At 42.6% G+C, this 288,358-nt stretch overlaps 3 protein-coding genes across 9 annotated transcripts; all 3 read left to right on the top strand.

Moving 5' to 3' along the window:
• Positions 1-17,125: 17,125 nt before the first annotated feature.
• Positions 17,126-80,740, top strand: LOC116501229 (paralemmin-2-like). 2 transcript variants are annotated; one of them, XM_032206770.1, is made up of 3 exons: positions 17,126-17,216; positions 66,481-66,561; positions 80,136-80,740. In XM_032206770.1, exons 1-3 carry the CDS (start codon positions 17,172-17,174, stop codon positions 80,268-80,270), a joined length of 261 nt encoding a protein of 86 aa, XP_032062661.1. In that variant the 5' UTR covers positions 17,126-17,171; the 3' UTR covers positions 80,271-80,740. The 2 variants fall into 2 exon arrangements, 1 of the variants encoding a protein (XP_032062661.1); XR_004254386.1 differs by lacking the exon at positions 17,126-17,216 and adding an exon at positions 66,267-66,375.
• Positions 80,741-117,307: 36,567 nt separating this feature from the next.
• LOC116501227 (A-kinase anchor protein 2-like) lies at positions 117,308-275,878 on the top strand. 6 transcript variants are annotated; one of them, XM_032206767.1, is made up of 9 exons: positions 117,308-117,318; positions 126,460-126,588; positions 127,175-127,196; positions 133,671-133,772; positions 171,975-172,057; positions 258,203-260,585; positions 268,349-268,527; positions 270,468-270,506; positions 275,724-275,878. In XM_032206767.1, the coding sequence occupies exons 5-9, from the start codon at positions 171,986-171,988 to the stop codon at positions 275,814-275,816; spliced, it is 2,766 nt and encodes a 921-aa protein (XP_032062658.1). In that variant the 5' UTR covers positions 117,308-117,318; positions 126,460-126,588; positions 127,175-127,196; positions 133,671-133,772; positions 171,975-171,985; the 3' UTR covers positions 275,817-275,878. The 6 variants fall into 6 exon arrangements, with proteins under 6 accessions (XP_032062658.1, XP_032062655.1, XP_032062656.1 ...); XM_032206764.1 differs by lacking the exons at positions 117,308-117,318; positions 133,671-133,772 and having other exon boundaries at positions 126,558-126,588; XM_032206765.1 differs by lacking the exons at positions 117,308-117,318; positions 133,671-133,772; positions 270,468-270,506 and having other exon boundaries at positions 126,558-126,588.
• On the top strand, positions 138,740-139,477 carry LOC116500978 (paralemmin-2-like). Its single transcript, XM_032206339.1, has one exon. It carries the CDS (start codon positions 138,740-138,742, stop codon positions 139,475-139,477), a length of 738 nt encoding a protein of 245 aa, XP_032062230.1.
• Positions 275,879-288,358: the final 12,480 nt, after the last annotated feature.

The raw sequence follows: 288,358 nt of genomic DNA, 5'->3' as shown, positions 1-288,358 counted from the left end.
ATTTTATGGAAATGTTGAAGCTACCAGGAACACTCAATAAAACACAATCTTTAAAGGAGTTATGGCTGGGTGGTCTTGCACTAGAAGATGTTGCTAGAACTGCTCTGTTAGTAACAGATACGGTTGCTCTGCACAATTGTTGTTCTAGTAAAAGCCCTTATATGCTTCAGCTGGTCTCATTTCATGCACTGATACTGGTGTAAATTTTTCTAACAGTTTTGCCAGGTACAGTCACTGGCTCTAGATTTTTTCACTGGCACAGGTTTGCTGATTCAAGTCTATGAGCAAAGCAGTGCTGGTGTGGATTTGTTATAGCATGGACCTGACAATGCTTTGATCCGCAGCTGGCAACATGCTGCTTTCATTAAAACCTACTCCAAACTAGCTAACAGTTCGTTTGAATCCTGGACTTGGTAGACTACTGAGTCCCTGCTGTTGCTCTTCATTCCCACTCACTTTGTTGTCACCTGAACCACAACTGGAAGATGGGGCTGCAGCATAAGGATCATGCCCACAGTTTCCTTGTGTTAACTGTTCTGGGTAAGAACAGAACATCTGTGCAAAACGATGCTGAGCTGCTTGGCTAACTAATGCTTGAGACTGTACTGCAGATGCCTTGGTGTATTATTGCCCAAGTTAGGTGTATTTAAGCTAGCACAGGCATGGTTTTCCTTGCTGCAGAGGAGCCCCCTCCTTAGACTGAAAGCCTTCTGGAGCACTTCATTCAACATGTAGGCAGTGCTCAGCACACTGCAAGTATTAATTCACAGCTGGGCTGCTCCTCGGATCCACATAATGCCAGCTTTTTCTTAATCAATGAAGGGATGGCATGAGCTATCTATACAAAGGTAGTGATGCTTATATTTACTCTTTCCTCCCTCCCCATCCCTTCTCTTCTTTTTCTCCTCTCCCTTTTTGCAGATTTCTGAAGCAGAAAAGAAGGTCAGAGCACAGGCTGGGCTCCTCGATAACGAAATCAATACTTTCATGCTGTATCTGCAGTCCCTGATGGATTTTCAGGAATATTGCATCATTTTTACTGGCTCACAAGGCTCAGCCTGCAGTTGAGTCACTAGTGGCACAAGGGAGTAATGGCTCTGTCACTGAAACAAAACAACCTCTGTACAGTGCACGTAGGAAATTCAATTGGTGTTTGTCTGGCTTCTTCCCTTTCTTCTCGGGCATACTTCTGAGGCACTATAATTGGCTTAGCTGGGGAGATAAGTGACAATTGTGGATGGGAAGAGGAAAAACAGTAAGAGGAAATCTCTCTACTTTTTATCTGTCTATTGAGAGGTCAGTGTCAGCCAAGAAGCACTTAAAAGAGATCTTCTGCTCTTATCTGGCAAGAACAAGGACACATAGAAAGATCTAGTCATGAAAGGAATAGCCAGCTACAAGGCTGTATGTTTTGAGGGCTTTCTGTAGTGTTTCCTGATGAGTGGCTTACCAGCACATCCAGGGCTAGGCCGCTGCTCTGGGAGATGATGGGAGCCAGCTAAACAAACCCTTGAGCTTCTAGCAGCTGCCCCAGATTAAATCAGTAGAGCTCCACTGACTTCCTTGATCTCAAAACCAAGTCACAGAAGCTGTCAAATAAACCAGATGATTCCGGGTGAGGGATAAACACAATCGAGCACAGTGTTTCCTGCATCCCATTTACACAGTGACTTCAAACCACTCTGCTTTGGGAGAAATTACTGCACTGGTTCTTGCATGCCAGGACATGAGTCCCTTTGGACTCAACGTCACCCATGAAGGTCTGCACAGCAGAAATGCCATTGTTGTGGTGGGCATGTTTCATTCCTGAGCCTTGCTGCAGCACTGCAGATGGGCTCGCTGCTAAGAGGAGCAGCATCACAGGCTGGTTTACATGCACTGGGCAAATCTGACCAGGCACATCTTTATTTGCTTTTCCTAGGAAAAGTCTCTCTCTGTGTGATGGGGGACACTTTGGAGTCTAATTATATGCAGGTTGATTCAAATGGTACCAAGCCACTTGAAAATGACAGAGCTGCTGGAGCTCTGAGGGCCTCTGTGTTTCCTGGTTGTGTACAAAAGACACTGCAGCAAATTGTTTCAATTGGCATAATCAGATGAATGAATCATAAAGCAGACAAACAGCAATTCATCCCTCCATGCAGATTTTCCCTATAATAGCATTGCAGTTAGTCAGCTCAGTAATGATATTTTCAATAAAATTTCACTCACAGTCAGGTCTCTCTGCTCCGAAGCCAACACTAGCCTGAGAGCATAGTGTGCTGTCACGGCATTGTTCCAAAAAAAATAACATTGTTCTGTACCTCTACAGAAAGTAATCCCAGGTACAAATATCAGAGCTTCTCTGTTAGATACATGCCCATCGATGGTGTCTGGTGCAGGGTAGCTTAGAAAAGAATGTTCAGCTCATTTTCATAGACCAGAACAGCACAACTGAAGGAGGCATGGGCTATGAACTGCTCATCAGCAAGGCAGAGTCTGCTCAGTGATCCCTTTGCCCTCACAAGGTATTTGCAGAGAAACATCAGTTTTAGGGAGCATGTTATCTCTTCAAAACAATATGGCAAAAATTACAAGGTAGTAATTGGCATTATAGGCATTACCTATGAAGCATACAAAGATGGTGTTGGAGCTTCTGGATCATCCTTGCATTCACAGTTTTGACACCAGTCAAGGGCAGCATTAGCAAAGATCTATTGTGAGTCAAATATACATCATGGAGCTGCCTAGCTTACCTCTTTGGCATTTGCTATTTGTAAACACAACGGGATTAAGCAAAGTCATATCCCAGCAGTCTAATATATTACTCTCTGGAAAAAAAAAAAAAAAAATAAAGTTTCTTTGGCACTCAGCCACCTCTTCCTGCAAGCTCTGGAAACTATTACAGTTCTTCTTTTCTTCTTTTCTCATTACCACTACAGATAATGATGCTGAAGATTTAAAAAAAAAAAAAAAAAAAAAAAAAAAGTCTGTGGATAAGGCAGAGAGGAGGACGCAGAGAAGTTTCCAGTGTCAGCAGTTTATGTCAGTGTGGAGTTTATTTTACACCACAAAAGGACTGCTCCGGGAGGCTGGTAAAAGCTTTGCATGCCCTTAGTGAGACACAGGCAGTCATGTATGTTACACTTCAAATTGAGTCATACTTCAAGTCACTGGCCCGAACCAACCTCAACAACAGGCTTTGACCTGTCTGCTACATCTGCCTCAGCTAGTGGAGGATTTGTGTTAAATCCTATTCTTTGATTCCTCTGATCTTTAGTTTAGCACTGAGTTGACATCCCCAAACTTGGTTCTGATTTGAATGCATTTTTCTTCTGCATGGTATTTGCTTACACTGCTTTTCTCTATACTTTTTCTACTCACTTGCCTTTACCAGCTGTCTTTAAAAATAATTATGGCTCTGTCTGGCTTTTTTGGTCACCACCATTATCCAGTAGTTGAGAGAAGGCATTTCCTAGAGATCATATGTCTCTGATGAGAACGCTCTTCTGCTGACGAATTTCACTATGATTTTCTGCAATATTCATTTGAGACTGTTTTTATGAGAGTGCCTGCCAGGTCAAGTACTCATCCATTTTCAGTAAGCCATACAAAAAAGGGTAGGTTAATGGTCAAAATTAATTTGCTGAAAAGTTTGAATACTTTCAGACAATGTTTAGTTTTTGTTATGGTTACAATACAAATGGTACTTTGGACCCCACTGTAGTCATTGTCAGTTGTCTTCTGCATATAAAAAACTTTTCTACCAGCTCCTCCTTCAGCCCCTATAGCCTAGCCACTCTAGATGGCTGCTGATTCACTATGACCTTCTCGGGACTGATTTGCAGACATCTCGTGTCCTACCAAAAATTAGGTAGTGTAAGTCTGTCTTCTGCCAAAGATGGTTGGCACAATGTAATTTCCTGCATAATTCAAGCATGAAGTTGAAAATAAAGTGGTTTCTTTGTGTATCTTTTGTATCCATGACAATGAATGACTGCCTGTAACTGATTCAGTCCCACTATACCTGAATTTGTCTTAGCAGAAAGAATTGGACTACAGACGTGTCCAAGGTACTTCCAGTCTTACCTTTCATATCCAGGAATGGGTTATCAACTGCAACTGCTGTGTCTGCTTGCTAGAAGTAAAGCCCCTCTTGCATGGACACCTATCAAACCAGCTCATGCACAAGGGGGAGAGTCAGAGGGTACCCAGCGGGCATTCAGTTAAAAGTTCCTGCTCAGCTGGAGCAAGGTGACCTCCATGGAGCTTCTTGGTATGAGGAAGAAAAGAAATCTCAGCTCATTGATCTTGCTTTTTGAAAATCTTTCTACACTGGCATCCACACCTTTCTTTTACTCATAATTAATAAAAGTTCTTTGGATAACTCTATTCACTTTGGACAATTCTGTTCACTTTGTACAAGGGGCCAAACACACTTTTTCCCCTGTACGTCCATGTATATGCTAGTTCAGCACCTACATAATGTAAACAGGCATCTGGGTAGAAACAGAATTAAAAAGAAAAAAAAAATATGACAAGGTTAATTTTAAAACATCAGAAAATAACAATGAAAGGGATGGAGCAGTAAACATGCTTCAGCAAGAGCATGCAAACAGCAGAACTGACAGAAAAACTCCAGAGAAGCTGCCTGTTTGTGGGCATCCAGAGGTGCAGCTGTTCAACTGGCAGCAGTTTTATCTGGCTGGCAGCAGAAGGAGATGGCCCACGTCCTTCTGGCATGGCTCACTGCTCTGTGAGTAAGCACCTCCAAGTACGTGCTCAAGCTTCAGCAAAGCCAGGCTGGGAGAAAACTGAAAGCTACTCGAAGCTGCAGCTAGCTGCAACCAACAAAGCGTAAGAAAAGGCAGCAAGAGGCAGTGTTTTCAGGCTCTGCTTTCAAATGCCTTTTAACTCCAGCAGAAAAGGATGGTGCTGAGGCAGATGGTCTTCAATGGTAGATATTTGCCCTTTGTCCCTGCCTCCAGTGCACAAGGGATGACACAGCTGTGCTTGCTTCAGACCCACAGCCACATGGATCTGCTCTGAGTGCCATGGTGCAGCCATTTTATTCACCGTCCTGTATTTTACTTTTTAATATTGTCATTCTGTGAATCTTCAGCAAGGACACAGCTAGCTGGAGAAGGAACAGGCCCAGGGCTGTTTTCTCTGTATGCTGCACCCAAATCTGCAGTGTTTTTCCTGCGGGTCTGTGAAGAGGGTGCAAGGAAGCTGTGTCTTTACAGGCTGTGACACCCCGCAAGACGGAGGGTGGCAAAGCCAGGCTGGCTTACCATGGAGATTAATTATATGGCTAAGGTCTGCTCCTTTCACCACCGGTGCTGAGAGCTGTGATGGCTTCACCAGTCCTGTCTCACCCACCCTTCAGCACACTGAAGTCTCCAAATAAGTCCTCTGCATGGAGAATATCTTTCCAGAGGAAGGCTTGAAGTGCAACTTTATGTCATCTTAAGGACAGGCTTAATGAGTGACACTCAGCTTGTCCCACTACAGGGAAGTGAACCCAAAAAGGAGACCAGACCTTAATTTTCTTCCTGAGAGTAGCCTGCAGAGCCCAAAACTCAGATACAATATCTGCTTTGTTACTCTATGAGCCTGCTGTAAAATATGCCGTAATCTCTGCCAGGGGTATGCAGTGCATTCCCTGGAGGTTTTTCAGCACTGAGGAACACTTCAGCCCGCCTCACAGTTTGCTCAGGCTTTGCCTTATAAGGCCTTTTAGCTGCAGCACAGGCACACGACAGCCCCTCCAACCGCCAGCCTGCTGGGAACCCAGCACAGCCACGGCATTCCCTGCGCCAGGGCTGCGTTATTCTCCCCGCCCCGACCCGCTGCCCTTCCAGCCCCTGTCCTGGCACCTGGTGAAAAATGTGTGGTCTTGGGCTCAAGGCTGGGGATTGCAGAGCTGTAATCTTGTGTGTGTGCATGTCCTTGGTTGGTTTGATTTCAGGGAGTTGCTTTGGTTTTCATGTTGGCCTCGGTACAGCAGCAATGCCCTGGGAGGTGTGGGACCTGGTGCTTTTCTGGGGGGCATCTGATGTGCCAGAGCCACAAGTGGCTCCTGGTCCATTCCCACTCTGCCAGGATGTGTAGCAGCAGTGGTGATAGTGACTCCATGTCAGGGCAGCAGGCACTTTTCCACCTCTTTTGTTTTCTCAGTGTGCATATGAGTCTTATTTTAGCAACTCTGATTGGGCTAAAGTAATGAAATGAGGAGTACAAACCACTGAAAGCAGAGTATGCTCTGCTTGGCCTTAAAATATCCCCTCTGAGAGCTGCCTGGGTTATAAGCCATGGGAAAGAGCCATCCGTGGGAACCCAGGAGGGCTCCCAGTCTCCCACCACAGCCGTCTGGGCTGCACATGGGCAGAGACCACGCTGGGGCATGCAAGCACTTGAGTCTGGGGGGAAGGAGCCCTATGTGGGGGTACACATAGCAAGACGTTGCACTGCATGCCATCTACCCTTGTCATAGACAGTACTGGCCATCACAGAGTGGTTTATCCACAGCCAAAAGAGCACAAAATAATTAATCTTAAAAACTGCAGTGTTTGCAGTAGCTGTGGTGCATAGGTTACTCAGTTAGGCATGTGACAGGCTGAGCTTTTCAGCAAAAGGGAGAAGACTTTGTGGATGCATGCAGAGCTCCTCATGTAGGTGGGCACACACAGGTATAGATTTGAGTTGCAGATGCTGATTTCCAAAATTAACTAAGCTACCTTTTTAAAGCCTTTAAAATCATTTATATTCACAGTGTTCTCTGGCATGGACAATGCCAGAAGATATCTCCAGCTCCCTCCTTGCAGTGTTACTTTGTTCAACTCTCTGGCTTTGTAGCTGATGAAATTGCAGCTCACACCAGGTAAAGAAAAGCAAAGATAATGGCAAAGCTAATGGTTATCATAGAATCTTCTACACAAAAATAACAGTCCAAAATTCTTGCTCTTCTTCTCCTCTAACATCATTTTAATGTGACAGCTCATGCCAGTTCTCTGATCCAAGTAAAACCCTCTTTTTTTTTTTTTTTCATTTTTCCATTATTAACTTATTTTTCTCTGCTTCTCTTCAAAGTATCAAGAATGCTCCTTTTGTTTTCCATCTTTCTTCCTCTCTGCCTCACTCCAGAAGATAATGAGCTACACTTTGCTTTTGCACTATTGGGTTTTCTGTGATGTTTGGGAAAATTATACTCATATATCGATTGCAGGAACCATTCCCATTGTAAAATTTCACAGCTGGTACACTTTCATCATGGGATGAGATGGGCAGCCTGGAGTATTAAATCAAAACTCTGATAGTTTTGGATCAAAAATGTGCAGTGAATGTAACAAAATAAAAAGGAAAAAAAAAAAAAAAGCTACTAAAAAGAAGCACTTTTTGGAACTAAGTTGTGGAACTCCTTGATGCGGTATACCACTGGCAGTCAGAACTAAATATAAACCAATAGAGGGCTGTAAACTTGGCTGATAACATATACAACTGAGTTCAATAACAAGGTATTTTGGAAGGGAAATCAAATCCACAGCAGTTCTTCAAGGTCTGATTTTTAACTCCAAAGAAAAGTAGTATTATTTCACATGGATTAATAAGCAGGTTGCCAAACCTTTATTTGGACAAAAATAAAAATGCATCACATCATTTACGAGTTTATATTTCCCCATTTACTCTGTACAAAAGTACAACAAGGTACAAAATACTTTCTTCAGAAAATATCTTATTTTTAGGAAATAACTCAAACCCTTTGAGAAATTCAGCAAATAAAAAGTAAGTGCTTTTTAATCTCTCTATCTCATAAAAAATAATGAGTATCTTGTGTGCAAGTTAAATTTTATAAGCTTTCACTGTTTTGTGACTATCATTAGTTCTTAATCACTAAACATTAACTTACCTTTTTGAAAGTGAAGCTATACCACATCAGATATAGTTCAGCTAATGGTCACCCTTCCTAAGCAACCACAAAACAAGCAGTCCCAGTATGAAGAAGCCCATATTAAAAGAGCAAACAAACTGCAGGCAAAAAAACATCTTCATGAAAGGATAATATTTGCACGCTGTCAGAGCTTCATTAGGAACTGCATGTTCAGAATGTCTTCTTATTGATCTACACAAATAAATAAAATGTTCTGTTGTTTGGGTTAAGGTTTGTGTTCTAAGTAGCATTACTGATTTGGAGACATATAAACTTGTTATTCAAATAAAATACTAGGAGCTTGAAATCGTCACTTACATGCTCCATGTGAAATAAGCTGCAAAATTTGTTACACTTCTACATCTTTCCACGTGTGTAAACAACAACAACAAAATACTACTGAAATTGCTGGATAGATCTGAAATAAGAGAACTCAAAATAAAACTTTGAAAGTTCCTTCTTTCATATGGTTCCAGTTTTCAAAGAAGTGTGGTCATTTTTAATGACACCTCAGCATCAAGACTTGTGTGTTCAGTATAGCTGAATCTGTGCTTAGCAGTTAGTGATTTGGCAACAGGAGATCTGCTGAGGTTGTCATTTCATGTCCAGGGTTCTTGTGACCCCACTGCCATCATACTTCAGATAGAACACTGGCTTCTGCTGTAAACATGTATATGTAGGTTTACCTACGCTAGAAGCATCCTGAAACAGTTATAAAACTGTATGGTGTGATTGCCTGGTCACTAATATCAACAAACACTCTGCCTTCTGCCAAATCTCAACTGAAAGTATTTTATCAGCCTTTAAAAAGTGTATTTTTTTTTTCCGTGACAGGAACAGTCATGGATATGGAGAAAATTAAGTTACCTTAATAGATCTGGTGCAGATAGAAAGTACAGCACTCTGCATGCCTTTGCTTAGTGCCCATAAGATCAAAAATGGAAATGTTGTATTGCCCATAATATCTCAACATCAAAATAAATTGATCACCAAAAGAAATTGAGGGAAAACACAGGAGAAAAAAAAAAAAAAAAAAAAAAAAAGGAGAAAAAAATGTTTTCTATGAGAAAGAATACTCAGAGTAGAAGATGCCATTTTGTAACATGAAGAAAAGATGTACTTTTTATTAAATTTATCTCATTCATTCTTTATATACTCATAAATAAAGCACTGATCCTCCACTGTCCTTACAAGAGAGTGTCAAACTCTTACACCCTGAAGACAGAACAGTGGCAGAAGCAGACTTGAACCGGTGGGTTTTTTTCACCTTCACCATGTGGACTCAAACCTCCAAGGATAAATCTGTAAAGCTCTAGTTCTGAAATAGAATCATTCAAGAAAATAAATAAATAAATAAATAAATAAATAAATAAATATGATAATATTATGTTGTTAAATTGACAACCTGATGTGTCTCCTTCTCTTACATTCATTCAGAGAGTCCTGCTTACATGTTTACTCTTACAATTTATTTTATGCTGAGCTTGTGCCCAAAGTGCATGACTATGGGAGGCTTTGCTGTGTTACCTGCATGCTATAAACCAAACTCAGCCTCACAGGGGGCCTCTTTCTCCTCATTCCTGCCACATCTAAGAAGTACTAAAATTAGTACTAATTTAGTACTAAGTACTAAAGTACTAGTAAGTACTAAGTACTACTTAGTACTAATTTAGTACTAAGAAGTACTAAATTAGGACATCTTTAAAGCATTCAGCCTCTTCCCAAATATCTTTGTTCAAAAGGTCGGGTGGTTGATTAGTGTTGAAACAATAATGCATTGTACTCCCTTCCAGGTTCCAAAATTGGAATATAAGCAGAAGCTTAAAATGTAGACATGTTGACAGGGATTTTCATAGCAGTCTAGAGGATTAAGAACCATTTTCCGCTAAAATTAGTAGAAGACGATGTCAATCATTTAGGCTGTTTTGTAAATCAGCATTAAATTTCAGCCTAGGAACAGCTGACTACCAGGCTCAATGAATATGTATCTTTTGAATGTTACTTACCAGACATTTGTACGGTAGAGGTGCAAGATATAAAGATGATTTCCTAATTAGCTGCATGCCAGATATACCAGGTTAATAATAATCTCATCTTAAGTGAGGCTTGTTTGTGCTGTACAATATAATGTAAAACAGTTCTGCAATTTGCACTTCATAACATTAAAGTTAAAATAATCCTATTAGACTGGCTGTAATAGGAAGTCAGTGGAACTCTAATTTTCCTCAGGAAGCTTGATTATGATTTTTCTCACCATCTATATCTGCTGTCCATAACACTAATCTTGGAAAAGCATTATAGGGAGTGCTGCATACTTATTTCCCAGGTGCTCTGAGTAAGGCACCGCCGGGGATAACTTTCCCATCAAAGGGACATCACAGCATGCTTGCACAGCTTTGAGTTGAACACTGAAAGTGGGAATGAGGACAAGAAAGAAGTCTTAATGATACTTGAAAGACATCACTCTCACATATGCAGTGCCATGCCTTTGCATAATGCATGCTGCCGTGTGCTGTGCAGGTCCAAGGCAGAGCCTTGGCACCTCGCGGCTGCCTCAGGCTATGAGGAACATGATGAATTCCCTCACTAACAACTGAAGCTGGATGAACCGATCTGAGCTTGAAACAGACTGATTCAAAATTCGGATTGAACTTCCAGCTGCAACCGAGACAGTCGCCAGTCACTCTCTGTATCCACAGGCTTCCTCCTAAGTGACGTTCTGCCACAGTGTGAAGCAGAGGCCAGAGTGTTGAATACATGGAGTCAAACTCCTCTTCATCAAAGAGACAAAAACAAAATTCCAGATCTCTCTTTGCTAAAATGTGTTGGAGTTAACATGGACTATTCTGAAATGCCTATCTATAAATTACAGCCTTGAGGCAGACAAGCTGCAAACACCTCTCTATGCAGCTCTTTTGCTGGGAGGAAGGCCTGCTACTGTGAATTTCCTGGGTATTTAGCCTTAGATGAAAGCTACCCTTATAGACTGGAATCTTTATTACTTATTTTGCCTCAGGTAGCATGGTGCTGCAAATATAATGCCAATCTTTCTTAAAGGATCCTGTTGTATTCAGGAGACCAAACCAAGAAGGGCCAACAGGGCCTGGAGACAAAAGGGTCTTTAGAATGGAGGCATATAGTTATCTTTTTGTTATATATGGGGGAACAATAGCAAAGTTGTGATCAGAGCAGCAGTAAAACCCAAATCTTCTGGTTCTGGGCCAGTACTCTTTCCACAAGGTTCCAGTTACCTCCTGGGGCAGCAGGTTATTTTCATTGCTTTAGCTTTTACCAGCTGAGCTGTGGGTGACTTCTTGCACTACTATCTCCCTTCTGAAGCAAAATCCAATTTCCTAACACAAACCTCAGCAGAAAACGTTTTGTGTATTTGAAGAGAAAACCCTTTCACCTAAATACCCTATGTGGTGTTTGGTGAACAGTGAAATACCACCTATGTGGTGTTTGATAAATGCTGCTAAAAGGAACATCTCTGCTACAACTACTAATATTTGAATGTTCATGTGAGGGACATGACAGCTTCAGTTCAGAATGAACTTCAGTTCATTCAAAGCTACAGAGGAATGTGCATTTAATGCGTGGTGACCTATTTCAGTGACATCATTACCCTGATGAAATAAAAATCCAAGAAAGTCCCTTTTTAGTGAAGACTTGTCTATTTACAAATATATTTCTGCCCTGTACTTTAATGTTGGGAACACTACTGCTCTCTCCACCTCTCTGCCCCAGCAGGATGCGAGGTGGCAAGTGAATTACCGAGAGTGGAAAGCATAAAGTAAGGGCTAACCAGGCTTTATTTCTGTGCGAATTCAGAGAGAGCATAGGCAGCTGAGAAAGGCTGCCTTATGCTTCCGCTCTGCAGGTCCCCCCTTTTGCTGCCCAGGGTCCAGGCGAGGCTCCTGCAGCAAGGCACAATGCCAGCAGAAAGCACTGAATTCCCCTGAGGAGACAGGGTTGTTGTTCCTTCCCGAGGGTGGGAGCTAGGGCTGTACCACCTGGGAAGCTCCAGATAGATCCAGCTGCCAAGAAAGGGAAGTAGGAATAAAGGTGAAGGACGGGTATCCTCTCTTCTTGTTCTTCCCTGCTTCATGGAAAGCTGCAAACAGGATTCCCTGGCTTACTGACCTGCAACCCTTGTCAGGGGATTCTCTGTTGCTTGCTTCATTAGTCCTGCCAGGGACTGAAGGTGTTGAACAACCTCAGGCTAATTTAGGGCTGCTTGAGCACAGCAGCAGGACTGCCTCAGAAGAGCCAACGCTTCTTGTCCATAACCCTGCTACCAGCAGAACCACAGGCAAGCAGCACTCAGCGGATAACAGGCAGCATTTGACCAGGACACATCTGCATTGTGGAGACTCTTAAGGGTCTACTGCTACTCACAGTGCCTAGTGGGGTACACCAGGATGAGCTGTGTTTCTGCTGCAAGCATGGCCACGTGGAGACCTGTCTGGTCAGTGACAGCTCGGTGCTGCTGCAGAACGAAATGAAGCAAACATGGAAAAAATGTATAGACTGCACATACTAATAAATGACAGCTTACCTATTCATAAGCCTGCTGTCTTGGGAAGGTTTAAAACAAAGACCTGAGCTCTAGCTTTTTAATTCCCAAACAATGCCATATCCTGCTGTGTGTGCTTCATCTCCAAGTCTTGAAACCAAGTGGTGAAACTGAAACAAAACAAAACAAAACAAAACAAACAAAAAAAAAAAAAAAAAAAAAAAAAAAAAAAGAAAAGAAAAAGAAAGAAAGGGTAAGGGAAACAACTCCAGGTAAACTAAGTCTGTTATAATGAATTTTAAAATATAATAGGGTACAACGAGGATAAGGACAGTTGACCTAGGGTGAGGACTCAGTTAATGCTCAGGAGTTCACTACAGCATCTTGATTTTGGGGCTAGGCATGCAGCTTTTGGTAGGGACAGGGTTTAACCAGCTCTCCACTTCTTGGTGTTTTCTTCTGCCTCTCTTCATCGCCTCCCTTTTAACGTGTGTGAGTGAATCCCAGCTCCAGCTGCCTTCTTCTCCAGGGTTCCTCAGGATGGGGCACGGCCCATGGTGGTAAGCTTTGCTGAGCTTCCAAGGGCCCTGAGCACAACTCCGGGGCTGCAGCCACTGTGCCCACCCCAGGGGAGCGGAGATGACGGAAGGAGGGATGACAGCCAGAGCCTGTTGTCTGACGGGGCTGAGAGCCCATATTAAAGCTGCAGATGGAGTAGCCTTTTCTGGAAATGTTGGATGGTGCCACTGCCAAAAATTTCAAGGGCTGCGTTGTGCGAGACACTGTGTGTCCACAAAGCAAGTGTGGATGATGGGCTCAGGATCTAAAAGTGCAGACAAACTTCTCATTCCTGACCTATTTTAATCTAGCATCAGAGGCCAGAGCCTGGTAAGGAAGATAAAAAACAGATTAACGGAACCTCAGAATTTCAACTTAGATGAAAATAATATGGTTCAAATATGCCCCGGGGAGGGACGCTTGACAATAGTGAGGATGCCAGCGCAGTGTTAGTGTAGCACAATGCAACACGCTGGCATGTGGTAATTTTAAGAGCCAGAAGCATCTTCTCTTAAACAATCTGAAATGCAAATGTGAAGCCTGTTTTCCCTCCCCGCTCTGTGTTTTCTTGACAGCCGCTGCCAGGATCCAACCACTAACTTGTCACCACAAAAATATGTCGATACATTGGCAGCGGCTGAGGCGCTGGTCCTGACCTTCATGTGCGTGCGTGTGCCTTTCTCATGCAGTCTTCGGGCCAAAGTCTGGCTTCTTAGACTGACTCAGTCCTGCTGACAGCCAGCAGGATGTGGAGCCAAGGGTTTTGCCCTGAGGACAAGGTGCCTGGCATCATGGAGAAGGGTTCCAGTCGTGTACAGAGCAATGACAAGCCTGACCTTAGTTATTAATAAAAAATAAAATAAGCATGGGTGATTTAAGTAGAACCTTTCCTAGCCCAGCTCAGCTCCATGAGAGACATCAGAACCCAATTTCCACTATTTAACTTGTCTGTCTGATCAAAAGTTCAGGCGACACATAACTCAGAGTGCTTTCAGGATCCTCTCCAGCAACGAGCAGGGACTACAGATTGTTTCCTACACCCAAGTCCAAAGAAATAAAAATAAAAGTCTGTTTTGTATGGAAGTGGGATGCAATTCATGCATTATTAAGGTTTAGTGGGTTTTGTTCTTTTGAAAATTGTGGTGAAAATAACAGTCTTTTTATAGACATTTGAAAATAATAGTGGTATTTTTCCTTTCTCCTCCTTTTTTAGCTACTGAACGAAGTACATTAAAATGCTTCTTTCCTTTCACTTGCCCAATTTTCTAGCAGCTTCTTGCCTTTCCCTACACATCCCCCATCCGCTTTTCTTTTCTTTATACCTTAGGAAATTTCTTAACGATATAGTTAAGTATTCTGGAAACAAAAATCTTAACCAATATGGAAAAAAAAAAAAAAAAAAGTAAAAATGGAATTTTGTTTTGTTTGATTTTAAGCTGTCTTAACTCACCAGAAGTCCCCAGGCGCTGTGCCCTATAGCCTCTGTCATGCCAGTTGTCACCTCACAGAGGTCCTTCCACCCAGGTGTGCTCTGTGTGAAGGAGGCTTCACTTTGGCAGACATCACCACACCCTCCACAACTCCTGTATGATTGTACAGTGGTCTCCTCCAGCTGTGCTGATCTATGATGGACCACGCTTCCACCACCAGTGCTGGCTCCACATCAGATCCCTGATGCTGCTAATGGTGAAAAGCTTCTAATTTGGACTCTCAGAAACAAGATCATTATGCACAGCTCTATCAACTCTTTTTGATACCAGTGCTGCTGCACATCTTGCTTTAACAAATCCCTTTCAGTTCCACAGCCCAGTAGCATGCTCAGATGCTCACACATCCATTGTATGGCTGTTCCTTGGCAAATGAAGCAAAGGTGCACAGCCCTGCCTCATGCTTTGCTTGGCCAGGCATGCCCCAGCACTCTGTACGATGCTCCCATAACCTGCAAGATAAAGGGGAGAGGGGATAAACACAATGTGAGTGCCATGCTCAGCTTGGCTGCATTCACAGTGCTTCATGAACTATCAGAGGTTTGACATCAGAAGTGAGATACACACACGCACTTAAATAAAAGTAACCTGAATACACATAAACACATTTCAATGCTTTGTAGAGGGTGTGCCATGTGGAAGGAAAGAGGAGATGGCCAAGTGTGGTGCACTTCACGTGCCAGTCTGGCAGCACCTGCCATGACTGCAGGTTGTGGGGTGGATGTGTCCCCATCCCAGCTCCAGCCACAGCCAGCGCTGGAGCATTCCCTGGCCTTGGCTGGGTACAGCCCATAGCTGAATTCCTCCCTGGGGCAAGGCTTGGCAGCAAAACATGAGAAGGGTATTGAAGGGATTTAATTTCATAACTTGCAAGTCTTGGTAGGAGTTGCCCGTGTAAGTTCTCCATGCACATGTGGGAGTATGGATGTCTGGATCTGTGTGATGGGGCACTTCAAAACCAGCTGTAGTAATATAAACAGCAATACATATATCTTTATGAAAAAATTTAAATTAAATTAAATTTTAAAACAAGGAGGTTTTGCATAAAAAGAAAAGGCTGAAAGTGAGCAAATAAGCTACTTGCCAGATGTTATCCAACAGATTATTTAAGCCAAGCTGGAAGACTGAAAGGGTATCCCAGTTTAAGCTGGTGGTGTTGCATTTCCCATAGCTGTGAGCCCACCCTGACGCCCACTCACAGGCACCACCTCACTTCAGATACGGCAATAAAACTTGACTTTTTGGGCACGGAGACAACTGGGGTTATATAATGTTCTGTGAATGTTCTGTGCAACAAAGGACCTCTTTCACAAAGGCAGAGCTAGGCAAGAAGTCACTTTGATATGCCGTCACGAGGCAAGGAGGCTGGCACCAGTCAGGGAAATGGGACCAGGAGGTGGAAATACTTGTGGAAGCAGCTGCCTGAAACGGAGTCTGCAGCCAGTGGCACATCCTGGAGCTGGAAGTGGGACAGAGCTGGAGGGTATCTGGGAGGGAGGAATGCTGCCAGCAGAGGGGTAAAATGCCAGGCTGGATGGCACACAGAGGGGCAGGGGTACGGGAAATGGGGTGACCTCTAGACTGCTTCCTCCAGGACAGAGGAGCTTCGCCATCTCATCAGCAAGTGGTTGTGAAATTGTGATTATCTGCTGCAGAGCTTGCTTCCGAGGGACGGCCCCACCAGCCCCTCTGCCAGGGCAACCCTGTGCTCACCTCTGCTGCAGCACCCAGAGGGGTGGGGCTGGGAGAGAGGATGTTATCTTCAGCGTCTATGAGAAAACAAGGAGAGTGGGAGATCATGTAAAAATCACAGAGGATGGCAGCTGAAACATGCAGAACTGGTGCCATAGCTAAATCCAAAGGGTGCCCTAATGGTGCTGTTTCCAGCCTCCCTTTCCTTTCCTTCCTGCCCCCTTCCCCACTGCTGCTCATCCTGGGTTCCCAGCCGAGCAGCTCCCTCATGCAGCTCTGTCACCTCAGAGTGCTGGATGCCAATGCAGAGCTTCGGTGTCCAATGCACAAACACCTTCCCCCCCTGCATCTGCTTGTCACGACTACTCTTGCAGGCTGCCCTGCAGCAGCGTTTGCAGCGTGCTGTGTGACTGCAGCACTAGCTAGCAGCCGTGCTTCTCTCCTCTCTGCTTCTCCTCCGTGCTCCCCTCTGTATCCAGCCCCGCTGCACGGTGGGGATGCTGCCTGCTCCCCTGCTGCAGTCATGCAGGCTTGGGTTACTGTGCACTCCGCGGATGTCGAGCTCCTGTCGTGACCCAGCGCTCCATAGGAGGAGCAAATGAGCTGAGACGTCAAGGCAAAAAATTATAGCCATGCGAGCCATCCCTGCGCTCAGCTGCTGGGAGAGTGCATACATGGCTTGTGTGACAGCAACAGCACACAGAAGCTGCAATGAAATGCAGTTAGCAATACAGCTGGGAGGCAGGCAGCAAGGCAGGCGCTGGTCCAGCGACTGAAATGATCCTGCCGTGAGCCAGCCTGCAGTGCCTCCAAAAGTGGCTGGCTACTACACAGGAGCTCAGCTTTCTTCACTATTACTCCAGTTCCCCCGGGTGACTGCAGTGCACGCTCTGCATTGGTTTTGTTGGTCTTTTTTTTTTTTTTTTTGGTTTTGTTTTGTCAGTGTGTGGTGTTTTTGATTTTTTCCTCCTACCTCCCCTCTCTCTCCTCCTGTGTCCTTTTCTCCAGGATGGCGGAAGCAGAGTTGCACAAGGAAAGGCTCCAAGCCATAGCAGTAAGTCAGCTTCGTTTTACTTGCTCTTTTGTCCGTGGCCGGGGGAGCATTCCTGCAGCGTGGCTGGGGAGCCTTCGGGTGCCAAGTTGTGCGTGGAGCTCCCCTTTTGGGAGGCGAGTGGTTAAAGCCTGCTTTGCAGGATTTGGCTGGGGAAGGGGGCTCTGGTGAAGTGCGCAGAGCTGACACGTGCAGAAAGAGAAATGCGAATGCACAGTGGCACACTTGTAAGATTGATGGTGGAAAAGAAAAGAGGGAGTAAATGGGGAGGAGGGGAGGTTGCGGAGAAAATCAGTGCTCCACTGAGAAGGGTATTTTCATGCGGTGGGAGCGTTAGCTGAGCTGATTGAGAAGTTAAACAAAAAGGATCTGCTGCAGGGCGGCTTTTACTGCAGGAAGCGATGCTGATATTACTAGTTTTTAACACAGTCGAATACAAACAGCACATTATCAAAATCATGTAATTAACTGATGTACTAGTTAAGCTGTCAGCTCAGCACATGGTTTCAGGCAAATTCTCTGCCAACTTGCATCTCTGCTGACTTGCGTCCTCCCGGGGGTGAGGTCTAGGCAGCATTTTGCCCCATTTTAACCAAAACTTTCATTTTCACATTTCATGCTGCAATTCCTAGAGAGGCACCATCTCCGCCACCGCAGACTGTAGGCAGGGATGCCTGGGGGGGTGGGGATCAAGCCCGGGTGTTGGTAAAACCACATCCCCCCTGGCACACAGAAACTGCCAGCTCATCTACCGGTGCGCCACATGAGCAGCCCGGCATGGCTCTGCCAGCCCACATGGCTGCCTCGACACCCTCCTGTCATAGCACCCGGTCCCCAGAGGGACCGCAGGAGGTCTGCAGCAGGGGGCACAGCCCTGACCCCACCTCCAAATATCAACAGATGCTCTGAGCTGCTGCTGCAGCCCATGGAGATCACGGGCGTCCTTTGTAGTTAGAGGCATGGCTGCTGCTGCTGCTGCCACTGGTGCTGTTCCACGCCGTTTTCTGTACGTCCACTCTTCTGCCAGACAGCCCGTGGAGATCTAGAATAACCAGATGTAAAACAAACTGTTGTATTTTCTTTTCTTTTTCTTTTTCTTTTTTCCTCTCCAAAATATTTTCCCTGTAAAAACATCAGATGGTATTATGTGATATGGTGGCAGTTGGGAGTGGAGGGGGAATACTATAAGCATTTAATTGTCAAGCAGCAGAAAGTAGGTTCATTTTTTAATCTGTTTCAAAGTTTTATGTCGGTGTAGGCATAGCCAGGTCCCCAAATAGAAAGACTGGAGCTGTTCACCCAGAGCTAACCCTCATCACTGCCTCTGGTTTGGGACTCCTGCTGCAATAAATATGGGAGAACCATGCTGCAGAACTGCTTAACATATTGCTGCTGTGCATAGCTCTGGAAAACTTATGTCAAATTAAAAAAAAAAAAAAAAAAAGAAAAAAGAAAAAAAAAAGAAAAAAGAAAAAAGAAAAAATGGCTTCTTCTGCCTGCTATGTAGCAGAAAGCCAAGCAACATCTATTTCTATTCCACAAGATGTCATTCAGCCTTTCAGCAGAGTAAGTCAGATAGCCTGCTTCTTGGTGCTTTGTGTTTCATACCAATGAGGCCATTATGAATATAAAATTATTATCTGGAGTATTGTAGCTTCATAGAGGAGGCTCATGCAGCTGTGCAAGGAGGCCCTGAGAACCTGGACCTGCATTTTCTCTATATATTTCCTTTATGGCTTCTATGTCTGTATTGCCTGCTAGGCTAGCTACAAGTAAAACACGGTACAGTACTGTATGTGATGAATTAGATTGAAAGAATCCAACTTCAGCATCAAGAGTGTTCATCCTTGTTTTAACCTGAGTGTGGGTCAATGGCGTGACTTTCTGGCTTGCACACTCTGCAGAGCAGCAGGTTGTCCATATAAGCTTCTGAGGTGACTTTTTTGCCTCTGCTTGGACAGTTGCAGATGTTTATTGGAGCACAGAGAAGTTTATTTCTAATGTAAGCTTTGCTCCACCAGGATGTCACATGATATAATAAGTTAGATATTTCTCATCTGCCATTGGTTGGCAAAAATAAGGTCAGTCATCAAAAGCTGCACAGATTTGCTTTAGAAAAAGAGAAAGATGGCATTTCAGTTCAGACTGATGTTCCCTTTAAAGTTATCAGTGTAAAAATGTACTAAACAAGCTGCAGTATCTTACCCTGGTGGGCAAAATCTATGAAAGTGCTCTGTGATGGATGTTAGGCATACAGAAAGAAAACTTCTGTCCCTGGTGGCTGGAACTTCTGTACACTGTTGTCAGTATGTTTCTGTTTGCTTTCATAATTACCATGGCAAATGAGGAAAAGCAGTGTAAATTTTAAGGGCACCCCACTGAATACTTAAGGAAAACAACATCCAAATATGAATATTTGCATCAGAAGGCTTTTTAAGAGTTTGATTTCATTCTTCATTACTCTGGCTGATCATGGTTTTAGTTGTACGCCTGTCTGGCATGGAGACAAGTGTCATGGGAAGAGGAAAAATGGGGTCTACCTGTCATTACTCTAAACCTTGGTGAACACAAGTCAGTCACCTGTTTTGCCAGCAGTGAGCACTTAATCTCTTTGTAGAGTGTGAATAATGGACTTTGCCCTTGTCTGGTAGGGATGCATGCAAGACTGTGGAGAACTTGAATGCTATGGGTAATCAGGACAAGGAACTGCTAAATAAAAAGCAGAAAGTGTGGTTCTGTAAAAGAAAAAAAAAAATGAGAAAAAGAAGAGAGCTTTTAATATGCATGTGGCTAATGACATTGCATGTGTGGGTGAAATTTGGGGTGAAAAAGGAAACATTTTTGTGGCTTTGAAAATATGCCTGCAGTAAGCTGCTCAGCACTTTGGAATGTAAGTGGTCCTCAAGGGAGCAGCTCAGAGGCCAGGGGACAGGTGAGCTCTGTGAATTTACCACATTTCACACAAATAAACTGCATGGTTCAACAGTTTGTTAGGTGGCCCCATTCACCGTGACTGCAGATATCACCACCAGACAGTGATCTAAATATAGGCAGGCATTTACAAAATGTAAATATCTTCCATAGCTTAGATAGCACTAGTAAAGCTGGCAAGTGAAGGTGCTGAGTATGGATCAGTGCGCCTGAGGTACGAATGGATGTACAATGCGGTGTTTCTCACTCCGTATCAGGTGAATTAAGAGAAATCACTGGGACACGACACTAAGGAGAAACCTTCCAGCACAGCAACAACCAACATGGGAGCTGGAAGAGGTGTTCAGGCTAAGGATATGTCCAGACTAAAAACACCAGGGGAAAGCTACTGAAATGTTCAGATTTATTAGCAAGCAAAGCCACCAGGAATGGTGCTCACCACTTACTAGTGAGAAACAGTGAAATATTAAAGAAAAGTGATCCCTGACATTCAAGTAGCCATGTCAAATACAACTCTTGTCAGACAAGACTGTTCTTGCTTTTTTCTTGCAATTGCATATTTGTAAGATCCAATTCTGAGCTGGATATAGCATTACTCAAATGCCATCAGGTGTTTGACTTGGTACTGCAGTTCTCTGTTGTTTAAAAATAGCACACTCTGGGATCAGTGGGACACACCTTAGATGGATTAAGGACTGGCTAACTGACAGGTCTCAAAAAGTTGTTGCTAACGAGGGTGAGTGCTGATGAGGAACTGTTTGGGGGCAAAGGCAAGAGAGGGCTTTACAGGAACCCAGTTTTCATGACTCGAAGGCATTGTCTATCAGTACTCTGAAGTAAATGCAAAGTCAAAATTGATTATGTGCTGATAATGCACAGAGTGAAGGAGGAGTAAATGATGAAGGCACAGCAGTCCTCCAGAGCAAGTTGGATTATCTGAAAAATGGAGCGTTCCTTTCAATGAAGTCCTTCACACCCGCACGCAGCAGGTGCTGAAAGGGCAATGCAGGACCGTGCATCCCAGTGCAGGGAGCACGGGGCCAGCACCACGCTGCCACCTTCCCAGGGGGACTGGAAGTTTCTGTGGGAAACCACTCAAAGGGAATGAGAAGGCAGTCTTAGTTCTGCAAGGGAAATTAACTTCACACCAGTTAAACTAACACTGAGGGCAGGTCCTTCCAAAATGGAGGTAGGTGTATATATATTTACTTATAAACCTGCACCACTTTTTCAACAGTTCTTTGAGAGTAGTAATGCCAATGATACTTTGGAAAGGTAGTATCAGTATAGTTCCTCTATCTCAATCACTGCTAACCTAGGCATTCCACATTTCTGGGTTGCACACTTAGCAACTGCAGTGAGCATTATGTGACATCAATGAATTTGAGCAAATTTTTTGGCAGAATAACAAATATCACTTTTTTCCTTGCTTACATACTGTCAATTGACCCACAAAACCAAACCTCATGACTCGTAGATCTTGTGCCTAAGATCATTTCACTGTAATACTTCTCCAAAAATTTTATAAGTCATGCCAGAGACCATCATTCATGAAAATTACAATTCCTGGTGTTGGTGATTGAACGGAAAAACATGACACATTAATTTAATTGGCAGTTTTTTATTGCTATGATCACTTAATAAGCTGCTTTCCTGCATCTACATCTAGGAAGTGATGTTTTGTCCTTAGATTAGGCACACTATCAAGTCTGTTTGAATTCAGTTGTTTTCAGACCTGAAGTCTGTAGAAAAAAAAAAAAAAAAAAAAAAAAAAAAAAAAAAAAAAAAAAAACATATGAAAAGATTAAGTAGATTAAGTAGGTTAGAACTTTTCTGCTTGGAAAACACATGAGTGAGAAGGAGATGCAGCTGTCTATAAGATCATCAATATTACAGAAGAGAGAGAACATACTACTCACAATTTTTGGCACAAGAATTAACTGGTGTCTAAGGAGAGTATCATTTGTGGACAAACCAAACCCAGAGCAGTCTTCTTCCCAGAAGGAGTTGTTAAGGTCTAGAGCGCCTCTCTCCAGGAAGTGGTGGATGCTCACAGTGCTCCAGGGCTTGAGGAGAACCCAGGCATACTCATGAAATTGAAATCTGTGAAGAAATTGCTTATAAGACAGGAGCAATTTCTTAGATGCAAATTGTTAGAGGTTGACAGACTAGTGGATTTGTTTTACATGGATTTGTCATGGTCCTGAAGTTTTCTATTTTAGGCATTGTCTGAGAGAATGGCCAGGTGGCCTGACCCAGGGCAGCCACCCTATGTACCCACATCAACACATTCCTTTATGTGCTTTCCAGAGTTTTGGTGCTAAAGAAAGTCCTCTTCACAAAGTATGATGAAACCTATTTGAATATTGTTGCTATGAAGTTTAATCCATTTTTCCCCATTCTTATTATTCTCTTGTTGTGCTATTGACAGTGGTATTTACTGCACTGATTAATCATAACTGTTCCTCTGCCATCTTGTTCTTCAGCAGTCCAACATCTGAGTATCTAAAATAGAAAATGTTCCTCTATCTGGACTTGCTCTCTCTTGGAGAATACACATGAATTTTAAATTCTGAGCTGAAAAGTCATGAGGACTGGAGAGACCCTGACAGATTTTTGAGTACTGTACAGAAAGGAAGACCAAGTGGGGTTAGGAAAATGTCTGGAGGCTGTATTTTGTTGCAAATATTTCCAGGAATGGGTAGAGTAAGCATAAATTATATATTATCACAAATTAAACCTAAAAGAGATCTATGTTGTGAGCACAGTATGAACCTGTGAGGTTCCTGCCAATCTCAGTGGAGTTCAGCTGTAGGAGAGGAAGTGTTAAGCTTGCATTTGCTGCAGAGGTTGAAGCGAGGTTTCCCTACACACAAACCTGCAGCCCTACCCTGGATTGCAGCAGCATCATGAGTCAGCTTCATGGGAGACCTTCCACAGAGAAACCCATGTAAGCACAGTTGCACATTGTCTTGACTTCTGGAGCATGCAAACACTGGAAGTCACGTACAATGTTAGAAATGCTATGGCTCTTGCCCATTCAAAGCCAAAATATGAAGTCTCTAAATCTGAAAAATAAAAAATAATGTCTCAGGTTTTATCTATATTGTTTCTTTAAGAATGTTTACATGACAGCAAGGAAAGAGGAAATAGGATGAAAAAATATTGCGGTCAAGGTATCAGTGAAAACTGGAAACAAACAGAAACCAGAAACCAGCTTGCCCTTGAGAAATTTCTAGACTGTCTCCAGACTTACCCAAATTCAACTGTTTAAATTTAGAATTGTTTCCACAGCACATTCCTAGCCCTTAACACATCACCAACATCTCTTGAGCACATACACAGAGCCGAGATGCTGGATTTCATTTTGTGCCATTCAAACAATATTTTGCAGAAGAAATCAAAAATGGTTGAGAACTTTTTGTGATTTTTTTTTTGGGGGGGTGGGGGAGGTAAACTTGTTAAAGTACAATAGCTGTGAAGGATTTACATTTTTGGAACTACTGAACAGTCCTATCCTGGAGTACAAATTAATGGAGAGATGTTGCACACGGTGGAGACAGTGGAATAGATGCTTACAAATGAGACACTGTTATTTTCATGCTGTTCTGAGGTGATGTGATGACAGTGGGATGGGTCTGGGATAAGGTGCACATTGATGCTCAATTTCTCCTGAAGCACACTTGCTCTTCTGGGAGTCACCCCTTGCATCTAATTCCTTACCAGCTTCACAAAAGTCTGTTTTATTCATGTGCAGAATGAAATGTAAACTTCCATTGACTGAATCCTTGCAAAATACAGTCATCAGGCAGATGTTGCTCTGCAGCATTTACTCAGGAAAGCACCAGCCCTTGCATGTGTAGTAACTTCTGAGTACTCTCAGGAGTAACATGTAGCTTCTGAGCCCCTTTCTGAGCAGGTCGCAAGGAATGTCACAAAGACACACATGCATTTGTTTACCAGTGGGGGAAAGGAAGCACGGGCAAAGGATTTGTTTGCCTGTTCCACCAGCAAATCCAACAGAGCCATGAATTCAATCTCATGCTTCTGAGGGTTAACATTGCCTGACAAGTCCAGTGGCACTGACACGGATATTTGGCAATGGCACACCAGACCCGTATAGCTCTGGACACACAAATGGTTTTTGTTGCTTAGCCAACTTGCTGTAAGGTTAGGCGCTTGGAGGTGCATACCGCTTTCTTCCTCTTCGCCAGGAAAAACAAATGCTCTCTGTGAAAAAAAAAAAAAAAAAAGGCAAACAACCAGTGTGGATTAGGGAGCGCTTTTTGGAAGGAGAGGGACCTGCTTTCATCTGTGGGCTGCTGCCCTCCCCAGACAGTGCAAAGCTCCAATTGTTGACACAGGCAGCGTGCTGATGATTCCACTGTGAATTGCTTGGGAAAGCACCCAATTCAATAGTCAGGATCCACAAACAACAATCAGCTGAAAGTTTGGAACAGGAAAGGTGAGTTTGCAGCCAGAAGTGCTCATATTTGAAGAACCTTCCCCCCTTCTTCCCTGCCCCACTCCCCTCTCACCCCCCCCCCCCCCCCCCCCCCCCCCCCAACCAGCAGAAGGTTAAATAAAAGTTGCTTTTCAGCCTTTTGGGGCACCGTCATTGTCAGGAGCTGTGCTCAGCCATGCTCTTTTCCCCCACAGAGGTACAAGAAGCACTGGGAGCCCCCTGCAAGAAGCTGCAAATTACAGGCAGAAGTTAGCAGTAGAGCAGAGCTGGCCTGGGGCAGTGCCACTTTCTACTTCCCAGGCAGGCTGCAGCACATGTGGGCATTTGTTAGGCTTTTTTTTGTTAGGCAGGCATTTGTCATGGTACAGGTCTACACTACATTGGGCATCAGGTCCTTGGCAGAACTCCCACTGGTATCCTTCTTATATGATCCCTAATCATCCAGTGGTTTCCTTGTTTGGAGGACTACACAAGAGTTTGGCACCCAAGGTGTCACTAAATTTACAATAGCTGCATCATAGAGGACCAGATTGTCTCCTGCACTGGCTTTGGTACAAAATTACAGCCCTGTATGTGCTGGAGCGTTCTGAGCTCTCTGCAGACAGTACAGTATATGGGAGTTCAACCTTTATCTACGTTGAATTCCTACCTACATTGACATAAAAATTAATGCTGGGATGTTAATTGCATTTGTTCTTAAGCATGAGCATATGCAGGGACTCACTGCATTTAAGACTGATAGGCTCCAGCAGAAGGCTGATTCATTTTCTGGCATGTTAAGATACCATCTTTACAACTACCCCTTGTGGTAAGGATAAATGCTGAATGAGGAGTGTGCATAAACTCACCCAGCATCCTGAAGAACTCAGCAAACTGTTTTGGTTAAGGAAGTAACTTCTAGCCAGACAGGAAAAAAAAAAAAAAAAAAAAAAAAGTCTCTAGATTTAAGAAATGAAATGAAAACTAGTCGCAACATCTCTAAGAATTATGTTCTTGTATTAGTAAAACACTGAGAGATATCAGTTCCTAGTGTTAAATTCATACTTTATGTTGCTGAAGTTTCAAAAAGATGAAAATTTAGACTGAAATTCATATATGTCTGAAACTCATCTGTGAAATAGAGAACTATTTACAGTTTTCATGCTTTTTGTTGTCAGTTTCATATCTCCAGAATAAGAAAAATACTGCAATTTAAGTGTTTTGCAACCATTTTTGTCCTTATCATGTGTGACATTGCTTATGGTGTTGGTTTGATGAGACTGATGTGACACTAAACAGTGCAGACCTTCTCCTCTGTGAGTTTCCCAGCAATTCACAGGGCTGAATGTCCTGCAGAGGAGTTCTAGAATCAATAGCTTCCAATCTAGATGACTCTTTACAGTAATGATGAATTTTTTTCAGTCATTTAATACAGTAAAATAATTTATAACAAAGGGGAATAGGTTTCTTTTAAAGATTATTCCACTGCTGAGAAAGAGGGGATAGGCAGAACTGCTGAACTGGGGGGGGCTTCTAGGAGTTTCCTGCTAAAACTCTGCCAGAATTCTCAGGGCATTTGGAATAATTCCCCTCTGCATCTGGTGGCTTTCTCTAGGGAGAGCACTGCACCATCCTTACTTGCCTGAGGACATGCAGCCCTCGAAAGCAGTCCTGAAAAGCAAGTGTAAGCAGACAAAATTGATATTTTGGCGGTCAGAGTACTGGCAGCTCCAGTTTCTGCTTGGTGTTGGTCTGCGGTGTTGTGTGGCAAACTACAGCCTCTTAGAGATGTAAGAGAACAACAGTAATCTCCAGTCCCTGTTCCTTTGAAAACACATGTACCTTGACCACTTGGTGAAATAATTGTGTTTGTGCTCATAGATAACACTGACTGTGCAACAAATGTGGCTGTCTGTAAGGCTGTACAACCCCAAAGAACTAGGTGGCTCTACTTACTGATTACTGCTATCTGCATGGATGGGAAAATGTTTTAACTTGGAGCCATCCATGTGATACAGGACAGAAGTGACTTTGTGCTCTTTGTGTGCCCAAGCTGCTGTGACACAGATGAGGTTGCCAAGCAAGAAGCCACACCGACATGGCATGTACACGTCCTGGCTGCAGGTGGCTGCCTCAGCTGGGCAGGTGTAGGCAAGAAGGTAGAAACGGCTTCTCAGCAGCTTTGCTGCAGTGGTCACATCTCTATCTGGGTGAAAATAACAGGTGTAAATGTGGCTGGAAATGAAAGCAAGAAAATACATACTGGCAACTGGTTTTCACCATGGAAGCCTGTACCAAACAATGCCCAGTCTTTAAAATAAATGAGGACTCTTAACAGCCAGTACTACCCAACTGTTGGATAGCAGTTCTGGAGAAAGCATGAGAGGATTATAGTGGATCATCTGGTAAACATTACTCAGCAGTCTCTACGTTGTGGAAAAGGCAAATAGGCTGGTGGTGGATGTAAACAAGGTCACTGTCTGTTAGGCACATGCACAGCAGTTTTGGATGTTAGTCTTCAAGAAAGATATGTGCTGAATAGAAAAGAGTCCCAGAGTGCCAGGAACGATCAGAAGCCTAGGAAAAGCCTGCCCATGGCATGGACTTGGAACCAATGACCTTTAATGTCCCTTGCAAGCCAAGCCATTCTATCATTCTGTGATTCTATGAAAAGAAGATTTGAGGAAAGACAGAAGTCAGAGTTGTCTGGCCTACTGAAGAAAATACTTAGATTTAGCTGATACTTTTTAAGGTTAGAAGAAGCTCTCCATGTTCCTCCTAGGGTGGATCACTAGTATTTTTGCTTGCTCTCAGATGCTGTTCAGTCACCCAGTCACAAGTAACTTACATATCAAGGGTTCTGCAACCAGTCAGTTTGATTGTGATGCCAAACACAATGCTTCCCTGAGACTTGGCAGCTGAGACATGCATGCCTGGAGACCCAGGAGAACAATTTAATCCAGCCACAGTGAAAGATGTCTGAAGCTTGGGTGGTTTACTCTGTGTTTTCAGTGGCATAAAGTGCATGGGTAGTCAGTCGCTGGAGTCCAAATATGTTGGGTAATGTGATTATATCTGCATTCTTCATATTACCTCTTCTCATGGATTTGAACCACCATTCCCTATACTCCTATCCTGCAGTAGGACCTTGTCCTCCTCCCTATCAGGTTAATAGGATTTTTTTTCCTGCTGATTTCAATGGTGAGCAGGAACTGACCCATATGATCCCCGTAAGTATCTGTACTTTTTCCGTCTCCTGTGTAGTACCATCAGTATATAAAATGCCAGATATGAGCCAGATCACAGATCTAGGTCAGGTTTTCCTAGGCGACCAATTGCAAGGTTCAGGATAAATAAAGAAAGTGGAATTCAACATTCCTCAAAATTTGAGAGATGCACACTTTGCCACTTGTACTTTTATCAGCAGTACAGATGAATTGTATTTGCTAGAATAGCCTTCCCATTCTTTTATATCCTCAGCAAGGGGAGTGGGGGAGGTAAGGATGGAGGTATTTTCAGTTCCAAGGAAATCCTGTTTGTGGTTTCTCTGTTGATCCTGGGAGGTGTGAAACTGTGAAGGCTGAACAAGATGAAATTTCCCTAATGCTTTTGCTTGAAATCAAAAGGAGTAAGACCTGCCATCAACTAAAATAAAATAGTGATGGCAGAAATTCTACCTTTTTTCTCTTTGTCCAATCTAGCTTGTTGTTGAGCTGCCTTTACAAACAAGTGTGAAACTTTGTGGTGGAGCTTTGGAGTAGATCCTTTAGAAGTATTTGGAATCTGGAAGAGGAATTAGGCATAATTCATCTTTTAATGTAATAAATTCCTTCTTAACATACTAAACCCCTTAAGCCATGAGCAGTAAATAATTGGTCTACTTGTGCAAATGTTAAAGCATTACATGTTTTCATGTGCATTTGCGATCCAGAATTGCAGATATCAGATATTTACTAAAATGCAAAGGTGGCAAAGCTAGTGACAACCTTTTATTTTGCTGTGGGAGATGTTACGTCCTGAGACTTAAACTGTTGAAATCACTTTGGCCTGTGATTTCACCGCTGAACTCCTCCATAGACCATTTTTGCTTCCTAAAAAACAATAATAATAACTTTTAAAAGAGACTACATTGGGGTTATATAATGCGAAATATATAGTTTTCTGAAAAATGACTGTGTAAATGGCATTCAAAAATTCAAGCTCTATTGTCTTTCAAAGGTTACCATAAATGCATTCCATCTACAAGATATTGGAAATATTTTCCTTGGCTAAATGGCATTGAAAGGATAACGAGGATCCTTTTGAGTATGTCTACATCATCTATTGAAGTATATACATCTGCACAGAGATGCACATCTGGCTTTTGGTTTGCAAGGTATCCAAAACAAGTCCTCATTATGGCTAATCAGGTGTTTATTGAGATGGACGTTCAACAGATATCAAAGGTAATGGAAGCAAGCTGGTAGCTTGCTCCGAGTTCAGTATGGAGCAGTTAAGATGAGCACAGCTGCCTCCGCACAGTGCTGTGGTGTATGGGATCCATTAGCTCCCCATCTGACTCAGAAGTACACGCCAAAGAGCCTTGCTCAGTTAACTCAGCATGAAGCTTCAACTTCTGTTTCAGAAAGGGGCTTATGTGCTTGTTTATTATTTCTTCTTAGTGTCTTAGTTCAGACGTTTTCTTCCAAATATACAACATCTCAAGCCCATGGTTTGCCTACAGAATTTTACATATTTCCTGGGTTATATCCAACACAATGTATATATTTTTTAAATGTCACAAACTTTTTTTTTTTTTCCAGTTTTTCTAATGAAGACTTGCCACCTCCCCATCTCTTTCTCCTGACACATAATGATTAAGACCAAAAATTGTCAAAACTATCTCCTAAATCTAGATGTTCAGTATAAGACATTTTCTTCTATAAAACCTGCATTTCTTATATAAGCCTGCATTTTTTTTTTGTCAGAAAATACACTGATTTGTAATGCTTCACGTAGACAAAATACCTCTCCTGCTGAAGTAAAAGAAATTGTGAAACTTCAGTGCATCCAGCTTTTGCATCTGTGAGACATCCAAAACAAATCTACATTGTGGCATATCAGGTGTTTATTGAAATGCATTAGCCTGAAGAGATCTACATTATTTTGTAGGGAGAAATCAAGCTTTTTCCTGAGCAGATAACCAGTTTCACAAGTGGCAGATCAAAAAACAGCACCCACTTCATGACAGGGGAAAATTGTACATATTTGCCCTTTTAAACAATGATTGCATCATTAGTCTTTGTGTTTTTAAAATTCAATCAATCAGTATTTTATTTATTTTTTTCCATGGAACATAGTTAAAAGGAGGAAGGACAGAAACGAAATCTGCTCAGTAGTTAGGAATCCAGGACATGCCATTGGAGATCACAGCATTGGTGATTAAAAAAATATAAAGAATTAAAAAAAAAAAAAAGGGGGGGGGGGGGGGGGAGGGAGGGGAAGAAAAAGCCTATACATTCAGCTCTGGTTTAGTCACTAAATCATTCTGTAAAATTGCTAATTCCACTTAATTTGCATCCCCAGCCTTCCCTATAAAATGTGAATTGTGATAGTTATTATTGCATAGCATTGATGTGGAAACCCTGTACCTCATGTCTGTGATGTTTTGAAAGTGGGAAATGAGATATAAGTGTTTCCCAGAGCTTTATCACTCTGTCTCCAGCAGCCAATGAAACTTGATGCTCCAAGAGAGGCAAAGGAAGTGCCATTAAGCACGTTCTGAGTAGTTTCAGGGTGGTTTTCTTTCCATTTTGGCAGTGGAGAAGAGGAATCCCTATTGATCACTGCTGTCATTACAGCACTGCCAGAAGAAGCCTATGCCACATTGTGCTAACCCACCAGCAAATGCATGCACAACACCATCACCCAACAGAGCAGAGACCAGTGACAGACTAGAAATGTGCACGGAGAGGTGAAGTCATTTACCTGTGGACATGCAGTGAGTAATGTGTCATTTGACTGTCACATTACCAGGCTACAGACTGAACCCCACAGCTCATGAGCACAGTAGCTGGTCAAAGACTCACACACTGAAATCCACAGACCACGGAACTGCTCCTGCTACAGGCACAGAGGGACCTTGAGAGATCTCTCAGGGGTCTTGCCTTGCCTGCCTTCTTCCCTGCAGGATGCTCTGGGGGCTCAGAATCTCCACCACCTCCACACATCTTGCCACTAAGACCTTCTGCAGAGCTTCTTCTGGGGAGCTTTCATGCATGTCAGTTAGCTGACATCAAGGACAATAACAGCCTTCATGCTTCCACACGTGCTGTGGCACTGGCTCTCAGAGTGTCCGTGTATATATTGTGGCTACAACATCTGCAACCAATTAAGCCACTGGTTTCCTTTCAGATCCAGCCCTGCTGACCCGAAGGGTCTCCTTTTGCTCATATGACTCCCCTATCACTGTTATGGATGTCCAGGCCTAATCCGCAGACTATAGGAGCAGGCTCTGTTAATACATCTGCAGCAAGGGACGGAAAGAGTCTAGAAGACAGCAGGCAAGCACACAGAATATGTATTGCAGCACTGCCCCTGTGAATAACTCATGCTTCTTTATTTCTAGTCCTGGAAGCAAAAGAAGAATGTTCTTTCACAGTCTAGCATGCCCTAGGGAATAAAGAGCTTGTGCTTCCTTCTCTGCAGTAACTGTACCGATGCACTTATCTTGATATCTCTCTCCTTCTTTATGTCACAGGCTGATCCGAAGATACTACCACTGGGCAGCTATTAGCCCTTAGAAAGAAATAATTTGTGCTGTGAGTATAGAATGGCTTCAGGAAAGAGAAGCAGAGATGGAAATATTTTTAGCTGTACAGAACTGTTCTGTCCAAGACATTACAAACCACATAGCTGTGGCATGTATTTTCAAAACCCTAGCAGTGGAATGGATCATTTTTGTCTCTTCCTTTCAAGCTGTGATCTTGGACAGGTGGTGGGAAATTCTGAGTCTCTTAAAGCCATTAAGATTCAGAGAGGAAAGCCAAAAAGGTGAAAGGGTTGGTGCCAGTTTCCTAGTATGCCTCTTGGAAGGAAGAGAGCCTTTTCCACTGCTGCCAATTATCAGGACTGTTAGCCAGCTAGTTGCTCAACAAAGATGGATCCTCACAGCAAGCAATCTGACACACCATGGTAAAAGCATCTTATTTATTTATTTATTTGTTTGTTTGTTTGTTAGTTTATTTATTTATTTAGTGTCTCTTATCTGAATCCCAATTTTTCAACATAGGACTTCAGGAAAGATCTTTACAGCAGACTGTCTTGACTAAAGCTATGTAAGATGTATCAGAAAGGAAGACAATTTCTTTCCATATCCCTTTCATGTATAGAAGCTTCCTTGTAAATGGCAGATAAAATATTGATGTTCTCAGTGAATGGGATGAGATATGCTAGCCCATTCGCAATTTGGTTAGAAACGTGTTTTGAAACTTTTCAAAAAGTAGGTGCAGACTTAAATTTTCACCTCTACTTTGCCTACCAGCAAGAAGAATCAGAGGTTAAACTATCTGCATCTGTGACCAAACTCACGGTCACCTCCCTTGTGTTTTGTTTCTTTATCAAGTTGACTGGGTCAAATTGGTTCAGTTTTCTTCTTTACTTAAAGTGCCGGGTCCTGCACCTGGGGGGCAATAACCCCAAGCAGAGCTACAGGCTGGGAGATGAGTGGTTGGAAAGCTGCCTGGCAAAGAAGGACCTGGGAGTATTGGTGGATAGTCGGCTGAATATGAACCAGCAGTGTGCTCAGGTGGCCAAGAAGGCCAACGGCATCCTGGCTTGTATAAGAAGCAGTGTGGCCAGGAGGGCTAGGGAAGTGATTGTCCCCTGTATTCAGCTCTGGTGAGGCTGCACCTCGAGTACTGTGTTCAGTTTTGGGCCCCTCGATACAAGAAGGACATGGAGGACTGTTCTGAGCACCAGAGAAGGGTGACAAAGCTGGTGAGGGGTCTGGAGAACAAGTCCTACGAGGAGTAGCTGAGGGAGCTGGGCTTGTTCAGCCTGGAGAAGAGGAGGCTCAGGGGCGACCTTATCGCTCTCTACAAGTACCTTAAAGGAGGCTGTAGCGAGGCAGGGGTTGGTCTGTTCTCCCATATGCCTGGTGACAGGCCATGGGGGAACGGGCTAAAGTTGCGCCAGAGGTATTTTAGGTTGGATATTAGGAAGAACTTCTTTACCAAGAGGGTTGTTAAGACATTGGAATGGACTGCCCAGGATAGTGGTGGAGTCACCATCCCTGGAGGTCTTTAACCTGGAGGTTTAGATGTAGAGATTAGGGAAATGGTTTAGTGGAGGACTTGTTAGTGTTAGGTCAGAGGTTGGACTCGATGATCTTGAGGTCTCTTCCAACCTAGAAATTCTGTGATTCTGTGAAATGCCAGGACTTTTCAACTAGGATGGAGAGAGGTTTGACAACTCCATCAGCCAGTTCCCTCAGGACCCCGGGATTCATGTCACCAGGTCCCATAGACCTGTCCCTGCTGAGATCCATCAGGAGGTCTTGAACCTGCTCTTCACTTACAGTGGGTGGGACTTTGATCTCCCAGCCTCCATCTATGGGTTCAGGACCATGAAAGACTTGGGAAGCCCGTCTACCAGTGCAGATGGAGGCAAAGAAATTGCTGAGTACCTCAGCCTTCTCCACAACTGTTGTTACCAATCACTCAGCTAGAGAAACCCGTTCCTAGGAGAAGAATTTAGCCACCTATAATCGCTTACACACTCCTATTTTCACCCGTCCCTCGGTCTATTTTCACAAATGTTAGAGGTGCATGGTGGCCCTCGGGGACTCCTCCTGTCACCCCAGCGCAGCAGATCGAAGGCAGCTGGGTCCTCTCTTGTGCTCTTCCTCGAGGCTCTGTGCAGAAGGGATGGCGCCTCTGGCACGAGGGCTGGGGGATGGGAAAGAAACACACACACACAACCCCTGAGAATTAGCAACAGAGTGGTTTATTGGCAGGACGTCTTGCAGGTAGGCATGTCCATGCTGTTTGGGGGCTCCGTCGCAAGCTAATGCTTGCGATGGAGCCGGCGCGACAACGAGTAGGGGACTAGGCGGGCACTCTTGCGACGCTCCTTGTGCGCTTGGAGAGTAGAGAGCAAGGATGCGCCGCGGGGGTCCCAGCTCAGTTCTGGCGGAGGTGGATCCACCTCCATCGGCTCCTCCACGTCTCCCGGTGGATCCAGCTCCATCGGTTCCACAGTGTTGGGCAGAAGGCAAAGCCAGTCCTTGGCTGGGACTGCCCAAACAGGCTGTCGTCCACTTGGCATGTTTTCAGGCCAGGGAGCAGATCCAGGGGCTCGTCCGCTTGCACTCCTTGGTGCAGTGCCTCCGTTGGGTTGATTTTCCTGTGTGCGACCACTGCCGGCATCTGATCTGTGGCCGTGGCTAGGTCCTGCACTGGTTTCCCTGGGGTAGGAACGCCTGTTCTCCCCGTGTCTGTCTGCCCGATAGTCCTCCGTTTGCCCCGTGCCACTGTGATGGCTGTGGGAAGGCCCAGGGCCCCCATCGCTGCGTGGTGGAGGGGATGGCCTGTTCCTCGCATCACTGCGGTGCCAGTGGTACCGCCGGTAGGTGTCTGGGCTTGCTCGATGGACACGCCTCTGCTCTGTGTGGCTGGCTGGCTGATGTTCCTGCCTTCGCCTTGTGCCATCGTGGCGTGAGCTGGAAGACCCATTCCCCGAGTTGCTGTCTCGTCTAGGGGAAGGGCGCCTCACGGCTTGGACTTGCTGGTGTCGGAGCCCGTCCTTGCTTGTTCCTGGCTGCACGCGATGCCTTCCCTCAGGAGACCTTTCAGGCTGGGGTGCCGAGCCACGGGGTCGTTCACTTGCACGCCGAGGTCCTGTGCCACTGGGAGGTGGATTTGCATTTTTGGCTCCAATGCTGCCATCAGGTTTGTGGCCGTGCCTGGATCCTGCACTGTGCTGGGGACTCTGGGCACGCCTCTGCTGCATGTGGCTGTCTGCCCAATGGACGTGCCTTTGCCCCTTGCCACTGTGGCGGCTCTGGGAAGGCCCAGGCCCCCCGTCGCTGCGCAGTGGAGGGGATGGCCTCTTCCCCGCATCCCTGCGGTGCCCATCGTGCCGCTGATAGGAGTCTGGGCTTGCTCCATGGGTGCGCCTCTGCTCCGTGTGGCTACCTGCCCGATGTTCCTGCCTTCGCCCCATCCCATCGCTCTGTGAAATGGAAGGCCCATGGCCCGAGTCGCTGTCTTGGTTAGGGGAGGGACGGCGCACGGCTTGGCCTTGCTGACGTTTGAGCCCGTCCTTGACGAGTCCTGGCTCTATGTGATGCCTTTTTTCCGTGCACTTTCTCGGCTGGGGTGCTGAGCCATGGGGTTGTTCATTTTCACGCCCAGGTCCCGTTCCACTCTGCGCCTCATTTCCATTCCTGGGCCCCACGCTGCCATCTTCCTTCTGGCCGTGCTTGGGCCCCACGCTGCGATGCGCGTTGTTGTTGCGCCCGCGCTCCTGGTGGCGGTTTGGCCGCTGGTCCTGCCGGTTCCTCATGCCGCCATTTGGACTGGAAGAAGGCCCAGGCCCCCTGTCACTGTGTGGCTGGGGGGCCGGCCTGTTCCTCGCATCCTTGCGGTACCCATGGTACCGCTGCGGGGTGTCGCTGGGCTGGGTGCCAGAGCTGCCTTGGGCACTGGTGTCTGTCGTGCCGCCAGCGCTCTGCCTCCGCCCATAACTCTCCTCCATCTCCTTCTCCTTAACAGCTGCCTTCGTTGCTGGTGCTTGCTAGGCCTGCAACGCTGCCTGCTCACACCAACGAGGGCCGCCTCTCGCCTTGCTGCTTTGGCTCTTCCTCCTGCCGCCAATGCCGGCTCTCAGAAGGCCTCGAAGCTCAGCGAGTGCCGGGCCAGTGGCAGGGGTCCGCTTTTATAGGGCCCGAAGCAAGGGCAGGGCAGCGGTGGCCACTGTGACCTCAGGAAGCCTCTGTGATGCAGGGGCCCGTGCATGGCCAATTTGGGGTGGCTGAGGGGCCACCTTGTGTGGGGCTGGCTCCCCCGCACCATGTGGCTTGCCAGAGAGAAAGGCTGCCCCTCGGCCACAGGGATTGCCCTCTACCTCGCATCCTGTGCCCTGGGTTTATTTTGAACGCTGCTTTTTATGGAATTTCATTCTCTTGTTTACGGAAAAGAACAGAAGCACGGTGCATCTTCAGCCCCAATGGCCATGTGTGCTTTATCCTCTGAGTGAAGAACTTCTTCCTCACATGGCATCTAGTCTAAATCTCCTCTCCATTTGTTCAAAGCCATTATTCCTTGTTCCATCACTACCCTCCCTGATAGAGCCCCTCTCCAGCTTTCTCTTAGGCCACTTTTATGGGTTAGCTTAGGTGGCAGAACTACAGGACCTTGCAAATTGCGGCCTTATCTGCCTTGTTCCACATGATGTTTTCCAGCTCAGGCTCTAGCCTCTCATCAGTGTAACACAGAATCATAGAAACATTAGGGTTGGAAAAGACCTCCAAGATCATCTGGTCCAACCATCACCCAACCACCAACGTCACCCACTAAAGCATGTCCCTGTGCACCAGGTCCAACTTTTCCTTGAACATGCTCAGCAACAGTGACTCGACCACTTCCCTGGGCAGCCCGTCCCAATGCTTGTCTGATCTTGCTGAGAAGAAATGTCTCCTAATTGTTTTAATTGTTGAAGAGTAGTGCTCTTATTTCAATTCTTTGTTTTAATCGTTGAAGGGTAGGGGCATGAAGTTTCCATTTTGCCATCAGCAGGGACATTGCCCAAATTCTGCCAGTTTTTGCCCAAATTGCCAGTTTTCTCCTCACAAAACTGGCTGCTCGTGGCTTGGACTGGCGTACGCTTCGTTGGGTTAGAAACTGGCTGGATAGCCGGGCCCAAAGAGTCGTGGTGAATGGAGTCAAATCCAGCTGGAGGCCGGTCACTAGTGGAGTCCCCCAGGGCTCGGTACTGGGGCCGGTCCTCTTTAATATCTTTATCGGTGATCTGGATGAGTGCATTGAGTGCACCCTCAGTAAGTTCGCAGATGTGTGGTGGTTTTACCATGCTGGGCAGCTAAACCCCACAAGCGCTCTCTCACTTCCCCTCTTTAGATGAGCAGGGGGAGAAGTAAAGCAAAGAACAACTCACGGGGTGAGATAGGGATAATTTAATTAAAGGGAAATAATAATAATAATTCAATAAAGATTATTATGAACTAAACAATTTATCTAAAGGGAAATAAAAAGGGAGAGGGAGGGGGAAAAGGAAAATAAAAAAAAAAAAAAAAAAGGAGGAAAACAAACAAATAAAACAAATGAAGGCTATGTGGAAGTGCAGAGGAAAGAAATTACTCTCTGCTTCCCAGAAATGAGTGATGATTGACCATGTCCTTGCAGCAGGGCCTCAATGCACGTAGCTTGGTGTTCGGGAGGAGGACCGACGTTTTCACAACGAGAGCCCACCCCTCCCCTCTTCTTCCTGTCTCCACCTTTTATTGCTGCGTGTGACATCATATGGTATGGAATATCCCTTTGGTTGGTTTTGGTCAGATGCCCTGGTGATGTTTCTCTTCTCGCTTTTTGCCCACCCTTTTAAAACATTTTAAAAGACATTTAGATGTAGAGCTTAGTGATATGGTTTAGTGGAGGACTTGTTAGTGTTAGGTCAGAGGTTGGACTCGATGATCTTGAGGTCTCTTCCAACCTAGAAATTCTGTGATTCTGTGATTCTGACGTTGACATGGCTTTAAATTTAGCAGTATAAGAAGCCCATAGTGCACTCTAGCACAGTGACTGACCATCCTTGGGACAAACAAATTTACCTCTTGTAAGTATTTTCTGATGGTTCCAAGGTACCAGAGCTGTTGTACATGGGTGGCGTCCTGATGAAGTTTTGGAATTGCTTGACTATCAAAAAAAGATATGAAAAAAAAATTACTTTACTATGAAAAAATCCATTGTTAGCACCATGCTGTCTGTCTCTTGAAATGTTTTCTCTGTGCCCTTGATAAGAAAACTGATGAGGTTGTCCAACTACTGTCTCATCTTCAGCGTGCTTGTACTTACACATTTTTAATACAACTCATTACTGCTTGTCATATTTCTTTTCTTCTCCCACCTCCAGCCTTACTTGCAGTTTTTCTTCAGAAAGCAAACCTTTCGACAGATTTTCAGGACTCAGCAAGCAGCAGGGAAGGGTTTCAGTAAAAAATGCACCCCTGAAAATACAGACTCTGTTGTGGTCCCCCTGTATCATTCCTGCGTGCAGTGGGTTATATTTTCATAATATATCTCTAAATATAGTCAATGTGTCTATGATAAACTACTCGTGGGTGGATCCCATCTGTTTGCCACACTATATGAAAGCATTTTAGAAACCTAAGGGAAAAGAAAGACATAATTATACAAATCCTTGCGTTCCACCCAGGCCCCTCTTTTCCTTGTCCAGTTTGATGTCTGCCTATGCAAACGTCATGACTGAATTTCAGCTGTTTTCCCAAATCGTTTTTCACACAGAACCAAACCTTCAAATTTCTCATATCATCATTTGAAACTGATTCTGCCTTTCAGTTTTCCTTTCAAGAAGGGTAGATAAGATATATTCTTCTTGTACTTATGTGCTATTTACTTTATTTTCCTGTAATCCAGTCTCTTTGGACCACTCTGGTTCTGAAGAATCAGCTACAAGATACTCTTTACATGAGAACCATCCACTGTAATTACCAGCTAAATCTTTTTTGTATCACACTTTTCAGTAAATTATTCCAGAGGGAATTCTTGGCAAACTCACTGGTAAAATCATAAATACTCCTTAAAGCAGATCCTGGTTATAGAAAGTGAGAAGGAAAGGGGGCCTATGCAGAAAGCACTATCTTCCTGACCTTTAGACTGTTAGCTGATTAAAGGATTTGTAGGAAGGCTATGTACATTTGAAAACAAAAACCATATAGATCTGAGCAAGCGTTAAGCTTTAATTTGCATGCAGTCACTTCCTTGGCAGCTCTATTGCTTTAAACTTATCAGCCTTGTTTCCTGATGACAATGTGTTACTGACATCAGCTCAAGTTGGTGGCAAAGATATTACCAATTTAGAAAATAAGCTGTCACCCAGTGGAAATGATCTGTCTTTGGCTGCTTGATGCACGCTGAGGTACCCAGCTGGAGCTGTGGATTTGTAGCATCGCAGCTACCTGGGAGAGCCAGCACTGCAGTAAGAGGGGTGCTCGTCCTCCAGGCTAACGTAGAAGAACATGATTTAATGTTGAGTCCATAATGAGGTGGAGACCTGGCTTGTAAAATACACATAATAAGGAAAACCATGATATTTTATGTACTATTTTTTTATTCATTTTCAACACTTGGATCATACCTCCACCTCTTCCTTGTATTCACAAGGACTCATAACTTTCTCTTTTATATGAAAGCTGAGACTCCCAAGTAGTCACATAGTCTATAGCTACGGTTTTAAGAAAAATAGGAGATGTTGTGAAACTCGCTGTAACATCACAAGAGCTGGTAAAACAGAGCTACCTGTAATGCAGCTTTATAATCCTCCTGTGTATAGCCTACAGTGACATTCAAGACTTTAACTAGCAAACCTGCAGAGGAGAAGGGGAGGTTACATACATGCAAACATTGCTGTATGTCTCCACATGGACATTTGATGGATAATATAACTGAATCCTAACCTTTGACTCTTCTTCCAGGGCATCTTGGTATATCTGTAGTGCAAACAGCGCTATGTAGTGTTCATATGCTTCATTATTGCCTCATAATAATTCAAAAAGTCTCTTACACAACTCCTTTCTCTTTTCCATTAAGTAAATTGTGACAATAACTGTGTTTTTAAAATGAATAGTGCCCTGCAAGGCTAATACATCTACACTCCGCTCCTTGCTCCAATCTATCATGTCGTAGCAAGTCGAATGCACAATTCCCTCTTGAAGTATTGATCTAGTGTAACGAAGTATGACCTTGCTTGCACTCTCTCTTGGAAAGCAGCTGGTTTGTACCACACTGCAAACAGCACCCTTTGTGGGGCTCTGCAGGGATGCACCAGCAATACAGAAGAACTGGAGAAACAATGGTTTCCTACAACAAATTAGACAGCTTTACGTATGCACAGAGACAACCTAGAGCAGCAAACACCACTCGCACCTGGTGCAGGGAGAATAATCCCTGTTCTGGATGAGGACAAGCGGTCCTTCTCCTTGAGACACCACCTCACCCCCAGCTCTGTTGTAATCAGTGTAGGTTTTGATGCAGGAAGGGTTCCTAACATTGCAGCTGTGACAGCACCCTGTCTCACCTGCACATCTTGGGGGGGGAGGGGGGGGGGAGAGAGATGAATAAAATGAGCACAGCACTTTCCTGTGTCCCATGGAAGGGGTATCCCTCCTGCCTAAATACAGAATGAAAACTGGCATAAATTCTCTTCAGGCTTTGTAAGGCCTATATCATCGTGTAGTTAAATGGGGCTCTGGGAAAGTGCAACATGCTTTCTACAGGGAATTTTGGATAACTGCACAACTGCTGTTATCTGCAGTGTCCTGCAAGTGGTAAGCAGCACTTATAAGGGTACTCTGGGCACTGCTGAAATACAGAATGATGAAATGGAAAGATGGAGTCAACTTTCAACCACATAATGTTTCAAACCAGTCCTGTCAATCACAGTGCTGTCACCTGCCCGTAAGATTAGACAGGTGTTGCAATCTGTGCTGCATTGGCAGAGCAGAGAGGCAGAAATTGTGCCATTTAAGTACAGCCAAGAAAAGCACAGGTAAGAAGTCATGCCAGAAGGGCTCACATTTGAATTTTCCAATGCCCATCAAAGGTCAAATAAGCTAATATATCCCCATTTCAAACAAGAGGGAGGTGTTGTGTGACACCTTAAATCAGTATTGCCATCCTCAGTGCTCTTCTTCCCCACCAGTAAGGCAATGTTCTGTCTGTAGTATCAAGGTGGTGGGTGGACGGCAGTGCAAGGTGAGCTTCATGGCATTTGGGGACTTTTGGGCACACCCTCTTGTGTAAGCATTTATTCCAGACCTACAAAGGTCTTATGGCTTTCTGTACCTATTGAAAAGAGTGGGGCACCTGGCATTTAAATCTCCATCATATTTAAATCTCCATAAGAACCTAGATAGAGTTATCCATCAAGGGGATGCAAGGTGACAGCCTGCTCACCTACCTTGGCAGTACTCAAGGGACAGCCTAAAAAAGCCTGCAGCAACATTTCTATTCTGCAGGCTGACTACCAGCACAGAGCCAGGGTGAGTTCCCCCATCAGTAAAAGCCTTTACAGAGACAATGTGAGAGCTTGACTAACTCAGAATGACTCTTGGCTGAGGACTCCTACCTTCAGCAACCTTTTCCAACCACCCATTCACAAATATTAGTATGTGCCGTCATTCCTCTCATAGCATTTCTGCAGACATCAAAGAGTTTTGCCAAGTTAGAAGTGCTGGGCACAGAGGTGTTGCAGAGCCCTGGGGCTGTCACAAGGGCACGTGGTGGTGACAAGCTGTCTCTGTGCACACACTGGGACCTGGTGCCCAGGAGATATTTCGGCTGCACTTGCAGCTCTGGTCCATGCTGGGGACTGATGCTGGGGACTGTGGAGCAGGAGAGGATGCAACAAACTGTGTGCAGTTGAGTGAATTTGACTTGTTGATGTTGTTGCTTTTCATGTTGATCCTGTTAGGTCACTGCCATTCACAGCTGGCTGACTGGGCTTTAGAAGCCACCACAAGAAAACCTTTATCTGGCATTCTCAAATAGCCAAGTCATCTACCAGAAAGTGAAGAAGGAAGATGATTCTGTAGAGAAGAATATACAGAAGACCAAGTTTTCTAATCGGATGGGAAAAATGGTTGCTATTTTTCCCTTCTCAGAAGCTATAGGGAAGTGAATGAATTATTCTTTGCAGCTTCTTTTATTATTCTGCACAGCTGTGGGAAAAGGCTGTACCATTTATTGGCACCCTTGGACTAAAATGTGTGGTCTGATGACTAGATATGGTGAAGAGTGGTATTACTTCTCTCACTCTACAGGATTTCAAAGATTCTGACATGTCTTTTCAAAAATAAAAAGATGTTATCTGAAAATAAAAGCCTTTCATTTGAATTAGACAAAAGATTTTTTTTTAACATTTCTTTAATTCTGATTGATATTTGGTTAGACATTGTGACAATGTGAAGTGCAAACGTGGCTTGTGGAATAGCTTAAAACTGTTAATTTTTAATTCCTACCATGACCCCAACTTGCATCGTACTGTGTGATGACTAATTAATAGCTCTTCATTGTCAGCTCTTCTTATCAGATGGCCACAGAGACAATGTTCCCACAGTACAAGGACGAGGCAATGATGCACAGAACTCCGTTTCTGTGTTGTGTGCCACCCTCAAGCCTGTTTGTTTTGCCTGTCTGCTTTAGCAGGTCTCCCCAGGAGGGACATTGAAAGTAAAACAGACTGTAAATGTAGCCTAATACCTGCTGAATGAGATCCATAAGATCTGGTGAAGATGTGGCCAGCCATGAATGATTTTTCCATGTGGTATAGAAACACAATATTGTCCAGTGTGTTGTAGATTAGTGATAGTGTACATTGGAAACTGTCCCTTTCTAATGCAGTTTTGCTGGTTAGACTGGGACTGAGATGTCGTAAATACAAATTGTTTTAAATCTTCAGTATTCATCAAATATATAAAATATGCCATTTCATGGTATGCATAGGAATGAAGTAAGTAAACATACTTAGATCTTAGCTTCACTTTGGCTAGCCAGAACCTGTGTGCCTGAAGCACCTCTGCCGCTAAGGCTATTAAGGCATCAGGGCATGTTTTCTTAGGCAGATCATTTCAGCTTGTGGTCACTGGCTCCTGTCAGGAGGACACTGGCTTCTGCAAGAAACAGGGACTAAGAACCTATCAGCTTACTTGTTATTCTGTCATCATCACATGATCACAAGACTTCAATGTTTCTTAAATATTGGGTACAGGTCATATAGAATGTACTCACACTGCACTTTAGAAGAGTTACGTAAAAAAAAAATAATAATAATAAATTTAAAGATAAAATGCAGACTTTTAAGATATTTTTAACTGAACAAAAATGGATAAAATCCTTATACAAAATTGATGATGCCAATGATGTGCTTGGCTGAACACAAATAGATATCAGGATTGAATTAGGATCACCATTTTCATTGCCATCTTATGTATGAATCTTGCTATGTGAATGCCACTAAAGTGTGTAGGAACAGAGCATCCTCCAGGCATCTGCTCTGGACCCAGCTGCAGCCCTCAGTAGGACACAAAGCCCAGCTGCTGGACCATGTTTTGGTAGAGGTCCCACCGCCCATTTTTCTCTGTTTATACCGATGTGGCTGATTTTGCACTGAAGCAGATGCCTCAAAGCAGGAGCATTACTGCAGAACATTGTAGCTGCTGGCAGAAAGGCAGTAACAAGCAGCTGGAGAGCCATAATTTTCTACAATAGTGAAGTCCTTTAGAGCACATATGTGCTTGTGCCTTCATCTGCACTGAGACTGAGGTTTTACCTGGCCATTGCTTTGGAAGGTGAGATTTGAGGTCCCCAGGCATTTGAGTCCTGTGAAAGATATATGTGGCATGTTCTTGAATAGATCTTTATTGATCATTTGAATGGATTATTTATTTATAGGAAAAATTCTGACAAATTTTTATTTGAAAAAATGTATTTTTAATAGATAATATTTGTTAATAGATAATTATTTAAATAGGCAAAACAGACATGAGATGTCTGTTCATGTAAAAGGAAAAAATATCTTTTATTGCTCTTGGGATGCTATCAGTATCTCTGTGTAGAAAATGGAGATGAAATGATTGCTAAGAGATGTGTTCATCCACTGTCTCTTCTGAAGAGCCCTTTTAACCAGCAAAAAAGTTCAGACACCTCCAGGCAACAAAAGTTAGCACAAGAAAAGGTAGATTCAAGTGTTAGGTTGACTGTGAACATCTGGAAAACAGAAGATAATGTTCCACAGACTTGTCTTTTGATTGATTGCTGGGAATTTTTTGCAAAGCTAAACCAGTGGAGGAAGCTTGATACAGCTGATGAACAAAATACCCTTTTTTTGCAGTAGCTCCATTAGTTTGTTTATATTTTTGAGACCTGGGACATAAGGTCAGAAGTGAGATTTATAAGAAAGTGTGATTTGTACACAAGCAAACGCTAGACAGATCCTTCACACAATACCCCTACAAAAACTTTTGTTGATTTTGTCAACTTACAGGATAAACTATCTTTACTGGATAAACTATCCTAAAGCCCTTCTGCTTCCTCACACCTATCACTTACCCCACCATCTGTATTGTCGATACATTTCCCTCATGAAGAGGCCTCCAGCTCTATGTAAGTTAAATTCCTAGACACAGAAAAATTAAGAAAATCTCATTATACATTTTCATTTGTGAAGCAACTGAAAATTAATGTTTTATGATTATTCCCTAATCGATAAAGTTGGTTTAAAATGTGTGTTTTGGGGGGGGGGGGGGCAGGGAAGTCTCCAAGTCTGTTTCTGGTGGAAATCACAGGACCTATCTGCATAATTTTACTATCACATGCAGCACGTACAGCAGAAGCAGTGTGAAATGCACAGAGGAAAACCCCTGGAGTTCATCTTTTATGTATATAACTCACTGTTGAATGTGTAACATTTTCCTGCTGGAAGATAAACCAAATATTTCCCTAATGAGCTTAGCGGGGCTTAGAGATGGCTATCCCAGCTTTGGAAATTATCTGAAAGCAATCGTTTATCTTTGGAGTCAAACATGAACTTCCCCTGGCACTAAAAGCTCTGAGTTATGTCTTGAGTCATGCTATATCTCCAGTGCCTGCCTGGGACAGAGGTCCTGGGGCCACATGTCCTCCAGTCCTGCCAGCAGGGGCGGCGATGGCTCAGCTGTTTTAAGGAACCCCCTGGTTGACCTCATTGTAAGGAATTAATGTTCCTGGGAATACACAGTTTGCAAAACGAGACCACTAAGAGCGACATCTCAAAGGCTCTTGCACAACTTCAAGGAGGAAGCTGGTGCTTCTGACTTTTCCCAGCTTTGAGACTTCTGGGAGGAATGTAACAAAGGAGTTGTTGACATCTGTGCTCATAGTGGCTTGTGATATACTCCTGGTGGGAGAAAAACTACATTCCTGTGTTTCATAGCCGCACTTTTTTAAGCTTTTTAAAGCTGGTTGAATTTGTCTTATGTGAGCCCAGTTAGAGAAACCACTCTATCAACCCAGAAATGCTTCCAAAGGATAAATAACTCTCCCCTCAGAGCAAGAGGGGAGAGCTCCCCTCAAGTCTTGAGACTTGATCCTGATGCAAAAGCTTTGATCCTTCTGTTACAGGAGCAATCATATTTGCATCTCAGGAACAGTCTCCGCTCAATAAATGCTGACATCTTTCATTTGTCACCTCAGTCAATGAAACGCATGCCCTGGGTCCTTGTTCTTGGGCTTGGTGCCACTGTTTGCAAATCATGTTCCCCACAGGAGCAGCAGCTAGCCACCTGTCATTGCACAAAAAGGCACAAGGGACTCCTCAGGAGGGACAGACAAGCAGCAGGGTACTTGCTGCTAACTAACAGCTTTCGAGCTGGTAATCACCACATCCTCCCCCAGAAAATTCTGATTATAATTATAGGAGGGAGGAAATGACAAACAGAGGCATTGACAGGAACGTGAGGGCCACAAAAAGAGTGAGAGGAGCAAAGACGAAATGTGTGTGCAGTACTCCGGAGGTTTGTGCAATTATTCCTTAGGTGGGAAGGGAAGGAGGTGGAGATGAGAAAAAAAAAAAAAAAAAAAAAGAAGAAGAAAAAGGTAGAGACAAGCTTTGCTACAGTAGATTTACAAAAATGACAGAAGTAGTAGGTCCAACCCCACCACTGGTGTGTTGTCCCATCCTGATGATAAGAAAGGCACCGCTGCCTTTCCCAGTGCCTACCTTCCAGGGGAGCACAGCACAGCTACAAACCCACTACACTTCTTTTACACTTACAAACAGAGCCCTTTTGTCTGCTTTAGCTCTTACTTACCTCCTTTTCTGCCACCCTGCCTTCCCTCTTCTTCTCCCCCTACTTTTGGCTCTCTAAAGGCAAAGTAGCTGCTGAAGGGTTGGGTTCACGCGTAGAAATGTGTTGCTCACTGGGACTTAGCATCTATCCTGAAGACATGAAATGCAAGCCATCTTCCCCTGTTTGCCTATGCAGTGAGGAGAAGAATTACTCTTGTTGAGTGGGTACCACATGTTGCTGCAGCTTTTTTGGAAAGAATGGGTTTCTCCCAGACCTGCAAGCATTTGGCAGAGGCCCTGATCTGTTTAGCATGCTGAAGTAATCTTGTCACTCAACTACGACTGCTCTGCAGACTCCATGCTTAAAATCACTTCCATCAGCCTTCTAGAGGTGCTGTGTTGCTCATTCAGGAGACAAGTCCCAGTTCCAGCATCTCAAGGTTGTCTCCAGGCTGCAGGGAAAAAATAAAAAAACAAACAAACAAAAAAAAAGGTTTCCCATTTTATCCCAACATCAAGGACAAGCTGAGTCAGAAAACAAGGCACTTTTTCCAAAGCAAGGTATTGAAATGGAAATGTAGACCCTGGGTCTTCAAAAGCTAGCAAGTGGGTTTCCTGCGAACAATTCCATCAACAGTGCTGGGAGCACAAGTAGCAGCAGGCTGCTTCTCTCCTTTCAGTCCAAAATATTCTCCCCAAAAATCGATTGTCATCTTTGTCTATAAAAGAAACACAGGGTTGACGTGAGCACTAACATAACTGGAGCAGTTGGACCTTTTCTAATGCATGGATTACGAGAAGGTAGTAACATCTTACTTTCATTTACTCCCTGCTCCTCCAGTCCAACACACAGGGAGCCGTATCCATTCAACAGATAGCAAAAATCAATCCATTTCTTACAGGAGTTTTCAAATACATGGCTGCAGACTAGAAAAGAAACTTGGTACAGCCCAAGCTCCTGGTGTGCAGCTATGGTAAGCTGAGAGGCAACACATTATATAGTGGTTTAGGTCACTCTTCCTTTGACCTGTGCAATTTTGGCAGAGATGGATGTAGTGTTGCAGGCTGCCAAGAGGCTGCTGTTTTGAGTGGTTTTCTTGAGAGCCAAGGTTGTTTTATTGGTCAAAAAAATGCTGGGCTGGCAGCAATATTTTGGATGCTAGCGCCATCCGGTGGTCCATGAAGTATGTCATGGGTTACTCCAGTGTTCCCAGGGACACCGATGCTTACATTTTGTCCAGAGTAGGCCCATACTGTAAATACATGAGCAAAAAGGTGAAAGCCTTTAATTTCTGAGAGGCATTTTTTCTCATAATTATTTTAACCCATATGAACATGGGCCATTTTGCAAAATGTCCTTCTGTCTTTGGTCATGTTCAGTTCTGTTTCAGCACTCTCTGAACAAGGATGGGTACTCTGAAATCAACGTGGTGGTCTTCTCTCAGCATTTAATGCAAATGAATCTAGGAAGTAATTCTACTTATATAAAAAAGGATAAAAATGATTATGCAGTGTGTTATAGGTGGACAGTAATTCAGTTATTTAGCAAAAGGACTTTTTTGGCAGCTTTTATCTATCTATTTAGAAATGCATATTTTTACATGTACATGTCAGAAGGAAATGAAGCAAAGTTTACTGAGCCAACCAATAGAGACTAGAGGACAAAAAAAAAAAAAAAAAAAAAAAAAAAAAAAAAAAAAATTCAGTGTAAGAAATAGAATTACTGTTAGAATTACTGTGTAAGTAAAGTAGTTAGAGAGCAGTTAAGTGTAAGTAAAGGAGCTATAGGCTAAGTGGACAATTGACAAGTTCTGTGAAATTTGCCATGCCTTTATTATTTCTTCATGTGCTGTTCTTTCATGGTCTCTTTCAAAGGTGATATGTGTTTGTCCATGATGATTTGCCTTTTGCTGGCAAGTTTGCTGAGGGCAGGAGGTTATCTGAAGACTAGAGGGAGAGGTAGTTTCATGGAAATTATCCATTCAGACGTGACCTATAGAATAGGTGTTTCTAACCCAAGTGTACTTCCTAGGTTTTTTCTTTGACTGTACAGAAGATTTTTTTCTAGAATGGCTTTAATCTATCTTTTGGTTTCCAAAACTGGAAGGACACAGAAGGCTTGGAAACACAAAATACTTTACATGAAATTGTTATCTATTTTGCTGAGCAGAGCAGGACCGGGACCAGGAGCTTTGGCCTGTGGAAATATTGAATCCGTTTCTGAGATTGCTACCGAAGATTATAGCTCACAGGATGCCTTCCGGGAGGAAAGAGAGATGCATAACCTATATAGACTATAGCTAGCTACAGGAAAACAAGCAGACTCTTTCCAGAAACATAAGGACCTGAGGCATAAACCCTGGCAGTGGACTTAAAGTGTGGGCATGAGCTGCCTCGGTGCCTAGCCTTGTCCCTTGACTGCCTCACACAAACAGAATGAATAGCTGGTAACAAACAGAAAACAAGCATTGCAGAGACCTTTGCCCTTTGCTGGCTTAGACTTGATGATTCTCATGACATTAATATGAATAGACTAGTTCACTGATTGTCTCCCTGCCTAGAAGATGGCATCTTTATCAAAACATATTTCCACTTCTCAGAAGAGTGTTAAAAATAGCAGAGGTGCTAAACTGACAGCAGGAAGCAGACTCCATGCATCATCATTTTGTGTTTCTACCTAGTTAACTACATCAGCTTCTAACAAATATTAATGTGGAGAGAGACTTGGAAGAAATTGTACTTGTTGCACTTACGCATGCATTATATTTGTTAAGGGTGAAACAGTGTTATTTGCAAAGCAAGAAACAACATTGTGCAGTCCTAAAGGCAGAACAGAAATAAACTACAGCCCCACTAATCAGAATTTCACTCCTCGTTCCCCATTTGTGAGCTCAAATGTTCCCACCAGTTCCTCTTTGGAGCTCAGATTCTCCATTCCTTTGGTAGTCCAGGGTATTTCCCTTCAGCCATGTTGCTGTGTGATGGAAAGAATTCATCATGGTTCTCTTCTGGTACAACTTCCCAAAGTGTGAATACCTCATGCAAAAAGCAAAAGGACCCCTCAAGCACTTTCTTTCATCTGCAACATTGTCTCAGCCTGGCAAGATATTGCCTGGGACTGAGTATCGGGTTATGCTATGGGGTACAGCCAGGATAGGGGGTTCTGCTGTTGCTACCAGACCTTGTGGCAGAACAAACTCTCATAGTTTGTGTCTTGAAAGGAGAGGCAAAGAAGACAGTAATAACGAAGTGTGGTATTGCTGTGCTGTGGATTTTCCCCTGACTGTCCGCCATTCACATAGAGGTTCCTGAAGAAAAAGGGTAGAATATCATGGGTAGAAAACTACATCTTTCTGTAGGTGGTAACCCAGATCCTGCTGTGTCCCAGCTGCCCACAATTCTTCTGCATAGCTCTTCTGGCCCAGTGATTGACTGAATACATGTGCTTTGGAGAGTTGTGCTAGATAGTTAACTTTATTTTGCAAGCAAGGACCATGAGAGACATGTCCAACATGTTCTGAGAAAAGGGTCATACAAGGGAACATCTGTGGCTGTGTAGTAGTGCTTGAACCCAAAAAACATTCTAGGAAACCTTTCATTTTTCAGGAGTTTTGCTGGGCTGATGTTTACTACACCACAAAGTGGTGCAGCTCTCAGGCCTGAAGTTGGTGGAAGAGTGCTGGTTTTCCACCTTTGGTTGAAAATTTTCCTTTTGTGATGTATACCTGTTATGCTGTTTGTATTTTTCAACTTATTTCCACAAAAAATGTTCTATTTATGTCAACACTTTTGCTCTCCACAAAGGTGAGCAGGAAGAGTTACTTAAGTTACATTTATTTATTTTTTTCTCCCTAGAGCAGAAGCGATTTTTGTAGAGTTATCTCAAGGAGCCACTAGATATTGTGCTGCTTACTGCTCTTCCACCACCGAGCAAAAGTAGCTCAGAATTCTTACCCTCTATGTGCTCTCCTTTCAGATGGGGGTTAGTAGCTACCCTGTTACAAATTGCTTTTTGCCCTACATAATGTTAGTCAGTGAAATGTAATGATTTAGTTTTGATTTTCATTAGCAAAAGCTAGATGGAAGAAAGAAGGTTTGAGTCTAGTTTTTTTGGAGGGTGCCAAGGGGTCAGGTCTTTCTTTTCCTGCCAAGCTGAGAATATGCAAGTGTGCCCACCTGCTGATGAAACACCTTCTCTCCTAGTGGACTCCAGCCATTTGCCACTTCAGACACAGTGACAGAAGAGCTTGTGATATTATTGACTGCTACCAGCACACTCCGTTCCCTGCCCGTGCCCACCAGAGCTCAGCTGTCTTCCACTGCAGGACTCCCTCTCTCTGTCCCCTCCTGCCAACAGGGAGTTTTGTATACTTGATTTTCAGGTGTTGTGGAGAGCACAGGCAGACAGTGGCTTGAACCCATCAGTGGGTTCAAAGCCCCTCTTGCGTTTCAGGGACAGGAGTTTGAAATGTAGCAGTGTCACTACAAGCAGTCTCACCACAGTCGGATTTCACTGGCAGCATGCACGCTCTGCAAAGCAAAACCCAGCTTGCTGTAAGAACTGAGCACAGTGCCCTCTTGTCCTGCATGGTGTGCAGCTAGTCTTACACCTCGTCCATTTTAACGTTCTCATTGCAGTGGTTGTAGTCTAGAGATGGGGGAAATTTGGAGGGCTGTGGGGAGGCATGTTTCTGCATCAAGCTGACCCTTGTCAAAAGTGGGTCACAGATGGTTTTAGTGGAACAGGAGGCAGATGCTTGCCAGATCAGTGATATAGCTTACAAAGTTTGTTCTTGTGCCCTGGGAGAGCATGCAGTGCAGATGTGCAAACAGTGACCTCATTCTGGTCATATTAAAGACAGTGGGTGAAGCTATTCAAAAATCCCAATGATAAAGTACTTTAAGTACTACTGATTTTGTTTTTTTTAAACAGTTATATTATTACTTAGGGCTTAATAAAGTGGTAAACTGGTGTCCTTCAATAGAAAAAGGCTTGAGTCATATAAACAAGCTATAAATCCTGAGCAGATCTTTGTGGAAAATCAGTTCCCCCTGCTTTTATGAGCTACCACCTCAGGAATCTTTTCCCCCGACTTTTGGAAAACATCTTGATTTCATCAGCATCCATCTAAAGCTCTGCTAATTATGGCTAGGGTTGAATGTGCCCATCCTTGAGTTTCCACTGTGCTTGTGCTAACACATTAATGTGTGACAGGAGGAAAGGAGAAGGCATTTTATGCTTGTTTCTTCCTCACGGAACACAATGGTACCTCTCAACAAGACCCACACAGGATCTGCATTACAAAAAATCACCAGATTAAAAACTAAATTAACTAAAAATAAAAAAAAATATATAAAAAAATCTAGGTTTTGATTCATCTGGAGTCAGGGTTGTGCCTTGCTATGATACTGTTGTCACAACACAATGATCCTGGGCAGGAACTAGTACCTCTTTATGCTAAATTTTGTACAAGCATAGAGCAGAAAGACTGTCTCTGCCACAAGAGCTTGCAGACTAAATAAAGTTTCTTGTCTCTGGCAGCAGAGCAGCTGGAAGCCACATCAGGACAGCCTGAGTAGTGCTGCATGTGCATGTGAGATCCAGAAGGGCAACAAAAGAAACAGTCACTGAGAAGCCAAGGGGGAGGATGATGGAGGTGGTTTTCTCATTTTAAATGACCTTACAAAAAATTAATATCATAATGCTCTACATACTGTCTGGAGCAAGAGCCTGGTTTGCCAAACTCTTCATGAGCAAAAATAAAACAGCTTTCTAACTGGATCTTACTGAAGCCTCTAAGAGCTCTCCTGGTTTGAACTCTTTGTTCCCCTCCTGCATGGGGACTTGCAGCGAAGTGTGATGCTGGCCTGAGCTATGGGAAGTCGTGGTGCTACGGGGCTCAGGAGCTCCTGTCTACACAGGGCTGGTGGTCTGCTGACATTTAGACCTCAGAAAAAAAGCGTCCCTTGGATTCCTTCATTGTGAGGGATAACCAAATCACATACCCTTTGTCTGCACCTGGAAGAAAATTCCCAGACCTCTTCCCAGTTTCTGGGACACCTAGGCCTCTTGTCAGTGGCCCATGGGCTGCAATTGATGCCCCCTCCTATGGGTCTCTGTAAAGATGTGTGGGTCAGCTGTGTGCAGCATAGTGCCTAACCTGAAACTATTTAACACCAGGCTCTGCAGTCAGCCAGGCATTAGGCAATGGAATGGCCATCAAACTGCAGCTGGATTTGTGTGGAAGATGTAAATAGTTCGGCGTCGAGTTAGAAGTTTTGGTTTTTTAAGAGTTATGAATCTTCAAGTCCTTTGATAGGTAGGTGGGGAGCTCTTGTTACCATCCACCACTCTACCTTCTAGCTGGAAAAAAAAAAAAAAAAAAAAAAAAAAAAAAAAAAAAAAAAAAAAAAAAAAGAGAGAGAGAGAGGAGAGAGAGAGAGAGAGAGAGAATATGAGCACCTTATCAACATAACAGAGCATCTCTGAGGAGGTTTGCAAGAAATATGCACAAGAAAAACAAACATACTCTGCTTGACAAGCTGGGAGAGCCAGCTCTGCTAAGGCAAACCAGCTTTGCCTCAGTAACTTTGGCCTCACCTGCTGCGAGGAGCTGATCCCATCAAACACCATTAGTAGAGAAAGGTGTCCTTTTACTCCATACACCTTCCAACAAAAAAGCTGCCTCTAACACTTCAAGGGCCAGATCCAGCTCAGCAGAGCTTCCTTTTTGACTGAGATTTTGAAAAGACACATACTTATCACCATGTTGCTAAATCCTGGACAAATACAACTAGCTGATTTTTTCCACCAACAAGCAAACTATAGTGGTTAATTTTAACATGAGCATGGAGAAAACACCATGTTGAACTCAGATTTACAACATATCCTGATACTACAGAGCCAGAGGCAGATGAGTGGATTTATGTGGTGCTTTCTGTCTGTCTTGCCTTCAACAAAATGTGCCTTTTGAGCACATTTCTAAAGATCTTTCAATGTAAGTGGTCAGAGATCTCAATTTTTTGTGTCTTTCATGCTAAAGTGAAGCTGCAGGGAGAGGAGCTGGGGTAGAGACCTCAGAGCTAGTGCTCTGGCATATCATTGCTTGAGCTATGCAGCCAACTTGGAAAGTCAGACCTTTTACATTTAGATGCTCTTGCAAGAGAACAGAAAGTATAAACGACATAAAACATTGCAGTGTGTCTGCAAGCTGCATTTTATATCTTCATCCAGAGCTGAATTTAGCATCAAAGAGAAATACACTCTACATTTTACAGAGACATGAATACCAAACACATTTTACACAGACTGAATGAAACAGAACCTTGACCAGGAACTCCTGCAGACACAGCTCTCCTATGTGTGCAAAATGCTGTGCTCGGGATGGCAGGATGGAGTAACAACAAGAGCAAGAAAGAACCTGACTTTGTGGGCAGGATCTACCTGTGGTCATGCCCTCTCTGGTCTCCCTGCTTCAGTTCCCCATCAGGACTTGTTGCAATGTTGCAACACTTTTTAGCTAATGGAAATGAAAGGCTGACAGAAATGCTCCATGGAAAGAAGAGAGAAGCCACTTTAAAATCAGGTTACAAAGTTATGTGCCCTGGGGAGAGGGGGAGCCTCTTTAGCACAGGGGTTTCCAGGAGACTGAGGTAAATGCAGAGAAGCTGTACATGAGCAGTAACATAGCACCCATGGGGCATCTTGCAGATGGTCAGGAGTTGAGTCCCCTTTGCTCTGACGAGGAGATGGGCAGGAAGAGGCAAGAATCACGCCACATCCCTGAAGTTACAGTGGCAAGGCCTCTTTTGCTCTGTCCTGTTTTAGTTTTGTTTGTTTATTGTGCCAAAGTATTTGCTGTTTATAAGCCATTTAAGTAGTTCACCAGTTTAGAAACCTGTCAAGAGTGTCAGCTGAGTGTGAAATTCACCCAAACTGTACAGGCTTTGCCTGAACCCCCTCCAACCCGAGCACCTGTGCATGTACACCTGTACAAACCAGGCAGCAGTCACTTCAGCCCCTGGGATGACCTTGAAGCTGTGAATTCCACAGCACACAAGCATGAAAATCACTGAGAAATCACAGCTGGGATGCAAATCACAGACAAACCCAGGCAGTTTCTGGGAGGAGGAAACCTTCAACAGCACAGCAGAAATCTGCCCATTTATAAATGGATCTGGGCTCTGGAGAAAAGCATCAAAGCAGCTGCATCTAGACTGTGTTTCCTTTCTGCAATGTCCTGGGTCTCCCAGCTGGTGCAGCAGGCTGACACCATGCATTTGTCTATGTTTTGCTATTCCTGCAACCCAAAGCCTCCATGGCCTATAGCTCCTGCATGGTCTGAGCCTTGAGGACCTGCAGCTAACCCATCATGAAGAACCAAGAAGGCACATGGTGTGCTTAACCGAGTCTCCTTTCTTAATGCTGCATGCTGGTGGGAAGGTGTTGTGGGGTCTGTGTGTATTGCTAGAGCCGGGGTGGTCTCTGCCTTTGGTGGTGCAAGGAGAAGCTGGGTGTATGAATTTGTTATGCAATCCATAGTGTGGTGTCCCAGCTGCTCCTATTCACCAAGAAAATGCTGGGATGCCTGACCTACAGGAATGACATAGCAGCAATACCTCCCATGTACTGCTAAAGTTCAGTGTTGAGACATGTGATCCTACACCTGTCAGATTAAATAAGCTTTAGAGTAAGCGGGTTGGAGATGAAGCCAGTTCTTTTATGTGCTGCGTAGGCAAGATGCCAAAGCTGAGGCTGGTAGGATTTTTAGCGTGCCTAGATCACATACTAAGCATGCTTTTTTTTTTTGCCAAGCAGATAGACATATCCACCCGCACAGTCACGATCGCACTCATCATTTATGGTCTCTGTGGTCTCATGTTGGAGTAACGTGACTCTTCTGGTGAGCTGGAGAGGAGGCTGAGACCCCACAGCACTGCAGGGATGGCTTGGGGCTGAGCAGAATGCCTGCCTCCCAGCTGCAGAGGGGCTATGATGATCTCTGAGACCCACATCAGTCTTCAAAAAGTACAAATGTGTTGTGTCTTCAAGGCTGGTTAAAAGCAAGAGGGACCCAGCCCCTTACAACCTCTTCAGCCAGAATGGTGACTTGCTTGTGAATTGGTGTGTAATCTCATCGGCACCAGCAGATTGAAAGGACACTGATTGTGGTGGTTTTACCGTGCTGGGCAGCTAAACCCCACAAGCGCTCTCTCACTCCCCCTCTTTAGATGAGCAGGGGGAGAAGTAAAGCAGAGAAGAACTCATGGGTTGAGATAAGGATAATTTAATTAAAGGGAAATAATTATAATAATTAAATAAAGACTACCATGAACTAAACAATTTAACTAAGGGGAAATAAAAGGGAAAGGGGAAAAAAGGGAGGAAAACAAACAAACAAAATAAATGAAAGCTATATGGAAGTGCAGAGGAAAGAAATTACTCCCTACTTCCCACAAATGAGCGATGATTGACCACATCCTTGAAGCAAGGCCTCAACGCACGCAGCCGGTGTTTGAGAGGAGGACCGACGTCTTCTCAACGAGAGCCCACCCCTCCCCTCTTCTTCCTGTTTCCACCTTTTATTGCTGAGTGTGACACCACATGGTATGGAATATCCCTTTGATTGGTTTAGGTCAGCTGCCCTGGTGATGTTTCTCTCCTCACTTTTTGCCCACCCCCTAGGAGGGTTAGAGAAAGGCTCAATGCTGTGCCACTGCTGCTCAGCAGTAGACACAACACTGGTGTGATAACACTGCTGTTCCAGCTACAAGTACAGAGTACGGCACTGTATGGGCTGCTGCCGGGAAAGTTAACATTCCAGCCAGACCCAGTACACTGATGTATGCAAGCTGGCAAGTCCCAGGCTCTTGACTTTTTCCTGCTGTGCCCTTTGGGAAGTTTGTCTCCCTCTTTCTTCTGGGTGTAAAGCAAGGTGGCCTTTCCTTCATGAACACAGAGACTGGGAGTTGAACAAACCAGCTGCAACTTGTGTCAGCATCAGACAACATGAGCATCCTTATTTCATGTCCATAGTTAGACATAACTTAGACAAAAAAAAAAAAAAAAAAAAAAAAAAAAAAAAAAAAAAGCTAAGGGGTTAAAGCTTAGGGTTTAAGCTAATGACTGCATTTTGCAAAGGACAAGAAGCACTTTCCAGCAGCAAAGGAGCCCTGTGGCAGCCCGGCAGGTGAGCCCACCCCTACTCTGGTGGCATGGACATCATCCCCAGCACGGACAGCTCTGGTGCCAGCGGGCAAGCTGCCATGCTCACAAGCAAGGAGACAATGCGGTGAAAACATTTTGATGTGAAGCACCAAGACACTGAAATAATTGGCTGATCCAGCCAGACTGCAAGGATTAAAACTCAAAGCCCTGCTCTGTGTATTAATTCCTTCATTTGGATCTTGTCTCCCATTACTTTGAAAATAACAAGAAAAAAACTGGATATGATTCAGGTAGAAGAATTAACACTGCTGTTATCCCAGCAGGCTCTGGCCATTGCTCCAGCCATTGCTCCTTGCTGACCAGCCAGAGATTGTCCCCTTTCCATAGGAGGAAGCCTGTTTTTTTTTCCTTCTTGCATAATCTGCTGTGTCTTGGGGAAGTTTAGGTTGCTTGAAGTTGGGATGTCTGTCATACATGCAATGCAAATATGTTTTCCCTAAAGAGGGAAAATTAATTCTGCCAAAATCACAGTCTCTGTGATTCTGATCTAAGCCCTCAACAAGCAAAAAATAATGCTTAAAAGGAAAGCCAGTGTACAGGGTAACAGTTTTGGCTTGGATGTCTTGGATTAAAACCTTTGTGAATTATTTTTCATTTCTTAATGGAGGAGTTACAGATTCCTTAAAGGGTGTCATAACATTACAACCAACACCTGCTTCGCAGGACAACATCAACATTGTATAGGTGTTTCTATGCTCATTCAACAACTTGCTGCAATCAGGGATGTTTCCCCAAGCATTTTAATGTCCCCTTTAGCAGCACATGGGGCGGGAAAGTAAAAAGGAAAGGCACACTTTCCTTTGTAACTGTGGAAATCTAAGTTAAGCCCATACCAACCAAATTCTGTTTTTCTCCACTTCAGCAGCACAACATGGAGTGATGTACATTGAGCACCATGAATAAAAAACAAGGCCAATTAAAGATAACAGGAGAGTAGGGAGGGTTAATGAACTGGTTTTCTACAGTTTATTCAGCCTAATAAAAATTACTTGCATATTTTTATGAAATAAAACTTAGATCGGTGTCTGGTTAACATTTTAAAGCAAAATATATTATAAAGAAAAGCGTAGAAAAAAATGTTGATTTAAAGTAACTTATTTCTTGGTTTCTGCAGAAAATAGAAGATTTTGTTTTATGCAACATTATTTAGACTTTTTCCACCATAATTTTAGGAAGAAAAATATTTTGCCAGCAGAAGACATTGACTTTTCCATTTAGCTCAGACTCCAGTACGACAAGGCTAGTGCTAGCTAGCTATACACAGCCTTGGAGCTTAGCTGTAGTAGACACTAAATAATAAAATTAATTTATGACTGGTGTTAAGGATTATCCAGAATAATGGATAAATGCCTACCTCATGATTTACTTTAACAATGTGCACTGTTCAGACTTTTGAGCACTTTCCCAATAAAACTGATGCTGCAGAGAGGGTTGCTGTAGAACTCATATGGATCTGTTCTGGGGGATAGTGTTAAGGCTGCGAAGCTTTAGAAGGAATACTGTTTAGATCCAGTAAGTGGTGAGAATACAACATTCAAAAGGTATCTGTTTGCTGCCATGTCATGTCACATCTTCAAGAAAAAAAAAAAAAAAGAAAAAAAAAAAAGGAAAAAAAAAAAAAAAGTAGGAGTCCTTTGGAAAACATATTTGAACTCTAATGCACCTGATCATCTCTCAGGTGCCATTTGAGAGATTGACACCCTTGATCAAATTGTGAATGCATAGGGAAATGTATCTTTATTCCTCAACCCATGTTGAGTTTCAGTTCAGATTTCGGAGGAAGGAAGATGTTATCTAAGTCTTTTCATACTTCAAAGATTTATTATGTGTGTTGTTCACTCAAAAATTCTTGTGGATTGTGTTATACTTAAACCACAGCTTCCAGTGGCACAGCAGCATTAAGTGAAACAAGGAAATTACAGGTAAAATCTTGGTCATGTCAAAATGGAGGTGATGTTTGCATCTAAGTGGGAATTTCCCTATGGGATATCAAAGTAATTTGCCCTAAAATAATTTTACCTCACCCTCTCAATGACACATTTTTTCTGTTGTGCACCCTTTCAAACATGCTAATGGGGCAGTTCTTCAAAAGGAAATTCCTTCCCGCGTTCATCACTTTTCATTAAGAGCTTTTGTTCTGGGAGCTGTGCCATCCTTTTATTTGTTGTTTGAGATGCATGGTGATTTTAATTAAGGAATTGTTGCCTGTGTGCACCATGGTGGTTGGATTCGGTGACCAGGGAGCAATAATTATAAATGCCCGGGGCAGCTGAGTTTTTGCTTCAACCCTTCAGTGGTTCTTGTCTTCACCAGGGAGGATCCTCTCTACTTTTGGACAGCTTTGCCCTTTAAAGCCTTGGGTCTGACATTGGCAGTAGGCTTGTAGCAGTTATGAAATGCTCATATCTAGAAGCCCTGAGCACGAGCAAATCCTGCAGGGCTCCATGTGGATTAACTCCTCCTTTGGTGTCCAAACAACAAGATGATTATTGTGGTTATCTTGAACTACTAGCTGTGGACAAAGTGCATGTGGATGCAGAGCTATTTTATTTGCTTTGACTGGTCAGCACAGGAGAAAACGATCTGTCACCATCACACAAGCATAGTTCATCCACTAGATGCCTGAAAAGCTGGAGCATTTCAGAGAATTTGATAAAATGAATATGCTGAGTGTGTTTTCCCTATCCAAGCAAGAGCTGTTATTCTGCACGCAAGTGACAAAATCAGCAAGAAAGGGGGCTGGAAACCAGACACGTTTGCTCCTTTGCTGGAAGCAGTTGGGCTGTTTACAGGGAGATGCATCTCTTTATCTCTTCCAAACCACCCAGTTCTTCTACATAAGCAACTCACTTCTCTGACACTCATGACTACAGGAAAGGCTGCAATGAAAGCAGATGTATTTCTGGCCTGAGTGCATCTTGCTTTCTTCACCCTGAGGGTGCAGTTCTCTGTAAGTGATTCTATATTTGTCTTAGCAGGACCCTGTCTGATAGATGAGAAACAAAAGCATTTCTATAATTTCCAGGCCCTTCTGCTTACTCTCTCACCAGGGTCTGCCTCTGTGAAGCAAGCCTGTTCTGTGCCCAAACCAACATGCCAAGACAGGTTTTTCTGCACACAGTGGCAAGCTGTGTATCTAAAGGGAGTCGGTCCTTGTGGGAACAATCTCCAGTTTAACACAGTCTGCCAGTTCCATAAGAGAGGAGGTGAAAGATCTTTCCTTTGCTTTCTGATATGCGTACAACTGTGGAAAGAGCTTGCATAAGGAAGATAGCCAAACCCAGCCTTTATCTTTTGGATGAGTTTCATCTGCTCACCTCAGGCATTTATTTGCTGCACCTGTGCATTGGGAGCTCCTGTCACTCCTTCCCAAGAAACCCATTTGTTTGTTGTTTGGAGTGATGGAGACACACAGCTTTGTTAAAAGATAATGGATTTACAGATGATATGTGGAAAAGGTTGCAGCAACTTCTCGTACTCCTGTTGTCCCTGCCTCCCACCAAGAGCTTTCCAACATATGGTTTGCTTTGTTCAGGTTCAGGCAGAGTGAGCCACCAAGGTCCCAGGAGCTCAAGACGTTTGAAATCATGAAGCTAGGCTGTAGGCAAAAAGCCTCTTGCACAAGGAGACTGTAGGGGTGGGCCAGGGTGGAAGTTTCTTAGGTGCTACACATCAGCACAGAAAGCAGAGTGTCCCTAAGTTCAGAAGCTGGGTTACAGTACACAGATACAGGGCAATTGCCCCTGTCTCATGTTTGAAATAACACAAATCTCTGCCAGGTGCCTGTGGGTTTGTGAGGACTGGGGCAGGGAGGGTCTTTCAGGGAAACACTTCAGTAAACAAAGCTGGAGGCTTAAGTTTATGTGCTGTTGATGGTGTGGTTGGAAAGAAAAATGAGTCTTGGGAAGGTACGAATGCAGACTCCATTTCTGCTAGGAGCATGACAGGAGAGGAGCTGGAGGAGGAGGAGTAATTCCCCATTATCTGAAGAAACAGAAAACTCCGGGTGCCAGAGGGGGGAGGCTAGACAGGCCTCCAGCTTGCAGTGATGGAGAATGCAGGGCTGCCCATCACGACAAGCCTTCCACGACAAGCCTTGGTACATGTGGTGCTGTGCTCTGGTACACTTGGCAGGACAATGGGCTCCCCATTTTGGCCTGGCAACAAGGCAGTGGCAGTGGGCACAGGCTAACCAAAACAGCAGGCACCCTTCTGCCAGAACCTCAGAGGTCTGAGGTGTGTTTGTTCTGCTGCAGTCCTATCTGCTTCATCTCCACTGGTGCAGTGATCGGTGTGGTGTGCTGTTTGCAGGAAATGTTGAGAGCTGCATTTCAGCAAGTGCTCTCAGTAGGGGACTGCGCCATTGCAGCTATCAGAGACAGGCACTGTCATGAGCATTTCCCACATTCAACACAGCAGGAAGACAGAGAAATTGGCCGGGCAGGAATGAGGCAAGGTGGAGAAGAAAAAAAGAAAAAAGAAAAAAAAAAAAAAAAAAGGAAAAAATTGCCATCCTGTCTTTATTAATATTTTCTTTTCTGTGAAGCATTACCACTGGACTGCAAAAGACAAAGCAAATCCACAGGTTTAGTTTCACTGCTTAAAGCAGCACCGTCACCACAACGAGAACTACCATTTAAACCACCACCCTGAGGAAAGCTGCAGCTCCTGTGGGAGAAATGGTCTCCATAAAGAAGGATTCCTTGGGGTTATGCTGACTACAGATGGAAATGATTCACAGAATCCGTATGCTCCTTTTCCCCTAGTTCTGGATGTCCCTGAGCTGGCAGCAGAAAAATGAGGTGTCAGAAGCTTTTTTGCATCTTTGTTTCCTTACTCACTGTCCTAAAAATCTGTGAGCTTTAAGGAAGCAGAGAATAATACCTGCCAACTGTGCAAAGTGGAGAAAATAATGCCTCGTCAGAGAAATCCATGTGTTTCTTTGAAGATATGCTTTCATGACTATTTTCCTTGCTTTGAAGCAGACTGTAATTTTCCTCTGCATGTGCCACTTTTTGGTGTATTTGTTTTGCATCAACACAGCAGGCAGGAGCTCACCCCCTCCACCCCTTCCTCTTTGGCTGACAAGGTGCTTGCTTGGCTTGAAACCACCGGGAAACCCCTTGGTGGAAACATCCACTCACTCCTCAGTCTTGCTCTACCCATCCCCTCTGTGGTCATAGGCTCCAGCACACAATCTGTGTTCACCACGGGCTTTACGTTTGGTCATTTTTCCATCCATTTTCCTACCTCGCCTGCACTGTAATCCTTAGCCTGCTGTTGGCTCTGGGCATGTTTCCCCGGTGAGGTCAATCAAACAGCACTTAGTTTCTGTGGAGCTCTTTCAGCACGTATCTGAGCTGGCTGGAGACCAAAGAAAACAGGTGTTTCTGCCAGACCAAGCGGAGTGGAGGACTTCACCAAGGCCCCATCGCCCCAAAGATTAACATGGCTTTGGAGGTGCATGCTTCTACTCAGACAGCTACCAGCCTGAGAGCTACATAATCTCTGTATCCCTTCACACCCTGTGCAAACAAATTTCTGAACAACAAAAATGACATTGCAATGGAAAACCGAGATTTTCTGTGACTCCGCTGTCAAAGGGAAGCATTTTGGTATAACGTGGCTTGTTTTGTTTTGTTTTGTTTTTTTCAAGGTCTTATGTTTGCTTTGATTTTACTTTTTTGACTGGAGTGGTTTGACACGTCTGACACTAAACTCTAAATTATTTTGATCAACTGTAACATGAGAGCAGCTGTCCTGAATCAGACAAAAACTCCTGCATCCCATTTCTGACAAGGCTATAAAATGGATGGTGTTAACATGTGCACTACAGAAGGACAAGTATATGAAAACTTCCAAAATACCTCTTCATCCTCAACGCCATCTCTGGTCCATGGGCATCCTGAACAAGAGAAGGAAACTGAGTTTATGTGGCATCCTTCATGGTATCCCTTTTTCTGGCAGTGACCAGGCTCCCCTGGAGTCCCCAGGAGCCCCCAGCATCTTCCAGCAGCCATAGCACCCTGAGGTGGGGATTTCCACTGCAAACCAATGCCTTGAGTTTGAACCTATCCCCTCCAGCTTCACTGATGCCCCTTTCTATCTTACAGCATGAGCAGTTGTACAAGTAAACCCACTACAGCAGTATATGTCCACTCACGGTCTCTGTGCCACTCATGGTTTTACAGATCTCCTTTTCACCCTCCAGACAACTCTTTCTCTTCTAACCAGATGGGATCTTTGCTTACTAACTGATATTCTTTTTTTTGGGGGGAAGGGGGGTGAGGGGGGGGGGGGAATAGGAAAGTTGCACTGGCCAAATTTAGCACCGTGCAGCAATTGCTTTCTTTCCAAAAACAAGCCTCTCATAAAGGGAAATACATTTATATTTTCCATGTTCTACTTTTGGCATCACACGTGAACTGCTGAATACAAATCTCATTTTTCATTAAGTAGATTTCAAGATGTGAGTCAGTTTGCCCTTTGACCTATGTTCCTTTCCCACCATTTGGATCTGTGAGTAAAAAAAATAAAACTCAAATACTTTCACTTTCTCATTTTCCTAGCACTGTTGATGAAGGGAAAGACATAAATTTAGAATCTTGTTTTATTCATGGTCATCACTCTACCATTTTGGAAAGCGTAACTCTCCAAGCGGGACGTTTATATTGTTACAAAAGCAGAACTCCTCAGAAAGATATAAATCTTTTCTGCTAAACCTACAATATTCACAGTAAAGCTGGATGCTATGCCTGTTTTCTCCAACCCTTTTAAACCTAGTTTTTATCTTTTATTTGCTTTCTGGGAAAACAAAACAAAACAAAACAAAACAAAGAAAAAAAACACTTTGGTGCCCACAGAATAGCTCTGCCTAATCTACAGTTTTCAGTAGCATCCTCAACATGTATAGGAACTATACAATATCCAATCCTCTTGTGCTCTTGGTATCCAGGTGGGTGTCTCCCTCAACCCCAGATCACACTTAGCCATCTCTCTCTTGCCTTTCAAGCTTCACTTGGGTAGTTTTTGACAAAACTGAAGCTGCTGCTGTGAAACTTAAGGGACTGGATGTCATGGGCTGGTGTAATGATAGTGGGAAAACTTTGAAAGAGCCTTGTTTAACACTGCAGAGTGAAATGTGGCTTTGGTGCTCATTGGTGTAGGTAAAGCTAATCAACCCCCATCACAGAATATCAGTCACAGAAAGAGGCTCTCACAGAATGAGAGAAGGGTTGAGGCTGGCAGGGACCTCTGGGTCCATCTGGTCCATCTCCTGCTCGAACAGGGCCACCCAGAGCAGGCTGCCCAGGCCTATATCCTGATGGCTTTTGAGGATCTCCAAGAAGGGACAATCCAGAGACTCTGGGCAACCTGTGCCAGTGCTCCATCACCTGCACTGTAAAAAACATCTGGTGTTAAGGGGGAACTTCTTGTGTCCCAGATTGGGTCATCTGCTGGGGGAGATTAGCATCAATATCTAACTGAAGCAATGGTGGGATATTCATTGCAATGTCAGAGAGGACATGCATTGAAACAGAGCTGTGTGGAGTAAACCTATTCATTTAAGGAGATCACTTTATTCTCTTGGTGATAGGAGCCTTAGTAAATTGATAGGCTTGCTTGAGAAAAAAAAAAAAAAATATATATATATATATATATGTATGTATGTATGTATGTATGTATGTATGTATGTATGTATCTTCAACTAGATGGATAGAATAAGGAGGAACATTTACTTTACAGGCTTCAACATAGGAAAGTATTATTTTCTGTTTAAGCATGTGCTTTACATCCTCATGCTTTCAGTAAAGTCCTGAATGAGAACTTGCTTCATCTACTGAATACCTAAAATCCTTGATACTGATTTTTACAGGAATTTTTGTCAGCCTGTCCAGTCTTTTACCACATCTTTTCAGAACATGCATGTATAAAACAGAAATGTGTGTGCACACAGCCTTCAGTGACTGGGAGAAACCCAGAATGAATGTGATCGAGTCACATGAAGGTGAAAAGTCCCAACCCGTGTTGCAATTCATGCAATCTTCAGAAGAAAAAAATCTCTTTTCTGTCATGGTGCAAAATGAGAGGGTGGAGGTGTGTGGTCAGGCTGACTGAGAGCCAGTAAAATGGAAATGTGAGCAATATTCCAATTTAACTCAATGGAAGCCCACTAGTTAGTAAGTAGTTCAAGTATTTTAGTGCCTGCTGTGTTGATGCCTACAGGGAAAATACTCTAAGTGCTTTCCCTTTCTCACAAAGAAAAGAAGTTTCCATCTATGTTTTATAAGGCTGTCTTGTCACATCCATTATAAGGCATGACACAGCCAGTCAGAGAAAGTACCACAGTGATTTTTGTCGTGTATTTGAGCAGGAAGGCTTTTGTGAAGGGTAGAAAACACACACGCACACATACATATATATGTCTATCTACAAACAAATAGAAATGTAGGTCAGTTAATTGTGAAGATGCAGGTGCCTTATGCTGGCCTATGGCGCATCTGATGCACACTGTTAATGCCTGCATACATCAGATCCAAGCATTATGTCAGTCTGCTCAGCTTAGCACAAGCAAGAGAGAATTATCCTTATTGTGAGAATATTAGGCCATTAACGGGAACAGCTTTTATAACCACTTTATTCAGGTCCATGGCTGACCAGCTATTTTGGGAAGTTTAAGTTTTTTTGCTCCCCAATTAAGTACACAGTTAATATTACATGATTAAAAAAAAAATAAATAAATAAATAAAAAATAAAAAAGAGCCCTGAAGAATGCTGTGCTGTTGTTTTTTTTAACCTCAGGGCCATGCAATATCCTGCTCCATTCAAAAACACAGAGGGGAGATAGGATAGGATTGGAGGAGCGATAGGAGGAATGTTCCACAGGCTATCAATTTTATATAAAGAGTGATTTTTAAAGGTGCATGCATAAATTTTGTATGCCTGCGTGTGCTCAATGCAAATTGTCTTCTGCATGCATAGAACAGCACAATGTCATTTTCAGATGAAGACAGACTCCATTTGTGACATTTTAGTTATCCAAAAAGCCAATTTTCCTTTTCCAAAACAACTTTGTCAGAATATTTTTGTTCAGTGGTAATATTCTTATGTCCCTCTGGCAGCTCTGTGTGTGTGTGTTTATGTGTAGATCTGGATACATGCAATCAGCATGAAGGAACATGCAGTATGTTGCAGAACTTCTTGACATATGCAGCATTTGACTTCTTAGCTTCTCTACGGTTTGTTAATCCAGCCCTCCCCTTACTTGTTCTCATGTCTCACTTTTCAATAGGTCCAGGCAGTTAACTGACTCCATTTTGAGTGAACCTGGCATAAAAATAAATAAATAAATAAATAAATAAATAAACGTGGCTTTATCTTCTTTGCAAATGTTGTGCTTTTACTCAAAATGCCATGGTTTGAGGTCCAATATAAACATAAATCATTTGTGCCTAAAACCATCTTCCTTTATGCCCCCTGAGAATAAGACAAAAAGGTTTGAAATCCCTAGAAAGTGGTGAATTCCCAGTAGGACACCCAGAAATGGAACACAGAATGATTTTGGGGACTGAATGAATCTCCAAATGTCTTCCAGCCCAACCTTACAGCTGCAGAAATATTTAAATAACTAAAACATGCTTCCAACAGGTAAAAGATGAAAACTGTTGTTCCAGTAAAAGCTGCGGCTGATGTGGTTTTGGCATGGCCTATCTGTGTTTACTACTTGGTATTTCTGTCTTGGTTGGGAAGTTTAACATGAGAAAACACCTGTGGGAAGGGGAACCTGGAACGGGCTGGAGATGGGTGAGGAGCAATGCTCCCTGCCAGGCACATAAAATTTGGGCAAGGCAACAGGTTGGTGCTCCATAATGGGGAGGGGTGGAGGATGAGGAGAGCAGATAGTCCCCCTCCTGAAAGCTCTGGGACAGCCTGCTGCTGAGCATGGGTTGGTGGAGATGTTTGTGGAGGTGACCTTGAGAACCACCAGCTGCTGGCACAATATGTGGCCAGCCTGGCCACTGGGAGCCACCATGGGCCAGCATCTCCTCTGCAGTTGTGCTTTGAATCCCAAACAAAGTGAGCAGGCTACCTGCCCCATATATGCCTCAGATCAGCCCTGTGCAATCCAAACAAAACACATTTTCCCCAAGAGGCTGGGGGCTTGGAGCCTCAGCACCTGCCCCGAGGGGACATCTCCACCTGTAGCCCACCTCCCTTCATGGGTGATGCCCTCTCATGGCGTTACCATCACACGGCGGTCCCCACCCCTGCCCCGGGGTCTGGCACGAGAAAGAGCATCTGTGTCCCTTTAACTTCCCTCCGAGCCGCGATGCCTGTGTTCTCCCCTCCTCTGGGACTGTGCACGCTGTTGCTGCTCCGGCTGCCGGCAGCCAGCGAGGAGAATTTCTGCTGCCGGTGAGCGACCGGCTGGTCCGGGGCTGGCACCCTCCCAGCGAGCAGAGAGCAGGTGAAACGGGACTGGTGGCATCTGTACAGATGTGCGTGGCTGCCTGCATGCTCCTGTGAATCCGCCACCCTTAAATCCTCCATTTCTCTGACGATCTCTCTCTCTCTCTCTCTCTCTCTGAAATTATTTTTCCAAGGAGAAAAGGAAAAGGCAGACAGAAATAGAAGGCAAGAGACAACAGCTTGAGGACCAGATACTTCAACTGCAGCATTTCAAGGTAAGGGACCGAAGCCAGAAAGGACGGATTAACTAAATTTGTCCATTATTAGATATGCAGATCACACGCCTGAAAGCTGGGGAGAGCCCACCCCGACATGCAGCATCTCTCGCTGCTGGAGCCTGTCTCATGCAGTGCTCGTGTCATGCCTGCTCGTCGCTCCCTGTGCTTCGTGCACAGGACCATGCTGCAAGGATGGGGTCGGGAGGGTGTGGGCACTGTGCTGCTAATGTGGAGTGGTGTTATTGATTATACATAACGATAAGACACCGGTCGCTGTGGGTTGGGTGTGCACTGCATGGCTTCAGTGAGCACTTTTCTGCCTGCAAAGCTGTGCTAAATTTTGCTGGTGCCTGTCGTTAGGTTTTGTATGTGTGTGTGCTCTTTGCAGAGGGGGTGTCAGTGTGCACGCCTGTGTGTGCAGAGCTTTAATTGTAGGATGAAGTTGTTAGGCGTATGTGCCAGAACAAAATGGGCAGGATGCACAGGCAGGGAGGGTGCTGATGCGTGTATGTGTGCCTACACGGAGAGGAACCTCTTTAACAGGGTGCCGAGCAGCCCCCACTCCTGCTGGACTCCATGACAGCTGCAGAGAGCACCAACTGAGAGGCATCCTGGTTATTTCTATCATTTAACCTTCCTGCCAGTAGCAGTTTGTCTCTACATTTTGTGTAGCAAGATTGAGAACAGAAATGTACATGTGATCTTTTTTTAACCAGTGTGCGTTTGTGGGTCGAATCTTTTGAGATTATTGGTTCGTTAGAGGAGCCCAAGGAAAACAGTAATTAAAATATCTCAGAAAGATGATCAGGACTGGACAGTTTTTCCTTGCAGTGAGCTGGGCTGTGATTTAATATACATATATGTATATAGGTTGCTTGTGCCATAGTATGTGTGCAGTACACCTGCATGGGGAGGTGCCATGCCAGACGCCTCCTTTGCCCACGCCTGCACTGGAAGATCAGGCTTCCAGTTACTGCCACAGGCAGGATCCTTCTTCTGCCTCTCCAAAACCCTGCCATCATGTTCTAAGCTATACCTAATTTTCTGGTAAACACAATGCAGTTAAGCTGCAGTAATTGATTGCTGCCCATGTAGATGCTCCTGCAGGTTCACCACAAATCTACAGATGTCACACATTGTCTCTGGTGCCATCAGTCCATAACACAGTAGCATTTCTGTAGGGCAACAGGAGTCACCCTCTCATTCAGGCTGCCATGGACCCCAGGCAAGGGAGGATATCTGCTGACAACCACAGACAGATGCAGCAGGGCAGTACGATGCCTTTCCAGTGCCTCCAAGATGCTTGCTTTCTTTTTGCTGCAAAGCTGGGTGCTTCCTTTATCATGTTAACTGTTTCCAAGCTAACTGAATTATGCTTTTTCATGAAATTCTTTAAGCTGAGCCCTCTGGGAAGCCAGTTCTGGCAATTGCTGTGTTTCATCTGATTTCTTGTGATATAGCTGAGGCTAAACTGTATTTTATCATCCTCCTCAGGGAAAAGCCAACTCCACGCAGTGGTGCAGCAGGGTCAGGCCCTGGGCTGGTGTAAGCTGGAGCTGGCTCCATCCCTGTTATGCTGGTTACTGCCAGCCCAGGCTCAGGGTTGCTGCACAGATTTTTTGAGTGGCACTCATGAAAATTAACTATTTTCCTTCATTAGTTAGCTCACAGCCTGGAGCAAGAACCATAATCACACAGGAAGCAAAGGGTAGATCAGGGCACCGACATCTGAAATGGCAGCTTCCTCAGCTAAAAGCATGGCTAGACTTAAGGACTGTAATCCTGGGTGTGAGGATGAGCATCAGGATACAGCAGGAGCTCCTCCAGCCCTCCATTCAGTGTCATCAGATATCACCAGAGAAAAAGCCCAAAATAAGTGCATACATCTTCCTTCAGAATAGCTAGATAAAGTATGGTTTGTTTCCTGAATCGTGTCGAATGCAGCTAACTCAGTGCAACACATAAATCCAGGTCAAAAAGACCAGGCTTACCTAGGATGCCCTTGCACTTACTTAAAATGCTGTGAAGTTGTTAATGTCAGTGTAAAGCATAAGGACTTTGCATCAGTGTTCATTAAAATCAGCTGTGGAGAAGCCTTTGAAAATAATATCTGGGTTAATCCTGTGTCTGCGGTATCTGGGTTGATCCTGCAAGTGTAACAGCTTGAGTTCACCCAAAGACATTCGTGCCAGAATGCAATGGATTTGGTTCATTTTTTCTGTGTTGCCAGGGCAATTTTCTCTTAAAATGCACTGTGTAAAATAGTACGTTCGGTTACCTAATAAAGGTTCTGAAAACTACAGCAGTTCTGCTAATTTCAGACTATTTTATTCACATAGGAAAACTATCTAACAGAAATAATTTATTACAAATGTTTATGTTGGGTTACCTACAGTGCTCAAGTTGCTGATGCCAATTAGTCCCCTGGCAAGACAGATGACTTACTCTTCTACCAGTTCATTCGTTTTCTCTTTGTTGCATACTTGGCTGACAATAAGTGATCGGTGGCTGCTCTCTTGTCTTAGGCAGAACAGCCCAGCAAGCACTACCTTGAACATGAATTAGTCATGTGGCAACATATTTTGCAAAGACTCTTGAGAATTAGGCCAATGGAGGACAAAAACATGACTCAAGTATTAATTTTTTGTCCACAAGGACAAAAACATGACTTAAGTATTAATTGTTTGTATGAGCTTCTTGTTTAATAAAGTGTGAAAGCCTGGACTAGGAGAGAGCCTTGTGTAGTGTAGACTCCAAAGACTGAATTGCTTCTTTGCTGACACTGAAAGCCATTTATCCTCTTAACTGAAATTCTAGAAAGTAGGGATTTTGGTAGGCACAGACTATCCCAATGGTTGTCCAGGACCTTCTGGGTGATCTTTTGAATACAGGAGGCGTATTTGTCTAGTTTACAATCAAATACCTTGTTGAAAAAGCTCTTGGTGATGGCAAAAGCATAAAGGTTACTTGAAGCCCTGTTTTGTGTTTTTTTTTTTTGAGATAGAAAAAGTGCCATTTTGCTCTAATAAGAGGATATTTGCAAAATTCCTCCTTTCCTCTCATCTACTTTAATTTTTAATACTAAAATAATCTCTCATGCAATATTTTTTATTGTTGTTGTTGTTGTTGTTTTTAACAGTAGGTAGACTTTAAACTTCATGCTTCAGCAACTCATTGGCCTTGCCCTTACAGGCACACCTTGCCAGGTCCATGGGAACTGGAGATGCTACCAGCTTCTTGCACTGCTGTTCATAATCAGAAAAGTGGACAAAATTCACTATGTGCAAACACAGTATCTATCAACGTGATGTAGTCTCTTGAAGAAGAGAACAGTTGATCTTGGTTGAATAGTTACACTGGAGATAGGATCTGTGAGCAACAGCTGCTTGTAAGAGCTTGTTCTGCTAGGCAGAACTGGAGAGGGCCACTTCTGATGGAGGTGTCCGCTATTTCAAATAAACACCAGGGTAGAACTGGCTTCCTCCGTAGTTAATTGAACACAATTTCTGTAATCGTTTACTGTAGCTCTGTTTGGTGGTGGCTGGTAATAAAATAAACAGCACAAAACGTCCTAATTGAATGAAAAAAATGACTTATCTGCTGCTACTTTACTATTACAATAAATCCATTTACTGCAATTATTTTATTTCTGGAGTGTTTGAAATGTGAGGGACATTTTTCTGTTAACAGCTATTTCTTATAGACTACAGTTCATGAACACTCAATCTATAGCATAATTATACCTTTACTTTGAAGGAAAAGAAAACCTTTTTATGTTATAGATATTATGCTAAGATATGGTTTTAGTTGAAACTATCTTATCTAAAAATACATCTTAATTTGATTCTTCCAAAATTGCTTTGTTAACCTCATTTTATTCTAGCCCCAAAATAAATGTTGTCAGAGAATATAAATAGAGGTATCTAACCATATATATATATATACATATATATATATATGCATATGCAAATGCAACAGTGTGGAAAAACAGAGAAAACTTTTACAAATGAGGGAATCTTGTTGTTACTTTATCCCTTTGTGAATTTCAAGTGAATTAACCCTTAAACTGAATAGCAGCTCAGCTGAACACACACACACAGACAAAACATATATTTAATGATGCCATGGACAGTCTCTGCTCTCTACAGGGACAGTGCAATAGCCCCCAGACCCTCTTCTTATTAACAGTCAAGCATTCTTTATGCTATGTGATATCTGCTATGGTAGTTCCAGGCTGTCCATCTGTTTTAACATGCTGGAGCCCATTACACCTCTACAAGGCTGGAAGTTCATGCCATCTCCATTTTCCATCCATGATTCTGGAGCAGGGAGAGACTGAGAGCTAATTCAGAGAGAGATTTCCATGTCCAGAGCACTGGGGACCCTTGTTCAGCCGTCCTGTGCATCGGCATCTTTGGACTGGTCACATCCTACATCCTTGGAGAGCTCGCCTCCCACCAGGCCTCAAGCTGAGAAGAGAGAGGCTGTGCCTCTCTGCTAGTCTCTTTTATAATGCAGAAGAGAAATTCAGATTCATTAGGCAAAAATGGGAAGGGGAATAGGACTGTGTAGTCTAAGGAGCTGGGGCTTTTGCTATTTCTGAATTGCTCACAGGTTATGAAGCTGAAGGATATCCTTACAGAGAAGTAGTGTTTGGAAGGAGGGATTTCAAAAATCCTTATGTGTTTTCTTTCAAGTAGTCAGAAAGAAAAAAAAATATATATCCCCAGATTAAATCTTTTAACCATAACACAATATTTTCTCCAGACCAACTACACAAGTTGACTACCCCAAATGGGTGAAAGCTTTAGTCCTTTAACTCACTTTTCTTACCTGTTTGCATGCCATTGTCACATAACAGGAAATACAGTAATTATGCTGCTTTAATAACTCTAATAACACATTATTTAGGAAAAATGAATGGTAGTGTGAGGTAGTGTGAACCTCAAAGTGGAGAAGAGTTATTCTGGATGACCACATAAGTGTTCCCCTAAGGGCGGGATTTCCTTGAAACCCACTGAACTGGCACTCAGTTTTACCCTCAGAGCAGGTCATGGCCACACCAGCAGTTTTTGTTTCAGACAGACTGTGTCAAAGTAGCTCAAGGATGTTTACTTCTTGCTTCAGTGCCAGCTCTTCCTAATGGACTGATACGTGCTTAAGAATGAATTCACATGACCCAAATTCGGCTTTTCGAAACAATGAACACAAGAACCCTTAAACCAGAAAAGAAAGGAAACCCTGAAAAATAGCTTTTCTTTTTGTCTCTTGACTGATGTGTGTATGTGGAAAGGAGTGACAAACTGGAGCTGAGGACAAACTGAATGCAGAGAGGAAACTATTCTTTCAGAAGATAATGGTAAAAGCAACTGTAATGATGATAACTTGCAAAGACTATTTGGGAGAAGAGGATTGGCAATTTTCAAAACCTCAGATTACAAACTATTGCAAAAGAAATTAATTTGACTTGGGTGTTGTTTGTTTTTATGTTTGTTGTTTATATTATGTTATTATCTCTCAAATCTGTGCTTTGGTTCTTTTGAAAACACGGAATGAGTACTCACAGGGAAAGACAAAGCATACCTAAGTTTCTGGCTCCAGGAGGTAACAGCAAGATCAAACTCTTTTCATGTGTGTGTTTGTAGAAGAGGCTCCTATTTAATTTCCATGCAACCACACCAGGTCAAGTGTCCAGATACTTCTGCTAGCTTAAAGCTATTTCTTACTCCAGCTACAAAACTCCCTGGGAAAAAGAGAAATCCTCACAGAGTTGTACAGTAGTTTATGTGTGAGAGAACCCCACAAGTCTCCTCGTGCCCTCACCAGCAGGAACAGGTTGCTCCCGTCCTGCATTTGGTCTCTTGCCCAGGATGGAGATCCCGTGGCCTCCCTGGGCAACCTGTTTCCAGGTCAAACACCATCCTGGGGACTGCATATGCTCTCATTGTGACATCCTTTCAGCAAGCTGTGTCCCTGTGCTTTGCCAGCCAGTGCCCATGGGGACAGCCCAGTCCCCTCATCCTTCCTCTTTCCCCCGCAGCAGCCACCAGCAGATGCTCACTGTTGGTTCTCCTTATGGTGCTTAATCCCTCCACTAGTGAAATGATGAATAATTGCGCAGAGGTATCACTGTCATAATGCCTTGAAGAGCTCTGAAACCTGAAGTAGACTCCCCAGAGATAATGAAAAACAAACCCCATCTGTCCAGCTTAGGTACTGTGGCTGTTTTCACCTGTTACTTCAAGCAGAACTTCCTGATAGTCCAGACATATGAAAAATATACGTAGAAAAGGGCCTCTGTTTGATTTATCCTTCACCTTATATTTGTTTTTATCTCATTGTCATTTCAACCCTTTAATAAATATTTAAAACTCTTGCTTGTATCCATCCATACCTATGATCTCTTTTATTGAAACTAATTCATACAGACCAGTGCTCTGTGGTTAACCTCTGATCTCAGCAGAAGAGACACAAGTTTTTCTCCTTCTCCCATACAGTCTTGACAATGTCTCTTGCTGTGTTGGGTTTCCTTTCAGCTGAAGGAACTTAGGTTTTATTTCTTCTTCTTCATCTTTGTATGGAAACAACTGTCTGCTTGGTTTACACAGTTAAATAAAATATGGGACCTGAGCAATTTAAAAGCAAAGCACACAAAATATTTACACTGGTGATCTTGCTAATGGATGGGAAGCTTACACTGGGGACGCAAAACAATTGGCTTTTTTTCTTCCCAAAGTGTTCCTAATTGGACATCTATCTATACAGCTGCAATTTCTGCTCCTGAGAGTTTTTAAACAGACAGAGCATGTGATCTCCGTGAAGGAGCTCCAGTAAGCAGCACACCCGTCCCTCGGGCAGCCAACTGCTGATGCGCCTTCCCGGTGCATCTGCAAGCCTGGAACACTGATCAAGATCCCCTTGCCCTCCCTGGGACAAGAGCTGGGCTCCATCCCATCTCATCCCATCCCATCCCATCCCATCCCATCCCATCCCATCCCATCCCATCCCATCCCATCCCATCCCATCCCATCCCATCCCATCTCATCCCATCCCATCCCATCCCATCCCATCCCATCCCATCCCATCCCACATAAGCACAAACAACACAGGCCACGCTGTGTTTTCCTCACCCACTCCTGCAGCTCCATCTCACTGCTCAAAGCACTCCTACCTGCAGTGTTGTTGTGCTGAGTGTGTGCTTTGAGAAAGGGAAAGGAAAAAATTACTCGGGGGGATGAAGGTCTGTCAGATGTAACAGCTATGGCAAATAAACAAGGGGTGAAGAATATCCCCACAGTGTCTTTCAGCTGCCGTGATTCCAGGTCGTACTTATAATGGCAGTGGCGATCATGTTTTATTATTTCCGCCCTGCCCTGCCCACTCCTGCTGCTCCACGCATGACTTTTCTGCAAGTCACTGTGCCTCCTGCCAAGGAAAAAGCAGCGGCTGAGCCGTGGACCCCACAGCAGTGTGACACCTGCTGTGTGCACATTGACTGATCACTGGAAAACATCTGTAACTATTGGTCTGAATGCATGCTTCTCAAAAACAGTTTTAAGACATCACTTCCTCAAAGTATTTCTTAGAATTGTTTCTTGTTTAATAGAATCTTGACCCTCTATTTAATCTGCTTTATGGACACAATCTTTAGTCTTGCACTGGCTAAGCTCCACCAGCTAACATGTATTTTTTCATTGAATTATACCTACCCTAGTTATGACATTGTGGCTGAGGTCAAGACTACAAGCAAGCTGACAAGCTTTTCAGCATGACTTCATTCCCTAATATGAGCAGTGCTTGTATCTTATCTGTGTATCATGCAGACATGCTCTTTAGGCTATAACAAGTATCTCAGATGATGGAAAAGGCAACAGAAAGTTTAGCTGCTAAGCAGAATGCTGTCTCCCAAATCATCCCAGCGAGTTGGAAATCGCTGCCTGCTCTGTTCCAGGGCCAGTCGTGCTGTGCAATGATACATCCAGCTCACGGCAAAGCAGTGTGCTGAGGACCACACCTTATCTCTGTATCACAACATGAAACTATCAGAAAGTGAAAAGCTACAGCATCACTCAGGAATACATTTTGAGAAGCTGCTTTTTATTTTTTCAAGATGGATCTGTCTGTCACATTAGCTTATTCCCACAGCCCTTCTCTGAATTTCCATATTTAATTATGGATGGTTAAGGGCGTCTGACTCACACTACAACCATGCAAACAACTTTTTGTTCCATTTTTCAGAAAGCAAGGGATGTCCTGCTGGCAAAGGAGAGTCTGTCTTGGTGCAAGTCCCAGAAGCTGCTTTGCCCTCACTGGCAATTGCACTGTGCACTGGCAGGTTGGATCCAGCCCTCTGGGGTGGCTGACAATGTCCTGACAAGTAATGTTTGGGGCAAATAACTCATTATCACATTGGCAAATGAAGGAGGATGTTTGTTATGATATCTTTCACAAAGGTACAAACACATGGATATGAGAATACAAGGAACCAGCCCGCTGCATCCATATTTTGTCCAGGGTAGAAATACTGTATACATCTCAGGAAGAAAAATCTCCTCATTCCCAGCACTAGATTGTTAATGCCCAGTAATCTTCAAGCCTCAAAACCCAAAGATTTTTGGCAAAACTTCAATTTGGCAAATATTTCAGTAGTATTGCCTTTGATGAAGCACTACTGATTCCAGCACAAGTACTCCAGGGATCATTATTGCCCATTTTCCACAGCACAGAAGTGCATCAATACCCTGAATCATCTACGTCCAACAGTGTTTCTCAAAATCAGGCACATTTTACTGGAGTAGGCTGTCTTTGGTCAACTTTTGACCCTTGTTTCTTCTTGAGATTATCATCTTCCCTGAAAATCTCCTAAGCAGCCCGAGGAGCACTCCACTTTAATGAGCACTGCCCTTAAGAAGAGGTAGCAGTGATTGCTCCTGTAACCAATTGTAAATATTCAAACAAAGAAACAAACAAAAATCTCAAAATGTAGAAGTACTTCAAGAACTGGCTTTATATTATCATAAAGAGTCAAATAGCAAGCCTGGTAAATCCCTCTGGGCCTCAGGTGAAGATGTGGCCTCTGTGTGGGACAAGAAATGTATTTTTCTACATGATCTACATTTATGGAAGGAGGTCCAAAATCAGCAAGACTGATGGGCTGAATTAATTGCCAGTAGGGATAATTCGGAGGTGGTACTTATGGTCTCTTAGAGGGCATAACACTGTATGAAAGTGATGCTAAAGAGATTTACAAATTATAATACAATGTCCCCCAATATTTAAATATCTGAAACTAAAATGCAGCATTGAAAGTAAGAATTTTCTTTTCAATACAGCAATTTTGCTATGTGCATTCAAGGGGATATGTCTTATTTCCTTGCCAGTGCTTAATGTAAACAACTTAAAGCCCTTGGTTTTTATTGTCCTGAAGTATGAAACTGGAATTAATATTGCAAAGGGGAGCTGTGCACCACTTTTATGGCTGTCACTGTGTCTACTGCATTCAAACATTTGGCATGACTTCTTCCTGTCCTGTCCAACATCTGTTCACTTATTTCTGTCCTCACCATGATTTGTTCACAGACTCATGATCTGTTAGTTTGTTAGCTTGTTTGTTTGTTTTTCCTTTTAGCAGGGTAAAGAAAAGTTACACTGCTGTCCTATGGTTAAGCAAAATAAATAATCTGAGAGGTATCTCTGCAATCTCATTTGTGTGCAGAGAAGCCAAATCACCTGAGAGACACGGTGACCTAGTGCATTGCAAGCCCAGTGCCCTTTCCACTTCAGTAACAGAGAGAATTTTAATGACATGATCTAATTTCTGCTAAAGGATTTAGCCTGAAGAAATTGTACTTTCCTTGTAAATGCAGGAATAGTTATATCAAACTGTACATAGTGTAGCTGCTTGTTGCACTGGCGAAATGTTGCCTTCTAATAGTCTGGAATATTTTGGTATTGGACCATTTTGGTATCGGAGCAAGCAGTAGAAATGCTTGTACTTTTACAATAATATATCTGCTCACTCTTGCAGTCCTCTGTTACTTCTGCATTTTCTAGTCATACAGCATAACATCGGCACACAGAGAAGCTACAAGATGCAGTAGAAATTTAAGGCTTTTTCATGTTTTGAAGGATGAGGAATGATGAAATACTAGCATGGGACTAGTTTAATTACAGACTGCTGAGTAAAGCAAATGTATAAGATTGCTAACTTGGAGTAAGTCATATAGCAAGCTTATATGGGGCTCCATCCCCATGATAGTATTCTCCATTAAGTAGATTTGAGGAACAACTCTACTTCCTGGGGTAAGATTTGGCAAGACTTTTTCAAAGAGAGTAACACAAATTTTATAGCTGTGGAGGACAGCTGGCAGTGAGCTTTTATTTCCAAGCCACATTTGGCTCTGTCCTGCATCTGGCCGGTCTGCCTTGATGCTGGGCTGGCTGCCTCACTGGGCTGCTTCGTGCCCAGGACCTGAAGTGAAGCATCCAGCACAGCTCTACCACCACCTCCCTCTTCAGCCCTACATGCCTTTGGTCTCTTCACGTGTGCCAACACCTTTCTTCTAGTTTTATGATGAAAATGCCTTGGGAAAGGTTTGCCTGAAGCAGGTGATAGATTATTCCACCCTTAGCTACTGCCCCAGCACCATGCCAGGAGACTGGTAGCCGAGAAGAGGTCCCACAACCAACAGGATGGTTGCGTGTGGTCCCCTGACTCGTGCCTGTCTACTTGTCTATTGTGGTTGCAATGGGTGTATAAATACAAGTAACCTCACCAGCTTGGCAAATAGATGCTCTGAATTTCAATAAGTGCTTCTCACAAATGTTTCCGTTTTTCAGAGTCTTCTTGTCTGGATTCCTCAGCATAGTATTTAATGATTGCCTTCATTTTCATCTCAAAAAGGAGAGCCAAAAACATCAAAGCTACCAGTTTTCCTGTTTTAGATAAAATATGCTGACATTTCACCCAAGAGGGAGGATTTTTAGTAGATCATAGCATTCTTGTCTCTAAATAAGTCTTTAAAAAAATCCCATTGATGCTTTCCAGTTTCAAATTCATGCTATTAATAGGCCAAAAAAAAAAAAAAAGAGGCTTCTGGGGGAAAAAAAAAAAAAAAAATCATATGATTTTGTAGCTCAAATGTTTCACATAAACAAAGGCCAAAACAAAATCTGTAAAAAATATCTTACTTGGTGTACAGTGGTTGCACTGAAGGGATAGGCCTCTCACTGTCTGAACATCATCAAAGAGATTCTGTAAGAGCACATTGAAAAAGGCCTGGATTTTATCTATCCTTCTGTAGCAAGCAAGGAGTGACTGCTAACTGAATGTCTTCAGAGCTGTCCAAGCAGCAGTTTGCCAAGGCCCTTTCTGGGACTTCTGGAGACATATTTGAAACAGGTTTAAAACAGAGAAGGCTGCCTTCATTTTCAGAGTTTGATCTTTAGATAGTACTTTTTCTTTTCTTCCAACAAAGTATCATTCAGGATTTCAGATCTGAGCACACAGCTGAGTGTAATGTATGCAGAAACACAGTTCTGCATGCAGCTGGCTGCATTTCATTTTAAAGAAAAGACAGATTTTTTCTAAAGAACCACCAGCCTTCATAATGCTGTGAAGTGGCTGTAGCCCAGTGGGTACCCAATGAGCTCATTGAGCTCCTCAGCTGGCTTGCGTTTTTTATCTGCATGTGTGATCACCTAGAGATCCTCAACTGAGGGAACATTGCAGTAGTGTTAATGGTCCTGAGTGATCTGGTAAAGCTCCTCCCAGGCAGTAATCAGCTGGATACAACAGAAAAGCAAAAGTCACGCCAACAAATCTTACTACCAGCCCACAAAAGGCATCAGGAAGCATTAGTAGTTGACAGTGGCAGCAAAAGGGCTAGTGAACTGCAGAAGCTGTGGCTGGAGATAGCCATCCTTAATGTTTTCTGAGCACCTTAGGGGTAGCCACAAGCAAAACTGAGTTCAGATGTCCTGAGCTGAATGAAGCACAGCACATCTCTAACATCCCCAGGTGCCACTGTTGAACATGACTGCATGGCACACAAGCACAACTCCCTTTCTATCATGCAGAAGTCCTCATGCATACAGAAACCACTTAAAACCAACCCAACCATCCTGAAAGGTGGAGTCATTTATCAAGTCTAATTCACTTGTGTGTTTTGCATTGCTCTGTGTCTGCTGCCTTATTAAAATCTATTTGCCTGATGTCATATAGGCCACCCAGTGACAAGAATAGCTTGTGCATAGATACTATGCCTATATATATGCTGAAAAACTAACAAGTAAGTCCTGTCTCTCATGTCAAAAAGCTTTCTATTTTGGGATGGGTTTGAAGGCTGCTTGTGGTGGTGAGTGTTTCTTCTTTGTACATAGTTTGCACAAATCGGATTCTATTCCAGCTACGAGCACCTCATTGAGAAGACTGATAGTGCACGTTTGGGCAGCCCCTGAAATGTGATTTCTCTGAACTGATGATTTCCTTATTAGGCTCCTCTTTGCTGGAGAGGATGCATGGCCTCACAGTGGGCTCCCTGAGCCAGCGTTTTCAATCGGCTTGGGAATTCAAAATCAAGGCTCCTCTCTCCAGCAAGGGCAAGGGGCTGGATTTGTCAGTCCCCTGGCTGACCATTTTTTCCACCACTATGCTGCGGGACTAAGCCCAGCATGGCTTTGGGCTGCTGATCATCTCCCTTTCAGCGGGTGTGCTCCAGGAGGCTATGTCCTGTCAGCATCCCCCAGGAAAGGATTCAGCCAAGGCAAGCAGCCTAATGAGCTGCTGAAAGGATTGCCTGCAACCAGTGCATCTCCACGGGTGAGCTGCCTGGGGTGAGTTGCAGCTGGACTAGACAGTGGCTGGGTACTGTTGTTGACATGTTTTTGGTGTTGAAACATAGCAAAACATCACAGAAATTTTTTCCTGGTTATAAGTCATTGCTCTTTGCTGAAACAGTGTTGCACCCTTGTATACCCATGGTTTCTGGAAGACTTTTGTTTGTTTTAATTGGCATCTGGGCTAAGACATAATGTGCAAGCTTGTTGAATGTATGGATACCTGTTTGTGTGTGTCTGTATGCATGCTGGCAAAAATATAGAGACACACTGTATACATCAAAAAGAACTTCTCTGATTAATTTAATAGTAGAGTGATTTTATCTTTCATTAAGTGCATTACTTTTAGAGCACACTGCTTTTGAAGCTCTAAGAAGGTTATTAGTTTATTCCTTCCAGCACATGCCTTATCATTTGCAAGAGATCCAGACTTTTGTTCAAAGACTTTGCTCCTTTCTGGACTTGCTCATTTGGGTGGTTTGAACTCTTGTTTTCTATTAAAAACTAAAAATAACTTCAGGTTTAGGCACCAATTGTAAATATAGTCTATCCTGTAAAACTGATACTCCTAAATTTGGATGAACTTCTAACAGACTGTCCAAATCTCACTGTCCATAGCAGTAATTGGTAATTCAATGGGGCAGATCTAAAATTCAGATACAAATGTAGCTCCTTCTCAGTCTTAAGAGAATATTGTTCTCTCTGTTCCTAAAGCTATTTCTTTTTCCTCACAGTCAAAAGCACTTCGGGAAAAATGGCTGCTGCAGGGAACTCCTGCTGGCTCTGCAGAAGAGGAAGAAGCCAGAAGGAGGCAGTCAGAAGAGGATGAGCTGAAGGTGAAAAAGCTGGAAGAAAATATACACAGGTAGGGACAGTTTCCTTTTGCTTTGCATAAGAATAGTCACCCCAAATAAAGCCAGAAGTCTTCCTAACCCTTGGTACCATCCCCTTCTCTAGCAGCAGATAATAGCAGATGCCTAGGGGAGGATGTAAGGGACAGGCAGACAGACCCCAAATTTTATATGCCCTAGGTTTTTCCCCTAGACCTCCATGATTTGCAAGGTAGAGTCTTAGTGCTGTCTATGTGCTGACCAGACTTGGACAGATTTTTCACATGAGGGAGCTAAAAAAGGGGGATGAGTTCCCCTTCCAGATGCACTTGTATGATTCAGTCAACACTTGAGAGATTCTCCATTGCTTTACACCTCCTACAGTCAAAAAGAGTTCAAAGAGTGGTGGAACTCTTTTGCACTCACTGTTCTCTGGCGCAAATGACTTTTCAAAATGCAACAGCAGATGCCACCAGCAGATCAAATATCTACAGCTTTCATAAGCAAGGTTTGGGCATTAGAATCACTTCCTTTTATCAGCTTCCCATTGCACAAAAAGTTGATGTTTGTAGTCTTTTGTGTTGTTTTTCCTTTTGTTTTGTTCCAAGCAATGTAGTCCAAAGCTCCTAAGAAAAATGATTTTATCCCTTACAAAACAAATTTGAGATCTACTCCTTTTGCCAGCTAGGTGATGTGATTTTAGAGTTTTTTTCAGCTAGCAGAAAATTGGCCGAAAGTTGGTCAAATTTGGTGCCACATGTTCTACAAATGTGCAAGCTGAAACAGCAAATGAGAAAATAAAGCAAATAGGACCAATAGCCCAAGACTAGCCTAGCATCTAGTGAACTTTATTTGCTTATGCCAGGTTGTGTTTTTTGTTGTTGTTGTTGTTGTTTTGTTTTGGGATGTGTGTGTGTGTGTGTGTGTGTGTGTGTGTGAAATCTCTTGGAGAAATCACTGAAAAGATTTCTTTGGGGACATACACAAGCAGACCCACCCTGAGTTTGGATGACACTAAACAGCTCCTATGTGGAAGTAATAGATCTGCATGAATGTGAGGATTGCCTCATGCTACTGGTTTCTGTTCTGTTATTACTATTAATTAAAATTAATATGACTGTGTGTATTGTTCATCTGTGGTAGCATAAGGCAAGATAGATTTAATTTCATACACTACCTGATGTTTTACTCCATAAATTAATGCAGTAAATAGAAAGAACACATGGACTAACACTCAGAAATAAGTACTGTAATGCATATTTCATCCAGTGTTGAATGCCTCAAGGTACTAAGTGCTCTGACCCCATCCAGCAAAACACCTCAGCATGTGCTCAGTTTCAGCTATGAGCGTACCACCACTAACAGCAATGAAACCTGCGTGCTTATGAGCTTTGCTTCATTAATTAAAAGGATAGGATGAAAGTCTGTGTAAAACCTTTGTCCCTGTATTTTTGTGTTTTGTTTTGTTTTGTTTTTGTTTTTCTTTAACTGCAACCATGAGAAAAAATATTAAATATTTGGAAATAAAGGAGATCTCTTCATCTGTGGCCACAAATGGCAGGTCAACTGAATTGAAAAGACATTTTTGTTTGACAGCCTTGCTGGCATATTGAACTTCCCTGTCATCTTTTTGAGGAAACTCCAAAGATAGTAAAAGAGTATTTTGATTTTGATGAGGCAACACTACACCTGGACATTAGAGATAAAAGAGTAGAGTTTGAGGTCATTAGTTTAATTTCAGTTGGAATCTGTGACAACATGACCCTTACAAACAGAGCCCACCAAGATAGTCTGAGAAGGTAAAAGGCAGTAGGAGGAGTAAGAGGAAGAGAGAAGATGTCAAGTTCATTATCTGGAGGGGTGAAACAGAATGAATTCATCCTGAAAGCATTTGTTTTCCTCCTGCACACCACACTTTCCCTCTCTGTCCCTGGAAGGGAATTGGAGGGGAGGATTGCAGGGAGATGGTTCTTATGTTTGCATTGCAGAGGCAAGGTGGTCCTCTGGAAGTGTATATTAAACAAAGGCATGGGCCCATGGTGAAACAGTCCAAACCCTCTCAGTGAGGCCAACAGAGGACAGACTGAGCTGGTTACCCTGGAGGACAGGAAACTACTGTAAAACCAGCCATAAAGTTAAGGCTGTCAGGACACTATATGCCCAATGTGCCAGGGATCATGAACATTTATTAAAGTCACACTGCATCATCTGAGCAAGCAGAGAGGTTGTCTTTGAAAAAGTCTTGTGGCACATGTGCTGGCTTGTCCCTTCTGGAAAGCATGAAAAGTTTTTGCACTTACTGTGAGAGCAAGGTGAAGCTTTCCTGGTAAGGCCAGCATCCATACTCTGCTTTAACAGGAGGGAGCATGCAGTCATCCTTTTCCTCTTGCAGCAGAACATCCCATCCTAATCTCAGAGAACACCATTTCTTCTGCTTGCACTGAAGTGCTCAAGAAGCTCCCTTTCTCATACCATACCATACAAGTTTGCTACATGATCATCCATGTCAGAAAAGAAATATCTGCCTTTATTTGCAGGCCAGTCATAAACAGTAGGTCTGGCAAGCTGAGTGACCTGCAAAAGTTAGAGCAGAAAACTGAAGGAGATAGCGTCTGAGACCAAACTAACATTCATAAACAAGAGTGTAGGCTCCTGTGGGACTGTTATCTCTTCCTTTGGGCAACAGTAGAGCTAACTATGGATTTGTATATGGACTTGAAGGCCTTGAACACTGTAGGGATGCTTCAGTCCAGTGTAGCTTTTTCCAATTCATTTTTAAATGACTTGCCCACTAAAACAAGATCTTTTGCAAGATGTACACATGATTGCAATGTTTAGTCTTAAGCTAGTGTAACCAGTTCTCCTCCATGCGGGAGATGTTTAATTTCAAAGGGGACAACAAAAAATGCATGAATGTACAGACTACTGTTTATTTATTAGACTTCCATGTTATTATGATATAACAAAGCATATACTTCAGTTTCTAGTCAGCAAAGATATGCGCGTATGAGTAAACCTACATGAGTAAGTATAATGACTTAATGAGCTCCCTCATCTGCAAAAGTGTTTGGAAGAAGAATGCCTACATTAGTCAGGATTTCTGGCACTTCATGCCAAGTGACTGAAAAAAAATACCAGCATCATAACAAGAGAAATAAAGGAGAACAGACCACAGTAAAGAATGCAAAAATAATGAAATGACATCATGCTATTATGCTGATAATTCCCAACAAATGTACACAGAAGTACAAGATGAACATACAAGTTCAAATAATAGGGAGTGAAAGATTATGACAAAATGCAGTAATAGAATCCATCTAGCAGTGGATTACAGACAATGATCATTTCATAGTTGGGATTAGTTTAATATCTTTAGCATTTTGAAGCACATAAACACTAGAAAAAGTAAAGATTCTGGGTCAGCATTAGGGGAAAGCAACCTTCCCTGTGCTTCTTTCCCATTGTTGCATAGCGAGAAAGTGATCTCCTGCTTTCTTCAGTTACCTTAGATTTTGATTAAATGTTAGCAAAGGAGTCACAAATAAATGAAAAACACTTCCCTTCCCTTGAACCCTCTCCCTGAATTACAGACATAAAACCTGTTGTTTGGGATAACATTGACACCAATGCCCAGTGAACCTTCACAGACACATTCCTGATGGTGTGTTGTAGGTGAAATAAGCACTGGAATGCATTGCATGCCTCCCATGGTTATTTTTACCACATGACAGTCTGTTATTTTGCAGCAGTGAATGGAAAGTTGGCATTCGACATCTGGGTATTAGCAGGCAGCATTCATAGAGCAGAGCAGCCCACCCACAGCCTGCTGTTCCCTCACAGCATTTGAAAGGCTCCCAAAACTATTTTGTTTTACTAGATTACATTGTAGTACGTGCCGGTGGCCTGTGTTTACTACAAAAGGTGAAGAGTTTTCATTGCTCTGAAGCTCTCAGATAGCATGCCAACACAAAATACTCTGTGACAACATATCTCCTCACTCGATGACAGACACCAGCATGAGGTGCCACGAATGGACACATTGAGCTCCAGGAGAAAAGAAGCTCACAGGGCTAAATCCTTAGTAAACTGGCATATCCCTTTAGAAATCATTGGTGCATCTATTTCCAAAGGCCAACGGGGTGCCTGTCAGCTCCGTGGAAGGACAGACTGCTCCCAGCAGAGCAGCCTGCTGGACACAAGAAGTAGGAAGGCACCATAGACCAGTAGGTGCTAAGAGGAGCCTCAGACTCCACACACAGGAGAAACCTGTGGTGTTTTGGCACTGTGGCAACTCCTAAGTTTGAAGCAGAGCAGGCCAAGGTGTGTGTGTGTGTGTGTCCTACCCTTAACTCAGAGACACTCAGCTGTCAGCACGTACAGGTCCCAACTTTGGCAAGAAACCTTTGGGGTGCTAGAGTGTTTCACCCATGCCCATACTGGTGGTGAGCTGTGGTTGTTTCACCTCCAGGAGAAGACTTTGCTTCAGTGCAAGGAGGAAAAGTCCTTGCACTGTGTGGAGGAAAAGCCCTGGTGCTGATGACAGCAGGGGCAGATCTGTGTTTTGGACCATTGGTACACTTGGGACAAAAGTGTATTTGCTGTTTGCTGGTGCCTTGCTGATGTGGGCGGGTGGTGCATACATGCAGAAACTCCTTCCTGCCCGGCATCTCATGTCCCAGTGCTGCCACGCTGCTTGGATCTATACTTAAAAAAGTTTGGGAAGTGTTTCAAAGATCTCTTGAACTGAACGATGCCTGTGGGAGGGACCGTGGGACAAGTAGAGCCTCCAGCCAAGACAAGCACTTAACCTGATGGACCAACACAGAGGCTCCCTGTCAGCTCGCAGATGGAAGATGAGCTCTGCAGGAGGAAGAGAGATGACAATCATCTATTGACCAAAAGTTGCTTTGACTACTGAAGTCTGTGTCATTTTATTGTGTTAGATTTTTCCTAATAAACAGCTACTAGACAGAAGTCCAAATCAAGGTAGATGCAGATCCAAATGGGACTGAAAATTCTCCAAAGCTGGCAGGATTATTGTCTCATTACATTAGTGTGCTGGAATCTTTCCAGGTAAAGGCTCAAATCTGGGTATTCTCTGAGAGGCTGGGCTCGGTCGTGAGAAGAAGATGCTCATTGAGCTGATCTGTAAACAGCAGAAAACAATATTTTATTAATGCACTATCTTATTAACAAACTATGAGTGCATCACAGATCTGTGGTGTTAGCTGGGGTCTACGCTAACTTCTCTTCTTATTGCAGTGTCCAGCACATACAGGCAAAGGGCTCAGTTGAGCTAATCACAGCTGCTGTACCTTTACCAATTTCTGTCCTGATATCCACTGTTTCATTTCTTTCTGATGTCAGAGTTTTATTTCCTGCTTCTTTTTCCCAGGATAAAAGCTAAGCATGTCTCAGGCTGAGATCTCTGACTATAATTCTGTCTTTCTTGCAACTGGCACTAATAGTCTTTGCATGACAGAGAGAACATGTGTCAGACAGATGTGAGTGAACACCTTCAAATGAGGGATTGTCTGATGTCAGAACCAGCTGATTAGACCTCCCACGGAGCACAAGGTGCAAACCAGGACATGAGGTGGCATTGTCATAATGCTCCTGTTATAAAGTTCTCATCAATTTCCTTGCAGTCAGCCTCCAGAGAGATATGAAGAGTTGCCATAAGTGTGTGTTAGTGCAGACAGCCACTTGTCTTCCAAGTGCATGGCCCACAAAAGCATGAGTGTTTTGCAACTGCCGCATTAATAACAGCTGGAGAAAAAAGATCAGGTGTAGAGGGGACATTGTTTAATCAGCATTTTGGGGTTTTACCTAAAGTGCCAGATGCAGCTTGTAGACAGACTTTGGTCTACCTCTGCATATTGCCTGTTTGAACAGTTGCACTGGAGAGCTCTCCAAAAGCAAAATAACAAAAATGTCCCATCTTCCCAAGCAGTCTCTACAGATTCTGCTCTCCTTATGAGGGAAGATCAAACTTTCAGCACAGCAGCAGCTGTTTGCCCCCAGAACCTCTGTCTGGTTCTCCACTAAGACTTATCAATGTCAGGGTTCATCTGCTGAAGTTGCACGGATTTCAGTTTCAGCAGCCCCTAGGGACTTTGGTTTCCAAAACATCACATCCTTCCCCTCCCACAGAGCTTTTGCTGGGGTGCTTTTCACATGTGATACATTTCTTAGGAAAACAGAGAACAAAACAAAACCAGGCTAAAAGCTTCAACAACAGGAAGTCTCAGATTTCCAAAGTAACCCACTCTGTGGTGTGATTAGAGAAATCCTTTGGACTTGCAAGATGATCTCAGAAGAGAAATGGGCTAAGAGTTGCTGGGTGGAAATGGGTTTGAGGTTTTTACATATGGTACAATATATTCAGATGTGGCACTAGAAGAAAAAGAGAAAGAAAGAAAGAAAGAAAGAAAGAAAGAAAGAAAGAAAGAAAGAAAGAAAGAAAGAAAGAAAGAAAGAAAGAAAGAAAGAAAGAAAGAAAGAAAGAGAGAAAGAAAGAGAGAAAGAAAGAGAGAAAGAAAGAGAGAAAGAAAGAAAGAAAGAGAGAGAGAGAAAGAGAGAGAGAGAAAGAGAGAGAGAAAGAGAGAGAGAAAGAGAGAAAGAGAGAAAGAGAGAAAGAGAGAAAGAGAGAAAGAGAGAAAGAGAGAAAGGAAGGAAGGAAGGAAGGAAGGAAGGAAGGAAGGAAGGAAGGAAGGAAGGAAGGAAGGAAGGAAGGAAGGAAGGAAGGAAGGAAGGAAGGAAGGAAGGAAGGAGAGAGTAGCACAGCTTATTGCTTTGGTTTTGAAACTCAACCCATACTTAAAAAAGCAGAGTTACTTAAGTGATGGTGATCTGAATACAAATTTACGGATTTTCCACTACTCCTAGGCATTGCAAATCTGTAATTGTTTAGCGATGCCTATGCATCTAATAAAAAGGACAAAAAGATTGACTGTTCAGTATGAGCACAGACTCCCTCCACTCCAGCTATGTCTGATCTCTTCAAATGTGTCTACCACATATGGACCTGCATAAAGAGACCCACTTGCCTAATCTGGCAGGAAAAAAGGAAAAAAAAAAAAAAAAGTATAAGAAATTCCAGACCTCCACCAGTAACCATTATATATTAATGAATTTCTACCTCTAGTGCCTCTGATACTTCGTCCATGTCAGTATGCTATAGATTAAGAGACATGTTCCTCAAGAAGGAAGGCACACTTAGGTTAAAAATCTGTTCTGGACAGAATAAGTTTTTAAGGACAAGTTTTTTAGTGAAAAGGGCAGTTACAATCTCTTAGAATCATAGCATTACTGAGTATCCCAAGTTGGACCCGCATGGATCCTCGAGGTCAGCTCCTGGCTCCACACAGGACCACCCAAAACCCAGACCCTTTGTCTGACAGCACTGCCCAAACACTTCTTGAACTCTGGAAGGCTCAGTGCCATGACCACTGTCCCAGCGCCTGACCACCCTCCCCGTGAAGAACCTTTTCCTAACACGTAGCCTGACCCTCTCCTGTCCCAGCTCCATGCTTTTCCCTCATATCCTAATCTTTTGACCAGATCCAACAAGAAAAGGGCAATTTTGGTCATAGCAGTCATACAGTAATGTGGAAGCTACAGGTTGCCCAAGTCCAGCTTTCTGTTGCCATACTAGATGAGACCCACCAGTAGACACATCAAGTGCAAAACTTCAAGCACTCCTCAATTGTAACATTTCAAGGCTAAAAGATTTACATGAGTGTCTGTGTGATGCTGTTTGCAAGATGGGGAAATCTCTTCATTTATTTACCATACATACTGGATCACCACATCCCTTCTGTGTGCAAAGCCATCTAAGATTTTCTCACTTCTTTTAAGCCTAGTAGAACTGACAGGGGTTTCCTGAAGCAGTAAATCATGGGATAGCATTAAGAGTAGAAATTGTTGACTTCATTACATCTGAATTAAATCTTTATCACAGGCCAAATCAGATCATTTCATTGAGTAAAACAAAAAGAACTAGTTTACATTCCTTTCCTTGTTAGAGTTAGGCTTATCATTCCTAGACATGGCTTGGCTTGAATCCTGGACTAGTTGGCTTGTGTGCAGGGCCTTGCTCAACAACTCCTTACAGACAATTAGTTGGAAATCGTTGTGGCATTTGGTGGCTGGAAATAAAATAAATAATTAAATAAATAAACAGATAATCAAGGAAATTCTGTATCAGAAAGACATGTTCACAAGTGGGTGACATACACTTGAACAATTTTGAAACAGATGAGAAACCTGCAGAATTGTTTGCAAAGAGAAGGCACTGAGCTAGATAACAGATCCAGGTGAGTTTTCTATGTTGGTGTTTCACAGTGACTATTTAGTCTGTGCTCAGCTTCAATGAAAGGCCTTTACCCTGCTCTGCCAAACCTCTCTTTAGGTGCTGTGTATGGCAAGACCAGGACATACAGCATGTGCATGCTCACAGAGCTGAGTAAAACACTACTATGGCTTTGCTCCTTAGTAACTCCCTTCTCCCAAAGGCACAGACTCATCCTGTATAACTGCAGGAGTTTAAATAAGAATCTCCATTTAGACCATCGTCTCCCTGTGCTGTCAATGAGATAAAGAACATCACCTGCACAACCTGTGTAAGTCCATTTATTTCCTTTGAGGATGGGTGTCTCAGTTAAGTGCTTCAAGTGCAATGGGTGGAGTTGAGGCCCTAATGCTCCTTTCTGCACAGGTATGCTACACAGGGCCACTGGGCACTGCTGTGATGCAAACAGTCATTAATAGCCATTAATAATTTATCTATCCGGTGCATTACGTGTTTGTATAGCAGAGGCCCTGCCCCGTAATCCATGCTAACAGTCAGCACTTCCATGCATTTCCAGAGACCTGGGGTGGCTCTGTGTAGACAGGGGTAGCTATAGAAGGAGCAAGATTCAGTGTCTGGAGCCACCCAGTGGGCATCGCATGTCCTAGCCTCTCGTTTTTAAAATCCGCAGTTTGAAACGCACGTCACCTTCCCTGTGTTGTTTTTTTAAACCACTGCAGTATGTGAATTCTCAGGGAAAAAAAAAAATGCAAATCCCAGTTGGTGGTTGGCAGAAGACAAAGACTGGATGTGTAATCAGGAGTCCTGACTGCTAAGAAAGGGACAGCTGTTAGCGATTTTACTGAGAAGTTGCAATTGAAGAAAAAGGAAAAGCCCCAAGGAGGGTTTTTCAGCCACATTCAGCAGTGGACAGTAGTCTGCTGGCACGCGTGTCACCTTCTCACTATAGGAAAGTGCATGTTGGAAAAACGTTTGTAGCTCTCCAAGAATTTAATGCACAAGCGATATGGTCAGACTGACAATGAAGGACACTCAGATCAGCATGTTACAAATGTGAAGCATGCTCATAGCCATGTACACGCATGGGCTTTTTAGGATGAAGTGATACATGCCTCTGCACTGCAAGGCACTTGGGAATCACATCTGTGCACCAGATTGCTACAAGAACTCATATTAGAAAACTGATTTGCTGTGACAAATGTGCACAGTGACAATGAAATAGATGAAGTGCCTGAGAGAGACTGAGGAAATAATAAGTGAAAAAAAGTGCGACGAATTAAAAAGGAAACGTACATGGATAAAAACAATGTCAAAGTCAGACTTGTATGGCACCTACTGAGACCTGTTGCCATAGGCGGGAGAGAACTTGACAAGGATGTCAGGTGTACTGCCAAACAGTAGGAAAAAAATATTTTGAAAAAAAAATAACAATATAAAAAATGTGTGCAAGGCCAGATAAAGCTTAGCTTTGCAACTGACTCCTATGTAACTGGCACTCTGAGCTGCAATTAAAACAATTTAAATGTTGTAAAGTTTGGTCATCAAGGTCAAGCAACTGGAGTGGCTTATGACCTTAAACTGACATTAATAGGCTACAAAGAAAATGTGGAGTGGGAGGTGAAAGTCAATTTAAAAGACGTTGGAGTCAGATTTGGACAATGTCCGTGTTTCTCCTTACAAGTCTTTCAGCTGATGAAGACCATCTGATACAAAAGGAGCCATAGCTATGAGTCAGTGGAAGAGAAGTATACTGAAATGAGCCTAGCGGGATACTACTCATGTAGAAGAATCAGTGGACAAGGGTTTGGCATACCCCAGGTGTCACTGACATGAGATTGCCTGGGCTTGAATAGCAATCTGCTCTACCTCCTTCATAGCTGTCAGTCTGCATCAAGAGAGATGCACCTCAACATAGTAACAAAGTCCTGAAAAGGTTGGTAAGGTAAAAAATAAAACACCTGCTAAGGAAAAAATACACTGAAAAAGATGAAGCTGAGTCTGAATAACTGCAGAGGTGGTGAGACAGAAATTTCAAAGGACTGTGAAATATACTGTAGATTGTGACTGATCTAGAAGTCCTGGTAGAACAATACCATGTTCCCTTTGTCACAAGTCCAGTAAAAAGTATTCAGTCCTTTCATATTGAAGATAGTTAAATTATGTCTACTCTGTACTAAAACATTTTTACTAATACAACTGCATGAGAAAAGCTTCCCTTTGTGGATTTATTTTTACCAGCAAATTTATTTTTTACCAGCAAAAAGTACAGACCCTTAAAAGGAATGAGCTCTACAGGCAGAGGTTATTATAACCCCTTATAACCAGCTCTGTACTGAAAAACATATTGAAATTGGAAGTGTTTAAAAATAGTCACTAGTGTCACTTGGTTATCCGAAATGAACTTTGGTTCTTCAGAATTCTTCAGTTTCTTCTCTTGTTTGACAATGACAAGACAAGATGCTTATTAACACAAGTGGACAGTACTGCTAGAGAAAGCAAAAAGAACAGCCTTTAGCAGAACAGAGTGATTCACACTGTGACTAGACTGTGGCTTACTGCTGACAGTAGGTCTTTCTCCTGAAAGTCACACCTTTCTTGGGTCTCAAAGAAGCATGATCTGAAAGCAGAAAAGTAGTGTAGTATTTGGGTGGTATGAAAAAATTATCAGATGAAACTCCTGCTTTAATTCTCTAATATAGAAATGACACAGCTATGCATGGTTAAAATGTTCAGCAGCTTCTGCTGGATGCAGGCTCTGCTGGTGATGAATTACAAAATCCTCCAGGTAGCTCTAAACCTGGGTGCTGATGGCACTGCAGCTGCAGCAGGGTGGAGCTCAGACTGGAACAGCTCTGTAAATATTCACTTAGTTGACCCTGCACACTTATGGCTGCTGGTGGTGTCTAAGCTAGCTCAGGTATCTTACCAGTACCTTGCCTAGTGCTGGAACCAGTGCAGACTCTGATGCTGCAGCATGATTACATCCAAACCAGAGGGCTGGCTTCATCCCCCTAGTTGTAGCAGGTACCTGGTGCAGGACAGGCACAAGCTGCAGCATGGTCTTCCCAGCCATTATATGACCTTCTGTACACACATCTGCCTAACCTGTGCTGGAGTCCTGGTTGCTGCAGTGTGATTCATCAGGACTCAAGCTGTGCAGGCTCTAGGTGGGCAGAGCACATCCATCTGTGCTGAGATCGTGCTGCTGCTGGTGCTGAAGGGTTGGTTTGAGGTGCCTCAGGCCTATGGAGTGACACAGCTGTGTAATTAAATGGGTAGCTTTTGTTGATAATTCCTGGGGGCATTTTATTTTTTAATTCAGCTGTCAAAGTCCAGCTCCCAAATTCCCAAATGATTCTTTCATCTCTTTAATGTGCTGGCATTTTTTTTTTTATGCTTACCCATTAATAACTGGGCTTGTTTTATTTATGTCTGAAATAACTTCTTTTAGTCATTTTGAAAAATCTGCAGCATACTAAATCCATGGTACTTTTGGACAGGATCGCGGAAAATGGCAATGGCATTTCAGTTTTTTTGTGGAAATAAATTAAACATTGATTTTTGTGGCTGCATTTGCCCCTGCTCTCCCTTGTGTCCTCTTGCTCAGTGTATGCAGTGATCCAGGAATCCTACTTCACATTGGAAACAACACAGACCAGCCCATCACTCCACCAGGCACAGCACATAGTAGATGTTCTTTGCTGGACTGACCTGATAATGTAAGCCAGCAGGGCAAGCAATCTCTAGAAAAGGAACTGGGTTCCAAAGGCATGGACTATAGCATAGGTTTTCTAATTTTGAGTGACCCCCCTGCAGATAAGAAGTCAAGTCCATAAGTGGTGGAATCAAATCTTAACATAGCTCTCTAATACAGGGAGAAATGCACATTCTCTGAAAACAGGTATTTGAGAGACAAGGCAACTCCAGGACAGACCCTGTCATCTGTGATGGTAGCCCAGAGAAAATGCTGTAAATGATGGAGTTACAGCTGGGTTATTTAAAGGGTGTTTCCTCCATGGAATGCCCATTTGGGAAAAGGAACTTTCCTACAGAATCTAAACTGCCACAAAATAACAGATATTAGCAGTAAAGCTGGGTTACTGGTGATAGGTAAGATTAGAGTGTATGTGTGTGGAGCATATAGCATGCTAGTCAAATAAGTGACAAGAGAAAGCAATTTTTAACTAAGCCTTTCAGGTCAGGAAACCAGAGAACCTGGGTCACCTCCAAATGCTGTTGCAGATGGCTTGTGTGGGGCTAGCCATTGGTGTGGTGCTATGAAGACAACCAAGTCCACTGTCTACTGGTTACACCCAGGAGATGAAGATACCATTGCCGACTCAGGGGAGATGGTTCATATCTGTTACACTGACATTTCAGCTTTGCTGCTGCTGGATTTCCTGCTAAGACATACATAAATATATGAAACAAGGTAAAATTAAATCATATTATGTTATATTTAATTAAAAAAAAATAAAACCATCGAAGTAGCATTATGACTTCAGGGAAGCTCATATCAGGAGAAAACAGTAGACCATCCACTCCACCTGTGCCATGTTTGTATTGCAAAACACACAACAGGAACTCCCATACCTTTGAGCCCTTGTTATCTGATTGGGATCACTCTGAGGGGAGAGCTGTGGTGTCTACAAGTGGGTCACTGTGGGAACGTGGTCGTCCTCAGCTGTTTTCCTCATGCACAAAAAATACACTTTCATTTAGGCATATTTTGTCATGTCTCTGCCAAAGTCTGTGAGTACCCATTAAGTCAGTAGTAGCTTGTTACATGACATGTGTGATCACTGAAAATTCAGTTTTAAGGCCATGGATAACATTAAGAAGTTTTTCAGGCAGGCAACAATGTCCAACACTCTTGTATCATCTTTCAGACAAGAAATTTCAGGACACAACCCTACAGATGAGAAAACCATATAATTCTCTGCTCTTGCCACGTACATCGGCTTGACAAATGCAGTGCATCAATCACCCTGAATCTGTACCCTGTGTCACAGAACAATCACCCTGTTTCCTGTTGATGCTGTCAGGAAAAGTCATGGTTGTGTAGTATCAAGTGTCAGGTAAAGCACCCCACTTGTCCCAGACAGTGACCTCTGGAAATGCTATAAATCTTCTGAAAGGATGCAATTTAAATGGGTTCCTGTAATAGGAAGTCTGCTTTACACCAGGGTGTGAGAGCTTGGCTTTACTTAATGAGTTTTTTTTTTTGTGTGTGTGTGTGTGTGTTTTTTGTTTTGGTTTGTTTTTTTGTGTGTGTTGTTTTTTTTCTTTCTTCCTTAATCCTTGTACTATATTTTTTCTACCCAGAGAATGTCAATTAACAGGTGTGGTATGGACAAAATTACACCACCTAAGGCAGTGCAAACCCCAGGAGTAATGTAGAGATGCTGCTGTGAGGCCATCAGTTTATTAAATGTCTTTTAGTTAAAGCTCACAGAGTGTGGACAGAAAATAGACTACAAACTAGACCTATGTCCACCCAAAAAGAGCTGCCTTAAATTCCCCATGCACAGAACAGGGTTTACTCTCATCACTGCCATTTTCTCAACAGAAAAGACAGACATGAAATACAACCTGAAAGACAAAAATTATTATTGTAGTGAGTACAAGAAAGAAAGAAAATCAGAATTAAACTAAAAAATGAGAAATTGCTTCCCTTTACCCATTTCTTCCTTTCCTTTACCCATTTCTCACCTTTTTGCTCTCTTGGGGCTGGAAATATAGTTGACAAATGCTTTGATCTCTGCAAGCAAAGAGAAACATACAACTGAGCCACATCCCGATGTCTTGGCTCATGGTGCCCCAGGGATGAGGCAACTCTCTTGCCTGAAATGCAGGTTACTACACACCTTTTTATTTTCCTTTTTTTTTTTTGAAGACTGTTGTTACACAGCATTTTGGGTCAGTCATTTCATTCATGAAACATTTCAGAGAAGAAAGGAGAACAGAATATGCACCTTTTCTCCTTCAAATGCAAGCGGAGGACAGTAATGTGCACGGTGGTTCCTGGGTAGTGAAATCACCTGCTTAAATATGTCATGGGGCAAATAAAGACTTTTAACCCAAACAACGGTTCCTACAGGTGTCTCGTTGGTGCTTGAGCAGTCCTCAGCAAACACCACTGGACCTCCTTTTGCCACCAGGTTATTTTGCATGGTACAGGGGAGACTGTTGGGTTTTCCCAACTTAGTCCTGAGTTCACTGGCCTTCTAGACTTGCCTCATTGCAAACAAGATTATACAGCTCTTCTTTTGGAAGACTACCAGATCAAAAACAACTTCATACGGGAATGGATGTGAAACAAAAAGCCTGAAGCAAAGTTCTGTGTCTGATATTACTTCCTTATTTCTGGTACTTATTTTGTCATCTGCAGTGTCTGTAGGGGGTGACTGCAAAATTATCTATCCTGGAAATGTCTTATCTGATTATGAGCTGTGGTATTTAATCATTTCACAGCTTCATTAAATGACTTGTCTTAGCTCTTATTGCATCAGTACAGACTGCGAGGATCATACTGGCATCTTTAATAAGATGAGGAATGCATTGATACGTTTCCATCCTAGCAGTCCCTGCTGAGCCACCTCATCTCCCGGAGGAGAAGACATTTGAAAAACCTAATGTAATGACCCAGCATTTCTGAAAGGTGACACTTTCTACATTCATCTTTGCTTTTAGTTCTGCTGAGCTGAAAAGGATTCAGTGCAATAAAAGAAACAAACAGTAAAAAACTGTGTTGCATTAGGAAAGAGATGGATTGTGATTAGTAATCCCTGGCTGAACTGCTTGTCATTATGTTGGATATATACCTAACCTAAATGAATATGCATAAACAAGGCTGAGAATGAGTAATACTTGGGCTTTTTAGCCCTTTTTCTAAATACAAATACTCTTAATTAAAAGTTTTGTCATTAATGGATTCATACATACTGTGGAGATCTTAAGCTATTTCATGCATGAAAATACGTACGTATAGGCACAAGAATAAGAATATTGTAAGGAGATTCTTAGGCAATGTAGTAGTCAATAGAAAACCAATTTTGCCCCTAGGTATTCATGGCAAATTAACCCTTATGCAAATATATGCTGGGTGAGTCTGACATTTTTCATAAGGGAGGCTTTTTCTGCTAGTAGGTAGATGGTCTAACAGGCCATGGAACATCTTGGTTTTACCTAAATTTTCAGTTTTCAGATTTACTGGCAAAAAGTTCCTGCTGTTCTGCATACTGAGAATGATTTGTAGGGCTACACATTTCGGAAAGAATTATTATTTTCATCTGTATGCATGTATTTTGGGCATGATCCAATTCTATGTAATTCTTTGAAGGATTTTCATCCCTTCGCAGGAAAGCATCTTTGAAACAAATAATAGTGTTTTTTTGTCTACTGTGGGAGAAAATGTAGCTGAGAAATAGCCCAGAGTGTACAAAATGTGGTAATATGTCCATTTGCCCCAGGGATGCTGAGTCATGTTTTTTTATGAGACTCTTCTGAAGGGTTTTGCTTAATGAAAGTGCTGAAAATTCCATTTTCTCTCTCTCTCTCTCTCCTTCTTTTTTTTTTTTTTTTTTTTTTTTTTTTTTTTTTTTTTTTCCTGGAGAGCAAGGGCCATTTTTTCTGGATGAAAATTTACCTTTAATAAAGAACTGATAAGCCTGTGCATGCAGACAAGAGAGTATCCCAAGGAAAACCAAGGTGAAGTGACAAAGCATCGCCTTCATAATCACCCAAAGTGCTCCAGCAGCTCCCTTTGCTTTTTCTGTTTGTTTTTGGTTTTGTTTTTATCCTTATGTAGCTGTTCTGTTGTTGTTATCTGCACTGATGCTGATTTGTGCAGTGGGTACTGCTTGTGAGATGTCTGAAACAGCCACAGGAGCATGCACCAGTTCTTCCTTAGGAAATAAAATAGTCATTCTCACTCCCCTCTCCCCACCAGCCAGGATATGAGAGGAAGGCATTCTCTTTTGCTGCAGTTGGGTGGATTGGTTGATAAGGTGAATCATAAGGATTTATAGCTCTCAGGGTTATTAAAGCTGTCCTGTCTTTAACAGCTCCCACAGCTCTCTCTCTTAATTGCTCTTCATCTCCATCTTTCCTGTCCTGCCAAGCTTCTAGTTTCTATTTTATTTCATCGCTTTATTTTTTAGTTTGATAGCCTTCTCAACACTGCAATTCCAGGGGCTTATGGGAAGCAGATGTGTTTTTGCAGACTTCTCTCAGATTCTAGTAAGGTTTGGGTCTATCAGCAGTACAGGGGTCACGGTGCTCCTTTTTCACCTGTTATCTCTGACCAAGAATGCAGCATTGCTCCAGTGAAACCCTCTCTTCCCATCCTTTAGCGGTGTGGTGTCCCCCGTCCCCTGTCCCACTCACCCTCTTCTCCCCAGGGCGCTGGCAGGGTTGACCTTACCTCCCTAAACAGGGAGTGCCGGGAGGGTGAGTCCACACTGCACACTCCTGCCCAGCCCCAGACCTCCAGAAGGAGTCAGAAAAAGACAAAAATAAACCTTCCGTTGTGGCACATGCTTCTCCAGCTCTTACTAATTCTGTTCCCCACTCGCCTTTTTTCCCTCATTATCCTCCACAGGAGACTATTTTTTAATTAAGTGGGAGGGTAGATTTTCAGGAGAGAGAGAAATTCTTTGTTCTTCATGTCCCAAACTGATTAGCATTCTTGTAGCTTCACTGTTTGCTTATCTAAAAAGAAGCCTTGGTTTGACTGAGGAAAGAATAGCTTTTGCATTTTAATTTCCTCCTAACCAAAAGCTTGTAAGATACCGTAATTTTACTGGAAAAGATTCTGAGACTTACTTGTCAGTCTTGAATTCATCTATCTAGTAAAATCCCCTGACATGTCCAGCAGAGAAACCACTTTATAAGAACAGCAAGTTATTTAAAAACTTAGCTAATTAATGATAATAATAAAGTTACATTCATTTAAACCTCACCTTGCACAGGGAAACAAATTTGGGAAATGTGAATTCATCCCTTCAGCTAACTGTGAAGAAAGGGGTAATTCAGGAACTGTGCAGCAGAGTGGTTAGACCATGGCAAGACCTGAAAACAAAAAGGTTAGAGAGCCTCTAGCATGGCCATGAAATTACCACGTTTGTGGCTTCTGAAGGCAAGAGCAAACTAAAATTAATGTATTTGGGGTAGGCAGATTTCAGGAAGCTCAACAGAAATTGTAACTGAAAGCTCTGATGGATAGAGGGCTTTGTAGGAGTTATTTAGAGTTAAAGACCACAAAAGCAAAAACTGGCCTAGAGGGAAGGTAAGAGGTGCAGTAGGAGACTTGCTGTGCTAAATTATTGGTTCTTCATTGGCTTTAAGCAAAGAAGAGAGTTCACAGAAAATGGAAAATGGATCAGGTTGCTAAGCATAACATGAATAGAGTAGCACAAGCATATGAGGACAAGAACAAAAAGGCAGAGGCATAATGTGTCCTGAAATATAATAGGAAATGATTCTGTGGCAGCATTACTGGTAGAGAAAAAGCAAAGGAAAATGTTGACTTCCTGTTCCACAGAGTGGAAAAATAATAGATGACATTGCAATGAATGCCTTTTTTAGTGCTCCAGTCCTCACTGAAAAGGTTTGTAGCAATCAGGTGGCAAATACAGATAGACAAGGTATGTATCTAGAACAGAATTAGGTGAAACAAGCTGGAGAATACTTAGCAAAATTAATGGTTTTCTGATCATCTGAGTGTGGCTGAGGCCAGTTGTTCTCTCTGAGATCTTTAAAAGGGATGCTCATAGGAAGAGCAACTGTCATGCTCAATTTTGGCAGAGGGGCAGGGAAAAGAGGAGTGAAGGAATACCAGAGAAAGCAACTGAGCTTCAATCCTTGGAGAACTATTCAATATGCAGAAGGACATACAGTGAATAATAAGCAATCTTAGTATAACAAAATAAGGCCTGTCTAAATACACAGGTTTCCTTGACAGGCAGAAAGCAGTCCTGATGGCTTTGGGTAGGTTGAGGATGCCAATTATATCGACAATAAGGAGACTTTGATACTTCTGCAATCAAGCAACAGAAATATGGTTTGGATGAAACTTCTGCAAGGCAGATACAATACTGGCAGGAATCCACTGACTCAGAACAGAAGGAAGAGGCTTTATTGGATCTTTGTTGGGTCTAAAACTATTTAATCTTCTCATTAACACCTTGGGTAATGAGAAAGTATATGAGTTGAGGATATATTCATTAAACTGGAAGACAACATCAAACTTTATGGCCTGCAGTGAGGAACAGCATGACAGTAAAAATTCAGGTGGTTTTAAAAACACAATGAAAGACAAGCACAAAATTTTACTTTTAGGCATAGTCAACTGTGCAAAGGCAGGCTGGGCTGTGGCTGTCAGCCCAGTTCTCTGCAAAGGATGTGGGAATTAAGGCAAGTAAGAAGCTGGATGTGAGTCAAGGATTTTATGCTGTAAAGACACTCTGGCATGTAGGTAATGAGACAGAAAAGAAACCTCCTCTGCTTATCACTAATAAAGCCTCAGCTGGATTAACTTGTAATTGGAGTGCTGTTCTGAAAGTACAACATGGACTGCCAGAAAATCAAGACGAGAAAATGGAAGTTGTTGAGGTACATGATCTGAAGGAGAGACTGCTCAGTCTAACGCAGGGAGCAGGTCCCTACATGCTTCATAGGCTATAGCAAAGGAAAGGAGAAGTGTCTTCTTTCTGTTTGTGTCATAAAAGATGACAACTACTGAGATTAAAGTTTCTGTGTAAATTCATCACAGAAATCCAACCAACAACACGGATGGTAAAGTGCTGGGGAGGCCATAGAGTCTCCATCATTTTGGCTCTCTGAGACGAGGTCAGAGGTGCCATAATCAAGAGCAGGCACTGAAGACTGTCCATACCCTTTCTACCACGCAACTGCAGCCAAATGCTTGTGTCCAGCCCCCACCCAAACCTTGCTCCTGGCCGGTGATCACAGGATTTCACAACCTGCAAGCAATAAGTAAACACTATTTAGGGAAAAGGAATCTGAACAGAGATATTATAATGTTTGCAAATAGCTTAAAAACAGCTATAGAGATGAAGTAAATAAATTCCAAAGACAAGAGAAATTGGTTTAAAGTGTCAGAGGACTGGACAACAGAAAAATCTAACCTCTCCCTAGAGCAAGCACAGTGAAGCCACAGAGGAGGCTGCCAAGTGCCACAGGGCAATTTCTGCTCCTGGGCAACTTTAGGAATGGGATTGAAAGAAGTTTGAAGGGATACTTGAGGTGAGGTGGAGAGCTGCAGTATGTTCTGTGCTTCTGCAATTCTCTGAGAGAGGGAAATGTTGAAAATACACAGAAACAAAACAGTGAAGTGAGAGAAAGAAATGCTCTGTACCAGGAGCAAGTGACAGACTGTGGAATCGGAACCAGGAAATTAAATGCGGGTGCAGAGGAAACTTAATTTTTTACATTATAAACATGCAGCTTGTTGCACTTGGTGATTAACCACACGGCATGTTATGCAAAATACGAGACAGGTACTCCAAGGATTTTCAGAGCAAACTAGAGAAAATGTGCTGGCTTTTGCAGCAGGGGGTAAGGCCAGATTCTTGCATTGCAGGTAAGGAAGAAACTTTACTGGAGACGAGTCAACCCTTACTTTTTGGTACATTTCCATGAAATATCTTGAAACAGGCACTGCCAAGCACAGAACTGGATGAACTACCAGCCTGCCAGCTCTTTAGATAGCTGCTTCAATTCGTAATGGAATTTTCTTCCCATTTCCCCTCCTCTTGGTAACTGGCAAAATATTTCCATGTTGGAGTCACTCATTTCAGAGTGCTTATTTGAAGGCATAAATAAATCTGCTGGTTCTCATTCAGAGCTCCGGTTTTGTTCTCCAAATAATTTCACATTGTTTCATTAGCCAGAAACAGACTGCAGATTTTCATCCTTTAGAGTTGGAATCGACATCTGTGAGGAGGAACAGAAGGCATAAATTTTAGACTCTGCAGACCCTAGAGGGTAGGATGATGAAAAGTTGAAACTATAAATGAAATTGTATCATTAAGTGATGACTTGATTGGGTCAAAGCTTATAATTTCTATTTTACATAAAATCCAAGATTTTGAAATTCTACCTTGTCTCAAATACAGATCAACAAACTTATAAATAGTGTTATGAAACAGGAATTAGTAATACTAGAAACATTAATTTTGATAACACTGAGTTGTTATGAACATTGCGACCTTAACACTTTTATCTATTCACAGTTTAAATGATAAAGTAAAAAGCAGATGTTTTTGCATCACAGAAGGAAAATATTGCAATAATCTCCTGTCAGATTATGATGAAATGGATAAATTCCCATAAACATTTTGCTTTTAATTAAGTCAATGTTTCCCAAAGGAAAAATACTTCTAAGGGAAATATCCAGCCATATGCCACCATTTTCTAGCATCTTTTAACCCCATAAATGTCAAAATGGCATATATGTATATGAAGAAAGACAAGAATGTAATGTATGGTCAGGCAGATATAACACCATCACCAGAGTGAAAAAAAATAGGTGCTTAATACCACACACAAACCCTGCATAACTGCTCAAGAGCTATTTATCACTATGTATCTGCAAGGAGAATTAAACAGATATATTTTCTGCCTCAGCAGTTGCTCCATACAAATAGGTCTTATGAGCATTGTACTTCCCTTTGGTAGTTTGGTGTGGCTATTCATTTCATATCTCCCAGATTTCTGCCATTTCACAGAGTGTTGCCATGAGCATTTTTCAGTCTGTGCTATTGATACAGCATGTTAAACACCCAGGGCAGCAGGAAATTCACTAAGCTAGTTCCCTAACCTATATGGCATGGGTAGGAGCTAATCTTGTCGCAGGCAAATCACCGGTTCCCCTCCTTCAAGCCCAGCCTGCTCTCTGCTGCAGGTATGCCATGCTGAATATCCCTGCACCATGCAGAAGAGGAATCAACACACACAGGGGCTGTGCAGGATCAGTGCCAGCGCCCATAGGACAGCAGAGCCTCTGCATGTTGCCACAGCACCACTGAGCTGTACTGTTTCCTCTCCTTATAGAGGTGGTGCATGTAAGATGTGAAAATGTCCTCTCCATTCCTCTTCCTTGTTCCTGTAGTCATCCTGTCACTAAGGTGCCTTCCAGGTCCCCAAACACAGTTTTGGCATGCCTGATTTTGTGCTCCCATAGCACTGTGGTGTCCTAGTGCATCCCAAGGCTTCCTGCCTCCAGAGGAGAAGCTCTCATCTGATATTTGCAGAGCAGCAACTTGTGCCCTGTGCTCTGTCTTGCCCCAAAATCTGGTTCTGTTCAGCTAAATGAGAACAGCTCTCCCCACTGTCAAGCCTGAGGCAAAGCAGTGTAAGAAAGCATGGTGTCCCTGAACACCTTTTCCTGGATTATAATTTCCTGCCATCCCCTTGAGGCCTTTATCTATCTGCATACTAGGTTTAGAATCACAGAATGGTTTGGGTTGGGAGGGACCTTAAAGCCCATCTAATTCCAACCCCCTGCCATGGGCAAGGAAACCTCCCACCAGACCAGGCTGCCCAAAGCCCCTTTCAGCCTGGCTTTGAGCACTTCCAGGGATCAGGCATCACCCTGATGTTATCTGCTATCCATATCTGTCTTCTGCTATCCATAGTGTTGTGCCTGAACACCTCGCCCCCATCAGATGTTCATTTTAAGTTTAGAAGAGCAAAATCCTGGGGCATTTCTTGCATGCAGTAAGGGCTTTTCTCACTCTAGCCCCTTCTGAGGACATGTGGAAAGGGCTAGCAACAGCCCAACCCTGTATCTGCCTGCCCATATAAATGTAATTGTAATATCACTAACTGCTAGCTCATCACATTCCCTTGTTTTGTTTTTGCTAAGATCCCCTGACTGCAGCATCCAAAATGCAGAATAAACTAAAATGCTAGGTCTTCCATAACCCAGTTTCCATGAAACTGTGTCAGGATCCCAGGCCCACCGAGTGAGCAGCTGTCTGCATCATTTGTAAGCATCCCTGGGCAGGCTCTGATGTAACGCAGAGATGCATTTCATCTCCTCATCACCCTCAGCCAGAGCTGGAAGGGAAGAGGCTGTATATTTCATCTATTTTTGGATGTGGGACACACAGGTCACCTATTGGTCAGTGTGGCGTGGGAACTGGCTAGAGCAAGGCACAGAGCACCCAGGCTTGCCGAAATGCCCTGCTGCTCCAGCCCTGAGAAGAAGTGGTGTACTCTGCAGCCATTCTGTGCTGCCTGTCGATGGGCAGGGGTCACAGCAGCATGGGTCTCCTATACCTGGCCCTCAATCAAGAGAGGGCTTCTAGCACATGTTTCTGCCAGAAGGACTTAGGGACAGGCTTAGGCATATGTAAAATGTGTTTCTCAAAGTGCTTTTGACTAACCAAGACGGAAACAAGGAGTCAGTAAATAACTGACATCTGCTGAGTCAAGATCCCTCCCATAAGCTACCCAGAATGACACTGGACTTTTTCCTTTCTTAAAAATACTGTGACTAAACTTGAAATAAAAGTCTGGTGGAAATCAAGGTGCAGCATATCAACAAGCATTACACTGAGGAGTGTTCAGCAGGTATCAGAGCTCATTTTGGTTCATTTCTGGAAACTCATTGCATTTAACATGTTCCTTTAAAATTCCCATCAATAAACATTTCCTCCCATCCTTCAGGGATTCCCATGATCCCAATATGCAGTAGTGTAGGGTTTCATGTCACCCTAGTATTTTTCTTCTTGCCATCTGAGGCTTTAGCTTGAGCTTTCTGCTTGCTTTTCATCATTTTCAGTGTCTTGGTCTCCCCTCAGCCTGGGAGTTGATGCCTAGATGACTGTAACCACTGAAGAGTTAAAACACAGACTGCCAGCTCATAGGGATTTATCTGAAGGCTGATTCTACATCTGGAACAGCTTCTTCCCTATTATGACATCTCCAGCTGGCAAGTTCAGAGTCATATTTTGGACTATGTGACTACTTTTGGTCATAGCTACTAACAGCATCCTCCTTGTGAGAGGGAACAATGTAGTCTGTCTGGCTGTATATAAATGATAGAAATGTAAGAGGCAGCTGGAAATATGATGCAGAGATTGCTGTTTCCATTGCATTTTCCAGTAAAATGCAGTGTGTGAGAAGCCACCCTGGGTGCGGCTGTCCTGATGCCTCAGCTGGTGGAAACATCTCTTACTTTAGGATTTGTAACTTGCAGAAACCGTGAGGAAGAGCCACTACCTAAAGAAGGTCTTCACCTGAACAGCAGATTTAGGGTGATGACTTGCAGCCACCTCCTTTTTTCTCCTAGTCATGCACAATGGCAGCTGGTATCTCACTAAGATTAGAGAAGATGCCATCTGTTAATCAATTCATTCCAATTTTCATATTTCCAGAGTACCCACAAAGGAGTACTTTGGGACAAAAAGTCTGGTGAATGTAACTAGCAGAAAAAGAAACCATGGGTTTTCTCTTTTAGCCATGTTTTAAAGGATGAAGTCTGATTCGTTGCCAGGCAAAATCTGATATATCAATGGACCATGGGAGAAAGCCTCTGATGGATCAGTGTCAAAAGTCATTTGTTAATAGTGCAAGTGTATAGTCCCAAAGACAACGTTTTATGCATTCCCTGTTTCTGGTGTGGTAATAGGATTGCGTGCATTTATTTATCTTACTTTGAATACAGAATAACAAAATAATGAAAAGACAGCTCTACCTAGAATAAAAATAAATTTCTCTGTATAAAATTAGAGCTGCAATGCCAAAGAGGTCTGCCTTTCCAAATTTTGATGTCCATTTGTGTCACTTAGTCTTGTAATCTACAGACTTCCAGACAGTTATTATCATGAATTAGGGTATTCAGGCTCCTAACAGGAATAGAGGACTTTTTTTTTTCTGCTCAAGGGACTGACTGATCACCTGAAGGATTTTAGGCAATACAGCTTTCTGGGAGAAAAATTATGGAATAAGGAGAAAATAATTTTGAGAACAGATCTGGATTTTATTTGCATGCAAAGTATACTACTGTCGTGTCATAGTTCCCACACATCAGTCTAGAAAGAAAATTTGTTTGTCCTCCACTGAAGTAACTCAGAAGATTGGGATTTTCACAGCAGTGTTACCGATGTTTTTTATTAATTCAGATGTGATAATAGAAATTTGCTTTCATATAGCAAATAATACCATGATTATAAGGATATAACAGTAATTCACTAAATAATGAAAAATCCGAGAACAAATTTTTGGTCTCATGCTATCATAGTTCCCCAGGTTTTTGAAGTATCCACCTGATATTCTTCTGAAGAATTATACTGTCTTTTTGTATGAGTTGGCATATCTGAAGGTCTGACATCTGTGTAACATTCCTCCTCCTAGACTGAGGACACTATAAGGAACAGGAAATTAGAATTTTGGTTCAAGCCAAGCAATTGTTTTCCATAAATACAAAGAAAAGTGACATTTCAAGTAGACCAAATCATCTGGGGAATTCAATGGACAAAAGAGTATGGAGTTTTTTCAAATGTTTAAATGTTATGTTCCAACTCTTTGGTTTGCTGTTTCAAAGTAGGTCTCTTACTACAAAACGATGGTGATTTCAGAAAGAAAAGTGTAGGAGAACACTACTTAAACATTGTATAATTTGAAAAAAAAAAAAAAGAGCAAGCAAGTGTTTGAAGTGAACTGTAGTAAAAAGCTTTATTTTGCCTTTCTATGGAAAGGCTTTCTGCTTTTATGCAACGACTACCAATTTCCTTCTTCTCTCTCCACTAGCACTCTCCTGTATCTATTTCCTAACCTTCCAGTTTAGTAACCTAGACCTAGTGACATAAACTTGATTCAAAACTCACATTTCAGTGTAACCTCCCTGTGAAAAAATGAAGTAATGGAATAATTATTTCAGCGTAGTCTGGCCTTTCTCTGCAAAATAATGCAATAATGGAATAATTAAAGGCCGTGAAATAATGTTTGCTCTCACATTTAATAACATTAAACTCACATGCCATTTTATTGTTGCAGCATTCAGGACAGGGATTTTGTAACCATATAAGTTTAAGATGAAGAAAATGACTTATTTGTATAAATTAGTTTTGAAGAACTTAGAATTTGGAAAAAAAAAAAAAAAAAAAGACAGTCCATTGATTAAGGCCCTTAATTGGGAATTAGAATAGACCTCAGTTCTTCATCTACAAAGGGTCAAAGGGACAATTATTATTAAAGGGAAAAATTTTTATGATGAAAAAGAAGCACACATTTACGCAAAGCCAAGAACTTATTGTCCAGGTAATCAAAATCCTACCCATCTAACAACAGAATTATTTTCAATGTCAGTCTAATTATTACAGTGAGGGAAAATAAACAAATAAATAAATAAATACATACATACATACATACATACATGAAAAGCCTCCAGGATAATACTTAAAACTGCTGTGCCTATGCTTCCTAGTACACAACCCTTTCTTTGCTCTTGCAGTCACTCTTCCAAAGCCCCTTTGGATCAGCCCTGGAGAGAGATAAAGTCTATGGTGAGTCATTAGTGTCTCAAGCTCCTTCCTCACCAGGGCAAATGTTATGTTGATGTTGAGGATTTCTTCCTTCCCTTTGTCAGGAAGAATGTGATACAAATGTTGATGGCTTCCTCCACCTAAGTCTTGAGGCAACTTGTGGATCTTCTAACCTTTATGCTTTGGTCTATCTTCACTGGCTTGTAATTCCATGTCAGATCCAAATTTTCTGAATAGAGAGTGTAACATATCTGTTAAATAAATCTTGTTCTTTGTTCTTCTGTTTGATCCTAAAACAGTTTTGTCCTGATCTAGGTGTGCATGTCTTGGTCTGACCATTACTAGATTGCACATATCCATGGGGATTCCTGGATATGTGTAACAGGGTTAGCCTGTGCCCTGTCTCCTCTTATCCTGCCCTGTCCTCCTCTTGAATGCTAGAGGCTTGGGGCAGAGTGCCTGGAAAAGCTGTGCAGAGGAAAAGGGTCTGGAGGTGTTGATGCTTACCTGAACACAAGCAAGCAGTGCATCCAGCTGGCCACGAAGGCCAGCGGCATCCTGGCTTGTGTCAGGAGCAGTGCAGCCAGCAGGAGCAGGGAGGGGATCGTCCCCCTGTGCTCTGCTCTGGTGAGGCCGCACCTCGAGTGCTGTGCTCAGCTTTGGGCCCCTCAGTACAGGAAGGACATCGAGGCCCTGGAGCGTGTCTGGAGCAGGGCTGCGAAACTGGTGAAGGGCCTGGGACACAAGTCCTGTGAGGAGCGGCTGAGGAACTGGGGGTGTTTGGTCTGGAGAAGAGGAGGCTCAGGGGAGACCTCATTGCTGTCTACAGCTACCTGAAAGGAAGGTGTGGGGAGCTGCGGGTCGGCCTCTTCTCCCAGGTAACTAGTGATAGGACTAGAGGGAATGGCCTCAGGTTGCACCAGGGAAGGTTCAGGTTGGAAATGAGGAGACATTTCTTCTCAGAAAGAGCAGTCAGGCACTGGGACGGGTTGCACAGGGAGGTGGTGGAGTCACCATCCCTGGGGGTGTTCAAGAAAAGGTTGGATGTGGTGCTTAGGGACATGATTTAGTGGGTGACATTGGTGGTAGGGGGGTGGTTGGACCAGATGATCTTGGAGGTCTTTTCCAACCTTAATGATTCTGTGATTCTACGAACTCTTCACAGCATCCTGTGTCTCTTTTTCCAGGCTCCAGCTGTGGCATTAAGCCTGCCTTCCTCTACACCAAATTAATATAGTGGGGTCATAAATGTCTTTTTATAAATAATTAAAAGAAAATAAAAATAAACTAATAATTATTGTAAAAAAAAAAAAAAAAAAAGAAACAGTTTAGCACTGCTGTCTATAAACTGTAACTATGCCATAAGACTGTAGTCAAACTAAAAGGGTGAGTAAAGGCAGAGCCCTACAGGTCCTAAGGACCTCACAAAGCTGCTACAGAGCTTGGGACCTGTTACTAGCAATGACAATACTGTATTTACTGGGCTGCAGGGCAGTAAAGCTAATTACTTTTTGTCTCTCATGCCCACAGCCTGAACAAACAGACAGACAATGAACTAGCAAATGCTTCCAGATGTGGACTCTCATATTCACAGGGACTAATAACGACATGCTGAAAGCTAATTTGGTATCCTAATGTTTGCAGGTCAGGGCTTCAATGACAATTCAGGAGAACATGAAACAGTTTATTGTTATTCCAATTACCAAGCTCACGATTTACTGCTGTTCCAGAGCCAGGTTGGTGGACATGAAATTTTCACATGTGAGGCAGGTCAAAGCATTCAATGAGATTAAACTGACCAGGTGAGGTTCCCTTCCAGTTTTCTGAGGCAGCTAAAAGCAGCAAGACAAACTTTCTTGGAAACACGGGTGACTATGTTCAAAGCTGGAAGTGTCACTGGAGGGCCAGGAGTCACTTGCTGACACCTGGAATGCCCAGACACCCTTCTGTGCTCATGTTATCACTGGCTGGACAAACCTAGCTGCACCCAGGCATCGTGACACTGGCTGTAGGCTTCAGAGCACCACAGTCTGCTCAGAGGCACAGTGTGTTGGCAGGACATTGTGGACGTGGTGATTTGCTTTGCAGCAATTTCCAGGGACTAGTGGACTAGCAATCCAGTGCCACATAAAGTAAGCAGCAGCTCTCTGGCTGTGCTCCTTTCAGCTTCCAGTGGAAACTATGGTTAAAGTGTGTGGGGGTACCTTGCTGGCAGCTGGTGTGTGAAATTGGCTTGTGGAAAGTGTGCAAGTAGAGAGCTTCTTCCCAGGAACTGTTATCATGGCCGAACTCACTAGAGGGCCCCATACACTGCAGAGAAACTCAGCCCCCAGAAATCCCACCGTATAAAATCTGCTTATTCCTGCAGTGGTGGGGATTTTTTATTATTATTATCTTTTTTTTTTTTCTTTTTTCTTTTTTTTCCTTTTTGAGTAGCTGGACCTTGCCACCTCTCCTTGATCCACTCTGGCAGACCTGTTTCTGTTCCGGAGCAGCTGCTGCCTGCACAGAGCAATCCTTTCCAATTGCAAAGGCATCAGGAATGGGAAGCAGAAAGGGAAGCTCATATGTGACCTTCATGACAATAGTGTCTTTGTACAAACTGTTGTGGGAGCATGAGCAGAGATTGGCATTTGGGGCCATTCTGTCATGCTCCCCAGGTCCACCAAGTTATATTTGGAGCATCTGAGTATTTGTTGTGTTATTTTTATTAGACAGCAAAACCCTGCTAAACAAGCATTTCAAACAGTGTGATGTGCAACACCACGGTATCTGTTACAGGAAGAGAGGAGGCTCAGTGGGGAAATGAGAAAAGAGAAAATAGGCCTGAGCTGTGTGGGAGGTTCAGCATTAATTATTAAAAAGTTGCATCTCCATGTCATATTTTTGTGGCCCCCTTGCACACAGGCTTTGAGAGCACTTCTGTCTGGCCAGAGTTTAAGAGATCCTGACTGTAGAAAGAGAGTAAGGGCCCAGCCTTATGAGTGCATCACCTCACCAGGTGCTAGGCAAGATGCATTATGACCACATCCCTCCACAAGCGTGCAGTGAAGCACAGCTTCACACTCCTTCCTGTAGGATTAAGCAGCAGCAGACAGGCTGTACCAAGTCACCTGCTGGCTCTTTTGATAAGCCACGACACCAAGACTCATGTTTCTGAGGGAAAATAATTCAGCTATGATTGCCTACAGCATTTGCACCAGCTTGATAACCTGAGCATGGCTCTCCCTGGCTCTTGCAGGTTTGCTGTTGGAGAAAACCATCCTCCTTCATCCCCCATCCCTTTTGGCTGAGTGTTGGATATTTGCAGTTGTACTGACTTGCTCAAGAGCTGCAGCAGCCCTTTGCTTTCTGCCCCAGCCAACTGTGCCATCAGGAAAGTGGTGTCAGGGCTGTCTGCCTAGTCACCTTTGGAAACAGAATGCAGAGCTTTCTGTCTCATCAGCACCCGTGTGTGATGTGCAAATGTGTAGTCAGATAAACACACAGCTTTCTTCACAGAATCAGAGAAGGGCTGAGGTTGGAGGGGACCTTTGGAGGCCAGACCCACTAGTGAAACAGGGCCACACGTAGCAGCTGCCCAGGACTGTATCCAGGCAGCTTTTGAATATATCCCAGGAAGGAGACTCCACAACCTCTCAGGGCAAGGAGTGCCTCCTGATGTTCAGACAAAATCTTTTTTGCCCACTGCCTCTTGTCCTGTGACAGGGCACCACTGAAAAGAGCCTGGCTCCATCTTCTTGGTTTTAGATCTCTGCAGCATCACCTCATTTAGTGCCCTCTGGCATTTGATATCTTCTATCATGTTCTTCCCTAACTCTGGTAAATCACAAAAAGGGCAGAAATAATACTGTGAGCACGGTGCCAAAGGGCCAGGAAGAGCCCTCCTACATGACATCAGTGCTAACACTGCCACTGAGCCCTGTGCATGACAGCAGTCACCTCCTGGGCTGTGCAGTCACATTGGTGGTTGCTGCATGACTAGACTTTCCAAGGCAAGTAAAATGTTCCTCTCATCTTTAGGCTCAAACCTCATACCACTTAAAATTAGCCTGAAGCAGGCAAATCACCTTGGACAAACAATGGTTTGTGTCCTACAAACCAATCCACAACAAGTTCTTTGGAGTTCAGCACTAGGCTGTTCCCAGATTCCCTCGTTTTACAGAAATTGGGCTTTTCAATGATTTTTTGGCTTCAACATCTGGATACTTCCCAAAGAGGACATTCCAGGGAAGAAGACAGGCAACTAGGATTTCTGTAAGAGGAGTTTCTGATCTTGCTTCTGCAAGTCCAAGCCACATAGGAGGAGTCATGCAGCAACCAGAGCACCCCTATAGCCAGAAGGCCAAAATAGCCTTTAGTTTTAGGTTGAATCCATGGGAAGAAGCTAAGGAGATTTATAGATGCAATTGATTTGAGCACAAATCTGCATATCTAGATGACTTGACTTCTACTTATCAATGTTAACATAGTCTAAGATGTCAAATGCCAGCAGTTCTGCACCAAGATCACAAAATATCCCTTTGCAACTGATCACAACAGCTGACATGAATATAAAAAGAAAAATAAAAAAAATATAAAAAAAAATAAGGGGGGGGGGGGGGAAGCAGGATGGAAAGAAATGGTATGGTGGGTGTTTCACACTGCTAATGAGAAATGTTGTTAGAGTAGGGCATGACCAGCAAAGACACGGTTTCTTAAGGGACTGTCACACTGAGAGCTTGCACGCTGGCTGCAGGGTGTGTGCCAAGGGGGCTGCCAACAGCAGAGCTGAGAACTGCAGGCAGAGCCAGGGAGCTCAGCCACAATTGAGGCCAATTACAAATGAGGGAGAAAGCATTTAGACTGTTGGTGGTGTCCATCTGGTGCTCAGAGACTAACCTACCAGCTCCTTGGCCAGTCATCACAGCGCTCTTTGCTTCCAACTGCCCTCAGTGGTATAGGTAATGTAACTGATGCCATTCCACATCACTGAATATTGTTGCTGCTGTCAGCTTCTATGCCTTACTTGAATTAAGGCATTACTAAGGTAATTTAGTTCAGTTTACTTTCATTTTTGGTCTGCCCATTTCGAAGGACTGGGACAACAGTCTTACTTTTGTGCTGTTTCTACAGATTAACATCATTACCCTTTTAAGCCTTAAATCAGACAGACACACCTATATGTGCTTATATCCAAGTCCATCAGTTCTTCTATTCAAACTACTGGAATATATACATATCTTCATTTTAATGCCTGTTTAACTCTCCTGTTGGAATTCATGGCTTCCAGTAGTGCTCCATCATCTAGTGCTGTATCACTTCAACCATAAAAATTCATAGATAAGCCCCTTTAAACAATAAATGTTCATAATTACACCCCAGTTGGCATGGGAATTGAATGAGATAAAATTTCTGCATCCCATTTTCAAGAGCACCTCTATTACTTGTAAGTCCATGAAGGTGCCCATTTGCATCTTTTGGAACTTGGTACCAGAAACTGGTTGGTAAGTTCTTAACTTCATATACCCCTTAGGGTGTGTGCATGTAGCTCCAACAAACTTGGAAATGGGACATAGCCTCTTTAAATAACATTGGCATCTGTGACACCTTTCCCCTTGGCCTTATATTGCTGTGAAATTTTAGATGAAGCAAATGAAAATATTCTACCAGTTTTGTAAATCTGAGCAGACTTTCACAGTGTTCTCACACTCATTATTGCCAATCCTTACAAGAACTTGCTTTTCGCAAATGCATTGTTCAAATGCCAATGTAAAAAAATAGTGGGCACAGAAAGGAGAAGAGGAAATGAATGTGGTGGGTAAAGCCAAGAATACTCACAGGTTTGCTGAGACTCAGCTGAGATTTTCTTCAGGCCAGTATTCTTAAGATCACTATTAGACTCAAAAAACCCTGCTGTAAATTGTTAAGGCTCTTGGAAAGACCTACAAAATTTTAATCTCTTTTCCTTGTTTATATAGCAGGCATTTCTAGAGGTGTGTTACAGACCTGGTCCTCTTCCCACTCAGTCACTCAGCACCACTGTTTCTGACATTGCAGTTGTTCCCACAAGTGAAATCACTGGGAGGTTTCATGTAGTTTTATGTAGTCGTGGCATCCATTGCATCTGTGGCATACCCTCACTGCTAGATGTTTTGAGGTGTCTTCTATGATATTTGCTCTCAGAAGCGCAGTCCTGTGCAATTTTTCTGCTAATCCCTGTAAACACTCATGGGCCAACCATCAAAATGTAGACCCTGGCGTGCTTTCAGAGGTTCTTCTGAAAAGGAAAGTAATCCCTTTCCTAACTCACCCTGGGCTGCAGGTGTTATACTGACTGTTTTTCTCTCCCTGAACTGACTCAGCCCAGATGTATGCTTTATCCTGACTTGGAACTTGTGTGGCTCTTGGGAAGTCCAGAGGTCAAGAATTTCACCCGGCTAAGACCCACGCAGGCAGGAAGCTGTCAGCTGACTCTTACCACAAACATCCAGTGCAAAGTGAAGACAAACTTTTCAGCTTCCCACAATTAAAATCAAGCCTAGTTCCAACTTTCCATGAGGCAGCAGGGGGGAGTTACAATCAGTGGTGGAAAATAAAGAGGAGGACATGGACATGTTAGACTCACAGTCCTTTTTTATTCGCACTGCAGCACCATGAGTGATCAGACAGCAATGAAAAAGGTGTGGCTGATGCTGGGTAATGTGGAACAAAGGGCTAGAAAAGTAAGCCCTGATCGATTTCAGAGCTCTTTTCCCTGCTCATTTCTTCATTCCTACAGCTGTGTAGCTGGCTCTTCTTGCTCATGCAGCTCAGAAATGACACAACACATCCAAGGAAGTACCTCTCTGCAGACTTATAAATGCTTTCTGCACGAGAATTTGGTCTCACAGTTTCTCCTCAGCATGGGGCATTCTAGTACTGTGTATGAAAACAAAAGGACCAAATACCCTCAGGTCGGGTTGTAGGAGCTGGTTTGGTGTGAACTCCAGCCAACAATTGAGCACAGGGAGTGCAGCACCCTGCTCTTCTCCATCCCTACCACTGCAGGAAAATTTTGTGAGATGCCTCTGATGAAAGCAAGACAGTAAGATATGGGTACTGGGATGGAATAGAGCCATTACAGATAACCTCCTGTATTCCTGAGAAGAGAAAATCAGGCTCTAGATGACAGTTAAAACTAAGGCAGTCCTTTTCCAAAATGCATCCCAAATTTCCCCGGCTTTCTACAGCTCTCCGTAAATCCCAGACTTGCTGCTCCTGTCACCCACCCACCCTCTGCTTCTCCTGGGGTGGTAAGCAGCTTCTCCAGACAAAACTCATTCATTGTTTTATCACATGATTTCATTCTTGCCTGAGCACAGCCAGTGGGAAAAGCACTTTGCTTTGCTAACCAAGATCCAGTTATCACCTCGGTTCCACCTTCCTTGCACTTGTATGCCAGAAATTCACGCTGGGAGTTTGTGCGAGGAACAGCACCAAGCTCCCCATGTGCCCACGAGGACAGGAGGTCTCCCCAGATCCCTTACCGGCAGTAGCAGCACCACCCAATGGCCCCACAGACACTCAGAGAAAATGACTAAAACAATAGAAGGAAATGTCTCAGGGTGGAAACAACAAGCTGAACACAGCCCGTGGTTCTAGGGGCTTCCTGATTGGCTTGATTTGCCTCCGCAGGAGCACTTCGGATAACCTTGGGGTTGTCTCACCAGGGCAAAATCTCTCCCCGTTGAGGTTGTGTTTGTAACAAGGCTTTCTGGTAGCTCAGGGATGTTTGCCACCAAGCACAAATAAATAAACAAAACAAAACAGAACAAATAAAACAAAAAAAAATACAATTAAAAAAAAAATCAATGAGAGCTGTAGTGTAGCTCAGACAAATGAAGCAGGTCAGGGCAGCTGCAGCCTGGTGACTCGCTCATTGCTGGTGGTGCATGACAGGCTGTCCATTCCCAGAGGACACATTCTTCACATCGCACCTGCCTTCACCCTAGAAAAATGGACTGTGAGTTCCTGGAAGTGAATGACAGCAGAGAATAGATTTGCAGCTCTCAAGTCCAAGGAACTGTTTGTGACAAGAAGCAAACAAAACAAGCAACAGCTCCTACTGGGTGTTCCCTTCCTGCCCCACCGTGCCGCTCCTGTCCCTGTTCTGCTCTTGGCAGACATGCAGGGGAATGCATTTGTGTAACTGCAAGGGGCACATAATATGGGGAATTTTTACAGGGACCTAGTAAAGCTCAGTGCCTAAGGCACACTGATTTACAGCTGTACATACCCATCTAGCTCCATTTTTTTGGGGGCTGCTGAGGGTGTTTACAGGTTCAGGCAATCTGTGACTAAAGTCCAACACAAAAGGCAATGAAAGGTTGGGTACAAAAAGCCAGAGCAAGGCAGATGTGAACACTGTAAGCTGCAGCTCTTCATCATAATAAAGTAGTTGGGTTTTAACAGACACACGATGGCCAAGATAGCTGGAAGGTGTCATCACACCAATTATAAAACCTCTTTTTGGGTTTGCACATTTTCTGTGTAGCAGCCTGAATTCTCTGGAGCTCATTTTCATTTTCTGTGTTATTCTCAGACACCTATTCCTTGACTATATTCCATCAATCACACAGGGTGATTTAGGTCAGAGTGCTGGGTGCAGGGCAGCACATACTTCTTAAGCCAATAAATAGATTTAAAGGAACCATCTTCCTTGCAACAGCATGCTTTAGGCAACCACTGTAGAATATTCATAAAGAAAGTAAATAGATATTTATTTATTTGCACCAGAAATCCACTAAAAAACCCATGCAGTCATTAGAAGCCAATATGACTCAAGTCAAACCAAGATCCTAGAAACCTCACATGTACATGAGTACCTGGAATTAATAACAACAGCTAACATATCTGCCTGGGAGAAACATGGTCTGACATATGATTGGACCATATAGGATTGGCAAAATATATTGGATCAAGATGGTGAAATGGGCAGGCAAAGTGATTTTCTGGAGGCTACAGCAGGGATAAAGCAGTTCTACCCCATGCTTGCTTCTTTGACAACATTGCTCTTTCAATAAACAGCTATTGCAGAGTTTCAGAGATAATCAATAGCTATACAAAAGAGCCATTTGCTCCTAAATTGCTAAGAGCCAGACATGATGGGGATAGGGAGGAGTTCAAAATGTCCCATATGGGATGGGAATGAAAACTTGGTTTGTGGGCAGTGAAGAACAAGCTGCTGTAACTCTGAGCAGAGCCAGAGAGCTCTGGAGCCTAGCGTGGAGCATACCTGTGCAGGAATTCAAGGAGTGACAAGAAATATCCACAAGAGGAAAAAAGAGCAGCCTGTACCAGGAAAAAGCTTGTCCTTCAATTAGTCTGCATATAGTTGCATGTATATATACACTAGTGCAAATATTCAAATCAGAACATTTTAAGGTGGTCCCTCAGCTACTCCTGGTTAGGCTTGGACTGTCATAAATCCAACATGTATATTAACAACAAGCGTATACTCTCCTTAAATTTCTATTAATCTTCTCATCAACTTGAATGGGTTAATGCAGGCTGGTAATACTGTGTTTGTTGGTTCTTGTGTTTACTTAGACACCATGTGCAAACAGTCAGAGCAGAGATACTACAGTAGAGTTCAGTGCATAATTTCAAATAATTTCTTCAAAAGTACAACACTTGCAAAGAAGCCCATACCAAAAATTGTGTGCATTTCTTCATGTCAATAAAGGACTTCAGCATCTTATCAGCATACTCAGAAAAATAGAATTGTCCATGATATTTTTTTATTTCACAGCTATGCCATTACTATATTTATCAACAGAACAAAGAGCCTGAGTTTGCTAAGCACCATGTGAGCATTTGCACTGCAGAGAGACAAGCAAATACTGATGTAACTACAGCCACGTTGTCTTAGCATCCATTCTAGGCAATCTAAGTAATAGGTAGATCAGAGGAAGAATAATATTTACATTAAAAATATTTATATCACTGAGAGTAAAAAAAAAATAAAAATCTTTGGCTCAAGACAGATGGAAAGAATTGTTACTATAAACTGAGCACAAGAAGAAAAATACATCTCAGAAGGAATCGTGCTTCACAACAGGGAAAAACAGTAGCACATACTTTCTTCTGCTATATGTATATGGGCGGCAGAAATGACCTTTTTTAGGTCAGTTGCTAGGTGTGTAAAATCATCTTCTCCTCAGAAAGTTTGCACACATTCATTCATCTGGGTTTTTGTATGACACTGTTAAAATGTCTTTGCTGAGCATCTTCACGAAGAGGCTGAGTAATACAGGCTCCTGCTGCTTCTCCTCGGGTGGTCATAACCAGAGACCAGAACAGCCCAGGGAGTGCCTGCGTGCAGTGGCCCTGATGCATCATCCTTCTGCACCCCAGTGCTGCCCTCTGAGCAAAACAGCCTCAAGCACACCGCAAGGAAGCATAGAGGAGCAGAAACAATGCCAAGTGTCTCAAAAATCCATTAACTCTCTTGACTCTGGTGGACTTGTAAAGTTCTGCCCAGGCCTTTTCAGCTGAAAGCTCTCCTATACACAGATTGAAACCTGCACTCTGCTGACACGATGCCCATTGCTTCTGACATCTCTCAACATCGGTGTCTGTATTGGTGCATCGTTTCCCAGAGGTTATGGCAAGCAGAAATGCAACAGAAGGAAAATGATAATTTTTAGGCTGTTACATCCATGCATCATATTTTATAAATTATATTTTATAGCATGTTATAAAACACTTTATATCATATATACTTTTAGATATAGTTACGTATAACATATTGCTACACTGTGAGGACACAAGAACTACCTCCCGTGAGGTAAGACTGTTCTCATCAGCTGCAGATGGTGTTTAGATTTTACCCTTTCTATAACTTTTATAGATGTACACTTTTATCAGGCCTCACCCTAGAAGCTGGAAGGGTCTTGGTCCCCTGTGAATCATGGTTTCCTCTTCTCTGAGTCTTTCTTTACTGACGTGTGTACCCTTTAGCGAAAGCAACAAGGGAGCCAGCCAGCAGATAGGAGTGAGTGGTCAAATGTGAATGTGTTTGTCTTATTTGAAGGAGAGAAGAAAAGCAAAGAAAGGACAATGAGGAGACAGTGCACGTGGGAATAACGTTTTAATGGGAACTAGGGTGATATAACTGGAGAAATAACCAGTGGAGCTGGGGTGGTGAACAGATGGGTCCACCAGGGACACAGGACTGAAAGGATGCAGCAAGCAGTAGGAAGGAAGGAAAAGAAAGAGAAAAGGTGGAAGAAAAGGAATGGACGAGGAGATGGGCAGGCTTGGTTTAGAGCTTGTTTTTCTGTCCTCTGCTCTCCTGCTCTGTATCAGCAGAAAACAGTATCAGTGTGCTGGGGCTGAGGAGCTAGCTCAGCTCTAGCATCAACATTCCTCTGTTGGCTGTGGCATTTCTCCAGCTCCCTGATTGCTCAATGACCTTTCTGCTTTTGAGAGTTTGTCCCAGTATGGTTGCTGCTTGTCAGAAGAGCAGTCAAACCCTGAACAATTGCTGGGGGTGCCTCAGCCCTCCAGCAGCCACCACCAAACCTCACCACTGAATTTAAGAAAAGATTGGTCCCTTGGACAGTGCGTTGGAGCCTACACAGCAGCAGGTACCTAATCTCCCTGTAGGGTAGGTGGGATAAGGGGTGCTAAAATAAGCAGGGAAGGAATCTCTCCACAGGTATGTGTACAGGCTTCCTGGCCCAATGCATTTCACTTTTTGGTGCAGCATCCAAGCTTGCTGAAGTTTATTGTGTTTTTGGCATGGCCCCTCCAGAAGCAGCTGTAATTTTTAATAAGGATATAAAATAAATAACCAGCACCTGCCCAAGTTTCTACTGTGGATAACCACTTCACCTGGAGGTTACAGAGCCCACCTTGCACCAGCTGGCTGCAAGGCTTTTCTCATGGCCACTCTGCTACAACACAAAGGATTCAGGTTTGCTGCTCAGCTGGCTTTGTAAATTGGAGACAAAAAAAAAAAAAAAAAAAAAAAAAAAAAAAAAAAAAAAAAAAAAAAGTTTTACTAGCCTGTACAAGGAGGGCTGAAACCTCTTCAGGGCAAATACCTTTCATGAATTTTTTTTACTTCTCTTCATTCAATATGAAAGTGGAGGTAAAACCCATGCCCTTTTCTAGGCTCCCTGACTTCCCTCTCAACGCTGCTAGGTAATTGAATGTGTATCCCCACTGCAATGGCATGTGTAGGAGCAGCACACAAACATCCTCCTTCCTTGGCAGCTGCTGGCGTGGGTGCTGCATAAAGCCAAGCGTGCGTTTGGGTTATGCACCCATGCTAACCCAGCCAGCCTTTAGGGGCACTCTAAAGTCATCTCTCAATTGCTCTCCCTTTATTCCTTGAGCCTCTCCTAAGCTACAAATAATGCAGCCCACAGTACAGCTGAGCTGCTGGCATCTGTTACTAAACTGAAATGAATTTTCATGTGCATAGCTGCAACATCTCAGCGAGCTGTTTTTCACAGAGCTGGCCACACCTGTGTTGCTTTTCTAGTCTCTGAGTGCATACCTCCGCATACAGGGCTTGGTGTGGAGGGGAACCACATGCCTGTCCTGTCTCAGGGCTGAGGGAAGAGAAAACAATAGCAATGGTGAAGCAATGACACAAAACCGTGCTTAACCGCTTCACCGGGAGGAGCGGAAAACTTTTTTCAGTTGACAGTGCTTGGCCAAGAAACCAAGGCAATTGTGCTGCTTATTGCTGTAAGCACAGGTGCTCCAAGAGGAGAGCCAGGCTCTGCTGGGGTGGGTTAAGCTACCAGGGTCTTTACTCAGCCAGTCAGGGAGATAAAGGGACTCAGTAAGATCTGCCAGGTCCTCTATGGAGCGTGTTCAGGAGTGAAATGGGAACTTTCAGACCAAAGAGTTCAAGTGCAAGCAGGTGAGAGGAGAGTAAGGAGACTCCTAGCTCTTTCACCTCCTTGGTGAGTGGCCAGGGGGCTGAGTTCAGACCAAAGATTTTTTTTTTCCACCTCCATTTCCCAAAGGAGTGTCAAGCAATGTGGTGCTCCTCTGTGAGGGCAAGCATCTGAGACATGCTGATTCACCAATTTCCAGCTGGTGGCTAGCCCTCTCCTGGGGCAGGGCGGTGTGGCCTGTGAAGCTTTGAGGTTGTAACCTCATGCAGGCTGGAGACATCTGCTTGAAGCAGACTGGAAGAACCTGGCCTTGGAAGATTCATATTTCTAAATGTCTGCAAACAAGTGTGGGCTGTAAATACCATGGGGGCAAGAAGCAGAGTATTAAGGTCATATGAGAAGGTGATACTGGAATGAGATAAAACATGCTTCTAAAACAGGGAAAAAGCAGGCAATGAAAAAAATAAGAAAAAAAAAAAAAAAGACAAATTAAAAACCACTGACATAAATTAGTACACCAACTTGGTGTTTCTTTGGGAAGGAAAGGACTCAGCCATATAACTTTGGCAATTCCAGATCAAAGCTCTCCACAAAACCTTCTACATCCAGAGCAGGCAACAATTTATTAACTCAGAATAAAGGTTGTTGTTTTTTACAGCTCACCATGTTTAGCTGAAGAAATCCTGTGGCCAATACTTGAATTGCTGGCCTTGATTTGTTTAATGTAGCAGGGTCTAACCTGGTCCTAAATCAGGCAGATGTAAAATATGAATACACAGCTCTCTTTCTGTTCATATGCACGTACACTTCTACAGTAAACAACAGATGGAGTTTTACAGACTTTTTCCTCTCTCCGTATATTCTTCAGCTGGCACTGGAATGTAACTTTTGCCTGGTGAAAGGAATGTTTTCCCTTCCTATGTATCCAGGAAGATTCATATAGATTTCCAGAGCAACTCATTCAGCATCATGCCTGAATCTCATTTACAACTATTGATTAGTGATAATGTATTCCCAGTCATTCCAGTCATGGAAGCTTTTCCTTTTCAAAGATGCTAATTAAGTTTGCTGCTCTTGATTATCAGCTGCACTCTGTAAACAACACCCTTTTGGAAATCATAAGATGTTCAATGCCAGCTTTCCTCTTTGAGGGTGAGCTGTTCAAAAAGGATGAGCTCTGCAGAAAGACTAAACTAAGAGGCACCAAATTGCTCATCTCTGGAATCCCTTTTCAGATCCTGCAGCAGACCTGAAATCAAGCACTTTTTTCACTGTCAGCACTAGCCACATGTAGATACACGGAGACATCCACAGATGTTACACCTGGTTGTAGCACCACAGCCAGTGTTTGCTAAGAAATTAAGCCAATGCTGAAAATAAACCAGGTATTAGTTAGTGATTTCCCACTCTCCTGCAGCAGAAGGGTGCTGTTCATGGCTGTGGCATATAAGTAAGTGGTCCCATTTCTTGGTTTACATCTAGGTTGCTGACATTTGGCAGTAGTTATGGATGTAGGAACAACATCAAGGGCAGAGGTTCTGGATTGGGGTTTAGTGTGCAGTTCCTCATACCTTCTCTGCTTGTGTTGGTTTACAGAGGCCAGATGCAAGACTTTGCACATCTTGCAGAGGGAATCTGTTCCCCACCCTGATTCAAAGTTTCTCATTCCTTCCCTTGCAAGTTAATTTTCTGAGGTTATTCTGAATGGGTGTAGTTTAACCTGCTGCCCTAAAAATCCCTTATAGTGACTAAGAAGTAGGAGTAAGACATCCGTGGGGTCAAGCATTTTAGCCAGCACTCTTTTGCACTGCAGTAAAAGGCACGTGGCTTTGTGCTTTTGGAAAGATGGACCCTGCATGTTAAGTCTCAGTTGCCCATAAGAGAAGAAAGACTTCCACACTTTCTGGTTTTGCTCTGGGGCCAAAAGCTTCATGAGGACTAGACACATACTGAGTCTGAGCAGAGATCAGATTCATCCCTACTGGCAAGCCCAAGTCTCCCTGAATTTGGTGTTCAACTTTCTGTGTAGTAAGCATCAGAGGGGTTTGTTGCAGTTCTCTGCTTGTGAATCTGCCATTTTAATACCACGTGTAACACGTCAGATTTTCAGCTCTGAGAGATGCAGCACAAATTATTGACATACAGACCCATGACTTCTTTGTGCCTTTTATACCAGGTTGATTTGGGTTGTCAGTCAAGCAAAAGCAAAATACAGGCTTTGCAGCTGAGCCAACCCCCACTCTACATACGCATCCGTTACCTTTTCCCTTTGGGTGTTTACTCTGATTAAGTCTTTCCTGTTTTCCTCGTAAGTTCTGAATATTTGTATATTTTCCTTATTCATGCTGATTAATGTTCTTTTTTCCACTGACACATCAGTGTGTATGCCACAGACATCATTTCTATTATGCCTCTTTCTTCACTACAGAAATGGCATGAGTATTTCTCAGTTTGTGGGGTACAACCCGTCATGCAGAGCTAGTAGGGGCTAAAGAACTGGTCTTTAAACCTGACACTGTTCTCCCTGCTTATAATGCTGTTACTATCCCACTATGAAAAATAAAAATAAAAATAAAAATAAAAATAAAAATAAAAATAAAAATAAAAATAAAAATAAAAATAAAAATAAAAATAAAAATAAAAATAAAAATAAAAATAGAACACTGCTGGGAAGCAGCATTTCTCCCAAGTGCAGTTATCTCCAGAAAGCATGTGTGTGTAAGAGCTGATGATCTGGACAGAGGAGGCTATGTTGTCCTCAGGCATGGTGCTGCTTACTTGAGGTCTGTGTGTTCTTGTTGCAAGGACTGTAGATCCACACAGCTGTCTGAGTGCTCTGAGGATACTGCTCAGGGTCCTTCCTAGGATCAAGCTAAAGGCACCTTGTACCACAACAGACTCTGCCTTTCATCAGAGAGGAGCCCAAATCCATGGGTTTCAACATCTTAACATGGGAAACAGATGAAATCCTTCACCTAAAGATAATTCATTCACCCCCTTCAGACTGAAGCACCAAGCTGAGCCCATAATGTTTGCTGGATACTGAGTGCAAACATAAATGCACCATCATGTACACCACAGTACCAAACCTTTCCTCCCTCTTTACCACTTAGCTCTCCCTGCTCAATGCCCCCATTTGTCACCTGAATTAAACTGTTTTCTGTGCTCACCAAGAGCAAGTTTGGTCCCTGATCACAGTGTCTCTGCAGGAAAGTTCACTCGCATCTTTCCCCTGTTCTCTCAGAAACGTGACTGCGCACCCTACTGACACCAGCTGAAATCCCACCAGGCACAGACCAGACTTCTTTTATAGGTGTGCACCCTCCTCCCCTGCAGTATCGAATGGTTCTGCTCAGAATGTCTTCCATTTCACAGTGGGACATCACCATAAACAAGGCCAGGTGGATCTACTAGTTTTAATGACCATTATTCTTGGTGTGGAATCCAAGCAACACATGGGACACTACATGGTTTTCATAACCCAGACGGCCCAGAGGCCAGGTACATTTAGGTTTCTGAGTGACAGAATCTCCCCTTTTGCTTCCTGTGGTCCCTGGGGAAACAGGGCTCTGTGTACATCCACTGTGAAGAACTACCCATGACAAACCAACTCCCAGCTACACAACCATTTTTTCTCATTTTGGCAATGTTTTAGCAGATCCTGGTCATCAGAAAACTACTTGGACCAAGAAACAGCAATACTAATGGCTCATTTTACACCACCTCTATTCTGTCTTGAACTCCATTTTCTTTCATATTTATTCTCTACAGCACTCCTGATGCTGTAGTTGTTTATTTGGTGGCTTAATTGTTGTGGCTGTCCTTCAAACTATAGCCTGAAATCTGCTAAGAAGCCAGGAAGAAGGGAATTACAGGGTTTCCTTACCAGGTGTCAAATGACAATTAAAACACATCCTTTTTAAACTGGGCTAGAAGAAAGGGACATTATTGAATATTTAGCAGGCTTACACAGGAAGAATGTAAGGACTCTGTATATGTATGTGCGTGCAAATGTGTACTCTGATGGATTTATTGCTGTTTAGAACATTATATGGCATGCTGCCCAAAACTGATGTGATATTAGTGCTTTTGTTTCTCAGGCCAAATTTGCATGTGTCTGTTGTATCTTGTTACTAAAATAGCAGGTGTTTCTCATTGTCCCTTGGCAATTTTGGTGGTATGGTATTTAACTAAAAAAAAAAAATAAAAATAAGGGGTGCAAACCAACTTTCAGTTTGTATTATGATTTTAATTTTTGCATTGCTGGCTCCTATGCAAATAGGCAGCCTAAAGGAGATAGTGAAGACTCTAGCTGCCTACCAAATAAATATTTTCCAGTGAGGTCTATGATGACTAGGTAGTTTACTAATGAATATATACAACATGGAAACTGTGCTCCTGGGTATTTCTGCTACCTCTGGTACCCTAGCAACGTTACCTCAGCCTCTAAACCTAAAGATTACAGCTGAAAGTGGTATAAAAATGAGTGAAAGGAATAAAACAACCTCCTGTGGATATTAATGTCAGGTAAATGTCCCTGTGCTGTGTAACATGGTACTTTCTTGCTGAACACTGCTGAATGATCCACAGTTTTCCTGCCACAAATAGGAATTCAGTATTTTAGCTGGTTGTATCAATTTTTCCGGTACTAGACAGGGCTTTTACACAGGGCCTAGGAGACTCTCAGTCTGCTTGCACAGATTTCAGTGGAAGAAGGGCAATTTACACTTAAGGTTTGTGTTTTTATGCATTCTTACTCAGTGCCACATAGGAGATCTGTGTCTCTATCAGCTCTACCCAAGTCTCTAAATGTTGGCAGCTAGATCTCAATTCCTTCTCTCTTTAGCAAATTGCTGTTATTACCACTTTTAGAAGGAATGGAAGAAAAGTCAGGGGAAAAAAAATGTCATCAGAATAGGGTAATCTAATGTTTCATTTGCATAACTTGTTTTAATGACAACAGTAGTCTGACGTGAATGCAGCAGAATTTGAAGAAATAAACCAGAAGGGAAGGTTAAAAGGGACACAAACAAGTAAAAACAACAACAAAAAGCAGATAGCTAGAAAGTAAGAAATAATAAATCTAAGCAAATGCTGAGTGTGCATATGCAAGTGCATGAGCATATGTGCATATGCACGTCTGGAAGCAAACTTTTCTTGGAAGTACAAACAATTCATGACAAAATTTCCACAGTTTTGGGCCAGTGCACAAAAAAGAAATAATAAAAATAAAAACAAATATGTTTACGATCACCTCAAGTTGCAAGTAGTCTACATGCATTTACAGACTTATCCACATCAAATGAGTTGCCTTACTCCACATATACTTAGTGTTTTCATTGTCATAAATGTTTAACTACTGTCCAGCTCATTTGAAAGAAATAAAACCTCTTTCTTCCCATGTATTTTGGTGGTGTTGACTTCTATACACTCCCATTTTCCAGTCTCCTCCTCCATCATATGACTAGCAAAATGCACCAGGCTATACAATAGGTACTCTGGAAATGCTGCTGAGCAATTCACTTAGGAAGAAAGAAACATACCAATAAACCCCCACTCACCCAGCTTAACAATGTAATTTCATCAGAACAGAATAATTCAAGTGCCTTTATTAGTGAGGTATAAACATACATGGGTGTACTAATCAGTCACAGGAACGGGGAAGGAAAAGAAGACACCTTTCTGTTGATTTCTAAATTCATTAAACATGAGTGTGGCCTTGACTGACCTCAGTGACAAATGATGTTTTCACTTCAATAACTATTAAAAATAAAAATCCTGGGAAGAAAACTTGAGATGAAATGGTATTTTTGAAAGATCTCTCTCTGAAAAATTCACCCCATATCAAATTGTTCCATTGCAGCAGAACAAAATATTTTGTATTCTTAAGATTTTTATATTAATTTGGAGAAAACGTGAAGTGGATTGGAACTACAGTTCCAAGCAGTGCTTCTTAAAATCACTAAAGTTAGGTCATTTATATTTGGACATTAAGGGGTTTCCTTTGAGAAAGAAACTAGGCAGTTTGACGGACTATGAGGAATTTGAGGTTGTTCATTATTCGCATACTCCAAGAGAGCAAAATCTGCCCTTTTTCAATCCACAACAACTTGAGGCTGCAACTCTTTGACTTCCCTCTACTCTAAAGCATTCTCAGCAAGTGCCATGAATCTTTTGTCCTTGCACTACCAGAAAGTAGGGAAAAATTTCCCAGGTGGGTGCTTGAGAGTTAGACCCCTGAATCTATATTTAGACATATTAATTTCACAAGCAACCCAAGCTGTCAAGACCCTGAGAAGAGCAATTCTTTCCTGTCTGTTTGAGCATGGTTGCTTTTTCCTTGTCCTCTGCCTTCTGATTGAACAAGCATTAATGAAGCCCTGCGCCAAGCAGAGTTGAGGAAGAGCAAAAATATGTCACTTTAGCCTGGATCAGTGGCCTGGTCATTCACGTGGGAAATGGTGACAGAAAAGCAGGAGCTAGGAGCTGTGGATAAGGAAGGGCTACGTCTCTTTGTGCAAATACTGGACAATGTTTCACAGAAGTATGGTCCAACAAGCTGTGAGCAGCTACAGCTCATTTTGAAGGTAACTGTTTGAAGTCTCAGATAACTGAAAGTATTCCTCTGAGCTCAAATTTTATGGATCCTTTCTTTTTTTCCTTTTCATTTTTGGAAAAAAAAAAAATAGAGATAGTGGTATACATAAAAAATAGAAGGGGAAAAAAAAAAAAAAAAGACAATATTGCATCATATTACTGATATAAATCATGGCAATAAAAGGAGGTTTGAGTTAAAGTAATGGAGAATCTAACCCCGCATGTTTCTGGTTAAAGTACATGCCAAATCACATCTTAAGAAGTGAGTGCTGTTAGATAACGACAAGATCAATGTGAGTGCTTAATGCTTGCTTTCTGTACACCCTGTGCATTTTATTATGTGAAGCCCCTAGGGTCCTCAGTACCATCTAGTAACAACATGAAGCATGGATAGATATCCAAGGCTTTTGGCTGTCCTAGAAGGAAGTACCAACCCATGGGTTTTGCTTTGGAAGGTGGACAAAGTGCAGGTTCTAGAATAACTACCAATACAACTGGTTGACTGCCAGCTTCCAACAGCTGTTTCCAGTTCCATTGTCTGTAGTATAGTGATAGTAAAAAATACCCGTTCCTGTAATCATTACTGATTTTTTATGGTTATATCCAGTACTGAAGCTTCTAAAATGAAAGTGTACATCTAAGAGATGTTACAGAAATCAGGGTGAAGGAAAAGTGAGGTATATTTTTAGTTAATCTGCACATATTTTTGCAGAAATGCATAATAAGAAATGTATTGTTTTTTTCTTGAATAGATCTATTTTACAAACAATTTACATGACCTTCTTGTTCTTGGAAGTCAGTTGTGAATAACAAGTATGAAAGGTGTTCCTGATAACATTTGAAATGCTAATTGATACCTAGGCAACTACAGCTCATCAAAATAGTTTTTACATGTTTTGCTTTTGTGTATATGTGCATGTTTGTATGTCTTCCACAGGCTGGAACAAGAAATACAGAAATTAGAAAGTGAGGAATCCCAAATATCTGCCAAAGAACAAATCATTTTGGAGAAGCTAAAGGAGACTGAGAAATCCTTTGACAACTTGCAAAAGGTATTTACAAAAAAAAAAAAAAAAAAAGACACTTGGGGCATAGATTGAAATCAAGGTAGACTGTTAGAAGTGATTCAAACCAGCAGTTATAATTCAGCATTTACAGGAAGGTTGTGGCCAGTTACAGAGCATTCAACTCAAACCAGGATGAACAAGAGCAGAAGAGATATAGAAGTGTCAGACCTACTTTGGGTGCATTATTTGCATTTCCCCTTCCCATTCCAACCTTTTCAAAAAGGGGTTTCTCCACAGCTTATCTGCAGGGAAACCATGTGAGCTTTCGGCACCACTGAAAGATAATCAGGATGCCTGGAAGTCATCTCAAAGTGCCACAGATACCACTTCTGAATGGTATTGCCTACAAAAAACTGTGAATGTTCTCCTTTCAGTTACACCATGTCCCTCTCCCTTGGCCCCTAATTGCATCCAAACCTGAGGAGCCACAGCCCTACGTTCCCATTTAACAATGACAAAGAGCCTTATGAGCAGTCATAGCAGAAAAAATCAAGACTTCATGCAAATTTTACCCAAAATATGAATGTTTTAACCAATCTTTCTTCCTTTTTTTTTTTTTCTCTCTTCACAGACTTTTGCACACCAGGATGGTGGTAAGTGCCTTTTTATTTCTGTTTTGTTTTGAGGTTAGCAAGAGTTGTTACATAGCTTTGTTGCAAAAGTTTACAGAATGGGGATTCCTCTGTTAATTGCATGCTTCTGATTTATTGCTAGAGACATTACCTTGTCCTGTGGTGTTGCTATAGTGCAAGTACAAATGTCACTGTTCCTATGGGGCAGTATTCCTTTGGTAGAGCTCCAGCTATTTTTATGTGCATGCAAGGGAAAAGAAAGTCATGTGTGGCTTGAAATAGACATCATACAAATTCCATTTTCACCTACTCATGATAAATCCTCTCCCCTGCATGTGTTCATACTATTCATAACCTGTTAAATACAATGTGGAATATTCCTCATTTGCAAGAACAACTTGCTTTTGATTAAAATTAGATTATTTCACTAATGAATGATACTTTCTGTGTGATGATGTCACAGAAGGAAATCCTTGCTTAGGTGGATGAGGATGTAGTAACTCCTGGTTTATGAACTCAGTGTTACATTATGTGTGATCAGTCTAAATACTGAGAAATAAATGTATGTGTCTGGGAGAGCATAAACGTGGCTGGTTGCCCAAGAGCTAGATAAACCCTTGCAGTGCATCTCCAGGACCCTTAGGACCCAGGAAGGACAGCATGCTGCTGCACCTACAGATAAATCAGTACTCTAGACACTTATTTTCGGGACCTATCTTCGAACTGACAAGATGTGAAATGCTGAGGCCACAACTAGGTCCTCCAGCTACTGACAAAGCCATGTCCATCTGTACTTTAAGCATAGACAGGGAATATGTAGGATGATCCTACCATATAGGACACAGTTGAAGGTTAACATACAGTGTATGAGATGATTCAGATCTGTTTAGAGGAGTTTCTTTTGGGGGGTATTAATATTACCTAGTAAGTAGGTTTTCTTTTTAGCTCAAAGATCCAGTTCAGAAATTTTCACTCCAATTAATAGCATAATTCATGGTTTAGGCTAATTCCAGTTGCCAAAAAACAAAGAAGTCCCAGGTAGGATACTCCTTTGTAAGAATTTATGTTTCCTCCTTCACGAAGCATTTGAAGTTGGCTATCAAAAAGCAAATAAAGTTCCAGAATGGCAAATATCTTGTGCCTGTGCAGAGTTTCATTATCACTGGTAAGTTTCCAAAACAGGAATCAGTGCCTACGGGAATTAGCACCCAAAGTTGACAGGAACTTTTGTGACTCCTGCAAGACATAGACTGCCTCTTTTTGGGTGTTATGATAAAACAGGAACCAAAGAAAACCCCAGTTAGCACATGTGAAGCCATAGTTTCCCACAGGGACTCTTCCCATAGCATACCTACTTTGTAGTACTTCATTGGGCTCAAGGGGAACCTCACTACACTCCAGATTTTGCCTGATTTCAGCAGATCTCACCCTCATGGACTGAGCCAGAAGGACAGTTTTTGATTTCTGCAGGGCTAAGAGAAAACTGCAAAATAATGTCAAAGGCAACAGACTGCTGACAGCATAATGTGTAAGCAGAGGGAGCAGGGGATAGAGATAAGTTAAACCAGTACCTCTTCTCTTCCAGCCCCTCTGTTTACATGTCTTATCCCTTCTTCTTGACAATCGGTCCTGCTGGGCTGAGGTGGGCCTGGGTCATCCTTTAGACAGTTTTATGAAGAAGCAAACTGTACTCTGATGCTCTAAAGAAGATCGAGGCTGCTGGCCATCCTGTTGACCCAGGCCTGCCTCCCACTGTAGATATGGCATGGCCATCCATCTCCATGTTGAAAAAACAGAGCTGGTCCTCTGTTTACTTCTGTCCAACAACAGTCTGTGGGGGTAGCTGATCACAGTAAGAAGTGGAAACATACATTGCTAGCTGTGAGCAGTTTGATAACATAGTTTTCTTCCTTTCAAAAATATGTAAGGCTTGCTTTGTTGTAGCAGACCTGTCATCTGTCTGTTAACCATCTGTATAACACATGCTGCAGGGAAAAATGGGAGGAGTCATTTCATAGTACAGGAAAGCTGAGTAAAATACATACACAAACCTACACATACATGAATTACTGCCATATCCTAAAAGACTTTGAGTCCATAAATCTCTTATTAGTTTGCTGTGGTCCGTCTGTCCCTCTAGTCTATACATGATGATGGCGCAGAAAGTGGTTTACCTCACCACTGCATCCCTGTGCATGCTTTTGTGCTATATATATGGTAGTGATGGTGTTTCAGCTACAGAGAGCTCAGACTCCAGAGGGTCCAAGTGAAGGCAATGAGGAAAGGGGAGAAGTTGTGATGAGCAACAGTGACCAGCCAAGTGGCTCTCAGTGTCCTTCCCACCCTTCCCAGGAAATGACTGCATTAGGCAAAGAGCATTTCTGAGCTTGAGATCACCCAGGCACACTAAACAAATCCCACATTTTCCAGGGAATGAACTCATTTTGCCTTCACAGATAACCATGTGAAATAAAGCAGCTCTTACTCCATGTCTGTGTGTGTTTGTGGCTCAATGTGCATTGGCTCAATGTGCATATAAAATCAAAGCCCCATTAAGATCTGATGTGGCTCCCTTGGCTGCTGTACTTGCCCTTGGGTGAGTTCATCCCCTGCAACTTTCAGCTGTCTGTATGCAAACTGCACGCTGCCACTTCAGCCAGCACACAGAAGCCACAACTGCAGTAAGTACAGACTACACAAACCTCGGTTTGCATCCAGCGTGTGTTAGCATATATTTGGCAAATATGTGGCTCTGGAAACCTGACCTGGATAGTGTATTTCACAGCGCCTTGCCTAGAGGCTCGTCTGGTTTCCTCTGCTCCAATCTGGATCAGCACTGCTGCCCAACAGCAAAGCAGAGGAGCACGTCCTCGGAGGAGCAGAAAGCAGATTTTCGTAGGGTGCTTTCCATGTGTCTTACAGAACCTGTTCAATGACTGTTTTTCACTTGTATGATTTTAATCAGGAGTTGGACTAGGTGATAACTACGGGCCCTTTCCAATTCAGGATATTCCATGATTCCATGCTTCTGAGTCGAAAACCCAAAAGATAAGCAACTTTTTAATCAGACCTGCATCTGTGAGAATGCATGGCTGCCACAGCTACGGCAGCACCAGCCACCCAGCTACATTCAGAGCCAGGCCACACAGCTCTTAGCAAAACTGCCTGCTTAGCCTTGTGCTCCTGGTCTTACAAATGTGGTGGGGATGTCACAGTCTCTGTTCCCTCTGACCAAACCCTCAGCAGCCCCAGATGGCTTCACAGGGGGAGCAGCCCTGCCCTGGGGGCTGATATGTACAGAAGGCCTTAGGCACTCGTTTTAGTGGTAGTCAGACATTTTAAAGATAATCCAGTCCTTGGAAAATGGGCTCATCTGGCATCTGGTCATGAGCCTCTGTGTAGGAGCTGTTCTGAGCAGTTCTGAAGCTTTGGTTTTGTGTAAGCACCCTTGAAGGATTATTGGGTCCCGTAAGTGTTCCCAAGCACTTTGTTTGTCTGATCATATGGAGAAGTGCCATAATCCTAAAATGCAGTTTATTTTAAGCAATACAAAAAGCCACAGGATATGTTTTATGGCATTCTTATATATTAATAACTCATCAAAGGTTGAAACAAAGGTATTGAATGGAGTCAGTTCAAATGCTTTGATTTACGTTCTGTCTTACTCCCCATGCGAACAAAATGCTAATTGTGTCTCAGTCGCTCCTTGTAAAATTGCTCTCTTATTATTGCTTTTAGAGGTGCTAAATGAAACAGACCTTGTTGCCAGTGAGAAAAAGGAAAATGAGCATGTTCTTTTCATCTGGGGTGAAGGGGGTGAGGGGAAATAGGAACTGACAGAATGAATCGAGCCCCAACTCCTAGTCAAACATCCCATCTTTGACGTGTGGCACCACCATGTGCTTCAGAAGAAAGTATGTGAGAATCCCACCACCCTCACCCCCACCACAGCATCCCTACTCAGCCCAGTAATTAGAGATTTTCAGTATCCCTCAAGCAACTTTTTTTTTTTCTTAGTAACGTCCAGAAAAGTTTCTAAACTGAGTCAACATTGGTGGCAGCTGACACTAACATGGGCATTGTTTCCTGACACAGGAGGCAAAACAAAACAAATCAAAACAAAACCCATACTAAGATCCACAGACATGAAGAGCATCAGAGTAAGAGTCTCGCCACCAAGCTGCAAAACTGACCTGGCTTTGGCGATGCTAATGGCAAAGTGGTCAGTTCAGTTCCTTGCACAGGCACTGCAGAGGAACATACACTTGCAATGAATTTTGCCTGTTGCATTGCTCTGGGATGAGAACAGCATCCTGGCTGTGCCTGCATATGCCCACAGATAACAAAAGCAGTCAGGCTGATTAGTGAAGCAACACATGTCTGTATTGATTACACCCAAGTGTGGACAGACACGTCTGTCTCTCAAGTCACTGGATGACTGTATGCTGAAAGTACCGTTCCAGCAGCACACTCAACTGGGTGAATAATTTCTAAATTTCTGCCATTTCCAGAATACAAAGTGCCTTCTTATTCTGGCCCAGAAACAGTTCCCACTTCTTACTTCTGAGAAATTACTTCAGTTTTCAATAATGGCCTGCTCATTTGCTGGTGATATTTCCCAGAATAACAACAACGAGCATTGTACCAATTTCTCATCAGAGGCAAGAAACCCTGCAAAAGAAAGCAGCTGTTACTGGCCACTGCTCAGTCAGCTGTGTCCTAAACAATTATTTCCCCCAGGCTCTAATGCTAAAAATAAAAAACTTTGAGGAAACACTATGCACTGAAAATATAAATGCTCATTTGCCAGGACTGCCATTTGCCCAGTGAAGTACGAAATAAAACAATATTTCCCTGGCTGAGGTTTTTGGAATTCATCTGTTAGAAGCTGAACTTTTGCAACAGCTTCCTAGCTTTCCTGAATGCATTCGTACTGCGCCTCTCTGTCATTCTCCTCTGACACAGGAAGTACACAGAGGGAGGGAGAGGAGGCTTCTTACAAGGGGCTTCCTTCACTAAGTCATGTACATGAACTCCAGCTCCAGATGTGGAGTGTCTTCTGCAGGACTGTGATTGCCAGCCTACCACACCATGGCACATCTACGGCCACTGCAGGCTTTTAGGGCAGTAAAAGCATTTTTCTTGTAGCAGGCACAATTTTCCTGTCAAAAGAGCGGGTTTGTGGAGTAGAGGTGACACATCCTGCCTTTGCTAAGGGTATATCCAGGTGCAGTGTTTGGTTTTGGTTTTGGTTTTGTGTTTTGTGCGTTTGTTTTCTGGGATGAATATTAGCCCACTGGGAGCATCACAAGAGCATCTCCCTTTACCAGACGCAGTAAAGCAGCGACCAACATGGCATTTAGTTTTCTCTCTCCTTCATCATTTCACACTCTCAGCCTGCACTGATCTCCATATCTCACCTGCTTAGAGCAACAAGGGACACTGAGGAGGGCAGATTCTGCCTCTACCCTTCCACATGGACCAGGTCATATCAAGGGTTTGACAGCTTAATTATAAAATGTATCTGCAAAGTAGCCCTGGAGGAAAACAAATATTCTCTTTTAGACAAGATAGGACTTCATGTTTGAACAGAAATTTCACCTTTTCCATACAAAATTGAAAAGATTTCTTGTTGATAGGAAACAATGTGACTTTTTTTTTCTTTTGTCTCTGTTTCTTGGTCAGTTACTTGCACATCTCTCCTCTGAGCTCCTCTTTTAATGTAGCCACTGAGTCTTAATGGAATGATATGTGCTATCAAGTTACATTTACCCATCCATAAAACATCTGCCAGTAAATATTTATAAAACTTCTTCAATGGCTTTCCTAAAGAACATATTTAGTTTGTGCTAAACAACCATAGGTAAGTCAGACCTTTAAGCTAATTCTGTACTAGTCTGTGCTCCGTGAATGAACAGCTGCATTGAAGAACTGTCAGGAACTGAATAACTACTCAAGTTCACAACAGGCACCCTGTGCTATAGGCAGTATCTATATTTGACTTCATTATTACCTGTATTTTAGCTTTAACAACAAAGAAGCCAAATGTCAGTTCCATAATATGGGAAACAAACAGAGCTGTCCTGTCATCACTTTCAGCCAAAGCTAGAATTTTTAGGCTTTTATATGTCTATTTGAAATGTCATTTATTCTACGTATCACACTAGGTTTATTCCTTGTCTTCTCCCTCTATCCCCCAACATTTCCCACATTTAAAGGTCACAGACTTGATAAATCCAGAACCTCCTGACAAATAATTTTATGTGTTCAACTGACACAAGGTTTGAGTCATCTGGACCCATTCCCTCCTACCTCAGCTAGTCTATTGAACACCAATCACACGACAGTGACTTTGCACTTTGTTTGCTTTGATCCAATTATCTAGTACAAAGCTCCAGCAACTATTGTCAGGGCTGACAATGCTCTGCTGTCTAAGCAATGAAGCCACTGGGGCTCGTAGCACGAATCTAACTGTTTCCTGTTCTCTGACACCAGATGCAGTAAATTACATTTACTCCCAGATCCCTGAACTCCCAACCCTCTATTCACGAACAGCAGAGCCAGTTCCTGGGCGGGACGGAGCAAGCAGAGTAGCTGGTAAGTCTCAAGGAGCAAAGTATTATAATACCAATCCAGTAGCCATGAACTCTTTTTTGTTATATTGCCTTAATTGGTCTGGAGTCAAGATATCATTTAAATGATAGGAAATGCCATTTGATTTGTATGTTGTAGATAAGTCAAGGTTTTCTGAGCACCAATGAGTACTAGCAAAATAATATATTTGAGATACATACAAGTAGCATAGGAAAGGTGTCTTTTTTTTCATGGAAACATTCAGTTCCTTCCAGCTCTGCTGGTACAAATACATGGTATCTCGGCTAAGGTTTTACCTCCCCCATTGTACCCAAGTAATTCCCATCAAGACATACAGGTACTCACAAGTCCCCATTCATGCTTCAAACCTTTAAGTCATTTGATATGGCTTTGTATGCCATTCTTTCTTCTCAGGGAAAAGGCTAAGGAAAATTATAATGACTGATTTTGTGCTTGGAACCATAGAGAGACTTTTTTAACACCTATTTTCCACATTGCGTATGTGTCCCAAATGTGACAATCTGATTGTTAAAAGCTGAATGTATTTCTTATTTTCAAGATCCTTCTTTTCTAAATGATCTATTCCCTATCAACATCAACTTGCTGGTGGCTACTTAAGATGTGCCAGGGACTGAGAATGAAAGGTGACTGTCTTGAAGAATGGGTTAATAAGCATAGCAAAGCAGTTTCTGCAGCTAAGACAGTGTGTAGCACTACAGGATATGTAATTTTGTTAAGAGGACCTGTTGCAAACCATTCCAAAAGCTTTCCTTCCACTAGTGCTTGCCCTGATCTGTCTACAAAGCAAGTTCTTCACTGTGTGTTTTATGCCATTTTGTCAACACCCAAAGAACAATCATTTCTTTCATTCCTGGATGACCCACAAGCCTTGTTCGTGTATTCCTCAATTAGAGTGTCTTGTGTGATCAATAGCGTAATGAGAAGGCACTAGCACATGTACTCAAGGGAAGACTACAAGCATCCATCTTAATACAAATTTAAAGACTATTGAGATTAAACTAAAAAAAAAAAAAAAAAAAAAAAAAAAAAAAGAAAAAAGAAAAAAAAAAAAAAGAAAAAAAAAGCCTCTGAATCTCAGTATTTACAGCACATAACAAGCAGAAGCCAGATTCTTTCCAATGCACATTGGGATCTTGTTGTCATGAAGCACTGCATCATGTTACACTGTAATTAAAGCTTGTACAGAGGACTTGTACCCATGAATACAGGCTGTCATCTTCAAATACTGCTTTCAGTTTCAACCCTATTGTCATATAGTTTTGTACTGTATTAATAGAGCCTATTTTGTAGTAAATAAGCTCTGCTTAAATAAAGACATTTTAGAAATCAACATTAGTTCAATTTTCAGCTACTTGGACAAGCTGAGCAGCTAGGTTTTCCTGCAGAGAACAAACATTATGCATGCCAGTACATAAGCAAGGTTCTGTTATTCATTTTTCCGATGGCAATGTGTTTCATTAGTGAACAGCTTTCTAAGATACTCAGATATATTTATGCATTTGTTAGCACAAGGAGCTTGAATGTGATCCCTGGGGCAGGTCATAAAGTACATGTTATGTCAATATCCAAAAACATTGTTGCAAAATCATGACAGAAGAAAAGAAAATATTGTCAGTGGCAAATTCTTAAGCAAATTAGGCAAACAGCAAATACAAAAGGATATAATCACACTTTCACACTTGTTAACTTTCTAAATCAGATTAGTCATTAGCAGAAAGTCTTCCAAGCAGTGATGGAACTTGTTGATCAAAGTCTTCCTAATAGGTTGGGTGCTGGTTTTTACATATAAAAATATGTATCTTGCAACTTTTCCTAAATATGGCCAAATCCATGTGATTTAAATATCAAATTTCCCCTGTCTGCTTCTGAATTCTGGCCCATAAGTGCATTTTATACTACACACTGCTGAATAAAATTAGTTCTTCAAAATAGGGAGGATCTGCACTGAAAATATGTGCAAAAATGTGGCATTCAACAATATCTCACAGGAAAATCAGCAGCCCTTACCTAAAGAGTCTAGGAGTCTTTCAAAATCTTGGCCCAAATAGTATTTTTGTCTTCCAACGAGGAGGGGAAGGACAGGAACTCCAGAGGAGCTGAGGATGCTGCTTCTCTCCAAGGAGATAGGATGCTGCCAGCTGGAGGGCTGGCAGTGCCATCTCTGTGGGGCTCTGCTGCTCAGAACAAGTCAGGAACTTCTGCTTATTACAGGTGATTTCCTGGGCAGGCTGGTGTTTCCTCCCAGCTCTGCTTTGCTTCAGTTTGGCTGGTTGACTCTCAAAAACCCTGCCTGTGTGCCAGTTTTAACATCTACACCACAGGCTAGACACTACTTTTTTTATGTCCTTGGTGTCCAAAGTCCTTGTACAATATGTGACTGAGAAGCCCTGGCAAGGCCAAGTGATATTCAGATATCACTCACCCTAGGAAGAGTTCCTGTAATGAACTCTGATGTCCAAGTTAATATAATTCAACATTGCTAGGGGTAGTGCCTGTGTCTTTTTTATTTCATTCCCACTTTAAGCTAGATTGAAGGTTTCATGGCAGAATTATTTGCGTAAGACTTGAGGGATACTTGTCCACCAGATCTTGGGCAGGGACAGTCCCGAGGAAGTGACCCAATGCTCTGTGAGCTTCTTCATGGTGTGGTCCTGCTATGAATGTAATGCTGCCTTGGATTCACATTCAGTAACCCAGAATTAGGGAGATCATGTCTTCTGGGCTAAAGCGAGCAGCTAGATTACCCCAACGCAGCAGCTGGCACTGTTGGGACAGTGACCACATTTTCAAGCTCTGCAATAAGTCCTGTGAGAGGAAGAAGAGTCAGAGCATCACATCATGGGGCAGACACCCAGGAGGTCAGCATCCAGCTCCATGCAGTTCAGCCCAGCACCCATTCAGTCTTCTCCTTGTCATTGGGATTTCTGTGGGGTGCCCAGGCATGATAATGCCAGCACAGACAGAGAGATAAGAAATTTGGTATCCCTAATTGGTTACAAAAATGGGTGTCTATACTCAAGGACATGGCAGCTATGGACAAACTAGTCTGTAAGTCTCCCAAACTAGTAGTACTCACAGTCCTTAAGGACATTCCCTTAACTTGCAATGAACAAGGCAAGATCCCTGCTCCTGCAGCCTACTCCAGACCTCAGCAGTGCTTCTGTCTCGGCAGTAGCAATGCTTATTCACCCACCAGCACCCCCATCCTCTGGCCCCTTGTAGATATTTGTGTGTTGCTGCACTTGATCTAACCAGCTCTGCCTGGACACCAAGGTCTAAGCACAAATGCACAGCATATACAAAACAAGACCCCTTCTTGTCCTGGCTGCCTACCAGACTGCACTCCTGTGGCACATAGGAGACCATTGCATAGGAGCCAGTGTACACCCACTCAGCAATACCTGAGTTTTCTGTCTAGACTTATGGTGGCATTCATGTTGTACCACATGATTAACTGCCTAACACTGATAAAAGACTTCATATTTTCAGAATACAAAAAAAAAAAAATCTACTGTGTGTGAATAATAAGACTGAAGGAATATATTATAAAAGTAATTTATTTTTCTTTAATTAATTCTGTTTAAATACAAACATACCAAGCTACATGGACTCTTGGAGCAGTGATATTCTGTACTCACTTGGGGGAAAAAAAAAAAAAAAAAAAAAGCCAAGACATTAGTTTCTGGTGTACCCAGGTAAGACAAATCATAGTTATACCATTGAGGTTCATTGGTGGAAATGGTCACCAAAAGTTTCACAAACATGTGTCTTTGCTTGTGGTAGTTTGTAATTAAGTGTCTGTGGATGTCTGTCCAAAAACCAAAGCGTCTTCATCTGTATTCCAGGAATGTTTAAACAGGTCAACCCTTCTGGAAAATCTGTGAGACCTTTGTACAATTTTATTTGAAAAGTGATTTGTACAATTTTATTTGAAAAAGAAATTTGTACAATTTTATTTGAAAAGCGATACCAGTGAGATACCATTATATCTCAAAATAGGGGCTAGAGCAATGAAGATTACTCCTACTGTGTGGTCTCAACTATTTTTGTCTTGTTGCTGCGTCCTTCTTAACTGCTAGAAAAGTTTCTTTGCTATTCTTCAACAACATCCCTCACATGTGTGTTTTTACTCATTGTTTTATGATGCTTTGAAAGTTGGTTAATTTCTTCAACTTACCCCTTTGGAAATGATGCATAGGGTCTCATTCAAAAAAGGGAGGGAGCATTTCATGGTCATTTTATACATTCTTTTAACCTGCAAGCAGAGGTCACTGACGATGCCTTGGTGTGGAAACTGAGACCTGCCCTGCCACGAATCTATGGGAAAAACAATTCCATTCCTATGTGATTTTGTTTTCCCAACTGTAGAATAGGGGTAAACAATGTTTCTCCACCTCTCTAATATGTTCTGAGTGCTACGGATGGAAGAGTTAAACAAGATCAAGCATTGATAATAAACCAGTCTGGGTGTTACTTGCATCAAATAAAAGTTGTTTCCAGCTAACTTGTGGTTTGATGATAGGAAAGGATGAGAGTAGAGAGGTTGCTGTAGAAGAGTTTCTCTTTGAATTTTGAGTCAAGATCAGAATGGAAAGATTGAGAGCAACCTGCATGCTGTCACCTCCCTTTGCCTAAAATACACCTAACCCACGTGCTCTTGGTGCTCCTAATTGATCAGAGACAGTTCCACGTAGGGTGAGCTGGAAGATTATCTCCCATTTGTCACAGGTATGCCTAGCCTCCAGCTGCATAAGGACTGTAAAATAATAACGACCTCTGTCCACAGTGTTGCATCCCACTTCTAACGTAGCACACTTGACCTTTTAGATGCAGGTGGTAGGAAAAGGGGCACCATAGTTTTCTTTGTCTGTTTGGCAATTAACCATTCACTGGCTTTTTTTGTTGTAACATGCACTTCCTCTCTTGTTTTCATTCAAGCTTTGTGCACCATGGAAATTAATGTGGAGAAAGACAAACAGACAGGAGAGACCAAGATTGTCTCTGCTTCACCTATTGGCCCAGATGAGGCCCATCAAAGAGGATTCAAAGTCTATGATGATGGTACCAAGGTAGTCTATGAGGTTCACTCTGGTGGCACAGTGGTAGAAAATGGAGTACATAAATTAAGCTCAAAGGACGTAGATGAACTTATCCAAAAAGCTGGACAATCAAGTGTAAAAGGAGGGTTTGAAACAATGACTGTGTCAGACAGAAATGCAGTAGCCGATGGAAACCTTAGCCAAATGAAGGAGCAAATGCTCTTCAAGGAGGCAAAGCTGGAAATGGTACACAAACCCAGCAAAGGGCATGCTGTGAACCCTCAGCCCCAAGACAAACCCTGCGGTGGCGACATTCCAGAGGCCAGCGCGGATCAGCCAGTGACAATGATATTTATGGGCTACCAGAACATTGACGACGAAGAGGAAACGAAGAAAGTGCTGGGCTATGATGAAACCATCAAAGCAGAGCTAGTCCTGATCGACGAAGACGACGAGAAGTCATTGCGTGAGAAGACGGTGACGGATGTCTCCACCATGGATGGAAACGCTGCTGAGCTGGTCTCTGGCAGGCCCCTGTCGGACACGACAGAGCCCTCCTCTCCTGAGGGGAAGGAAGAGAGCCTGCCCTTGGAAGCTGCCCCAGGTACACAAAAGAAAAAGCGCTGTCAATGCTGTATTGTCATGTGAACACCTCCTCCTTCCCTGCTCCAGGCAGCTCCTGCTCCGTCACTTACCTAGACCTCAATGTACTTCTAGCTGCAATACTGTGAACTGGAAGTGAATGCCTCCATTGCCTTGCAGTTGGGTTGCTTTGATTTCTAGTTCTTCAGGAAGAGGAACACATGGTTATTTTCCCATCAGACGTACTCTTTCGGATTTGGGGAGAGGTTGGGGATTATATTTTATTTTATTTTTTCCTTAATATTGCAGAGTGAGAGATAAATGGGAAACGGAACAAATGTTTTCATATTTATTTGATTTTTATATATATATTATATATATATAATGAAAACAATTTTTACATTTTCTTTAGATATCTGGCAGGCTCAATCAGATTCCTAGGATTTTTGGGGAGTTTGAATTTCACAGCAGCCAGATATGAGAGCCTTAAAAAAAATATTGCTTCTCTTTTTTAAGATAAAAGTCACACTTAAACATTATTTTATAGATCCTATTTTTTATTTCTCAGGGGAAGGCTTAGATCATTTTACTGTTTTAATTTGCTAAAACTCAGATAAGTCCTTCCTGAAAAGTTTTTGTAGTTTCATTTTATAGCAACTTTTTAGTTTAGTTTGCGGTGTCAAAAAAATCCATCAGCCATTTCTGCTTATTGGTGATACCAAAAGTGGATTTTAATTATTCTTTCTAGAAAATGTATGAATGATGATTTTGCCTTATATAAATCTTCCAGATTACAGTATTGTATGTGTACTTCATCTCCCTAAATTACAGTTGAAATTAACTTGACATGAAAAAGATGCAGCTGTCACACCAACAGAAATGGAGTCACTGATCTAATTACTTGCCTTTCAGTAACTCTGCCAATGTTTATACATGAAGTTTTCCTGCTGAACTCCAGTAGATGAGAGATATTGCTTACTATTTCCGTAGAACAAAAATGATCTTCTCTTGCAGTCTGACCTTGCTCCCACTGAATTCAGTGATGAAATTCTCAGTGCTGGAAATGGGGGCAGGGCCAGATTTTTATTTTGCAGTTCTTAGGAAAATATTATTTCTCAGAGAGTGTACCTCCAGTGCACTGAAGCACTGACAGGTGATGGGTCTGATCCTGCTGTGCTTACCCAGGCAAAACTCTCATGGACGCCCACTGGAGTTTTGTTTAAGCAGCTGTTCCAGGAGAAGACCCTACAGCCTCACAGTTAACATGCAAACTGCTGGTGGTTTTGGATGCTTCGTTTCCCAGTGTGGGACACCTCAGACAGGCCTGATTTCGAGCAAAATTTCCTTCATCTGCCCTCTGAAAATCAGGCCTTTTAATAACACCTCAAAGTGAAAATGTAAAAAGGCGAAGGCATCCAAAATCTGTAGATATTTCTTTATTTCTTGGTCCATTGATTCTTCTAACTGTAATGAAAAAGCAGCCAGCTTTTTCATGGCAAGATATTATGAGCCTGATTCTTGTCTCACATCAGTTTTGCTTAAGTGCATCACCACTCACTCTAGTGGAGTTAGTATAGATTTGTAACTAGAGAAGTGAGATTAAAAATCAGGATTTGTATTTTCTGGTAGTGTTAAAAATACTGAGGATTATTTTGAAGTGTCTTTGAAACTATCAGACTTTAAAAATTAATAACAGCAACTGAAAAAAAATGCATAAGAAAAAAAAAAAGAAAAAAAAAAAAAAGAAAGAGAAAAAGAAAAAAAGAAAGAGAGAAAGAAAGAAAGAAAGAAAACAACAAAAAGCCTCTTTTCATTCTGAGGTGGTTTCCACAATATTTCTGTTCTTTCTTGGATGGTGCTTTTACTGCATTAACTGTTAGTTCAGAGCATCTGATTAAACAGAGTTCTTGCTCTGTACTCTTTTCTTTCTGTGCCAGTAAAAAAGACACTTGCTCATGAAAGTGGTAATATGAGGCACACTAAAAACAGACACAAAAAAAATGCAAAAAGTAGTTCTGAGCTAGATCACTTTGCTGTCAATATGGAGCTGGTCAACATAACTTTACACCACTGCTCAGGTGACAGAAAATAATAATAATAAAGGAATTGGCAATTAGGAAAAGACAGCCACATCCATATGACACCTGCAGAAATTATGCTGGCTTCTGTATCTGCTGCAGTGGCCTGGTTTCATGTATAATAGACTTCTGCATGTTCCCTCAGCCTCCGGTGGGGCTTTTGGATGACAGGAGGGCCAAACTCACCAACATAAACTCTGCAAATCATCACTTGACTCAGGCTTATGTGGTTAACAGTTTTATCACAGAGGGTGCAAGGTCCTATGTTGTCACAGTTATGTCTGGTGGCTGTTTGTTGGAAGCTATATTGGAAATAAGCAGCCTCTGTTTCAGTTATTTTTTTGGTGTGAGTGGTTTTTTGGTTTGTTTTGTTTTCTAGAAATGCTAAATATTTACAAATCTCAACATTTCTTAAACCAAGGCCGTGAGCTTTCAACACTGATGTACTCAGCTTGGCCTCATGAGGTTGTCCTCATGCTTAGCATGCCAAGGTGTGGGGAGGTGACCCCTGGGGTCTGAGCTCTCCTGGCTCATCACATCACCACTCATTATCTTGGCTGTGGTAGCCCAGACCCTGGCACCATCACCAACACCATTTCAGGGCTTTTTGTGCATTTACAAGAAGCTAGGCGATGCCACCACCACTCAGCTGAGGAGCACTTAACCCACACAGCTGTAGTCACATCTCCATGGTCTCATTCACTCCAGACATTGTGTGATGGAGAGATAGCGGAGGCTTTGACAGGGCATGTTTAAGACTCCAAAGCACTGCAAGAACTTTGTGACACAAACAGGTGGGACAGTAAAACCATTTCCACCTTGTTCCTGCACCATGAAAGCCACTGCATCTGGGCTTTGCCCACTCAGCAGCCAGCAGGCACCCCACAGGCATGTTTTGCAATAGTTCTCTCACTCTGGGGCCTCCTCACCTCACCTCAAAAACACATCTTCTGCTTCCCCTCTCCTGGTCCAGCCAGTCCTTCCTTCTCTGTGTGTGATCCTGCCTTCATGGCTTCCCTGGCCTCCCCATCTCTTCATAGCCCAATATTTTTCCCCTACCACTCCTTGCCCTATGGACATGTTTCCCAAAGCCCTCTGCTTGGTACACTTGGAGTGTCATCTTGACTCTGGACATTCTCTGGTACTACTCCTAATCCGGTCTGTCCATATGTCTCTTCACCAACGTTCTCCCGTCAGATGATCTTCTGGCTTACCACATGCTCAGCATTTTGGGGATGACTCCCTTAGTGGCCAGCTTTGGGAGATGTTTGCTGAGACTGGGGCCAGAGTGTGTCTGAGACCACTGCACCATTTGAGGCACAACGTGGTGGGGAGCCGGTGGCATGTAAGAGTTCAGAAGTGGCCCTTCAGTGGTTAGAAGTAGAGCACAAGCCTTAAACCTTAAACCTGCCAAATACCAACTGCTCAGTACTTGTAGCTAACATTGAGTGCCTAGGAAGGCCATTGTTTTTTTATGTGTTCATATGAACTCCATGGTTAACAGGCCCTGATAGATCTAAAAAAAAAAAAAAAAAAAAAAACAAAAAAATAAATAAAAAAAAAACAAAAAAAAAAAAAAAAAAAAAAAAAAACCCAAAAGGTGTCTGCAAAGGGTTTGTCTTTATTGGTCAAAGGTAGTTCCATGTCTAAGGTCAGGAAAAACACAAAACAAAAGCAAATCAGTCTGAACTCAGAGGGCTTTAGCTACTTTGCCTGAAACATGCTTATTCCAATCATTCTCCTCCACAAGTGCAACAGCCTTGCCTGGACATTGGCTGGTCTGTATTAGCCACTAACTAGACTGCAGCAAGTGGCATAGGAATTAAAATGTGTTAGCACAGGCTGATGAATGTAAACTGGTTTCCAGGGCTTCTCTGGGCTTTGGAAGGGGTAAGTTTTCCCTTTGCACTCAGATAGGAAGCTGCCTGTGGAAATAAATGCACAATCAGACACAAAGGAAAAGGTCTGCTCTACAGTCAAGCAGAGAGAGATTTTGTAAGGATCACTATGGGAGGTTTTTTTTTATTATTATTATTTTATTTTTTTTGAGAAAACTCCCTGTCTGTTTAACTTATGCCATCACATGTACATTTTCAATTTCCGAATGAGGGGATACAAAAAAGTAGAGTCAGAAACTGGTTCAGTGACTTTTGCCACAACAAACTGCTCGCCTTAACTTTTGTAAGAAAACAAGAAAACTCTTTTCAGTGTATCTTTTCCTAGACTGGGAAAAGTAACCTATTAAAATTTTTTATATTTTGTATTTTCTAAGTTTTTATGAACCCACTTCACATCTTTCTATGTTGTCCCTCATTTACATTTAGGGACTGTTTCTTTTGCAAACCACTGCATTTAACTTTCTTTTTTTTTTCTTTTTTTTTTTTTTTAACAGAAAAATACAAATCAGAAAACACAACATTATGATTAGTGGCTAGGCAATCTCTTTCAATTACAATAATATCAATACAGAAAGAAAAGAATTACAGGGTTATTTTCTTTTTTTATTTTCCTGTGGCTGATGTACTGTATGGTATATGTTTACAGAACTCCTCTGGTCTGCCTTTGTGATGTTATCTAAATGAATGACAAGTAGGTATGATGTGCCATTTGACAGTTTGCCTTAGCACTTTTGGGTTTCCTTCTTTTTGTATTTTTCTTTCCTTTTTTTTTTTTTTTTTCCAAAAAGTGCAGGCTGTATTCCAAAGCTGTATAAACACAACATTATCTTTCAATCCCCAGCAAGAGAAGTGTGCACAAGCCCTTCTCCATGGAGCATACCTCTACTGGTGCAATAAAAGACCTCAGTCCTGGAAACAAAAATGCATATGCCTAATTCTACTGTGTGTAGACCTATTTAAGCCAACAGGACTATTCACAGGGGGAATGTGTGTAGGTGTCTGCAAGATAAGGGCATGAATGACTAACACAGAGTATAGTTTGGGTGTTATTTGTGTACCTGTACAAATTTTATGCACTGCTGAGTTTGCCCACAGTGGTCTAAACCTAGAGGCCAACTCTTGAGTATTGCTACTTCTGCTAAGAAAAACATGAAATAAAATGGTGCTGAGCATCTGGTAGGATCAGGTCCTGAGTCAGTATTGCTACCATGGTAGTAGTATTCATGAGAAAATATTAAGTAAGACTTCCCTGACAGCTATTATATCAGTCCCCAGACATTCTAAGTTCACTACCAGTTCTTCATGCTTAAAATTAGAAATACAACAACTTAACGGGAGCAGAAAGATAGCATACAGACTTGCTAGAGAAATAAAATGTATTCTACCTTTTGATTTAGTCCAAAATCCAAATGGCATACTTGGAAAGTAAGTGGGGATATAATAGAATATGTAGTATTTTACATTTGTGTATTTTTTTAAGGAATAAATATTTTTGTAATGAGATACAAATCCTAAATCAGGATTTGAGTTTCTGAATATCATCCTACCAGTGACATTGAGCCTTTGAACTTTTTCATATGTTGATGACAATGCCCAGCTTCTTGGGATCTTTTGTAGACCTAACCACATTTTTCTCCAGGAAGTAGGATCACAACACTTTTTAAAGAGTAACATTGCAAGAGTAGAATCCAATATACCTGCTATGAACACAGCTAAAGAAATAAATTTATTAAAAAATAAATAAATAAAAAATAAAAAATGTACCTATGCTTTCTATAGCTAGACAAATAACTTTATCTAGAATGCTACAGTGGCAGGTGATAACTACCTACATTTAATAGAGAGGTATGGCTAAAAGGGAGAATTATATTTTTTTTCATTTTGTCATAATTTATCCAACATGAGATTTCAAAATACAAGAGATAGTGCCACTGGAAAGAGTAACAAAATAATTTAGACAAAGTAGTGGATATTCCCACGGGCTGAAATGTGGCATCTTATTTTTTTAAACTCAGTTTCAACCAGTTTTCTCTGTCTGTTAGAAAGTTTAGGATTTGCTCAGATTACGTTTCATGAGCCTTCTGGGCAGCAAGAGTAAACTTTAGTTCTGAGCTTAATCGGAGATTGCAGGCTATGACAGCATCCAGCAAAAAGGCGGACTGTAATTTTTGTATGTAAACAAATAAATTGTATAAAATGGCTGAATTTATTATGTTTAGAATATGAATGGATTGTCATTTAGTCCAAAAAGAATATAAATCCAACTTGTAATATAAACATATAGTAATAACTTAGCTTGTAAATAGTGACAAGGGTGCATGAAGTTTTTAAAAACATCCCACTTTTGTCTAAAATCAAAAGCATTACAAAACTGAGCTTTTTTCCTCATGGGTTCAAAAAGTCTTGCAAAATATATAAAGTTTTTTCCTGTGGTAGTTCAAGTTAGGCTGCTCAATGAATTAAGACTAGGCCACTTTTCTTAAGGACAAATTTTTGAAAAATTCTGATCCTTTCCCCCCAGGTTGCAAAAACTTCTCTTATCTGGGGCTTTTTTTTTGCAGTTATTGTATTGAAAACCTTCCTCTAATTTTTTCCCACATTTTTCTCAAAGAGTATTTAGATTTTTTAAAGGCTTCTAGAAATAGAAAAATCAATCAATCAATCAATCAATAGTTAAATAGAATGACCTAAGTAACTCAAGTCCACCAGTTTGCATATATTTGTACATTCATAACTTACATTGTAAGTTACTGACTTAGACCTGATCTCGAATACCTTTTCAGTAGGTCTATTAAACCTAAAGACTTGCCCATGAACATAAAATAAGTCACCCAAGCTGCCCTATTTAATTTAATAGGATGACCCAGATAAGTGAAATTTAAGCACATGAACAAATGCTTATAGGGTCTTGTCTTTAAATGATATTGCTACAAGCAAGACTTAATGCTGCTTTAACTGTGTCTTCTCATTCCTTAAATTAGATAGATTTATTTTTTTTTTTAAATGGTGTTGTGAAACTGGTGCACTTTTCTGCAGAGAGGAGTTTAGGACATGATCTCCTGGCTGACTGTGCTTGAAAGTGGATGAATGTCCTCTGGGCACTCGCAAAACCCCCAGTGCCCTGCAGAGGGTGGGGATGAATTTCAAATTACAAAATAACACAATGTAAAAGAAGCAGTGTGAGTTTTTCTTCCAAAATTTCCCCTTTGCACTCCTCTGCTCCGGACTCTGCCTGTCCCCTGTCACTGTACTTGCTCTCATTCTGAACACCATTGCTCAGTTGCTCCTTTTTTTTCCCCTCTCTGTGCTTCACTTTTTGTGGTCTCCAATAAGCAAAAACAGGGGGAAGAAAAGAGAGACTTGAGTTTTAACCAAGCTAAAAGAAATGACAGTATCCTGTCCTTGGTGTTTGGACTTCTTCCTGCATTTTCCTAGATTCACAGGACAAATTTGATACCAGAGGAGCACTCCTTGACAGTTCATTTGGCATCCCCTGGATTGCCTAAACAGAGGGTTTCACTAAATCTTTGCTGTTTAGGTAGACCTTCTGTCTTTCTTCCCATTTTATTGGGAATGCTTTAAGTACTCAAAGCCAGTATGAGATAGATATGCCCAAGTGCACCCAGAAGCCACTTAGGGGAGAAGAAGGCAAGCCACCCCCTAATTGTCAGGTTGCTACCAGAAGGCTAAAGGAGCCAGGAAAAAACATGAACTTCCCCACAGACTGATCCAGCATGCAAAGACATTCTCAATAAAACTAGCTGCCAAGAAGCTCCTGGTATCCCTCCAAATTAATGTGTTGGTCAGAGAGGTGAACTCAAAAACAAAGAGGGTTCTGTGCAACCTCATAAAGTCCCAGCTGGGCACAGCACTTAAGCTCCACTGACCTTAAGCACTTGCTTGAAGTGTAACACATACTTAAGCACTGTGCTGGTTAGGGGATAGCTTTGAGGATATGGTAAGATCAGCCCACACCTATGATTAAGGTGCTTAACTTAAGATGAGCTCAAATTTTATCCCTGTATTTTGCAAGCATGGATGTAGGCACCACTTAGGGGCAGAGAGAGGAGATAAATTGATTTCAAAGCTTTTTGTATTTCCAGTGGCCACTGAATCTGTACAGCAAAGGTAGCCAAGCAAGAGCAGGTCAGGACGAAGGCAAAAGAAAACATTTCTGAAGGTTTCCTGCCCCTCCTGGCCATGTTCAATCCATAGACAAATGACTCTTTATAGGGGTCCAAGAAAATGTTGTGTAAAATGCAGCTTTTATGGTGAATGTAGGTTGTGGTTGAGATTTTTTTTAAGCTTTAGTCTCCCACTTTCTTTGTGAGCTAATGTATATATAAAAACCCATTTTGTTGGGGAAAAACTGCTGTGCTAACACTGGATTAGAATTGCTGGGGATAGCTGCTGTACTTTGTAACCTGAAGTGTACTTTTTTGACTGTTATGTTTTTTGATTCATATTAAAAAAAAAAAAAAAAAAAAGAGTACAAAAAAAATCAAAAATAAATAAAACAAGAACACTGCCAGCAACAGCCATGCTGTAACTGTGGCTTCTCTCTTTTTTTTTCTCTGTACAGTATTACTAGTAAATAAATCTGCCTTTTCACTGCGCCTACCTTTGTGTCTTTTTACTGTGTTTCTTTCTAACTACTACTCTTCAAGATTCTCTGTGATCTCAAGGACATGCCACAGTGGAGCAGCCTTCCTCACTAAAAGGAATAAATGACTAACTCCACAGTTTGATGGTTTTTCTTTCCTCCACTGCTGTGCCCTGCTGATCCAATTGTCACTTCTCTTAAATACTTCAACACATATTAACTTGTCATACCTGTTACTGTCTCATTTCTCCTTTCCCTTTCCTTCTTACTGGTAGTTTGCCAGGCTTGCCATGGACCCTGTTGCTTTAGGATCACACGGCATCTTTTCATGTTGGCAGAAAATAAAGTCTGGAATTTGATCAGCAAGGCAGTATGTCCCAGGTCAGCTTATTTCCCAACTGAGGGAAGTACTTCATACCATATATACAAGTCCTCAGATATAATCACTAAAGAATTTAATGACTTTCAAAATAAACAGCGTACAGTTTTCTCTCAGGCTTATTGCAGAAAGTGTCCTCGGTATTTCAGGACTGGAAGAAGCTTGACGTAGTCTGACTTGTAGGAAGAAAAAAATACATATATATTTGTTATTTCTTTTTCCCAAGATATTATATTTACTTAAGCTTAGAACAGTGATAAGATAGATACACAGCCAAGCATTGTAAGCATCCTTCTCATAAATAAAAAAATCAGCCTAGACTCATCCATTTAAGAAACTCACCACAAATTGCCCATTGCTTCGTAAGTACATTGCTATGTAAGTACCTCTGCTTCTTTTACCCTATACCCATCCAAATAAATGTATGTGAACGCATATATCTGAGCCTTTGCAATGCTGTGCTGCTTAGTAGTACACAAGTGAAAGTGGCCAGTTGCCCTGCTTAGCTGCTTTGTAATCTAGTCCTGAAAGTTTTACAGAAGGCAAGGCTTCAAGATCTTTTTCCTGCTTGTGTTTGAGTAAGAGAAAATGTTACTTGTCTGTCCCAGAATGCTCTGCGAATGTCTGGAGAACTGGTGTGTTTATGCCGTCAGAGGACTAGAAAATGGATGAGGCTGAGAGAAATGATCACTACAGCTACACTGTTTAAATGTCTCTAGTTTTGCAAAGACCTTCCTAGTTCAGAGGGTGTCTCAATATGTCCAGAGGAAGGATTATCACCCTCATCTAGCACAGGTGCCCATGTGAAGGGTGTACAATGACAGATGTGTTGTCAAGGGGTACTAGTTTGAATGCAGACACTTGGATATGTCAGGTATACATTCCATTTGCTGGTGCTTGCCATGCTCCATGAGGCGGGATGAAAACTATTAGTTCAATGAAATAGTTCAATGAAATTAGTTCAATGAAAACTATTAGTTTTCATCCTGCCTCATTTAACTGAATAGCCATGGGAAGGCTTTTAGCTGGAAACTCCTTCACTGCACAAAAGCAAATCAGGCAAGGAAACAACAAAAACAGACGGAACAACATTTGTTATTGCTGTTCTCACTAAAGTTTTGGAATCAAAATATTTATATGCACTTCCTCTTTTTAAACCACAAGAAAAAAATATGGTAGTTTGATGTTTTCCCTTTTTTTCCACCATCATAGCATGTAGGAAGAAAGGAAATGCTTAGCAGATGGTGAGAGAGTGTGGTACTCCCTGAAACTCTTCTGGAGGGTTCCCTGGATGTCAATGACTTAATGCAGTGAAGGCAGATTCAGCGTGTAGGAGGACAACCCTCTCATCTTTTTTCTTCTTTTTCGTTTCGTTTTAATAGTTCTGTATCCTAGTAATGGAAGGAAGATAGAGGTATACTCTAAAAGTTTAGCACTCAGTGTCTTTCATTAGTCTGTCTGGGGGTGGAAGTGAAGTACTTCATTTTCAGACTTCCCTTTAGTTTCTTGTGGGACCCTCACAACATGCCCTGGACTCTTCAAAACTCATCCTGACTCAGCAACACTTTGTGCTTCACACTGCACAATTTTAAGGTTACAGAAAGAAACTTCTAAGGCTATCGGCTATAAGAATGATATATGAATAATAAAAAGGTAACAAAAATTACTAACGATTTTTGGTTCCCAAGACTGCCATTCACTTTCCCCATCTGCCACAGCAGGTCTGCTCAGATGCCCATTGTGCTGTGTGCATTCACATACAAATCCTTTGTAACTGTCTCTGGTGGAAACCTAGTCTGTTGCCTAGAGGAGTTTACAGAACTGGATATGGCACAGCGCTGAAAAGTGTTAAGTGACCATCCATTTTCACTTGTAGTAGAAATCTACCTGTTTCTTCATCAAAAGTGTCTAAGTGATGGCAAACACTTTCCCAGCTGAGATCGATTAGGAAGGAGATGCATGAATAAAAGCAGGGTTTGCTGTATCAGACTTGGAGGAGTGAACTTCCCAGCACACAGCCCAAAAGGGAATAGGGGAATTATCAGGTGGCAGAGGGAGATATTGGGTCTCTCCAAATCATGTGGAAGGAAGAGGAATGTTGTTGCACAGACACTGGCCTGCAAAACTAGACACTCAACTGTCTTAGAAAGAAATGAAATAGGCTTCTGCCTTTTATAAGCAGCGGTTCCTCCCACTGTAAGTGATCTCTCTGGACTTACCGAGCAGCAGTGAAGGTGTTCATCCAGGTGCTGGGAAAAATCCTTTCCAATTGCTGCTGCTCCACAGGGCTCAGCATGACCTCACAAAAAGTCCCTCTTCTCCACATCTACAAAGGTATGTAGAAACAACAAAAACCCCTGGATTTTGACAGGAAAAGCAGGCACCTAGCTACCTTCCTGGGCCCAGATTTTATCATCTCAGTTTTACAACTGCAGTTTAGCATATTTAGACACTCAGTGCTGCAGTGATAAGTCTGTTAGTGTCTGCACTAACAAGGCTGCAAGAATATGGAGCACATATTGTGTATACAACACCCCAAAGTGTCCTCTTGCTGTACAGTTCTTGGAGAGAATCTGCTTACAACAGCACTGCCAAACCAGAAAACACGGGCTATGCTGCAATCAAAACAGGCCCTTCACAGCAGTCAGGCATTTGCTGGAAATGACAGATTTGCCATGATATAGGAGGGAAAAAAAAAAAAAAAAAAAAAAAAAGAGAGAGAGAGAGAGAGAAGAGAGAGAGAAGAGGAAGAGAGGAAGAGAGGAAGAGAGGAAGAGAGAGAGAAAGAAAGAGAGAGAGAGAGAGAGAGAGAAAGAGAGAAAGAGAGAAAGAGAGAAAGAGAGAAAGAGAGAAAGAGAGAAAGAGAGAAAGGAAGGAAGGAAGGAAGGAAGGACGGAAGGAAGGAAGGAAGGAAGGAAGGAAGGAAGGAAGGAAGGAAGGAAGGAAGGAAGGAAGGAAGGAAGGAAGGAAGGAAGAAAGAAAGAAAGAAAGAAAGAAAGAAAGAAAGAAAGAAAGAAAGAAAGAAAGAAAGAAAGAAAGAAAGAAAGAAAGAAAGAAAGAAAGAAAGAAAGAAAGAAAGAAAGAAAAAGAAAGTTAGTTTTAGCAGTAGCATGTTTGGTTGCTTGTAGATGCAAGAACAAAGAGAGAGGAACAGGTGGAGGAGGATAAAAAGGGCTCGTACCCAGAAGAAAGGAACTGAAAAATGGGTCACCTCCTCAGACATGACAAACCAGTTCAGCTTTTTGAGTATTTCCATAGTGTATAATGCATCACTGGCTACAGATTCCCTCCAGCTATAGATGAGTCTGCTCCAGCACTGGGAGCAATATGGTAGGTTTTTGAGGGAAGGGGTGTGTGTTGGTTAAGTTAATTAGCCTTGCTGAGACAGAAGCTATCTATTCAACTGAGCATAACCCCGTACTGAAATGACTGTACTGCGTTTAGCCAGAGTGGTTACCTCTAGACAGCATTATGTTGTGGTCTTAAGCATCTTTAGGCTTAAGTGGAAGGGTACTCTTTAATAACATCAGAAGACTTTGATCATTTACATTTCACTGGAGCATGCTACATACAGATTACATAGCCCTGGCATTTTTTTCAACACTTTGTTGTGCTGCTCAGCTTTTGTTGTGTGGTTAGACATTTCTTCTTAATATGCCACACTAAGATATAGAAGCATTTTTATTATTAAAGAAACAGGAGTCCATAGAGAAATTGTTAGTGCGATGGAGTAAATGTTTCCTTCTGCTGACTGACTTTAGCAGTTTTATATCATTAAGTATGGCTCAGTTGCCAGGGAGATGGGCAAAGCAATGAAGCTGTTAAGTACCAAGTGCAGTAAACACATGCAGAACTGCACACAGAGAAAAGAGTTGACATCTGGAAATTCTCCACTGTGGCTATTTCAGTCTGGTTTTCTTGTTACAGAAGCTGAAGGTCATCAGGGGTTAGTAAATCAGGAGAGTTAACTAAGATAGATGGCTTCCATTTACACCAGCCTGGGAAGTAAGCAGCCCTTAACATGAGATAAGTCATTCACATTTTTACTGATACAACTTGAGCTGCAGACCTCATGCTTTTTGGGGTCATTCTTGAATCTCCAGCTCATGGAGTCAAGCAAAAATAAGAAAAGCTGTAGTTTCTGGGCTTCCTGGCTGAGAAGAAAATCTGCAAAGTACATGTTCTAGCAGCATGAATAAGCCCTGCAGATCTGTGATACTCTGAGTCTCCCTTTCTGTGTCATTTAAAAGACTACAGACATGATTATTAAACAGCGCTGAATGCAATAAATAAATGACAATCAGACAGACAAAGAAGCTGCTGAAACCTCACACACTTTATATTCTTCACTTACTTTATATGTCAGGATTTAGAATTTGTAGAGCTGGAAATGCTGTGATTACAGATTTATCTCTGCAATGTGCCAAACAGTCACCAAATGTAAACAAACCTACCATGGAGGCTGTAGCCTGCCTGTTTCTATGTCCTTTACTCATTACAGCTCCTACAAGGGAAACATCCATGCTGAAAGCCAGAGACGGTGTTCAGAGTATTTTGTATCTGCAGTGGAAAGAAGAAATAAAAGACTAAAAACCCTTTTCTTTCATCCAGCATCTGGACAAGTCCACCTATACTCCATAGGTCAAAAAGGATCAAGTCCAGCCTGATGCAAAAAGACAGATTTCACAGTTTAAGAGGTGCAAATAGTGAAGGCAGGGCCACTCAGCCCCTTCCTTACAAACTAGTCCACATGTCCTTTCAGGATCAAGGCCACCAAGCCCTGACCCAGCCCAGGGAACTCACTTTGCCTGAGCGGGAACTCAGTCATGGCAGAGATTGCCACAAAGTGCTAGAAATAAAGAGCAGTACCAAAACTAGTTTGAAAGATCCCCTCTAATGCAATATCTGTTTTAAGGCTGGTTTCCTGGGTGCTGGGGAGATTTCAGGCTGTACATAACCAGTGCAGGGAGGAGAGCACAGACTGTGATCTGCATACCAAAGAAAGCACTCACAGCTTACTCTGGGAAGTTCATTATGTGCCATTGGCAGCATCTAAGGTGTGATTGCCTTGTCTCATAAAAGGAAGAGAACTGGCACACAAGCAAGGTCTTCCGTTCAGGAAGACCCCTGATCTGGGCAGAACTTCAGTTATCAGATCTGTTTACAGCACTGAGGTCTAGTTTTTGAATACCCAGGAAGGACATTTGCCATAAGAGAAGAGAGCCAGACATATGCTTAAATTCAGTAGTATGAATAGTCACATGTACTTCACTGGATCTGCCCATATCATCCCATTTCATTGAACATCCTTCACAAAGCCCTAGATGGAAACAGCAGAAGAGTTTCACAGATGAGCCATCCTCTAAAGCAAATTCCTTTTTGGAGATGAGTATTGGGCAGTGAGTGAAATATTGTGAAACGTTAAGTGCCTCAGAGAAGCTGACGTAGCTTTACTTACAGGTCTTATTTTTTATTTTCCTTTTCATATAAGAGCTTCTTTTCCAAAAGTTCTGTTTTGCAGAGTTACCTTTCTTAGCCCTTCCCCACATGGCTTGGAAGACAACCATGCATTGTCCCTATGGAGCATGGGCAGCCAAAATAATATTGGACAGGGAAGGAGGCAAAAAATTATGACTGTGTGCTCTTTCATCTGGAGAAGCCTGAGAATATTGGCAGCATTGGAGCAAGGCAAATAGTTCTGATTCACTGGTGAAAATAAACAATCAAAAAAACAAAGCAGGGAATTCTTCCATGCTTAACCCAAACTGAAACTTTCTATGAAAATTTCTGAGTTGGTTAGTTGTTCAAAATCAAAGCCATTACTTTTGTGTCTGTGCCTGTGTGTGTGTCTGTGTGCGTGTGTGTTTTCAAATTCAGAAGTTTCAATCAAAACTGTTGTGTTGGAGGCACTTCAAAACAAACAAACAAACAAACAAAAACAAAAAAAAAAAAAAAAAAAAAAAAACATTTCATTTCTAATACTTTATGAATGTTTTGACATTATCTGAATATTCCCTCCAACCTTTTTTCATCACAAATTGTTAGTGGATTTCAACCCAAATTCATTCTCTCAGAGTTTTTGTTTGTTTCTTTGTATGTTTGTTTGTTTTTTTGAACAAGAGTTTGCTGTTTGGATTCAAGGGGAAAATTCATTTGGCTCTAGCCAGCACAGCACTCCTCACTGAGGGCTGGAAGGCTGACACTACAATTTCAAGTCAACTGTGTGTGATAGAGAAGAGCTGGCCTTGGGCAACAGCTGCATGTTGTCAGTGCTGCTCCTTCCTCTGCTCAGCATGTCCAGCTCTCTGACTTCCCCCGAAAAAACCTAGTCAATACTGAAGTCTATAGGAAAAATGTCATCCAGACAAGAAGGTCGGAACCCAAAACAAACCTTCCCTATCTCACTTCCTCTGTATAAAGTAAGGTAAATTTGAGTCAAGAGGCTGGAGGCAACATAGAGGCAAGAAAATAAGATGTTTGTGCTCGGGGAAAAAATGCCTTGCAAGCTGCCCTGGCCCTCCAGAGAGCGCTCAAAGGTGACAAGCAATCAGAGGAATACTTTCTACAGAGAAAGACATGGCCTTAAAGACAGAAGCTTTTCAAATTTGGACACTACTTAGAGACACTGCTTCACTCTTTAGACACATCACCTGAGTTATTTCCCTCAATTTATCTGTCTTTCTTGTTTTTTAGTTGGAGACACTGTGCATCTTATGATAGCAGTGTGAGCACTAGTTTGTGTTATAATGGCTGTCTCCAGTAAAGCAGTTCTAGTGGCTTCTGCCTGTTCTGGTATGGGTAATTAACACTGAATACAACAGAGTTAAAGAGACAGAGTTGCTAAGACAGAGACAGAGCCCTTAAGGAGAAATTCCGTTACAACAAAATCTATGTGCTTTTGCGAAGAGCAAGCCAACCTTCTCTGCCCACATAAATGCACGTGTCTGTGTGAGTCTTAACACCACTGCAAGATAATTCAAGACTCATGTGCTGATTTGTCATATAATGAGGATAGGTTAGAAAACTGGACCTGGAACAAGCAGGGCACAAAATTCTTTCTATGTGTATACCAAGTGTGTCAGTACTCCCCAAAACAGGTTGTAAATTGGGTGATTTTTCTGTAACTCAACACACTTACATTCCTATTCTGGCTCTGGCAATGGAGGTAGTAAAGACAGACGTGTGCCTAATCACACAAGGCATGACCGACGTTCCCAGCTCCACCGAGCTGAAGACAAGTCAGGCAAGGAGAAGCTGGACCTACAGGTGGAAAGGAGTCCTGTGAGGGAAGGAAAGAGGGGCACTTCAGTCGTAACTGTAGATTTTCTCCTCTCTGCGGGAGACAAAGATTCAACAGGGTGTTTATCTTGTTGATTTATTTGAGAAACATGAGAATGGATGATTGGCATTAACTGCTGAGGTCGTTTACTTGCACAGCTGACAGCATTGCTTAGCAGCTTGGTTTAGGTGTGTCCACAGCAGCAAGGAGCACAATAAATTACAGGTGGACAAAAAGCCAACTTTTTGCAGCACTGATGCTGAATATGGGGTCAGGCCTGCCAAGCATCCCTCAGGGAAGTCTCATCCCGTTTACAAAACAGGGCAAATCAGGGTTTTCCTTTTTGGAAAGTGGCCAATACATCATCTAGTCTGCAATAAGCAAAAAATAAGCAGGAAATCAGTAGACAAAAGTAAACCTGGGAAACATTCTACAAAGCTTGTTTTTCTTTTGTTTTTCTTTTTTTTTCCTTTTTTTTTTTTTTTTTTACAGCCTCTAACAAGATTTTCCTAGGTTGGAACTATCACAGCCCAAACACAGATGTGCTGTCTCTGTAATTCAGAGTAAAGAGGCACATAGACCACAAAGATCAGGAACCAAGCCAAACCCAGACTTCAGTGTTAGGCAAGACATGGATTTTGGACAATGGTGACAGACACTATATGATTTAGAACTGAACCTGCACCCAGGCTTCCCTAGGAAATGGGTGAGCCAGTACCTGTGATTTGGTGTGGACTCATCCAAATTGTTAATCAGGTCCACATCATACCTGCTATTAACCAGATGTGTAGACAAACAAGGAGCATCTCTATATCATTAACTTCAAACAGAGAATACCCCAAGCTGATCTACACAAGTCCATAGACCTAAAGACAAAAAGTCAGCTTCAGCCAGAATAAAAACGATGGCATTCAGGTCTCCAGATGTGAAACTTCCTTACCATTTTCTGTCTGGGTTTAAAACTAATCATTGTTGGGGCAAGATCAGCCCAAGACCTTGTCAGTTTTGTCTTGCAGGCTTCAATCAAAAACTACATTAGCTTTATGCTGGAATCAGCACTGGGCAGAAACATTATAGTCACAAAGAGTAATTCTTACTTGTGCACATGTGTGTCCACATTTGTGTGTTTCCATGTGTGTGTAGACAATCCCCATTTCCTGACACAACAAATGCAGACTTGAGTTTACAGAAAAATATTTGTGTTTAATACTCAACAGTCACTCCTTCTGTCAATATTTATCTTTGGGTTTTTCAGATCTACCTAATCTGAAGGTCCCTGAGAAAATAACTCTTTTTTTGTTTTCAGTACATCACAGGTATCCTAGAAGGTGGCAAGAACAGATCAACCGTGGAAAAGATATGATAACACATATCAAAATGCTGGCCTCAGACCCAGTATCTGATAAAATCTGGTAAAGGTTCAGCTGTGCAGTACTACCCTCTCTGGAAGCAGCAGTTGGAGTTCTGTCTCCACTGCAGTCAATGGGAGTCTTGTTACTGATTTCTTGGGACCAGGATATAAAATAAATCTGTGTGTGCAAATCTTTGCAGGCCTGGATTCTAAAAAAATTACAAGCTAAGGAGCTGCCTACATGGAATGATGTACTACACTACATAAACCATAAATTTAAATCAGTATACTAGTAATAAAAAATACCTGCTTTCCATGGAGAAAAGTTAATTTTTAATGTCTATTCTGCTGTCATGAAGTTCTGAATATGTTGTAAAGTTTCCAGACTTAGAAAAAACAAAACAAAAACAAACAAAAAAAAAAAACAAAAACAAAAACAAAAAAAAACTCCTAATTCTATACATACAGATAGTGTAGTACATTCCTTTCTCCTAGTAAAGAGATCTGAGACCTCAGCCTGGCAATCAAATCTTTATTAAAATAATAACAATAATAATAATAACAACAACAACTTCCAGCATAGCCATAAGGGATAATCTAATGAAGATATGTGGAAAATTTTCCTTGGTGATTGTTTACTTCCTATATCTCTGCATACACAGACTTTTGCCAATTTTGTCAGTTGCTTTTTGTGCAATTTGTTGACCCACCTTCAAGGTTTTGCAGTTACATCCGTGTGTGCCCAGAAGCATGATCAAAATTGCTGAAGATTTTGAACATGCAAATTGTCTAAAGAAACATTAAGGTGACATTTGGATTAGTTATTACTAGGAACATTGCGTGGCTTAATATAAGTTCCTCTTCATTTAGTGTTCCTCTTTCATTTTTATTAGAATCAAATTGTCATTTGTACAGTACATGAATTATTTTATCAATGACACCTTGTGCTGCAAGATATATAGAGTTTCAGTTATACGTGACTGGCAGCTAGCAAAATGGATGGGGAATGAGGGGCTAATGTGTTAGGTGTAGTAGTGTTGCTGGAATAAGTGATTCAAGAGAAGGAGGAGGTTACAGGGTAAATAAGGACATCAGAACTGTTCCCAGAAATTGATTAATCAAAAACTACCAGGATCATGAAGATGACCACATTTGGAATAATGTGTGGTTTCAGGAGACTGTTTTTGGTTTTGGGCAAAATAGTGAAGCCAGTATGTTTACACATACAAGCTTCGACTGAGCAACTGACGTACTGTAAAGCTAGACTCAAGAATCATTACTATGTCAATGACAACTTAATACAGTGAAAGCCCAAGTGCCAGCATCTCACATTAGAACATCTGTGCCTGTGCAACAGACTTGATGAGTTATTTTGCTAAATTACCAACCAATCTAGGCATTTGTGTAATAATCCTCATTAATTCCAGGCAATAAGTGAACTGAATGGAATTGGTCTTCAATATCTGAAGTATGAAAGACACTTTTCTAAAATATGAAAGACAAAGGTGTATGTTATATCTTAATATTTAGTGTGTATTTTAAGACAAGGCAAAGTTAGTATTTAAGTGTATATTGCTTCTCATCATAGGAGTTACTGCCTTATAAGAGTTCTGCAGAATAGGCGTGCAGACTGTGCAGTTATACCACATGAAAGCCATCCATGTGATGTAGCCTTTTTAAGCTCCTGTACCCAGTGCATGAGTATAGCATGGCTAATAATGTTTTCACCCAGCCCCAAATGTTGCTGTATCTTAGCACTTCATGGACATTCATGCAATGAAATGTCACAGCATCCTGTTACGGCAGGGAAGTACCCTATTTACTACTACATGTAAAATGAGGAACTGAGGTGGAAGGAAACAAAGTGGCTGCCTGCAGTGTCAGAGCCCAACCAATTCCTCAGAAACATTTTCCAAGGCTGATATGTCTCTTCACTGTTCCCCAAACGTTCCCAAGCAGGGAGCTCTGCTCCTCAGATACAGGGAGCTCCAGTAAAACCCTCCTGCTCCCAAGGTGGGGACAACTACTGTCCCAAAACCTTTTGCATGTACAAGGACTTCCCCTCTGTCTGGCAATGGTCCAGCAACCAACTCCGGGGTCTGGAAAACATCTGTTGCCCCATCAGTCTGCATCACTGGCATTGGGAGCTGCAGTGTATGCAGCCCAGTTCTTGTTTTATAGCTTGGGCTGTGTTGAGCAGTTTGCTCACTCAGAGCCAAAGAAAGATTATCTGCTACTGCTTTATGGCTGTCTTTGTGCTAGTGCATTGATATGGGATAGAAGAGAAATGCTGCGGTATTGCACAGCAGAAGCGTGACTGCATTAGAGAGACGTCTTCTCTGCTTCCTTGTACAAGCAGTACTCTGACTTCATGCTTTTGTGGAGGGCAGAAAAGCACAAGAACAAAAATGTTGTTTTCCTTTGTTGCTTCTTTTTTTTTTCTTTTCCTTTTCTGTTTTCTGCAATATTCTGGTAACTCATTCTCAACTTATACAGTTTTCCAGAGAAGATTACCCAAGTCACTGACTTCTAGCAAGAGCACACTGACAGAGGCTGGCAGGGCAATCAATATGTCTTAATCCACAGTAGCCAGAGATGTCATTACACAGCTGCCAATACAAAGCAATATCCTATTTTATCAGGATATGGCCTACTTTTTCATTTTATAGACACAATAAAATAACAAATTACAAGTCAGGAACCATTTGGAAAACACTGTTCCACTAAAAAGGAAAGAAAAGAGCCCCTAAGTGAAGATGAAGGGGGAAGGTTTGGTACATCTTTAGTCTCCCCACACTGTTTCACAGCTTCCCCATAGCTGAAGTCATCAAGAGGGAAGGGAAACACAGAAATAAGGAAATGCTAGCCTGCTGTGCGCCCTCCCCAAATGTTTATTTAGAGGGTGAATATGCTTCCCATTATAATTCTAAGCAGAGCTGAGCACCCAACAGCAATTCTCATAGAAATCCAAAAAACAGAACTAAGCTCAGAATCAGGGAAGAGGGATTCATAGTCCTATTCCACTTGAGTTGCACCGAACAAGCCTCTGCTTGTGTTTCCATCTGTTTATTTCCATTGTGTACATAAAACGCCTTAGGCCAGGCACTGTCTCTCAATGGTATTTGCATTGTGCTTGGTGCATGAAATATCTCTGCTCATAAAGCCTATTAGTTTTAAAGTGTAGGCTTTGGGGTAGCACTGAAAAATGCATATGACCATCACTGTTTTCCAAACTTTTTTTTTTTCTGTCTGAATTCAACTATTCACCTCTTTCTGCTAAATATAGGGAAGTAAATTGAGTGCTGATACAAAGATGTGAACATCTCATTGACTTCAATGGCCATTCAGCTTAGCGATATCAGAGCTGTATTAGGCCTTGGGTCCCAAACTGTCTTGTCTGCTTTTGCCATCTGTCTTTCTTTGCTAACCTAATTCCTTATTAAATAGGGCATCTGCAGTGAACGTGAACCTATTCTGCTGATCCTTTCTCAGCAACAAACCTTGCTAGAGGCTAAAATTCCTGAAAGTTATGACTACTTTGACTGCCTATGCTTTTGGATGCCAAGTGATCTTCTTTTAAGGTGGCCTGAAATTCAAATTGTGAAAGTTTGATATTCCAGAGCATTCAACCCCTTTGCAACTATATCTTGGATATTCAGATCTGTTACTAAGCTGCTTAGGAAATCATGACTTGCAGCAGCACAAAATCTATTGTCTGGCCTCCTTAGAGGTCCCTGAACTGGTACTGCTAACCACGGCAGCTCAGGTCTCCGGATGTTAGCTGAGGATGGTGTTATACAGCAGAATAAATAAATAAATAAATCAGTTAAAGTAAATCTCTCTAAGTTAGATAAGGCAGGAAACAACAGATCCAGAAAATGTATTAAAAGGACAAGGCAGAGATATGCTGTAGGTCAGGCTTAGGTATTCCAGCTTTTTTACTGTCAGTCTGGTCCAGCAGGGCATTCATTGTGTTCTTAGGTAGAGTCTTTAACTGAGCTGGTAGATCACTCACTGTTCTTAGAAAGAGAATATGGAAAATCCATAAAACATACCTGAGTAGTTCAATAAAGAAAAGCATGACAGTTATTTTTATCTGTTACATGGTGCAGTTTGTGAAGAGAATTGCACAGCCTGAATAAGGGAAGAAGCAATCATTAACTTAATTTAAACTCAGACTGAAATCACAAATTGAGAGCTGCTGAGGATCAGGTCATTTGGTTGTCATGTAAGAAAAAAAAAAAATGGAAAGAGAGGAAAAAAGAGAGGAAGAAAGAGAGGAAGAGAGGAAGAAAGAGAGGACGAAAGAGAGGAAGAGAGGAAGAGAGGAAGGAAGAGAGGAAGGAAGATAGGAAGAAAGAGAGGAAGAGAGGAAGAGAGGAAGAGAGGAAGGAAGGAAGGAAGGAAGGAAGGAAGGAAGGAAGGAAGGAAGGAAGGAAGGAAGGAAGGAAGGAAGGAAGGAAGGAAGGAAGGAAGGAAGGAAGGAAGGAAGGAAGGAAGGAAGGAAAGAAAAGAAAGAAAGAAAGAAAGAAAGAAAGAAAGAAAGAAAGAAAGAAAGAAAGAAAGAAAGAAAGAAAGAAAGAAAGAAAGAAAGAAAGAAAGAAAGAAAGAAAGAAAGAAAGAAAGAAAGAAAGAAAGAAAGAAAGAAAAGGAAAGAAAGAAAAGGAAAGAAAGAAAGAAAGAGAGAAAGAAAACTCTCATCTTTTCATTATGTCTCTACAATTTCACATTCCAGGCAGGACTTGACATAAAAGCACAGTGATTCTTTCAACCAGAGGCTGCCTAATACTTGCTGAATTTGGAAATATAAGAAATTCACAAAAAATTCAGCTTGCTACATTCCAACCTTAGTTTTGCAAACAGGAAAGGATTGAATGTGCAGCCTGACATTTGGGGGCTTAGTCTTAAACCTTTTGAAATTTCGTGGTCTTCAGTTGATTTTAGAGCTGGAATCTCTCTACAGAACAAGCTGCCTCTTTAAAATGTTACAGTTTAAAATGTTATAAAAGTAATAACTCTGGCACAGAAGCAATCAGTATTCAAGTTACAGGTAATATGAAAGTTAATTCAAGCCGTGATGTAATTTTATGCTCTTTTCATGCTCTATTCCACTGGCATTATGGGCTTATTGTCAAGATGAAAGCTGTGAAAAATGTTTATCGATAGTCTGGTACAGGCTCTGCATTGCTTTTTCTCAACAGGATAGCTAATTCTCCTGGGAAGACATTTAACTCTATCAAAACTCCTCATTTCTTGTGCTTCTTTCTCAAAGGGGGGAATGGAGAGATCGAAGGAAATAAGTCAGGTGGAGCAAGATGGACATACAGTGCAAGAGCTACATTTTTAAGGGAGGTTAGCTAAGTTTTCCTGAGCCTCAGCACTCCTCCAGCTGGGCCCAGGGCTCAGGCTCTGAATTGGGAATGAGAGATCCTTGGCCTGTGTCTGTTTCGGAAGTACAGAGTGAAAACACAATTATTTTTTTTCTCCAGTCATGTTTATTGCTACTGAAGTTTGGTGGGGCTGCCAGACAGAATCCAGGTTTCAGGATGCTTTCCTTACATGAAATCCTAAAGTGTGGGACAATTACAGGAAAAAAAAAAAAAAAAAAAAAAAAAAAAAAAAAAAAAAAAAAAAAGACAGAAAATTACATCCAGTTAGACCATCCCTGTGAGAGCAGGACTCAAAAAGTACTCATGAAACACAGCTTGTCTCATAATGCTCTAAGTATTGGTTGGAAGGTGATTGATGTGGCATCACGCAGCATTGCACACTAACTGTGATCCTTCCTTAAATATTAAGCATTTAAATGTAAAATATAACCCAATGTCATGATACCAGTGTCATATTTTATTTTATTTTATTTTGCTTTCAAAGCACTTTATCTTTTCCTGTATTAGAGAGTCAAGCAATTCCTTATTGAACTTTTTCAAGCATATGGCTTGAATAAGAAACATCTCAGGAGTTTTGACCAGAAAATTATGCCTCTTTTGAATTTTGTGGCTGGAAAATGAAATATTTCACTGCCTATTTTAATTCTGGGGAGGTGATATTTGAGTAACTGAGGAGGATATACCATATCTGGATCTTATGTTTGGTTGGTGATTTGCTTTTTTTGGGAAAACAAATAGTACTTTGAAAGAAAACACTATAATTTTTCCTAATTATATGTCATTTTCTAAAATTTCCAAACATCCACAGTGACCAGAGCCTGATGCATCTTCTCTAATTGAGCCATAACTTACTCTGTAAGTACTCCCTCTGAAATGACTGAAACTGATTACCATGCAGCACAACTAAGTTTAGGTGAAGACAGGTGTCTTTGTCCTTAAGCATCTGGATGTTATTTCTGATCTCATTTTGTTAAAAATCAGATTATTTTAGCCTTGCATAAAGCAGCGATTTTAACTTGACTATAAAGGTACAAACCCTGTTCAGCGCTCAGGATCTCTGCTCACAGACAATAGATCTATATATCAAAATATCTGGCTTGGAAGGATCCACTCTGCTTCCACTGTGATAAGATTACATGGCTTTCCAGCACTGACATGGCTCCTGCCATGATAACAGCAGTCCACCTGCACCTCTTATCTCCCATGAATGTGTCTATGGAAGAGCAAGATATGAATCCGCTGTTGCAGAATTTGCATGATTCTCACTAGCATATATATAGCATAAATACAGGGTTGAGAAGTGTTCCTTCATACTTTACACATCACTCTTTACCAAAACAGAAGAAGACAATAACAAGGCATTAAGTAATCTATCTGCTGTCAAGTAAAACTGGCAGTTTTAACTTTGCAATGAAGGGTTCATACAAAGTTGTCTGATAGAAAAGTTGCACATTACTTCAAAGCAACCGACAGTAGAATCTTAACTCAAAAGAAGAATCTGAACTCCCAAAGAAAAACTAGCGATCAAACATTAGGACAATCCAGACAGTCTGGGCTAGGTCTACCTCACTGCAGTTTGACCCTTAACTACTATCTAGTCAGGCAGATGAGCCCACCCTTGTTCTGCTCGGGGATCTTGCTATTGCCTTGTGAAAGTCTAAAGTAGTCCTTCAAGGGCTTTTGCTGCAAAACCACCTTGTTTTATTTGTTTAACTTCCATGTCATCTGCAAAAATCTTGCACCATGGCTTTTTTAGCAGAGTGGAAGGGAGCTTTTCAGAACAAGTTATATCTGATTATTTCTAAATCCACCAGGGTGTATGTCAGAATTGTGTTCAGTCAGAGTGTGTGTAGTCCAACCACTTCTAATACGCCTTCAGGGAACCTGCCACTTTTGCCACACCTTCAGTTGCAAAGCAGATCCAAAATGTCACACAGAAGGAGATCATGAGTTGTGAGAGGAATATTGACAGTGATAAGTTCTCTTACATGCACTCTATTACCTGCAGCCAAATGTCAGCAGAGTATGACTGTCCCTCCTCCAAAGTAATGCAATCTGACACATGTAAGGATTTACCCTGTTGAGTTACACAGGTTGCTTTGCAAGAGGAAGACCGGACAATCATAATTGGAAGAGTCATCTAAAGATACAGTTTATATAAAAAGGGGGATCACTTTCCTCCCATCCCCACCACCTGCACTACAAATGCTTTGCCACTTTTTCTAGGGATATTTTCTATTGCAGGGAAATGTTTCATCTGCTCCTAGACGTCATTAGAGAGGGAGATATGTTTGACTGGATAGAATCCCCTTTTGACAGTAGTGGAAGCATCCACGGCATCTTCTGGACATGCATGTAGCACTCCTGATTGTTGGTGCATGTGGCTCAGGTATCAAAGGTGCTGTGAAGATATGTGTCATCACTTCAGCATGGGAAGCCAGATTAGAGTAACAGAGACAGTTGATAAATTTGCAGCTAAATGCATTGAATGCAGATCTTGCATTTCTCTCTGTTGGCTCTGTTGAGAGGGTAAGAAGCTCTTCTTTGTGATATTTACACATGTGCATTTCTCAGAGTCAGGAAAACCTTTAGGCAGATGCAGTGAAATGAGCACTACGAGCAATTTGTCTCCCTCACTGCAATACAGACGTGCACTTCCAGCACTGTTTGTGTAACTGATGGCTTTTCTTTCTCCCAGTAGCTTAGCATGTTTATCAGTAGCAGATTATCTTTCCAATTCATTTGCTCTTGCTGCCTGCATTGCATCAATAGTGCTAGAAGTTCTCTTGGATCCAATTTCTCTCTGCAATTGAGCTTAAGATGTCATGATTAAAAAGAATTTGCATGAGTCACTTGTGCTTCCCTTTATAGCATTCAGGGAGCTCCCTGCTATTTCTGAACCCTTGTGCAAGGCAATGAACTCGTTGTTTTGCTGAACAGCGTCCACATGCAAGAACTAACACCAGACAAAGCTAGGAGGATATCTGCTCTCTTAATCATAGGACATCACCCTTTTTACCAAGCATTTCCAAATAAGAGAATGTACTCCAAGACAAATTATTATGAGTAGGAGAAACCAAATTACCAGTTTTTGCCTTCTTTCTGCCTCCCAATTCATGTCAGAGTTCTAGCTTATTTCCTGCAGACATTTTTTTCTTCTAAAAGCTTCAGTGTTTCTCTCTCAATTTCATCATAAGCTGTTCACTGTGAACAAGAACGCTGAGACTGGGAGCAATTTTCTAAACAACACTGCAATCTTATTCTCCTAGAATAGCTTTAACCCTAGGTCTGGTCTATACTTAAGGTTTCATTGCAAAAAAATATATATATATATATGTAGATTATGGCTGTGAGTGATTTATGCTTACTTTGTAGAAGAAATGGTGAAGTCTCTAGTACACTGGCAGCTCTTTTATGTGACTACTTCCAACTGTTGGAAGAGTTTTGCCCACTGTAAAGAAAACTGAAATAAATACATGCACAATACAAACACATATTAGTTTAGTCAGTTCATGTTAGCAATGGGTTTGTTACTGTTGATCACCAGAAATTATGTTGGTACACAGAAATTCCTGGTTAAAACAAATAAGGAACAAAGTTTGTGTAAAGTGTTGCATGATTTCATAACAAATGGCTTAGACTATAGCTGTCATGACTTCCCATACAACTGAAGTATGCTTAGCCACTCTGGAATATTGCTAGCCTGGGCTAGTTCAAACCACTCCTGACAGCCTGGAAGGGATCTGATACATCCTACTGGTGAAGATCTGTGATGGCTTTGACTACTCCACCTGTAACTACAAATGGAAACGTTTTGGGGATTCCCAAAATGGCACCATAACACCTGCAACTAAAGTGTGCATATAAGATTTCTACTGAGTCTCTGATATCCATTCTTTGTAAAGATGCAGCACAGTGCTCCTGGTGTGGTCATGACCCAGCCAGCACCCTCTGAGGAGTGATACCAGGCAAGACTACTTTCTAATGGTACACAAAGAGGTGTGATTTCCCTCACATTAACCTTACAAGAGAGGTTTCTGCCATATTTGTTTATTTGTATATAAGTCCAAAATACATCAGACAATAAAAGCTGGGGTTGAGGGGAGAGAAAAAGAAAAGAAGGAAAAAAAAAAAAAAAAAAGCATAAAAGCATCCTCTGGAAGAAAAATAAGCAAATCAGCAAAAGAAATTATGCCATTAGCTCTACAATCTGTTCATCCATCTCAGTGAATAATGCCACTATCAGATGCAGAAAAATAGATTAAATCTTAAGACAATTGCTACCAGAGAGAGACAGCCACATCACAAGGGATATGGCATCAACAGCAATCTCTATAATAGTTTGGCTCAGAGTGAAGATTCTATGTAAACTGAGACTAAAATATTTTCTTAACACTTAGAGATGAACCTTCAAGGGCATATTTTCTTTACTATGTTTCCTTTCCCTAAAGGGTAAGAAAGCTTACTTACTACTGTTTCAAAATATAGCAAGGATGAGATTCCTAAACACAGCATATGTTAAAGAAAACTAACTGCAAAAGACAGATAAATGAGCAGTTTTCTTTTCCACTTGAATTATATCTTAGCCTTCATGTTCATGAGAGACCTCTCCCATTCTGGAACTCTGTGAAGCCATCAAGCCATTTTGTGGTTCAATAAATAAATATCAGAACTCCTGCAGAAAGATCTTTTTCCCTAGATGGTCTCTGAGATTTTTTTCTCTCTCCATTTTTTTTTCTCAGTGACCTTTTGTTATTCACTACTATAACTGTAGTTTGTAGTTTAACATGGCATCTGTCTGCTGGCTTAGATGGACATTGCCAAGATAGCAACATGAGGACATAATTTAGTTTTAGTTTTTAATGACAAGTTGAATATAGCTGAAAGAAGGCAGACAGAGAAACAACAGGAATCCCTGTGGTTCAAGTAAAGTGAAAACAGTTGTTCTAATGAATCCCACCCCTCGCCTCTTCAAGACCAAACAGGCCAGTTTAGTGGTGATCTGGGATTTATGTGGTTGGAGCTGGCCTGCTTTCTTCCAGTCTGGCAAGGGCAGGGCACACTCTGGTGAGCAGCAGACTGTAGTAGAGCTGAGACGGCAGTACCCTTCAGGAGCTGAAGTCCAAACCAGGAGCAGTAAAAATTCTTTTGGTACATGTATGCAACTTTCCTTGGCACTGAAAGAGACTGAACGTGCTCCTACAAATAACCTGGCTCTGCTCCCACAAATAACCTGAAGAGGATAATACATGCTAGACAGCTACGGCTGTTTTGCAAGTGAACATTGACTAAGCGCTAACCTTTCATAGCAGGCATAAATGAATATAACATATGAAATGAAGGAGGCTTGATTTAGTATGATTCAGTCACTGCAGGTGTTTTCCTGGTGAATACTCATAAGTGCTTTATCTACTTTTTCCTTTGAGGAGACAAATCCTCTTCTTAAATAAGTTCCCTGATTAGCTGCTCTTACGCGGCAACCTATCTCTTCATAATCTGCACCAACTGCTGGTTGGTTTATTTTGCAAGAAGATGTAGGATGCCAGGCTGTAGATGGATACAGCCTGCCCCTGAGCTAGCAGTCTAATGGGACAGGGCTGGAGGTTGCCTCCTACCAGTTTAAAGACACAGCAGTGGAGTCTATGCCCTGAAAGCATAACACAGAGCATTCAGGTGCTAGAACAAACAGTAAAATTAAGACTTTCAATTTGTGGTTTCTGCTTTTGTTTTTGTTTTGGATTAGGAATTTTTATTTATTTGTTTATTTATTTACTTTTATGGACTCATAAATATTTTCTAAGTAGGTTGTGTACCCTTCTAGAAATGTCACATTTTGGTAGTTGAATTGCATTTTAAGGTTTCTTTTCTTTCTCCAGACTACTTCTGTAGGAGTAGAGCTGAAACCTAAAGATGTTGACAGACTGAGGCAGACTTAAGCAAGCCCCCTTGAGTTGAGTGTACTGCCCCAGGGCTCAGCTAACCAAGGGAGACTGCTTCCCCTATGGTCACAGGGCTGGCCATGAAGAACTGTAATTAAAAAAAAAAAAAAAAAAAAAAAAAAAAAAACTGCTACATTCTCCATTTGCTTCTTAGGAGCATTGAGTACACAATAGTTTTCCAGATCTCTTAGAAATACTTCCTATTTTGTCTACATTCTTCACTCCCACTGCCAACCTCATCACCAGGAGATGGTGGAATCTTGAACTTGATCATCACCCTCCTGTCTTGACAACATTTGCTGCTTTCTCTCCTGGCTTATGCTGACAGTCCAGCCCACATTCTTTCTCAGTAGCTGTCCCTTGATTTCTCTCCCAAGTTTGCATGGTTTTGTCTCTTAAGGAAAAAGACTGTTAGCTCAGCTTCATTCCTGTCCTATTGTCCAGTCCTCTTCATTGTTAAATTCCTGTCATCCATCAAACCCTATTCACATCTGAAATCAACAGCAAATAAAAGGAAACAAATAACTCAGCACAGTGTTACACAGAACTGGAGCTAGCATGCACAGAGATGGATGAAAAGCCATTGAGCCCCAAATAGTGCTGATGGAGCTGCCTTGCAGCTGTTCTGGTTGAGTTACTCCATCTTTGCTGTGCAGACGATGAGAGATGTAAAACTTTAGCTCTGCTAATGGCAGCATGAACAGGTACTCTGTGAAGTCATTACAACACGTCAAAGGATGCTTAGGATTTTTCTTTAATCCAGGGATGATTACCAAATTGCTCTGTTTTTCATGCAGACTGAGACACAGGTCTACACTATGGCCCATCACCAAATACAGAGTATAAATGTGAAGTCTACTGATGCTTACCGTATTTGGAAGTCTGTGAGATTTGTGGGAAATCTATCATTTTCTTATGTGTGTTAGTTTCTAGAACTTGGACTTTCATTACTTTTTTTTTCTTCTCCTGGTTAAGTACATGTATTACTGGTGTGATGCTCTCTTTTTAATCTTTCATGTGTTGCCATAACAATGGATCATATCAGTGGACAATTAAGTCCATTCCAGCACCTACCAAGGGTTATGCAGAATGTTAGTCATGGCATAGGTGTGAAATTAGACAGTACACATACCCATTTAGCACACAGATCACCAGACGGTCCTTTATTTTGTGTGCATAGGCTGCGTCTACATTAGCATTTTAGCTGAGAACAGTGTCAAGCTTTTCAGTGAATTCTTCCCTTTTCCTCAAATATACTTATGACTGGTTCAAAAGGGAAGTGATTCACACAGTGTGATGATAGTGTTGAGTCACAGGAGAGAGTGCTTTTGGAGGAAATTGAATCAGAAAAGTCTTCTCCAGGGACACATGAAATACTACTCTACAAACCCTAGTGGAAACACAAATATTCGAATCAAGCATTAGTCCTTCAGGAACTGTGGTAACATTCAGTCCAGGGAATCAGACTAAATCTAGTCTGACATCCAATCTTGGAAATATTTGCAGAATAGATCTAGAGACTGCAGCACACACTGGCCCCATGTTCTGATCCATACACCTACTGCACAATTAGTTGATAATGAAAAAATGGCAATAAGGACATTTAGGATATTTGCAATAATGCATTCATCTGTGTAAGGACAAAATGCTGAAGGTCCAGTATTTCCAAATATACTGCAGAAAAGGACTTACAGGGAACTGAACAGTAAGAGATTGTTTTGTGATGTGTTAAAAAAGGGCACACAACTCTGCTTTACATCTCCACTTGTATAGCAGGAGTATACAGCTATCAGCAGAGAATGAGTTCCACCATGTTAAAATGCTCTATGGACATATAAGAAGGAGGATCCTTTTGGCCTGAGATTAGCCCAGTCTGCACAGCATGGACAAGGCTATCAAAGTGAGCTGGAAATGAATAAATAAAGAGAAAAAAATAAAAAATAAAAAAGTGCAGTAGATACCTTTCCAGCAGCACCACTTCCAAAGCAGCAGTGCTGCAGGGGCATCACAGCAGAGATGAATGCTAAGGAGGGATGAAACCTGTGATAAAGTAGGTTGGACCACTGGCTTTGTGGAGTTCTCCAGAATGCTGAGATCACAACAAGAAAAAAATAATCTCCCTGTCTCATTATTACACACTTTCACACATTTAAATTCAGTCTTTAAACCCAGCTAGAGGCCACCTGTTGGCTCGGTGAGCCATACAGACACCACAGCTCAGCATGTGGGAAGGGAAGGGCTCAGGTCCAAAGAACCTTTGCTGAAATAATTTAAAATCACCTACAGTATTTTAGCACATAAGTTGCACTGACATTTTTTATTATCTTCCCCCAGAGGAAAAGATGTCTCTTTGTGGCTGCCACAAACAGAGAAGCCCTCCAGCCAATATTGTTAGAAAGAAAGACCAGGCATGTGGTCACTGTGTACGTATAACCAAAGGTCATATAACAACTGTATCTCAGGCTATAGCATTGTCCGTGTGTGCTGCTGATTGCTGGACCAACAGAAAAGCAAAGGGCAACACTGATGCAAAGCTTATTTTGCATAAGTAATCACAATACAACTGAGGAGTGTATAAAACCACCAGTGGTTTTTAGAGAGACGCTGAAGATTACAGAGTGAAGAAACAGAGGAGGGCAGGAATATCTGTGTGTTAACCAATGACTGCAGAGGCATTTGAAGCTGTGTTATTGCTTGGGAAGTATTTCAAATTTAGACAGTGCATACAGTGCTATGGTAGCACAAGGAGCATTGTTCACATATGTTCAGCATGAAGGTGTTCATTCAACAGTGATACTGGAGATGATGTATAAATCCTTATATATCCTTACTCTGTACAGAGGAGAATCTGTATCCCCAGTAATTTTATTTCATGATTTAGTGAGCATCAAGCTATTTAACCTGACTTTAGTCCACCATGACTTATTGTAGTTACTGACACTGTTGTGGAAAACCCAAAAGCTATTAAGCAGCAGTCTGTGGCTACCTTTGCTTAACCAAGCTTGTCTCTAAGGTGAAATCTGCAGATACATTCCTAACTTCCTCTTCAGGCCTTAAGCTTGATGTAGAAATAAAATTGCAGAGGTTCCTCTTCCAGATGAGACTCACAGGCTGCCCACCCCATGGCCTGCAAGCTGTGTCTGCAACCTCATCTGATTAGTGGTGGATACTTCCTGGGTGACAATCTAATGATGTTCACTAACACAATGATCTGTTAGGTTCCTAGACACTCTTAGTTGTTCCTTTCTTCAGGATACACAGAAAGGCTGGAAAATCCTCTGACTTCACCATGGGATGGGATGGGATGGGATGGGATGGGATGGGATGGGATGGGATGGGATGGGATGGGATGGGATGGGGTGGGATGGGATGGGGTGGGATGGGATGGGATGGGATGGGATGGATTGAGTACAGGCACACCTGGAGCATGGCTACACAGGTGAGTGCAGAACAACCAGTCACGTCTGTCAGGGCTCCCAGGGGGTGTGAGAGCAAGACCTGGCAGGCAGGGCTGTCCTACCACACCCTCAGGGAGCAGGGAGCAGGCTGGCAACAGAGCACTGCTGGTAGAAATGGTCACAAAGCAAAGCAAACTCTCAGATGTGCACATTGTTCTGTGGGAAATAAAATGTCTTTGGTTTCATAGGAGCAAGAGGAATGGACATGCCGCCGAGCAACCCGCAGGGACTGTGCTCCTGTGAAAGCCCTGAAGCTGAGGAGAGGGCAGGGGTAAGTTGCCTCACACTAAATCTCTTGGGGAAGCACAGGCATCCATGCTGTGCTCAGACAAAACATTTGTGACATCTGGCACTTGGTGGCATGGGCCACATCTTCCACTGAAGGGGATTGTCATGTTGGGAGCACTTCACAGAGCAGAGCCTGTCAGTGTAAACTGTATTCCCCTTGCTGCTACTGGGTCGTTTCCATAGTATCTGAAAGTTTGGTGTCCTGGAAACCTGCATACAAGCAACTTGTCAGCACATGGAGGGCAAATGCCTGAAAAATGCACACACAGAGAGGCTGTCCTTACCTAGAAGCCTACTGTGGTCTGGTGACACATGGAAACAAGTGGTTTTGGTGGGAAAGGTGTGATGAGGCTATTTCTTTTGCTTTGTTATTCTCAGCAAGATTGCATTCAGATCATGTATTTTTAAAGAAGCAGATGAATTTCTAAGGAAAATATTGGGAGTAGAAAGGGAGTGAATGAGCAATGTGCATTCTTACAGGGCCAAGATGTCCATCTTCAGGGCTGCTGGCAGAGCTGAGCATGAAGCACATGCAGTTAAAGACAAAAACAGCTAAAAACTGTTCATCAATTTGTTATCATAAACTGGATTTTTATGTTAGGAATCAAACTTGGATACACATGGTCCATATTAATTCCTACATTTACTTTCACCTTTTACATTTCTTTAAATTAGACTAGAGTAATAATCAGGAATTCCATATGCTATTAAACTGAATAAATGTTCTTAACAATTTAGAATAGACTATAGAGCACAATATTTGTTCTCTTTTGAGCACAATATTTGTCCCTATTTATTCTCTTGGCTGTCAAACACAACTAGCAAATTTAAGGTTAGCTATATACAGAGTGGCAAACCAGTATGTCATGACAGGTACCAGTCCGTGAGAATCCACCTTTCTTTAGGCAAATAACTTACCACACAAGCAATAAAAGTAAGGTTCAAACTGATAATTCAAAGCAGTCAAAATGAAACTTTCATGTTTTATTAAATCAGATATGTAAATCATTCCGACTGCGGTTGGAGCATGGACTTGCATGGGTGTTCCCAGATATGTTGTACTAGTGACTGCCAGTGCTTTCCTCAGTGCAATATTGCTTCATGGCAGCTTGAGCATGGCAAGCAGAAGCTGTACAACGTGCTGGGACATCTCTGAGCTAGGTTTGAGTCAGCCCCTAATGTTCTCTGGCTGAAGCTAAGGTCATATTTAAGTAAAAGGAGGAAAAAAGTTCAATGACTTTGGAATGCAATTTGTTTTAATAACATAGTGCTTCCAGTGCTGGGGAGTATATAACAACATCTGACTTTGCATTGATTTCTTCTTAGTTTTAGAAAAGAGGTCACAATTTTTAATAAAGGCCTCCCGCTGCAGGAGGAGGCTTAGTAGCGGAAGTTTGCAGGAGGGAGGCTGACTCAGTCGTACTGGTGGTGCAGAGTGAGCAGAATCTGCAAAATGCTAGCACAAGAAAGTCAATAAAGACCATGAGAGCATCCCCACCAGCATGGAAGAAAATGAATTTAGTCGTAGCAAAAGCTGAAGCACCAAAACTTTCATCAATGACTTGCTAACAATTTGTGGAAGGGATAAGCTTGATTTTTGAGGCAAAGACTATATAGAGCACGTGGATAGAAACTTATCTTCCAAGCCTGAAATTGCTGAGAGAGAAAACCCCCGGACAATTATCCTTCCTATTGTTAGTCAGTCAAACAGGCAGTGATATTTTCATGTAAGAAAAGTATCAATTTTAGGTTAACCCTGAAAAGAGTCTATGCAGATCTAGTTGCAATATTTTTTTATGATACCAAGAGAAAATAGATTCTTGGTTAATAAAAAACAGCAAGCAGAAATCAGTACTTCTTTGTTACTTTCTAATATTTACTTACTCCACATGGAGACCCAGGCCATCACAAAGTTCACTTCAACAGACTACTAACAAGTAATGTAGGTCCTGACTGCACTCTTGACTGCATGGTTCAAGTCAATAGTAACAGCATAGGTTTCAATAAAGCATAGAAAACTCTTGTAGATACCTTGTAGATAATGACGTTCATCACAGGTGAGGGCATGATATGGGTCTCAAAAGAGGATAAACAATAAACAAATGTTACACTTGATGCTAGTCATGTTGCAAAGTAATACTCTTTATTACAAGGAAGGGAAAATATGTTCCTTCCAAAGAGGCACTGCTCATAGTGTGCTCAGACCCAGCCAAGATGGGCCTGCCATTGAACAATACAATGCTTATGAATGATCTTGGGGCTCCCAATGTTTCTAATGTTTCTTCCTTTTTTTTTTTTTTTTTTTTTCTTTTAAATGGCAAAATTCTGCTTCTTTGTTGTTGTGCCTAAAACACATCCTTGTTATGCTTGCAGCTCTTTTGGAGTTGAGAATACCATGTACTGTATTACAGAGCCTTTCTTGTAGCTCTTATTCAAAAAACAATAATAATTAAAAAAAAAATGTACATGTGTAGGAGTAGCATAAAATGCAGCTGTTTTTTCTTTATTTTTCCACCGTCATTACTGCAGAGTGGTAGGAAGGAAGATGAGACATGTATACACCATTTGACTTCTCTACAACATTGTCATACAGGAGTTTGGGAGGCTGTCTTTGTGAACACCTCCTAATTTCAACAAAACTTTTATGATTATTAGGCAGGGTTAGGTGTATGTTGAAAGAATTTGTCATGCAGTAAAATGGATTCTGCTATTTTGCTGGAGTGTTTTATCAGAGATAGAGAACCTCAAGTTGCTCTTTCATTAGTTTTATGAAAGATTTTATCACCAAAGAACCTAAGTGAGTCTAGAAAACTCTGGAAAGATTAATTAATTTTGCTGGGCAACAGCTTAAAAAAAAATCAAAACAAAAAAGTCCAAACTTATCAAGGGTACAACTCCTTCCCCTCAGCCTCCCTTTAATCCTCCTGCCATAGAAGTACCATGGCCTCAGATTTTGCAGATAACTGAAAATGGCAGAGGCTTTGATATTTTTGGCACTGGAGAGCAGTTTAACAGGAGCCTGTGAGGTGTTCTTTCTGCATGGTATATCTGTCTGAAGCTTGTGAGGCCAAAGAACAAAAACCCTTGGTCATCTTTGTAAACCTGTATGGTCCTATATCCCCCACCCTGAGCCCTCAGTTAAAGATGTATCTTGCTGCCATTCCAAGCACAGGGGTGTGCTGCTGAAATTCAGAGGTGCTCATGTCATAAAAATCAAGGGACAGGCCAGTTCAAAGGAATAAAATCATCTTCTTTCTGGGGATGAAGGTTTCCCCAGTTGGCTCCTGCCAACCCTGGTTGTCACAGGCCAGGTTCCTGCCTGGACTTCAGGCTGAGTAACGGAGAGGAGGATCCCTCTGAGTTACTGAGCTATGCATACAAGCACACAGCTAGGAGTTCACTTGCAGTTATTGTCTTTACTAATTGCACTTGACTACATCTTCATATCATGACCAAAGCAGGCAGCACTGGTCAGGGAAGCCAAGGGACTGTCACTCATTCCAAGAGATCCCAGCCATTACGTTTGACCTCTGGCATTGTAATTTTATTCATGCAGCTCTGCCTGGAAGCTGTCAGAGACAGGTAACAACACCATCACACTGTGGCAGCTGCATGAAACCTGCCCACTGAGCTTCATTCCCAGCGACAAATAAGATTGCCTTCTCAAGCAGTATTTGAGTCAGACAACAAAATGCATAGCACTTTCATAGTGCAGAGCAAGACTTCCACACAGAACATCATGTATTTTTAGTTAACAGGCCCATAATCAGCTCATCTTATACATCTCATTACAGTTTCATTTTGCGTGATTTCACTTCAGATGACTGCAAAATGACACAAAGTTATGACCCCAGCTTAGTGCAGGGACAGTAACTCCTTCAGCCCAGCCACGGGTTTAGTCACTGGGCTCCTTTCCTTGCTAAGTCAAGCACAGATCTTTAGGATACTTTGATTTGAGGTGTGGAGAGGAAATCTTCTTTGAACATTATCCAATTCTTTAAGATTTTCTAAAGACCTACAGGTGGGCTTGGTTTTCCCATTGATGATTTCCAGAGGTGTCACCCAACCAGAGGAGCAAGCATCCAGCCTCTGACATGGGTAGGGCATCATAAACTTCTGGAAAAGGCAGCTTAACTGATGAAGGCTTGGTCATTAGCATGCAAAACTCACAAGATTAAAAAATGTAAAGAATTCACAGAAGCACTTGTTAATGCAGTAGCAGCATAAAAGAGGGAACATTAGGAGTGTAGCAAGAAATCCTTGCAGCTTTTATACATGATAGGGATTTCAGTCCATGGAGGCTGGTAGGCTTCCCCATGTGGGAGTAAAAACAAAGGCAGAAGGATTTCTCTTCTCCATAATTGTCAGAACACACCTATGACAACAGTGCAGGAAAAGATGACATGACAAAATGTGCATTTCTGCACTAATTAGTGTTTAGAGCTGGCATAAGCTCATAAGTTGGCTTTGCCTGGTTATTAAGTATATGGGGTTTAAGAGTGTTGACTGTTTTCTGAGGCCATTACTTGTGCACTGAAAAAGCCAGAAGCATTTCATATAAGAGCAAGAAAAAATTAATTGGTATTATTTTTAATAGTTACAGAAATTGTTTTAATTGTTTTTGTGTAATATTATTAGTCAACTTCTGACTCCCTTTTTCTTTGCTTGTGCAAATGTTTTGTGTAATGTCACTTTTCTGCTCATCATACTTTCTGGCACAAGACCACTTCAGTTCCTCAGTCCTTCCAAAATCCACCTGTCTCTCCACATGCTTATCACAAGGGTCTGCTTTGCTATGGCTGCAACCTCTTAAAACCCAGACTCATCTCCTTATTTCTACTTTTTACATAAATCCATTCAGTATTTTTTTAAAAAAGTCTGTTTTGTCTGCTGTTTTTATGGTCTGTCTCTCAAAAGCCTCTGATAAGCTTCCCCCTATATTTTGTCTCTGCTGCAAATCCCAGATCCCCACCTGGCTTAATTTCTGCTAGCCTTTTCCCATTTGCTGCCACTTTTACTTCAATCTAGCCTCTTGTGTCTGCCACTGTTGCTTATCTCCCCTTTTGGACTTTTTCCTGGGGTGACTCTGGCCCAGTTTTCCCTACAGGGGCAAATGTCTCTACTTGTCAACGCTCATTGTTGTTTACATTTTGATAACATCTGCTGGCCAGATAAGAAATCATTATGTTGAATAAGATAAACCTACTAAAGGAAAGTCTGTCTCTAGTCCAGGTCTCAGTAAACACTTTGGGTCCATATAAGAGCTGTGGCATTAAAAACTGCCAGTTCTCTCTACTCCTCTGCAGTTTTGGTAATTAATGGCAACAGCCTATTTCTCCGTTATCTCTGTTTGCACAACTGGAATTTATGGCTGCATTTGTAACTCAGCCCTTGCAAATACTGAGAAGTTGAAGACTCAGTGAAATACACTGTGTTTGGGTATTTATGCAGAGATATTTAAACATTTCTGCACTGTATATTTTGTGAATGGGCTATACAAATAATTTTACTAACTCCACAGAACTGGCTTTTAACTATAGAGTCTAATGTCTTTAAGCTGCTGCAGGACAACACGGCTTTATTCTCTGTAGACAACTTTATTCTTTGTCTTGTCATTTTTATTGTTCTAGTGGTAGTGAATAAAACCCTGCATCTGTTCCTCAGAAAGGACTTAATCCAAAGCTCACTGAATGCGGTGGAAGAGCCTCCACTGGGCTTCAGATCAAGATCTTTAGCTCACAAACAAATGCCCTTTGTTAGGATATGCTATTCAAGTACAGTATAGAAAAGTTACAGAGGTTCCCTATTTCTAAAACAATAATTGCTCTCTAAATATTTTTTGCTAATCCTGTTTAGCTGGAGGAACAATAAGCAACAGTACATAACCATTGAAATATTGTGGTTTGTGATTAAGTTGCCCCAGCAGTTGATATAATGTTGAGCATGTTTTGCTGGGGTAAGAAGCAGCGCTGTATTTATATGGCTCTTCCTGTGCATGCAGTAATTCAGAAAATCCATAGAGACACACTCCCTACCCCTGAGGATGTTCAGGCTCAACCAGGCAAGCTGGACAAGCTGGACATCCTTCAGGACTGCCTTGTGTTGGTGTTATTGATGAAGCAGGCTTGAAAGAGGGATTTATAGAATAAAGAGGGATAGCACTGAATGGGATTTTTTCTGCACTGTGGAAAAGGAGCAGGATGAAAGGGTTTCTTACTCCACAGTAGGGAAAAGAAACGGGGCTATTGTGGAAGAGGGCACAAAGGGACTAAGACAAGGCGGGAGTAATCAAAGCAGAGACATTAGCTGGGGAAACGCTGTGAAGGGCTTTAAGTGGAGCTATACAGCCCAGGATTTGCAATGACTGCATTTTCTGCAAGCAGGAGGGACAGCCATAAGTCAGTTATGCAGCAGCATCCCCATCAGCTGCAACAAAGCCCTTTCTTCCTTACAACATTGCAGGTACTGGGTATTTCCATGGATCTCTTGTGACAGGGAGCTAGCAGTCCCCATTGACTGGAGCAGACACGATGCCAGGGAAATGTAGCTGCCTCCACAGCTGCAGAACAGAGCCACCTTTCACGTGGGTGTGGATTATGCAGGCTCTTACTACTGGGTATTACTCCTGTGACAGCACTGCTCGCGGTAAAAGCACTACACTGTGTGGTAGGTGCTGGCAGGGCTACTACACACGCAGTTTGTAAGCCTGCGATGACTAAAGCAGTTTGCGGAGCCAATACTACAACATTACTCACTCCAGGAGTCGCACTGAAGTCAATGAGATTACTCACATAGCTAGCTGCCGATAGAGATCTTGCCAAGCTGTTTTACCACACAATAAATGTGAGCAAATGAGCCTGTTAGTCAGCTGAATAACTTCAGAAAATAATTTTTAAGTTCGTATTACGTTAGTGCTTCGACTCCCCAGCCACAGCTGAGGTCCCGTTATGTGCTGAGAACATCCAGCAGCAGGCAGTCCCTGTCCATCCATTCATCCACCCATATGGGCAAATAAGGGACAGTGACCCGCCTCAGTCACATCCCAGGTTACCAGCAATGCCAGGAACAAAACAGGGATCTCTAGTCAGTTCCCTGCCTCTGTAACACTCAGTATTTCATCCCTGTGCTGAATATAAAGCATTTGTGAATGTGACCTCTAGATTTCCCACAGCTCCTCTGCTAACTGGCGGGTGGATCTCTGCATTCATTAGTTTTATAAATGCATGGAGAATACACACAAGTTCCATTTTCATCTCACACACACTACCGCACGTCGGTGCATTCCCTCCTCCAGCTCATCTGCATCTTATTCTGCAGTCAGGGAAATAACAAGAACCACAGGGAAAGGAAGAGAAAAGAATCAAATCTCACAAATTCTGACTGCCAGCTTCAGATGCTTAAAAAGCTGCATCCCAAGCAAAACTCATTTTTCATACTCAGAGATTCAGTGTGGAGGCCACCAGATCAGGCATCACCTCTCAGGACTGCATTTCATTTATGTGTGTTACAAAAGCACCCGGAACATTCAGCATCATTACCAGAGTACTTTCTCTTCCTTTATTCTGCACTCTGCTCAGCTTGTTTGAAGGCTCACAGAGAACAAGAACAGTGTGCCAGGCTGTAAAACAGCAGCACAAAGTGATTTTTTCCTTATAAGAAGAGGCATCCTCTTTGAATTATTCTCCATTCGAGGGTTCATTGCGTAACAATAAAAACTCTGTCTCACTGACACTGGACACTGATACCCTGATAAAGTCCCAAAGCAAGGCCTGAATAGCTTATCAGCCTCCTGGGCAAAGCAGGAGGGGCAGATATGGATATGGCTTCTGTCTCTTCTCCCCATTTCTCTCTCCTTTCTTCTAATCCCAGGACCCGTTTCAGTCATTTTTTCCTAGGCATTCAAAACAGCCTTGAGATGTAAGCTGGCTGGCTGCTGGAGGAGGAATGGGGTAATGCAGAGGGTGACATGTCCCTTTCCAGTTCATGGGGCCTGAGAGGTGAGGAGCTATCATTTGAGTATCAAAAATAACATTGGGTTAACACGGCTGCTCTTTATACCTTTTTTGTTTACAGAGTTTTCAGGCCAATACCAGCTAATTTTGCCATTCATTACTTGGGCAAAGGTATTTGAACTTCATAGTAAAATTTAGGGAAGGCTGCACTCTAGCAAAGATTAATTCCTTCTCTTCCCCCTACCTGAAACTGCCCATAAAGCTGTAAAATGGAACTGCAGAGCATTAACAAAATACGTATTAAAAACTAAACCTTAAGACATTATTTTCTTCTGCTGCTGTAACTGCTAAAAATGCAAATTAGAAGCAATAGGCAAAACTCATTATAATATACACAGTGAAATAGCATTTGACTTCCTCTGCGGTATATTAATCATGTGCTGCCTAATTAATACTATGTAAATGCATCCTTGACATAAGAGAAAGAAAATAACCGAGATTTGAACTGCATCAGTGTCATTAGAAATACTGCTTTATGCATTGGAACAAACTATGTGCTGCAGTTCAGCCCACTCCTGTCTGAGGACAGTAAACAGGAGAGGAGCAGAAAATAATTGTTAGAACAAAAGGGCACGGAGGTGGGAACCCAGGAAGAAGAGCTCCAAAGCTCACCCCTTTGCAGAGTAACATCTCTGTCTGCTCTAAATGTCACAGACTTTTGTTTATACTGCTAGTCTCCAAAACCTGAGACTTTCAAAAAGCATAAGACTAGACTACCCTTATTTTAATTATGCTCCTGAGGCCTGAAGGTGACCCTTCTTGGTTCCAAAGTTTTCTGGAACTAAAAATAAATAAATAATAACTTCAACAAATATGTGTTTTCCCCCCCTCTCCCTCACAGTAACTTGCCTATTCTGTTTCTAGCAGCTAAAGTTTCTGAAAACCCAACAAATGTGGTCAGACCTGTGCAACACATGTGCACAGCAGCTGCCACCCCAGTGCTCCCTTTCCTCTCTTTCTGTGGGTGCCATTTGGGTGGCTCACCTACAATTACGAATGCAGACTTCTACCCCTCTGCAATGGGCTGACAGAGTGTGCATGGTTGCGTGGAGCTTTACTGTGGTTCTGACATGTGCCCTGCACAGCTGCTCCATGTCCGGGATGGAAACGGGTAGGAGTCCCGTCCTTGGACAGGTAACTGAATTGCAAACATTCCCAGGAGCATTCCTGGGTGGTGCAGCTGAAACAGCCCTGCTCAGGGCCTGTCTCCCTTCCTCCTCCCACCAGCGTGCATGCTAGTGGTAGGATAAAAGCATGCACGAAAGAAGGGACCCAGAGACCTCACAGCAAAGTATGAAAGAGAAAGCAGATGGCTGCAGGTATGTAGAATGGCAGACAGTTCCCTGGGTCAAAGACCTTGGTGGGGTTTTGTCTGTGCCAAAATTTATCTGCTTTCAGACACGTGCATTTGCTAAGAAGGTCATGGCTACAAGTAGTTAATTAGTGAGGTAGCCTCTTGCTTACTTTAATAACATCAGCTTACAGGTCTGCAGTGTTGCATATACATGGAAATGCATCTATTTCCTTATACCAACAGCTTTTATTATAAGCTTTTTTCATTGTCACGGTGTTCAGGTAGCACACATGCCTGTGTGTGTTCATCCATGTACTTCAGTTCTCACCCAAGGATGCTGTACTGAATTACCAACAGTGGCATGTAACTTCCCCATTAAAACATCAGGACGTGAAGAGTGGAGGGTGGCGAGTGTGACACTAAACTTCAATACAGACTCCGGAGAACTAGGTTTGCAAACCTTGTGCCCGTGCTGTGCAAATAGAGATGCTAATTGGGTTATATCTGAAGGACACCTGGATTAATACAATCTATCTGAGAAGAGTCAACAGTGCTCCCGTAAAGTCCTGCCTTAAACAAACCTCTTGGAGTTCTCTGAAAGGGTCAACAAAAATGTGGATAAGGGTGATTTAATTTCCATATCAGACTGGATTTCTAAAAGGCTCTTAACAAAGGCTTTTAAGGAGACTAAGCAGCGATAGCAACATGAGGGAAAGCCCTGGTATCGCCCAGTAATTGGTTAGAAGATAAAATGCAAAGTAAGGGAATAAGTGACCAGTTCTCACAATGGAGGGAGGTGCTGGTCGGCAGAGGGGTCTGCAAGGGTCAGTGCTGGGACGTGAGCTCCTCAGCATACCGGTATCTTACCTGGGAAAGGAGTGATAGCTGAGTTCATCGGTGGTGCTAATTTACTTATGTTAGTAACAAGGAGAGGGACTGTGAAAGACACAAGGGCATTGTAAGGTTGGCTGGGCAATAAAGGAAATTCAGTGTAGGTAAACATGAAATGAGACAGGGAGAAAACAGTTGTGATCCACATGCAAAATGGTGGGATCTGAGCTGGCCGTGGCAAGAGCAAAATCTGTTATGACAGTTTCACGGAGCCATCAGCTCTGTGCTCGAAGGTTCCTTGCAAAACATTAGTTATTTAGAGGAAAACATCATTGTGCCACTGTATCTTAAATATGGCATGTTTCTGCATCGCAGAAAGGTTCTGTTAGGACAGGGAGGTGTTCAAGATGGTATCGAGGATGGCGAAGGGTACAGAATAGTGTGCGGATACAGACCCACTGAAGACACCCCAACACTGAAGACACTCCTCAGCCAGGAGAAGCAATGATGGGGGTGGGGGGAGGTAATAAAAAATAAAGTATATTTTTTTAAACAAGTCAGGAAAACGTCCCTAAAGCACGGTCTGAAGCATCCCACGTCCCCGGGGCCCCGCGGCGCCCGTAACCGGAGAGCTCCGCGTAACCCGAGCACGGAGGGACGGGGGCGAGGGGGGGCGAGGGGCGCCCCCGGGACGGGACGGGGACGAACGGGACGGGACGGGGAGGGACGGGGAGGGACGGGACGGGACGGGCGGCCCCCTTCTTCCTGGCGTCGGCGAAGGGGGCGGGCAGGGAGGGAAGGGGAGGAGGAGGAGAAGGAGGAGGAGGAGGAGGAGGAGGAGGAGGAGGAAGGGGACCCGACGTGCCGGGGCTGGCGGCGCACGCTGCGCGAGCGGGAGCGCTTGGGAAAGAGAGAGAGCGAGGTAGCTCGTGCGTGTCTGCCTGTCCGTCCGTCCGTCTGTCCGGCTGGGGTGGGCTGCGGCTCCGGCAAGTTGTCTTGTGGAGGGGGGCGGGGGAGGTGGAAATGCCGGGTTTTTGGGGGGTATTTGGGAGGAAGGGGGGAGGGCAGGAGGAGGGCACGTCGTGGAAGGGGGGGGGGTGAGGGGGTCTGCGGGGGTCGGTGGAAATGCGAGGAGGGGAAGGGGAAAGGCGGGGAGGGGGATGGAAAGGCGGGGTGGGGGGAGAAGAGGGCGGCGAGGAGGGGAAGGGAGGATGGAGATGCGGGAAGGGGAAGGGAAGAGGCGAGGAGGGAAGGGGGCTGCCGGGGGGGCGAAGGAGCAGCACTTGCCCTCTTCCCCCTCGCCTCCCCCCGGGGTGGTTGTTCCGACCCCGCAGGACCCCCCCATGCGGGCACCATGGCGTGGGGGGCTCACAGCAGGGGATGAGGGGGTCCAGGATCCCCCCAGGCCCTCAGGTGGAGGGGTGGCTGCAGTGTGACCCCCCTCCCCCCCTCCCCGATCCCTCTCCGAGCCCCCCTTCTCTGGCTGCGGGGTTTGGGGTCCCGGGGGGCTCCGCTGGGGGGGTCGGAGGGGGGATCCCGGCTGGCGGCATGGAGGGGGTTTGTTAGGATCCTGAGAAACCCGTGACGTAATTATTTTTTAATTAGCATGTTTTTTTCATGGCCATCTCAATTTTTCCCGGACTCCCCTTTCTGAACTGAAAAATCTCCCTTATCTTTGTTCCAAGTCTTTCTATTTTTAGCTTCCCTCTGTAAGACCAGAGCATGAGTTTTAAATATCTCATATATGTATATAGAACCAAATCTAATATCTATATATATTTGGTTCCCCTGCTTAGGACCACTGCAGTGTAAACTTCTCAAACATTGGTGTCTCTTCCTAAAAAGTTATTGAAATTATTACAGAGGGGGGCAGGCCGGCAGCTACTGTGAATTCAAACATTTGAGTTCCTGATGCCATTAATCATTACCCATAAAAAGCAGTTATCATACTGAACTTTGGTTTTTATCTTCAGATGAATCTCATATCATCTCCCAGAAGATGTACGTTAGGGTGATAAGTACCAGCCTAATGCCAGAAAGAGGCAGAGCAGATCCCTCCATTGTGATTTTAGCACTGGAATAAACATTTTATTTTGAGCTGTGATTAACCGTACAACGTTGTAATGATATCCTCTGATTCTAGCATTGTCTCATAGTTCTGGTATGTCAATTTGTATTCATGCTGTGTAAGTGTTTTGCAGAGGTTTTGCGTATCTGACAGGGATTTATTTCACTTTCACAATTACATTTTCTGGTCTCACCAGCCTCAGGAACCCAGGCAAGGTATAGATACATCAGTATCTGTGGTAGTACATGGCTTCTTTTTCCTCAAGAGTGCAAGTTATTTCATGTACATTTAGATTGCAGCTTTTGTTTCCCTGCACACAACAGAGGATGAAGTTATAGCTGAAATAAAAGCATTCATTAAGTGTATTCGTAGTAGGTATTTCTGACAGGTCAGTATTGCCTAGTTTTTATTCAGGTTGTCTTCATTTTGTACCTAAATGTCAGCTTCTTTGCTGCCCTTCGACAGCTTCTGCCAGAATAATGTTTCACAAATTTAAAATGTTACATACAGATGCTGGTAAGTTGTTTTTCACTTTAGTTTCCAAACACCTGTCCAAAGACTACAGGTCCCAGGTGAGCTCTTACGCAAATTAAGCCATATTGATAGATGTCTTTTAATAGTGCTGACAAGAATGAGCTTTTGTGGCAGCTGATGGTTACTTTCTTTCCCTGCGGATGTCCAACTTCATTGCTGGGGGATCTGTGCATAACTTCAAAGTGCTTTCAAAATGCTCCGAATTTTTATTGACTTCAGCCAGAGTCTTCGCTGTATGAAGAATACAGGGTTGTGTGGTTTATGGTGTGGGAGGAAGAATGCTGGATGTGCGCTTTGGGCATGGGATGAGTTAATTCACGCCTGTTTGGCTCGTCCAAACTGCAGAACCGACTTTTGCTACTGGAAACACCTGCTGATTTAGCAAGTGCTATTGATACCGTATTTATAGCAAGGCACGAAGAGCTGCATAATGCAGCATCTAGAACTGTCCCCATTATTGCCATTCACTGTGTGATTCTTCTCTCGTCAACACGCTACGGTACTGACCCCTAGACAGGTGGTGAGTTTGTTCGGCTGACCAGCAGCAAGTTCATTCGTGGTGCTGGGGTAAACACTTTTGTTCATGCTGCCAAAATTGTTCTTAATTTTTCCAAGAAAGAAAGAATAGCATTGCCTGTCCGCTGAGCCTGTGCTGAAGGGGCACATCTTGGTTCTTGTTAGCACAATGCACAATGAACAATGGACTTCCTGAAGTCCACCTTAAATTCTGTGTTACTTTGATACAACTTCCCATTGTGTATTTCCAAATTCCAGGCTGTAGCAATACTCACCCTGGGCTATTTTTTCCCATCCCTCTGGAAAGAGAACAAAATCCATCACTCTTTGCCTTACCTGTGCTAGGAAGGGTGGCAGATCAGAGGTGACCAGTGTTTCCCCAGACACCTCGTCCCAGCAAGGATCACACGGCCTAGAAGAAATGTGCAGGAATCTCCAAAACTGTAATGCTTGTTAGACCTTCTAAGGAAAGGCGCTTGGTTTTCTTTACTTACTGCCGAAGTATCTTACTGCCATGGAGCTTATATTCAGAAAGCAGGTACCTACTTCTTATTTCCATTCTTCAGTTATCACTCCAGCTTCAGTCATGTTCCAGCTTCTGAGAAACCAAACCTTTTACTTGTCGGTTTGAGATGAGCGAAGCGTGTGAGTGGGTTATTGCGCCTTGATAGCGGGGGGATCTCCTCACTTTTTGCTGAGCGCCATGGCTCAACATGGAGCAGCACCAACCAGGCAGCAGCCTCCTGTGGTCCTCCTAGTTCACTGTCGATTCTTTGTTTGTACAATAGAAAAATTATGGACTCAGAATTCATTGAGAAGACCTTTCAGATGGTCCCACCCACTGGAGCTAGTCCATTGAAGCTAATACAGATAGAATTGGCATTCAAATTCTATAAGCAAAAAAACTTGCCCTGCCAATTTATGACGATGCTCACACTTATATGAGTATTGCATTTGTCCTGGAGAGGGTTGTTCTTTAATTGACTGCTGACCTGGACCACTAGAGTACAGCTCTATAAAATTAAGTTTAATTATGAAATATAACATCAACACTGAATGAATGCCAGCAAATGCAGTTAGATCTGTAATTTATGTAATTCTCTTTGACTAGGATGCCAAAATCTAGTCTTTTACTTCTGCGTGTCCAAAATGTTATTTCTGCTTAAACTTTGGGCTGCATTGCTCTGGTACATTAGTTTTCCACATCAGTCTATTTAATCTTGGCAAAGGGTAAATACTAATTATTTGTGACAAGATGAATGCAGTTGTGCAAAGTCCATGCTCTATGAAATCTCCTATCTGGGAATCATCTGCTCTTTTAGAATATACTGTGCAGGACAGATTGGTACAGGAGGAGGTGAAGAAGGATTTCAGCCTGCACTGAGGATGCAAACCATGCAGTCTGCCCTCTATCTGAGGGTAGGTTAACTAGAGCTAGTTTTCATCTCAGCCATCTGGAAATTAAGTGTCTGGTTTGATCTGGTATGCCTCTGTGGTTCATGTAAAGAGGAAGGTGCTTCCAGAGAACTAGCCATCTAATATGTCTCAGATTGGGATGAGATTTTTTTCTTTTTTTGATTGGCCTATTGGCAGCCTGTCATTGTAGACATCAAGGTTGACTACAGGAATCCAGATGTTGATGCAGATGGCATCTGAGCACCCTTCCAAAGCTGTTTTCTGTCATCAAGTGAGAATCGTGGAAAATCAGTACTGAACTGTGTACAGTGCTTTAAAAAGGATGCATTGCACACAGTCTCTTTAGTACATCACAGATGTATCTCACTCCTTCCTGAAGAAAAAGTCTTAGTCCTTAGTGCAGAAGTTTCCCAACTGTAAAATGGGACTATTGATTCTTCCCTTTACTTCTCCATGGTAGAAGATCTTCAGGGCTGTTTCACTGCAAAAGCAGTGTGTTCAAACTGTCATTTTAGTTGCTGTTGGAAGAAACATCCTAGTTCACAGAAATCATACTGTAACTTTTGTTCAAAATTGTATACTACAGAAACCTAAATTTTGTCATCACTTTTCTTGTCTCCCAGTTAATCGTATTCACAATACTGGGATGTTGTGGTATCATGACAAAATAAACATCATATTAAAATTCTGTTTTAGCAATACAAATTACGGTCTAATTGTTGGTGATGAACAATCTTCAATAATCCACTCTAATTATATGTCCTGCCATCCTTAATTAAAAAGAAAAAAAAAAAAAAAAAAAAGCTTTGGCTTCAGTTTATAATTGACGACAGTTCAGAGTTTCACTTTTTGTTTACTTGGTTTGCTTTGTTTACTAAGATTCGGGGTTTACAGGAGAAAGCAGAACTGTGCCTTGAGAGTAATTCTTCAGAAATGTGGTAGAAATACTTTGTAGTAATTGGACTCAAGTGTTACATTGCTTGATATGATACTTTTATGCAATATGCTGCAGAAATGAGAATTTTCCCTAGATATTGTTGAACAGAATGATTTCTTCAGCCTCTTATTAATAACAGAGGGAAAAAAATGCATTTAAGAACAAATTCCCTTAAAAGCATACATACATCATTGGGAAAAATTGATTATGTGCTACTGAATGACAAAAGTGTGTCCTGTTCACTTTAGAATTTACTTTCAAGCTTTATCTAATTGACTAAAGAGATAAGTTGTGATCTAGGAAGCATGGATGCTTTCAAAGATCTGGATTTTTGTTCAGAATCTCTTGATGCTATTCATTTCTTTTGTGGCTCCGGACATCATCATTTCTCCCTTCTCCGTTTTTTTCAGTGTTAAAAAGAAAAAAGACCAGAAAACTTTCTGTGTGCAAGTAGTTAAATTCACATCGCAATGTGTGCTTTGGAAGGAAAGGGCTGTCCATGTTTTACCAGCTTTTTTTCTACATGTTTTTTCATTGTTTTGTGTAACATCTGTGTGTAATATATGTATGAAGCAGGCAACTTTTTAAGGGTGCAGTGGGTGTAGCAGTAGCAGTAAAATGTGGCTTTCTAGAAATTAAAGTTTAGCAGTTTACTGAAGTAGTGAGAAGAACTACCTTTTGCCTGGATAATTTCACAACACCGTTAAACTAGCAATACATTACGATCATACTGATCTAAATATTGAAAAAAATACAAAGCGCTACCACTTCAATCACAGAAACTAAGTGCAACACTTTCTGGGCCTGGGTTTAAATGTAAATGGACATGCAGATGTGTGTAGCTTCCTTCCCAATGCTTCCCAGGGACTGGCATTTGACATCACAGCTGTTATTTTCTATCCAGTGAATCCAGGGATTTCAAGCGGTCATCTTGTGTCTCATTATCTGGGACAGCGGTACCAGCATTAAGTTCAAGTTGAGCTTTCTAACAGCCACTTTTTTTCCAGTACTCCAGGGAAAAACACATCTCCATCTGTATACATGCTTAGTTTGCCCTATTTCTGTGTCTTGTTGAATCTGGGGCAAGTTTAGTAGTGCCAATTTAGAATAATTCCCTAATAGGATTGCCAATACACAACTCACGTCCGTCTTTCAAATATCTTCACTTTTAAGAATTTCCCTTCTTTAATAACTCTTCTTCAGCAGGCTGCAGGAAGACATTAGACTAGAAATAGAAACCAGCTGAAATGTACACCCATGTTAGCATCTTGCACCAACCCACGCTGTTAAATTAATTAAATTTGTATACATCTATTAATAAAGGTTGGAGTTTTTCCACAGTAAAACACCAAAGATTATTTTTGTTAAAGAAGGTGGGACCGAGAACAAATATTTTCCTGCTGTAGTTGTGGTCTCTTGGAATGTATCACAGTGCTCCTACAGCTTTGTAAGAAAGACAAAGTGAAGCCAATCTCAAATCTTTAAGCATCATGCTATCATCTTTCCTTGTAAATAGGTCACATTATTTCCAATTTTAGAGTTCCCCATTAGCTGTTACCCTGCCCCAAGAGTGAGTGTAAGAAAATATATTTGCCTGTAATGCTCTTGAGAACCCGCATGTTGGCACGGGAGCTGCTATCAATAAACCCACAGTCACTTAACCTGATTTCAAAACATTTGAAGTGCATGCAAGGTTAAGAGGCTGTTGTGGCTTGTGGCACATTTTGGAGCTCCAGATGTTTCTGGCCATTCAAAAGGCGTGTTATTGGCACAGCTGTTATACTGTGGAGACAAAACACGGTGACAACAGGGTGCATTGGTGTCTTGACACCCCATCGTTTGAACACCATGCAGTCCCTGGGAGGTATCCAGGGCAGACCTCAGCAGCATCGCTCAGAGGTGGCACAGCTGTGTCCAGCAGAGCAGCATCTGCACGTCTTTATTCACTGAATGAAGACCAAGCCAGTCCTTTGTTGTTCCTAGCACCTGCTGCTGGTTGTCATCATCAGAAAGCAAAATTCAGCCAAAGTTGTAGCCTGATTGTGTTATCGTTTTAAGTCTTTTCTCTGTGTCCTTCCTTTCTTTTCCCTATTTCTTTCTCTTATGAGTCATTTCTAAACACTGAAAATACTCAGACTATTTAAGACATTTCAGCATTTTTCTGTTGTGGAAGAAGAGGATATACTAAAATTGGCTTAATTAAAAAGAAATGCTTTGGTCATTCAGTCAGATCTAAAGAACAGCATCAAAGTACCTGTGCTGGTTTTAGATGCTGTTGTTTCATCACTTAGAGATCAATTCTGTCCTGCATCCATTCTGTACTCCCAGCCTTCATGATCCTTCACATAACTGTCTTTGGACTATTTATGTTTTTACTGTCACTTAAACTATTCTGGTTCAGTTCCTGACTTGGCTTAATTTAGAAATGTATTAGCCTCCTTCTTGCTGATGCAAGCTTCTTCTTCCTATTGTTTTCTTGGTTCCCTGTGAGTTCCCTCTGAATCCCTGGTGAGCAGCAGCTCTATGAAAGCATAGCAGTAGACAAACTTTTGGGGACTTTTAAGAATATGGGTCCTTCCACACAAAAATCTTTAAAAGAGAATCCAGCATGGACAGATGAAGTGCTCTTTTGCTTTCTAAATGAGGCCTTGTAACAGTTTTTGGTGGGCACTCTCAATACATCTGTCCTGTTGCTCGTTTGGCATCCTGTGCTGATACGTCTGTAAGGCCCAGATTTACATTCATCATGCTGTATTAAACACGTTTGTTAATAAGAACAGAGGTGGCATGGTACAGTGGATCAGAATGTAGGTTGCCAAAGATTTTTAGGGAATAGTTCTCCCTTTAAATTAAGAATATCTTTTAATTAGTCGACAGTTTTGACCAGGATATACTTCAAGCCCTTAAACATCTTGAAGATCTTCTCCCATCTAATTAATTCAGAGATATCAACGGGGAGCCCAGGTAATTTTGAAATTTCTAGGAGGGCAAGCCTCAGGGAAAAAAATCACATTTGGAGTTGTCACTAAAAAGCTGGCAACAGTTACCTGTGTATTTAGAGAGTACTAAAGGTGAGCCAAACTGGGACTGAGTGGTACATAAGCCAGCCTTTCAGAAATAGCTGATCGTTTCTTGCAGGGGAAGAGTCCTTCCTCACATCTTTTAGTCAGATGCCATCAGATTCCTTCTGCTCTGAATAAAATGTTCTTAGGCTTTTGTGGCTCTTGTTCATTCCCAGGCCTCTCCATAATTCAGGGGTTTCATTTATATAGCAGCAACATTCCAATAGCAGAATTTCTTTGTTCTGCTCTGCCTCTCGGGGAATGTGTGGGAAACCCACAAGTCCAGCCCTCGGTCCTTTCTTGCCTGAGGTTCCTGTTGACTTTGGCGAGTCACGATCCTGCTGATCTGGGTGAGGGACACGATTTCTCCGTGACTAGCTGGGTAGATCTGTGTTAAGCCATCTCCCGCTGGAAACCTGTTTTCTTCTGGTAAGAAAGGATGATAGCACTGTTCTCGTGCATGTTCCAAGGCGCTGGGTTATCAGAAGCTTTGTGAAGGGAAATCAAGCCAAGTCAACACCCTCTGTTCTCAACAGTGTGAACTGCCAAAAAGGGGACTTTCCAGAGTCGCCTGAGAGGGTATTGCCACTCCATCCCAAGCTGCCTGGAGTGTAGATCTGTGGAGGCAGAAGGTGCATAGTGTTTTTTTTAAGTGTTCCTCTTTCCGCACCTATGGGACGTGTTTCTTCAGAAAAGTTTCTTTGGAAAGGCAAACTGATATCCCACAGGTGCAGATGCTGCAGTGTGCATGTCTCTGAACTTGTGGTAGGTATTGGAAGAGCAACCTTGAGGCAACCAACCAAACAAAAACAACAAAAACAACAGAAAAATAGATATAAGCAAGTTCATTTATATGAAAAACAATGCTGAACATGGAAGAAGGAGAGTGGCAGGAGGTTACTTACACCAGTGTTCATTAAGTCAAGAGACAGATGGCATTTAAAGCTGTGGTCAGGTTGCATCGTCCAGGAGTGTTCATCTGCAGAAGCAGAGAATCTGAGATAATTAAAAGCTAAAGCACTTCTGTCAACATCACACATGCCCCTTTAGCCTTCACATTAGCTTTGTGATACAAAGAAAGCACTTGCAGCAAGGTACCTGGTCTCTGGGGAGCTGTAGGGTTGGCCACAGATGGGGTCCCCATCTCAGTTTCATAGGAGGAGCTGGCAGTTCTGCAGAAAAAGCCTGAAACATCAAAGCAGAAGTCTCTGCTGCCATGAGCCTCCTCTTGGAGGGCTCATGTCCTCCAGGCACAGATTTAGTTGTTGGTCTAGGCTGGAGGGGTGAGCAGTGACCATCTAAACAACAAAACATTTGAGTTACCTCTGCAGATGCCCCACCAGCTCTTCTCAGCCCATTCCCTCTTAGGTGGATCTGCGAGTTAAGTGGGAGGGTGACAGCAATGCACAACGGGACAGCTGTAATTTACGGCTTGGGACTGACTTTGTAACTAACAGGCCTGCGCGTACGTGTGTGCTTAGCCTAACATCCCATCAACATCAGCCGTCTGTCAGCGTGCAGCTGCGCTGGGTAATGCATCATGCCATTTAAATCTTCTTTCTAGCTGGTGGATCTAATGAATACTTTAATTTCCTTGGGAGACAGAAGGCAGGAGGAAAAATAAAGGAGGAGACGCTGCAGGCCTGGCAGTTCATGTTGTGGCAAATGTGAGTTTTGAAATAGGATACATGAATTTTTAAAACAAATAAAGGTGACCCACTTTCATGGTAGGAGGACTTTGTTTTGCTAGGAATGGTGCCAAGATTTTGTAGTGACTTGGTGGTTCCATTCCACAGGAAAGTGGTAGTGGGCCATACTACAGGAGGAAGCCCGCTGTGGAGGGTCGTGCTGAAAAAACATCTCAGGCTCCTTGTAGTCTGGACCTTGAGAATTTTAGGTAGCTAGGCAGTAAGGGAACAGGCCTCTGCTGCTCTGTTGCATTTCATGTTTGGGACTGGACTCTGGGCCATACAGTTAGCTTTGTGATGATGAAGCACGTTAAGTATATATTCTCTTGCAATTTTCTGGTGCTGTGTATCCTGTGATGCTTTCCTGGCCTGTGTCAGCAACAATATGGACACGTGTCAGTGAATAAAGAAGGGCAATTTCACATCCATGACCTCTATCACTTCATTTACTAGAAGCCTGTTTTATTTTATGGGCTTTGTAAGGAGCTTGCTAGAGATGGTGCACACTTTTCCACAGCAAAAGAGTAAATGTCTCATAAAGGAACTAGAAGCAAATTTTTCTTGTCTTTAACTTAAAAGAAGCCCTAAGGAATGAGTGAAGTACTCTCTGTTTAACTAAAAAACAGTTTCACTGACAGCAAGTTTTGGCTTGCTATCTGCAGTTATTTTGTTTCTGAATCTTTCAAGTTTCAAAACATCTCCTGGGCTGAAGAGTTAAAAACTAACAAAAACATTTAGATTTCAACTGTATTGTAAAGATCAGAAGAGTCCGAAAGAATGCCTTCACTGGAGCCTTTGTTGTTTTTGTTGTTCAAATGGTTAGGTTTACATCATTCTCTGAAAGGCTCTGATAAAAGCCACCCCTCCTCAAAAAGAAAAGTATTCAAACCTAGGGCCCAGGCTGTCAGTAATGCCAATAGGCAGGGCTTGGCGAAAGAAGACGCTATGATTTTTCTCTCTGATAACACAGTCAGATGAATAGATATATACAGAATACAGATATATATACAGAATAATGTCATTATTCTGTTTTGGTATTTTCTGCTGTCCATGGCAATGATACAGAGTTTAGTAATCATATTTTTTGGTTGGTGATTTTGGTGGTGGTGGTGTCAGTGGTTGTATGGTTTGGCTGCCAGAGAGAGAACAGAAAAAGAAAAAAATGCCCTTGTAGCTGCAGCCCTTGTACGAGCATATTTCCATTCTCAGCCACTTGGAGGCTGTCTCCCCACCTGTTCTGAGGGGCAGCCTGTCCCCTCCCTCCATCTTTAAACTATTTATTGTCTTCCAGAACCTCAAAATTTGTCTTTAAGTGTTTAATGAATTTCTCTTAAAAATATTCAAAGGATATCAAGGGCCCAAACAACAATGAAGTGTATGTATGCTAAACCTATCCCAGCTCTGGTCACTGTATGGTTTATGTGAAGCTGAAAGTTGACCTGAACATTTATGTGATGGTAGAGGTTCCTAGCTCACATAAGGCATGTGTAGAAAAGGAGTAACGTGGTGTGTGAAAGGAACAGTAGGGGAACTCGTGAGAAGGATATCCTGTCCTTCCATCCATAGCAACCTGAAGCTGTGACATGAATATGAGAAATTTTAAAGCAGTGGAAAGAAGAGGTGTACCTAATAGCTCAACCTGGTTTAAAAGAGATGTGGAAATTTGGCTTTCTCTTGTTACTAGTGTAGAGGTTTGTTTTTTTATTAGTTGAACCAAGTTTGCTGCCAGCTGCAGCTGAATATCAATAACAGGACTGACTGCATTACTGTTAAATATTTCAAAGAAAACTCAGAGCTTGACCAAGCAGCAATAGGTTTTTTCATCATCATCAGAAGTTACCAAAACAAACATCATGAGACAGTAATCGGTGTCTGCCATAGATAGAAAGCTATCATCAGAGAAAATCTCAAAGAAAATTAGTAAAGATTTCATTTTTATCCTTAGATTCTTGCTCTTTCATGCTCATTATTTCATGCTTTTCATTATTGTTGCTGCAAACCTCATCATTTGTTCACAGCACCTTTTAACAACCACAATTTAAAAGATATTTGGGATTGTCTGTCAGTCCAGTCTCATAGCGTGAATGCTGCCAGTACGCTGTTATTTTTTCTCCTTACAGTGGTAAATTTGTCACCTGTCAGAATGGAATAAGCAGTTGCTGCTCGCTACTTTTGTTAATGTTATTTGGTGAAGTTGTCTATGCTTTTTCTCAATTTTAAGGCCGGATGGTCCTATGCTTATACATTTAACAGCGTTATGTAGGTACTTTTACTGAGGTTGGTGGGTGTCACCATGGTTCTTGCCATATGTGGCTTTTTATTTTTTCTTTATAAAATTAAGTCAACCTGCTGGGATTAAACTTGCATAGAAGGAAAAAATGTGAGATGTTTCCTGCAAACAATTGATGACAAATTCATTGTACTAAAGCTTTTTGAAAAGGAACTTTTTTTTTTTTTTTTTTTGGAAGGTGAGAATAAAGGAATTTCCTCCTCCACCCTTGTGTTGTTGAGCTGTAAACTGATATTGTTGAGAAGGAAAAAAGTAGCAAGGCTACTGTCTGTTCCAACAGATAACTGAGTTTGCTCTGGGAAAATATTGATGCCACTCAGCGTGCTGCCTTGTGTTTTTTCTCAGGAGCATGACTACAATTTGATTCCATCAATCAGTAGCAATTACAGCATTCTGCTTCTTCATTAGAGGTTTCTGAACCAACTAAAGCTTCACTGGCATCTGACACCTGACACAAGATGTTCATTCCTGGTGCTATCTAGCTCCCATTGAGGGAATGGGAAAATTCTCTTTAAGGGTGTTCAGTTTCTCTATTTATCAGACAAGACTCCTGAATTCAGGTTTGATGGTACCTTTTTTTAGTTTAAGTTATTTTTTATTGAAGTGCACACTTGGCAGCAAATGCTGAATCCTGTAGTGCCCTGTGCTTTATTTTATTTTATTTTATTTTATTTTATTTTATTTTATTTTATTTTATTTTATTTTATTTTATTTTATTTTATTTTATTTTACTTTTTGTCAGACTATGAGTAGGCCCAACATCCCACCTTTTCCTGTTTTCCTTGGTCCCCACACGATTTCCCACAGACAAAAGCTGCTGCAGAAATGCAGATTCCAAGCTCTTTCTCTGGCATTACTCTCAAATCTGAAATTTTCTTTAATTCATTTCGCCAATAGTCTAGTTTTCTGTTACCACTCATGTGAAATATCATCAACAGATTAATGCTGTTCAGAGTAGTTCATTGTGGCAACCCTAATTAAGATTGGGAGTTGGATTTTAGTAGCTATATAAATCCATTATAATTGACAGCTTCTGTCCCAAAATCCCAAGTAGAGAAAAGAGAGAATAAAGAGAGCGGATAGATCTTGTTGCTCAGTAAACAATGTGTCTACCTATGGACCCTACAGGGCTGCCAAGTCCCAGCAAAGTACTCCATCATTTTGTCTTCATGCATACTAGCTCTAGTATAATTAAAACTGAAATCTTCTTTAGTAGTTGTGAGTGACAAGCTGAGGTTTCTACAGGTCTTGATTTGGCAATAGGTCAGTCAGCTCCTCTGCTGTGAGTGCAGAGGAAAAGGTGTCAAGATGTGGGGCAGCTTCATCTTTCTAGGTTACCTGTCACTGTTGACATACTTGTAAAGTGTGGAGTCACAACTGTACCTGCCTGAAGGACCAGCCAGTCGGAGTAGTTAAAAGGAGCCTTCAAAGGCTACCAGCCTTTTTCCTTTGCACCAGAGCACATTGCTCGTAACGGTCACACACCCAGCCTTCCGCATTCCTAAAAATGGGTATTCCTCAGCCGCAGGTGGAACAGATATTAATAGTTTCACATGTGCAGCATTTAGTGGTGGTTCTGGGCTTGAGCTACTCCACCCTGACATTGTCATGAGATTAAGCCTGGGAAGTGGTTGGAGGAAACAGTGAGGCAGAGGCAGGGCGAGAGGAAGCTCTCATGGTCTGAGGCTGGGATGATGTCAGGAAGAATAATTGTTTTGTACTCTTAATTACCAGCTTGAATCATGCAACCCCAGTTGACATGGGTGGGGAAGCAGTGAGAATGCACTGTGCAGCAGCTGCGCTGAGCGGTAAGGGAATAGTCACCTGCGTGCTCACCAATTTTTGGCTTACCATGAAAGGTGCAAGATGACAGTGTGGGCTGATCCAAAGCCCCAGCAATTTGTTAGTTTGGACCGGGGCTCAGTTGCCATATGCCACGGTAATCAAAGCAGAATGGGAGCTCATGGCTTTATCCTGTTCCCGTCGTGGTAGGGCAGGTTTTTGAATCTGCAGTAGCCTCTCTGGAGGCACATAGGTTCATAATGACTTAACGAGACCTCATACTTAGTTCTTACAGTTCTCCCAGAGCATGCCTGTGTCTAACAGATGCTTTGATCTCTTGAAGAGGAGATTAAAGGAATATGGCACATTAAGTTAAAGGCACTGCTTTTAGTATAGACACTAAAATATTGCCTACATCCTGTAAAAATGAATGTACACAAGTAAAAACAAGCAAAAGTTAACTTTTTAAATATGTTATATTCTCAAAGTTGGTATATTTTAGTTACCTCTTATTCACATGGTCTGATATGGAGACTGTAACAAGCTAAGTATATAAGTATGAGGATTTTGAGGCTGAATCAGGGATTTAGCGAGAGCAATTTTCAAGGGGTTCTGCAGGAAGAGGGTACAGTGTTACTTAATTTCAAACTAAGTTTCCCCTTAATTTTCTAGTTGGAATCTAACACTCCCAAAATGTGAGCAGCTTCAACTCCTTCCCAAATGTTTGACTTCTGCATCAACTCCCTGTCTCCAGTGCCAACCACATCAAGCAGATTTGTAAAGGGGTTTTTACATAGATGTGTCTCTTTTTCACACAGCTGTTTTCACTTATGCATCTGCTGTTGCATATGGACTTTTTTTTTTTTTTAATTAGAGAGATGCAGATGAGTATAGGATTGGAAAGCACATGTGTGTGTGTATGTGTGTGTGTGTGCACCACTTCTGTTGGTCTTGAGAACACTGATGTAACTGGAAAGGTGTGTGCATGCTGAACATTTCATTCACAGCATTTATAGCTTCCTTGATTAAACACCCATTTTGATGTATTTTTTAAAACCTATTTCATCCGAAAGGAAGAGATGCCTATCAAATTGTGCCTATGCTATGTCCTGTTCAAGAAGAGTTTCCAGCAGTCTTGACAGGAAGCAGAAGCTGTGCAGGAACACTGAAGCTAGCAGAAAGTTTTCTGCTGATGTCAGGTAGATTTGGATTTAATTGGCATTCCCCTACAGATGGCATGAATGATTTAAGATAAGAAGCTGAAATTAAAAGGCAGAGGGAGAAAGAGAAGGAGAAAGAGAGAGATGCAGCTTGGTCTAAAATCTGATTAAGGGCACTGTACTGCTGTTTTTGAACAATCTGTCAGTGCTCTAGATCAGAAAATACAATTGATCAAGTTTATAAGGATCATCTAAAGCTAGGAGAAAATGTTGTGTCATATGACTCTTACCATTATTTAGTCAATTAAAACAACTCACTGGAAAATTTTTGAAATTTCCCTAGAGAGGCATAACTGGGACAGTATTGAATGTGCAGGGAAAAAAATCTTGAAGGTTGACATCTGTCAACAGAAACTAAATGGAAAATATGTGGGACAGCATTGCACAAAAATGATTGTAAATCCCAGAGCACAGGCAGTGAATGACACAAGTTTGAATCAGTAAAGTCTCACAGACAAGTTGTAGCTTCAGCAGTTAGGGAAATAGTGCTATGATGGGGAAGATTCTACTCAAATATGATTTCATTTGCCTTGGAACTTAAGGTTCCTTATCAGCAATTTCAGACCCTGTTAGATTTAATCCTCTGTGCTTTGGAAATTTCACCATTGTCATGCATACATTTTCCAGCTTGGAACCTTACAACTCCTTGATATATCCATTACTTACCAGTTCTTCACATTTTTTCCATATGGAAATTCTCTTTGAAATCAGATCCGAGTTTGTGTTCACTTGAATTTCAAATTATTTTCCCTAGTACAGCTGGAGAGGAGTATCTTGGTCAGAAGCCATTTGTAATAAAACCTTGATTTTGTCTAGTCGCCATAGAGTTGGAGCCTTTCTGATCAGTCTTCTGTTGCTCATTTTTATACACTGATTTTTTTATGGTGTCCATGCTTCAGCTTTTTCATGGTAACATTTTTAGTATTGGTACAACTGAAGTCTGTAAGTGTTGTTTATAAAGCTAACATACCCCTTGCTCAGCCAACTAATTAGCATGACCATGGCAAGCTGCCTGAGGTTTTTAGGTCTGCATTAACTCACCTGTTGCATACTGCTTAAAACTGGAACATCACTGAAATATTAGAATAGTGGTAAACATGAACAAAGCAGAATGTCTGAGAGTAAAATCTTACCAGAATAGAAATACTTTCTTGTTCAAGTCAGCATTTTGAAAGAGAGCAATAAGTTGTTACCAGCTATATGGTCTCAAAACATGTTTTGCAATTCTTGGGTCTGCATCTGAAGAAGGAAGAAAATAAAATTTTGACTGAGGTTTCGCTTCCTTGTACTTCTGTGCACTTTTAAAACTTATCCCTCAGATCCAATACTGGCCAAATTTTAGTCCTTAGGACTGAAGCTCACACATTCTCCCCAAAGTACACTTGGCCATCTCAGACAGTGGAGGGATAGCTGATAGCAATGAAAAATGAGCATGGGAGGGAAGGTCACTTATCCTTGTCCATGGAGAGCAAGGCAGTCAGGGAATGCAGTCTAAGCATGCTTCTCTGAGCCGTACACATATCAGAAATGCTCACATGTGCTACCCGGGGTGAAACAAACCGACAGATGGTCCATAATCCGCAAGCTCTACAAAAACTATCATACATGTCTCCTAATCTGTTAATGAGTGATGATAACGTTTCTTTTGCTGTCCGTAGGACTCTGATTGTGCCTTCTGGTAAGCATGAACAGACCCCATCTCCTTTCCTCTCCACCTCTCTAGTGCTGGCCTTACAGAAAGATTGGAAAGGAAAGGACTCAGACATGTCGTAAAAGGAATTAGTTAGTGGACAAAAGTCATTTGTGTTGCTCTGTAAAGCTTATGTAAGTTTACAAGCACTTCTTTTCTCCCTCCAAGCATGCTCTGGGTCCTGCAGAGCAGACAGGATCCTTTGCCGTTTACAACAAAGATTCTTCAGGCCAAACTTTGCCATCCATCGTGGTGCTGTGACCCCAGCTGGTGTCCAGCCCCAAAACCTGGATTGATGAGCAATCCTATGAGGCAGGCACAGCCAAGAGTAGTTGTCTCCTGATTGTCCTGTTGTGTCATGAATGGTGCTGCACTAGTGATAAGTCCTTGGGGAAAAACACTATCTTACCAGAATGAGGTAAAAAGGATTCTGTGGCCTACATGCTACTGTCACATTTAGGTTTATGGCCTACATGCTAGTGTTTAGGTTTACACAGAGAGTATGCTCAGGCATCAGGATGCAAGACCAGACATGCCATGGAAGGTGAGAGAGGGCAGTCCATATTTTATGATTTTTCCAAGCCAGTGGGAGTTTTCCCAAAATGTTGGAGGTTTCTGAGTGCAGGGACAGGAGTGGGAGAGGCAGAGGGAGAGATCTACAACGTGCTGCTCTCCGCGGTGAGTTGGTAACTACGCTTTTGTGAGCATTTGCTTATTTGCAGGTGTTAAGGATCAGTAGTTTAAATAGTTTTTGGAAGAGAGGTGGAAAGAAGATTCCCATCTGAAAATAAGGATGGCTGGACAAACTAGATTTTTATGACAGGAGACTGTCATAATCTAGAGTTCTTAAGATCTCTGGTTCATCTGAAAAGTGTTTTATATCTAGCCAAGACAGCAGCCTTTCCTACTTGGCTTTTCCTTCCCATTGTGATATCAAACCCATGCATATAGTGGTTTGGTTTTTTGTTTGTTTTCACCCCCCTTTGTGTACTCAGCTTTCTGAGAATGATGTCTGTGATTCCCAGATACACCCTGGCAGTCACAGGCTCTGCTCACAGGGAAGTCTAGCACAAAGATACTGTTCATGGGAACAGTATCTGAGCATGGAAATGACAGATGGAGAAAGGATGGTTGGATTGTGGCAGTGCGGTTGCATCTACAGTGGCTTTTTCCTCACTGGAAGGGGTCCCAACATTTGGAAGTGGGGCTGGTTGCCAGTAGTTGGGCTACCAGAGCAGACCAGGGAACAATGAAGTTGTGGACATAGTGTACAATATTTTTAAGTGGGAAATGGAAATATAAATGAAAGTTGATTGAGTTGGCAATATCTGTACCAAGCTCAGAGACCACAGCCAATGGTCTCATCTCTCCCATGGTGCAGACAGCATCTTTCTGCTGCAAACACCTATTTCCAGTAAGGCAAAGGAAGAGGTTACTCCTGCAGCCCCTACCCCTGCTATGTCCTTTCCCCTCCACATAAGAAGTCAGGGGGAAGCGAGCTCAGCTTTGTGGTAACGCAGCCAAGCTTGGATAGCTGTCAGAGCTTTCATCAGCTTTAGTAATTTATTGCTTAATTAAGTTAATATCATGTTCTGCACTGAAGATATGGCTGTCAAGGCATTGCTTAATTAAGTTAATATCTTGTTCTGCACCACGACTGTGGTCATGACGGCACAGCCAGCATCTCAGCTGGAGGAACGAGCAGGGCAGTGGTGACCGGGGGGCTGAAGCCCTGTGTAGGTGTGTCTATGTCTGTCCAAATGTGCCCGGGGACCCGACAGAATGCCTCTTCCCGCCCCGTGACGCGGTGCTGGGGGGCCCTGCAAACCTTCTCCCACATCCCTGGCTGCCGCCGGGACAGGGGTAGGGTGTCTCATGCAGGAAGCCAGCATCCTCCCCAGGGACAGTCTGGGCTCTCCATTTCTCCTTGGCCACGTGAGGACTCTTTGCGCTCACTGACCTGAGTGGCTCCCACGTCTACCCCTGCGAGCACACAGGTTTGCACGCTGAACTGACCACAGCTTGGGCTTTCAAAACCGGCAATGTATTGCCAGTGCAGTGCTGGTATTCTGCAGTTGCTTGTTACTTCCAGTTCCTGACCCCTGTTGTGCAGCCTGGCCAGCAGATCTGGGCTGTACAGCTCTTTTACTTTCTGCAGCCTCTTTGGATCTTCAGCTGCAGGTGAAGGGCCCCACAGTTGGAGACAGTGGGAGCTTAATTCGTGTCCAATCTTCTGTCACCATTCACCTCGTTCAATTGCACACCCTTGCAAAGTTGAGCTACAACAGCAGGGTCAAACCCATACTCCTTAACAGTAGGAAGTGGAAAGCAAACACATCCTGCCTCAGTTATTGAAAGCTTTGAAACAAAGATATCCCATATGTGATTCTATTTGTAAGTGGAGCAATTCTATTCTGTTCTGCTTCTGGGTTTGTTCTTTTTTTTTCTTTTTTTTTTTTTTAGGAAGTAAATATTTAACCATTTTCTGCATCAGAAGTAAAATTTTTATGACCCTCATTAGTATGTGTGCAGTTTGGAGTAGATTGGACCTAAGAATAAGCAACATTTCTTTCCCTGTGGTGGATTAAGTGGTCCCAGTGTTTCTCACTGCTGCACCACTTCAGTAGATTTTCCTCAGAAAATACTTCCAAGCCATAAGTTTTAATTCATACTATTAAAAGTGTACAGATTTAAGCTGCAATTGTTTTCTCTTGAAAACAGTCTTTTTCCCATCTTTTTTTTTTTTTTAATTAATTTGATTCACTTGTGGTACTGGAAGGTTTTAATGGGATTTCTTTTTAATTAAAGCGAGAGCATGTGAATCCCAGAGGGTAGATCCTGCTTTTGTTGAAAACTGCCCTCATACAAATGGGATGTTATTCCATTAACAGAGCTGCAAGAAAAAGATTTGAGGATTATCATCAAGGCACGATGATAGCACAGTCTTGCTCTAAAAATGTCTGAGACTGACTGAGGCGCTTCTCCATCTTGATGTGCCTTTTATGCAAGAAGATAAAGGCAGCTATATATGGCAAGGACGGTAGATGTAGGAGTTGATGAGGGAAGAAAATAAAATTAATGCTAATGATCTTTGGTATTTGGGAGAACTTAAGTGCTAGGATATCTTTTAAGTCCCAAACTGAATGCAAATCTATGCTAAACCTGAGCTTCTGTTTCTCATTCCCTGATTTTACATGTATGCTTGCGTGAGTAAGAGAGTGGGAATTTCATGATCACGTGCTTAGAAAGCAGGTTTTAAAAGCGAAATGCTGTATCCACTGTAATTGCTCAGAATACTACCTTAGAAAACCAGGATATCAGCTCCCCTGCATTTGCTTCTGTGAGATCCCATGCCGTGCCATGGAACTACAAAATCAGGCCCAAAGTTGGTTGGTTTTGTTTTATTCTCCCCGTGAAAATAACATCACTTCTCTCTGACAAAAAACGTAATCACAAAGCAGGCCTGAGGAACCTGGGCCCAGCTTCCCTGCAAATGAATTCTTATGTCTGTGACCTGCTCAGCCACCATGCAGACAAGCAGAAACACCTGATGAAGTCCTCTCCATAATTAAATTAATTGCAAACACCTTGTTGACTCCAGCGTGACCAGAATATCACCTGCCGCATTGCTCTGGCTGTAATATTATTGTTGTTGTGTGTCTTTATGTTTCTGTGTACCACTTGAATTGTTTGGCTATAATTCCCAGAAGGCCTATTCTAAGCTCAAAAAAAAAATTTAAAAAAATGTTTGATTACATAAAAGGGAAGAAGTCAGCTTTCATATATGGGAAAATGCAAGATAAAACCTGACAGAGGAAATTTATATTATGTTTTTGTTAGTCTCAAAGAAATATGTTTTGTATTGTCCAAAAACAAAACAGCTTGCTCTCTTCCTGCACAGCTTGCTAACTTTTCCTTTCTTTTCTTTTTTTTTTTTTTTTTTTAATAAATAAAAGTTGGGACTTAGAAAATGTGTATTTTCTCAAATATTTTGATGTTACTAGTTACAGATTAAATAAATTTAGAATGCTTATCTAAGATGGCCTTTCTCTCAGGGAGTCAGGCAAAAGTAAAAAATAGAGTGATTGTAATCTATCTATCTTGCGTAGTAGCACCCCCATTACTTAGTCTTCAAAAATCACAAATCATTTCTAAATTACTTTATTTCATAGTGAAATGGGTGAAAATTGAATCTTACGAACATCAGAAGTTTTGATAAGAAGGAAGCAGGATTAGAGGTACTTCAGTTTTGATTTTTAGAAGCTGAAATCTGATCCATGAGGTTTTGCAAAAGCAAAAACAAATCTTGTTTTGTATTCTCCATGTTTAATTCAATAGCAACAACTAAATGAAATGCTGTGTTAACCGGGCACCATACATAGCTCAGAGAATTGTTTCCTTTTTACCATTTCACTGCTATGACTATTCTATATACTGCAAGTGGATTTACTAATCTAAATTATAAATAACTCTTTCTTCACCAAACTGCCAGGATGTCCTTAAAAAAACTTAAATGAACACAGACTTGAAGGGGAAAAGCCATCGTTAATTGCTGAGTCACATCTCATTTTTCTGCAGTCCCATCTGCTGACATGTTTTTCCAGTCAAGAGATAGTGACTCTCATCTCAGAGCATTTAAATACAGTACTGTATATTTTGTGATGGAAATCCCTCGTGAGTTACTGTTTTTTATCAGCTTGTCTCTTCTGTAGTTAATGGCTTGGTTGGAGTTCATAGAAACAGACAGATACATAAGAGAAGGTGCAGTAAACAGGGTTTTCATTTGGTCAATTTGGATTGCTGCTGTAATTATGCATTTCTATAATTAATCCAACACCAACTATTGCAGAGTCTGACCTGAGCAAGAAGCACTGACCGTGATGGCAGATCTTTTAATTGCAAGCAGACTATACACAAGCTTTCTGATGTTCCCCAGTGCGTGCAGAGAGTGGGACACACCATGGTCATTCACAGCCCACCACCCACAGCCCCTGGGAGACTCCAAGAAAAGTGACACACAGGCTCTAACTGGCAGGTTTAGAAGAGCTGAGTTTGGCAGCTAATATACCCTAGGTCTCTAAGAAAACTGAGCTAAATATGTCCTTCAGCATCCCTGGCATCTTCAGCACAATGTGGAAAGCCTCTTGAGGGCATCATGACCGTATCCGTGGAACAGTGAAAAATGCCACAAAGCCAGTCTGAAATGACAGCAAACCTAGACATTTTTGTGAAGAATTCAAAATGACTGCAGTGTGCATAAAGTATTTTCAAGTGTCTCTTTTAGTGAAATAGTGGTTTGCCTAGCAGTTGCATGTGTCCCTCAAACAGATCAAATCGTGCTGTTCCTGATACAACGATACATGAACTAATGGCAACTTGACCACAGGACAAGTGTGAACATATAATGGAGATTGTCAGTGTGCTTACACACCAGAATTTAGCAGCAAAAGATTATCATTGTGTCAGGTAATGAGACAGACCTCCCAGATAATTTCTGCTCATTACCTCTGTTTTGTTCAATACAGGAGGAAAGCATTGTTAAAATATAGTATTATGCACCATTTTGAAGTGGGAATTGCTGTTGAAGTGCTTTCAGCACAAGTTTTGTCATGCACATTTTGTACTGTTCTTTGAAATAAGAGACCCAGGGCTATGGCACATGGCTGAGATCTCTGAATTTACTTAAAGACATGGCCAGGAGGAGTTCTTGAAATACATTTGAGAACAAAAATAGGTCACGACAAAATGTTTTGCCTTTGGGTTTTCCACTAATCATTTGGTTGCATATGTTTAACATTATTAAACTGTTTTTTTTTTCTATAGCATTGCCTTTATAGCTTCTGGGTTATGTTCTGCTGTTGTATTCAGCATGCACAGCATCCCTGAGACCTGCATACTATGGTTTTGGAAGGCTAAGCTTGGTCATGCAGAGACCTGACATCTACACACTGTTGATTTCTGAGTGTTTGTGAAGTAGCCCTAATACACATGAAGCTTTTTCTCTAAGTTGAGTCATATTAAAAGCACATGCCTTGTAGATTTTACTTCTAGTTAGGAACAGACAGGGTGTTTTTAAATTGAACATAATAATTTATCATTGAGGTGACCTTAAGGATAAAACTGCCTGCATTGTTGTAGCAGGTAAGTTGAGACTCTTCATGTGGAACATGTTTGCTTATTTGTTCTCCATGTGCCCCCAGGATTTATGACCTGATTATTACACTAGGTTTACACCTATGAATTGTAAAGTCCATTACATTGTTCAGTGTTCTGTTATTCTTGTATCACTCAGAAAATACAGCAATGGAAATGTCTCCTAAAGCAGGACTTAATTGCCTGTAGGTTTGGGTTATGTTATGTTATGTTATTTATTTATTTATTTTAAGAAGGATTTTATAAGTCTGTCAGAGCAAACTGTTGGATTTGTTCAAGAAAGTTAATGGATCTTTTGCTTTTGAGTTGTTTTCAACAAATACAACACCTGTTCTTGGCAGACCAAGAGCCGTGTTCCCCATGCCTGCTTCCAGGGGAGCATAGCAGTTCTGAAAGGGCCCTTAAATCTCTTACAAATTCAGGGTTGACTGAATAATATCAACAGTTAGAGCAGTTGCTAGTATGGTCTACTTAACCTACAGCTGACCCTATCTGCAAAAGAGGGGGTTCACAGTAGGTCAAGCATGCTGATCAGGGAGAGCTTGAGCATTTCTGATTTCCCAGGGGTGGGGGAGTGGGATTGGCCTCCATGCAGAGCTGGTTCAGGCAAGAGTGGGCTGTGATGCCTGCCTTGAAGCCACTCATAGTGCTATATGACCCAGCATCTCCCCTTAAAGTAGTTGAATTGCTCTGGCAACTTGCACCCTGCCAACCACAGGGACTACAGACCCTTTCCCTGTCACACACCTGAAAGCACACCAGTCATGTGAGAGAATGCAGGGATCCTATCCCTTCAATCCACTGAGTTAGGTGACAGGAGATGCTTATATCGTCTTCTGCGAGCCCCAGTGTGTATCCAAGCTGTGACAGGACAAGAATACAATGGGAAGAGGTGATACAAGTTAATCACAATGAGCAGTTTAGTATTGATCACAAGAGGCTCATATCCTGACACATAACTGGAAGTCTGTTCTTTGCATCACGACAATGTGGGCATCCTTTGTTATGTGAATAAACGTGCATCCCCTTTGCATGGTTATATGATGACACTGGTTATACGATGCACACTGTTCTGGGATCATAAGCGAGGAGGGTTCAGGACTAACAGGGCCAAGTGAGTCTAAAGGTTACATATTTGCATGTTTACATCATGCACGGTTGCATTCTAGCTGCTTTCCAGAAAGAATATCAGAAAATACCTGTTACCATTATGCTTACCAGCACTAAAGGTTCACACAGTACAGTGAAATATCTCTTTATTTTAAATGGTTATTGCAGAAGTGATTTTTCATTGCTCGTTTCCTTGGTGGAATGAGAGAGTCATGGTGGCAGAAATCACTGGAAATTTCCAGGAGCTTTTGAAATCAAGAGTGTTTTGGCTACTTCGTTGGAGGGTTGTTCAATGTGTGAAAGGCAGCATAAAATAAGTTACAGGGATAACAGAGTCTAGAGAAGACAAAAGGAGCTGCTAGTAGTAAGGTTCATAATAAGATACTAGCTTAAGCAGTGCAAAAGTAGTCGAGGTGTATACACTTTGAGACCACTGTCAAGCAAAAAATTGGTCAGCTAGATGAGACACAATGGGCTGGTGGGAACAGTGCTTTTTGCAGATTGGATATGGTACATTGGCTCTGTTTTGGCTGCCTTCCTTTCTGGAAGGACGTGGGGAATGGTGTTGTGTTGGAGAGCTCTGGGAGGAAGCCAAGTTGCTAGCAGTGCTTCAGACAACAAGAAGTTTGCTGAACTTGGGTGATGCTGGTCTTAAACATTGTTTCTCCTTATTTAGAGTATCACTTTTAGGTGAAGCTTGTCTTCCCCTGTTTTGTGAAGATTAAACAGGCAAGATGGATACTGGCATTATTTAGAAAATTAAAAATGTGTTGGATTGCTGGAGGAAAGAGTTGAAGCAAAGAAGAGAAGAGAAGAGAGGTTGTCCAGGTGCCTTGGTGCAACCTTTTAGTCCTTTAGAATCTCTTCCATAAGCACCTTAGCTTTCTTGTTACTGTCCATATCATTTTTTTGTTTCATATAGTGTGACTCTTGAAGAAGCCAAGTGAGAGCCCCCCACCCCACCAAAAAAACCAAAACATGTTGAGCTACCAAAGCAAATTATCAGGCTTTTAATTCATTACAGGAAAGTCCTCTCCAGGGGTCTTTCAGGCAAGGCAGACAGATCACAGACAGCCTTTCTTTTCAGTCTTTGATTGCTCTCAGCACAAAGCACACTTTTTGCATCTCAAGATTGTGGTTCATTTATGGATTTACAAAAACACTTAAAATCACTGAAAAGAGAATCAAAGGGCAAATACTTCCTTTATCCCTTTATTCTGGAGGAAGGAGATTCTCACAAGCATCTGCATATTGGCTAGCACAAGTTGGAGCTGCTCTCTGGGCATCCCCCTGGCCAGGAGAGGTGGATGTGCTCCTCATTCTGCAAGGCATTAAAATGTATTAAAAGATAGCTCATCCCCTTGTAGGTACAGGATCTGAATATAAGTGTGCCAGAGGAAACAATGAAATTGTTTACCATATCTGCTTACTGAAGCATGGAAGTTTCAGAGGCTTGCTGAGTACCTATGCCTCGCTGAAAGGACCTTCAAAGCAAGGGAGATGCTTTAGGAATACAGATCAGAGCCTGTCCTTCTGGATGTTCTGAGACACAAAGATTTAGATAATTTGTGTTTCCCACCCCATTCACTGGGAAGTGATGCTGTGCTTAAATCACTTGCTTTGCTTCCCTTGCAGTTCCAAGTGGTGTTTGCTTTGAAGCAGACACCTCAGTTATCAAAGTTTATGGTCTAAGGGAGACAGAAATTGCCAAATGAGCAGGGAGGAAATTAAGGAAATAGAAGAAAGTCAATTGTTTCATACCATTGTCAGCAAGCTTCAGAAAGAGTGGATGAAAATACATGGGCAGGCACCAAGGATCAGCAGTATACTTTTAAGACAGGCAGAAATTTTATCTTTCTTGGACTTAAGTTTACTTTCTTCTCTTAAGGCAGTGTTGCTAAGATAGGGGTTTGAAGGAGGGCGGAAAAAAAATTAATGTTTTCTTAGATCTAAACATTATACTGATAGGACCCAAGAGAAGAGAGAAAAAAATAACAAGCAAACATTTTTCCTGCATAACTGGTGAGTCTGTAAGAAGCAGTTAAGCTTGTAATTTAGGCATTTTGATTTAACTGAGTACTGTGTTCAGCTTTGGGCCCCTCACTACAAGAAGGACATCGAGGCCCTGGAGTGTGCCCAGAGAAGTGCTACGGAGCTGGTGAAGGGCCGAGAACAAATGTCCTATAAGAAGTGGTTGAGGGAACTGGGGTTGTTTAGTCTGGAGAAGAGGAGGCTCAAGGGAGATCTCATTGCTCTCTGCAACTGCCTGAAAGGAAGGTGCGGGGAGCTTGGGGTCGGCCTCTTCTCCAGTGATAGGACTAGAGCGAATGGCCTCAAGTTACTCCAGGGGAGATTCAGGTTGGAACTGAGGAGACATTTCTTCTCAGAAAGAGCAGTCAGGCATTGGCACGGGTTGCCCAGGGAGGTGGTGGAGTCACCGTCCCTGAGGGTGTTCAAGGAAAGGTTGGACGTGGTGCTTGGAGACATGGTTTAGTGGGTGACATTGGTGGTAGGGGGGTGGTTGGACCAGATGATCTTGGAGGGCTTTTCCAGCCTTAATGATTCTATGATTCTGTGATAACTGATTCAAGATCCTAAACATGTCTGCAAGAATGCATAAATGTTTTTTCTGCAGCATCAGTTCATTTTAGATAATACTGTTTAATCAAAGCAATAGTGGCCTCAAGAAGACCGACACTTTTCCTGGATTATTTTTTACACAAAGCATCCATAAATGGGCTTAATATCCACACAGTCACAATTCAGTTTTGTTTTATTTTGTTTTGTTTTGTTTTCCATATTCTTCTATTTGCAATCTCTTATGCACATTGTTTTAAGAACTTTGTGTCATAGATAGTATCACTTCACTTTTCAAGAGCATCACTTTCTTTTTTTCTTACTAATTATCCCTTAGATGCATACTTGCTTTTAAAACAGAATATGTTTGTTTTTTCCTAAAGACGCATGAAATGGCTTCTTTTTGACTAATGCAATTCTTCATATGCATATTACACTCTTTGAATGGAGCTGAAGGAGTCAGAGCATGCCGAAGGTGAAGCATGCAAACAGTGAACACTGGAGCAATTGTCATTAAGAACGGCCCTTGTGTGTCAAAATGCACTTACTTTGTAATTAACCTATTAAAATGTCTCAATAACAGCATAAAAAATGTTCCCCCTGTACCTTTTGACCTTGGAGGCAGTCAAACAGGCCAGTCACATGCCTGTGAACTGAGGGAAGGCCCGGAAATTTTTCACTTTGTACCCTTTGGGGAGAATTCAGTACACACAACTGTGTTTAGCATCAGGAGGTGGTGAGGAGGGCACTGACAAACCTAGGCAGCAAACCACACGTGCTGCTATTTAACACAGATGGCCCATGCTTTTGCAACATGGCAGATCAGTGCTCTCTAGGACTTGACCTCTGAAGGGAGGCAGGCAAAGGGAGGTAGCGTTACTGCTTGGATTCTCTCATCTTTTTTCCAGTAGACCTTCAGGCATGGCTTTTAGACGGCTTTTAGTGTTGCTTTAGGCATTTCTTTCATATGGAAAAAATACTGAGGTGGATGTGCCCCAAGGGTGCTCTGCAGTTTCTGTAGCCGTTCTGGGCCTTCCAGTTTCACCTCCCTAAGGTAGGGTATGGGTTTAGCAAAGGTGCTTGACACTTCAGCTGCACCACGGTGTTGTTCTTGTTGAAGCCCATAAAGTTCTGCTCCTGGTTTCGACGAGACAAACTGTGATTAGAGGATTAGGCAAAACTGGCCCATGCTGGTGCTTTTTGGAAGCGCTTCTGCCATCATGCTCCTCAAATACACCAGACAGCTTCTGTTCCCTCTGGCAGGGAGACCTCCGCCTCAGCAGTGAGAAATCACAGGGATTAACAGCTTCTTGTAGGGAGAGCAGCAAGGAATGAGAAAAATGGGGATGGGCTGGCAGGTTCTCCTGGGCTTGGCTGACAGGGGCGCAGCATTTCGTTTTTCTCCCTCAGAGGGGTTTCTGTCACATGCAGACATTCCTGCCGAAGTCCAGCCCGCAAACTGGAGAAAATCCCGTTGCCTGTTCACAATTCAGCTTGCCTGCAGAGAGGAATAACAGCACCGCCAGCTGCTGCCTGTAAACATGGGACAGAGCTCTGCACTGTCAGCTGGGGGCCTGCATGCAGTGCAAACAGCCTCCCTTCCCTGTGTGTGGACATCTATTTGAGAATTGGTCTTTAAGGTAGAAGAGAGTGGCTTTCCTTTTGACCCATCTCAGCATGGAGTGATAATGAGCATTATCAAGTGTTTGAGGTGCTGTTCAGGTCCTTCATCCTGCCCAGCCAGTTCTGTGGAGTTTACAGTGCAGTAAGTGAAGTGTCAGGAAGGACTGGGGACTGACTTGGGGACAGAGGGCATTTACCACATGTGGCTGGTAGGTTACAATTTCAAACATCTCCTGCCCCTCCTAGACAGGCAGCTGAGCTGCTTGTCAAGCATTTCATGAATTCCTGCTCTTCCTACCACGATGCTCCAAGGCCATCTTTAGCCACAGAGCAACTGCAAAAGAGACTACCATTATTTGTGTACAGCTGATTAGCCATCATGATGAGGACGATAAGAGCAAAATATGGGGCCACAGCGTCCCACCCAGACTCTTCTTAAAACACCAGCACACGAGAGAAGAATGAATGTGCATGCACTTTCTTAAAGGCTTCCCTGAGCCCTTTACAGCAGTCAGATATCCACAAAGAGCCCCCAAACTGGTGGCCTTGCTGAAAGTGGTGCTGTGCTGAGCTGAGCAATCCTTCTTAATAAGCAGAAAGGATGCCAAGCAGCTCCAACTGCACAGCAATCCGATATATAATCTAATTATGTTAATAATCTAGTCTGATTCTTCAGGGGGAAATTCAAGAGTCTATTATGGGCAAGAAAGTATTTTCTGTTTGTTTGTTTTTCCCTCTAACATCTATGAAGGCCAGGCACAATTGGCTACTCTTTATTAGTCTCCTTCAGAGTAAGCATTTGTGCTGATCTGTCCTCCTTTTCTTTTTTCTTCTGCCCATAAACAATTGTCTCCCCAGCCCCAGCATTTATCAGAGAAAACCATAGTGGGACTGTCAGAAAAATTTATAAAACCCGCAAATAGGTAAGGCTCAGCCAAATAAAATAAAGAAGGTTATATTCCCCACTTTATGTTTGGTTTTAGCTTTAATTGTGCAGTGGAAAATGCTTCTCTCCTGCCGGCTGGAGCTCTTTAATATCTTAGTTAAAACTACATGCAGCGACAAACTTGAATGTTATGAATGTCACCTGTTCATTAGTCTCCTTGCTCCCTTTTTCTCTGCCTTGTACACCTCCATAATCTTAACATCAGCCTTCACCTCTGAAGGGAAATTGCTGTGTCTGTTCCCTTCTGGCTTTTCTACACCCATGATGCTTACTTCATTCCCAGCTCCCTCTGCCTACCTTCACCAGTCAGTCGGGAGCTCAAGAAGGGAGGTATGGGAAGGTGTCACCAGCATCCCCACAGCACCCAAATGCCTGAAACTGTTCTCCCATGGAGTAAGATGCAAACCTCATATGAAGCTCTCAGGAGCTGTTCTTGCAGCCTTCCTTCCCAGGAAGACTTCCATGCTCAGTCTGCTAGAAATAAGGAGATAAGCCTGTGACAGCCGTGAAGAACTGATCCAAGAGAAGTACAACCAACACCTTTCTTTTATGTGTCTCGGTTTCTTGGTCTTTCTCAGCAGCACCATTTAAAGGTAGACACCTTATTGCTTAACTGAAAACTACATACATGAAGAAGGCTTGCACTGACCTTGACTTGCCTCCCTCACTCTTGATACAAAAGCCACAGGAATCAAAACACGGTTGTAAGCAAGCCACAACTGTTTTAACAATAAATACAGATGGAGAAGGCAAAAATGGTTTGGGTGTGATCACTGCCTGAGGCTGGTAGGCTACATAAGTGGGGGCTGGACAGTCTTTCAGGAGTAGTCCTCTTTGCCAAATTAGGGGAAAGAGCACAGCAGCATGGTGAAGACTGGGAAACACCTCAGAGAAGTAAGATGGTGCCAGCTCAGCACCAGGCTACCCATGCTTCCTTCCCACCCAGCACCCTGAAACAATGCTTGCAGAGCACCGAGGGGTGAGGAGAGCTCTTCAGGTGAGCCCCGAGGAAGGCTGTTTGTGTCAGAGCCCTGTGTGCCAGCTTTGCAATAGGTATCGAGCCACACAAGCCCTCAAAAAGCTCATTAAAATAAACATCACAGCAGTGGAAGTGCTTCTCAAGCTCCGTGGGTCCCAGAGGGTGGACCGGGAAGCACAGGAGAGTGCTGTGTCGTAAGAGCAATTCCTAGGTGGAGTTACGTGCTGAGAAACTTGTTCAGGCTGCGGCATTTATCTTGTTTTGATGGTATTTTTTTGGTGGTGCTCCTTAGAAACCAAATGACTGCTTCCTTTCTGGCTCAACCAGGCACTCTGAAACAATGCTAATCAAATGGCGTCAGGGCTTCCTTTCAGACGTTGCCTCTGACTCCCTCAGAAGTAAGTGGGCTGCTGTTCTTGGCCAGCACCGTGGCTCCTTGCAGCTCCTGTTAGGCACAGCCTCTGTCTCCATGCACCTTTCACTCTCACCTGTGCTTTGCTTTTGCTGGCAAATTACACAAGGTAGGAAGACTGTGTTTAGCTTGCCTTGCCAATGGCAACGGTAATAGGAGAACACAGGGCTCCCTCCGTCTGCATGAGGATGGGAGTATCTGTGCAACAGGCTCAGGTGATGTACTGACAAAACTGGGGTGCTGCGTTTAAGATGAAGGGACAAAAATTTGTGAATACACCTTCTGCTTGTTTCTAGCCTTTCAAGTGAAAACCAGATCAGATATCTTGTACTTATCTCATGCTTATCTATGCCTCACGGTTATAGTATTAACTGCTGGAGTTAAAAATGCATGTGTTTGGTTTTGAATGAGAGCCTACTGCTAGCTGAATGGTTAGCTGCGTGAACCTTAACTCTCATGCATTTGCTGTGTAGCAGCTGTTTATTCTTGTACCTTAAAAAATATTTCAAAGTGAAATGTAGGGCAAGAGTGTCTCTACACAGAGAGCAATACTCAGTTCTGGGAATTTGGGATCTTATCTGAATGTTGATGGTTGTCTGTGAAAGAGAGACAGGATTGGTCTATATCTAAATTGCTCTAATCTAGCAGATACATGCATACATGTATATATATTATGCCCATCGCTGCAAATGGCAGCTGCAAGTACTGATGAAGAACATCCTATCTCAGACACAAACTGCTGCATGCACAAAAGCAACCCCTTGAACCAAATCTGGGGTTTTAGACTAATTTATCAACATCTCTCTTCACATGTACTCAAATGACAGTGTTACAATCCCAACAATCATCTGAGCAGAGCAGCTGGCCTCAATGCCTTGAGCCAAAGGAGCCTTTGTGGCTGTGTGATGATCAGCCACTCGTAGTATCCATACAACACATACACAGAGGTGCCGGTGCAATAAGCATATGGTTACCAGTCAAATACCAGCAGCAGATACTTTGCCTTAATACTGTGTGACATCTCAGCACATATAAAAAGCTATTTCTGGGCTTCCAGGCATTTGCTTATGCCTGGAGTGCTTTCACCTTCTGAAAATACTCCATATCATAAGTGAGAATCTTGTGCAATAGCAGCCTTCATCTGTCCTGACAGACAACATGAAATTTTGTGGAAGATACATGAAAAGTTGCTATTAAAATGTTGGCAGACGCAGCAGGAATGTATTTGCTCGCACACAAATGCAAACGCACACACATATCTGCATGTTTCTGGGTGTGCTTGGTGTAGCCTCCTCCTCTCCCCTTGCAGAGGTTAGTTCCCATAATTGTGCCCTGCAGTGGTGACATCTGGCATAAGAGAAAGCTCTGTCTAGCCCAGCCTCCACTTGCTCTGGGCTACTCGTTAAGCACAATTAATGCCACCAGAGAAAATCTCCATTGTGGTGAAGAAAGCATGGATCACAACATGGCTGTCCTGCACCCTCTTCCCATTGATGGGAGCAGGAGGTGTTCAGCAGAAAGCCTTCCTTTCAGAAATTTAGGGGCTCAAGAGGGAGTGCAATAACTTTTCATAGCTCATATTAATGCTGCTTCATTATAACTAATTAATGAACAGAAAATGAGGGGATTTGTACAAATCCTGTTACAGAATTTCTCTCCTTTTTGAGGGATTGGGCTAAAAGGCACTAGAAAAGAACCATTGTACTGGAGAATTAGAGGAAAAGAGTGTGCCCTGAGGCAACTGAGTGCTTTGCACATGATGGGAGACTGCTGCTGCTGTTGAGATTTAAAATAGGATGAAACTTCATGTATCACAGAAAATGAAGAAATGACAGCAGGGGCTAGGGCAATGCTGAACATCCTTATAAACTTTGCAGAAAACCCTTGGAAAACTTGGAGTAACATTTGACCAAAGCTGAGCAAATGGAATATTTATTACTTGAAATTAACCGGATAAATTTAGCCAGACATGGATGTATTTTTACTGGTGTTTGTCCAACTGATTTTTACTTATTTTCACCTGTGTTAAAACTAAGCTGCCAAGACCATTGGGTTGCCTTCCTATCGCTTCTTGTTAATACAGATTTCGACATACCTTCTTGTCACACGGTGAATTCAAGGATCCACATTTCTCATCCAGTAGAGGTTTGGAAGTGGTCTCTATCTGAGAACACAGTGCCTGCAGAGGTCCTTTGGAGACAGAGCTTGTCTTCCAAGTCTGTTCTGGCAGGACAGAGGCCTTTAGTTGTGGCAGTTCACTGCAGAAAGGATAGACACAGTGCAGGAATAGAATAAAATATTGAAACAAGGTGGGAAGAAAGCTATGAAGGAGTTAGGAGTGATGAGGCTAAAAAACTGCAGGTTTTTAATATTTGGGATTGAGCAAAGCTGGTCCCAGCTGGATTTAGCCAAGGTATGTTTAGAGACTGTTTACTTTGGATTTTCATGTAGTGATGCAAAATCTACTAGCTCCAAGGAAAAACGGATGAATCTCCAGTTTATGTTTCATGCTGCCAGGTTTTTCTTCAAGGGAGTGTATGATCCAACCCATTATTTGGCTCAAACATGTATGGTATTGCTCCTATCCCCTAGGAAAAAGAGAATAGAAGCCGTAATAAAACTGTAGCTGTAATTAGCTGTGTGCTCAATAAAAGTCTCCTTCAGGTGCTTGGCATGAGAGTTTCTCCAGGAGATGTGCACTACTGGTGAAGAAGAGAAATCCACCAACTGCCCGCCCCCACCTTTTTGTAAGCTTACACCTATGATTTCCATATTTCTTCACTTTCTTTCTCTTTGTGTAAGGCTTAGTACTTTCTCCTGTTAATGCTGGGACTCTTTGGGCTTCCCTTTTGAGGCAAGCTGAGAAATGCTTAGCAGATCTTCACTTTCAGAAGGCGCCTCATATGCCCATTTACAACAGTGCTATTCCACTCCATGCTCTTAACTCCTCCTCCTGAAAGAAAAGAAAAGAAAAGAAAAGAAAAGAAAAGAAAAGAAAAGAAAAGAAAAGAAAAGAAAAGAAAAGAAAAGAAAAGAAAAGAAAAGAAAAGAAAAGAAAAGAAAAGAAAAGAAAAGAAAAGAGAAAAGAAAAGAAAAGAAAAGAAAAGAAAAGAAAAGAAAAGAAAAGAAAAGAAAAGAAAAGAAAAGAAAAGAAAAGAAAAGAAAAGAAAAGAAAAGAAAAGAAAAGAACAAAGGAAGACACACAAAGAAATATTGACTTTAAAGCCATCCCTTCTCTCCCCTCTCAGAGCTGTGTTCTTTTCCCCTTGCAAGCATGGCTTCATTCCAGATGACTTTTATCTACTTAATGTGAATTACTGTAAAGTGCTCTTCACAGTGGCCTGGATGGCCCAAGCCATGTTTGCCCTGACAGCATCCCCTGTTTGCACAGGGTCGGGGCTGCATTTTCTTCTTCTCCCTCTCTTTATTTCTGGGCAGCTTGCTCTCTTCTACTGGAACAGTCAGTGCACATACGACTAAGATTGTGGTTTTACGAGAAGTTTTACGAGGGTGCGAGCCCTCTCTTGTTTCTGAGCCAGCCTGACAGGAGCAGGAATTTTCCTCCGTACCTGGGTTCGCAGTCCCAGCACAAAACACCAAGCCCCATCTGACCATGCATGAACCCCTCTGCTGAACCCCTGCAAGGCCAGGTTGGATTTCTCTGCTTCACAGCCCTGAAACCAGCACATCGAAGAGCCATCAGCACTGCTTGTTGTGCCCTAGGCTGTTCCAGCCGCACCAAGCCATGCTGGCAGCAGGGCAGGAGGTGGCAGGGGATGGTGCCGGCATGTCCGCATTCACAGGGACATTGGTCTGTGCTTTCATGCAAAGCTCAGGAGGAAGAAGGGTTTTTCTCCCTAAGTTGTGAAAACCTTCTGCCTTGTAAACAAAAGTGGTTGCGTGAGCATCCTCTGCTTTGTTTTACCCTTCTGATGCCATTTCATGCAAAGGAAATGAGCTGCAAGTGTTTAGCTTGGCACTGTAACTTTGGTAATCGTATCCAGGGCATAGAGTAGCATGGGCTGGTGCTTAATCATTCACTCATTAGCACAGTGTCGTTTGTGCTTGGAAGACAAATAGAGGGTAAGAAACTGTGTCAGCCCGTCAGAGAGAAGCGGGTGCAAGGCAGTTTGGGAAGGACGACACACTTTCTGTGCTTCTTGGTGCACTGCCTGATTGCCTTTCAAGCACAGCTGTTGCTGCTACTACCTGTTTTGGAGAAAATTGCTGTGTTTGAAGCGCCCATCTGCCTGCAGCTGTTGTTGTCTTCTAATTGGTGTAACCCTGTCAGAAGTGAGCAGCACAACTGTGAGCATGTCCTGCACCCTCATCCGGCTGCTGGCACCTCCAGCATCCTCTCCTCCGAGTGCCTTCTGTGTACCTGTGTACCTGCCTTCCCAATGTACCCGGGGAGTGCCCTGGGGGCTGGCTTTGCTCACATGGCTATACAAAGAGAGTTTCTGCCCGCCTCAGATATGTACACTTACCAGCTGAGGAGTTTCAAAAGGGGTTAGGGAAATGTGAATGCCTCTGTAGATGCTGGTGGTAGGACAGTACCCACAACATCACATTCGTTTCTGGTCACTTGTGCTCCAGAAGTATGGCTTGACAGTGCTGTGGTTGCAGAGAGTTTGGACAGCAGGGAGACGAAAAGCCTGACATGCAATTTGAGATTAAAGGAGCTTTACTTGTTTAGTCTGGAAAAATGTGGACTGGGATATATCAGAGGTTTATGTATGCGCCAGGGAACGAAACACCAAGAAGAGCAGTAGGTTGCTAAAGCAAATGCTCGGTACTGGCAAAGAAATGAAGAGGGATAAACTGGCCATTAGTAAATGTAGATGAGAAGCTGGAAGCCAGTTCTTGAGGATCAGACGAGCACTTCCATGGCAACTGTGGGGACAAATAGATGTTTTTAAGGCAGATCTCAGCTACATTTATGAAGAGGATTAGATGACATGCTTTCCTGCAGTAACAGGTGATGGGACTGGATGACAGGGGAGATCTTGTTTCCTTCTTGTATTGGTGTAAACACAACATGCATTTATTAAAGTTCCTCTAGCAGTTCTGCAGTGAGCCTAAGAGTGCAAATGGCAAGCATATCCATGGACTGAACTGTTCACAAACACTGCATCAAACTGCATCAGTTCGGTGGGATTAGGAGGGGGATGTCTAGCCAGCCATGTGGTAACTGACCACCCAACATAATTGTTGCATGTAGGAAATTGCAGGATGATGCTAACGTTTGTTCACTTGGATGCTGAATGCAGCTAGACATCAGCCTTTTTTTTTTTTTTTTTTTCTTTTTACTGAGGTTACTTTTCAGCCGTATCACTAGACAGACAGCCAAATCCAGCATGTCCCAGGAGGAGGTGAGCAGGACCACAACAGCTCCATTAGGACTGGCTTGTACCTCTGTCTGACCATGCCAGGAGTGGCTGCCTGTGCTCCTTGTATCACTGCCAAACCACAGTGCCAGCATCTTTAAAACTGCTGCTGGGGTAATGAAAAGGCTGTTTTTCTATGGAGATGCTACACGTGATCCTGAGACTGTGGTTTTATAAGTGCTTGTGATACTTTCTGCATATCTTTCAGACCAAAAGAGGTTGTACTTTCATGGTTAGTGCATAATGTGGGCAACTGAGGAACAGCATTGGCATGTTACCTAGGGAGGGACACCCTAGAAAAGATCAGAATAATAATATTTAAGCAGTCATTCAGTATCTTCCACGAGAGACAATTCACATCTATCCTAGAGTGCTTTCTGATGTGGGTGTGTTCCTCTTGTTCTTTTTACAATGAGGATCTGAGACGTACTGAGTTAGGAAGCCATATGTAATATATATATGCATATATATAAAGATATATTTCATATACCTATAAAAAAATCCTGGTTACAGTGAAGAATTTAAGGGAGTTTCCTCTTCTACCAATTGTTTCAGGATTTTTGTCATTTTTCCCACTGGTAAAAGTGTTTGATTTTTGGTCTTTCAGAGGTTAAAAGGTGAGCAAGCAGCAGTTAGATCTGATTGAAAAGAATATGAGTGAGAATTCAGGATTTCCTGCTTACAGAGAGCCATGTGACTACCAGTGAAAGAGCCCAGTCATAAGCTTATTGCACTGTAAAGTCAGATGCCCTTTTAAGTCAGCGCAGTTTGAGCCATGCATTAAAAGGCCAGGTTACGGAGATCCCAAAGCTAGACTGTGGCTTACAAAATGTCTTCTTCCTGCATTTTTGGTGGCAGGGATTTGTCTGGCAACATGCTGAGCTTTGACAGGTCTTCGTCATGACAAGTCATTCTCTGTATGGTGTAATAATTCATAATTCATGTTTCTATTTCATCACCAGTGTACAGAACAATGTGTTCAAGGGAGATTTGCATCCAGTGGATGATAAGATCTTGGTTTTCTTGATGTCATGCATTCCTTCTGGGAAATGTAGTCTAAAGAGCCACTCTTATGTTCAGGTGCTAAACAGGGCATTTGTATACGCTTCCCTTTTTCTTACCCTTTTTCTTACAGTTTTTCATTTCAAACAGAAAGTAGAAAGTAGTGTCTTTCAGTTTCTGCTGTTTATGTGAATTCATCTTTGCAGATGCTGTTAGTCCAGCCCATAGTCATCTAGTTAACCTCTTTGGTTCTTAGATTTTTTTTTTTTCAGAGTAAAGGCTTCTTCTCTGCATGAGATAAGCTTTTGTAAGTACTGAGAAAATTATGTGATATTGAAAAACATCTTGCTTATTCTCTTCCTGAGCTACTGTCTGCAATGGCGCATCAAGTATCAGATGATGTAATCAGTACACACCGTGTTTTCTCAATGATGGTACTTTTTTGTTAGAGACGTGGACATTTAGTAATAGCAGCACTGTTATATCCATAGAGTATATAACTGAGGAGTAAGGGAGACAATATTGTGAAAGTATCCATATCTTTTATTAGACAAACAGAACGAAATGGGGGAAAAAAAGAACAAAGTTTTAGGCTCAGCACCTAATTGTCAGCTCACATGTGTGATAACTTGATTTACTTCTACAAAACCACTGGATGTTTTCCACATTTACCTGCTCCAGGCTTCCTACTCAGGCCATGGATAAAACCTAGATGTTTCTCCCAAGCATTTTCATTTCTATACAGAAATATACTTAGCCTTTAGGGCATGTGATTGGAAAAGACAAGCTCCTCATATTGCTGACATTGCATATTTTTGGTGTAGTATCTGAGATCTTGCACAGTTTGTCTCTTGCTAAAGATAACTTGGAAACCATTCTTTTGTGTCACAAATAAAATGGGGTAATAAAATGATGTGCAACAAAAGAGAACAGATAGGATGCCCAAAGATGGCAAATTTAAATCAGGAGATTTAGAGATTAGCCTCTTCAAAGTTTCTAGGTGACTCCTTTCCCACCATAAAGCAGGAATGGAAAAACAGGTCTGTGTTCCTGTAGGAGGACTCCTGCCATAAGGAGGGAGGAGTGGTACAGCAGAACCATAGTAATAGCTGTAATAGTAATAAAGAACAACAAATAGTAGAAATACCTGTCACTCGTTCTTGGAGAGCTCACCAGACTGAATTCTTGGGCTTTGTTATTCAACCCTACAGGCTAGTTCTTGTTTTTGCAACATTGCACTGAAGAAGTTGAGTAATTACAGATTGAGACTACGAGGGATTAAGCTCCTAAGTGCCTCTTTAGACACCTCTGCCCAAATTTTAGAGCATCAAACCATATATTTAACTGTTGCCAAACCTTGCAATTACTTTAAGTCTTTAAGTGGTCACTTCCAAGGCTGAGAGTCTCTGGCTCCTAAATAGCAGTGTCAGTCTGTATGACAGGTATGAATTCAATTTTCTACCTTTCATAAGTATTGTAGCATAATGTACACTGAAACATTACACTAAGGTATATTGTTTCTCCCACCAGATTTGTGTTTGTACATTGCATACAGAATGGGCAAAACCAGAGGAGTTTCATGAAATTTCAGATGCCTTTGTGTTGTTGTCAGGAAATATATTAGCAAGTACCCTCATGAGCATACTTTTTTTTTCAGAAAACTCACAAAATATGCTATAAACACCTTTCTGATAAAAGGCATAGTGAGATTAAGTGATTTTCCTAAGACATTAGAGCCTGTGAATGGATTTGATTTTGTAAATTCCAGCCTTGTATTTTATCTACATGCATTCATCACAGCAGGAGGTTTTATCTCTGACACACAGAGTCTCATCTTCTTTACTCATGAACAACTGGAAGACAAACAACTTTTATGGCTTCATCAGCTTGAGTAAGTCCCTAACCTTATCCAATGGCTTTGTCTTTATTGGGAAATAAAAGGAGGTGTAGAAAGGCATCACTGGTAAATCCTGTGCTGTCAGAGTCTCACAGGAAATTGAATGACCCTTGCTTAAGAAACAAACCACAAAATGTGGGTGTGATGTTTATTGGTATGTGCTTCGCATTCTCCTGCAAGGACAGATTGCATTTCACATTGCTCATGTACATTCTGCCTACGTTTTCCAAGAAGATTTCAACTCTAACTCATCTGAGAGCAGCCTGTTGGAGGGAGATGCTGCGAGTGCTAGTATTTTGACTTCTGACTGAGTCCTGAAAAGCCCTCCCCAGCGTTAATGATTTCTGGTAAGAGGGAAGAAGGATGGGCTTTCAAACACTGGGGGCATTCATTACTATGTACTGTCAGTGTAAATAGACCCCTGCTTAGATGTTAGTCGTATTTCTTCCTGGTTTCCGTTTGGTATCTGTTTGTTTGCTATTTCTCCTGAAGACAAGTCAACAATTGTATTAACTTTTGGATTGTGGTATGGGAGTGTTTGTATTAATTTCCTGACAACAGCATCCCTGTGATCTCTTATTTAAAACTGGTTGTAGGGTTTCCATAATATTGTCTTTCTATTAAAAAGAGAGGGGATGAAAGCCCATAATATAAGGGGGAAAAGAGTTCTAGCTTTTGGAAAAAAATAAGCAGGTTGTATTTGTATCGTTGCAAGATCACAAAAGTTTGGATTATGTCTTGTAAGTGTCGATATTTCTAAATGCAAAAGATATAAAAGCAGCTGCTTTAATGTGTTATTCATATTTAATTATCCTAAATAAGGGTGAAATATCACGGTATTCTTTGCTAACAGTTTTTGAGATATGTGAGAGCACTCAGTTTGTCCTCTAGGAAAATTGAAGATCAAAGGCCTTCTCTGTGAGAAGCTTGCTTAATATTCTATATTGGTCTAAAATGTTTTAATGTAAGGATTTTTCTTGGGATCTCCTAGTGTTTGGCCATTGTGGCAGACTTATTTCACTGTTGACTCTGCAGAATAGTACCTAATACTACAGTTGGTCTGTTCTATATTTATATTCTCATTTGCCTTCAGAATTAAACTCGCTGATAAGACTTCATTAGGCACTTAATGAGCAAGGCACACAACCCTTAACAAAGAGAGGAGAGGAGAGGAGAGGAGAGGAGAGGAGAGGAGAGGAGAGGAGAGGAGAGGAGAGGAGAGGAGAGGAGAGGAGAGGAGAGGAGAGGAGAGGAGAGGAGAGGAGAGGAGAGGAGAGGAGAGGAGAGGAGAGGAGAGGAGAGGAGAGGAGAGGAGAGGAGAGGAGAGGAGAGAAAAGGAGAAAAAGTTGAAGGTGCATGTGGACAGGCTTGTTTTGCAGTTGTTTGTATATCTGGCCATTGGAATGTTCAAGGGATGCAAGGAATGGCTGTTTCTCACCAAAACCTGCATTTCTACCCTTGGCCACACTCCCAGCCTGCAAAGAAGCTGATGTTAACTTCAGCACAAGGCAGTTCATCTATCCTGCCTTTGTAACGTAAGTCCTCCTGTAATCCATGTTAGCGTCATGTCCGGATTCTTACTCAGGGACAGGATTTGTCATCTGTTCTTGTTCTGATTGTTTTAAAAGCATTTTAATTGCTGAAATATGGTGGTACCTGGGTTGTTCTGGCTTAAATCACTTCCAGCTACTGAAGAAATAGCTGCAGTCATTTGTTGCTTCCAAAATGAAGTTCAGAAACATCAAGGCAGGAGGTCAAAATACAGAGAGAGGTGAAGGAAATGGGAGTTATTTGTATGACTGATTGGTTGTCCAGCAAAACAAACTCAGCAATTAAAGGAAGCTGGAGCTTTATGTACCATGTATAAAGGCTGTATAGGCATTATTAAAGTTACTGTTAAGCCACGTCTGTAGTGTATAATTTTGATAATTTGAAACAGGTCTGCACTTTCACATTCTTGCAGATGGCGCCCCTTGATTGTTAATTGTGTCTGTGCAACAAATCATAGTATTGTAACAAACATCTCAGCTGAGATGGAGCTCACCTGTGTGTCGGTTGTTGCCAGGTTCTGGTGAAAGGCACCAACACCTCAGTACTTGTCTGTTTTAGGAAAGAAAAAAAAAAAAAAAAAAAAAAAAAAAAAAAAAAAAAAGAGAGAGAAAAAGGTGTGCTACCAGCAGAAGCAGAAGAATCTCACTTGCAGGACTGCTTTGCTGCTGTTCTCAGCTCACTGGGCTGACCAGGAAGCAGCTGGCTTCTGTGCTAGCAGTGGCTTTAAGAATGAGCCTCTACCCTTCCTCCTGCATCCTTGTCTGGGTGGGACTGCCTCAGTACAGGTACCAGAGATAAAACAGTGAAGATCACCAATATAAAACTAAAATGACTTCTTCCTCTGTTGACAGAAAATAAAGAAACAAACAGACGAACTAGTGACTTGATCTATGTGGCTGGGTTGCATCAGTGCAACGACACGCCGCTTGCTAAGCAGCGTCAGAATACAGAAGTACTACTTCCATTTGTCATTTAAATCACATAAATGCAGAAAATAACAAGGTTTTACTCTTTTACCTTGTTTAGATTCTTGGAGACTAGGCCTGGTTCTCTGACTGCAAAACTAATAATCCATTTTAAAGGGAAACCTTATCACAAACAAGACAATAGTATATCTTATTGCCAATGTTCCAAAGAGCTCATTTCCGTGCATTTTGGAGAAAACCTTTCAATTTCATTTAGGCTGGTAATTTTTTACTGTAGTGGCTTTGTCATGGGAGTGTTTATAGCAGCTTCAGTGTGAACCTCTTCAGCAGCACTCTGCAGGCTGCCGAACAGAGAACACCATGCTGGAGAGGGGAAGGCAAGGATCCCTGCAGGTGGGAGGAAAAGGGAATTCCTTCGAGCACAGCTAAAACATAACAGCAAAAATAAAAGATGCAAAGCTACAGGTGCTTTGAAAATGTAAGAACTAGCTGAGATGATCTCTGATAGCTGCTTCTAGGCCTCCGAAGCAGAGTCAAATGCCATCGCTGGTAACAAACGGACCCAAGATTTGCAGGGGAGGGAGCGACCTCCAGGAGGAGGAGTGGGAGGTTCAAAGGTTATCATCCTATTTATGCTAATTGAGTTTGAGCTAAGCTCTTCCCAAGAAGAAAGCTTCTTATTGAATTAGTTATTCAGTTCCACGGGGTGCAAGTGGAATGGCTGTAGCTGTGTCTTAGACTCTGCGCGAGAGGCCCTTCAAGAATACAACTGGAGGAATTTCTCTCAGTTTTAGCATCCATCAGATGAAAAGCAACCAGTAGACCTGAGATACTTGTGTGCCTTTTGCCATTTAGTCTGTCTACAGAAGGGGCCAAACATGTTCAGGTACACGGCACCCTGGCAGGTCCTCTGCTTGTCCATGGAGCAGGGGCTTAGGGTAAGAACAATTTATTTTCATAACATTGTTAAACAAGGGTAATTGGTAATCTTAAGAATTGTGTTGTGAAGGAGAGGCAATTTTGGAGCTACTTTCATGAAAAGCAAAGGAAGATGCCTTCCTCCCTCTGTAACAATGTGTACTGTTTATTCTTTCATTGTTTGTTCCCATTTTGCTGGTATTTGAATGAGAAGTTGAGTGAAAACTTAGATGTTGTGTATGTTTATGTATTTGCATATATATTCATACAGATCAGTATTGTAGAGAGGGCATGTATGTCACCCTGTACATCTGTACGTGGGAAAATACCGCTAATAATATTAATTTCCACAGCCTCATCTATCACTAACAAGGCTTTTGAAAGATTTATAGGTGTGAATTAATTAATTATGCCTCAGGGCAGTCTTAGGAGATGCATGTTAAGGTAAGGTTGAAGCCTGGGCAGGTTAAGTATTTTATTCAAGGTCATGCAGCAAGTCAGCAGCAGATAGAAGAATGAAATCCAGGTCTTCTGATTCTGATTCCCTTTATTTGCTTAATACCTGCTAGTTGTCTCCTAAATTGGATTCTCTTCAAGACTGTTAGCTTTGAGGACTCATGAAAGTACAGCAGTTAACTGTAGCTGCAGAACAGCTATTGGCAGGACTGACATCTGAAAAGTCTAAATTTAAATTAACCTGAGCTGTCATTATTTATATACTTACTCACAGTACATTGCAGTGTTCTTTTCCATGAGAGCAGTCTACTGGTCTCTGATGGCGTTTAATATGAAAGAGTTACTTTGCAATTCAAAAATACCAATTGCATGTCCTCAACTCTCCTGATTTTATCTCAACTCTTAAAATACTTAGTATGGTTTTTCTTTCAAAAAAACGACAAATGCCAGAACTGACTTCCGTTTTTGAATATAGGTTTCTAGCCTCAAATGTTGCAAAGAAATACTGAAAAATATGGCTTCAAAATAGTACTCCCTGATTTGCCTTTCTCTGCTATAGCCCTCCCCTGTCCCCCCTCCCCCAAGGGCAAATAAAATTTAAAATGCTATTTTGTTTTTACAACTTTCAAGACTTGCTTCTTATCAGCTCTTATGATAAATCTTTTTTATCAGTCACTCTAAAAAGCACATACTTGGCAGCAGAAGGATCGAGGCATACAGAACTGTTTTTTTTTTTTCTACAAGGAGATCTTGCATTTACTGTTGCCAAGTCCATTTTGACTACTCCCTTTCTAATTCTTCTCGTCCTAAACTATACAGATTCTATATATAACGTATCGTTCATTATGTAATCATTTTGGGGATGGAACTGGGATTTTATGCTGTCAGTGTCCATACCATAGTATTCCAAAAGAACATAAGTAATCTCTCTGTTTTAATATGGTTAAATCAGATTTTTTTTTTTTTTTCAGTAAGCATAAAACAGGATAATGACCTTATCTATCTGCTGACCTTGAAAATACCAAGTGTCTTGTTTTAATTAATAAAAGGACAAAAAATTAGCCAGAAAAATAATCCAGAATTTTATGTTCCTGTGTGCTTATAACATACAGCACATGCTGTGCATTGTTTATGCAGTGGGATTTGGGACTGTGGTGCTCCCAGGGGACCACGACAACATCCATGCCCATTTGCTTTGCTGTAATGCTGGGTACTGCCTGACTGCTGCAACACAGCTTTTCCAGCTTTTTGTTTGTTTGTTTTTAATTTGGGGTCAGGGGGTGGTTGGGCAGCACCAGGACTTCCAAAGTGCAGATACCTGTGCAAAGTCTGGAACAAGCTCTCCAGGATGGCTGTGGGATCTTCTTCAGCAGAAGAAGATCCCACAGCTCTGCTGCCAGGGTTGATCTAGATATATTTAGAGCACGGGAATGAGGATGGAAAGTGCTCCATGTCCTTTGCATCCTGTCACGTCAATGAATTCTGGTATGAGTTGCCTGATTCCTCCAGTCCTCTTTGCTGCCCAGCCCTTTGTAATTCCAGCCACTTACAGATGCTCATAGACGTTCACCCATATTTTTATACCAGCAGGACAGGGTAACTTTCAGAAGCATTTACTCTGCCTTACTACATAATAAAAGCTTCCAGAGAAACACAAATATGCAAACTGTGCTGCTGGCTTTCACAACTAGCAAGCCTCTAAAGACTGTTTTTGCAGAAGCTTTTGCCATCTTTTTAATCTGGTGTCTTGCTCTACCATTACTGAAAAATAAATAAATGTATGTTTAGAATGTTCCATGCAGTACTTCAGTACTTATTTAGGCATGGTTCCATTTTAACAAAGTTCTGCAGTCATAAGTTATAGCATGTCTGAGATGCCCAGTGTATTACCAGAAGCTGTGGATTAAAAGAAAATTTGGCCATGTGTCCAGTGGATCCCTGAAGGCATGACACTCTTCATTGAAATGTATGCAGTGTAAAGCTTTTCAAACACCACAGCAATGATAATAAATTTAGGATGTTTGGATCCAAATACATTAAGGTGTCAGAAAGCAGAATGCCAGTCTTGGCTGCAGTTCAGTCTCTGGGCTTCAATTCAGGATATTGACTGAGCCAAAAATTAAGTAGGATGCCTGGGCAGTGCTCTCATCAAGTGAAATCGAGTGCCTACTTTCTGTCAGAATGGTTGCAAGATTAAAAATCTTTATTGTCCTTGCAGTACAGTCCTGTGGCTGTGATACCAGCTCAAACAGGAACGTGTGTATTTCTGGTCTGATGAAATCCACTGGGCAGATGGCCACTTGAAAGAAATAAGTGGTGCCTTCAGCTTTCTTTCCTTCGCTGCTCACTTGTAGGCAGGCAGAGGTGGCTTCTCCACATAAATGATACCGCATTCCCAAGCACATGAAGTCATGCCTGCGGTACCGTGCCAGGCTATGAAGTCACAGCATGCTGTCCACATGCCATGTATTCCTCACGTGTGTTCACAGACAGCTGTCGAGGATCCAGTTGGACGTGTTATTTACAGCTGTGCTCAGAAGGCAGAAATTATATAAAACTTTCCATGGGTAGTGCTGGGAAGCCTTGGAACCTTAAATATGGCAATGGTGGGGAGGCTGTCCATAGGTCCTGATTTACAATTCTGCCTTGCACATATATGTATCCTATATACAACAAACTGTATAGTTTAATAAAAATATTTATTTCTATCATTTATCAGTGTTTCTCTATTGAAATGAGCAAACTAGTCCAGCCAGTGATGAATTTCGTGTTATCTTTTGCCTTTGTGGGCACTTCTGTATGGTAATATTTATTAAATCATATTAATTAGACAGCTCATGAGAGTATGTGGTTGACCTTTCTGGAGGAATGCTGCATTATTTTATCCCCATGGTTACATAAGCCTGTGGGCTAGCCAAAACCACCATTTAGCATTTTATATGTAGAAGATTGGCCAACTAACCTTTGACATAGAGGAAAGCTGCCTTCAACATTAAGACTTAAAACCTGCTCCTGCTGAAATCAGCAGCAATAATCTTGTTTTGAATTGGTGCAGGATTGGGTGTACAAAGATAATGTGATGGTAGTTAGAAGTTACTATTTATAGTGATAACCCAAGTGGAGAAGTTTTGCTGAAACTTTGGCTTTGGAGTTAACGTAGAAAGGATTAGTGGAAAGGCAGGGCCACCTCTGGTCTCTTGGTACACAGCAAAACTGTTCTAAGACTAATTAGGGGCACATGTAGGCAGTGCAGTTTTACTAGTAATTTGATTTAATGAATGCTGCTCATTTAAAAAGCTGTAATTTGTGTTCAGCCCTGAGGAAGTAAGGAGAAACTGCAGGAACAGAAATTCCCCAAAGCAGAGGCACAGCTTTCCAGGTGTGTGACTTAACTGTCGATTGTTCTGTGCTTGCAATAAATTGTTTTGAGTTTAAGATCAGATGAAACTGAAGAGGCCTTATCTGTAAAGGTAGATGTAATCTTTTCCCTTTGACAAGGTACATTTTGCTCTGCTTGGCTTTGTTTTTCCTTTATGCATACAGCTATTTCTTGTAACATCTCTAGATTTTAGTACATTATTAGGTGGCATGTTAAAAGCAAGATTTGGAAAAAAAAGCTTGAATTATGATTGCTTTCAGATAATCTGTTTCTTGTTGACAGATCTCAGATTTTAACTACCGCACATTAACTCTACTGCTTCAAGCAAGTAAATTCCTGTAGGTAACCAACACCGTTCTCATTATGTCTTTAGTGATTCAGATGAATCAACTCACGACTTGTTCTCTTCAGAGCAGAGTTGATAAAATTTCCTGGCATTTTCCAGGAAGGAGACTCTTGAGACTGATGTCTAACATAACTCTTCAGTACTTGTAACAATCTGTGTTCCCAGACAAACTGACAGAGTGAAAAATCACCATCTCATCTTAGAGCTGAAGTGCCGTTTCAGACCGGTAGTCTGTCTTGGTAACAAGTAAATACAAAAACATCCCAGGAAGAGCCGACTTGTGCTCAAACTTATGCAGCAGCAGCAGCGGATGACTATTTGATTGCACAGATCTGGATCAGATGCTGTCAATCCTTTTCTCAGCATACAAGAAAGGGCAACAAATGTACTGCATGGCTGGATGGTGCTTCCATGCATATGAGTGCTTACATCCTCTCTGCATTGCCAGATTTTTTGGCTCTTGAGTCTTGCCATAGTTAGCATTCCTCTTTCAGGCAACTGGAGAAGTATAGAAGAATTTTCAGTTTTCTTTCAAAATAATTAAAGTTTCTAGCTTTTTCTGGTTGCAGAGAAAAGTTTAAAACGTCAGGCTGACCTCTGAGGGCTTGAAAAGCACCAAAGGGCGCTATAATCAGATTTATGTGCTTTTAAAAGGAATATCTTGATTTTGTGGGACTTTAACAATGTCTTCTGAGCAACTGGAATTAGTATGATTGCTGTATGATTAGAGAGGTTTAGTACCATCTCAGCACTTAAATCAATTATAGTTTGTTGTTTCCTGGTGTTGCAGCATGATGTTCACAATTCTGCCTTTCAAAGATGCTTCCTGTTCCTTTCAACTTTCATTTTCCCTCTTGTCTTGTCTTCAGTCTTTTAGTATTGACCCCATGTAAGAAAAGGTCTGCCCAAGATGTGGAAAGACTCCATACACTTTGTTTTTCACACAAGTTAGGTGTTTGGCTGCTTTGGCTTTTAATCTCTTCTCTTCATCTCTTTTATCTAGGAGCAAAACTACTCCATGTCAGCACTGGAGAGAAATAATAGTCTGTTAACTGGTACGCAGTTATTTCTACCCACTTAGATAAATGAGAGGGTGTGTTTGAAGACTGATGTGCAGTTTAGTCATCATAATTTCAAACACCCAAGCACCTAAATAAAATTGTTCTTTTCTATTTGAATAATAAAAATAAATCAAACATAAAGAAACTAATAGGTATTATGCACAGTAGTCTTAGCAATTTTTGTTATGTGACAAATTCCATCACAACTGTGTAGTATTGAGATAGTATGTCTGATTTTCACCAATGAGATACTAAACTAAAGTATATTCCCTAGGTGTTATATCAAATCTATCATATGCAGGTGATCCCATTTTGGCTGATTAATAAATGCCCAATTTTGCACTGTTATTTGGCAGTTCGTGATTGGCTTTTTAAACACTGTTAATGCAGTGCTGTGGAAGAAAGTTCTCTCCCTTCATGCTTCACCCAATAAACAGTTTAGAGATTTTTAAAACCTCTTCCCATGACAAGCATACAGTTTTGCAGAGATAATGATTTATTCTATTCTGGTGTATTCTGTTAATTGCCCATCTCTAATCCAGATATTAAGTATTGAATTAGACATAGGAACATAATTAGAACAAACAATTACATTTTTAATGGATTGAAGAGGAGGCTTGTGGGAATGGGATTTGAATGGTTGTCCTTTAAGGATTTAAGGGTGATTTTTCCGGGCTGCACATTCAAAGGAAGACATCTTCAGTTTCATAGTTCAAACTATGAATACTATTTGTTAAGCAATTACATTTTTTAAAACAAACAAAAAACATAAACTACTGTTTTCTAATGTATTTCTTACCTACTTACTTAAGTGCCTTAAGAATCAAAATTTTAAAGTATTTTTATGGGGTTTAAAATCAAAAGTACAGGTACAAATGCTTCAAATGAAAGATAATTAGTTCAGTGGAAGAAGTAAGTTCCCATACTAACGTCCAGTGATATTTTGTCTGGTTGTCCCTGAGTAGCACAGCAATTTCAAAACAAGAAATCTTGTTCCAAAATTGAGGAAATGTAAATGAGCAAAATACATAAATTCAAGGTGATAAATCTGGGACCCCAATACCTGATTTACGGAAGCATCCTCTAACACCAAGAATGCTTGTTTATCTGTATATTTCCTTCCTTTACAGTTTGCAATAATTCTCCCTACGAATTCTTAGCAACATAATTTTAACTGTGAACTTCAGAACCTAAACTTGTGTTTCTCCCAGGACCTAAATGTCCTTTGACTTCATGTTTCCTTCATTCTAAAATCTACCTGCTTTGATATACCAAGCATCAGTGTTGGCCAGATGAGATATATTACTTTCAGTAAGTCCACTTGCTGATTGTTGAATGCAAGATTTCTGAATGCAATGTAAGAACAAATCCAGGGAGTACTCTAGGCACCGGAGGAATATTTCTGTCAATATTAATAAAAATCAGAAATCCAGAAGCCAGGAAGTGGGAGCTCCAGACAATCACAGAACTTGCTGCACACATCAAATTGTTGCTTAACGCATTATAGAATATCATGCATTCATCCCGGTTGACCTCAGCCTGGCTTTGTAATTTAAATCTTAACACCCTGGATGTAGGAATCCCAATCACTTGTCTGCCACTGGGGCTGAAAGGAAGTAATGGTAGCGGCAGACCACAGAAATGAAAGAAGAATGCAATAACCAGAAGCAAAAAAAGGAGAAAACAAGGGATAAGCAGACCTATCCATCTAGAAGCAGAAGCTACAGGAAGGTCCTGTCATGAAATTAAAAAGAAATGGAGGTCCCAGCACCCTCCGTGTTAATACAACGGAGAATAAACGTAACAAACAACATTTTCAGGGAGGGAAGGAGTGGGGGTGTTTGCTGGTTCCCTGATTGGTAACCAGAAGCTGCCCAGAAGTGTCTTACTCCATTTCCAGCTGAGCACCATGTTTACTGTCTTCATTCATCAAGAAAGGCCTTTGAGGCCCCTTCTCATGATAGTTGCAGGTTTTAGCATGCATCTGTATAACTTCACTGCCATTTTCTGGCAGTAATAAGAACCAGATTCTGATGATGTGTTCATAATTTCCTCTGGGCCCATTTTGGTATAAGCTCACACTAATTAAAACCTGAATTCAGTTCCCATTAGAAGACCCTTGCTCATCTTGTGATGGGAAAGTAAAGTAATACCTGAACTTATGGACAAAAAATGGAGCTTTTGCTGAAGTCAATTTTTTGTCATAATTCCTGGAAGAAAATGTTATCCAAGCCATAGTAATCATCAGGGAAAACAGTTCTTGAGCAAAGTCACGGTAGAATGTGTCGTTAATCATAACCCACCCACATCCAGGCACCATATCGCCAGACACTTCATTGGAGGAAGGAACAGCACTGTTGGTATTCATGATTCATTATATTCAAGGGTTATAAGGTTTTTAGAGTCAGCTGTGGTCACATGTTATGACCAGCATTGTGACATAGACCACTGGATTTCCCTAAACTGCCTTCTGTTTGGATTAGAGCTTATCTTTTAGAAAAACATCCAGTTTTGATTCCACATGTCCAGCAAGGGAGCATTCATCACAGTGTGGATTAAATTGTTCCCTTCATTAATTATACTCACAGCTAACAGTTTCCTGCTAGAAGATAGGCACTGTTTTGCTCTTGGTCTCCCTGAACATTCCCCAGTGCAGACAGAAAAGTCTCATACTCATTTCTCCACTGAGGAGCTGGCAGCTTTATCTGAAGAGCAATTACTTATTTTTTTGCAAACTCATGGGGTTTGGAGAAGTTCTGATATATGGCATTAATTACTGTCTAACAATCAAAGAAACCTGCTCAGTGGGTTCTTTCAAGTCTCACTATTGCTCTGATGTTTACACACTTGTGCCTGTGGCTGAGAATAGCTGATGGTGCTTGCATGGCCTCTGCTTTTCATCCATACTGCTTTCACCTTCTTGTCCACTGGCATTGTACCCTACGTTCATGTATCCACCTCTGTTTCATGGCTACATACATGTACAGTAAGAGATGCTGGATCTCCTTTGATTAGCTCTGGATAGAGCGTTATGAGAGCTCTTCTGAGCATTAATCATATTTCCTGATGAAGTGGTCAAGGTGAGGTGTCTTGGTTGGAGTTCTGTGTGGTTTTGGCACAGTTGGGGCTATATTTGCATTATAGTTTACACCACAGAATTGTAATTTGTTGTCATCATGAAATTTGTGACAATCATAGGTCTTCCAGGAAAACTGGTGTCTTGCTCAAGCAGTACGTTACTGACAGCAGTCACACGCACGCCTCACTGCAGTTTAGAGGCAAACCCACCAACCAGGCGGACTGCAGCCTGTTATGAGCCCTAAACAGAATTTCTGCCAAACCCAAGAATGAGGTTTCTGTGTATGAAACAGAGTGGTGGCAGGATGCTACATATAGGCAGGAGTCTGGGCTAACTGGACTTTGAATACCCCTAAATGAACCGCATGTTTCTGCAGAGCTTTCTGCAGAGCTAGATGTCATATCACCTCACCAACCTCTGATCTTTTCTTTATCCTTTTGGGACCACACGAATTGGTAAGAAGAGATGTCAGTGCTAATGCACTGATAAGTACATTAGCAAAGTTGTTGCTTAGTCAGTTGCTGAGACATTCAGAAGGCAGCAGTTCCCTAAATGAAGACCTAATTTGCCTTTGGGTAAATTCTGCTTAGCTCGCTTCCTCAGCAAACCTCTGTCCAGATGTGGTTTTGGAAGTTATTGGCTGACACTAAACGAAATACTTCTTTGCGTACGTCCAAAGTTAGAGGCTGTATCCAGGCAATAGGGTACCCATAGAGTAGTGTAGCAGGGTGCTATGAGAACCATGTCTGGGTGGAATGAGAGCACTCTGTGTCCATGCTTCCCCTCCTAGTCAACAAACTGAACATAGCTGTCGTCCTTGGTTCAGAAAAGTGTCGGCCTCTGGACTGTTGTGGGGATGTTTTACATTCAGCCATCACCAGTACACAATGAAGTAGTACCCGTAGCTTTTGTAAATTTTCATCTTTTCTTGAGGAGGTACTAAATATTAAGTAGCACTGTACACCTTTCCTGTCCAAAAGTCAAATTATTTGACATTACAAGCTATGCCAGTGATTAGACTGGCTTTCTGGAACTTATTTTGATCTTGGGTGGGATCTTGACAAACCCCCATAAAACTTGTAGAGATGACCACCTGAAATTCAGCATTTAAATCTGATTGCATGCATACCAGTTAGGTGTAGATGCCTCAGACCTCAAAACTGCTTTTTAAGGTGGCAGGATGTGAATTTGGGAGTTTAACTTTAAGCACGAGGGTTCCAGCATTTTTGTTTTAAGGGCCTGGTCTGCTGTGCTTGTGGTTCCAAAAAGCAATGATCTCTGCTTTCAATACATCTGGAGCTGGTCCAGCTCTCCACTGCTGTCCATGTGCAAGCTGCTGCTCACCGCTCCAGAAGGGAGGCTGTTTCCCACGTTCATCCTACTGGCAAACAGCAAAACAACTTGGTTGTCTTCAAGTGGCTTTTTTCAGTGAGTGGTTTCATAATGGTACATTTGTACCCTCGTCTTCACAGAATTGTTGAAATTTCATGGTAATTTTGAAGGGGTGCTGTGATTACGACCTTAATTTTATTTGCCTTTTAATATTAGAACTACTAAGAGGATTCTTTTTTTTTTTTTCACCTGTGATGTAAGAAATGTTAAACACCATCTGATGAAAATGCATTGTTATTTATAGGTAAATCCAATTATTCAGTTAGTTAATGGATCTTAAAAATAGCTGTAAGAAATGGTCATTCATATGTTTTCCAGCAACTGACCGCTACTTACTCTCTGAAAAGCACCCATTCTGATTAATTTATTGGTGAGAATTCAGTGTTGTGCAAGGAGAACAAGATGTGTTAGCATAGCTTTATGCTATATCGTAGATAACAGACAAATCAGCACTCATTGAGCCACTCTGTAATTGCATTAGTCTGTAAACTTCTGGTGGCCTGGTTTCCTCTCTTGTTAAACTGAATCAGAAGAGTTGGAGACACGCTTGGATACTCTCACTCGTAGATTAGAGATTTCCTTTTTTGGAGGTTTGTTCTACTGGCTTGTTTTTCCATTAAAAATGAGACATGGTGTCAGTCTGGTGTTGTTTTTGATTCTGCCAGAAAACTGTAATGCATTAAGTCCTGCATGTAAAAAATGTTCGTTTGTTCTAAACTTAAGTTTATTTATAGCTTGAACATCTCACATGATGAGGTCTTCCAGCTTTAAGTCACAAGCAATATAAATTGAGTTCTAAGATTAGCCATTGTATTTATTTTTCTAGTTTTTGTAACTAATTTAGGTCCTTGCCTTACTCTGAATGTGTCAATTTTGATAAAGGATATTCAGCTGATAGAGCACATTCTACTCCACTGTCTGTCAATTAGTGAGCTGCATAACATTAGAAAAAGAGAAAGAAAATGTGTGTTTATTCCCCTCATAATAGCCCCTTTCTGAACAACCAAGTTCTTGTTAACCTGTCAATCAGGAAAGGAAACCACCAAAGCTAACTGGCCTTTACAAAAAAAAAAAAAAAAAAAAAAAAAAAAAAGCTGCATTTACTCTTTTTGTTGTGTGAAAGTCTGCTTGTATTTTTCTCCAGTGTGCTAAGTTCCTAACCTCCCAGCAAGCCACCTAGGGCAGTGAAGTGAGACAGGTGCTTATGCATTTTTTGGGACCTGCAGGCAGGGTGCCAGGGGCAAGCTTGGCTGCTTCAGCTGGCAGCTGCCTCTGCCCCAGCCCGGAGGCTGCTCCTCCACACAAGCACACAGCCAAGGTTTGCAGTCTGACTCCCCCATTTGCTACCCAGCTGATCAAAAAAGAGGCAATGAGAAACAAAGTGAATTTAATACTTCATCTAAAGTTATGATCTTTCCAAGGCAGATGTTGCCATGAACGCTGTGGAGCCCACAAGGACGAAGCTGTTGCACTTACATGTGGGTATCTGCTCACCTGTTGAGGGAACTGGGGCAGCCCAGTAAGGGACAACACAGCCTCAGCAAGGACTGATGCCAGCACAGGCATTTGTTTTCCTCTCTTGGGCACAATGTGCCAAAGAGACATTAAAAACTGACTGATGGGGAGGAAAATAGACGCTAGGGACTAGCACATGCACTGCGGACAGCATCTTTAAAACATTCATTAACATGTTTATTGAGTAATATAGATGTTTTTTCTTTCTAGTAGGGCCTTCTAGGCTAGATGCCATCCTTAGGCAAAAGCAATGAAAAGCAAAACCTGAGCAGAATATCTCTAGACCACACTGTCTCTGTGCTTTACTTGAAACCTGTACAGCGTTGTTCTAAAATACTGTGCTACCATGAGAAGTTTCTCCTAAGCACTAAACTGCATTTTTCTGAAAGTCATCCTTGCTGTCCTTACAATTTGCTGTATGCAGGAAAGTGGAAGGCTCCAAAATACACAAATTTTGTCAGAGTTTGGTGCTAGACCAGTGATCTAAGAACAGAGGCATGAGTGGAGTGTTTCCCTCCTCCAATGGCAATGTTTACCCTAATACAGAGAATATTTGTTGCCCTGGAGGAAAAGGAGGAGATGGCATAAAGCTGTTCACCAGCAGAACCCAGCCAGAATGGAGCAGAGACGTCTCAGAGCCTTTCTGGCATCTCAGGTGCAGCTTTAGGTTGTTCCAGGTTGTTTAGGTTGCTTGGTGGTAGCTTTATTCAGCCCCTTAATCAGGGGCAGAACATCCACAATCTTGGTAAAATGCAGGGAGGTAGTCTCCCGGGGTTGGCAGGGATTTTTAAAAAGGTAGATTGAGGTGGTTCTGTAAAATGGAGATAATTTCCAGGATAGTTGTGAAGCACCTGAGTGCCTGCTGTGTGGTTTGAGGTCTTTGAATGGGGAACTTGGGAAACATCAGATGTTCTGTCCATCATCCCTGCAATGGGAAAGAAATGCAGATGGGCTGTACAGGTGTCTTGCTATTCCTACTCTTTCCAGATTGCATCCTTTAACACGCGAAATCACAGTGCCATCCCATGCTGCCTCTGTGCAGACTCACATTCATTAATCACATTAATACAGGGTGGGGAGATGCTCCGACTTGGGCAGCCTTCCCCAGACCTACAATGGCATAGCCTACGTGGGCACATGCCTTGATGCCCAAGATGATGGTCTGCTTCGGTCATCCTCTGGCCCCACAGTAGTGGGGCAGGCAGCTGCAGACGGGACACATGGCCTAGTCTAGTATTTCCAATTGCTTCCCAAAACCCTGCAGCCGTCACGTTGTTAAGAGCCTTAATTTTCTTAGCAGCTGGGCTGAGCCCAAGAAATCGTTATGGGTTGATTTTATTGTTGTTGTCTCTATTGTTGTAATATGAGGATGGAATTAAAAACAAATGTCTCGGCGCTGATGTTCGCCTAGAGTGTGAGACAGCACACTGGTTTAGAGACCAACATATTACCCCAGACTGTAGCTGTACTCTTGAAAATGCAAACCAGGAGGACTGCTGGGCAGTTTACGAGCTGTGTTCCACTGTTGCCTTCTGAGTGGGATCTGTATACAGAATCTCAGCAGAAGTCAGCTCGTGCAGAAGCAGGATGAACTGGCCCAATCCACAGCAATCACGCCACTGCAGGATGCTACACGGAAAGAGCGTGGCTCGATACACTGCTCACGAGCTCTTACACCAAGACACGAGCAGATGGTGGATGGAGGAAGCCAGAGGGGGAAGAAGGACAGCTGTCAGAGTAGAGAAAGCTGGAGGGAAAACCAAGACCAGTATGAGGAAGAGAAAACGTTGTGGAAAAACTCAGAAAGGAGAAACTGTGGGCACGTTGATGTGGGTGGTCTTTATTCGCAGTTCTGCAGTCTCCACGAGGCAGCGACTGAGCAGAAAAGGTCTCTGCCAGTCCCCTGCCATGGAGCCATTTTTCCTCATTTTTTGCTTCTAGGCACGTAGGCTGCTGCAACTGCATTTGCAGGATCCTGCAAATTGCAATCATGACACTTTGTGATGTATCATATTAAAGGAGCTTCTCTGTCTATATAAGGCCAAAATCCCCTGATTTCCAATTTCAATCAAATAGGCATCGGAGAGGGAGCATTTCCAAGCTGAATTCAGTGAGACCATTTCTTCGTGACATAATGTCCTGTGAAAATAAACTGACAAATGTGGTAACACAGTCCAGCAGGGTATTAGAAACAGTGCTGTAAGCTCTCTCCATTCCACACAAGAGTTCAGATTTACAGAGAGCTTTTCTCCATCAGTCCTCAAATGAGGAGAAATAAATTTGCATCAAGAAATGATGTAACACACTTACCTAATAAAAAATAATCTCTCCGACATATTCAATGAATTAATCATTTAGCACCAAATAAAAGATATCTGCAGGTTTTTTTTTGTCTTCAAAGCCCTCTCTTTAATAAGATTTTGGTATTACACATCTTTTATTTCAATTGATTTTTCCTTTAAAATGCACACGACTTCCATAGTCTCAGATACACTTCAGGATGAAACATGTGATATGCATCTGCCCTGACTGACTTTCAGAGCATCCTGCCTTTTCTTCTGATTATATGAATTTCAAGTGTGTGCTTTCCTGACTGATCCTAGGAGAATTTGTGGTGCCCAGGAGTTTCTTTGTATGGCTTTTCTGCCCCAGCATGGAAATGCGCTTTCAGCATTCTTCTTCACCTCGGTCTCCAAAGTGCGAAAGGCAGTTCAGATGTTTCCAACCCGGCATTTTTTGTAATAAGAAAATATTATTACATCAGGAGGAGTGTGCTTATAGTGGAACATGGTGCTTCTTTCAGTGCATTTGCTGTTGGCAAGCTCTCTCCTGTTTTCTCCTGTTCATTTTGATAGCTGAATCTTGTCTCAGAAGGCAGTCCAATTTCAGGAGGGTCCTGTATCCCCAGAATTCATCGTATGTGCCACAGTTTCACCTGCCTAGAAAGAAATTTGCATTAATTAATTAATTGAAGAATTAACTAAACGTTAACACCAGGTGTAGGATGTCATTCTGTAACCATATTTATACCCTTTTGCATACTGCCATCAATTGAAAGTAGCTTAATTTTATAGCAGACATCATTTACAAGTCTGTAATGACTAGGGCAAAAAGCCAGCATCTCGACACAAACTTATTGGTTAGGTGCTGTTGGAAAATTTTAAATAACTGCCTTTAAATTCCAGAAAATCACTGCAACTAGGGAATGCAAGTTTGTGTTTCCTTTGTACCTAGGGATTCTTTAATATTTCCTGATACGCTCTTACCCATTTGATAAGCAGCACAGTGCACACCTTGATCTGTTTATCTGGAGTCTTGCTGGATGGCATCATCCTGTGCTTGAGTGAGATATATGCTGAAGATTTAAGCTACAAATAGCAAACATCTTACTTACCTCTGCTCATCCCACACCTTTCATAGAAATGCAATATTATGGATTTCTGAAAGGTTGAGTGAAAGCAACATAAGCTGGATTTTTAGACCAGGAATAGCCTTCATCTTCCTCCTACGTGATATGCAGGTGTATTTCAAGGAAAATGCATTTTTTTGAATTCTGGACTCATGCGACTAGCCTCAGTCAGCCAGTCAGCATCACCTTGTTGCTGTGCAGGATTCCCACAGACCTCCCAACCCTGCCAGCACTGGTGATGGCAGGGGCCAGGGCTATGGGCTTTTGGGAGGAGGGAGATAGTGGGGGAAAAGCAATCTACAGCTTCTTTTCCCTGCCATATTGCAATGTTATTATTGCTCTTGTTGCTTAATAAAAAGAGCTACCCTATTAAGAAAACGAATCAATAGTAAGAGAACAAAATTTTGTGTGTTTTGATATTTGCCGATATTAGGCATAGAGGAAAGGACAGCAGAATAGTTTCATCAAAAGAAACAGTAAATAGGACTTGAACAATGCACGTTTTTATTAAGCGTGCAGCTATTTGACATACTGCATTGTTGATTCTTGGTCTGTAATCGTTTTGTCATGCCCAACTTACATTGGTAATTTGCCTGTGCTTCTTACTGCTCTCCCTCAGGTACGGGTGGCAGATAGCACTAAGTGCTGTGATTGCAGGCACGTGGTCTCCTCTTTCCAGACTGCTGGGATTTCTCCTTTGTAGTTTTCTCTGCATACATTTAGTTAAAGCTAAACTGCTCAAAGCTGAGCCATCCCTGCATCTGCAACAACCCCACAGATTCTCAGGTTATGCTTGGAGGAACTTGTTGTGAGTCTGTTTTATTTAACATATTCAGTGTTAAATGGGAGAGCCTCCTGATACCTGACTTCAAAATGCATCTTCTGAAACCCCAGGTAACCTGCAGGCAGCCTGAAGGGTTTTTACTCTGACTTCTACCTCTAGCTCCCTCTTAATTCAGTAGCTTTTCTGCAAACATTGAACAAGTTTTGGCTCTGCTGAAGAAACGATAACTCTTGTAACCCTGAACTGTCTTCTCTGCTTTGCCTGTGCCAGATGTGTAATGGCACCAGAGTTAAAATGCTCAGATTTAGACTAAATGAATGGAAATCAACAGGCATAACTGATATGCAAGGCTGGGAGTTACCTAAACATTTTGTTCTGTTTTAAAACAAACATTTTTCTGCTAGCTTTTTCAGTATTATAAGGATCTTTGTTTCCAGCCACCTTATCTAAACAAATCAAAATAAACTCTGTGCACACATTCCTTGCTACTACAATAAGTGGCCTGCTCTTAACTTTTTTCTTTTTTTTCCTTGTATTTTTCCACCTTTTATTTTTTGCTGGTTTGAGGAACAGCCTCAGCATGTAGGGTGATGGGTCATCTGAAGTGCTAACAATATTTAAAACCAGTCCTGGGGAAGTTTCTTCAAATCACTGTGTGTTCACAGAGAGACAAGAGCCTGCACAGCACATTTTCCATAGGGCAGCAGATGAAGAAATGCCCAGTTACCCCTTGGGTGTCCACCTGACACAGGGTAGCACGAAGCAGCTGAAGATGGTTTCAAAAGTATGGAGAAAAGAGCATGGATGAAGCCAACTTGAATTACTTCACCTTTATCACAAAGCAAAAACTGAGCTGCTTACTTACTTCTCCAGTGAGGGGTGCTGAGACAAGCTTGAGCCTTAAAAACCTCCGATAAGTGGAGGTGAGAGGTTTATGGTGACGTGGCTGTGGTATATGGCCGTAAGGATGGCACTGGGTGGGAGTGGTTGCACCAATGTCACAACTTGGGTAGTTTTCACCTACCTCAGCACCCACAGCAAAAGTGTATAGATAAGCCAGCAATTTTGAGAGGAACTGAAAAGACAAGGGCGGAGATAAAGTCTTTCCCTCTCTATATGCCTTTCAGCAAATATAAGTAATGTATTGTTTCCAATTCCTTATTTGCTTGCAAAAGTGGACACAGATGAACAGCCAAATATTTACTGTAAATATATGAGAAGCACAACTCGGTAGGTGCAATGCTGTATGACCTTCTTAACTAGTTTTTTAAGATATCATCTTTTCATGAAACTTTACACTGTTGACTGATTGGCATTTATATCTCTGGCCTCAGTATTTTTGACAAGGTATTTTACATGTGCTGTGCTAGGAGTAGAAACCACAGCACGTGCTGCTTTCTCTCTGAATTGATAATGCCCCCAAGACCCAGTTTTTAGGGCAGTCAGTCGTGCATACATCTTTTAAGAAGTTTTACCTGTTCAGCATGGGAAATGAGAAGGAAGCACACATTTTTAGCCCTTGGAAATGAGTTTCAATCCAAGTAACATCAGGAGAGAGCCTCCAGGTATTCCTTGGGTTGGTTTGAGCACAAATTCATTTTTTTTTCCCCATAGTAAAAATGTTTTGGATACGCAAGTCCTACTCATACTATACAGTGTGGCTGCCAGCAGGAGTGTATGCTCACACGAGTGTGAGTATGCAGCAGAGATTTCTTTCAGAAGATGCTTGAGCCTTCCTCCATCAGAAGAAGACGGGTTCCCAAAAGCAAGCAAGGACAAAGCCTGGTGCTGGTTTCTCCACCTGTGGAGCTGGGCAGCAGCAAGGCACCCCCTCAGCTCAGGACGCGCAGAGCACGCCAAGCACTGGTGAAAAGCAAGAGCCCCACATGCTCCTATCAGGGCATGGCAGCTTCCTCTCAGAAGTTTATCTTGGTGGCCATTCTTGGATAATTCATTCTGAGCAGCTATTCAGCTGTCCCCGCTGCTGCATTTGTCTGAAGTATGGGTGCCTATGGAGGGGGCTGTGCTGGGAAGGAGAGTTTCAGAAAGCGAGCGAGCTGTCCTTGCTGCCTGTCCTCAGAAATTGGTTTTATTTCTGCCTGATTCTGGTTTTCTTTGTAAGAAGAACAGCAGGCCTGGTTACAGCACCAGGGGAAATTAAACTGACAGAGCCAATTTGTTCTCATAAAATAAATAGAAGTGGCCTTTGGGTTTAAAGCGTGTGATTTCCGCATCTGGAGGAGGAAGAACAATTAAGATTGCTCACCAGATTAAATTCTTTCTAATTGTCGGTTATAAACTTGCTACTGGAACATTAGGAAATATCCAAGAAAACTCCTTATTTTTTAGAAGTTTTTTTATATATTTATTACAAGAGACAAGAAAGTCTTCTGTCAGGTTGGCTTCCTTGGCTGCTGTAAGCAGGTACACTGCCAAAAACTGAAAATCAGCTCACGAGCAGGCCAGAATCAGGGGTGGATTGTCACCTGCACAGAAAGCTGTCTCCCCTTTCCTGATCTCTGCTTGCTGCACCCCGCCACACCTCGTGAGGTCATGTGGAGAAGTTGGACGTGCGAGTTAGATGCAGTGACATGTGTGCCCTTAATTTGGGTTCTTAGATCTGGCTCTAGGCACAAGCCCAGAAATGCACAAATCCAGAAGGCTGATTGGTGCTGGCGTTTGCCTCTCAGCCCCTACTCTGGGACTGGGAGGCAGAGGAGGGAGTAGTACCACACTGTTATTTAATGTGGTAGTCCTGAAGGATGGAGCAATTAGCTGAAAAAAACAAAGACCACAGAACCAGTCTGTGACAGGGCTGACATCAAACTAGAAAGCTTTTTCCATATTGCTTTTATCTCTGCTGTTTTACACTGGATTTCTTAGATTTCTCTGACCTTCACCACCCATTGTTTATTTCTCGGCCAGGTTGGTGAGGTAGATTTGTGGAGGAGTTGTTAAAAGTGTGAAGGAGATCCTTAGGACATTAAGCAATTGCTGTCAGCTGCATGCTCAAGCACCACTGCTGGTTCCCACAACTCACGATGTGGGGCACTTTCCCTTTTACAGTCCCAGCTAAATTTGGCTCGGGCAGATCTGTGGAGATAATAAAGTCCGAAGATAATGAGCTGAATCGGTGACTCTGGTCCCTTAAGACCTTCCTTCGTGTGCAGGCCAATTTGCAGAGTTACAGAGGAGAGAGATAACACTTGGTCTAAAGGGATTCGTGTTGTGAAAAGATGGTTAGTACAGAGTGAGGAAAGTGAACACTTTTATTATTTGTTTTTTCATCCACTACTGCATATCTTGAATTCAGTTGCTAATGCTTAATCATGAGGTATAACACAGTAAACCCCTGTTTCTGCCACATTTTATAAAAATTCAGTGACTGCTTTGTTTAGCCATAACCACAATTTGCAACTGGCAGCTAAAACCTGAGGTAACTTCTTCCAGACACAGCTGTGGCATGTGCTGTGCCCCACAAACAGCACTTCATCACATACGTTCACCAGTGAGAGCTGTTTTGAGCTAAAGAAAACCGTAAGAAGTTCTGAGGTCCATGCAGTAACCCTGGTGCCACCTGCATCCTTGTCTTTGGTTGAACTCCTGCTGAGGCCTTTTTGTTGCCTGTACAGGTGTCCCCTGGCACAGACAGGCAGTCATGCAGCCAGTGCTTTTCCAGCTTCTTTTAGCCCTTCTTATTGAAAAGTTTAATTCAGCACTGAAACTAGACATGAGCTGCCATTCTGAGAGACACATTTGGCTTCAGACTGGAGCATCCTCAGATCTCTAGCCAAAAATAGGAGCTGCCTACCTCACACTAGCTTTATATATAAACAGATACAGATACAGGTACAGCTTTAATATGCACTTGCTGCAAATTTGGGAGATTTAGAGGCCTGAAACAGGTAAATCACTTTGATATATATATATATTTTTTAGTAGTAGTACAGTAATTCATAGGATCTTTTAACTTTTGGCTAGTTTAATACATATTCAACATTAATTATTCTAAATCTATGCTAATGAATGAGAAATACTTCATAAGACACAATCACTTTTAGCCACCCTTCCTGCACAGTTATGCAGGAGTGTCCTAATAAGAGAGATTTCACTGGAATAGAAATTGATCGTACTAAAAGAAAAGCAACACACAACACGTTTTGTAGCACAGGCTTGAAGACTATTGTTTGCACCCAGGTGGCGTTGCAGTGTGACGATAAGATCCCAGTGTGCTGCTCCTTTTTTTGCACGTGCTGGGGCCAGCCTCACTCTGTCATTTGTAATCTTGATGACTCCAGAAGACAATATGTGCTGATTGTTCATGAATGCTCATACAGTTTTTGTTGCCTTTCAGTCTACATTCACTTTCTTCCTTTTGGTACAGAGATGTAAAGGAACCAGGGATGCACAGTGCATAACTGTTTAGGAAGGGTGGCTAAAAACAAAGATGTGTCAAGACTCTTTGCACATCAAGTTAGGAGGGATCACTTTAAAGTGTTCTTGGACCACTTTGAGATACACTTCTGGTATTTTTATTTATTTCCTGACCATTCAGCCATTTCAAGATTCTGTTCAGGCTTTTCACTGCAACCAAGAGAAGTATTTTTTAGAAGAAACTTCAGGTTTTAATGGAGGGGACTAGAGCTTTAAGGAAATAAAACCTCCAAAACACAACTTATTTAAAGTCTGCAGGAGAGGTGGGTATGAATTCTAGAGGGCGAAAAAAAGGGTTGGTTGTTTATTTGCTTTGAGGCCAGTTGTAGCAGAAAGAGTTGGACAGGGTGCATCTGCTGCCTTAGCTACTAAGCTACTTCATTATCAATAACCCACTTCATTTTTGCATCATAATAGTATAGTCAGGTAATGTTATTCTTGTTTTCCAAAACTAACTGGAATGAGAAGCAGGTGCTTTAAAAAAAAAAAAAATCAATTTCCAAGCACAGCTCTTGTAGATTTCAATGAAAACTGAGCATCCACTTGTCCAGTGGGCAGTTCCTGTGAGCCTGTAGCAAACAAGTGACTTGAGCACCATCTCCTGCACACCTGAAACTGAACTACCAGTTACAGCCCTGGCCTCCACTGGCCTCCAGGGCATCCGGGGCTTTAGCTGGTCTGTGGCATGAAGAGCACATAAGATAAGCACTCCGTGATCTTCTGTTCCTTCAGTGACTACAGGTGGAGCAGGGTTACTTGAACTTTGTACTTAATCAATAAGGAGATGTAGAAAATGCATTAAGAATCCATTTAGTTTAACACAATATTGAATTTCTCTCTGAGGTATCTGTCCCTCCTCATTCTCTAGAATTCTTGGATAGTCTGTATGGAAATTAGGCCGTATTTCTTTTCTCTTTAAGGCTCCACTATAGCCACTCTTAGTTTTGTTTTGTGACAAGCATGTTGAGTGAAAATGGGCCTTTTCTTTCTTTTTCTGTGAGTACCTTATTTCCCTTCTGTTCTCATCGATTTATTCAACAGCTGATAAGAAGTATCTTACCTACCCATTTTAAAACTGTTGAGATTTGCCTCACTTAGCGTGGCTCAGGGAGGTGGCCAGGAGTCAGGTGAAGTGAGCTACCACCACCTTCAAGGGTTCATGTACAAAAAACAGCAGTGCTGTTGGGTTTGATCACTGTTCGTAGAGGATGCCTGTGCCCTCCCTCTGCTGATGCCCCAGGTCAGATGTGACCAGTAGCTGTGCTTACATCCAGCACAACCTCCAGCTTGTTTTCAGCTGCTGTGGCACCACCAGCACCAAAACCCCAGCTGGCCAAATATTCTCCAACTACACAGAAGCATGCAAGATGCATCAGTATGTTTCTTCAAACCTGCCCAAATTTAAATGCATGCTTAGATTTTTCTTCTAAACAAAGCAGCAAAGCAACAGGCAGAAGAACAGAAGCAGCCGGAATCATCATCATCTATAGTAAAATATGTAAAGCCACCCTAAATTCAGGCCACCTAAACCCAAGGTCTCAGAGAGTGCATGGTCATCACAGCTCAGCTTTTTAGTGTTAGCTATCAAACCTCCAGGAAAGCTAATCCAGGGGTACCCAAATGTCATAGCCCACAGGCAGTGGCAGTGAACAAGTATGGTGCTGTAGGAAACACTGTGTGTGTTTTTTTCCCAGCCACCCTCCCTTCTGATTTTTTTTTTAATGTTCCCTATCTTCTCATGTTTTACATGTGACTGACACATTTCCTGCAAGCGCAGAGACCATGCCCTGGTCTGGGTCTCCTGAAGCAGGAGGTTACCCAACATGCCCTAAGCATTTCAGCTCGTGTTCGAGCCCCTCCCATGGAAAGAGCAGTCTATCCTTTCCTTTTTCCTCACAGGTAAAAACAGCTGCTAATTGCTGCATGGAGCTCATGTCTTGCACAGCAGCCGTTCGTGTAATTGCTCCTTTCCAGTACACAGCCAGCCACACACTGTGTTGGCGATTGTGCCTCTCCCCCCTGCAAAATAAAATAAAGAAAAAAAATAATAAAAATGTATATAAATCCCTGCTTGTGCTAGCTAGAAGCAGGTCCCTGGTTCTGCTGCTGCTGCCAGCTGAGTGAAGTCTCCTCTTCCCGAGCAGCCGGAACGGGCGTTTTCCTCCCAATACAGCCTCTTTGTGTGAATGGGCTGAGGGTGTGGGCTGCCTGGTTTTCTGAAGCCAGCCCTCCCTCAGCTTATAGCGTCACAGCCCTGAAACCAGCCCGCTGGAGAAGGAATTTGACCTAATGAGCCAAAAATAGTGGAGGCTCCTGTGGAAAACGGCATTTTTTGGTTTTGCTTCAGAGTTTGCAGGAACAGAAAGGGAGAGAGAAGGGGTAAGCTAAGATTTCTGACCTGTGGCTTGTGTCTTCATTGCACCTTTATCATTTCAGAGAGGGAGGCATGTTTGAAATCAGTCACTTTTTCCTGTGATCGCTGTGGAATTCACTGCTCTGTGGCCGGTCTGCTCATTGTAACACTAGGCAGAGCTTTCTGAAGTTTGCAACTTTCTATTTATGCTCAATACTGTAGAATATTGTTTCTGGAGGTTAAAAATGCTGTTTTATACATTTTGTGTGCATGTGATAACCAGAAAAACCATCCCCACGTTCAGAGTCGGTGTTCTTTAGACAGTGCCAGCAAAATCTTTCAGCTGAATCCTTTGGTTGTTCCAGGGGTGTGCTGCTCACTGCTCAGGTGTGTTATCCTCCTTACCAGTGCAAAATGAACTTCAAGATGATAAGGGTGTCTGTTCAGCCTCAACATCTGGTTGTTCAGCACTGGAGGAAGTAAAGCACGGTGCCGCGAGCAGCCACTTGGCTTCTGCAATGCTTGGTGCAGGCTGTGGCACTCAGGTGGTGCCTCTGTGCCTGCTCCCTGACAGCACAGTCTTAAGCTTCCACGCAAGAAAGGAGAAGGGGTATTTTAGGGTAAAAGCCAAGGCGGCTTGATCCTTTTTTCTGGAATGTGCTTTTGGTTTTACATACAATGAATCCGTAGCCAAGTCTCATGCAGTCTCTTCAGATAGTGAAAGCAGACGTGGTTTGTACAGCAGCCTAACAAACAACGCTCCTTTGGGCTGATCTGGTTAAACCATTTTTGTCTGGCTGCCCTCTCCTCTAACACAGCCTGACTGAGAGCATGTCATACATCCATACAGAAACGTGAGGTGCTGCTTGCAGCTCAAGGGGGAGCCTTTCCACGTCTGTTTGAAAGACCTCCAAGCAAGCATTTCCTACCAGATAGCAAACTGCCTGAGAAGTGCAGATGACAGCAACCTTTTATATAACAGCTCCCTTGACAACAGTGATCCTGCCAAACATTAAATAAATAAACCAACATTTACTTAACTTTTCTGCAATTAAGGAAAAAGGAAACCCACAGCCAAGGGGCTGGAGCAATCAGACTTCTCAAGCAGCAGTTCGAGCAGGAATAGCCCGTCCCATTTGCACCATTTTACCCCACCATTATCTTGATTCTCCACTTGCTGAAAGGGCAAGTGATGAATGTCTTAATCAAATAATGTCCTAATGTAGTCCAGATGTGCTGTAGGTCACTTAATCGGTGGCTTTTCAACAGGAAAAGAAGGAATAATGAGTCTTTGGTTGGAAGAGGGGAGGGGAGCAGGGGCAGAGGGATGGGATGTAGTAGGTGCTGAAAGGGAATGTCTTATTCTCTGGGATTTCTTAACTGTCTTTTTCCCAAATAAGGAATGTGAAAAAAAATCCAATCCCAGACTTGCTTTCACTGAAATATTCACCTGCAGGTGATAGTGAGATGACTATAGTGCTTCATTTGTGTTATGAACAAAGTTCAGATGCAGTTGCTAACTGCTCACAACCCCTAGATCACATAAGAGGTCATATATTTAGCCTGGGGACAGCAATGGCATGTAGAGAATTTACCAACATCCTCCTTCCTAGAAACTGTAGACATATGGTTTCTTACTAGTGAAACTGTTCTCTAGAACTCATGAAGTCTGGCTTCTTTTTCTTTTAAGTTTTACTAAGTTACTGGCACTTGCTGAAATGGTGGGTTAAACTCCCCTAATCATCTTGGCTGCATTGGATCTATCATTTACTGATAGCTATTTTTGTTTTGTGGGTGTGTTTTGGAGTGGGTATTTTTATCCACGTGCCATCCAGAAAGTTAGATTACATACATGCCCCTAAAGAAAGAGCCCTATGGATTGCACTCCATTAGAGTGAGAAGGTTTCATCTCCTGAGAAAAATCTCTAGCTAGCAGCCCAAGTGCTGCCGTCATCGTGTAATGTTTCTGGTAAGGGAGAATGGAGTGAAAGGACTGCAGTGTGGTAATTACCTGAAGGACTCTGGAGTATTGTGGTACGTTTGAGAGTGTGTCTGAGGGGAGGTGGCATGCCTGGCTCTTGGTGGAAGTGGCTTCTCTCCCCACTCGTTTGTGCAGCACAGCTATTGGCAGGGACTTCGGTTACATCCTTGGATCGCCATCTTCTTTGTTGCCCCTCCACTTATGTAATTCAAATGTTTTTTGAGCTAGAGCTAGATTAGATTTCCCTCTTCCTTAATATCCTCTTGATTTGCCTTTGGTAATTTGTCAGTGATCTGCTTTTGGCTGAGTCTAGAGGTAACAGCCTAAAGTAAAGTAGATTTTGCATAGAGCTAAATATAAATTTGGATCATTTTAAGCTGCTAAGTGCACTGAGAATTCTTTGTAGAGAGTTTCAGAGGGGAGTAACCCCATTTCCTTCAAAAAAAAAAACATGGAGAAGACAATCTGTGGACCACACAAGCCTGTTGGCTGGTCCAGCTCTGATACCCTAGCCCTCATAAGGCTTGCTGACTGCAGTGAAATAACCTTTGTCCTGCTGTTTGTGCTCCAGGGGGACCAGGCTACCAACGCATGAGAGGTGCTGCACGATGCACTTACTTTGGCACACCTTTGTTTAAGCAGATTTTCCTGTGATGGGTCTTAACCTAATGGAGGAGAGCATCTGTAACAAGTCCTACTGATAGAGCCAAAGCATCAGTAATAATTCTTAACTTTCTGCAGCTCCCAAAGAGAAATAGATGTTTAGCCTTCTTTGCCCACATTTCTGAGCATGATTTGTTCCCTGAGCCCTCTCTACATCCTGACTCCTAACTGTCAGACTCCAGCCAATCTTGAACAGTCCTGCCCTTTACAAGTGCAACAAGAATTAGCTGGGCTTTAGGAAATAGTTAAAGGTATTAGAGTGTCCAGCAGGTAGCATTTATGAAGCAGACAGATGAAAGAAAGTGAAAAAAAAAAAAAAAAGTAACTTAAGCTTTGGTTCCAGTGGTTTGTAGGTACTTGCTTCAATTAAGGCATTCAGGTCCTACTATATTGCCCTTGAAAGTAAACGGTGAAAGCACTCCAGCATAGAGAGATCGTGTATCTTTGTTCAGAAAATGCAGTTTAGGCCATTTATGAAAGGTTTGCAGAACAGCAGCAGCCAGTGAAAGAATCTGTATCATCAGAAGACTTCAATTTAATACTAATACATGTCAGAAAGCCTCCCTGTGAGCATAGAGCAGGTTATCTTTGTTCCTGTATGTGTTAAAATGGTTTTCCCAGCAGCATCAGATCTGCTTGGAGAACTAGTGAACTGTGTGGCCTTTTGTCTCTGTTTGCTGCCTTCCTCCTGTCTCTGCCTAATCCAAATTCCTTCCTGAGGAGCTCTCTTTCTCATGTACCAAACATGATTAATATGTCAGTATTTTTCTCCAGATATTGCACTTATGGGGATGGTTGTGGCTCCATCCTTTAGATGGAACAGGAACCCTCCACCCCCTGATGAAAAGACTAAGGAATTTTGGAAATCCCCTTTTGTCATTGTTTTATGTGCAAGTGACCGTAAAGGTCACCCTTTCCTTATGCTGACATTGTCTGGATAGGCTAGAGAGTATTAAAAGCAAGGCTTAGTTTAGTGTCCTTTCCACTCCCTGCTGGGATTAGGTCATGCTTTACCAGAGCAATTGTTCCATCCCTGATGTGTGTTAGAAAGATTTCAGCTGCAGAATTTCATGAAGCTGTGATTTTTTGTGCATACATTCAGAAGATGTATTCTGTGCAATTCAGTGTCTATGTTGGGCACTCTGTTAAGCAAAATACTTTCCCATCCTTTTTCAATTGTCTTTTTTTTTTTTCCCCTCTTTCCTTTGAAATGAAACCAGAGGCTGGGCATGAAAGAGTACTCCTGACAACAGAGCCATGAGCTCGAAGCTCAGGCCGGTGAGCAGTGAGGGCAGCCTGGCCAAGCACACTCTGGAAGTGTAACAGCTCTTAGTCAAAGACCTCAGCTGTGAAGAAGAAATCCTCCTTTTATTCCTTAGAGACTGTATCATACCTTGTACTCCCTGACATGCAGCAGACAGTTTTCTGATTGTGTAATGCTGTTTGTGTGCTAGTTGCATGCGGCACTCTTCATTTCCTCCACCACAGCGTTGTACTTCCCTAGGCAGCAATGGAGACTCTGCAAATCAAACACCCCAGCTGTTGGAACCTTTCATTCTTGTTTGAACAAAGACAAATTTTACAGAAAGCCAGGGAAAAGTAAGCCTTATGAAAAACATGGAACCAAGTTAGAAAGTAATAGCAATCTACAGCATCGTGGCTGATTGCTATGTTAATATGTAATGACCTAGAGTCTGGCGCTGATGCACATGCTGCTCTAATTCAGGTGTGCTTTTAGGCTGACCTACATTACAAAAAGCCAGAGTGGTGCAAAGAACAAGAGAATGGTCTTCTGAATACAGTTCTTGTACCTGAAACCTAATTATCACCCATCTGTTAGTCTCCTGGGCACTGGGAGCTCCTCATCCTTCCAGTGTGTGAAACTCCAGCTCGTCAGGGCATTCTGTGCTCTGGATTGTGGTAGAAAATGGGGTGATAGAGTGTGGCAGCACCAAACGATGCTGCTAATTCTGATTGAAAGTTTAATCACAGCTTTCTGCAATTTCAGATTTGCGTCTTGGTCACTTTACAACTGAACAGGGCTTTCATAGTGAGGCTAACCAGCCACACACACTGTAGCATCCAAGGCTGCACAGCTTGGGTATTTTACCTAGTGCCAGCTATTTAACCATCATTCTTTAATGACCTCCATGATGTTTATTTTTTACTGGAGATAATATTCCTGTGAATTCAGCAGCTAACAGCCTTTTGTCCCTAAATATTAATTTCCATATAAATCACTTCGTCCTGCAGGTGCTTCATGCAGTTACAATTCTTTGCAGGAATGAAAATGTTTAACAAAATGTAATGGGGTTTTTGATTTCATTTTGATTGCTTGTTTTCCAACAGCTGAACAAGCATTTAATTTCAGAATGGAGAATATCTGTTTTTCTTGACTCAGTAGCAATAATTGAAATCCAGTCAGTAAGACTGCAAATTCTTCACAGAGAGACTGGATCTGTATTTTCAAGAAATAAGAGAAAATAATTGGCTTAAAGGATCGGGTGGCTTCTTACCTGGTGAAAACTGCTTCCAATTTACATATCTTGGAGTTAGAGGGAGGTAATAAGGGTTATTCCAAAGTTGGTTTCTTTTCCTGGCTTGCCCAGGAAAAGCATCAGCAGTTTTTTCATTGAGGGCACAGAAAATATTGGAGCTCTAGAGACATTCATTACTTGTTCATCATTAAAATATCCTACCATGTCTCATATGCTCATCATTAAAGTATTCATATTTCTTTTTTTTTTTTTTTGAGACACTTTTCTCCATCCTTAATTTATTACACCAGCAAAAGAAAATTCGACTTTGATTTAAGAGTCCTATTGTGCATCGCACTGAAGTCTATGGCTCAGCTGGAATGAAGAAGAATATTGCAAAGCTTTTCACGTGCTTTCTTAGCAAATGCAATCACAACTCCTTCTCTAAAACAGAGCAAAAAAAAAATAACATACAGAAAAACACTCAGAAAATTCACACAGCAAGCTCTCTAAGTAGTAACTTGTTTGGGAGCTGTATCTCCACATCCTTTATTGCTCTCTGTATTCCAGAAGAACCCCCCACAGCTTTTTAGAGGAAATTAGTGTGAAGTTGCATTGATTGTAGGCTGTGCTCTGTGGTTTCTGAAGTGCTCAGAAGATGAACCAGCTTTCATAAAGAAAATTTGCCCATTGTACTGCCTGGCTACCTCAGTCAAGTCTCTGAAGAGCATAGCCAGCTGCTCACAAAGCACATCATTTTTGACACTGAACACTAATGAATTTTAGTCATCAGAAATGGTTTGCCTTCCTGTATCGAGGACACCCTGTACCGCTCTATGAGAAGAACAGGCCAGGTTTTGCTTTTGTGCGCAAGTGAAATTATGAATCCAACTATTCAAGGTAGTGCCAGCATGTGTCTGACAAGTTCTGAATTCAACAACATTTGGCAGAAGGATTTGGGGATTTTTTTTCCTGATACTTGAATTTTATCCAATTTCATTTAGTGAAAAAGCATAATTTGCTTGGGATAATGTTTTCCATGGTATTTTCAAAACCTTGAGGAGTAAGTATAAAAATATCATATGGAAAAATGGGATATTTTCACACAAAAACAAGAAGACAACAATTTTTATGTGTTTGTTTGTTTTTCTAATGTAAAGACACAGTTCTTCTAGGCAGTGTGAGTGGCAATCCCCATTCCTCTCCTTGAGTCTGCTATCATCAGCTGCATCCCTTTAAGTGTTGGGCCTGCCTCTTGAGAAGCGCTCTGCTACTTGCAGAGTGATGTCTGCAAGTCCTGCAGTCCTGTCCCTGCAGCAACGAGGGGTGACCATGTTTTAGGTGCTAGAGCAAGTGGCAGCCACCCCCTGAGACGCTGTGGGATGCATGGAGAGGGCACATCAGTCGGCGAGAGGCAGGAGCCATCACAATGCTTTGGGCTGTGATTCCCATCTAGAAAAGGGTGGGATGGGGGCACCTTTCTCAGCACCCATTTGCATGGTAGTGAACAAGCGGTGAAGTACCAGCACCTTGACTCCACCACTACAGTTATATGATGTTGCTTTTGCTTCTCTTCCCCATTAAGAACTGCAAAGCTCTCGTGTCATACCGTTCTTGCACAGATAACAACAAAGTACTTGCTGCTGTCAGGGAGAGTTGGTCAGACCCTGTCTTGGCTGGGAGGTTTCTTGAAGCACAGGGTGACTGGGAGCACTGAGGTGCAGACATCTTCTTCATCTTCTCAGTGCCTGGGACTGGGTCCATCTGCAGTGCAGATGGTGGACAGTTCTTCAAAAGGATGAGCTGAATGGAAACAGACACTCTCTTGAAGTTTTGCCAGAGTCGACCCTCTAGCAAATCCATCATCTGATTCCTTCTCCCTTGCAAAGAGAGATCAGAACAGCAGGCCAAGACAGTAGAAGAGGATTCACATTAGCAGGGAGGTGTGAATTAGCAACTCGACCATATGCAGATGTATTTCTGAGTTATGCTTCCCTACTAAAACTCCTAAAGACACGGTGAGCCCAAGGGTTATCTCCCAGAACTGAATAGAAAGGGCTGAGCAAAGCACCAGTGCAGTGATCAGACAATGGGAGGAGAAGCAGAGGCAGAACAGGACCTCTCCAAAGGAATATGAAACCTGAAGAAATGGGAAGTCCCCAATGCTAAAGCTGCCAGGAGACCAGCAGTATCAAAAGCAGTTGTGAAAACTTGGCTGCAGTGACTGGTAGAAGCCCACAAAGAGGAGTCTGTGTTTTAGATTTTTTAATCTATGAAATGTTTTTAATTTAATCTTTAGTCTTTTCCTTTTTTTTTTTTTTTTTTTTTGCCATGATGTTGCTTGGGAAGAATGTGGACGTGGCTCAGAAGGACTGCCTCCCACTTGGTATCACATGCATTTTCTCTTGGATCAAACAAAGGAAGGCACTGGCAGTACATTTGCTGGGTCTTGCTACTAGTCCACCCACAATTTTTTCCTCCTAAAAGAGCTAAATGCCCAAACACTTACACTTTTGTAGATGAAGAATTCAGCCAAGAAGGAAGTATGCTAATAATTCCCTAAGCTGCTAATAGCTGCAGTTTACTAAAGTGCAGCAGCATTGTACAAATGGCACTAATTACCCTGTTGCATCTTGACTTAAACAGAGGAAAATCAAAGCATATTCAGAGAGGGTGTAAATATAACAGTAACTTCTGAAAAAACAGGGGCTAGATGAGCAGTCTATGGGAATCGCTGCGAAGGCGGTGTTGCTGGCTGCAGCACGGCTGAATGCTGGCCTTTCCCCACTGACAGGCCCTCCATCTGCAATGGTGTGGGCTTCAAGACGCCTCCTCCCCTTGGGCAGTAGATACAAAGGTGGTGGTGTGGGGCAGCAGCAGCCCCCTGTCAGGCTCTCCTCCTTGTGCCAAGCAGCCCCAGGGGGGCTGCAGCCTCCCAGCTTTCTCCCACCACCATTCTCTCACCCCAATATGCGCCACTTTCCCGTTGGCTCTCCTGACCAGGCTCAGTCTGGAAAATTGCATTTTGTCATCTGCGTCCATCCTTATGATCTTCCCAGCTGCTGCTGCTTCTTCATCTTCTTTGACGGTGGATTGACTTCTGCTTCTCACAGGTGTGTCTGGAGCATCCCCTCCTTGTCGTGACCTCCTGAAAGTGCCCCCAGATTTTGCAAGAAAGTGTGGAGGGAAAATTGGGGCCTTTTTTTAATTATACTTTTTTCCTTCCTCCACTATTCTTCCCTGGTTTGCTCCCCTGCTGAGAGCCCTTCCCTGCTCACAGTTATTAATCCCTGTCAAAGAAAGTCTCCTTCCCATGAGTAGCAATGCTTCCTCATATGTTTTACTGCATAATTGTCTGGCTTACTGGATAATTACATGTGCCACGCTAATTGCACAGACACATGCACTTTCAGAATGACATACTGTCATAATTGCATGCCCTGATTAGACAGTTGCGTCTATATGCCTTAATTGTGAGCTATGGATTGCAGTTATGATGAGAGGACGAGCTCTTACTCATTATGAAAGCAGCTGATAAAATACTCTGCCTTTGGTTCGGTTCCCTAAAGGTAGCGTGAATACCCACAAATGATGAGACCTGAAAGGGTTCGTACATCAGTCAGTGAGTAGGCATGCATTAGTGCCTGGGGTCTCCGGGGCATCTCCAGGAGTTTGCCTAGCTCCACAGTGAGCAGGTACCAGAAGCAGAGTATCCAGCTCTGCCTGGGCTCTGCAGGAGCTGTGTTTCATTGCAGAGCGTCTCTATCTCATTTCCTGCCTGCACTGAAGATGTGCAATTGTGGCCACAGAGGGCATGCAGTTGCCAGCGTCACAAGTGGCTTTGATCCATCTGATTAGAAGCAAACGTTAGCAGGAGCCACGATGGTATACTTATTGCTGGTGTGAAGGGGGACAGCCAGCAGCCCTGCACCGAAGCTTACATCCCTTGGTGCATGCCACTCCTGGTGGCATATCCTCTGTTTGGCACCAGAGTCAGACAGGGGAGACTTAAACCCCAAAATCAGAAAGGAATTGCAGTCTTAGTCCTGTCACTTAGGCGCCTGTTGTGTCATGACATTTTGTGCCAGGAGCTCCACAAGCAAATCAAGAGCAATTCTTGTGTTTTCAGGTTAAAAGAAAGTTTATTCTTTCATTCCTGCTGGTTGTTCTGTATCTGCTTGCAGAAAATCTGATTACTTGAATGTATCCTTATTAGGACTGAATAAAAAACTGACCCTGGTTAGATATATAAATGGTAAAAAATGCAGTAAGTTTGAAGAAGGGCACTGGTAGAAACTTTAGCTGGAGAATCTGTAGGTTCAACAGAAAGTGCAATGAAAGTAGAAGCAGTTATGTATGCCACGTAAAATGTGTAGACAAAAGCAAGTTGTTTGTTTGTTTGTTTGTTTGTTTTCCCAATGTGTAAGCACAATTAAGAAGAAGATGTCTAATGGTTGAAGCCAGCATTATCTTCAACTGTGTACAATTGCATAATTAGACAGAAAATTCTTTCAAAGTGCTTTTGGAAGGAGAGCTCTTCTTTCTGCCTGGCTGAAATTCCTCAAGGTGTGCCAAGTGTGTTTTACTGCCCATAAAAACCCAGAGGGAATGTGATTGTTCAGGTGGCTGGTAAGAGCCATTGTGCTCCTGATTGTTTTCTGCTTCAGTGTGTACTAATAGCAAGGGCAGGGGTGACCAGCAGACAAGAGTGCCCTTGTTGGGGAGCTGCTGTGTTCAGGGGGCTTGATCGGTGCTGTTTGCTTCCCAAACCCATGCCTCGGCAGTGCTACTACATAAACACACATGTGAAAAAGGAGCCAGAGACCTCAGATACCAAGCTTCTGTTTTAAAGCTTTGGACGAAGTTAATAATGTGCCGTGTTCGGTTGTTTTCAGATCATGCAGCGTTCTGACACAAAGTTACTAACTTCTCCCAGAAGAACAATGTTGGAAATGACCTTTTATTTTCTTTTGGCATTTTCTTTGTCTGCTTTTCAGCAGTAAAGAATTATTGAGTAATTCATTGACGTGTTAACACATCAGAATTAATCATAATAAAGCAGAATTCTTTCAGTCTTTGTTCACTGGAAGCTTAGTGGGCTGCTTGATGGGTAAAATCTACCCATACCAGAACAGAAGTCGTGTTTCTTAAAACACCCTCCTTGAGAGCAGAGGCAAGACATCTTGGGGAAATGCGAGTCCAGTGTATCTATATTGCAGATCAAAGCCGTGGGAGGGAGCAGACCATGACTCTGGTCCCTGTTGTGCGTGCTACGGTGGTCTCCATGCCGTGGGAGTTGAGAACTCTTCCTGTCTCCCAGGTCCAGTTGCATGAGTGTTTCTGTGTGGGCTGGAGAAAGACCCCATTTTTTCCAGCACCATATAATTTTGCCCAGTGTTTGATGACCAGGATCAATCCACTGAGAAATGAACATCCCCTGGTGTTGTCCCGTCCTTTTTAGTGTGGGATGAGTGGCCCACTCTTTGTGCATGCTAGCATCTGTTTCTGAAAAACGGGGGCAGTGATACTTTTCATCTGTGGAAGCATTCTGAGATTTTCTTTAGGTGTGGAATGCATTTTTAAAATACCAGGGATGATGGGAGCTGTGTGCTGCCTGTGTAAACTTTTGAAGAATCTAAACCGTCAAGTCATTAGTAAATTCTAGATGCAAAGCTCATTTTTAGTGTCAGACCTGAACACAGACATGAAATGATGACCAAGTGAAGATGATAACCATGTGGGAGATACTTAAATGATAGATTGTTGTTGTTTTGGTCTTTTGTGCAGTTTATGGTAAGGTAACTTTGAGGTTTTTGTAAGTATTAATGATTTGCTTTGCCTTCTATTTCTCAGAAGGGCTGCCTTAATCTCAAGTTTAAAAAGCACTAGGATTTTCTTTCCAGATGGTGTTTACTCTGTGTAAAATAAAATGCTTCTTTTTTTGGACTTCATCATAGTTTTGTTCTCTTTTATTTTAGAAATCTTCCCGAAACCCGGAGGATGACATCAGGTTAAAAAAAAACAGAGACCAAAACTGTGCCAATTTCTTGGAGCCAGCTACTGTGCTTGCTGCAAAGGAAGAAAAAATGGAAATTGAAGTTCCAGTTTCTGAACATAAAAGCATCACCACAGTGGCTTCACCAAATCCTGTAGACAATCCAACCCACTTTTTTTCTCCTGCTGCCAGCCACAATGGACTTAAGGACAGGCATGAATCTCTGGACAGTGAAGTTGCTAAAGAGATCAGATATCTAGATGAGGTGCTGGAGGCAAACTGCTGTGATTCTGCCACAGATAATACCTTTAATGGGACATCCTCCCCTGAACCAAGTGCTGTGACCATTATGGATGGCTCAGGAGCATCTGTTAATGTCCCAAATGACTCAGTACCCAATGAAGGGGAAGGAAATGTAGCTGACAAGCAGGCACCCTTGGTAGTTGAACCACATGAAGCTAGCGTAACAGATGAGAACCTGAACTCTAATGGACATTCGCTGAAGGAAGACATTAGGGAGAGCCTGAAGATGCCAGGAAGTCCCACATCTTCAAACAGTTCTAGAAGATCTTCTAAGGACGGAGAAGCAACTTTTACAACCCTTAAGAAAGAGGCTAAGTTTGAACTACGAGCTTTCCACGAAGACAAAAAACCCTCTAAGCTCTTTGAAGAGGAGGATGAGAAGGAAAAGTACAAGGTCCGCAAAGTGAGACCATCAGAAGAGATGATGGAACTTGAAAAGGAAAGAAGGGAACTCATTAAAAGCCAGGCTGTCAAGAAAAACCCCAACATTGCCGCCAAATGGTGGAATCCTCCCCAGGAGAAGACCCTGGAGGAGCAACTGGATGAAGAGCACCTGGAGTCCCACAAGAAGTACAAAGAGCGCAAGGAGAGACAACAGCAGCAAGGTGCAACACCACCATCCCCCAAACAGGTCAGCTGCTCCTTTGTGCCACCAGAGCCAGTGAATATCAAGAAAGAGGATATTGTCACAGAGCAAATTGATTTCTCAGCTGCCAGAAAGCAGTTCCAGCTGATGGAGCATTCAGGTCCTTCTCAGGGTCAGGTCCCACCAAGGCGGTCAGGAACACCCAAGATGTTCTCCATCAAACCCTTCTACAAAAGCCTCAATCCTTCACCTGTAGACAGGCCACTGTCCACTGTGACAAGACCCGTTTCTATGTACGGGCAAACAGGACAACTTGAGGGTAGTGATGTCACTGTTGTCAAAGCACAGAAGGTCTCCTGTGCTTCAGAGGATGACACAAATACTCAGAGTAACACTGCTGACCCCATGAGAGAGTCACCATGTAGTGATAGCACCAGAGCTGGACAGGCCTCAAAACTGTGGGCAGAGGATGGAGAGTTCATGAGTGCAAGAGCAGTCTTCACAGTGGTGAAGGATGACGGGCAGGGCGTGCTAGACCAGCTCCCAAAGTCAGCCAGCGCCTCTTCACCTCCAGAGGAGCTCGACTCTGGTTTGGATGACCTGTCTGTAAGGTCTCAGGATACCACCGTTTTGGAGACCCTTTCCAATGACTTCAGCATGGACAACATCAGTGACAGTGGTGCCTCCAACGAGACCATGAGCGCCCTGCAGGAAAGCTCTCTGGCTGATTTCTCCCTGCCACAGACCCCACAGGCCGACACTCCGGCAGAGTGCAGGGACGAAGGCATCTCCAAATCTTTCAGTGACCCGGGATGCGACTCGCTGTCCTCCACTTTGGCAGACTCCATGGTGATTGATGACCAGCTGGAGTACCACGCTGGCCTGCTTGTTCAAAATGCCATCCAACAAGCCATAGCTGAGCAAGCAGATAAGGCAAACTGTAAGGAAGAAAAGATCCCAGCAGAGCAGGAGATCTCTGTCAAAGAGCAGGCAGCTGCCACCAGGCTAGCTCCAGCCCCCAGGGAGCAGCAGAACCTGATGTTTGAGCCACCCCAGGTATCTTCACCTGTTCAAGAAAAAAGGGACACCATACCAAAGACCTCAAAAGAGGAAGACTCAGGACTCAGGGAAGGGAAGAGTTTGCAGCAGTCACCTGCGTACTCTGCCACCCAGCCATTCCTTGTGGAGGAAAACAGGCACGAAGTCAGCTACTTCAGCAAGTATTCAGAGGCAGCTGAGCTGAGGAGCACTGCCTCCATCCTTGCCACACAAGAGCCTGAAGTGACCGTGGGCCCTTTCAAGTTACGGTCGAGGAAGCAGCGGACTTTGTCAATGATAGAAGAAGAGATCAGAGCTGCCCAGCAGCGAGAAGAGGAGCTGAAGAGGCAGCGGCAAGGTCTGCAGGTGGCACCAAGCCCTGTTATGAAGAGTGCACCAGCCCTGCCCACCAGAACAGTGTCTTACAAAACTGCACCAGGTAAGCACCGAAAGCATCTGAGGGAAAACAAAACATGACAGTAAGTCAGTTCAGATTTGGTTTTAAGCCACTTTTGTTTGAATACAACATTTGCTTTGCAGGGGGTGGGAGGGTTGTCATGATTTCATCTGCCTGGAAACTGTGGTATTCAAGCCAGGAGGAGGACTTGTGACAACTCAGCTTTTTGTCTGTCTGTGAGGACTCCTAGTGCAGAAGTAACTTATGTACCTTACTGATCATTATTAGAAAATGATGCACAGTGTTCATCCCCTGCCATGTTGTAGCATGGCAAGTTTATTGCTGTGCTGCTCAAACCACCCAGAATGAAACGGGATCCTCATCAGGAAGGATTGCAGCATTTACTGCACCTATGTGGCTATTTGAAAGATGAGCATACAAGGCCTGTTTGAACAGACTTTCGGTTTTCTTGCAAGTCACTAAGAAAGTGCTAAGATTGTTGAGATTACAGATTTTGCATTGGGTTTCTTTTTGTGTGTTTTGCTGTCTATTGTCAGGTATTCCTTGGCTTTCGTAGAGAACGTTATATGGTTAAAAGATCTCCAGAGCTTTGCAGTGCCATACATTTCATTTGATGTCATTCATCACTGGATTAAACAGGTGTCACAAACAAAGTGTTTAATAAATTCAGTAGAAGTCCTCTTCTGCCTCATCAGCTTCTGGTTCCTTATGGTGGCTTGCATTCACAGCAGTTACAGTGTAAATCTCTCTCCCTTCACCCTTTCAAAAATAAAAATTAAACACTCATGACTTCTTAATATATCATAAAAACTGAAAAAAAAAAAAAAAGAAAAAAAGAAAAAAAAAAAACAGAAACACATGCCAAGCTCATTTCTGTGTAGTGATTTTTATGAGTATAGATTTACATATGCTTTGCAAGCACTTAGAAGTTTTTATTAACCACGGTCATTGTGAAGAAGCATTAATTTTACCCAGAGTGCTTAAATTTCGTCCTTATTTCCATTAATCATTGACTGCCTCAGTAATGCTTCCAAAACTTGGGCAGGATGATTCTTTTCTTTTGAAAGCCACTGAAGACTTCAAAAAGGTCTGGATTGAGTCCATTACCCAATTTGAGTTTGAATTTTGTGAGTGTTACGCAGCATATAAATAGCTAATACTTGTTTTTGTTTTTTCTGTGAAGATGATTTTAACCCGTTTCTTGCCAAAAAAAAAAAAAAAACAAACGTAGCAGATGTTGATAAATTCTTTGGAGTGATAAATTCTTTGGATTATTACTCCTGTAGAACAAATTTTTTTGATAAGGAGTCTCCAAAAATTGTGTGTTTTGAGCAATATCTGACAAGGTGTAAGAGACATGGCACCATGGTCCTCAGCTAGTAGAAGTCCTCGTTCTGTAAAGGTGTGCTCGTGACCACTTTGAAAAACAGCAGTTGTTCTGTAGCTCAAGTGCTTGAAATGAGGCCGATAATGGTTGGTTGCGTTTTCTTCACAAGTGATTTTGGAAGGGCTGCTGACACTAATGCTTGTTTTAACAGAGCATCTGGGAAAACAGTAGACTTCTGGTAGTTCTTATTTCTCTACACAACAAGGCATTTACTTTTTCTCTGATGTTAAAATGCTCTTTGTAAATTACATTTTAATGAGAATATAAACTTATATTTGTAATGAATCATTCCAGACAGTTTTCTTTAAATGTCCAACTGCCGTATGTTCAGGAAAGAAAATTGGGATGTATTTGCCAATGACTCAAATTACTGCAGTTTGCAGCTGGTGACAAGGCAAAGAAATAATTTCTAGGAAAAAGATAAATGTGTGCAATGATGTCATGGATCAAAAGAACAAAAAAGAGCGTTGTCTAAGACTTTCTTAAATCTTCAACTTCCACTGCTTTTTAAACAGTGGATGTGCCTCAGAAGAGCTCTCAGCTGCTGTAAACTAGCTCAACATCCTTGGCAATGCAGGGTGAGTACCTTCAGCTCACCTTGTCCTTGCTGTCCTGTTAGCCGGCTGTGTTGCAAGTAAAGCTTGCAGGTATCCTCGAAAATAATTAGAAGGAATACCACGGAAACCCATGGAAGATTGCAGCAACTTCTGTTTTAATATTTTACAGCACCTTTTCAGTATTTACAATAATAGCAGCAAAAGGAGATTCAGTAGAGGCAACAAAATCTGTCTGTAATACTTCACTCCTGACAGTTACAGAGGTGATTTACAGAACTGAAAAGTATGGTATAGATGGGTATAATGAGGAATATGCTCTATAGAATGTATGATGCTGTAATCTGAACGTCTAGTTTGTTGTGGAAAAAAAAATAATAATTGAAGGAACGGAGGCACTTCTGTCTTCAAATTGCCTTTGCCAGAGAATTAGCATCTTCAGGGTGCCTTGGCAGAGAGAAACTAGGGAGTCAAGTCTAAACTTGTCAAATCTGTTATTAACCCTTGAGTGAGGAGGCGTAAACTCACCAGAAATCTTTTGAGGAGGTTTTCTAATCAACTAAGTTGATTAGAAATGACCTATCCCCCAGGTTGCTGTTTGGTGGGGCGTGGGTAGAGCAGCTTTGCTAGGACTTGTGGTGCTCCCTGGTTACTTACTGCTCCTTCCACTCTTCCCTGCCTGGAACTGCCACTGTGCAGCAAGAGAAACACAACCCAGCAAAAATTGACTGCAGTGAACTGAACTGCTATTTTGACTGAGTGTGGAAGATTAACACGATTCACGTGGGTGTTTGTGTGAAATAACTGCTAATTACTTTAGGTAGCAAACAGGCTGTTTTGCCACCCTGACATACAACTTCAGGGAAATGAGGGTGAGACCACACTTGGCATCTGACAGCCACTCAGCACAAGCCCACAGGGACCCCAGCAATAAACCTTTGTACTGGTAACAAGTATCCTTTAAGGCTGTTTCAAAGCTGCCTTTTAACTCATCTCAGAGCACTGGAGCAAGACACAGAGCCGTTTAGCAGAATGATGTCTATGTGTAATGCGTACACAGGACAAGATCTTCTGCAGAGTCATGTCAGAGTGGTGAAGGGAAGAACCTATGTGAACTCCTTTCCCCAGAAGTTACATCTGCACAATGAAACCCGGGACTTGCCAAAAAAAATAACAATAAAAAAAATGCCTGGCTAAAAGTAGAGACACTGTGGATCCCAAAATATTTGTGAAACTGTATTTCAATTTGAAGAGTTCCTGCGTTGTTTTGCTTTAAGGTGGAACATGGAAAGGGTGAGCAGCTGCATAGCACTCCAGTGGTTTTCTTCTACCTAATGCAGGTGGTTCATCGTCCCTCCCGGGCAATCAGCTGGGCTGTTTGATAGCTCGTTAGAACAGGGTGATGAGTGTGCAACACGAGGGGTTCCAGTCTGCATATGATGATGTAATGACCACATCCTTTTTATTAGAATTACTTGGACTATGAAAAATTTGCATTTTAGCGTGTACGTGTCATAATCCTGTTCAGCAAAGGAAGTTTATCTTTGAGTTGTAAAAATCATTATGTGAGGGGGCTGGGCTCAGTGGAGGCTTTTTAGTCGGAGAGAATGTTTGCTGTCTCATGACAAGGGAGGGGGAAATCCCTAGCATGAGAAGCCATGCCTGGAGGAAGCTGTCATGAAGCTGCCACGTTTCCCTCTTTGATGTTTATGACCAAAGCATTGCTGCATGAGGCACAAGGCAGCGCTGCACTCCTTGGTCTCCTGTGTAGGAGCTCGGCTCCATCTGCACATCAACCTGGGAGAGCTCCCCACTAATTAGCCATCTTCTGTCATTCCCAGTTTATGAGCTGAATGGAAGGCTTTCAGGAAGGCAAAAGCCCAGAGGGAAACTGCAGTTTATGAATGTGAGTGATCATGGATCTTTTAATGTCAGGGTAACTCTTCCCTCCACATGGTGAGGAATGCTGGGCATGCTGTCTGTCTGGCTTTCTTCTCCTGAGTAACAGCTGTGGAGTGTAAGCCTCTGTCAGAGGAGTCATTTCAGCCTGAAGACAATTTTCCACTCTCTTTTTTCACCAATAAATACCTACACTAAAGGAAATTTCTCAGGTTCAACCTCAGCCTGGAGAGACTTTTTGTAGAGTGGGAGGAGAAGCAAAAACTCTGGAGCAAGATATTTTTTATATTTGTGGCCATAGCAAAGTTAATAATGCCAATTATAGGTGCAAAGAGTAGGAATAGGAGTCATACATGTGCATGATCCCCTTTTTAAAAGGAGAATTTTGAGAAATGCCTGAGCAGAAGTGCAGCCTGTAAGATCATGGAAGATGCTGATTCCTTGCTGTTTCATGAACACCAGTACGGAGAAGGAAAAGTTCAGCATTCCCTTCTGCAAGGATTCTCTGGCGTGCTCATCCTCTGGACAGGACATCTCCAGGAGTGCCTTAGCAGCCTACTAGCCCAGCTCATTTGTCATTTGCTTTCTTATGTCTTCCCTAGTGGAGATTGTACATGAAGTGAAAGGATCTTAAAGCAGTGTGCATTTTTTTTTTCTGTTTGCTTGTTTGTGTTTGCATATTCATGTTGCTCGGTTGGTGTTCAAGGTCAAAGACCACCTTTCACCTGAAGTGGTAATGAGGCTCCACATTACAGGGGTAGTATTTTTGTAGATATTTGAGCTATCCCCTGACATCAGCACAGACTCGTTTTCTAAAATGAGCAATCTTGCTGAAGTACTTTCTGTCGAAAAGTTTTCTGTGCTGTGTAGATATCTTAAGAATGCCAACAGCCTCTGTAAAACAGTCATTTTTATCTGGACAAAGTCTGGTTCTTCTCATCTCCTTTGTACCCTAGTTAACATGTATGCTGGTCCTTGGTACCAGTCGGTTACTTACTGGTGGCTCAGGCCCTTGTTCCCACTACTATCCTGTCACAACTTCCTACTTTTGCAGCAGACCAGCAGAGCATGCACAGCCCATCCTTCCTCAGGTTGCAGAAAATGCTTGGACACTCATCATCTCTGAGGGGTGGTTAAGTCATCTTCTTCAAAACCCCTCTTGCTCCTTGGGAGTCTGCAGGCTAGGATGGAGCTGACCCATCCCCAGCTCTTCCAGGTCTTTTATTTTGCACAGAGGTGCTAGGAGATGTCTTTCAGACACTCAACTGGGGTATAGCAGCAGCTCAGAGGTGAAAATAGGGGAAGAAATAAAGATAAATAAAAATTCCTAATAGATCCCTGAAGTCATACACTGGGGGCAGCTGCCACCAGGACTGAGGTCATGGAATATTTTTCACAGAACATAAAGAATTTCTTTAACAGAGGGGAAAAAACACAACTTTACAGGTGAGTGCCTTCCCCTGGAGGAGGAGGAGGATGATACCCTCTGTTACCACATATAAGTGTGACTTGGGGGCTGCAGTTTTTGCTGGTATCCCACAAATGTGACCCTGTTGCCTTCAACTGAGAGCACAGGTCCATTATTGCTCAGCGTGGATTTGGGCAAGGACCACCAGCAGTGTCTGAGAGGATCAGACAGTAGGCAAAAGTAGAAAAAAAGTCAAAAGCGCCTGTGATCATGGTGTGTTATGATGCTTTTACGCTGAACATACCTACTGCCTGAGAACGGCACTTATCTGGATGGAAATCTGCCAGAAGAAAATGAACCCAGCAACATGTCTACCACAGCCTGAGCTGGCAGAGGAGGTCTGCGCTGGAGCCCAGCTCTGCTCAGGCGCGTGGGGATGTCTGTGGTGGATCTCAGAGCCCTCAGGCCTCACAAGGCCCTGTCTCCCAACCACAGCCTTCCCCTGGCTGTGCCATTTGCCAGCCTTTCTGACACTGTTGGCACAGGTAGGATTTCTCTCTGCCACCCTCTTACTCACTTTCACCACATTTTTAGGTGAAACTTACGGGAGAAACTTGCTCTTCTGTGAAAAGCAGTCGAAATGAGGCTCTGAATCCCAGTTTTTAGTGTAATTCATACACATACACAGAGAAAATGGTTGCGTAAGGGTAATTTCTTGTGGATGCAAACCAACAAACCCGTGTTTTCCTATGGGCAAGGCATGTTTCTACCTTGGCTTCCCTATTTGTGAAAAAGGAACCATGGCACTGCTGATGCAGACAGCAGCACACTGCTGCAGGGTTGCTGTCACAGCGTGGAAATGGATGGGCCCTCTACTCAGGTAGGATGGGTCTGATTGAAGATAACAGCTCTCATCTAAAATGTGGATCCCCAAAACCCATTCTTAACATCATTCTTCAGGGGCATGGAGTGGAAAGGGCTGTTTGCTTCAACAAAGCTTGTCTGTCAGACTGAGCAGCCTGTGATGGGTCTGTATCCCTGGGGATGGGTGGACAACCAAGAAGTTACTTACTATTTCAAGAATGAAATAATAAAACGGGATATCTGACCCTTAACCAAGCCTTTCATTTCCAGCAGTCTTTTTTTACCCACTGGACATAACGAGCAGGGTGATGGTTGCTCATGGAAATACCCCCTCTGCTTGGGGGGTGCTCAAATTCCCAGCCTCATCCCTGCACCAGACAGCTTAAAGTAAGCCTGTAATAAGAAACTAGTGATGCTGGGGTTTTCCACGCTGGTCAGAAATGAAACAAGACAGACAAGGGGATTTCTTGTAATACTGACTCAGGTTTCACTTCTTCCATTAAGTACTGCTGACTCTTAGAGGAGATTTCAAGGCTGCTCCCTAGCGGTTACTACTGTTAACAACGGATTTTGAAGGAGAAGCTTGGTTTTTCGTTTGTCTATCCACAGGAAATTTCGTGAAAATCTGCATGATCTTTCTGGCTACTTCACTTATTTGTACGGTTTGGGGTTCAGTAGTGGTTTTGTTTTATTTTTTATTCCCCGTCCATTGAACAGTCTTATTTCAAAGATCTGTCATGATATGGAAAAGGGAACCCAGTTTTGCTTCAGCAATTGTTTTTTTTTTTTTTTTTTTCGCATTGTAGCCAAGCATATTTCTGGCGTGAACAGATAGGACCCTTTCACCCCTTCATTTATTTTTGCTGTCAGCCAGGACAGGACCTGCACACCGTATTCCCACATTCCCACATCCACAGCCTGCCCCTGTTGTCTTCGTTCTTCCCCGCAGGGCTCTCCTCCCTGGAGCCACCGACGCATAGTCTTCTGCCAGCTGGATCCTTGCGTGGTGATGAGAAGCACAGGCTGTCCTCCCCAGAGGATGCTGTCCCGCCAGCATCCACCCCCAGGACAACCCTCAGCTCTCCTGCAGCTCCTTGAAGTGGCCTCCTTGCTGTGGCCATCTGTAACTTGTGGGATATATCCTAGGGGAGAGTAACATCAGGGAGCTTTGAGCTCTTACAAGGCAGGTAAAGAGCACTGGAAGAAGAAAAATAGCCAGCACTCTTTAGCCAGCCTGCCTTCTCTGGACATTTATTGCACAGTGGTATCCAGTGCATGGTATTGTCTGAGGAAGAAAATAAATAATCTTGCGTTTTTCCAGTATCTTATGTACATTTCCAGATCACTGAAGTGAGTCATGTAGGAGATAGGCCAGCCAGATCCTCCTGCAAATAGTGGTTGTGTGTTAAGTCTGCCTTTTGTCATGTGGTAATTTTTGCTGGGTTTTGTAGAAAGGTTTTGCAATGTTTTGATGTAGTGGATTTCAGGAAGAGGGGGAGTGTTTTAAAACCCTTTGACCATTCTGGTTTATCAGGTTGTTTCCTAAGCTTCATTCCAAACTGCTTCTTCACTCAAACCCTGCTAAAAATGCTTCTCCAGCTATCTTCTTTTGGGAACAACTTGGTGAGTCTTTGACCTTAGAGGAGATTGTTCCTTTTCCATGTCATTTCAGGAAAGATCGAGAAAATCAAGCCTCCTCCATCCCCCACTGCAGAGGGCCCCATATCACACACTGACCTGCCGTCTGAGGAGCCTGCAGGAGCCCAGCGGCCCAAGAACTTGATGGAGACCCTTTTGGAGGATTATGAAACACACAAAACCAAGAGACGAGAGAGGATGGATGACAGCAGTGTAAGTGCACTTGCCTTTTCACTGTCTGCTGTGTGACGGAGACCACGATTCATGAGATCCAAGATTTGGAGAACAAAAATGTGTGTTTCCCTAGAATCTGGTCAGATCACCTTGCAGATGTTTAAGGGTTTTAACACATTGTAAGGGTCAGCATGATGGAAATGGAAGGATGAGTGCTACTGGGGTGTAAGAGAGAGTCTCAGTGCAAATATCAAAGGCAGCTAAAAAAAAAAATAATCATTTTAATTCATTAAGTTAATTAAATTAATAGTAAGAGCAGTAGGCAGCTGCCAGGCTATTTTAACTTGCATACCATCAAGACCTTCCACTGGGTTATTGTAGCAGCTCTTTGAACTTAATGGGTCAGATCTGTATCGATGCCTTTGTTCATAGACTCCCAAAGTCCAGTCCCAGCGTGCTTGGGATTCAGTGTAAGTGGGTAAATTCCCTACAAGCAGTCGCTTGGAGAACCAGACTCAGAACATCTCAAAAATTAACTTGGATCCTTGAGTGTGCAGCATGCTGTTTCCCGCTGGAGTTGTTGTCTTTCTCCCACACAAATAGAAAACGAAAATTGGCCAGAATTTCAGTCTGGGAAATGGGCGCCTGCATTTCACTTATTGCTACAGTAGAGTTCAACCCAATTAACATGTTCTTTACTGGAGGCAATAGTAAGAGGAGCTATGAATTTCATAGCTGGAAGTCCCAAAATTCAGGTGCATACATTGCACAGCCTGTTTCCCAACAATGCACAAGATGTTTCTCCTTCATACTCGTTATTGCTGTGAGTAGTCAGTGCAGAATATAGTGAGACATAGCATGAGATATAAAACTGCTTAAATGGATGCGGTTCTTGTTTTGTGTTTGCTGAAGCAGCCAGAGTCCTCCAGGCACTTCCCAGAGACGTCAGAAGGATGATCCCAGCTGCAAGGAGCTCATGCTCCAAGCAAAGTGCTTTCTAGTAACTCTTAGAGGCAGAGTCTCATTAGGTGTATGGAAGTAAGTGGAGGTTTGTAATGTGAATACCAGACCACACTGGTCTGGCAACTCCTAACCTGTACTGGTGAATATTATGAAGTAGCACAAGAGAACCAGAAGGAGTGAAATGTGCAGGGATCTTGTTGCATTTCTGCTAAAACATAGTAGGAGGGCTGACTTGAAGCACAAGCAGATGAATTCCCAGTGCACACCAGAAGCTTTCTGGTCCCTTCTCCTGCTGAAGCTATTGAAAAACCTTCTTCAGCTTCACTGGAGCAAGACATGGTTGTCTGCTGGACTCCTGTTGTGGCATGGAATGTGAACTGGCACATGGTGATGAGCCTTGCTTCCCCTAGCCAGTCCCCTGGATGGGGTCTTTGAGAGGTTTAATGTCTGTGGAAGTTCTCCATCATGTTCTGAGCATACCAACAGGAGCAGTCTGTAGGGTTTCATTTCTCCCTGCATACAGTGTACCAAAAGGCTAGAGTGGTTTCAACAGAACATCTACTCTGCCTCTCCCATAGACACCACCACCTTCAGTTTCATGGCTAGCTTGAGTGGTTACAACAGGGCAGCTCCTGCTGGGGCTTGCAAGAGTTGGCTTTCAGAAACAGCGGGCAAATAAGGAGCATCTGCTCTTGGAAGAACCTCACTGCTCCAGCAAGTGGGCAGTTTCTTCCCAAGAGGATGTGTAGGCTTCAGCAGGTGAGAAAAAGAGAAAAAGCAGCAGCAAAACAATGAGTCAAGCACTGACAGTAAACAAGACTGAGACTGGCCAAGCAACATCATTTTTTAAAAAAAAAGGACTAATATTTTAATTTTTTTTTTCCATGACACCAAGTTGCTTGAAATCCTATACTCTGGGATGAGCCAGTTCTTGCAATTTATTTATATTGTTCTTGTTTCCTAGTTGTAACATGCTTGTTCAATGTACTAATGCTGGTCTTTTCCCTTTCTGCCAGTACACCTGTAAATTACTGTCTAGCAAGGTTACTTCCGAGGTACTTTTCAACTGCTTATTTACTTTTGCTTCTTCTTGCATGGTGGTTCCAAGTGCATGTTGCTGCAGTTTGCATTTTCATGCTGTGTGCCAGTGCTGTTTCATATCAAAACTGGGATGCAAATATGTGTGGGGGTCTTATCTCTCATCAACAAATGTTTGTGTGGCTGGTTTTCTTACCCCCGGATTCTAATTACAACTTCTGGCATGGGAGAGGTTGCAATTAAAGGGATGGGAGCTGTTGCCCAGGACTGGAGCATTCCTGAGGCATGAAGCAAGAACTTTTTGCCATGATCCCTGTTACCATTCGGCTGATGAAGCTGAACCTGGGGTCCAGGGAAGCTCAGACACCGCGTGAAACTGCTGTGGTTTTCCTCCATCCCTGATTACAGGGTATGTAGCAGTAGCAAAATCTTAAGCATTTTGTAAGGAACCCGCACACCAACCTTTCATCAGTGGAAGAAGAGAGACAGATCTGAGTGCACGGTCTCAGCTTTGTCTATTTTGTGAGCCTGTTCTCGTCCATGTGCCTTGTGATGTGACAACACAGCTTAGCATCTGTGTTGGTCTCAACTTAGAAGAAACACAGACCTGCTTAAAAAAAGTGGTTTTTCAGTGACATTTGACATGTTAGCAGGTTGTGTGCACAGCTATTGTCCCTGCAAAGCTGGGCTCTTCCAAATGCAACAATTTTAGGAGGAGGAAGTTGATAAAAGATATAGTTTTGCAGTGTTTTTTAGGAACAATGTGCTCAATAACGTGGAGATTTCAACTACCTATGATTTTCTATGCAGGTGTATGTGTAAATCTGGACTTCTCTAAGGGTCTTATCTAAACAGATCCTGGTAATGACTGACACTTGTTTGGCCAGCATCAGCATTGCATTACACACATAAACTTTTCACTACTTCTTGTGTTTCATAGCACATCTTTACCACATCAGCTGCCTTGAGACAAGTATATGATCATCATCTGTCCTGGGATGTAAAGACAAGTAAAATCTATGTCCTTCCCAATTCGTTAAATAGCTTGCTCTGGGTTTTATCTCACTGATACCAGCCAGTGATTGATCTTTGTGTGGAGTATTTATAGGGAATTAATCAGTATAGGAGCAGTGTACTTCCAGAGACCTGATTTCACACTGAGGCCAGGCCTCTTCTCCCCCACAGTACCTGCACAACAATTGGGTTATGGCCCACGAGTGCTCAGTAATGGTCAGAGGATCTGATGCTGTGTGGGAGGCAGGAGTTAAGGTGTAGATTCAACATGCCCCAGGTTGCACGTCCACCTTGTAAAAGGAGGTTAATACAAGGTGAAGGCTGGAAATCAATGCATGTGAATGGGGACTGGAGAGAAGATGTGACTTCTCAGCATGGCAGCAGCCCTGCAAAGATGTTGCAGAAGCGGCGAAGCCTGTGTTTAAAGCAAGCACTTTTGAAGGTTTAAAGGCACCACTGATAACTGTGTGCCTGCTCATATGCAGATTGTATTTATCCTTAAAACCATCTGCTTTTGTCCTTAGAACTGAAAGTATTTTCAGATTTACTGGGCATTACTCTGAGTTTGCTTGGTACTAATCATGCTCTAGGTCATAACTGCACTAAGGTAATACTTAGTTTTTTAAGTGACTAATGAAATTTTTTTGCTTACAAAATAGAAAACCAGCATACTAGCTTTTATGGCAGAGGACACACAGTTTATGTTACAACACAGAGCAGCAGCAGTAGTACAGTTACTGTCTTGTTTCAGATAAACACGTTTTGGTTCAGCTGCTCAGCTGCTCACTGTGCTCACTAGAGGTCTGGTATATTCGGGCATTAGCACTAAGTAGGGACAGTATAACAAATATCTTTGTACTGAAGAACCAGGTGTGTTTTGTCCCTCAGTAGCTGTAGTTTCATGTTAAAGCATTTGGTCTTCTGCTCCTGAGCAGGCACAGTCACATCTGCAGCAGCAACCAGTCTGTTTTGTGCCTTCGTTCTTCTGTTTGTGCACGGGGCACTTCCCTGGAGGTATCTTTCTGCATGAAACTGTCAGAATTTAGTCACTCAGACCTTCGCATTTTCTTTCGTTTGCAGCTTTTGGTTCCTCCAAGTCCAGATGGGAAGAATCAATAAAATATGAAGTTCTAGAAATTCTTTTTTACCTCCACATCAGACTTGCTGCCACTGCACAATAAAAATTAGCCTGTATTGTACAGTAGTGTGTTTCACTCAGCACCAGCTGGTGCTGTGGACTAAAGCATAGCTTTATCTTGCTTTCTATTCTCATTACGAGTAAGAGAGCAGTTATTATGTGTGTTGGAGGGAGATTCATGACAGATTGGTCTCCATCTCTAGGGTGGATAGATAAATTAATCTTGCATCTGACAGTGGTAGCCATTTCAGTCTTTTCTTCAAATCCTCAAATTATCTTATATCAAATCTGCCAATAAAGAGCCCTCTGGGGTTCTTAGCATGACTCCAGAGCTGTAACCACAAGATCCATGCAGCAGTTTTTTACCAAGAGGTTTCTACAACCTTATGTATATGTATCTTGGTATGTGTCCTTCCTTTGCGGCAATTTCTGTGCTCCAAATTCTTCCTCTGTTAATGCAGCTCATAGGCAAGTTGCCTTTCCCAAATAGGAGATATCTTATGTCACATTACTTGTTTGACTGCCAAGGCCTAACTACTAGGGCACGGCCAGCTCAGGTCAACAGCCCAAGGACAAGCAGACTGCTTGCTTTGTGGCCTTCCTTGAGCTCAGCCACCAATTTCAGACAACTCCAGTTGTGTACTTGTTTTCTCAAGCAAGTGTAAAACTGACACAGCAGGTCAAACACTCCTTTCAGTAAGTTAAAAAGATCCTTCTGGGGTAGCTGCTCTAAAGGATCCTTAGCTGTTAACTACCCATTTAGGCACACCACTAGTATTTAATAATACACCAGATATCAGTACATTTTTTCCTGCAAAGGCTAAGCCTGTGTTCATTGCCTTCCGTGTCTCTGACATAATTCTTCTAACAGTTCTGGTGATGTTTGCAGAAGAAGACAGGCTTCTGGGCACATTTGCAGACAGGTGGTAAAAGGAAGAAACCCTAACTTGCCTCTTAAGACAACGACGAGCTGACTGATCCAAAATCTTCAGGGTCCTGACTGTTACAAGCACCATCAAAGACCATTGCAGCTGGATGATTTCCAGCAAGGAAGACACTGACCAGAAACTGTTATCAATTAGATAAAATCCATGTTATTTTCAGCTAGCATAAACCTACAGGCCAAATTCATAAGACCTCACTTAAATATACCACAACTTTGTGACAGTGGAAGTTTTGATTTGAAATTTGTGCTGGATTGGCTACTTTTTCATGTTTATTCCATTATGCAGGGGGGAAAACAACAATTTTCTGTGTTTTCTTTACTCATTATCCTGTCCTGGCTTCAATAGTCTCTTGTCTCACAGTATTTTCCTGTTGCTACCTGAAAAAATAACATTGTTTATTTTTACCTTTCATTGCGAAACCTCGAGCAGCCTCTGTATTTTCCTATTCTGAGAAGATGAGAAGATGATGCCCTAATAGCACATCCCAGTTTTATTTTCTGTGTTGTTCAGAAACTCAGCTTGGGTTGTCTTTCCTTGGTTCGGGCATTCAATATCCCAGGCACACAGGTGAAACCTCCAGTCCTCAGCCTTGCAGCTGGAGTAGTTTCAGCACAGTACTTGCAGGCTGATGTCTCAGAATGATTTTTTCACTGATTTTTGGATGAATCGTTAGGTTTGTGGGCACAGTTGCCCTCTAGTGGGTGAAACAAAAACTGCTCAACCCTGTTTTCCACTTCTGATGATGGTTCTGCAAAGAGGAGACCTGAGTTTGAGCAAAATCTCAGCAATAAATCCCTCCAGTGGACGTGGACCAGATTTGTAGCCCTGGTCAGTGCTAAGAAGCAGATGGAGATTTGGCTCATACTTGTCTCTGGTGGATGGATTTTGCTTTTAGCTCTTTGGCTTGTTCATAGTCATACTCTAAACAATCAAGGAAAAAATGCACTAATAAAGGCAAGAAAATAATAAAGGAAATCAGAAAGTGGACACAATCGACCTCACCTTCAGGACCCAAATGGAGGTTTGGGCTTTAGCGTAAATGAAGAAGTGTTCTTGTTCCTGTAAGCAGAGCCCCTAGCACATGTGTACTGGTCCAGCCACAGCTTATCACAAGCTGAAAGAACAGTTTATTTAGTCTTTAGTTGATTATTTTTATTCCTGACAAGGCCTGAGACTTCACCACATCTGGCTTTCTACACAATGGAGTAAAATGGCATCTCCCTTCCTCAAAAGGCCAGTTACTCCCCTGCAGTCATAGAGTGCTGAGTAACTTCCAGGAAGCGATGAGGACCTGGGGTGGCAAACATTAGTTCAGTGAACATGTTTTTGCTGTTCTTGTTGTTCTGTTTGTTTGTTTAAACAAACTACTTTAAATATTTCAAAATGTCTTCTCTGGGAGGGCCGATTTAAAACCCACTGAGTGCAGTGGACACTGACAGCTCTGTAGTTTGATCATGGGGCTGTTACTCAGTGTTGGTCAGGAAATAACATTGCTGTGTGCTTCTGCAGGAAGGCCCCAAATCTCCTTTTGTCATACTCCTCTGTTGTCCATTATTTTCAGAGCAGCGCATCACGTACGTGCTGACACCATTTGATCTGGTCTGAATTATTCCTTTCACCTTGTTGGAACACATATTAAAACCTTCCTACCTAAAATAATTGCTTCTGTACATGCATGTGTGTGCACATATATATGTAATACACAGACTGTAAGTATTTTTTATACGCGTGTGTGTGTATATGTGCGTGTGCTTGTGTATGAAGAACATGCAGCTGTGCCAGGGCCCATCTCGTAGCAGACCACGCAGGTCCTCCTCGTGTCGGGCCCCTTCCCCATGTTCACGGAGTGTTTTTTTCACTCCAGCAGTGCTTCAGCCACAGTGTCTGGGCTGCTGCAAAGACAAAGACCATGAGAAGAAGATGCAAGGGTTTGGGGGGGGCTGCCTAATTTCACCTACAGGGGTGATGCGCCATGGTGAGCATCTCACAGGCTCCAGCGGGTGCACCCCCACCTCCGTCACATCAGCAAGCGCTTCATCGCATGCGGCGCCCCGGTTTGCAGAGGAGGGGCACCCCAACACGGGGACAAGGCAGCTGAGTGACAGGTGTCTTCTCCCTTTCTCTCCCCAAACCAGGTCCTGGAGGCCACCAGAGTGAATCGCAGGAAGAGTGCCCTGGCGCTGCGCTGGGAAGCCGGCATCTACGCCAACCGGGAGGAGGACGAGTAACCACGCGGCAGCACCACGAGGGCAGCTGCGAAACCAAAAACAAAGCGAAAACAACAACAACATAAAGAAAAGATAGAGAGAAAGGAGGAAAAATGAAACAAAAACAAAACAAACAAAAAAAAAGCAGCAGCATTTAAATCCAATATTTATTAAATACACAACAAACTCTATGATGCACATAGACACAGAAATGATCCAGCTCCCGGCAATCCTAAAACAACAGGAAAAATGCACCCAGGAAATGCCCCCTCCTCTCTCCCCTGCCTGCCCACTAGGAAATAACCCCCAGGGTGGGGGGGATACAGGGTGTGGGACCCCCCGGGACCGGTGGGAGGCCATCTCCATGGGCCGGAGAAGCAACTGGAGGGGAGGGCTCATGCATTCCCCCAACCGGATTTGCAGCCCCCCAACAGACCCACCTCCAGGTTCTTCTCCTCCCACAGCCGCTGCACCGAGACCATCAGCATCACCTCGGCGAGCCCCCCCACAAAGACGCCCCCAAAGCACGACGACGTTGCCCTCTGATGTTATTTCTCTGAGGGGACTGAAGGGTTTGGGTTTGGGACTGGGATCGGGGTGGGGTTTTTTTGGAGGGAGGGGGTTCTGCTCCCCTTATCTAGTAATTTATCTGTTTAAAAGGAAAAACAAATAAATAAATGGGGAAGCAGCCATTGCAAATGTACAATCCACTAGGCTCAGTAAAAATACAGTCCTTGTGTTGCAAACACAAGCCATCACAATTAAGGAGTGGAATAGATGGGGATGAGAGCTAAGCCAAATGGATTACCTTAGCTTTAGGATCCTATACGCTTGCAATATCACCTGAGCTCCAGGTTCTCAGATCATATTTACATAACAAAGTTTCTAAATAGAAAATCTGTATTTAGTGGATGACAACTATTTTTTGATGGTGGGGAGGGAAAAGAATGGCGTATGTGTAAAATCTATGAAGATGGGTAATTTGAAGTAGAAAGGTAGTGGGAAATGAATACAAATAAAGGACATTTAATTTTTAAATGAGGCAATAATTGAACTAAGCCAGACTCTGGCCTAGGAAGAGGTATGAAATAGAGAAGAAAGATGATAGCTACATCTCTAACTATATTTATACAGCATAAAAAGCCTTCGGAGCAGAGTGCTTTGTGGGAGTCTCCAGGTTTCCAGGCAACACAAAAGTTAAGGGGGGGGAAGTGAGTGAGAAAGATTGAGCAAGGGAGAGCAGACACAGGAAGAAAAACGTGACTTTTGCCATTCAGCCAGTGTTTTCAGCGCTACAAGCAGACCGTAGAGCCTCTAGTCGTTGCTTAGGCTTGGGATCAGCAGTGAAGGATTAGTGTGCATCTGTGTGTGCGTGGGTGTGCGGGTGTGCGTGCACGTGTGCGTGTGGGCGTGAGGCGCGTGCGAGAAGGCGTATGGTGGTGTGTGTGTTATTTTCTCCAAGGCTGTTTACCAGCTACAGGGGTGAGTGCTATTTTTTTTTTTTTTCTGAAAGGGGATATAAAAACAAGGCACTGAGTTAATGCAGTATTTGTGATATTAAAATTTGACCCAACATGGTATTTGCATGAGTCACAATTGCAAAGTATTGACCAGTTTTGTAAGCTGAAAATTAGGAAAAGAAATGTGGTATTTATTCTTGTGCTTTGTATTTGTACGTAGTATAGAGGCTGCGGGTTTACTCTTTTCTTTTCATGCAAGCAATACAATAAGAGTATTTTACAACTGGGAACCATAATTTCTGGACCAGAAATGAACAAGTTTGGGAGGTGACAGAAAAAAAGAAAAAAAAAAAAAAAGAAAGAAAGAAAGAAAAAAACAGGAAAAAAAAAGAAAAAGGGGACAGCTTTTTTTCTATATAAAATGTTCTGCCTTTTTTATAAACAACCAATTATTGTTTTTGACTTATTTTTAAAAACTATTGGCCTCAATGCTGGTCCTCCCTTAAGCCACTCCTTGGTTTTACAGCCTGCTACACTGTTTTATCCTGAAAACAGTGAGCTCATTTCCAGTGAGTACCGATACTGTGAACATACTTCTGGTGCTTTTCTTAAACAAACACAGAGCTTGCAACCAAATGATTTTTCCCACACACACAATTTCCTCCAGCATGCGCTCTCTGTCCATGGACACTATAGCATTTTGAGGCCTATTTTCAGGGAATTGCAGTGGATGTGACTACAGGCACCCGTAAACTCTGTGGATTGTCTCCCTTAGTGCTGCTGAGCAAAAGAAAGCTCTGCTGGCCTGTTTGCTGTGAGGAAGGCAGCGAGCTTGTCTCAAGGATGCCCTAGCCTGGGTGCAGGGGGACACCACACGCACATGGGGGCAGGACAACCTCGACAGGGGCACCCACTGACAAATCCAGGTGAACAGCAGTCCACAGGTGGGTTCAGCCTGGCCACGAGGCTGTGGGAAATGCAAGTGAATGGTGCCGCAGCCCAGCAGGACTGTACGTCACGTAGCAGCACCCATGAGTGCTATGCACCTGTACCAAGAGAAGCCCTGTCTCCTTCCACTCCCAGGCAGAACAGGGATGAGACCGGGAAAAGTGTCCTGAGCAGAGGAGATGGCCCTGTGCTCATGGGAAGGTGGTCCTGCATCAGACAGTGCTTCCTCTGGTGTGTGCTCCCAGGAACTCGCATCTTTTGTTTTCTTTAATCTGGAGGTCTACCTTTCCCTCCCGCTCTTCCCACTGGAAGCCACTGACGTTGACCACCCATCACGAGGCACCTCCCCGTGAGTTGCATTGACCCCCCTTGGTCGTTGAAGTGCAAATGACATTGCCCCCTGCACCGGAGGCATGCAGCGTGTCGGTGCCAAGCAGCCAAACCTAGCGTCCAGCAGTGTTCTTCTCTTCCAGAAATTATGGACACTCGTCCGCAGCACACATTCAGTGCTGCACCCGCACGAGTGCTATGCCGTTTACTTGCCTCTTTGTTATTTCATTTGCATGCTACCGAGCTTAGGTGTTTATAAGTATACGCCAGTAATACATATCTATCTATATATAACTATATCCAATGCAACCAAGGAGCACTATTGCAGAGTTAACTTTGTCTCCACAGAAGAAACACTCAGATCCTTTCCCGTGGCAAAGACTGGTTTTAATGAAACTGTGTATTGAGGGATAGTTAAGCATTAGCATTAGTGATTATAATCAGTTTGGGGTTACAGTGCAGGTTTTCTGAGCAATTCGTTTTAAACGCTGCCAGTTTGGGCTTCACCTTGTTCCGTACTGACGCCGTCTGAAGGAAAATACAGTAGCATTGATTTGTTTGGCAACCAAAAGGTGGCATCCTTGTCATGACTTACCAACCAGTTTCAACAATACCTGGCTTTCTGTATGTTAACCACTTAAATGTTATCCTGCTTCTGTTTTATAGTGACTGTGAGGCCTACAATGCAAGTATATAATTATTTTCTCATTAAAACAGAAACCCGTGTTGTGTTTCTATCCAGCTGACTGTGCCTTCGTGCCCCTGCAGGGTGCGGAAGCAGGGCAGCCGGCCAGCTTCGATGCTTCTTGCTGCTTGCCCAGGGCTTCAGCCCCTTCCTGCTCAGCTTGGCCAGGAGAGACCCTGTCCCTGCTGGAAAGCCATGGCTACACTTGCCCATGTGGGAGCTGGAAGGTGCCAGGGTGTCAGATACAAGGTGGCTGGAGACCAACTCTGGGGGCTTGATGGGAACCAGGGGGGTTCATGCCAACCACTCTCCCCATGCCAGGAATATTCAGTGCTTATTTGTTTAATTACAACCCTGGTACACTGGAAGAGGCTGAGGACACAGGGATCCCTGCAGGTGCTGGGCCACGTTCAGCGATTCCCTCACACCCTCTGAGAGCCCTCCTCCTTCCCTTCCGTGCGCAGCACCAGAAATGCCCACAGAGGAAAGTCAAGTCAAGTGTGGATTTCCTCTCTAGTGAGCAAATCCTGCAGATTTAGACATTGCACAACTCAGGCAGTCATGTCAGTGGGTGGTGGGAATTTTGGCAACGAAGTCTGCTATTAGCAGTTGCTGGTATTTGTTTAATTAGAAACACTTAGGACATCTAAAGTACCTGCCACCCCATGGCGTAGCCAAAATGGCATTTGCCAGTCCTCATGGTATTTTTGCTAAGTAATTGAGGGCTGTAAAGGAAACAATTTATCCATCATTTCTGGGGTAGGCCTGTATAAGGTGAGTATATTGCACCTCTAAATGCTGTAGGAGGCTTTAAGAAGCCGCAGTCTCCACCACAACGAGAAAGCAAATGAGAGGCAGAGTATCTTCTTGGCAGATTTAGCTTGATCTAACACAGGGCCACAAGGTCAGGTAGAGCCACAGTGGTGACTACATCTGATTCTCCCCAGACCCTTTTATTTTTTGTTTTTAATCTTGCAGATGGGCGACACATGACCTTCTTTTTCCCCTTTTATCCTGCAAACAGGAAAAGCATAGATAGGAACCTTTCAAAAAACAACTTTGCAGCTGTGCTAACTGCCTTCCTGGCATAGCCAAGCATAGGAAAGAAAGCCTCTGCTGATATTGAGGAGCACCTGTGTGTTTGTGCCTTTCCTTTTGTTGTCCCTGACAAGCAGTGTGAAGCCACACTCCAACATGATGCTGTCCTAGAGCTGGCACCATCCTCTCCATCAGGTTTCCCAGACTGGGTGGAGGCAAGGAAACAAAATGGTTTTTTCAGAGGTGTGTGGCAATAGGATATTAAAAAAGTGGGGCACGCACCATAAGGAACCCAAACCTGGGCACGGCAAGCTGTAGCAGAGGAGAGATAGGGCTAGGCAGGACCAGAGTTACAAATATTAGCATGGATATTAGCTTTGAAGATGACTTTTGATGATGTTCTTGTTACTGAATTGACTACAGTGGGCAATTCAGGAGACTATTGGCAGCAGGTGGGTCCAGCTCTGTGCTCCTCACCAGATGAAAAGGCAACCTGATATTTCACATGGTGAAACACAGGGCAGGGGTTACACTGGCATCCTGTCACAGTGGCACCGGGATAAAAACATATTAAAAAACAACAATAACAACAAACATCAAAAGAAAAAAAAATTGCCATCCAGACCTCAGGGTCTGCTGCTAGATCTGTCTGGGCCCTGGTTACTTGGTCACCTAACCCACTGATTTATCAATAACATTTCCAGGAAGAGAGCTATTACATCAAGCATTAAATGATGGATCACCAGCAGGAACTGGAGTTGCCTCGGTCCCATTCCAGTCCCTCCTGGAGATTTAGCCCCCTTGGCTAAGGATAACACTGCCTTTCAGGTGTGATACAAACCCTCCCAGACAAACTACCAAGTCACAGTGGTGGTACCAAGAGATGGAGGGAGGGAGGCTCGAGGTACCATCCTTCTGCAAGAGGGGCAGGGGAAGGACACAACACAGTGGAGTCACTGCTTTGGCATCAGTCTTCAGGCCATCCAGGTGCTGAGCCCATGAAGACAGCACTGGTGTTATTCACACAGCGAGCACTCCTCAGCCAGCACAAGACAATAAGGGGAGCCACAGCACATCTCACAAGGTTCCTGCTGGGACACTGGTGGGAATGGGGGGCCCAGAAAATGCCCAGGGCGTGCCTCCTCCTCTGAGAGCTCCTCGGGAGCACCAGACCTCACAGCCAGCTCTTGCTGGGAGCAACTGCAGACTCCGCATTGCCCCATCGGGCAGGCTGGCGCAGGGCTGCAGCTGGGCACACACAGTGCAGGGACCATGAGGTGCTAATCACTTGCTGTGGGGAACGTTGCCAGCTGGAAAGGAGTCTGCAGAGGATGGGGGGAAAGCTGGAGGCGAGGCTGCAGTGCAGTGCGAGGGATGATGCTTAAGTAGAAATGGCCCCAGTAAGTACTTCTTCCCGTTGGAGCATCTCTCTCTGCCTTACATTAAAATGAGCAAAGTCCTCAAACTGCATCTGAAGGACAAGGAGCCAGGAAAGTGCCAGCATAACAAATGGATAGTGACATAACCCTGGTGAAGTGCTCATGCAAGGCTCTGAAAGTGTTGCAAGCAAAAGAACCAGTTATTAGAAAGGAGGAAAGAGCTTGAGTGTCTGTGAGAGTCACCTCGATGGAGAAAGGTGGAGTTCCCTGGTATACAATGGGAACTGACTTGCCAGACAGCTCTGTCACCCCCACATTGTGCAGAGGAGGCAGGAAGTGCTCGGCCCTACTTAATTGGGGTGAAAGAGGGGAGGCAACAAAGTAGGGCACTTGCTTACTCACTGGTAAGGCTTGTTTGCCTCCGGGAGCATGGCTCTGGGCCACAGCACCAGCCCACAGCAGATCCAGACTTTCACAGCAGTACTTTTTCCTGTTCCCTCCCATCTCCTTGCCCTCCAGTTCCCCCCGGTTTCCATGTGATCCTATCCTCACCCAAAACACAGCTGTTTTCAGGTAGCAAGATCAGTTGTGTCCCATGAGCATGAGGATCTCACCCTGCTCCCACTGATCCTCATGGGATGAAGAAGACCCTCATCCAGACCATGTCCTCCACCACAGGTCTTTTACTGACCGTCTCTGCAGGCCTCACCAGCCTCCAGTCAGGCCTGCTCCCATGTTGGTTCCCTCCCTCAGATATTTTTGCCAGAGGACCATGTGAAAAATAAACCAAGACCCACAAGACAAACTTTAAAGTGGACCAGATGTAAATGTACCAAAGCACTAGGATACATAAATACCTCAAAAGTCCTTTTTCTTTGAGGGCTACGCAGCACTGAAACCATCTGCAAAACAATGGTGTGGGCTTGTGTCAGTGCAGCATGAAATGATGCAGTCATGTTATTGGGGTTGATCTGGAAGGGTGTTGGGGCAGAGCCAGGTGAAATGAAGGCTCTTGGTTACATTACTCATGCCAAAAGGAGCGTGATTACAGCTTCCCTTTAATTCGGTGTTAGAGGGAAACAGCTCAGCCAAGCTCCAGCCATGGACATCTCCAGAGAAGGCAGACTGAGCTTACATAAGATGGAGAGGGTTGTTTCTAAAGAGGAAGTAAATTGCAAGTTGTGGTACTTTCTGTACAAAGAAAGTGAAAATTTCTGGCAGGAAAAGGGGGGGAGGGAGGGGGGAGCGGATGGATAAGTAAAGCCGGTCAGAGGGGAGTGTTATAACGGTGGAAAACAGAAAGACAAATAGGGGGAAATCTTGCTGATAGTAATTTACTCATGCGGGGAGCCATTTCTGAAACCAGCTGAAAGCAAGCTCGGACCATGTTTGAGCACGGTTGGAAGCTATATGGCAACAAGCATATTTAACTGAGCTCTTTGGAAACCAGACAAAAAGCTTTGCCAGTTACGTCACAGGTCTCATGTGGTGCCAGGTCCAGGCACCACTGATGCAGGACAAGATTCATCCCAGGTGTCCTTTGCAGTCACTGCCTTCTGAGTCAGTCTTCAGCAAATGGAGAAAGGAAACAGCAGAGTGATAGCATTGTTCCGTCATTTACAGGCATGCAGCTTCTTTGAGCTTAAAAATTAAAAGATAAATCAATACAGCCTGTCTAAGCTTTGCAGGATGTTTCCAAGGAATTTACCATCGAGATGCTTCAGTGCCAAGGGACCAAGGCAGCGTTTTGGAACCCTAAAGGGCTTGATTTTTCAGAGCTTCCTTAATATCTCATACCTTTCCCACACAGAAGTATTAAACCAGTATTTTTTTTTAACATCCGGGGGGTCATTCTCTGGCTTTGCTCCTAGGCATCTGCTCACTTTGCCCTAGACTGCCTTGGCCACGTGTCCTTGTGGAGAAGCCTGAAAGCTCATGGCCAGACAGCCACACTCTGTTCATCTGGCGGTAGCTCCCACTGCTCCATGGAGGTGATGTCCAAGGGCAGGGGCATCACTGGCACTCAGACAGTGACCAAGGTGCCCGGTGCAACACCGTGCCACAGTGGGTGAAGTGGCTGGGGGGATGTCTCTTCACTGCTCCTGTGCAGTTTCAGGAGGTATGAAAGCTTCTGGAGACCCTTGCCAGGAAAAGTGGAGTTTGCAGCAGGAAGCAGCAGCCCTGCTCTCGACCACTGTGGCCAGTTCAGCAGCTATACCGCCAGGCATAAAATCCAATCCTTAGCTCAGCAAGGATTTGAACACCACAGAGAACTGAAATGAGGGGGAAAGAATAACAAATGCCAGTTACAGCAGCAGTCTTGCCACACAGTTAAAATTTACTATTGTATATATATTTATTCATGCTTCTTAGACATTGAAGAACTGCAGCCTGGAAAAAGTTAGCAGCAGGAATATTGTTGGAAAGCTTCCCAGTCTTTCTTGTTTCCCTAGTACCTTTTACCCAAAAGCCCTCTTCAACTCCAAAATTCTCCTCAGAGGAAGGCAAACTTCAGAGGAAGAGGAGCAATATTTGAGTCCCATTAATGTATTTTCATACGCATACAGGACTACTATGGATACACAATGTTGTTTGTGACTCGTTCACTCAATACTGTGTGCCTAGGAGGATGCTTGCTAAAATCTTCCTAAGCAGTATGCAGTGAGACCCACATCACCATATCTACCTGAGCTTTCTCTGGAGCCTGGAGATTTCTGCCGGAGCACCTTGTCTGAGGCAGTCCTGCTGGCCCCAGGAATCTTAGGCATACTTGTTGGGTGAAGTAAAGGCGACACCTCCACGCAGAGTTGCAGAGCCCTATCTGAAGAAGATAACCCCATCTGTGCCATTCTCCACCAGTGTCCCGCAGGGGATCAGGCAGGGATGCAGTCCACCATGCACCCTCGCGGAGGAGCACCTCCAGTTTTACACCACGGCATGGAGCAGAAAAAAAAAATACTACCTCTGTCCTGATATTTTGGGATGCTGACACCTTTCTCTGCTGTCAGAGGGACCTCTCCACCCAGCCCCAAACAAGCACCCCAGCTTCTAGGGTGTAAGACAGATGATTATCTAGGTGTGGCTATGGCATACTTTAACAAACAGGGCTACCCCTCCTTGTGATGCGAGGTTGCCTGGAAGCCCTCATTTGCTGCTGGGAAGTGTTTGCAGTGAGACAGTGACACACTGGTGATGCTACCATGCCACAGCCTCATACCCTGAAACCACCTCAAGCTGAGCTGGGCAGTTGCCACCAGCTTTGATGGGAACAGTCCATAGAGGATCTGTCTGGCCACAAGCAGCTGATGCTCTGTAGTCAAGGAAGATGTTTGAGAATTTGCTCTTCTGTTTTGGAGCTGGTTTTTTTGTGTGATGTTTGAGCTGAAGTTCAGTAAACTCTGGTGGAAGACCCACCATGTGGAAAAAGAGTGTGGTGATGCTCATAAGTGTCACCAGAGTAAGCCGCAGCATCTGCAACTCTCATGCTGTGTGTGGTTTCTTTTTTCCTTTTTTGTTTGTTTGTTTGTTTGTTTTGCTTTGTTTTGTTTTTGCTTGATTGGATTTTTTTGGCATTTGTTGTTGTTTTGTTATTGTTTTCCAAACAAACTGTGAACACATTTGACAGGACATTATGCCTAACCCAGCCTGGAAAATTTAAACACCCAGTGACGAAAACCATAGTCAATCTTTCTTGCCAATTTCATTGTTCAGGACCTAGCCCAACAGAGTGTGCGGAGACTTAGAGACAGCAGTTAAGACCTGCCTGCTCTGAACCTAAGGGGTGGGTATCACTGAGGATTTTCTCCAGGTGGTGGCCTGCCTACATTAAAACAAACAAACATGTAAAGTAATAAACAAAATTATATCTAAATAGCTTTCCAGAGCTTTTGGAAGGGGAGGGCAAGTTTGGGTTTAGAACCGGGATTTTACAGATCATTGTCTGTACTGCATATGGTAGTAAACTTTTTTAATAGTCATCTTTTTTGCTATGGTTATTTCATCGTTCCAAACCAGACATGTTTCACTTTATTCAACACAGGATAGATTAAGCTTCATTTCTAGGACAACTTGTTTCATCTCATTTCTTAAGTCCGTCATTGCACACTCGAACTTTGTGGCACTTGTGTGCCAAATCCATACATGCTCAAAAATATATATATACACATATATATTAATGAAAAGTAGGATATGCTCTAAAATAAAATAAAATAAAATAGTGTAAGGATTATCCGGTGCTTATCTAAAAACTACAGCAGGATTCATCCTGCGGTCCAGCTGATCAAGCAGATGCTGAATACCACAAGGAGCTTTTTCCCTGTCTCCATGCAGAGGATTACTGTTAAGACATACAGCTAACTGTCAGCACTAAATTGCCTAAATTCCTTATGCTAGAGAAAAAAAAAAAAAAAAAAAAAAAAAAAAAAAAAAAAAAAAAAAAAAAAAAAAGACTAAAAGCAGACTAAGCAAAAAGCACGTGTAGAGGATGCTGGGTTTTGTTTATCCAGCAGAGGGAGAAGCCCAAAGGAGACTCTAACCAGGTAAGCAGAGGACTCTGAAACTAGAAAAATAAACAGAACCCTGACTTCGAAGGTTGAAAGCAAGATAATGCAGATTTATGGTGCTGCTTTATCAGCCAGATCTGTGCCAAGGGAAATAAAACTGTGCTGCTGTTTCCAGCTCCTCCAAGGGAAGGAAGGCTGGTGGGTCTCCCCTGCCCTGCCATGGGGACAGCCCTTGGCCCCGGGGGCTGCAGCATCCATCCTCAGTGCCAGTGCCCTCCTGGAGGTCTCTCTGAGGAGAAAATCCTTTCTCTCTAGCTTTGCAGCCTTCCCACTGGAAGGAGACACACAGCCAGAGGAGCTGGCACTGGTGCATGCATGTTGGCTGGGGCTGTGGTGATACTTTGGGGCCCTGGGGAGCTGGGAGCCATGTGTCTGCATCGCCTGCGGCCTGGGCCTCTGGTGAGAGGTGTCAGAGACCACACGTCCCATCTGATGGTCCCAACATGTCATCTGGTCTCACTGTGCCTCCTTAATGCTGGGTGGCAGGCCCAGTGGTCGCAGTGTCCGAGACACCCCAAGGTGCGCCCCTCTAAGGGCCCTGTGCCATGCAGAGACCCTTGTAGGTCCTGGTCCCTGGTGAGCCACAGGAATAAAGCAGGAGCTGGTGCCCATGTCTGCGGGAGGTGGCCTGCTTTGTCAGCAGCAGACAGACAGGAAGCTGGGCTCCAAGCCACAGAGGGAGAGAGCACAGCTTGGCACTGTACCCTGCGGTCATTTTTTGAGGAAGGTGCAGTTGCTGTAGAAAAGCACCTTTACTGGAACAGCTGCTCCTCCCCATGGTCCTAACCAGCTCTCCCCACCGTCAGCACTGCAGCAGTTTCATCTGGGCTGAGACCTGAGCATGCCCCCATTCACATAACCATGAAAAACAGTTTAAAAAAAAAAAAAAATCAATGCATAGGAACGCATAACATGAAACACCTATACCTGGTCAGATTGACAAAACTCCACAAGCTGGCATGATGTGGTGTTGAGCTGGCCTCAGGTGGGTCTCCAGGCAAGATGGCTGTAGGGTGAGATGCCTTAAACACCATAGTCCTTTTCCAGCAATCTGTATTTTTGCTTTTCAGCAAATTTGTAGGTGCATTTTATTAAATGTCAAGAGCCACTCTCTTAAGGCCCCATTCTGTTAATTCTGCACAAATATATTTTAAAGCAGACACAAGTGTCCCTTTAAATATTAGCAAAATGAGAACTGGGCTTCATGGAAAAGCTGATCATAAAGAATGTCAATTTTGAAATCTTTGTGGGATCAGATGAATATGATACTCATGCGAAGTGCTTTGCAGTGGGAAATATTTTAGGGCCTGTGTTAAAGTTATATTTCATTTGTATTGCAATTGCTGAAATAAAATTATACCCTTCCATGAGCACTTGCTCTAAAAGGCACATTTAATGAGAATGAACACTCAGAATATCCTGGAAATATATATGTAACTCATGAGATCACTAATGGCATTTAGCACAGTTCATTAGCTATCTGGGACCAAATAGCGTTGAGCATAGCACAGTATCACCTAAATGTCAAGAGCGTCAGATGAATAAGCCAGACAGCCTGTACAGGCAAAAAAAAAAAAGTGTGGAGGGAAAACATCACATATTTAATAGCTGAGAAGATCTGCGCACTCTTAAGACCAGTGCCTGTAACATTCCTCTGCATGCCAAGATAACCGATATCTCAAATCAAAGCTAGATCAGGACAAAGCTGTTTATCTTTCCCTCTAATGTCTGGCAGAAGATACAGGGCTCCCTGGATGCAGCGAAGCGTAGCAACTCCTCTGGTTGCGTTTGTTGACTGAACTGTTTCCAGGCTGCTGCCAAGGGGTTTTCAGTAAGGCTGTCTGGAATTTCCACCCTCTGGAAATATTCCAGGCTTTGGAGAAAAAGATGTGTCCCACTTCTGAGCAAAAAAAAGAAATTATCACACCTCTTGCAGAAAATATGAGGAAAAAAGAAAAAAAAAAAAAAAAAAAGGAAAAAAAAAAAGAAAAAAAAGAAAAAAACACGGTTGGAACAAAACAGATTATATTCTACAGCTGGCTAGGAGTCCTTTGGTCTGTTAAAAGAAAAAATTCTGGTGAAACTGAAATTGTCTAGCAGCAAATCATTCTAGCAGACAATTTCCAGCAACTTTCTGTGTTAGCTCTTCGGATTGGTTTTT

Source organism: Aythya fuligula, chromosome Z (assembly GCF_009819795.1).
Source record: "Aythya fuligula isolate bAytFul2 chromosome Z, bAytFul2.pri, whole genome shotgun sequence".
Lineage (NCBI taxonomy): Eukaryota > Metazoa > Chordata > Aves > Anseriformes > Anatidae > Aythya > Aythya fuligula.
Note: the sequence above shows the minus strand (reverse complement) of the source record. Positions and strands in the feature narration are given on the sequence as shown.

What these genes read in the sequence shown, in the direction of transcription:
- LOC116501229 (XM_032206770.1), top strand. Translation starts at nt 17,172, where the DNA reads ATGGCGGAAGCAGAGTTGCACAAGGAAAGGCTCCAAGCCATAGCA. An exon ending in AAAGGCTCCAAGCCATAGCA is followed by an intron (nt 17,217 to 66,480) that starts GTAAGTCAGCTT and finishes TATTTTTCCAAG; the next exon opens with GAGAAAAGGAAAAGGCAGAC. An exon ending in TTCAACTGCAGCATTTCAAG is followed by an intron (nt 66,562 to 80,135) that starts GTAAGGGACCGA and finishes TTTTCCTCACAG; the next exon opens with TCAAAAGCACTTCGGGAAAA.
- LOC116500978 (XM_032206339.1), top strand. Translation starts at nt 138,740, where the DNA reads ATGGAAATTAATGTGGAGAAAGACAAACAGACAGGAGAGACCAAGATT.
- LOC116501227 (XM_032206767.1), top strand. Translation starts at nt 171,986, where the DNA reads ATGGACATGCCGCCGAGCAACCCGCAGGGACTGTGCTCCTGTGAAAGC. An exon ending in AAGCTGAGGAGAGGGCAGGG is followed by an intron (nt 172,058 to 258,202) that starts GTAAGTTGCCTC and finishes CTTTTATTTTAG; the next exon opens with AAATCTTCCCGAAACCCGGA. An exon ending in CTAGCAAGGTTACTTCCGAG is followed by an intron (nt 270,507 to 275,723) that starts GTACTTTTCAAC and finishes TCCCCAAACCAG; the next exon opens with GTCCTGGAGGCCACCAGAGT.